This window comes from Ornithorhynchus anatinus, chromosome X3, assembly GCF_004115215.2.
Source record: "Ornithorhynchus anatinus isolate Pmale09 chromosome X3, mOrnAna1.pri.v4, whole genome shotgun sequence".
Taxonomy (NCBI): domain Eukaryota; kingdom Metazoa; phylum Chordata; class Mammalia; order Monotremata; family Ornithorhynchidae; genus Ornithorhynchus; species Ornithorhynchus anatinus.
Genome location: NC_041751.1, coordinates 1,488,018 through 1,730,591, shown reverse-complemented (window position 1 = coordinate 1,730,591; position 242,574 = coordinate 1,488,018). Strand labels below are relative to the sequence as shown.

Sequence of the window (242,574 nt, the reverse complement as noted above, 5' to 3'; positions counted from 1 at the left end):
CTGGGGCAGATCGTGTTTCTCAGAGATCTGTGCCGCTCCCCCCAAGAACCTCCCATCCCACCTGAGGACTTCCTTTTCCCTGCTTCTCCTTGCACACCTAGACAGGGTCACTGTCTTCCTGAAACACTTTCCACAGCTCCAATTCAGCCTGTCCTTCCCTCTCTGTGCCTCCTTAGATTGTGAGGCCCATATAGGGCAGGGACCGTGTCTTTTCTGCTCATATCCTGTCTACCCGAGCACTTAGCACCGTGCTGGACACATAATAGGCACTTAACAAATACCATGATTTTTATTATTCTAGACGAGGGGATTATCTGGTCCAACGGACTAAGGAAGGGGATTTGGACATGCGTGTATGTGTATATGTGTAAGTGTGTGTGTGGTAGGGAGGGGTGGGGTTATTTTTAGCGTTACCGTTACACGTGTTGAGTGCTTTCTTTGTGCGGAGTCCTGTACTAAGTGCTGGAGACAAGTGCGAGGATAAGAATTCAGGCATCCTCCATGGTTCCCACGGGGTCTACAAGAGGACGGGCTGGAACTAGACAAACGAGAAAAGCGACCAGGTGAGGAATGAGGCAGAAACGATACGCCATCGTCAACAACAGCAGCCGCAGCCACAGCGACAAAAACTGCAGCCCAGCCCGGCCGCGAGGAGCCGTCTCCCGACTCCTGACCCCGGGCCCGCAGGATCGGCCTTCCTGGGCCATCTCTGACCGGTCGGTCATCCTCCGTCCACGGGGAAGGGTCCACTGTCGTCCCCGCGGACCCGGGGCCGGCCGCTGCCCAACGAGGAACCGGGCCCTGGAAGCGGAACGATGGGTCACGGGATTGCTTCCCAAATTCTGAGGACCGTGGCCGGTCATCTCCTCTGGAGAGGATGCTGCCTGACCTCCAGCTGTCCAGACCCGGCCCAGCCTCGTCCCCCAGGAAATGGCTCCACGCCCCCGCTCCTTCCTCCTCTTCTCCCCATCCGCAGACTGCAGATTTTCCTGGAAAGCGCCGAACTCTACCCTTGCCGACTCCAGGTCCCGCTCCCTCTGGCTCTGCTTGTATTCACTCCAGTACAGTGCCTGGCATTCGTTCGTTCATTCGGTCGTACTTATCGAGCGCTTACTGTGTGCGGTGCCCTGTACGAGGCACTTGGGAAAATGCAGCATAATAATAAGCAGTGACATTTCCTGCTCTCATCGAGTTTACGGTCTAGACGTGGGGAGATAGACATCAGTACAAATAAATAAAATGAGAGATAAGTATGAAAGGGCTGTGGGACTGGGAAAGGGGGAGAGCAAAGGGAACAAGTCAGGGCGATGCAGAAGCGAGTGGGAGGTGAGGAAAAGTGGGGCTTAGTCTAGGAAGGCCTCTTGGAGGAGATGCGCCTTAATAATGCCTTCATGGAACATAGTGAGCACTTAACAAATACCACAATCATTATTATTATTATCCCCGGCCCTGGTCCAGGTGGGTCTCCGAGAAATGAGACCCTCCTGGGACCACTCATTTCACATGCAGCAGTGAGTTCTTCCCTTGTTGTCCACATGCATCTCTATCTCTGGACACCGGGATTGTGCGGTGATGAGAAAGGTCCAGTTCCTTCCCGGTGCTTAGAACAGTGCTTTGCACATAGTAAGCACTTAACAGATGCCATCATTATTATTATCATTCTGCCAGAACCTCCCTGAGATGCTACGAGACCCCATGCCAACACATGCTGTAGATCAGGGAAGGCTCGGACTCGATCGGAAACCGGGCCCTGACCCCACCGGGAAAACCTCCCGGCCGCTGGAGGCAGAGGGCTGCAGTGTGCAAAACTGTAAGGCTCTTTTTTTCTTCTTTAATGTTTTTTGTTAAACGCTTACTGTGCGCCGAGCACTGTACTGAGCCCCGGGGTAGATAAACTAATCAGGCTGGACAGATTCCCTGTCCCACATGGGGACAGATGAGGTAACTGAGGCACAGAGAAGTGAAGTCACCTGCCTAAGGTCACCCAGAGGCTAAGTGAGAAGCGGCTTGGCCTTGTGGATAGAGCATGGGCCTGGGAGGAAGAAGGACCTGAGTTCTAATCAGCCACTCGCCTGCTGTGTGGCCTTGGGCAAATCACCTCACTTCTCTGGGTCTCAGTTGCCCCATCCGATCCGACTGGCTTATACCCACCCCGGCACTTAGTACAGTGCCTGGCACATAGTGAGCGCTTAACCCGTACCACTGAAGAAAACCACACACACACACACCAAAAGGAGTAGAAGAGAAAAACCGGAGATTAATCTGGTCGTCCCGGCCCGCTGCCTTTGAGCCGCCCTGACCATCCAGCACCAGCAGCCGGGTCTGATCATCCTGAGCGGGCCAGCCCAGCAGCTGCTTCGGAAGACGATTCCCACGTTTCAGAAGAAGCGGCAGCCGTCCCCGCATCACGGACAGACCGTGCTAACCGAGCACGGTGCTGAGCGCCGCCACCGGAAGAACCTTGGGTCTCCTTGTTCCACAGAGCAGAGGAATGTGCTCCGCTCCCTCCTACTGAGCCTGCCGGCGATAATCACGGGATTTTATTTTAATTTGGGGGGGGGGTCAGGGGTTAATCTCCAGCAACCCTAACTTCTGAACGATCGTGTCTTCCCCACCCCCCAACTCCCACTTGCTGAAGGCTCTTTCGCAGCTTCCCCAGAAGAAAGCCGGCTAGGCCCTGCCACGAGAAGACGTGCACCTCTGACGACGGCCTGATCCCTCCACGCAGGGACCCAGGAGGGCGAGGGCGAAACTCAGTGACTTGGTCTACTTCCTCCAGGAAATAATCCCATTCCATCTCTACCTTCTGTCTTCCCTCCCTCCCCACCCAACCCTCAGGGGCTTCTCTCTCTGCCACCAGCAGCAGACCCCCAGCACCCTGGGATCATGGATCTTTTTAAGGAAATGGATGTTTATATTCCCGATTCATTTGAAGATCCTTCCATCCCTATACAGTACATTGAGGGGGGTGAATCAGTAGAGAGAAGTAAAGCGAGAGGTCAGTGTGTCACCTTCTTCCCTTCATTCATCCTCCCTCCCAGCCTCGCAACTCACATGCCTATATCTGTAATTTTCTCATTTAAGTATTTATGCATGAACGTTAATGTCTGTCCTCCCCCTCTAGACCGTGAGCTCATCGTGGGCAGGAAATGTCTCTTTTTTTCCTTGTACTGTACTCTCTAAAGCGCTTAGTACAGTGCCTTGCACACAGTCAGCACTCAATAAATGCGATCGAATGAATGAATGGTGGAATTCTCCTAAATTAAAGTTTAGGAGCACAGCCTAACGGAGAGAACGTGGGTCTGGGAGTCAGAGGACCTGGGTTCTAATCCTGGCTCCAGCACTTGCCTGCCGTGTCACACTGGACAAGTCACTTAACTGCTGTGTGCCTCAGTTTCCCCAACTGTAAACCAGGCTTTCCACGCCTGTCCTCCCTCCCCCTCAGACTGTGAGCCGCATGTGGGACGGGGACCGTGTCCTACCCCGTTACCGTGTGTCTATCCAATGCTCAGCACAGTGCTTGGCGCCTACCTCGATGTCATTATTAGGAATAGACTGTAGGTACATAACGAGAAGAGGTTAGGGGAAGATTTCTTTTTCCCAGAGCCGACTTGTCCAAGGATGTGGACACTTCTCCCTCCCTCTAGGACCCGCAGCTGATTTGGAGCTCGGTTCCCGGGCTCCGCTAGAGGTTCGCGCTGAGCTCGGAGCCGTAGCCCCACTGGGAACGGTGGCATTCCACACAGGGGTACTTGATGCTGGCCGGGTGTCGGAAATCGTGGCTCGCAGGCCAAGGGAGGAAAACTGCCCGTTGGGGCCGAGGGCGTGGGGAGCAACCCCTCCCCTCAAACCTCCCGTCTGTGCCCTGGGCCCGGGCCGAGGGTGGACCGGGGGGTTGCGAGGAGAGGGGATGTCGAAGCGGGTTTCCATCCATCAGGTTGGGGAGAAGGTTAAGGAGGCTAGGGCGGGGTGGATGGGGGTTGACAGGAAAGGCTATAGAAGGAGTCGGATTTCAGAGCTGGAGCTCGGCTGGCAATGACTCACTGGAGTTTGAGAAGCTGCCTTTGTCTCATTTGGGTCCGGACGCACGGCGGCCCGGTCCTGAGCAGCTTCTTCTCTTCTGAAGTGAAGACTCATATCGTCTGGGGGCTCCCCGGCCCCCGGGGTTAGCACAACCTGAAGAAGATGTCCCCCCGGTAAGGCCTCTGGGTGTCCTCCTCCTCCTCCTCCTCCTCTTCATCCCCCTCTCGGTGGCCTCTCAGCCGGAACAGTCGGTCTCACCCCGTTTTCTTTTCCTTTTCCTCCACAAATGTGTTTCAGCCCCAGCTGGCTGTCCCGGACTTCACTCCTCCTGCTCCTCGGTTCCCTGCTGCCCGCCTTCTCCCCCTCCGGGACCTCGGAAGGTAAGAGACGTGTCCCGCCCAAACTTTGCGAACCACGCCAGATGGGGACACCGTTACCTGCTGAGTCTGGCGAGCGTCTTCCCAAGTACGGAGCGGCGATCCCGGCTCGGAACGCCCATGCTGGCGACGCCACCGGCTCCACCTGCACGATCCCCACCGAGCTACGCTCGCCCTGCGTGTCTGAAAGTTGGAGGAGAAGCGGGAGTCCGTGCTTCCAGCCTCCTGGATCTCTCTTCCCAATCCTCATCTGCTTCTCCTCCCCCGTCCCCCTCTCCCAGATTCTCCCCCCACTTCTCCCCCTTTGAACAGTCTCCCGGACCCCCCCCCCCGTCTCACCCACTTATTTATGCTCATTCCATAGGAGGGTTTCTTTTTTCACCTTCTGATTTTACTCGGCGTCAATAGATCTCGTACGTTACCCTTGGGCGTACGTACGGAAGGGTTTATGGATATTTAGGCACGGATGAGGGCGCGTGGGAGCGTATTCATGTACGTGTGCTTTAGGATGTCTCGTAGGTTTGTGAGCGAGCCTGCTTGCGTGCGGACACAGTGATGTGTGTTACGTGAGTGTGCGCGGAAGAGTCTTTTTAAGGTGCGTGGGTGTGCAGATTTAGCCGGTTGGGATGCGTGAGAGGATTGGGTGGGAGAAGGATATCCAGATAGCGCCTATGGGCGCGTGAAGTGGCCACACTGCAGACGGAGTGGGCGGGAGAAAGATTGCGTAGACATGTTGTACGGAGAGGCGGCATGGCCTACTGACTAGAGCGCGGGCCTGGGAATCGGAAGGACCTGGCTTCTAATCCTGGCTCTGCCACTTGTCTGCTGTGTGATCTCGGGCAAGTCATTTCCCTTCTCTGGGCCTCAGATCCCTCATCTGTAAACTGGGGTTTAAGACTGTGAGCCCCGTGTGGGACCGGGACTGTTTCCAATCCGATTAGCTTCTATTGACCCCAGCCCAGTGCCGGTCACGTAGAAAGTGCTTAACAGATACCGCAGTTATTGTCGTTACGGTGAAGCCGAGCCTCCACCGGTGTGATATAGTGTCGCGTAGCTGAGATGCAGTCAAAGCAGCAGAAGACAGGCCAGGCTGGCAGACAACAACGGCCACGGGGTGACTAGAGCCTGGGCTTGCGAGTCAGAGTCATGGGTTCGAATCCCCGCTCTGCCACTTGTCAGCTGTGTGACTGCGGGCAAGTCACTTGACTTCTCTGGGCCTCAGTTGCCTCATCTGTAAAATGGAGATTAAGACCGTGAGCCTCACGTGGGACAAAATGAGCATCTTGAATCTCCCCGGCGCTTAGAACAGTGCTCTGCACATAGTGAGTGCTTAACAAACACCAACATTATTATTACCTTGGGTCAGGGGTTTGGGGAGATGGTGATATAAAGAGGGAGAGATCGAAAACCGTGCTCAGGACAGCAGATCCACAGCCAGGGAGGGGGCGAACATCCCATACACATTGTAGAGGGGCTCGCCGGGAAAGCCTCAGCGTTGTCGGCCGCACAGACACACACACCGAAGGGTCTCTTTGGAACCGGAATCTGTGTGTGGTTTTATGTTTGGATGTGTATACCTATGTGTGGGTGCCTGAAAGAGTGTATCTGTGCACTTATGAGGATGTGGTATGTGATTCAACGCGGGTGCGTCAGCCTGTACGTGTTCCTTTATGAATGAGCGCGGGTGTGCGCCCAAGTCACCGTGCCGGTGTGAGCCTGCGTCTGCGAGTACTCTACGTATCCATTTCTGTGTGTCTGCGGTGGAGGGAGGTGGGTGTCGAGGATCTGTCTCTGGGTTACGGGTGGGCACGGTTGCGTGTGTGTGTTTATGCAGGTGTGTGGTTTATGAGCGTGTGGGCTCGCTTTCAGGCGGATGGGCCGGGCTCAGGGCTGGCTTCAGACCCTTGCTGGCCCCCGGGGTCAGAATGAATCGGCTGACCGCCCCCCCCCCCCCCCCCCCCCCGTCCACCTCGTTAGAGACGCCTCTTGTCGGGAGTCCGTTTCCAGGCCGCGCCCACTCTCTCTTTTGGGCTGGGAGCAGGGCAAGGAGAATGGGTTTCCGCCACCGGGATCGGGGTCAGCGTCCAAGGAGCGACGGATACAGTCCCCCACAGGGCAGGATAGGGTCCCATTTGTCCGTGGAAGCGGCAGCCTGACCCTCCTCTTGTGAAGCAGCGGGGCTCAGCGGAAAGAGCCCGGGCTTGAGAGTCAGAGGTCATGGGTTCGAATCCCGGCTCCGCCACTCGGCAGCTGTGTGACTGCGGGCGAGTCACTTCACTCCTCTGTGCCTCAGTGACCTCATCTGTCAAATGGGGATTAACTGTGAGCCTCACGTGGGACGACCTGATTCCCCTGTATCTCCCCCAGCGCTTAGAACAGTGCTCTGCACATAGTAAGCGCTTAACAGATACCAACATCATTATTATTATTATTGGATAGAGCACGGGCCGGGGAGTCCGAAGGACAGGGGTTCTGATCCCAGCTCCATCTCTAGTCTGCTGTGTGACCTTGGGCAAATCACTTCTCTGGGCCTCGGTGACCTCATTCGTAAAAAAAACGGGGATTGAGTCTGTGAGCCTCACATGGGTCGACGTGATTTCCGTGTATACATCCCAGTGCTTAGTACAGCGTCTGGCACATAGTAAGTGCTGAACAAATATCACAATTATTATTATTGTAGGAGGGCTGGTTCTGGACCCCAAGTTCCAGGGGGTCACTAAGGGCACCACGCTCCAGCTCATTCGTGTCTGGGTTTTCAGAGAGAGAGAGTCTTTCTCAGAGTGGCGGGTCGAGGAGAAGCCTTGCTTTGAGAAGGAGGGATGTTGCTTCTGGATCCTCAAGCACCTCCAGGCTGCTGAACTCTCCTCGCGAGAGGCAGCGTGGCCTAGTGGAAGGGTCCGGGCCTGGGAATCAGAGGGACCTGGGTTCTAATCCCAGCTCCAACTTGCCCGCTGCGTGCCCTTGAGCAAAAACGTCCACTTCTCCATGCCCCAGTTTCTTCATCTATAAAATGGGGATTAAATACCTATTCTCACTCCCACATAGATGGTAAACCCCATGCCAACCTCGCTAAGTTGAATTCATTCATTCAATCATATTTATCGAGTGCTTACTGTGTGCAAAGCACTGTACTAAGTGCTTGGGAGAGTCCAATATGACAATAGACCGACACATTCCCAGTCCACAGTGAGCTAACAGCACTCAAAAAATATGATCGATTGATTGATTTACTGATGGGGGACAGGGACCGTGTCCTTTCTGATTATTTTGTACCTAGCCTAACCCTTAATGCAGTGCTTGGAACATAGTAAGTGCCGAACCGTGCCTTCCAGGGGCTTAGTACATAGTAAGCGCTCAATAAACTCTATTGAATGAATGAAAGCAAACACTGCTCCGAGACACTAATGGAATGCTAAATTGGGGTGCCGATCTCCTCAGGGTGAGAATGCTGGAAGAAATCAAAACCCACAGGAGCTGTCCCTGCCCCAGTCCCTGCCCCCTCAGCCCCAAACTTCCCCTCTTAGGGGAAAACATTTCTTGCGTCAGGGGCCCAGTTAGGTCTTGCCCTTTCCGGGCAGACATCCTTATTTGCAAGGAAGCGTGTCCTTCCTCTTGCCCACGATGTCCCCCCTGCAGGAGACCAGATGCCCCCGGGAGCCTCTCCTTGGATTGGGAAGGAGAAACAGAGCGGCTGGAGGAGGGAGAGAGAAGGGAGGCAGAGACGGCTAGACGCTAGCTGGGAACAGCTGGGATCCGTCCAGCTTTCGATGGAGTGGGCAGGGCCTGTGTCTTTTTATTTTTATATTGTACTCTCCCAAGTGCTTGGTACAGAGAAGCAGCGTGGCTCATTGGAAAGAGCCCGGGCTGGGGAGTCAGAGGTCGTGGGTTCTAATCCCGGTGTCAGCTGTGATTTTGGGCAAGTCACTTCACTACTCTGTGCCTCAGTGACCTCCTCTTTAAAATGGGGATTAAGACTGTGAGCCCCTCGTGGGGCAACCTGATCACCTTGTATCCCCCCAGCGCTTAGAATAGTGTTTTGCACGTAGTAAGCGCTTAACAAACCATTATCATTATTATTATTATTATTACAGCGCTCTGCACACAGTAAGCGCTCAATAAATACGATCGAATGAATGAATGGACGTAGAAAGCACTTAACAAATACCACAGTTATTATTGTTATTGTTAGTACAGTGCCTGGCTCATAGTAAGCATTTAACAAATGCCATAATTATTATTAATTATTATTCGATGCAGCGGTGGCCTGTACCACATCTCCCCCTAGTGGACTGACCTATTTAAGATGCCTCGGTCATTCATTCGATCGTATTTATTGAGCGCTTCCTCTGTGCAGAGCACTGTACTAAGCGCTTGGAAAGTACAATTCGGCAACAGATAGAGACAATCCCTACCCAGGAACGGGCTCGCAGACTCCTTCTGGGCCTAACCCTCTCCCAGGAAGGGGCAGGGGAACTTCTTTTATTGTTGTGTTGAGGGTTTTTGTTAAGCGCTTACTATGTTGGTATTTGTTAAGCGCTTACTACGTGCCGAGCACTGTTCTGAGCGCTGGGGTAGACCCAGGGGAATCAGGTCGTCCCACGTGGGGCTCACAGTCTTCATCCCCATTTTACAGATGAGGTAACAGAGGCCCAGAGAAGTGAAGTGACTCGCCCACAGTCACACAGCTGCCAAGTGGCAGAGCCGGGAGTCGAACCCATGACCTCTCACTCCCAAGCCCGGTGTCTTTCCACTGAGCCACGCCGCTTGGTTTTAGTTTTTAATGTGGTATTTGTTAAGCGCTTATTATGTGTCAACCCCTGTGCTAAACACTGGGGTAGATAAAATTCGACACAGTCCCTGTCCCGCACGGGGCTCCCAGTCTAAGCAGGAGGGAGAACACGAGAACGGAGTCACAGAGTTATATTGTACTCTCCTAAGCGCTTAATACAGTACAGAAGGGTCAATAAATTCAACTGAATCGAATCGAACAGAAAAGTTTAATGACTTATCCACGGTCACACAGAAGCGAGGGATGGAGCCGGGGTTAGAACCCAGGTTCTCTGACTTCCAGGCCCGTGGTCTTTGCTCTAGGCCATGCTGTTTCTCATGCGTCTCGCTGGTAAGATGTTCAAGTGAGACGATGGGCCAGGCTGAGGGATTCTCACGGTGTCTAGGGACACTCTAGATGTCTGCCTTTCTTATTTTTTGGCTTGTACCCTATTTGTTAAGCACCTATTATGTGCCAGGCTCTGTACTAAGCACCGGGATAGATACACGCTAATCAGGTTGGACACAGTCCCTGTCCGTCATGGCTCACAATCTTAATCCTCATTTTACAGGTGAGGAAACCGAGGCCCAGAAGGGTGAAGTGACTTGCCCAAAGTCCCACAGCGGACATGTGGCGGAGCCTGGATTAGAATCCAGGTCTATCTGACCCCCAGACCCCTGATCTAGCCACTAAACCACACTGCTTCTCGGCCAGCTGGCCGAATGTCAGAAAGCGAGGTTGCCAGTGGCGGGTCCAGGTGGCCAAGCCAGAATGGGTGAAGTGACCGTGCCCCATTGGTCATTCCCAGGATTGCCATTGGGACGTGAGATGGAAAGAGACTTTGTATCTTTTAGTTTGGGATTTTGTGGGCTGGACTGAATTCTTCAATACCAGACCAGGAGGGCTAGCTCTACTATAATGCAGTTAATGAGTCCCATGTTCGTTTTGGAAACAAGGAGTAGGGAAATGGTCCTGGGGAGGGTGGATATGTCAGAAAGCAGAACGAATATAAAAGGATGATGATAATAACTGTGGTATTTGTTAAGCGCTTACTACGTGCCAAGAAACGTACTAAGCGTTGGGGTATAGGCGAGATAATCAGGTCCCACGTGGGCCTCGCTTGGGCCTAGGAGAGAGAACAGGTACTGAGTCCCCACTTCGCAGATGAGGGAATGGAGGCACGGAGAAGTGAAGTGACGTTCCCAGGGTCACACACCAGGCAGGTGGAGGAGCCAGGATTAGAAGCTGGGTCCTCTGACTTGCAAGCCCTTCCTGCTTCCCAGGAGCTGGGTAAAACGCAATACTCTATGGCAGACCACTGTTTCCATTTGGAGAAGCGAGTGAGGTGGGTTGTGCGGGGAGAGCAGACCCTCAGTTGCTCCCAAGCTCTGTCTCTACCTCTTTCCTCTCTTCAGCTTGCGTTACCTGCTGTCAGCTTTTCTCAACTTCTCTCTGCCTCCCAATCGGTCAATCAATCAGTGGCATTTATTGAGTCCTTTCCACGTGCAGAGCACTGTACTAAGTGTATTAATAATGCGGGTATTTGTTGAGCGCTTACTATGTGCAGAGCACTGTTCTAAGCGCTGGGGTAGACACAGGGTAAGCAGGTTGTCCCACGTGGGGCTCACAGTCTTCATCCCCATTTTACAGGTGAGGTAACTGAGGCACAGAGAAGTTAAGTGACTCGCCCACAGTCACACAGCCGACAAGTGGCCGAGCTGGGATTCGAACCCATGACCTCTGACTCCAAAGCCCGGGCTCTTTTCACTGAGCCACGCTGCTTCTCTATTGCACAGCTGATAGACTCATTCTCTGCCCACAACGAGCTTACAGTCCAGAGGACTGTAAACTCCCTCCTGCACCCTCAGCCTAGACCCTGACCTTGGAGAATGACACAAGGCTGAGATGTTTTGGGTGACGGAGGAAGGGAGAGGACTGTATGGGCTGTCTCCTGACCACCCCTTCCCCTGGGCAACTTTAGAATTCATTCATTCAATTGTATTTATTGAGCGCTTACTGTGTGCAGAGCACTGTACCGAGCGCTTGGTTGAGTAAAATACTACAATAAACAGATGCATTCCCTGCCCACAATGAGTTTACAGTCTAGACGGGTGGGGGAGACAGACGCTAATAGAAAGCAAGAAATTACAGATAATAATAATAATGTTGGTATTTCTTAAGCGCTTACTATGTGCAGAGCACCGTTCCAAGCGCTGGGGGAGATAGAGGGTAATCGGGCGGTCCCACGTGAGGCTCACAGTTAATCCCCATTTTACAGCTGAGGTAACTGAGGCCCAGAGAAGTGAAGTGACTCGCCCACAGTCACACAGCCGACAAGAGGCAGAGCCGGGAGTCGAACCCATGACCTCCGACGCCCAAGCCCGGGCTCTTTCCACCGAGCCACGCTGCTTCCCACGCACATAGTTCTCTGAGGGTGGGAGGGGGAAGAAAAAGAGAGCAAGTCAGGGCGACGCAGAAGGGAGAGGGAGAAGAGGGAAGGGGGTGCTCAGTCTGGGAAGGCCTCTTGGAGGAGATGGGCCTTTAATAAGGTTATGAAGCTGTTCTTAGGCCCTGCCCTAGCTAACCTAGCCAGGCTGCCTGGAACCCAAGGGCTCCGGCCCAGACTGTGCTTGAGCGTCGCGTTCAAGTTGAGTCTCTCGTCATTAGAGGCTGACCCGGTGGAGAGAAACTTTAGTGACATTTTGGATCCGTTCTGAATTAGAAATCTAACAAGTCTGCATAAAGCTCCCTGTCCTGTTGCCCTGCTCCTTGACCCGAGTAAAATGCAATTATTCAATCTAGGTAGACATCAAGGCAATAAGTTGTAGTGATGCAAATCAAGCACGTAGGCTTGGTCGGCGCAAGCGGAACTCAATTATTGACCTAGGACCCAGAATTAAAGAGTGACTGTAAGCTCCTCCTCTAGAATGTAAACTCCCTTTGGGCAGGGAACACGTCTACCATCTCTGTTGTACTCTCCCAAGCGCTTGGTACGGTGTTCCGCACATGGTAAGCACTCAGTAAGTATCACTGATGGATTGATTTCAATAAAATTAGTAAACCTCTCACCCGCGCCCTGCTTCTGATCCAGAAGGCCCTCCCTCTTCATATCCTACAGGCGATTCCTCTCCCCGACTTCAAGGCCTTATTGAAGGCGCATCTCCTCCAAGAAGCCTTCCCCGACTAAGCCTTCTTTTCCTTTTCTTCCACTCCCTTCTTCATCTCCCTGACTTGCTCCCTTTATTCATTCCCCCGCCGGGCCCCATAACACTTAGGTACACATCCGTAATTTATTTATTTATTTATATTCATGTCTCCTTCTAGACTGAAAGCTCACTGTGGGCAAGGAATGTGTCTGTTACATGGTATATTGTACTTTCCCAGGCACGTACAGAACTCTGCACACAGTAAGCGCTCAATAAATAAGATGGATTGATTGGGTGATAGACGTGCTCCCTCCCTGCGTTCTAAGGGAGAAATGACGAGCACAGACTCAACCCAAAACAAAACATCAGCGTTAAGAGATGGGCACCTTGAGATTTACACCTCCTACTTCACACTCCCTCCATGCCAGGACACGGCAATATGCTCAGGAAATAGCATGAATGTTGGCTCCACAGCTCACTCCTGTGCTGTTCCTGAGCTCCTGTCCAATGCCCGCGACGCCAGTTTTGGATGTTCGGGGCCCGGCGGTGGCTGGCATTTTGAGCCCAGAAAAAATCCAACCGCTCTTTCGCTCCGTCTGCCCGAAATGCCGTCTTAGTCACTATCCCAAAATTCCTTCTCACACATTTTTTCCTTGTGACATAAAACCTAATTTTATTTCGGATTTTACTGTCTAGAAGGGTGGATCCCCTTCCTGCCACTTCTCTCCTGTTCTACCAGGAGTCGGCCTGCCAATCTGAGAAACAGAGTTATTTTTGTGCGTTGGATGTTTCCAGCTATGGGATGAGGAGCTAATGGCTAATGAGGCTTTTCCTCTGTTTCTCTGTTTAGAGCTGCTTTAAAGTGCTCTTCAGAGGGAAAGATCAGAGATCATTCTCAGCGACGGTTATGTCCGGGACGATGAAGCCGTCTCGGCGGATTAATTTGTTTAAATCTTGTATCTCTGTGGAAGTGTCTCTTGAGGCCAGAATTCGACTTAGAAATTTGGGAGAGTTTATGATGGCAACTTCCTGTTTCAGTGGGAGCATCTTCACTTGACCCTGGTTGTGAGCCTTCATGCATTCATCGTATTTATTGAGCGCTCAACGTGTGCAAAGCACTGCACTAAGTGCTTGGCACGGAACCAAGCCTTCAGTGGGGGCTGACTGCCTAGGGTCTTCTTTACTGGGACCTGAGGAAAATCCTGACCAAGTTTATATTTAGGATCATGTACCTTCATTCATTTAATCGTATTTACCGAGCACCTACTGGGTGCAGAGCACTGTGCTAAGTGCTCGGAAGGTCCAATTCAGCAGTAAAGAGAGACGATCCCCGCCCACATCGGGCTTACAGGCCAGGTAAACCTAAAGGGCCTCAAAAAACAGAACTCTGCCGCTGTCCCTGGCCATCTGAGCATTTCATACTCAGATCAAATCTTAGGAAGTTTCTGCCAATAGCTGTATTGTCTGTTAATGGAAGAGTCGTGTGATAGCTGCCTACTGTAAACACCGGCCGCAGAGACAGCTCAGAGAAATAAATATTTGTCCCTTCCCTCATTCACCACAAGCAGAGCGGCCCTGCAAGACCGGGTGGGCAGCTCTCCCACAGAGGGGAATAAAAAAAAAATAAACTGTGGTGTTTGTTAAGCGCTTACTATGTGTCATGCACTATACTAAGTGCTGGGGTGGTTACAAGCAAATCGGGTCCCTGGCCCACGTGGGGCTCACAGTCTCAAACCCTGTTTTACAGATGAGGGAACTGAAGCCCAGAGAAGTGAAGTGACTTTCCTAAGGTCACACAGCAGACAAGTGGCAGAGCCAGTATTAGAACCCGTGACCTTCGGACTCCCGGGCCCGTGCTCTATCCACTATGCCGTGCCGCTTCCACTGTGAAACCCCGTGAGACCTCGGGTCTCCCAGGGATGCTCCTAGTACAGTGCTCAGTTCGGTGCTCTGCACACAGCGAGCGCACAATAAATACAATGGAATGAATGCTCTGAGTTTCCAGGATTCCAATGAGGGGGCTGCACGACCCCAGCATGGTCCTCCGAATCTCCTCTGGTCGCAGCCGGCCACAGAGCGGACCCTCGTGGTGGACGTCCGTGACATCTGTCCCATCTGATCCCCGCTCGTGATCCAGACAAGCATTCGGATCTTGTCAAACTGCTCTTCGGCTAAATTAAACAAGAGGCGGCCCATTTCCAGACAGCATCTCGGGGCCCGGACAGCTGCGCAAGCTGTTACCGTATGGTCTGTCCCGATTTCGTGGCTGTTAGGACGCATTCAGAATTAAGGACAGAGCCCATTTACTATCACACGATTGATTAGACTAATCCGCATAAATAATCGGAGTGTTCGGTTACATCTGTGGAACGGATCTGCTTTTCATGACTGATTACCATTGAACTCTCGCTAGACTTAGGAAACTGTCCCACAGACAATATGCTGTGTGTCTGCGGAACTAATGATACTCTGGATTTATCTAACGCTCGATTATTCTCAAGTGCTTTCCCATTGGTGATCTCATTTTCTCTTCCCAACATCCCTGGGAGATTAGGAGAGGAAGTTTTCGCCTTCATCGCCCAGCTAGGGAAACTGAGGCACGGAGAGGGTAAAACGGGAATACCTTTACTCTAATTCAGAACACTAAACTCACTGCCCATGGAGAGGCATCTGCCAACTCTAGTGCATCGTTTTCTCCCAAGTGCTTATTACGGTGCTCTGCCTCCAGGGGAGTGCTCAATAAGTGCTCATCAATTGATCTAACTTCCTCCCAGATATTAGAAACCGGAGGAAGAATATAGGGGTCTGGACATTAATAGCTAAGCTCACTGACTCAATCGGCGGTATTTACTGAGCGGTCACTCAGTAAATAAATACTGAGCGGAGCACTGTACTAAACGCTTGGGAGAGTACAGTATCCGGCTCTGCAAATGTCAGCTGTGTGACTGTGGGCGAGTCACTTCACTTCTCTGTGCCTCAGTTCCCTCATCTGAAAAACGGGGATTAACTGTGAGCCTCACGTGGGACAACCTGATTACCCTGTATCTACCCCGGCGCTTAGAACAGTGCTCTGCACATAGTAAGCGCTTAACAAATACGAACATTATTACAGTATATCGCTGTCGAACTGAAGGATGAAAGAACCAACCCTCAGAGGAGCAGAATGAATCATTTTTCATGTCCAGTTGCATCTACTCTGTGTCTTTGATGAACTGCTCCCGATCCGGGCTTCTTTGGTGGTAGTCAGTCAATCATATTTATTGAGCGCCTACTGTATGCAGAGCACTGTACTGAGCTCTTGGGAGAGTACAGTGTAACAATAAAGAGACACATCCTCTGCCCTCGTGAGCTTACGGTCCAGGGGCGAAACAGACATTAATATAAAGAAAGAAATTATGGGTATGGATTTAAGAGCTGTGGGATTGTGGGAGGGATGAAGGAAGGATGCGAATCCAAGTGCCAGTGTGACGCAGAAGGGAGTGGGAGAAGAGGAAATGAGGGTCTAGTTGGGGCCAACCTCCTCTTGGAGGAGATCATCTGCCTCCTGGAGGAGGGGAGAAAGCACGTTTTCCTAAGGATGAACAAGAGTGTGCTCCCTGTCCAAGATCAACATTGAGTCTTCAGAAAAAATCCTCAGTGTCCTGGAGTGACCAGCTTATGTCCCGCCCCACACACACTCTGCAAACACTGATTCATTCATTCAGTCGTATTTATTGAGCAGTTACTGTGTGCAAAGCACCGTACTAAGCGCTTGGGAGAGTGCAGTATAACAACAGACCCATTCCTGCCCACAGCAAGCTCACAGTCTAGAGGATTCAGGCCACGACACAGCCGTCCAGCATGGACTGCGGGGCCCACCCTAGCAGGACTTGTCTTCGGATCTGGAGTCACCGTAATCAGCCTTTCCGGCTCCAGGTTCAATCGTTCATTCAATTCATTCATTCAGTCGTACTTATCGAGCACTCACTGTGTGCCCAGCGCTGCACTAAGCGCTTGGGAGTGTACAATGTAGCAATCAACAGACACATTCCCTGCCCACAACGAGCTTACAGTCAGGTCGGGCCTCCTCCGTGAGCCAACTACGGAATATTCCGATTGGCCCAGGCTCTCCCTCTCAACAGCCAAAGGCTCAGAACTGAGTTTCTCTAAGCAGGAAGTCTGGGGAAGACTCAGATCATTCCCACTGGAGAGGAAAAAGTGGTTTGGGAAGGCTCAAATCACTGGCTCCAAGGATGTCATTCATTCATTCATTCATCCCGTCAATCATGTTTATTGAGTGCTCATTTTGTGCAGAGCACTGTACTAAGCACTTGGGAGCGCACAGTGTAGCAATAAACAAACACATTCCCTGCCCACAAAGAGCTTTCGGTCAAGAGACCCAGGTGGAGAGAACTCTAGACTTTCAGCTCATTATGAGCAGGCTAATTCTCTTTTACTGTACCCTCCCAACAACTTAGAACAATGCCCTGCACATAGTAAGTGCTTAATAAATACGACTGATCGATGGACCGATGGACAGAAGAGCTCAGAAAGGGGACTCTTCTTATCGGAGAGCACAGATTCCTTGTAATTGCAGGCTATTTGAAACCGGTGGCGATTTTGTTGGTCTGATTTAAACAGGTTAAATCTAGAAGAACCGTTGGATGACTCCATGGTAGTCCTCAAGGGATACACCCTTTCAAGAGCTTGGCCCTTCCTCCGTTTTCCAGAAGGCTTCGACCGTGATTGCCTCTGCTAAATGCTTCCAGACACGGGGTTTGAAACTCTTCTGGTCCATGACTCACTTGAGTTGATGCCATTTTTCAGATTTCAAATGAATCTCCTTGGATTCAAAGAGACTTTGTTCCTAAAATGGGAAGGAAATTCCATAAAACTTAAAGTAGGCATTCGAAAGTCAAGGATCTGACCCGGTTTCATTACTTTTCTCGGCCCTGCTTTTGTGTTTTTTTCATGGTATTTGTTGAGCGCTTACTGTATGCCAGGCACTTTACTAAGTGCTGGGGTAGATACGAGCTAATCGAGTTGGACACAGTCCATGTCCCTCATGGGACTCACGGTCTTAATCCCCATTTTACAGATGAGGCAGCTGAGGCACAGAGAAGTGAAGTGACTTGCCCGAGGTCACACAGGAGACACGTGGCGGAGCCGGGATTAGAACCTATGACCTTCTGACTTCCGGGCCTATGCTCTATCCACTATGGCAGGCTTGCTTCTCTATCGCACATCGGGATGCTGCTGGAATCGCAACATTTATACATACGAATGAGGGCCTTGGCGACCTTTTCTCATCTCTACCCTCCTCCAGCTGCCCCTGTTGAGCTCCTTCTCTAAGGTCCCCCTTGTTCCAAACAGCAAGGATGTTGGGGTTCTCACGGGCGGTCCAGCGAAGTTCGCCACAGTTGGCGAAGGAAGGATCCCTCTAGAACTCAATTTTTTTTTTGGGGGGGGGGTCACCCTTCTGTGTGCACCCCAGGACCCTCAGTGTAGGAACGCTGCACTTCATGACTCCATAGAATATAGCAAGACTTGGGCAAATGCTGGATTTCGGAGGCGAGTGGGAAAACCCAAAGACCCAAGATCAGCTGGTAAAGTGAATCCCTCCAGGGAGGGTCTCTCGTGAACCTCCACCGCCTGTCCCGCGGGTCTTCCGAGAGGTCTTCCCTGACTAAGCCTTCAACTCTTCTCCTCCCACTCCTTTTGCATCACCCTGATTTGCTCCCTTTCTTCATCCCCCCCCCCTTCCAGCCCCTCAGCACTTTTGTCCGTATCTGCAATTTATTTCTATTAACGTGTCTCCCCATCTAGACTGTCAGCTCACCGTGGGCAGGGAATGTGTCCGTTTATTGTTACATCGTACTCTCCCAAGAGCTCAGTACAGTGCACAATAAAAATGTTTGACGGACTGATTGCCACCAAAGAAGCCCAGAACGGGGGCAGTTCATTAAAGACAGAGGGTAGACGGTATTGGACAAGAAAAATGATTCATTCTGCTCCTCTGAGGGTTGGTTATTTCATCCTTCTGTTCGACAGCAATATAAACAAGCCCCAGAAAACCCTTTGAAAGCTGGTTTCCGTTGAAAGAAGAAAAGGAAGGCACTCAACAGTAGAAGGCTGTCTGCAGCGTCCTGAAACGTGTGCATTTCAGAAATTCCCGTTTGAGGAATTTTGCTCTGGGCTTTAGGGGCTGCCCTTTCCGTCAGAAGTTCTCCGATGAGGGTTAGCTCGTGTAGGAACGCCCCGCCTGACGGTTCTTGGATCCCCAGAGGGGGTTCACGCCGGGACTGAAAGGCAGCCGGGTTCGTGCCCCGGGAGCCAACGCTCGGAACAGACGCCTGCTTCCCCGTGTCTCCGAGGCGGCGGCTTGACGCAGGTCTCGGAACGGTGTTCCTCCTGGAAGCTGTTGTGTCAGTTTGCCCTGCAGCTCACCTGGCAGAGTTCAGAGTGTATCAGGAGGCAGGGAGGCGGGGGAGACCGGGGCCGTCACCTGACGACGGGACTTCTGAGCCCCGGAGCCTCGTGTCTCCACCATCGTCCCGTCCCATCTGTACGGGGGGAAGCTGCTGAGTGTGGACGCGGCCCGTTCCCGGAGGGGCTGAAGTTTATAAGACACGGTATAACTGTTTAGACATCCAGGGCTCGGCTATAAACAATAGCGTTTAGCGAACCGGGTGGATCTCAAGTTTGGATTGGTTCGTGAGAGGTCAGGTTCGTCTCCTGCTCGAGGCCAGGTCGATCTACAGCCTGATGGTGCCAGAGTGTGTGCGTGTGCGTGTGTGTGTAAAATCCAGAGCGGGATTCCAGAATTCCCATCAGCCAGGTGCCCCCCCGGCTTTTTCCAACTCTATCCCATTCCGTGCTCTTCTCTCTCCCAACTCTTTTCCACCGCACGTGACTGGTTCTCACTTCTGAGCCACCACCAGGAATTAGAGAGGTAGCTCGGTCTGGTGGAGGAAAGGGCCGGGGACTGGTCACCAGCGTGAACGTGGTGACGGTAAGCTCCTTGAAGGCAGAAATTATCTATTATTTATATTAATATCAATTATTATTTATAGAGAATGGTGATGTAGAATCGTCAGATTTCTTTCTGAGAATGAGCAGAGACCTCAGTGACTGCAGGAAGCGGCTTGGCCTGGTGGATAGAGGACTGGTCTGGGAGTCAGAAGGATCGGGGTTCTAATCCTGCCTCCACCATCTGTCTGCCGGGTCATTCCATTTCATAGAGAAGCAGCGTGGCTCAGTGGAAAGAGCCCGGGCTTGGGAGTCAGAGGTCATAGGTTCGAATCCCAGCTCTGCCACTTGTGGGCTGTGTGACTGTGGGCAAGTCACTTCACTTCTCCGTGCCTCCGTTCCCTCATCTGTAAAATGGGGATGAAGACTGTGAACCTCACGAGGGACAACCCGATTATCCTGTGTCTACCCCAGCGCTTAGAACGGTGCTCCGCACATAGTAAGCGTTTAACAAATACCACCGTTATTATTATCATTTCTCTGTGCCTCAGTTCCCTCATCTGCACCGCGGCACAGAAAAGTTGAGTGACTTGCCCAAGGTCACAGAATAGAGAAGTGGCAAAGGCAGGATTAGCACCCAGGTCCTCTGACTCCCAGGCCCGTGCTCTTTCCACTAGGTCAGAGTTTCAGAAAGGTCCAGGTCGGTGATCCAGCACAAGCAACCCTGCTTAGGCAATAGGGAAAAACCCTTATAAGCATGAATCCTCCCAGACTGGAGACCTCACAAATCGGGAAAACAATTTAGAGCAGCCCCGTGGCACTAGAGAAAATCCTGGGGATTGGTTGGAGGGAAAGCTGGGGCAAAGGACATCTGAGAACTCCATTTTCCAGGAGACGATCTTCCACTTCTCAGGGTCACCTGGGACTGACCAGTCAATTTAGCTGGGTGGTGGGGCCTTTGAAATCGAAATAGGAAATTTGCTCACTCTCTCTGACGTCTCTCTTCGTGCCTGTTAAATCTCTGTGATGTCAAAGATCGTTCTGGGAGGCGGAAGGACCTGCATAATAATCCCCGCTCTGCCACGTGTCTGGGTGACCTTGGGCAAGTCACTTCACTTCTCTCTGGGCCTCAGTTACCTCATCTATAAAATGGGGATTAGGAGTGTGCGCCCCATGTGGAACAGGGCCCGGGTCCAACCTGCTTAGCTTGTAAATCCCTCGGTGCTCAGTTCAGAGCCTGCACACAGTAAAGCGTTTGACATGCCACAGTTATTGTTATTCTACCGAGGTATATTTAAGTACATACTCTTACAACTTTGGTGTGGGTAGTTAAGGAATTTATTACCCTATTTATTTGGTTAATGAGGTGTACGTCCCCTTGATTCTATTTATCGCGATTAAGTTGTCTTGTTTTTTGTCCGTCTGTCTCCCCCGATTAATAATAATAATAATAATAATAATAATAATGTCGGTATTTAAGCGCTTACTACGTGCCGAGCACTGTTCTAAGCGCAGGGGTAGATATAGGGTCATCAGGTCGTGCCACGTGAGGCTCACAGTTAATCCCCATTTTACAGATGAGGTAACTGAGGCACAGAGAAGTGAAGTGACTCGCCCACAGTCACACAGCTGCCAAGTGGCCGAGCCGGGAGTCGAACCCATGACCTCTGACTCCCAAACCCGGGCTCTTTCCACTGACAGAGAAAGAAAAACAGATAGAGCCAGTCCCTGCCCAACGATGGGCTCACAGTCTAAACGGACCGCAGAGACGGACTGTCTCTGTCTGTTGCCGAACTGTACATTCCAAGCACTCGGTACAATGCTCTGCACATAGTAAGCGCTCAGTAAATACTATTGAATGAATGAACCTGCAGGTCTGGACCTTGGATTCGAGATCTGAGACATCTGAAGAGCTCAGAGCCCAGCGAAGGTCAGCACATGGAGTTGGTTACTCCAGGAAACCGGCCGGGCCAGAAATGCCACAGGCTCTAAAAAGTCTTCAATAAATTTGTGCAGTTGAGTTAATAGGGAGAGAGTTAGGGATGTTGAAAGCTCAAGGGGGAGAGACGATACATCCTCTCTGTATGTATCATTCATTCATTTATTTATTGTCGTATTTATTGAACACCTACTGTGTGCAGAGCACTGTGCTAAGCACTTGGGAGAGGAAGTACAACAATAAACAGACACATTCCCCGCCCACAACTAGCTTAGAGTCTAGAGGGGGGGAGGCGGACATCAATACAGATAAATGAATTACAGATATTCACTCATTCATGCAATCGTATTTATTGAGCGCTTATTGTATGCAGAGCACTGTACTGAGCGCTTGGAAAGTATGCGGCAAGGAAGAAAGACAATCCCTGCCCATAGCGGGCTTACAGTCTGGTGGGGGCAGGGGAAAGAGTCATCAATGCCAATAAATGGAATTATAGATACATACCTATGTTCCTTAAGTGGCGTGATGACGGTAGGAGCGGAGAACAAGGAGCAAGACAGGGTGACGCGGAAGGGAGTGGGAGAAGCGGAAAGGAGGGGCTTAGTCTGGGAAGGCGTCTTGGAGGAGATGAGCCTGGAAAAAGGCTCCGAAGTGCGGGGAGAGTCATAGTCCGTCGGATTGGAGGAGGGGGGCCGATCCAGGCCGGAGGCGGGACACGGGCCTGAAGGCAGCGGCCGGAGGGACCCAGAAAGGCGGCCTGCTGGCCGGACCCCGGAGGATGGAGCCGACACTCTGCCCGCCCCCTTTGGGGGTTCCCCTCCCTCATTTAAGCCCCCAACTTCCCGATTAGGGTGGAGTACCACTTAACCAGGAGTGGCAGAGAACAGAGCCTCCACTGTCAGCGGCCGGGGGTCTCCAAGGCAACCAAGGCTGTACCCGGGCACCAGGGAGGGAGGGGGTCCCCGGCGTGCCATCCGTGGCTGTATTTGGTCAACACGCGGACATCTCTATGGAAAGCCGGCCCAGCCAGCTGTAGGCCCCTAGCCGACCCTGTCCTCTTGTTATTATCAGTCCTCTGGTTTCCGTGGAGACAGCCCGGGAGCCGGGGACCTTACGTCCAAATTACAGGAGGAGCCTCTTAATGCTTGTTAATCCGAACCTTGCCCGGTTCAGGAAATCAAGCGGTCGGGTCTATTGAGCGCTTACTATGTGCAGAGCATCGTGCAGAGCGCTTGGGAGAGCACAGCAGAATCGGCTGACACGTCCCCTGCCCTTAATGAGCTTACGGTCTAGAGGGGGGAGACAGACATTAATAGGAATAAAGTAATTTAGAATATAAGAATAATAATAAATATGGTATTTGTTAAGTGCTCGCTATGTGCCGGGCTCTGTACTAAACGCTAGGGTGGATACAAGCAAATCTGTCCCTGACCCACGTGGGGCCCACAGTCTCAATCCCCGTTTTACAGATGAGGGAACTGAGCCCCAGAGAAGTTCAGTGATTTGCCCCAGGTCACACAGCACCCAAGTGGAGGGGCTGGGATTCGAACCCAGGTCCTTCTGACCCCAAGGCCTGTGCTCTATCCACTAGGCCATACCGCTTCTTCACCGCTTTCCCGGCTCCACCGTCTCTTGCTGAGACTTCCAAGTCAGCGGAGAGTTGGGTTGGGACGGCGCCTCATCGGCACCAGATCCTCACTGAGGTTTCTGGGGAAAGGTTTCTTCCACAGAGAAACAGTGTGGCCTAGTGGGAAGAGCCCCGACCTGAGAGACGGAAGACCTGGGTTCTAATCCCCTCCCCCTGACAGACCTGCCGTGTGACCTTGGGCAAATCACTCAACTTCTCTGAGCCTCAGTTCCCTTATCTGCAAAACGGGGATTCAATACCTTTTTTCTCCTCCTACTTAGTAATAATAATAATAATTGCCTAGGTTAAATGCTTACCGTGTTCCAGGCACTGTATTCAACGCTGGGGTGGAATCAGACAGATAGGGTTGGACACAGTCCCTGTCTCATGTGGTGCTCACGGTTTTCATCCCATTTTACAGATGAGATCACGGAGGCCCAGAGAAGTGAGGTGACTTGCCCCAGGTCGCCCAGCAGACACATGCGGGAGTTGGAATTAGAACCCATGACCTTCTGGCTTCCAGTCCCATGCACTGTCCACTAGGCCGTGCCGCTTCTCTACTTGGACTGTGAACGCCATGTGGGACCTAATTATCTTGTACCTACCCTGTCACTTAGTACAGTGCCCACCACATAATAATAATAATCATAATCATGGTATTTGTTAAGTACATAGTATGTGCGAGGCACTCTTCTAAGCACTGGGGCGGATACAAGCTAATCGAGTCGGACACGGTCCCTGTCCCATGTCGGGCTCTCGGTTTTAATCCCCATTTTACAGAAGAGAAACTGAGGCGTAGAGAGGTGAATAATAATAATAATAATGTCGGTATTTGTTAAGCGCTTACTATGTGCAGAGCACTGTTCTAAGCGCTGGGGTAGACACAGGGTAATCGGGTTGTCCCACGTGAGGCTCACAGTTAACCCCCATTTTACAGATGAGGTAACTGAGGCACAGAGAAGTGAAGTGACTCGCCCACAGTCACCCAGCTGCCAAGTGGCGGAGCCGGGATTCGAACCCATGACCTCTGACTCCCAAGCCCGGGCTCTCTCCACTGAGCCACGCTGCTTCCCAAGGTCACAGGTGGTGCAGCCGGAATTAGAAGCCATGACCTAGTGGCAAGAGCACGGGCCTGGGAGTCAGAGGAGATGGATTCTAATCCCGACTCTGCCACCTGTTTTCTGGGTGACCTTGGGCAAATCGCTTCACTTCTCCTTGCCTCAGCTACCTCTTCTCTAAAAGACCGTCAGCCTCACGTGGGACAACCTGCTTACCTTGTAGCCGCCCCAGCACTTAGGACAGTGTCTGGCGCTCGGTAAGCGCTTAACGAATACCACTAATATGATTATTATGACCTTCCGACTCCCAGGCCTGTGCCCTACCCACTACGCCATGTTGGTTCTGAGGTAAGGGCTTAACTGATGCCCCAGTTATTCCAACGACTCCGTTTCTCCTTCCCTTTCCAGGGCGAGTGTCCCAGGGGCCCATCGACCTCACGCAGCTGATCGGGGTGCCCCTGCCCTCCTCCGTGTCCTTCGTCACCGGCTACGGGGGCTTTCCCGCCTACGGCTTCGGGCCGGGGGCCAGGGTCGGCCGCCCCACCAGGACGTTGATCCCCCAGACGTTCTTCCGAGACTTCGCGGTGGCGGCGACGGTGAAGCCGGACAGCCACCGCGGCGGGGTGCTCTTCGCCATCACGGACGCCTTTCAGAAGGTCATCCACCTGGGCCTGAGGCTGTCTCCTCTGGAGGACGGGGCCCAGAGGATCATCCTGTACTACACCGAGCCCGGCTCGCTCGTCTCCCAGGAGGCCGCCTCCTTCGCGGTCCCCCGGCTGACCCACCGGTGGAACCGGTTCGCCGTGAGCGTCCAGGGGGACGAGGTCGTCCTCTACGTGGCCTGCGAGGAGGCCGACCGGGTCCGGTTTCGGAGGTCCCCGGGGACCTTGCGGTTCGAGTCTGGCTCGGGTATATTTGTGGGCAGCGCAGGAGAGACGGGGCTGGACAGATTCACTGTAAGTAAAATGAGGACAACGATGATAATATTTCTGATATCGGTTGAGCTCTCACTATTCGCCAGGCAGTGTACTAAGCGCTGGGGCACAGACGACAGAATCGGGTTGGACGCAGTCCCCGTCCCACACTGGGCTCCCACTTTTCATCCCCGTTTTACAGATGAAGTAATCGAGGCAGAGAGGAAGTGAAGTGACTTGCCCAGGGTCACCCAGCAGAGAAGTGGCAGAGTCGGCATTAGAACTCAGGACCTTCTGACTCCCAGGCCCGTGCCGAATCCACTAGTCCACGACGAGAAACCTCAGATGTGTCGAGTGCTTTCCTTCCTTCCTTCATTCAATCGTATTTATTGAGTGCTTACTGTGTGCGGAGCATCATGCTAAGTGCTTGGGCGAATAAAATGCAATAATAAACAGACACATTCCCTGCCCCTAGCAAGCTTAGGGTCTAGAGAAGGCTTAGTGGAAAGAGCAGGGGCTTGGGGGTCAGAGGTCGTGGGTTCTAATCCCGGCTCCGCCACTTGTTTGCTCACAAAAAAATAAAAGATACGCCGATGGTGCCTGGCTAACGTCCTGACCTGATCTGTTTTGCTACAGGGTTCAATCCAGCAATTAATGATCAAGCCCGACTCCAAAGGTTTTGAGGACCAGTGTGAAGATGATGATCCATCTGTAAGTATTTCCTGTGTTTCAGCCCTTCAGGCTGTTGCTGAACCAGGAGTTGAGAGTCGGGGTACATGATGAGTTTCATTCAAAGCATCCGGAGAGTTGGAAATGCCTCTCCCCTACTCTGTGGGCACACCGATGTAGGCCTCGTTTAAACATACGCTCTCCGTCTCCCAGCACCTCCTCCCCAGTTCTCCCCCAGATCTACCAGATGTATATATTATTTATTACCCTATTTATTTTGTTAATGAGTTGTATGTACATCCCCTTGATTCTATTTATCGTGATAATGTTGTCTTGTTTTTGTTTCGTTCCGCTTTGCTCTGCCATCTGTCTCCCCTGTTTAGACCGGGAGCCCGTTATTGGGCAGGGATTGTCTCTATCTGTTGCCGAACTGTACATTCCAAGCACTTAGTACAGTGCTCTGCACAGAGTAAGCGCTCAATAAATGCTACGGAATGAATGAATGAACCTTGAACTAAATGGAATTAGAAATGGACCAGTTAGTCTGGGTAGTAGATCTGGTGAGATCAACCCCCGACTCTGATTTTCTTGTGTGCCGAATCTGAGAGGATTTTTTATTTTTTAATGAACGTTAAATCGCGTGTTAGTCACCATGGCTTTTGTGCTTGAAAAAAATCTGATTTATATGGAAAAAAATACCATACGGAGTAGGTGTCTTTAGAAAACTATTCCTCACTAAGAGGAAGACTGTGACTGATGGGATTTCTTTGTCTTGAGTCAGCGGAATGGTTTGCTTTGATTTCACGTAGGCATCCGGAGAAAGCAGCGGTTTTGAAGAACTAGAAGGAATTGCTGAGATACAAGAAGGCACTACATACACTCAATCTCCAGTAAGTGTCTGAAAGATCACTGACCCTTCATTCATTTCACATTTAAGCCCACACTAAGAATTAACTCCCCCATTTACCGTGTTTCTGACACCAGATCAACAAAAATCACGGAACTAAGAGTCAGGCATCAACGATGCAAAAATTTTGAATTCAGTCATTACAAAATCAATCTCTAAAACAAATCCACTGGGGCTAGGATTAGGACAAGTGATTTAGGTGAAGCTTTAGGGGTTAGAGGGAGGTTTAGCCCTAGGGTCAAGGCTGAGGGTAAGGTTATTAATGCATTCAATCAGACTTATTGAGCGCTTACTGTGTGCCAAGCGCTGTACTAAGAGCTTAGCACCGTACTACGCGCTTGCACTGTACTAAGGTTAGGATTAGGGATAGAGTTCATAGCATTAGCACGCTGCTGATAATATTTCAGTCTTAGTTGGCTTTAGAACTTCTTTTGATTCTTCTATTTCATACTTCAGTTGGAGGATCCCTTTTGGATTTTTTCGTCTGTCCTGGACAATTTTAGAAAACGAAAGCAATATTCTATAATTGGGTTCCGGCTAATGTAGTCGGCCAACCTTAAGTATCCACCAGCTGTCTTTGTTAACATTAAAGAAGCTCCTCGAGTACCTCCAGTGGCTGTCCGGAGACCTCTGAATCAAACAGAAACTCTTTAGCATGAACTTTAATAGCACTCATCGAGCTTGCTCCAGTCTACCTCACCTCACTGATCTACTACAGCCCAGCCCACACACTTTACTCTTCTAGTGCCAGCTTACTCACTGTGCCCCGATTATAATAATAGTTATGGCATTTATTAAGTGCTTACTATGTGCCAGGCGCTGTACTAAAAGCTGGGATGGATACAAGCAAATCAGGTTGGAAACAGTCCCTGTCCCACATGGGGCTCAGAGTCTCAATCCCCATTTTACAGATGAGGTCACTGAGGCACAGAGAAGTGAAGCGACTTGTTCAGGGTCACACAGCAGACGAGGGGCATGGGATTAGAACCCACGACCTCATGACTCCCAGGTCCATGCTCTATCCGCTATGCCAGGCTGCTTCTCATATCTCATCCATCTCACCGCCAACCCCTTTCCCATATCCTCCCACTAGCCAGGAACTCCCTCCCCCTCCATGTATTCCAGACCACCACTCTCTCAACCTTCGAAGCATTATTAAGGTCGCATCCCCTCCTGGAAGCCTTCCCCAATTAAGCTCACCTTTCCCCGGCTCCCTTTCCCTCCTGCGTCGTCTCTGCCCTTGGATCTGTGACCTTTGGGCGTTTGATATTCACCTCATCCTCAACTCCACAGCACTTATGTACATTTCTTTAAATCGTATATTATAATTTCTTCCCCCTCTAGACTGTAAACTTGTTGTGATGATGATGATGGTATTTGTTAAGCGCTTACTATGTGCCAAGCACTGTTCTGCAGGGAATGCTTCTGTTAACTCTGTTGTTCTGCATTTTCCCCAGCGCTTGGTACGCTGCATAAAGTAAGGGCTTAAAAAATACCATCCATTGATTGACTGATTGATTAAGCACTCAGATGGACACATCTGAGCTGCAGCATCCTCAGTCCACGTTCACACCGGGGCCTGATAGACAGAGCCCGGGCCTGAGAGTCAGAAGGTCACGGGTTCTAATCCCGGCTCTGCCACTTGTCTGTTGTGTGATCTTGGGCAAGTCTCTTCACTTCTCTGGGCCTCGGTGACCTCATCTGGAAAATGGGGATGAAGACTGTGAAGTCCATTTGGAACAGGGGCTGTGTCCAACCCGATTTGCTTGTATTCCCTCCCAGCACTTAGTACGGTGCCTGGCACATAGTAAAGCTCTTAACGCATACCCTATTGACTCTTTCAATAGGGTCCAAAAGGGCAAGGATTATCATCCCTCCAAAGGACCCCTTTTCTCTTGAAATTGAGAAACCCCCGGCTAGCACTGATATGGCGTTTGCTGCTCTTTGTTTTCAGAAATTAGCCTGAGATTTGAGGAACGGTATTTGACAGGAGATCCTCTGCATCATGGTTTTACGCTCATTCCTGAGAAAACCAAGAATCAAATGATCTCCTTCCCCCATCTACCTCCTTATGTGCTTTCAGTTTTCCCTAAGAGGAGAGCTCTCTTCATGCAGAGACAGTTTAATTTGAGGAAAATTGAAGGCAAAAGAATGTTCTCAAACCAAAAAGCAGAGGTTCCCACAGTAAACTACAACATTAGGCAATGTCTGACCATAAATAATAAACCTCCCAAGGAGGCTTCATCTTTTAGGAACTTACAAGCAAGAGGCACCCACACAATCTGTGTCCAATTTGCACACTCCGGCTTTGTTTGGTTTCTTCTTTTGGGTCAACTCTGAAACAGAGGGCCATCTGTGCATAGACAGAGTGTAACTACAGAGAGTTTCTTTGTAAGAAACAATTAACCCATGTTCTATACTCCAGAAGGTTTTGGAGTCAAACAATCGTCCGCCCAAAGGATTTGTGAATAATTGTTTCCCGCTCACTGCCATGATTTCAGAGATAGATTTTTTTTAGTAAAAGAGACTGAAACTTCATGATTTCAAAATGGCATTAGAGTATTGTCTTTGTTGGATTTCCTAGAAGTCCTGGAGACTTTCGTTGGCTGGAACCACTTTCAAAACTGGGCCCAAAGCGTAAAGTTGCGATGTCGGTGGCTTGGGAAGAGACAGAGAATTTGCTTGAGCGTGGTTTGGGCTTTAATGAACGTGGCGCCAGAGTTACCCCATTTTATTCTTCTTCCACTGAGCCTTTCGCCAAGCGAGGAAGGACCGCCTGATCTCCCTTTGAGACCTAGTCCATCCAGCTGAGAGCATCAAGGTGAAAAGAAAGAGGATGAAGAGACAGAGAAGCTGGAATTAAGGAAAGGAGAGAAAAAGGGAAGGGGTGAGGATAGGAGAAAGGAAGGGAAGGGGTGAGGATAGGAGAAAGGAAGGGAAGGGGAAAGGGAGCTTCACAAATAGCTCAGGATGTGTGATGAGAAACACCATTTTGAAGTGCCGTGGAGTCAGGTCAGTCAAGGGTCAAACTCATCCTTGTCATTTTTTTTTTTTATGGTATTTGCTAAGCACTTACTTTAGGCCCGGCCACTTTCTAAGCACCGGTGTAGATACAAGATGATCCTGTTAGACACATGCGGCTCACAGTCTTAATCCCCGTTTTACAGATGAGGTAACTGAGACATAGAAAAGTGAAGTGACTGGTCCAAGGTCACGCAGCAGACGAGTGGCAGAGGTGGGACTAGAACCCAAGTCCTTCCGAATCCCAGGCCCGTGCTCTATCCACTGGGCCAGGCTGCTTCTCATGAGTGAAGAAAGTTATGGCAGATACCAATGGACCAGTCTTCTGGCTGGTGCCGCACCACGTGGCGATGGGCAGCAGGGACATGTGACCAGTTTGGCGCTTTTCCACACATCCCTTTCAGCCTGTGGGCCATCGTTTTCCAACTCCTCAACTCAGAGAGTGGTATTGTCAGAAGCATGGGCTTCCAAGACTGGATACTAGTTCCCAGTGGCCTTATTCCACTTGAAAGGCTGGTAGCCCAAAACCTGTGGCTACTCCACTGAAATGGATTTACTGGGTCACGCCACCTTACAACCACGTGTGAGTCGAGTTGATGCCTGGATTTTGTCCTAGGAAGTCATCGTGGCCTGGGTCCTTGATATGTTAGCTCTCTGGCTTTTGAGATTATACGAGACTCTGCGTATCTTCAGTTTTAACCTGGGATCTGAGGGAAGAGTCAATCTTGAAGAATTTCCCCTCTAATCCAGTCCCTTTCAACACCCCAAGAGGTCTTTGCCAGTGGAGACATTCACAGGTGCAAACCTATAAGTTTAATTGTCTGTTGTACTTCAGAGAATCCTGGACCCAGACAGGTTTCGTATACCAAAGAACCCTGTGCTCTCCCAAGTTCTTAATACAGTGCTCCGCACACAGTAAGCACTCAATAAATACAGTTCAACTGAATGAACCACCTTTGAGTGTTACCAGATATTTAACTGACAGAAACTTAGGCCAGTGCTGGTTCTCTTGTTCCCAAGCAGCATGCGATGTTAAGAGCAGGTATTAAGTGATGCTCTTGAGGGGGAAATAAACAAGATTTAGTTTGATTGTTAAGGCGTTCCATGAACATTTCTTGTGCGTTATTTAAGTTTCTATGGAACAAAGTTGCTGCGGACCCAATTAGTATTTTGTGGGTCCTTTCCCCCCGATGATGTTTGCTCTCCTTGACTGCCAGAAACTCACTTGGGAATTTTGGTTTTTAGCCTGAAGAAGCCAAAGCTGAGCCAGTGGAAGCTCCACCGACATCCTCACCCCAGCCTGAAGAAGAAGAAGAAGAAGAAGAAGAAACCTCCGGTCACTTCGAAACAGAGAAGACCCCAACAGCTACCCTCAGTCCGGCTGACCTCTCGATGGCGGCCTCCCCCAGTCAGGTGGACACCGTGATGGCTTCCTCCCCCAGCCAGGTGGATGCCACGATCGCTTCCTCCCCAAGTGAGGTGGATGTTTCTACTGCTACCTCCCTCGTTCGGGTGGGCGTCTCTACGGATTCCTCCCTGAGTCCGGTGGACATCTCTACGGCTTTCTCCCCGAGTCAGATGGACATCTCTACAGCTTCCTCCCCCGGGCAGGTGAACGTCTCTACAACTTCCTTCCCCAGTCAGGTGGACGTTGTGACCGCTTCCTCCCCCAGCCAGGTGGACACTGCGATGGCTTCCTCTCCCAGTCAGGTGGATGTCTGGATGGCTTCCTCCCCAAATCGGGTGGACGACTGGACGGTTTCCTCCCCCAGTCAGGTGGACGTCTGGACGACTCCCCGTACTAAAGTCAGTCCAAGCCAGGAGGATCAAGGTAGGCTTCGTTCTGTTTCGATCTATGCTCTGGAACTGGGGGTCTGGTTACGGAGGTGATGGAGATTACCCTGGGCAGCGCTTCATGCAGAAAGGGTGGGACTTTCTAGAACAATTCAAGGCCCAGCAGCCCAGGTTCCACAACAGACCTAGGTCCAGAGAACTGGACAACCCCACGGATAAAAGTAAGCAAAATTCCCAATTTGGTTTTGCGACTGGCCCAGTGGGAGACTTGACAAGCCCAGGGCCAGTTGAGCCAAGTAGCCTTGCCTCACCGCTGCAATGGAGAAGGAGGTAAATTAAGGTGAACCAGCTCCATGGACCATCCAGCCTAGGGTTCGTTCTTTCAATTATATTTATTGAGCAGTTAATGCATGCAGAGCACTGTACTAAGCGCTCTGTGTCCAGTGGACTGGCTCCTGATTGAGTGGGGAGATAGCTGACTGGCTGTCTATCACCTTGTGAGGCCAAAAATGGACTTTTCAAGTGGCCCAAGAAAAGCCCAGGGAAAAGGAAGCCACCAGGGACGATCAGCTAATACAATCACCCCCACACACTGCTTCACAGCCACTCAGGCCTCATGGATTTAACAGAGGGGATACAGAGGAATATTTCAGCCCAAGTGCGTGTGTCTCTGCCTTTTCTCCCCCTCTCTGCCTTTCTCTCTTTCTCTGCTTTCCTCCTCCTCTCTGCCTTTCCCCTCTCTCCTCCAGCAGCACATTCACCTCCTATAACACTTGCTTCCTGTAGGCTCCGGCGATGAAGCTAGCGGAGAACCGGAGAAAGCCGACCACCTGGAAGAGGTCGGGTCTGGAAATGAGACTGTCCTTGAAGCCAGCGGTGACGAGGTCAGTCAGCTGAAAAGGGAGTTTCCCGATCTGAGACTACTCACATTCAGGTGGCCACCACCTTGGTGAAATGCCCCGGGTCCTGATCTCAGTTCGGGAACTGGCCGGACAAGTGGCTGTTTAGCCACTGACCCCACTAAACCCCAGGAGAGCTCTATGGGCCACGGGGCAGAAGGGCAGGACAGAAGAGCAGTGGTGACTATAAGGAAAACCACGCTCTGGTGTTCTACTGTCAGCACTTTTAGAGAAGCAGTGCAGCCTAATGGATAGAGCCTGGGCCTGGGAATAAGAGGACCTGGGTTCTAATCCCAGATCTGCTAAGTGTCTACTGTGTGTCCTTGAGCAAGTCACTTTGCTTCTACGTGCCTCAATTACCTCACATGTAAAGCGAGGATTAATACTGTGAGACCTAGGTGGGACATGTTCTGTGGCCTGCTTGACTTGTATCTACCCCAGCACTTAATGCAGTGCTTGGCACATTGTAAGCGCTTAAAAAATGCTATGAAAAAGAAATACATGGGGTCCCTTAGTTTCCGGCCCTTGTGGCGAGAGAGCAGACAGCCAAAGAAAAGCCCTGGTGGGCTAGAAGAGGTCCAAGTGGTCAGGGAGCCATGGGGAGGAGTTATTATTTTTAAGATGCAACTAAATCTCAGCGTGATTCTTTCTCGGTTCGTTTTCAGAATCAAACAGGTGAGGAGGGAACCTCAGGAGTCCAGGAGCTGCCTACTGCTTCAGGTGATATATTGACTGATATCCCAGATCCACTTGAGCCAACCGGTCCACCTCAAAAAGCTGGTCTGCCGGTAAGTTTGAAGCGAATGGCCCTCCGAAACCCTGAAAGTGGACAGGATGGGGACAGGCTTGGGTGTCCTGAGACCATAACTTCTCAGGAAATATGAGAAGATCGCACACCCTGCCTGGAAATCCAAGTTCTTGACGAACTGGTGGGACCCCAGGCAAGTTTTGCTCATGATGCTTTCCGAAGCCACAAAACCAAGTTCCTGGGATACCACAGCTCCAGCAGGGGCAGGAATGGAAATGGGGAGGGAATAGCGGAGGAAGCTGCTGAATCTAGATCACTGGACATTTGTAGTTATTACTGGTAATAATGATAATTGTGGTATCTGTTGAGTACTAACTATGTGCTAACCACTGTACTGGTCCTGGAGTAATCAGTGTATGCAGATCAGACACGGTCTCTATCCTATATGGAGTTCACAGTATAAGGGGAGTGGAAATGGGTATTTAATCCCTGTTTTACAGATGAGGAAACTGTGTCACAGAGCCATAAAGTGACAAGCCCAAGGTCACACTACAGACCAGTGACCAAATTGAAAGACCAGAGAAGCAGTTCGGCCTAGTGAAAAGAGCACGGGGCTGGGAGACAGAGGACCTGTGTGCTAATCTTGGCTTTGCCACATACCCACTGAGTAACCCTGGGCAAGTCACTTAACTTCTCTCTGACTCTGTTTCCTTATCTATAAAATAAGGATTCCATTCTTATTCTCCCACCTACTTGGGCTAAAAGCCCCATGTGGGACAGGGACTGTGTCAGGTTATCACTTATATACCCCAGCATTTAGTACAGAGCCTGGCATATAGTAAGTGCTTAACAAATATTATTCATTATTATTATTGTTCATTATTAAATGGTGGAGCTGGGATTAAAATCCCAATGTCCCGATTCCCTTACTTCACCGATTCACTCCTGATTCTCTGCTTCTCTTCTATTTCCCCACGAACCCCAGATCAGTCAGTCGTATTTATTGAACACTCACGGTGTGCAGAGCACTGTACTAAATGCTTGGGAGAGAACAATATAGCAATTAACAGACACATTCTCGACCCAAAGTGAGTTTACGAGAGCCTGGTGGGTGGACCCAGAAAAGCCTGGGAAATGGCAGCCAGGCTGGAATTCTCAGTTCCTCCCTTCCCAGGCCCTGGTTCTCCACTGCAGTATCCTCAGCCCCTCTAGCTCCAGTAACAGCGACGCTGCGAGCTGGAGATGGCGTAGGATTGGTGGGATGGTCTGGCCATGAAAGAACTGAGGTGAAAGTTTGAATGCTGTCATCTGATTTCAGGGCGGAAGAGGACTCCCGGGACCGAAGGGCCAGGCCGGCCCTAAAGGAGCAAAGGTACGCACTCCCTCAGGGGGAGGAAGGTGAGGGCTTTGGGTCGGCCCTTTATCCCCAGAGAAGCCATTGAGAGAAGGCTCAACAGGTCAGCAAGAGGAGTAACATAAGACCCTGCTCTGGTGACCAGTGTGCCCTTTGGCGCCAGAGGATAGGCCCCTCGCCCTTCCGTCTCCCTCCCACCCTATGCCACCCTGCCCTTCTCAGGGTGTAGTCCAAATGCTGCCCTTTCTAAACACGGTTGCCTAACTCTGAGTCCTGGTTTTCGTGTACTGTTCAGCAGTGGTGCCTTCCTGCCCCTTGACCCCAGAGGTAAATTGGCAAGAGGAACTCAATGCTGAGCCCCTCGGCAGACTCCCGGGTGCTTAAATTCTCTCCGAAGAGAATTCGGTGTCCATAAGCGTGGAGGGGAGAGGACAGGACTGGGAAATATTGTGGAGAAAAAACTGAATGGGAAAGTAATCGATCAGTGATATTGAGCATTTATTGTGCTCAAAGCACTGTACTAAGTGCCTGGGAGAGTACAGTACAACAGAGTATGAGAGTGTGGATTTGGCAAACTTGTTAGCTTCTGTGACAGGGAGGATGGTGGTGGTGATGACTGTGATGGAAAGGAAGAAGGGAATGGGATTTAAGAGGAGAACATAGGGTTTAAATTTTGGCCTCGATGAGTTTGAGTGTCTTGTGAGATGTTATTTTGGAGAGCTCTCGGACGAAGGGGAAAAGGTGAAACAGTAAAGTAGGGGAGATTTTGGAGTGAAGTCTATAGGTTAGGTTATCTGTTGACAGGTTTAATTCTAGTGCTAGGGTAAATCCAAGTAGTGTAACAATAAGGGTGGCTATTTTAATGAAGGATAGAGGTGATAGCTGAAGCCAGGGAATCATACCCGAACACACATCCAGTTAATCAATCGATGGTATTATCCATCACACAAATCAGCACTGGCCCATCTTCACACCCGGGGCCAGAGACAATCCAGCTAGGGTTATGAAAGTTTGGAAGGAATGCAAGAAATAATTACTGCTCGCAGGAGTTCCACTATTATCCCCCTGTGGAAAAACTCTAAGTTCAGGAGGGGCAGGCAGGGATGGAAGCAGCTTTGGTAATCTCTCCACCCATCTGGTTATCGGCAGATCTGATGAGACCAGCTAATGGTTTCCGGGGCGACATAATTTAACAGGCCCTGCTCTGAGTGACTTGCTTTTCCCTGACTGGCTGTTTCTGGATCGGCGTTTTGCTGCCTTACCTTGATTTGGCTCTCCTGTCAGGTTCCCTCCCTAACCTACCCCCAGCCTCTCTCCACCCCTAGATGAGCCCCCATTAGTGGTTTCAGCTTCCAGGGGAGCTTCCATTTTCCCAGAATAACCCCAACATAATCTTACGTTTGTGGCAGCCCCAAGCAAAGGACCCATCATTGGCAAGAGAGGAAAAGTCTATTTTCTAACGCTGAACAGTTTCCCTTTGGAGACAGAATGGGTGTCTGTTCTCCCTCTGACGTTTACTTTTGCTTTAGGGCGAGGCTGGTGAGGGGCAACCAGGTCTCCCCGGACTTCCAGGTTCCCCAGGGCCAACTGGACCACCCAGACAACCGGTAAGTTTCTTGAGTGCCCCTTGCCCGTCACTCAGGTAATTCTTCTCACTTCAGGGGGAAGCAGTAGAGCATGAAGCGTGGCAGAGAACCCCTAAGGGAGAGAGGAATTATGTATTTGGAGGAGCAACAGCCTTCCCCCCGTGTTCAGAAGACTAGTCCTCACTTTTCTTCCTCCATGCCCATCTGAGGGCCTGAGGATGAAACCGAGGGCCTCACCACTCACTCTGTATGATTCTGTATGCCAGGACCTGAGTTGGTCTGGGGCCTCTCTGGCTCCTCCTTCCCCAGAATCCCACCTTCCAGCCACTTTCCCTACTGCCGCTCTTCCCAGAGTCCCCCCAGAGCTCCTGACGCTTCCCACTAACTTGCCCTTCCTGTCTCGTGGAGCCTCGAAGACTGTTCACTCAGACCAACCTTCAGAGTTGTTGTTTTTCTCAACTCCAGAATAGACTGGGACCCGATGGCTCCGGGTTTGGCTCCGGCTCCGAATCCAACTCCGAGGATCTCGAAGGAAGTGGTGAATTACTTAGAGTAAGTCTGTCTTGTTTGGCACCTTTTAATTCTACTGGAAGCCAACTTAGGATCTGAAAGAGAAGGGGTGTGTAGCTTCTTCAGTACCAATATCCCACTAGATTATAAATTCCCTTTTTAAATTTTTATGGTATTTGTCAAATGCTTACTATGTGCCAGACACTGTACTAAGTGCTGCCTAAGGCAGACAGGGACCTTGTCTGTCGACTCTATTGTATTGTACTCTCTCAAATCTTTCATATAGTGCTCTGCACATAGTAAGTGCTCAATAAATATCATTGAAAAGTTGATTGCTAACAGGATAACATAGATTAAGCTTATGTACTCTGTAATTCTCCGGAGAAGACACTAATGTTCAGAAAAGTCCAGGGAAAACATGGAAGAGGCAGACCAGCAGCTAGAGGGATAGAGACCATGACAACGATAATGGAAGACCCATTAGAAAGGTTGCGGATTGTGACAGAGGACAGGACGCTCTGGAGAAAGTATATCCATGGAGTTGCTATGAATCGGAAACGACTTGATGGCACTCAACAGTAATAATAATAATAATAACTATGTAAGGGTGCTAAGAGCTGGATAATTACACAAAAATCAATTCAATCATAGTCTTAAGATCACGATCTGGATGGCAGCGGTTAGAGACGTAAATCGTGAGAATATAGTTCAGTCCACAGGAAAAGCAGGTTAAAATTCAATGATCAAAAATGTCAAAAACAATACGACAAACTCTCCTTGGTTGCTTCATCACTCTGAGCAAATCATCCATTTGCTTAGTACAGCACTCAATAAATTCCACTGATTCATTGCAGAGCACTATAGTAAGTGCTTGGGAACAGACAACTGAGGTGGAAGACACAGTCTCTGCCCTCAAGAATTTACAGTCTCATGGGAATTGTACAATGTCAGTTGAAGAATTTGAAAAACAGAGCTAGAGAACAGATCTCTCTCCCTATATACCCAGAATGTGCTCTGAAAAAGGGCAGCGTGAAGTGATCACAGATTTATGGAGTCAAAGGTGAGTTAAGCAGTCAGCGTTCTAGGCCGTGAAAAATAGTACAATCAGGAAACTAATTCCAAACTCTAGTTTTACGATGAAGAAACTGGGTTTGCTTTACGTAAATTCAGTTTGTGCTGCTGAAAATGTGTGCACAGAAATGATCCAAACTCTGATGGGCATATCCCAAACTACAACTCTAGACTGTAAGCTCATTATGGGCAGGAAATGTACCTGTTAATTCCACTGAATTGTTCTATCCCAAGCATTTAGTACAGTGCTCCTCACAAAATAAGTACTTAATAAATTCCATTGATTGATTACAGCTCTTTGTTTAAACACTTGACTATAATCTCCTTATGGGCTGGGATCGTTTTCACTAATTCTATTGTATTAGTGCCCTGCACACAGTAAGCAGTCAATGCATACCATTGATTTCTAATAGCATTTCTATATTCCAGGGTCCTCCTGGGCCTCCTGGGCCCCCAGGATTACCTGGTCTTCCTGGAAAACCAGGATCAGAATTATTTATGGGGCCCACGGGCTCACCTGGAGAAGATGGACCATCTGGGGAACCGGGGCCTCAGGTGAGTCTGAATAGCAATCTCACTTCTCTCTTTACTGCTTTTTATCAGGTTTCAATCATCTCTGCTAAGGGGCCTGGAATGGTATGGATAAGCATAGTTTACGGATCACCCCAAATTTCCATTTCAGCACTGTTTATCCTTTCACAAGCGCTGCTACCAAGTAGCCCAATTGATTTGGATTTTCCCACTTCTCCCTTTCTGGGTCACCCCCCTGTGGAAGTACCTCATATCTGGACTCCAGGAGAGAGGAGGAAGGGCAGAAAGGGGGACGGATGATCCATTAAATCAGATTATGATCTGAACATAAGAAAAAGGCTCATAATTTCCAGATTCCTCCCTTGAGTTGGCAGGGCTCATGCCGTTCCTCATGACAACACTACATTCTAGCAAACCTGAACTCCAGAGAACTGCTTGAAACAGGAGATAGGAACCTGGCGGGGACTGGAGAAATGTTACAGACATTCCCACGCAGGAAGGCAGTGTTGAGTTGGGCTGGGCTGGATGGGGATGGGCTGATTTTGGAGCTGTGTTAGACCACGAAGAAGACAGGAATGGCAGAGGCATAAGGAGCATCTGAAGAGGAAGGAGAAAGTCAAAGGGGGCCAGGAGGTCCAAGAGGCAATCAGATGTCAATGAAAACCTTAGAGCCGAAGCCTAAAGATCAGAGCTTGGAGAAGAACCAAGCTGATGGTTCTGTCCCCCTCTTCTCAGCTGTAAAGTGGGAAAGAATTGGTCAGGAAGCAGAGTATTCCTATTCAGAGAGTATAGTATACATAAATTTGGAGGCAACTGGTAAATCAGGAGGGAGAGAAGACAGGGCAGGGAATCTTGAACCAGCATCAGCTTCAACTGACCCGGGAGGGAATCAGCCTGGGAATTTTTGTCTCACAAGCCTGACACTTCTGGAAAGCCTAGAGGCAGGCACAAGCTCATCAGGATTCCTCCTCCAAGAGGAAGGGTAGCCATGATCTCTAGGTGTGAGTGGCAGAGGCAGGAAGCAACCATTTCTGGCCTTGTTAGTCCCACACCAGAGAATATGGATCCTTTGCCAAAGGAAAAAACTGCTGAGACTTCTCCAGAGGAAAAACACAATTTCAAAACAAAGGGTTTAGGTAAGTGGGTCTGGAAAGAGGGGCAGGGGAATGTCTGAAATGGGGGAGGTTCTATGTGTGGGAAGCTGGAATCAGTTCATAGCCCTTCGGCCCACCCTGGTGAGGCACAAGACAAGGTGGGCCGGAAGTCTTTTCTAGATTTTTGTGTGACCAAGTTATTGATGTTTCACAGGGTCCTGAAGGCCATCCTGGACTTAAAGGAGCTGCTGGCCTTCCAGGTTTGAAGGGAGAAAAGGTAAGTTAAAGCTCGAAGAGTCACCCGAGTGACCAAACCCAACTCTGGAAGTAATAGCGGTCATGGCTGTGCTTTACTCCTTGGAGAAACTGAATGAGCCTGACTACCCCTGGAGACAGATTAAAGTTCCCCGAGCCCTGCAGTGGTCTAGAAAAATCTGCAAAATAGACCAGGAATGTGTGGAAATTTAGAGAGTTATAGAATAACAACACCTGAAACCTGCCCCTTTGTCTTTTTCCAGTGCCCTTCCTTACTGCTTATCCCTTTATTTCTTTCCACAGGCCTGTGAGGTAGGAAATAGTATCCTCATTTTTCAGCAATAATGGCAGAGTTGGACAAGAACCCAGGCTCTCCCTAAAAACATGCTCTTCCCAATAGACCACACTGCCTCCAGTTCTGGATGAGAACGTTGAAAAGCTGAAAGCTTCCTAATCATAAATTATGGACCCAAACTGGATTTCAAATTTATGGAAGGCTGATCTGGCAAGGGGGTGGAGTCTTCATTTTTTAAATTACTACCAGAAAAATACACTTCATGAAAAGCATATTTCTCAGAAACAAGTGGGGGAAATTGCCTGGTCTCAGGGAGTCTATTTATCATGGATGGTATGATTTAAAAAACATTTAAATTACAGGTAAGCACATGCACAGCTAGCCCACTACAGCTCACAGAACAAGCCATGCATAACAGGGGCCATCCATCCTTCCAGCGAGATCAATAGAAATCAATCCTGGACTGCTTCAGTATTTTCCTCTGAAACAAGCTATGAATCTTAATTGGAAATATACTAGACTCTAGAATAGAGGTGGGGCTGGACTCTAGAGCCGTGATTCTCGCGAGTGGTCATCTGATTTGGGTGCGCTGCCCACCTCCACATAAGCAGATATTCAAAATAATAAGAGAAGCAGTGTGGCCTAGAGGATAGAACACAGGACTGGGAGACAGAAGGACCTGGGTCCTAATCCGGCTCTTTCACCTGTCTACTGTATGACCTTGGGCAAATCACTTGATTTCTCTGTGCCTCAGTTATCTCATCCGTAAAATGGGGATTAAGATTGTGGGCCCCATGTGGGACTGTGTCCAATGCGATTAGCTTGTATCTACCCCAGCTCTTAGAACAGTCCTTGACCCATAACTGCTTAACAAATACCATCATCGATATTATTATTATTATTATCTGCAGTCAGACAGGTCCCAACACGCCAGTGATCCCAAAGGTAACCGCTAGGTTCTGAATAAATGTGTTTTCCTTTTGAATGATTCTAATGAGTCTCCACTGCTTTTATTTTTCAGGGAGCAGAAGGCCCCCTTGGTCCCACTGGCCCTAAGGTAAAGAGGGTGGGGGTACTATTGGAGTACTTTAATATGCAGTCGGTAATCCTTTATCGCATGGGCTTCGTTCTCAGAGAACCTCGCGTTGAGGCAAAAATCCCAACCTGGCATTCGTGTCACGTACAGGGCTGTGCACATGGGCCCAACCGTTCCACTAGGCCTCGCATTCCATCCCGACAGGTACACGCTGCTAGAAGTACTCTCCCGAGTTCCCAACAGCGCTCTGGCCAAAAATTGCAGTGAAAAGCAAGTTACGGGGCAATTTTCTTTGTGAAGGTGAAATGTGGCCTACAAGAGAACAAAACAAAACAGATGAATATGTTTGGTCAAAATAAAATGATGTAAGGATGGAGGCAGGCTTGGAAAACTTGGAATTTGAATCTAGTTCCCCTTAATGGTCCAGAGCAGGGCTGCAGGAGAGAGACCAGCTCCTCCATGGTTCCCATCCGATTGACAGTTATTCCACTGGTTTCCAATCAGTCACTCGTATTTACTGAGCATTTACTGTGGGTAGAGCGCTGTGCTAAGGGCTTGGGAGAGTACAAAATAGCAGTTTTGGTAGACACATTTGCTGCCCACAACGAGCTTACGGTCTAGAGGGAGAGACAGACATTAATATAAATAAATTTGGATACGGACATTAGTCTTTTGGGGCTGAGAGAGGGGTGAATAAAGGGAGCAAATCAGGGTGACGGAGAAGGGATTGGGAGAAGAGGAAAAGAGGGCTTAGTCAGGGAAGGCCTCTTGGAGGAGAAGTGCCTTCAATAAGGCTTTGAAAGTGGGGAGAGTCATCGTCTGTCGAATATGAAGAGGGAGGACTTGGAAAGGGAGAAGAAATGAAGGGTCCGAAGCCAGAGTGATGCTTGAAAGGGTAGGCCCCCTCCACCCATCACTTCCTTCCCCCCACCACAGGCTTCCAGCTACAGTAAGTGTAGGGCAACCTGAAAGGGGAAACTGTCACCTTCCCTCATTACCACCATCTTCCTCCCCAATCACTCCCATTTGCAATTCCCGTTAGCGTCTGGTCTGTAGAATAAATTTGATTTTTTCATAGCAAATTTCCGTCTTGCAGCCTTTAGGCTAATGATGGGCAGAAGTAATATTGGTTTTCCTCCGTTACCCACTCTGCTTCCCCCACAAGTGTATTCAAATGACTTTAACCAATGATCTCAGAATGAAAATAAAGCAGATTATCAATCAGCTTTTCACACCATGAAGAAACAGCTACAATACATCACTTTAATGAAGACAGGGAATAGTAGTAAGAGCAGGGAGCCATCCTGTAATTCTGTGATTGAAGAAACGCTTTTCCTTTCAGGGAGACCCAGGAAATAGAGGATTACCTGGGCCTCCGGGGAGAGACGGAGAAACGGGCCAGCCTGGGGGACTTGGTCCACCTGGTCCTCCTGGTCCCCCTGGTCCACCTGGCCCTCACTATGGAATGGGGTTTGGATTTGAGGTAAATATATGTGAGTTTTGACTGGATGGTTCCCTTTCGGGGGGGGAAAAAAGTCACCCGAGCTAAGGCAAACAGTCCAGTCAATCATATTTACTGAGGACTTGCATAGTACTGAACACTCGGGGGAGTTGGTGGACATGATAACTGCCCACAAGGAGCTTATAGGCTGGATACTTTATGGTCCATTGATCAAGGCACTCCTCCGCCCTCTGGTCTGTCAGGAGGCTGGAAGGGAGAGAGAGAGTGTGTTTTTGTGTTTGCGTGTGTGTGCCTTCTCAACCTTGAGCAATTAGGGAAGTACTGATTGGGGTGGAGAAGTCCAGCTCCGGAGAAACAGAGGACCGTGGGCAGAAATCTTCCCCCTACCATCTCCAATAGTGGTTTTCACCTCTTTTCTAGGATATGGAAGGCTCAGGAAGCCTGATTTTGTCAAACGAGCCTAGAACCGCAGCTCCTACAGGGTCAAACGTAAGTTGGGATTGGAAATCACGACTGCAAGCACTCAGGGGATCTGAAGCCAATCCATCAGGCAGGCAAGGCCTGGGAATTCATGTAAACCCAGTAAAAGGCTAAATTGCATCTGTCCACAAGCTAAATGTGTTTTCTTACTAATCCTAGTGACCCTTTGGACTTTGTGCTCAGCAAAAAATGGTTATTTTGTTAATATCCTATAAGCCATATAAATCAATCAATGGTATTTATTGAGTGCTTACTGTGTGCAGAGCACTGTACTTAGCACTGGGGAGAGTGCAATAAAGCAGGAGTTGCTAGACACCTTCCAATATATGTACAAACATTTGAATAATTGACAAGTCAAAACTTTTCATTTTAGGGTTTGGTCGGAAGCACCGGACAGCGAGGACCAATCGGAAAAAAGGTAAACTTCCTATAAGTCTGCTTTTGGAAGGTTGGTAGGACCCTGTGGTTTATATTCCTAGGGCCAGCTAGCGTTCATTTTTAATTTAAAGCCTTTTCTGTCACTCTTGGTCCAAACGCACATGCTAAAAATAAGGCTGCAAGGTTAACTCAACTGTAACAGGATGCGTCATCCTGATTTGCTCCCTTTATTCACCCCTTCCTCAGCCCCAGAGCACTCATGTCCGTATCCAAAATTTATTTATAGGTGATTGACAAACATATTGAGCCCAGATTTCCCCCTCTGGCTCCTCCGAAAAGAGTATAGATTATTGGAACCTGCTGCTGATCCCAAATGTTACAATTGTATAGATAACTTGAAATTTCTCCCCTGACAAACCTCAAGAGCGAAATGGACAGTTTGGGGTTTCATCTTTTATTTCATCAGCCCTCCCTTTTGGGGAAGGAAGTGAGGTGGGAGAGCTGAGAGGAGAAACATTTAAACTGTAGCAGCCAGAGGAAAGGTGGAGTGTTGGGGATACAAGACCTCAGCTATTGCCATGACGCACAGTGCTCAGCTCTCGTGGATTGAGTGGATCCGGGTGTGGCCCTGCAGCCCTGTGAGGGTCCCACCCTGGTGATGGAGTCAGGTGGAGCCACCCGTGGCTCTTTAAGTACTGATCATTTGACAGCGGGAATGGGATTCGTCCTGGGCTTGGAACTGATCTCCCTGATGACCCGAACCTCTCTCTGTCTCAGGGTGAAAAGGGCGAAGTCGGGCCATCTGGCGAAGCAGGCCCGAAGGTGAGACGGCGATCGGGGAAGGGTCTGGGAGTGTGACATCAAGGGACCCTTGAGAAGCAGCTTGGCCAAGTGGAAAGAGCACAGGCCTGGAAGTCAGAAGGGTTCTAATCCCACTTGTCTGTTGGGAAAATCACTTTTCGGGGCCTCAGTTCCCTCATCTGAAAAATGGGGATAAAGACTGAGCCCCATGTGGGACAGGGACTGTGTCCAACCTGATCACCTCGTATCTACACCAGGATTTAGAACAGTACCTGACACATAGTAAGCATCAAACGAATACCATTTAAAAAAAAACCAACAAACCCGGCAACTGTTCTGCGGTTAGAGTGGTTGCTCCTTTCCCTGCATCATCACTTCAGTGTTCAGTGCTTAGAACAGTGCTTGGCACAAAGTAAGAGCTTAAATAAATGCCATCATTATTATTATTTACTGGGGCTTGAGTACAGGCAACTGCAGGTCCTGGCATTAGCTCAGTGCTTATTGCTAGTGTTCTGCCTGTCATTGGTCCTGGGGGCCTCTTGCCACAACCGAAGGGGTCCCGGGTGGGAGGGGCAACTCAGTCCTAGCAGCTCGTATAGGCCGAAGGCAAAGGCCACGAGTCCGGTATTGGAAATCGCGGTATCTGCTTTTGTTTCGGCAGGGCGTCAAAGGTCAAAATGGAAAGCCGGGCTTCCCTGCTGTTGCTGGACGTCCGGGACATGTGGTCAGTAATGTGTTCAAAAGTAATTTTTAATTATTTAAGAATTCCCAGTGGACTGAATCGCTGTCACCATCTGGGAGTGCCGGGAAACACAGGGGGACGTGAAAGGAGGGGATGGGGATTGCTGAGGACAAGGAGGAATTTGTGGGCAAGGGCTTAGTACAGTGCTCTGCACACAGTAAGTGCTCGAAAAATGTGATTGACTGACTGACTGATCAGGGTGAGGCTGCGGGAAGAGCCGGAGGCTGCAGGAGCAGGAGGAAACAAAAGTAGAGTTAGGGGCTCCCCCAGATTAGGCTGCAGGCTGGGTCTGGTCAAAGATAATATTGTTGGATTGGTTAAGCGCTTACTATGTGCCGAGCACTGTTCTAAGCGCTGGGGGAGATACAGGGTAATCAGGTTGTCCCACGTGAGGGTCACAGTCTTAATCCCCATTTTACAGATGAGGTAACTGAGGCACAGAGAAGTTAAGTGACGCCCACAGTCACACAGCTGACAAGTGGCAGGGCCGGAATTCGAACCCATGACCTCTGACTCCCAAGCCCAGGCTCTTTCCACTGAGCCACGTGGTCAGTCCTTAAAACAGTACTTGGGGAAACAGAGTGGCCTAGTGGAAAGAGGACAGTATTGGGAGTCAGGAGGCCTGGGTTCTAATCCCAGTGACATCACTGCCTGCTGTTTCATCTTCGGCAAATCACTTAACTTCTCTGTGCCTCAGTTTCCTCACCTGTAAAACGGGGATTAAATGCCTGTTCTCCCTCTCCCTCTTAGACTGGGATTCCTATGTGGGACAGGGACTACTTCTGATTTGATTGTATTGGCTCTATCCTAGCACTTAACTCAGTGCCTGGCACTTAACCAATATCACAATCATTATTATTATTATTTGGACAAGCCTTTCTCACCACTTCTGGGACCAGCTGGTTTCAGTCTGTCAGACTGTCAGTTGTATTTATTGAGTGCTCCTTGTGTGCAGAATACTGTAATAAGCTTTTGGGAGATCATAATAAAATGTGAATCCCATGTGGGACAGGGACTGTATCCAACTTATTACCTTGTATCCACCCCAGTGGCTAGTACAGTGCCTGGCACACAGTAAGCACTTGAGAAGCAGCGTGGCTCAGTGGAAAGAGCCTAGGCTAGGGAGTCAGAAGTCATGGGTTCTAATCCCGGCTCCGCCACTTGTCAGCTGTGTGACTCTGGGCAAGTTACTTAACTTCTCTGTGCCTCAGTTACCTCATCTATAAAATGGGGATTAAGACTGTGAGCCCCACATGGGACAACCTCATTACCTTGTATCCCCCCCAGTGCTTAGAACAGTGTTTGGTACATAGCGCTCAACAAATGCCATCATTATTATTATTATTATTATTATTATTAACAAATACCACAATCATTATTACCATCATTATTGTTAACCATCATCATTATCATTATTAGCTTTAAACGTTTATATATTAAGCACTTGTTTTCCACCTCCTACAGGGTTCCAAGGGAGAAAAGGGGGATCATGGGCTGAAGGTAAGTTCGCAGGAGCCTGGAAATACGGGATCAGTTTCATTCTGGTTCGCTTGGACTCAATCACTTGTTGACTGAATGTCCGCTCTGCTTCCGCCTCCAGGGCGAACCGGGCCTCGACGGAGCCAGCGTGGTGGGACCGCCAGGACCACCTGGGCCTCCAGGAAGAACGGTGGTGGTGTATAGTGTGAGTAACCTGCAGGGCCTGAGCTTTCCTGTCTGGCTTTTTCTTTTTTCAAATAGTATCTGTTAAGCGCTTACTATGTGTCAAACACTGTTCTAAGCGCTGGGGTAGGCACAAGTTAATTAGGTCGGACACAGTCCCCGTTCCACACGGAGTTCACGGTCTAAGTACGAGGAGAACAGGGATTTTAATCCCCATTTTACAGTTAAGGAAACTGAAGCACAGAGAAGTGAAGTGACTTGCCCAAGGTCACCCAGCAATCAACGGGCAGAGTGGGAGTTAGAACCCAGTTCCTCCAACTCCCAGGCCCGTGCTCTTTCCACTAAGCCGTGCTGCTTCTCCAGAAAAGGTTTTATACAGCTGGGAAATTACCCACCCACCTCTATTCTAGCATTTCTTCCTCCTTCGCTCACCCCCCTCCCAGGCACTATTTGAAAAATCTCACCCTACCAACTCCGCCTTGAACTCAGGTCAGCTGTCACCGCTCCGCCACCCGCCTCTCGACCGTAAATTCACTGTGGTTAGGGAATGTATTTGTTTATTGTTGTGTTGTAATCTCCCGAGTGCTTACTACAGTGTTCTGCACACTGTAAGCACTCAAAAGATACGATTGACTGACTCTTTGACCATGGGGTCTTCCAGGGACAGAGATGGGTAGTGACATTAGACTCAGAAGGAGGAGGAAGAAAGCGTTTGGGCCTAGGGGGATGGGTGGGTGGGGAGAGACTGGTTCAGAACTGGCAGAGGATGAGGGACAACAAGGCTGACTCTTGGGAAACAACATGGCTTAGTGGAAGAAGCACAGGCCCGGAAGTCAGAAGGACCTGGGTTCTAATCCCGGCTCTGCCACGTTTCCCTGGGTGACCTCGGGCAAGTCACCACACTTCCCTGGGCCTAGTTACCTCAACCGGAAAATGGGGATTAAAGAGTGTGAGCCCCATGTGGGACAGGGACTGTGTCCAACCCGATTGATTTGTATCTACCTTAGCTCATGGAACAGTGCTTGACACATAGTAAGCGCTTAACAAGCACCGTAATTATGATTATTATTATTTGGCTGGGTAAAGCATTCACCCATAAAAACCATAGATTTGAGACACTGTCCCTCCTCAAGCAGAACCTAAGGATGTTCTGAGACTACCTCATTCAAAATAGTATTTGAGTGTCTACTGGTTCATTCATTCATTCATTCATTCAATAGTATTTATTGAGCGCTTACTATGTGCAGGGCACTGTACTAAGCGCGTGGAATGCACAAATCGGTAACAGCTAGAGACGGTCCCTGCCCTTTGACGGGCTTACAGACTAATCGGGGGAGACGGGACAGACAAGAACAATGGCAATAAATAGAATCGAGGGGAAGAACATCTCATTAAAACAATAGCAAACAAATAGAATCAAGGTGATGTACATCTCATTAACAAAATAAATAGGGTAATGAAAATATATACAGTTGAGAGGATGAGTACAGTGCTGAGTCACTGGGATTTACGTAACCATCAAGAGACACATTCCCTGCCCACAAAGAGCTTACAATGCTCTGCAACCTCATTCACTTATTCAATAGTATTTATTGAGCGCTTACTATGTGCAGAGCACTGTACTAAGCGCTTGGAATGAACAATTCAGCAACAGATAGAGACCATCCCTGCCCATTGATGGGCTTACAGTCTAATCGGGGGAGACAGACAAAAACAATAGCAATAAATAGAATCAAGGGGATGTACATCTCATTAACAAAATAAATAGGGTAATAAAAATATATACAAATAAGCGGGCGAGCACAGTGCTGAGGGGAGGGGAAAGGAGAGGGGGAGGAGCAGAGGGAAAGGGAGGGAAAAGGGGGTTTAGCTGAGGGGAGGTGAAGGGGGGGCAGAGAGGGAGCAGAGGGAAAAGGGGAAGCTCAGTCTGGGAAGGCCTCTTGGAGGAGGTGAGCTCTCAGTAGGAACCTCCTGAGTAGGAACATTAGGTCCAGAAGTAGGTCCAGAGAGTCTGCCCATCAGCCCTCCACCCCTCAAGCTCAGTGGTCCCCAGTAGGCAAGCAACACTGGGAGCACTAGTATCTGAGCAGAAGCAGCGTATCCTAGCGGAAAGCGCACGCGCTTGAGAATCAGAGGACCTGTGTTCTAAGCCCAGCTCCGCTACTCCTCTGTTGTGTGACCTTGCTTAAATGGCTTAACGCCCTATAAAATGGGAGTGTGGGCCCCATGTTGGACAAGGACTGTGTCCAACCTGATTATCTTGGATCTACCCCAGTGCTCAGTGTTGTGCCTGGCACATAGTAAGCCCTTAAAAAGTACCATGTAAGTAAAAAAAAAAGTCCTCGAGGGTGGAACATTCCTTATTGTGAAAGAATACCACTGGATTTGGAGCACAAGAGGAAAACTAGTCAAGGACAAAAGCAAACCAGTCCTAGAGAGGACAGGGTTAAGCCTCTGCAGCTCGGGGCTCTGAAACCAAGTGAATTAAGGGCTCCCGGGAACCCATCCAAACCCCAGATTCGCTAGTAACTCCAACAAACACATCACATTGGTCTGCCTGCCAGGAAGTAAGGCCATCCCAGAATGTAAACCTGTCATCTCCCAACCCACAGGGTCCCGGTGGCCCCTCCAGATACTCGTAGAGGCTTCCCCGTGACTGACCTCTCAAAGTGGACAGTCAGATCCTGGATTTTTAGCTCAACGTCAGCAAGAAGGACCCACTTTTAAAAAGGACCCACTTTTTCTACAGTGGTGTTTTCTGGTTTGGCCTGCAAGAGATTTCTGCACATACCTAGCGTAGAGACAGCTACAGAGATATCGAGAGACAAAGGTAGCTAGAGAATCCGAGACTGCTAGGCAGCCAGAAAGGGCGTATCGGAGATCGAGAAGAAAAACAGAAAATGAGTGAAATTGTGACACGAGCGGGGTAGAGGCAGCGAGATGATATTTAAAAATAATCTGCATGTTCCCTGTTTTGCTGCTACTTTTTAAAAAAAATCCCAGCTCCCATCGCCGCCTCTTGGGAAATATGTCCAATCCACCGAGACATTCCATATTTTGGACATTATTTCAGCACAAATGTACCAAGAGAACAAAAAGACTCAGCAGTATTATTATTTCATCTCATGAAAGAAGCAGGCTAATAAATTGGGGTCTCTGATTGCCCATGTCATGGCCCAGTCAGAAACACTGTGGCCTAGTGGATAGAGCACAGGCCTGGGAGTCAGAAGGACTTGGGTTCTAGTCCCGGCTCCACCACTTTTCTGCTGTGTGACTTCGGGGAAGTCACTTCGCTTCTCCGTGCCTCAGTTACCTCATCTGGAAAATGGGGATTAAGACCGTGAGCTCCATGTGAGACATGGACTGGGTCCAACCTGATGAGCTTGTATCTACCCCAGTGTTTAGAACAGTGCCTGGCACTCTGAAAGTGCTTAACAAATGCCATATGAAATAAATAAATAAATGAAATCCGCAGCCTGACTGGAAGGGAAAAACTTAACTTTTCAGCCCTAACTTGGGCCTAGTAGGTATTGGGAGTGACCACAGGTTCTGGGGAGAACTGAGCCAGAACCTTTAGGCCTGACCTAACGTCTGCCTAATGCTCCGATTGATAGGCTCCACTGAAAGTCCCTCCCTGACGCCCTGAAAGAGCCAGACAACCCCAGGGTTGTCAGTTAAGGTGACTCGAGATCAGTTGGGAGTCTGCTCCAGGCCCCCAAAGCAATGGTACCAAGACTGCACAACCCAAGCCAAGCCAATCCCCGTCTTAAGGTGTGGAATTGGAGCCGACGTACGAAAAGCAAATTGTTCCATTACCAACATCTAGGCAGGAAGATTCTGGGAAATCTGTTCTCATCCTGTGGCCAGAGTCTGGCTGTGGAAAGGCGGAGGTGGGGGGTGCGTGCTCGAGTGCTTTCTGACAACGGTGATGGGTCCGTCAGAGGTCAGAAAGATTTGAGGAGTGAGGAGAACAAGGTGTTTAAAGGGAATAAAGAATAAAATAAACTAAGAGAAACGAGCCAAGTAATAACTAAGAAAGGAATTTACCCGCAATTATGATCTGAATGGGATGAGAGTCCTGTTGGGCTGTAGAAATGAGCTTCCCTGAGGTGGTAATTCCATTGGGTAGGAGAGACATCAGCTCACTCTGTCCGTCTGTATTCCGCCCAGAGATGAACCCAAACTGAAATGCCCTGTTAGAAACCAAACAGAAACAGGAAAACCTAAATGTGTCTGGATTCACAAAGCATTCTTGTCTCTTTAGTCATTTCTCAATGACACCTTTGGCCTGGAAAACATTACTGACCTTCCAGAACTGACTGGGACGCCCGTAAGTATTTGAAGCCGAATCAGATCCAATGGGTATGTGTGCTTGGTGATATATCTTTTAGATGTTCAGGATCTAAATGCATCTAGATATTCAGGAAAAATGTTGGCAGTGGATCCAGGTATTTATTAAACTCGATGACAACTAGGACCTAGCAATTTTGAATGGACAAAGTAGCTATTTCAGCTCCTGTTTAAAATTTCCTTGGAAGCCCAGGTTTCCACAGGCCTGAGCGAATGTTATCCGTTTTAACATTTGGAGTCAGAGCTGGATGGGCCGCCTGAAAGCAGAATCGGATCCAAAGGCATTTATTTGTTCATTTCACAGCTTTTCCTAAGGGCAATATCATCTATGATATTAACACAACGGGGGGGCTGGGATGGGTGCACGTATGCACGTATGGGAAGGGAATCACCGGGCCCAGAGCAGACCTTTGGACAGATGCAGGTTCGATTTGATTCCCCGGGTTGCAGCGGATCGAGGTTGAAGCCTGGCGATTTTTCCATCTACTGCTCTGCCCTGGAGGCCATCGGAGCTCAGGGGCTGCACCTCTGGAAGTTGCTGAACGCTGACCACACCTGGTGGTCCCTAACTCGTTGAGCCCTGGGCAGCTAGTTTAGTAGGCAGTGATTCAAAGGGACTGAAGTGGGCAGATTTTCTCTTTCCAGAGGCTGAGCTGTGTTTCTGTTTGTGTGTTTCAGGGCCCAGAGGGCAGACCCAGTCTGCCAGGATTCCCGGTAAGTGCCTAGAGCCCCAGCCCAGCCGGGCTCTCAGTTTGGAAATGATCCTTCTACCTCACCTCGCTACTCTCCTATTTCAACCCAGCCCGCACTCTTCACTCCTCTACTGCTAACCTTCTCACTGTACCTCCATTTCTATCTCACCATTGACGTCTCACCCACATCCTGCCTCTGGCATGGAAAGCCTTCCCTCCTCATATCTGACACACAATGATTGTCCCCGCCTTCAAAGCCTTATTGAAGGCCTATCTCCTCCAAGAAGCCTTCCCTGACTAAGCCCTCCTTTCCTCTTCTCCCTCTCCCTTCTGCGTTGTCCTGACTTGCTCCCTTTTTTCATCCCCCCCCCCAGCCCCTCAGCACTTTTATACATATCTATAATTTATTTTATTTATATTGTCTGTCTCCCCCCCAGACTGTAAGTGAATTGTGGGCAGGGAATGTGTCTGTTTACTGTTATATTGTCCTCTCCCAAGTGCTTAGTAAAGTGATCTGTAAAGACGTTGACTGACTGACAACAATAATAATAATAATAATGGCATTTGTTAATTCCTTACTATGTTCTAAGCACTGAGGGGGATACAATGTGATGATGATGGCATTTGTTAAGTGCTTACTATGTGCCAAGCACTGTTCTAAGCGCTAGGGGGATATAAGGTATTCTGGTTGTCCCACGTGGGGCTCACAGTCTTAATCCCCATTTTACAGATGAGGTAACTGAGGCACAGAGAAGTTAAGTGACTTTCCCCGGGTCTTGCAGCAGACAAGTGGTGGAGCTGGGATTAGAACCCATGACCTTTGGACTCCCAGGCCTGAGCTCTCTCCACTACCCCATACTTCTTCTCTGCTAAAATCAATGACTAGCTAGGTGTTCTTTTCACTTTGCCATTTTATTTAATCATCAAAATGTACCTAACTAGCAACCTCAAAGAGCCCATTTAGGAGTAGTCAAATAAAACCATTTTAATGAGGTTAAAAATGGAAGCTTCTAGTGCCGCTAAATATAAACGGAATGATTTGCCAAAGGAGGCACTTGGCAGTCATGGTTAATGATGATGATGATGACAATAATATTTGTTATTTGTTAAGCACTTACTACGTGCCAGGCATTGAACTAAGCACTGGGGTGGATACAAGCAACTCAGGTTGGACACAGTCCATGTCCCACATGGGGCTCACAGTCTCAATCCCCATTTAACAGATGAGGTAACTGAGGCACAGAGAAGTAAAGTGACTTGCTCAAGGTCACACAGCCGACAAGTGTCAGAGCAGTGATGGAAATCCAGCTCCTTCTGACTCCCAAGCCAATGCTCTATCCACTAGACCACACTTCTTCTATGTGTGTAAATGTGTATATCTAGACACAACTCTCTATTCTTTGTCCTTTTTGGGGAGTAAGAAGTGAATGTGACTGTGGTTTTTTTTCAATTCTTCCAGGGACCCAAAGGACATAAAGGGGACCCGGGTATGCCTGGGTTCCCTGGACTGAAAGGAGAGCAGGTAAAAAGAAGAGCAGCATAAAGATATGATGGCACTTGGGCATTTCCTGTTTCATGCACTCACCCTTTGACCTTTTCTGGTCTTAATTTTATTCCACGAGGTGGGCTAGTCTCTGTATCCTAGTTCGAAAGCTAAAGAGGAACGAATAAACTAGGAAGCAGAAATCTACTGTCCTGAAGGCTCTTTCAGCACTAATCCTTCGCGACCGGAAGTGAAATTCTCCCGTGTTTGACTTCAATTTAGTCCCTCAACCTCCCCAGCCAACCCTGCTCCCAGGGTCCGGATGGCTGATCCAGTTAATAGTGATAATAATAACAATAATGTGTTTATTATTATCCGTTTGCTGTACTCAGTGCTGGGGTAGATTCAAGATTCATCAAGTCAGACACAGAGCCTGCCCTGCATGTGACACAACCTAAGTGGGAGGGAGAACAGATATTGAATCCCCGCTTTATAAAGAAGGAAACTGAGGTACAGGGGAGTGAAGTGATTTACCCGAGGTCTCACAGCCGGCAAATGACAGAGCCAGAATTAGCACCCAGGTCCTCCGACGCTCTGGTCCATGCTCTTTCACTAAGCTATGCACTCTGCACTTCACTCTTACACTTGAATTGGTACATTTTATTCACCCCATCCTCAGCACTTATGTACATATCCATAATTCATATCTGTCTCCCCCTCTAGACTGTAAGCTTCTTGTGGGCAGGGAACATGTCTACCAACTCTGTTATATTGTACTCTCCCAAGCGTTTAGTATATAGTGCTCTGCCCACAGTAAGTGCTCTTTTTTTTATGAGATTTGTTAAGTATTTACTATGCGTCAGGCACTCGGATAGATACAAGATAATCACGATGGACACAGTCCATGCCCCACACAGGGCTCATAGTCATAATCTCCATTTTACAGATGAGGTAACTGAGGCACAGAGAAGTGAGGTGACTTGCCCAAGATCCCACGACAGGCAAGTTAGAACCCAGGTCCTCTGACTCCCCAGGTCCATGCTCTATCCATTAGGCCATGCTGCTTCTTAATAAATCCTAACGATCGATTGTATTATTGCATGACCCTCCACCTTGGTTCTCTGAAATCCAGGGTGAAAAGGGGGATCCTGGAGCTATCTTAACTGGCGATGTGCCTCTGGAGAGACTCATGGGGAGAAAGGTAAAGTCGCTACAGCTGGATTTGGCCCGGTTTGATAGCTCTACCCAATCCTGGTGGATGAATGCAAGTTCTTCCTTCCTTTTTAGGGTGAGCCGGGCATGCTGGGATCTCCAGGGCCAATGGTAAGAGACCACCTTCAACGCGCTTGTGTATTTTTACGTTAATGAGACGATTGAAATCTAGCTCAACCAGATTTCACCTCCCTGCACTTGAAGCGAGAGTCCTTGAAAACGTAAAGCGAAAGTCTTCGAAAACATCCTACTCTGATCTCGACATTTGCTTTTATTTCATTCAACGGTCATTTACACGCCATCGCTATCTGCTTTAGGTTAGAACCACTAGAGAACTGGGGCTCTGTTAAAAATTGGCTGGGTGCGGTGCCACGGTGAAAGAGGTGTTCAGTCAGTTCTGAGGAAGAGGAGATGCAGGGGAGGAAGAAGACCTCAGGGTGGCTCAGTTGGAGACGGGTCTCTCTCCCCAAACTGGTTCCAGGCGGTCTAGCTGGGGCTTTGGGATGGAGTTTGGATTTGGGCTGGGAATAGCAAGCGTTAACTATTCCCTAATTAACACAAATGCTGAATCCTACAAATTCAGGGAAACCCTTTGTTTCACCATTCGTTAACTTCCCATTTAATGAGATCCTCATTTATCCCACTTGAATTAGATATATTTGCACCTGAAGGAAATCTCAATCCTGGAATACACGCGTTTTGCTATTGACATTTGGAACGCACACTGATCTTGGGAAATAGGCCTTTCCCATAATTTATTCTCCTATGTGGTCTGATGACTACATTCTGGATGTTTATCCCTGGCAGGCCAGGTGGTCTTCAATGCATAAGTATTATTTTTCAGGGTAATGAAGCTAAAAATATCCAGAAATAGAGGTCACTGCAGGGGGAAAGTGTGGGGCAATTTACATGCGGCGTTTGGAAGAGGCTGTGTGTTTGTCATTCTGGGGCAGATGAGCGCTTGCAAGCCCCTTTGCGGACCCTTCTCGACTCCTGTGGGTGGCGGGTGGCCACTGGGTTCCTACTGGCTACAGATAATCTGCCCCCCTCACCCACCTGTCCTTTCAGCACCACTGAGTCCACCACCACGAGCTTTGCCCCAGGGTAGTTGTCTCCGCTTCCCATCCACTCGTTGCACTGTGACAGGTTAGATTATGATGTATCCTACATGTATGGGACATGCCTCTCCTATGAGACAACGGCTTTTTGAACATTTCACCCCAGATTCTGGGCCCTCGGTGCCGTGATCCGTCCACCCTGCCCACCCCTGCCCAGTTTGCCCACCGTTAGGGTCCAGATTGAACAGTTCTTCTCCGATCTCTTTTGTTTCTCGGCTACAGGGACCGAAAGGACCCCCAGGACATAAAGGAGAGTTCGGATTCCCCGGTCGACCCGTAGGTATTGGGTCTCCCAGCCTGAGGGCAGAGGAGAACGCTTTTGGTGTAGTTTGGATTGAAATCAGGTGTGTCCAGACCCTGAAACAACATCTCGATTTCAGGGCCGTCCAGGACTCAATGGACTCAAGGGGTCGAAGGGGGAGCGTGGAGTCTTCCTACCGGTGAGTTCCGTGGCAAGGCTTAGGGAGGGTCTAGAATTCGGGAGCAGCGGGGCTGCTTGAAGAATCAGGAGGCGATGCAGGAAATAGCAGAAGGGAGCAGCTTGCTGTTATTTCTTGGTTCAGACGTCTCAAGTTCATCCGTCAGTCCATCGGTTTGTATTAACTGAGCACCTACCACGTGTTAAAGCACTGTAATGAGTGTCTGGGAGAGTACAACAGAATTAGCAACCCTGTCCTTGAGGAGCCTATAATCCTGGAGATCCCAGGATCTGCTGATGAGGTCTCAGTACCCGAGGTTTTCCCAATTTATGGGGAAAGAGAGTCTGGAGGGGTCAGCCCTGAGGACTAGTGCTGGTGGAAAGGAGAGGACCTCTTTTGCCAAGAAAGCTCTGGCCAAGGAGGACAGAAGCTGGTTTCGAATCCAGAGCCTGCCCCTCATTTGCTGTGTGTCCTTGGCGAAGCCATTTCTCTCTGATCCTTGGTTTCCCAGTCCGGGGGATGGGAAGATTTGAGGTGGAGGAGGGATTGGGAGGAGCTCACTGGATACAGGTGGAGGTGACAGTGGAAAGAGCACGGGCTTGAGAGTCAGAGATCATGGGTTCGAATTCCGGCTCTGCCACTTGTCAGCTGTGGGCAAGTCACTTAACTTCTCTGTACCTCAGTTATCTCATCTGTAAAATGGGGAATAAAACTGTGAGCCCCACCTGGGATAACCTGATCACCCTGTATCTACCCCAGCACTTAGAACAGTGCTCTGCACATAGTAAGCGCTTAACAAATACCATCATTATTATTGTCCATCCTTCAGGGCACAGGTCCCCATTCCCAAGCCCTATCAGACCTTCCGGTGAGTCAGAATATGGGGACCCTCTCAGCACAGGCTCCGGCCCCTTAAGCCCCCTCCTCTCTCCCACTCTGGGGGAGATCAAAAGACCGGAGAGTCCCATAGGGGCTGATGTGCCCTGGAAAGGAAAGATTCATAATCTCGCTCTTTCTTCCTTCCTAGGGTCCCCCTGGCCTACCTGGCCCCCCGGGGCCTCCCGGACCACCCGGGGCTGTGATTAACATCAAAGGGGTAAGTGTGTCTGGAGAAGTATCTCCAGGGTGGGGTGGAGGTGGGGAGCGACTGTCCTACGTTCAAGTTGTACATGGGCCATGGCTTTGCCAGTGTTTACTTAATTAATTTTCCTCCCAATTTCCCACAGACGGTTTTTCCGATTTCTCCCAGACCCCACTGTAAAACGCCAGTAAGTCAGAAAAGCCGTGAGCCACAGGCGGGAGGGCAAGCATGAGCTCAGAAAAAGCATGGCTAATACTTCATTTCCGCTTCCTCTTTCAGCCTAGACTTGCCTAAAAACGCTGTCTCGGGTGTCTCGTGTACCTGTATTATTAGTGCTTTAAATTGCGAGCCGATAACAGACTGTGACATCTTAATGTGAATATGGGCAGGAACAAACAAAAAAAAAACTCTTGGCCAATACATTTTTTTATTAAAATCTTCAAACCCAAAAGGCCACCACTGCCTTTTCTGATTCACCAAACTCCAGTCTCTTTAGAAACACAGAGCACTGAAGGGGGTTTTGGTCCAATGGGATGGAGATACTTTCTTAGCTATTTGCTCTAATGGTTTTGGAGACTGTGTTTTCCCAAGCGACAATGTTCCACCCAGTGAAGATTGGACTCCAAGACCAGCAATTTAGGATTCCAAGCCCACAGCAGGATTTCATATAGCTCTGAAAACTATTTGATCCTGGACAACCCAAGGATCGAGAGACCCACCTTGGCCTAGTGGATAGAGCACAGACCTGGAGGACAGAAGGACCTGGGTTCCAATCCCAACTCTGCCATTTGTGTGCTGTGTGATCTCGGGCAAGTCACTTAACTTCTCTGTGCCTCAGTTACGTCAGGTAACCGAGGTACCTCAGCCCTGTGTCCAACCTGATTAGCTCGTGTCCACCCCAGTGCTTAGTACAGTGCCTGGCACATAGTAAGCGCTTAACAAATACCATTAAAAAACCCCATATCCTCGCTCAAGTTTCGGAAAGGAAAAATCATTTTAAGTAGCGAACCGTACCGACCATTTTCAACTCGTTTAGAAAATGATCAATCTTCATGTTGGTATTACTTCTAATGAATGAACGCCAATAATGTGACATTGCTAATACATTACCCTGTCAGTTATGCGCACAGGCCGCTCCATTTCTCTGCTCATTGCTCTTGTTCCCTTTGTCACATTTTCTTTCTCTCCCTGTGTCTCTGCGTGTGCATCTCTCTCTCACATGTGTGTGCACGCACATATCCACACCCACCCACACCCAAACACACAGACACACACAACTCTTCTCCGAGAAAGTCAAAGGTCTGAGCTTCCCGATCCCATTCTCTGAGCGTCCACATTCCCCACCTGCATCCCATCCCCGCCTTGCCCTTGCCCGGTGTTTTAGCTCTGCCAATGGCTCTGGTCTGCCGACGGCATTGTGGGCTTCTGGGAATCCCATGGGGAAAAGAAACAATCTGTAGGAACCGGCCCGGGGTAGGGCGGGCATGCCTCCGGGACCTGTGCCCTCAACGGCACGAGCCCCCAGGATCGCCAGCCTAGGACCAGCAACTGCAGTCAGTCAGCCGGTCAATCTGCAGTCAATAAATAACTTACTGCACGCAGATCACTGTACTAAGCGCTTGGGAGAATACTATAAAACAATAAACAGACACATTCCCTGCCCACGACAGTCCTGAGGGGCAGCACTGCCCCTCGCCCTAGTTCTAAGCCCGACTCCAAACGGCTGTCGGGATATTGGAGACCCAAGCAACATTCATTCACTCATTCAATAGTATTTACTGAGCGCTTACTATGTGCAGAGCACTGTACTAAGCGCTTGAAAGGTACAAATCGGCGCTTGGAATGTACAAATCGAATGTCAACGTCAACGAATGTCATGAATGTCATGAATACAAATGTCAACAGTGAGCCGAGGGAGGGAGTTATGGAACCCGGTCCGCCTGGCATGGAGGACCTACTGGGGCTGGGCCGGGTCAGGGAGAGGATATTCTGAAAGTATTGTTTTTTTCCGTAGGTCGGCACGCCTCCTCCCAGGCATCAAGAACTATCTCCGTTTCAGGGTACGTTCGCTTCTGCGTATCCTCGGGGACTTATTCAAGGGGCAGACTTGGAAGAAAAGCCACATGGGTTCTGTAGCCACTGAGGGACTCGTTTTGGACCTGGTAAATGAAGCCAGAGGATATTGTGTGGCCTCTATTACCTGAATAGCTTGCTAATAGAGACCCTGCAGTAATGATTCCTGAGTGAGAATCCCAGCCTCCAGCCCTTCTTCACAGCTCATATTGGCCCTATTCCCCAGAACTGAATAACCATTTTAATCCAAATATAAGGCAATTCCCATATCTACCCATATACATCATGTCTCCAGATAAGGCCCATATCCTAGCCTGGGGTCTTAACAAGAACAATTGGGATTTGTGTCTTATCCGGGAGAAGAGAGTGGGTAAGTAGGAGGGAGAAAGGTGAGTGCTTTCATGGGAGTGAGTGTAAAATCAGAAGGTAAAGGGACCCAGGCTAGAGCCTGAAGGGACTCCTGCAGTTAGGGGACGGGAGGCAGAGGAGAAGCCTGGGAGAATGACTGAGAGAGAGAGATTGAGAAAGAGCAAAGAGATAGGAGGAGAACCGAGAATGTCAAGGAAATTAAGCTGAGATAATGTTTCTCTGGAATGGGAGTGGGTCAAAGGTGTCAAAGGCAACCAAGAGTTTGAGGTGGGTGGAGATTAGGACAGAATGGGTGAATCCCCCAAATCCCACTATACCAGGATGAAGGGGAAGAAGTCCCACTGAAGCCTGAAGGTGGAGGTTTAGGCACCCTAAAGGAAATACTACTTTAATCCTCGCAGCATGGGGAATTTACGCCCACAGGAAGTCGTGCAGCTGAAGATACGAGCCAGTTCGGGAGGCGTTTGGACAGACTAATGAAAAAGAGGCCCTGATGGGACACAAGAGGGAGCATTAGAGGGGGTAGAAGAAGAAGAAAAGAGCCCCATCGCTCCCAGTCCAGTCCTCCAGCAGTCAGAGAAACTGGCAGGGTCCTCTGTGCCCTTCACTCTCAGCCTGCTACTAATTCGGGAAGGCAGAAGGCAGAAGGCAGAGTCAGCCTGAGGCATTGGAGGAAAGGCCCTCTTCCCTTGGAGAAGCCTGGAAATGTTGCTGGGGGTGTTTCTGCTCATGGGACAAAGACATGATTTTGTCTTGAAATTGTCTGGGGTGGGTCTTGTTCCTGGGGCCTCTACATTTCCACCCTTGTTCCTCTGCTTCATTCGTTCAATCAGATTTACCGAGTGCTTGCTGTGTGCAAAACACTGTATTAAGCGCTTGGAAGAGTACACCGTAACAATAGACAGACACATTCCCTGCCCACAGTTATTATTATTATTATTTTTTATTAGGGCAAGCTCCCAGTAGCCAGGTGTACCCCTGGAGTAACCCCAACCTAGAAGAAAGAACCCTCAGATTAGATGTCGGACACTCGTTCTGGCTTAAACAGCCCAACTGCAGGGAGGCGATGCTGTGGGGCAAAGAACCACACGGAGACCGAATGTCATTCTGGGAAATGTCTTTGCCGCAGGCGTTAAAGGCGAGAAAGGTGCGTGGGGCCTCCCCGGGGCGGTCGGCCCCAAAGGCGAAAAAGGCGATGAAGGTGTTCGAGGCCCTCCAGGTAAGGCCAGCGTCTCACAGAAACAAAGTCCAGATGAATGTCCAGAGGTGGGTGACTGAACCCCTGGGAAAGAGTGACTGACCGGTTGACCCTCAAGCGTGGATCCTTTGCGTCGACGGGCCCAGGAGGAGATCCGGGAGCCTAAGCCTAGTCAGTCAGACAATCAGGTCAGTCAACTGTATTTATTGAGCGGCTTACTGTGTGAAGAAAGTGTTCTTCTAAGCGCTCGGAAGAGTACGCTATAACAATATAACAGACACATTCCCTGCCCACGATGAGCTAACATTCTAGAGGGGGAGACAGACATTAATTTAAATAAATAAATTACGGATATGTGTATAAATGCTGCGGACCTCGGAGGGGGGAATGAATAAAGGGAGCAAGTCAGGGCGACGCGGAAGGGAGTTGAAGAAAAGGAAAAGAGGCAGGGAAGGCCTCTCGGAGGAGATGTGCTTTCAATAAGGCTTTGAGGCGGGGGAGAAGTGGGAGGACGTTCCAAGCCAGAGGCAAGATATGAGTGAGAGGTCAGCTGTGAGACAGACGAGATCGAGGTACAGTGAGTAGGTTGGCATTAGAGGAGCGGAGTGTGCCGACTGGGTTGTAGCAGGAGATGCGCGATAAGAGGTAGGTCCCCCAAGAATCACCACAGCACTCTTTGGCCTAATTGACGGATGGTGTCTTTGGATTTTGGCACCCCTCATTTCCCTCACCCCCACCCTGGGCCAACCTTGATGTTTCCCGGGGCTCAGGGCAGCCCTCAGCATCTCAGCAGGCTCGTGGGAGGGTGGGTTGAAGCCAACGGAACCCCCCAGGGATCAGCTCTCGGTCACGAGCCTTTGGGCCCGTAGGAAGCCGGCCGAGAAAAGAATACCCTTAGATGCTTTGTCTTCATTAGTCCAAACTGGACTGAAAATATAATAAAGTTGGTATTTGTTAAGCACTTACTATGTGCAGAGCACTGTTCTAAACTCTGGGCTAGATACAGGGTAATCAGGTTGTCCCACGTGAGGCTCACAGTCTTCATCCCCATTTTACAGATGAGGTAACTGAGGTACAGAGAAGTGAAGTGACTTGCCCACAGTCACACAGCTGACGAGCGGCGGAGCCGGGATTAGAACCCATGACCTCTGACTCCCAAGCCTGGGCTGTGGCTCATTTTGCCCCAGAGTTCTAAGTGGGACTACTCAGATGAGGTTTTGGTTGGCTGGTGGCAAAGGAGCAGAGAAATATAAAATAAAAAGGACTCTTGGCCTGAGAAGTTTGAATGTTTTTGAGGGGGGAAAACGTTAGCTGAATTAACTTTATTCCTGCCACCTGCTTCGTGACACATATTTCCTCTCGAGGAAAACGGATGGATTTTTCTCCAACTTCAGACCCACCGAGGGGCTCTGCAAATGGACCTGAAGGAGTCCGTTTATAGGTAGAATGGATGAGAACCCCCTTATGGGCAACAAATCCTCACTTCAAACCTGGTATTGGTTCTTGGGCTGGCTGACCAATGGCAGTCAGTGGCCCCAAGCAATGCGATGGGCACCTAAAAGGAAGATTGAGTTGAACCTTTCAGAAATGGAAATTAGGAGATTTTAATATAACCTTTCTCTCTCAGGCCCTCCCGCTCCATTAACAGAATTGAAACAATTTCTGGACAGACTGAAGGTAACTAATTTTTCTCTCACAATGTCCCCTACCGTGGTTTTCAGGTGACCAAAGATCATTTTGGCAGATTCATTCCATTCCATCTCACTCAGATCTTTCCATGCTGTCTGCTTTAAGGGGGAGAATGGAGACAAGGGGATCAAAGGTGAAAAAGGAGATTCCAATGGTGGATTTTTTATGACTGGACCACCGGGATTACCTGGAAGTCCTGGACAAGAGGTAAGCAATGTCCCAGATTCCAGATACCCCAGTATGGAATGTTCAGACTGTCCCTGGTGCCAAATGGGAAGCTCTGGAGTCTATCCCAGACTTTGGTGAAATAAATCCACAAACCTCACACTTTCTTGGAGAACAAGTCCCAGGCCCCCAGACACATGGGGCTCCTGGAGCAGTTGCTTTCCCCGGGAGAGGAAAACTAAATAGCTGGACTCGGAGATTTCCTTTTGGGATCTCGAGGCCTGGCTTTGGGAGAGGGGTCAACAAAAGTGGCAGAGCAGACCCATATCATTGTGGTTGAGGTGGTGGGAGGGTCCAGTGTAGGAGGTGGGGAGGGAAATTTCCATTCAAAAGCCGTAATTGGGCTCCTTACTTTCTGATTCTTCCCCACGCTCCCCAAGGGAACAGGACACCTAGTCACTAGAGTGGCAGAAGGAAATATCCTGATTTGCGTGGGCGAACTCTGTCCTATAGGAGTCAGAAAACAGATGACGTTTTACAGGAGGGTTGAAAACCGAAGACTCGTGAGAAGGGGACTCCTGATACACTCATCCCCTCATCTGAGAGCAGACTTAGAACTCCACGCCCACAAAAATGCAAGCAATAGGCAATCCTTTCCCCTGGTGTCCCACTGGGATGGAAACTCTTTGAATTCTCTCCTGCTCCTTCCATTTACCTCCTTACAAATGCTTCCTTTCTTTACCTTGATCTCCTTCGTAATTATGGTACTTGTGTTAAGTGTTTACTGTGTGCCAAGCACTGTCCTAAGTGCTGGGTTAGATACAAGATAATCAGGTGGGACACAGCCCCTGTCCCACCTGGGGCTCACACTCCTGATCCCCATTTTACAGCCGAAGTAACTGAGGCCAGAGAAGTTAAGTGCCTTGCCCAAGGTCACACGCAGCAGACGTGTGGCGGAGCCGGGATTAGAACCCAGGTCCTTCCGACTCCCAGGCCCGTGCCCTGTCCACTAAGCCACACTGCTTCTTCCCTTCACTCCTACTGGGCCCCTGGAAATTGAGGGTAGGTGAGGGTGGTACCGCATGCGTTCCCAAATAAGCAAACCAATCACACAGGGTTGATAAAGGAAATAAAACAGAAAGGGTTAAGCTCTCTATGAGGAAGCTTGGGTCCAGCTCTGTTCTCCTGCTCTTGCTCTTTGCTCTGGGTTGTTGACTTTCTAGGCCTCCTGGAACGTGCCTTCACTTAAAGCAGCGAACACTCCCATCAAAATGGACATATTTTTATATTCCTCATGAACATATACTTTAAATGCCTTAAATCGTTCTGATTCATCTTTGGATGACTTCCAACTCTAACTGACCTTCTTAAAGAATCTTGGCCATCCCTTTAATTTCTCCTCCCCCTCTATTGTCATCATTCTTCACGTTTTCCCCCTCAAGGATATGGAATATCTATCCTCGTTCGGATGAGACCCAGTGCCTTTCCTGATCCGAGGAGGGAGTGTCGGAAGATCAGGACCGGGGCCGCGGGTCAGTTCCCGAGTGGGTCACAGTGACGCCTCCTTCCTGGTTGCGAACAGGACACGCCTGTGACACGGACGAGGGGTTGATTTTTATTTTGGATTTTTTTGCTGGCAGGGCCAGAAGGGTGACACGGTTGTGGGGCCCAGAGGTCCCCCAGGTGTGCCAGGGCTACCTGGACCACCTGGATATGGACAGGATGGACCCCCAGGCCCACCGGGACCACCAGGGCCTCCAGGACCTCCAGGACCCCCAGCTATATATGGCTCAGGTGAGAAAGAGGCCTCTCTTTCCAGGCTGTCACTCTTCTAAGCTGACTGGGCCCACCACCGGATTGTCATCCACTGTGAGACAAGGGTGGGTTCTTGCTCCAGTCTCAATTTGTCACCTTTCTGCCCCCAGCAGACTCCACCATACTATCATACAGACTTACACCCTGGTGGGGAATCTCTCTTTCTCCCTTTCTTCCTTTATCCCTTTCTTTCTCTCTATCTTTCTCTCTCCCTCTCTTTGGGTGTGGGTGTGCATATGAGTCTATTTCAAGTAATCACCCTATATCTCTCCCCTCGAATATGCTCTGCAGCCATCGAGGAAGCCACTGCACCCAGGGTGCCTGGAAGAAAGTGATGGGTAGGAGACAGGGAGGCTCTGAAGCAATTCCCCTAGTGGACTGTGCTGACTCCTGTCCCTCCACTGCCTTTTGGAACAGTGTATTAGAATTTGGGGGTGGGTGGGAGCTACTTTGGGACAAGACCAGAAACAAAGGGAGTGACATCCCTCCTGAAGAGGAGAGGGAGCTACAAAAGTAACCTTCCTACTTGGTTTCAGCGGTGGCACTTCCAGGACCCCCCGGCCCTCCGGGCCAGCCGGGACTTCCGGGATCCAGGAACCTGGTGAGTGCAAATGAGGGGTTCGGGGGGTTGGACTATCTTCTGTTGACGGAAAAATACTCAGAGAGAAACTGAGATGCCCACTAGTCCCCTGGGAAATTTCCAAGGGCAAACCTGGATCTCTAGGGCTCCACCTCTAATAATACTATTAATTATAGTATTTGTTAAGAGCTTACTATGTGTCAGGCACCGTACTAAGTGCTGGGGGCGGGGGGTTATAAGCAAATCATGTTGGACACAGTCCCTGTCCTACATCGGGCTCACAGTCTTAATCCCCATTTTACAGATGAGGTCACTAGGGCACAGAGAAGTGAAGTGACTTGCCTAAGGTCACACAGCAGACAAGTGGCAGAGCCAGGATTAGAACCCATGATCTTCTGACTCCCAGGCCCGTGCTCTATCCACTAGGCCATGCTGCTTCATGCTCGTTGTGGGCAGGGAATGTGTCTGTTTATTGCTATATCGTACTCTCCCCAGTGATCAGTACAATGTCCTGCACACGATAAGCGCTCAATAAATATGACTGAGTAAATGAATGAACAGGGCCGGCTAGCTGCAGCAGAGCTCCCTGGGGGTCTGGAGGTTTCTGGGCCGCTGAGATTCTTCAGGCCGAAATTGTCTGCCGTCATCTCCGTGGTGGCTGAGGGAGGTCTGCCCCACCCTGTCATTTGAGGAGACCCTCACCTATTCCCCCGGATGTCTTGCAACTGGGAGGTCCAAACACTCACTCAACACTCAAAAACACGACTATAATAATAATGTTGGTATTTGTTAAGCGCTTACTATGTGCCGAGCACTGTTCTAAGCGCTGGGGTAGACATAGGGGAATCAGGTTGTCCCACGTGGGGCTCACAGTCTTAATCCCCATTTTATAGATGAGGGAACTGAGGCACAGAGAAGTTAAGTGACTCGCCCACAGTCACACAGCCGACAAGGGGCCGAGCTGGGATTCGAACTCATGAGCCCTGACTCCAAAGCCCATGCTCTTTCCACTGAGCCACGCTGCTTCTCTGGAGACTATCCCACCTCCCGGGCGCATCGGCTAACCTTGCTTTGGAGAAGAGCCTGGAGGTGGACAGCCCTTCTCTCGCTGCCCACCCAGCTCTTACTATCAATGGGTCTGGAGGCACTTTGCCTGGACCCAAGAACTAATACAGGAGGCAAATGGCCCTCTTTCGCTCCCCTGGAACCTGGGATCTGACCTCATTGATCCGGGGTCAAGGGTCGTGCTCACCAACCACTAGTTGGGCACTTGTCAGCTGTGTGACTGTGGGCAAGTCACTTAACTGCTCCGTGCCTCAGTGACCTCATCCGTAAAATGGGGATGAAGACTGTGAGCCCCACGTGGGACAATCTGATTCCCTTGTGTCTACCCCAGAGCTTAGAACAGTGCTCTGCACAAAGTAAGCGTTTCACAAATACCAACATTATTATTATTATTATTATTGGGCGTCGGTCAAGGGGCACTGCCTGCCAGGCTCTCCGGCTTGGAGAGAGGGAGCCGGTCGAGGCCGAGAAAGCCAGCTCCAGATATAGAGTCCCTCGGGTGTTCTGGGGAGCTGCCTCAATCCCTTTTGAACTCTCTGATGCTCACTGCTGTGATAGATGGGCGCAACCAAGGTTTCCATGGAAACCCAGCATTTTCCAGCCAGGTGGTGTCCTCTTCCAACCCGGCAGCAAACCACCATATCCCCAGCTTTTCCTTCCTGGGGTTCAGGTCACCTTAGGTCGGGTGGGGGCAGATGGGAACAGAGAGTGTAAGCTCCTTGAGGGTAGGGATCATGTCTACTAACTCTACTCTCCCAAGCACTTAATAATAATAATGATGATGTTATTTGTAAAGCGTTTACTATGTGCCAAACACTGAACTAAACTCTAGAGATACTGTTGCAGTGCTCTGTATACGGCGATCAATTAATTCCATTGATTGATTGATTGGAGGGAAGCAGGAAAAGAGGTTTCCACTTTCTACAAATACCACAAACTTGTGTTGTCAGCTCCACAACCTCCATGGGTCAGGATTCCTCGTTCTCGGTCCAGAATGGCTGACGGCCGCCGTCGCCGTCAGTCGGTCAATCGGTGGTTTTTATCGAGCGCTTACTCCGTTGAGAACATTGTCCTAAGCACTTGGGAGAGTGCGTTAGAGTTAGCAGACACAGTCTCCACCCTCAAGCCGGGGAATCCCGCGGGAGAGATAGACGTTGAAATAGATTACAGAGGTGGAGGGTGACAACCCCGGCTCCACTGTGAGCTAGGCCCGTGTTTTAGGACAATGATCTGAAATCCACTGGTGAATTTTGGGGTCTTTATTGGGTTGTCCCCCAGACCAACCCACAGCCCCGCTCTAGGAGCAGAGCAAGGTACACTTTCCCCATTGTCCCCACCAGAGACTCCGAGTCTGTCCCCACGATTTGGGCCTTCATCTTGCCACCTGAAACTCTAACCTCCATTTCCCCCTCCAACCCTTTCCCCTCACAGGGCTCTGATTCCCCGCTGCTGATTCCCACAGCCGTGCTTCTCTCCCTATGAATTTTCAAGCTTGGCATTTAGAAAGACACCTGGATGAAAGCTATCCGTGCAGTGCCTAGAACTCTTAAAAGGACAGATGCTATAAAAACCTTAGAACCCAGTAGCTAAGGAGATGGACACACCCACGCTTCATTCTTTCAGTCATATTTATTGAGCACTTACTGTGTACAGAGCACTGTACTAAGAGCTTGGGAGAGTACAATGTAACAATAAACAGACACATTCACTGCCTACAAGGAGCTTACAATCTAAAGGGGGAGACACAGAGAGAAAGAGAGGCAGGCAGATTTTCCTGATCCCCATGTATGAGAAACCGAATGTTTTTACGGAAAAACGTGGCGGCCTCTAATTTGCCAACTGTTGTTTACCCTCTGGCAGGTAGCAACATTTAGAAACTTTGAAGGGATGCTGCAGAAGCCATACATGGTGGCAGAAGGCACACTGATCTACCTGAGTGACAGTGCTGATCTGTTTGTCCGAGTCCGAGATGGGTGGAGAAAACTGCAGGTGAAGATTCTGACCTTTTCAAATCTCCTTTTCTCAGAGAACTGGGCCCATAAGCAATCTTCCAAGAGTGTCCCTGCCCAGTTTGGTCGGACCATCTCCCCCCTATGTGTTATCCTACAACTGGAGGGGGACCCGTTTTGGCCTTGGGGAACCGCTCGAAACTTTCTCGGTCTTACCCCGGCCCATCTGTCTGGTTCCCTGGGCAACGGTTTCCCTGACTATAGTCCCGGCCGGCCGGAAAACCAGCCCAAGCAGCCGATGCCCCTCTGCACTGCGATTGTTCTTATTCTCTTCACTGTTTCTGTTTCAGCTGGGAGAATTGATCCCTGCCCCTGAAAACGGCCCTCCGCCCCCTGCCATTGCCAGCAGCGTAAGTGGGGACATTTCGTCGACGGGTTTCTGGGTCTGGGGAGTCGTGAGGGGTCTCGTCATTTGCTTCCTGAGATGGACTTATTCCTGAGGTTTCTGACCTTTGTTCAGGCATAACTGAGTGCTGATCTTTAACCTCTCAAGCACATTCTCTCCCCGCAAGAGGACCTGGTTTTAGTCCCAGCTCCACCACTTGCCTTCTGTGTGACTTTGGAGAAGTCACTTAATTTCCCTGGACCTCTGTTTCCTCATAATATTACAATAATAATAATAATACTAAGAGTAATAGTATTAGTTAAGCACTTATTGTGTGTCCAGCACTCTTCTAAGCTCTGGGGTAGATACAAACTAAGCAGCTTGGACACAGTCCGTGTCCCATATGGGGCTCACGGTCTTATTCCCCATTTTACAGATGAGGTAACTGAGGCACAGAGGAGTTAAGTGACTTGCCCAAGGTCTGACAGCAGATAATCAGCAGAGCCGGGATTAGAGCTCAGGTCCTTCTGACTCCCAGGCTCGGGCTCTATTCACTAGGCCTACTGCTTCATATGTGTAATGGGGATTAAATGCCTATTTTCCCTTTTTTAATGGTATCATTACTTACTTACTTACTTACTATGTCACATACTGTTCTAAGCATCGGGGTAGACACAGGTGAATTAGGTTGGACGCATAGGGCTCAGTCAAAGTTGCATAGGACTCAGTCTAAGTAGGAGAGAAAACGGGAGAACGGAGGCACAGAAAAGTTAAATGACTTGCCCAAGGTCCCACAGCAAGCATTTGGCAGACCCAGGATTAGAACCCAAGTCCTCTAACTCTCATCCCTGTGCCCTTTCCACTAGGCTATGCTGCTTCTCTGTTCTCCTTCAGACTGTGAGTCCTGTGTGAGACAGACTGGGTCTTATTTGATTGTATTGCATCTATCGCAGCATTTACCCATAGCCACTGAATTAACAAATATTATTATTACTATTACTGTTATTTTAAAGGAGTTGCTGAGGGTGCTATACCCAGCATGCATTTAGGAAATCCTGCTGCGGCCTTTGCTAATCAATAATAATTATGGTATTTGCTAAGCACTTATTATGTGCCAAGCACGTTTTTAAGCGCTGGGGTAGATACAAGTTAATCAGGTTGTCCCACCTGGGGCTCTCAGTCTTAATCCCCATTTTACAGATGAGGGAACTGAGGCACAGAGAAGTCAAGTGACTGGCCCACGGGCACAGAGCTGACAAGTGGCGGAGATGGGATTAGAACCCACGACTTCTGAATCCCAAGCCCGGGCTCTCTCCAGTAAGCCCGTAAACCACCGTGCTTCTCTTTGCTAGACATAGTAAGTGGATGACCCAGAAGGGACACCTCCCAGCTCTTGGGAATTCTTCTTCTGCTCTTCTCCCGCTCCTTCCTAAACCTATCCCAAATCCAGCTTCTTGTTGTTCTCCTCTTGGAGCAGCCTCCCTTCCTGCCTCCCTCTGCCCCCGGTCCCATCAGGGCAACCCTGACTTGGGCCATAGGGTGAGCCTCCTTGCTTCAGTCATAGGTTGAGGTTAGTTAGCCCTCTTCGAAGACAGAATGTGTCCGTTTATTGTTATGTTGTGCTCTCCCAAGTGCTCAGTCCAGTGCTTTGCACTCAGTAAGCGCTCAGTAAATACGACCGAATGCACGAATGAGTGAATGGGCAGAGCTAATCCACTTTTCTTCCAGCAAGCGCGTTCCGTGTGAAAGCCGGAAGGGAGTTTTGCAGGGAGCTGGAGCTCAGCTGCCTCGTTTCCCGCATCTATTCGTGCCTCGGATTCACGGTGAGGCTGATCCTGCTCGCTTCAAAAAGGAGGGGGGGGGGGGTGTCCAGTCCTCCCTCCTCCAGCCTGGCAGGCTCTCTGCTCCTGCAGCAGTGGTTTCCCAACTCAGGATGGACGGGACTTGCTCCGGGATCTCATTTGTCTTTGGTTTAATCCACAGCATCTCCTGTCCCCGCTGACTCCTCTTTCCAGTACCTGGGATGAGAAACCTACCGTGAGTGTGGGAGCTGAGGGCGAGGGTGGTCTGAACAGGTCGTGAGTGTTCCCCTCCCTATTCCCTACCCCAGGGCTAATAATAATAGTAATTGTCGTATTTGTTAAGCGCTATGTGCCGGACACTGTAGTAAGCGCCAGAGTGGATAAAGCAAATCGGGTTGGACTCCTATCCTGAGGCCAGATTAAGACACAAAGACACGTCACCCTGGGCAGCCCCAGCTTTAATAATAATAATAATAATAATAACTGTGCCATTTGTTAAGCGCTTACTATGTTCCAGGCACTGTACTAAGCGCTGGAATGGATACAAATAAATCGAGTTGGACCCAGTCCCTGTCCCACCTGGGCCTCACAGTCTTAATCCCCACTTCACATCTGAGGTAGCTGAAGCACACAGAAGTGAAGTGACTTAGCCAAGATCGCACAGCAGACAAGTGGCAGAGCCAGGATTAGAACCCAGGTCCTCCTGAGTACCAGCCCCATGCTGTCATCACTAGGCCAGTTTGTTGGCTAATGGTATTTCTAAGCGCTTACTATGTGCCTGGCACTGTATCAAGTGCTGGGGTAGATACCAGTTAATCGGGCTGGACACAGTCCCTATCCCACATGGGCCTCCCAGTTTTAATCCCCATTCTACAAATAGAGAACTGAGGCCCAGAGAAGTGGAGTGACTTGCTCAGGGTCACACAGCAGAGAAGCAGCGGAGGCAGGATTAGAACCCAGGTCCTTCTGGGTCTCAAGCCCGCGCTCTATCCAGTCAGCAACACTGCAGAATCTGGGTCATCGATGAGGTCGAGGGCTTGCTTGGTTGGACTCTAGACCGTAAGCTCGCTGTGGGCAGGAAATGTGTCTGTTTATTGTTGTACTGTACACTCCCAAGCGCACAGTAAGCGCTCAGTAAATACAATTGACTAACTGACTGACTCCAGGTGAAACAGTAGAGGGACGGTAGAACTCACCTTCCTGGGGAGCTCCAGGGGTCAGCCACCCCTCGCTGGTGATGATGATGATGATGATGGTATTTGTTAAGCGCTTACTATGTGCAAAGCACTGTTCTAAGCGCCGGGGGGATACAAGGTAATCAGGTTGTCCCACGTAGGGCTCACAGTTTTAATCCCCATTTTACAGATGAGGTAACTGAGGCACAGAAAAGTTAAGTGACTTTACCCAAAGTCACACAGCTGACAAGCAGCAGAGCCGGGATTCGATCCCATGACCTCTGACTCCCAAGCCCGGGCTCTTTCCACTGAGCCACGCTGCTTCTCACGCTGGTGCCAGGTCCTCGTTCAAAGACCGAGACCGAAGGTGGACACCCCGTCTGGGGGGAGAGCAAGCAGGTCTGGGCTTCGTTCACGGTTTCCCGATTGATTTTCAGCTTCATCTGGTGGCATTGAACGCGCCGGTTTCGGGGGATGTCCGGGCGGATTTTCAGTGTTTCCAGCAGGCCCGAGCTGCGGGGTTGGTGTCCACCTACCGGGCTTTCTTATCGACTCACCTGCAAGACCTGACCACGGTGGTGAGAAAGGCAGAGAGACACAGCCTGCCCATCGTCAATCTCAAGGTAGGAAGGAGCGTTGAGGGCCGACCGGATTCCTCAAGAATCGGGGCAGGGAAGTCCCATGAATTAGGTTCACATCCCCAGCGGATCCAGGCCCCATTTTGGCCGACAGACAGTTGCTCTCCCTCTCTTCAAAGCCTTATCGAAGGCCCATCTCCTTCAAGAGGTCTTCCCTGACTAAACCCTCCTTTCCTCTTCTCCCGCTCCCTTCCGCGTCCCCCTGACTTGCTCCCTTTATCCATCCCCCGCCTCAGCCCCACATCACTTCTGTACAGATCTGTAATTTATTCATTTATATTAATGTCTATCTCCCCCTTTACTCTGTAAACTCACTGTGGGCAGGGATTGTGTCTGATGTATTGTTGTATCGTACCCTCCCAAGTGCTTAGTACAGTGCTCTCCACACAGTAGTGCTCAAATAAACATGATTGAATGAATGAATGACGGGAAAGTGGTCCTGCCCTGGATGACCCAGGAATGTCCAAAAACTCAATGTGTTTCATGTTTCTGTTGAGAGAAGCCAACACTGAAACCAAGTGTAAATAATAACCCCCACCTTATTCGCTCCTCCTTCGGCCCCACAACACTTATTACATTATTATTTATTAATAATATCACAAACATTACCATTATTTATATTAATGTCTGCCTCCCCCTGTAGACTGCAAGCTCACTGTGGGCAAGGGAGCGTGTCTCTCAACTCTGTTGTTCTCTCCCGAGCGCTTGGTTCGGCCCTCTGCCCGGAGTAAGCGTTGAATAAATATGACTGATTGAAATAAAAACTGATTCTCATTTGCTTCCCCCTAATGCATTTTCATGACAAGAGCATTTTCAGAGCTTGACAGATCTGAGAGAGAATGACATCTTTATATTCCAGCTGCTGATTCCTAAAGTCGGTTTGAAAGAATGACATTTTCTCTCGCTAGGGAGAAGTTCTTTTCAACAACTGGGAGTCCATCTTTTCGGGTAACGGAGGTCAGTTCAACGCCCAGATCCCGATATATTCCTTTGATGGTCGGGACGTCCTGAGAGACCCCTCATGGTAAGCATTCTCTGCTCCCAAGCGGGTCACTTCAGCCTCCGAGATATAACTGGGGTCATAGTGGGATTTAGTGGGAAGGAGTGTGGCCTATTGGAAAAGAGCCAGGACAAGGGGTCAGGAGACCTAGCTTCTAATCCCGGCTCCGTCACTTGCCTGCTGTGGGTAAGCCCCTTCATTTCTCTGGGCCTCAGTTTCCCCACCTGGGGATAAAATACCTGTCCTCCCTACCTCTTAAGCTGGGAATCCCACGCGGGGCAGGGACTGCATCTGGCTGTATCGGATGTACCCCAGCTTTTAGGGCAGAGCTTGGAACATAGTAAGAACTTAACAAACATCACAACTTTTTATTTATTTTTATTGAGCACTGGTGCACTGCCCGGGAATAAGACGTGATTGTGTGAGGAGGTTCGGTCGCCTAGTGGAAAGAGCACAGAGCTGGGTTCTAATCCCTGCTCCGCCACGTGTCTGCGGTGTGACTTTGGGCAAGTCACTTAATTTCTCTGTGGCTCGGTTACCTCATCTGTAAAATGGGGATTAAGTCTAAGCCCCTAGGACAGGGACTGTGTTCAATATCGTCACCTCCTATATACCCCAGCGCTTAATACAGCGCATGGCACATAGAAAGTGCTTAACAAATACCATTTGAAAAGGAAAAGGAGAACCTCATGTAGAGAAGCAGCATGGTGTAGTGGATAGAGCACGGGCCTGGGAGTCAGTAGGTCAAGAGTTCTAATCCCGGCACCGCCAGTTGCCTGCTGTGAGAGCTTGGGCAAGTCACTTCACTTCTCTGGGCCTCAGTTGTCCCATCTGTAAAATGGGAAGTGAGACCGTGAGCCCCACGTGGGACAGGGACTGTGTCCAATCTGATTTGTAATAATAGCAACTGTGGTATTTATTAAGCACCTACTATGTGCCAAGCACTGTACTAAACTCTGGGGTGCATACAAGCAAACCGGGTTAGGACAGTGCCTGGCACAGAGTACACACTTAACAAATGCCACAATCATTATTATTATTATTATTATCAATAAGGAATAACACCATATAATCCTGTCTAGGCCTCAAAAGGTCGCCTGGCACGGCTCCAACACAAACGGCATCCGACTCGTGGACAGCTACTGCGGAGCCTGGAGGACGTCGGACAGCGCGGTGACTGGCCAAGCCTCTCCGCTGAGCACGGGAAAAATTCTGGACCAACAAGCCTACAGCTGCTTGAGCAAACTGATCGTGCTGTGTATCGAAAACAGCTTCATGACCGACATGAGAAAATGACAACCGCCTCCCGCCCACGGGACAGTGACAGTTTTAATTTCCGACAAAGTTGACACTGATATTTTATTGTAGTGGTGTAAATATTCGACCTGTATTTTTGTCCATTGCACACTTATAACTAAAATAACCAAAGAAAACGTACCTCAATACACTCAGAGCTGAAATCGTCGAATTATTTGGAGAGAAGACGAAAGTCTGATTCCTCCTCTGGTGCTAGAATGTGCGGGAGTTCCTTCAGCACTGTTCAGTGGAAATAACCATCGGTGACTCATGGGTTTCCTGACAGACTAAGTGCAGACATTAGAACTGTATTCATCCTCCCCTGTCCTCAAGGAAGTCATTTTCTTGTTGTGACTGTCACTGTTGAGTGTAAGACGTTCATCATGTTTTCTTCAAAATAGATTTAGAAAATGTCTCCCACTCTCTAAGTGAAATGTAAATCATCTTCTCTGTCCCTGATACGCATCTATCACTTATAATTGCTATTGTTCGCCTCCAGAGAAAAGGCTGTTCAAACCAACTCATTAGTATTCTCATGACACGCTTGAATGTGTCTCCAACAGTACTACCAGATTGCCATAATATTGTAGCGGGCTCGTCTGGATTTTTATACACTCGGTGTTTAGTTTGACATATGCTTCTACGCTCTCCTCTAACCGCCACGCTGGAAAAGTTGAGATTCCACAGGATTGTGAACTAGACACTAGACTGTAAATTCAGTAATTACTTCTTCCGCAGGTTAGGACTCCTAAATGCCAACTCATCGGTTTATGATATCATGGATAGTTAAACTGAGGTGAAAACGTCCACGCCAATGACTCTACTTATAAAAGTTTTGATATTATGCGAGTTGTGGAATTTCCTTTTTTTTTTCCGTCTGAATGAGGGGGAAAGTAGCTTCCCAACTGACCCTGGACAAGCGACAGAGGGTAGTGGGGGGTCTTGCTTCACCTTCACCTCCACCCTGAGGGCAGGTACCCTTTCTGCCCTGACTACCTTAGGCCTCCACCACCGGATCGCCCAAGGGGCTTGGCAGACGGAGCAACGGTCATCCCGGCCAAACTTTCAGACTGACCTAACCCTCGGGGGCCTGACAGGAGGGCCCGGCTTGGCCCTGGAGAAGCAGCAAGATTCTCCCCGGGCTCCACATCCCACCTCCCAGGCTCAGGAGGTTAGGGAGAGGGGATGGATTTCCCCCAAGAATCACCTCAGCTTTCTCTTCCCATTATCCTCCTGGCTCACCTACATCCACTTTTCCCTGCTCTCCCCACAAACTTTCTTCCAGGCCCCCTTTCCCCTTTTTTTCCCGGGTTTTCTTGGGCACCAGAGGCCTGGAGGTAGGTCTTTTATCTACCCACCCCGTTCTGGGACTCTGGGATCCTAAGAGGTTTACGAAGAAGGCCAGCCGCAAGCCTGGATTTAGGAAAGGGGTAAGCCCAGGGAGTTCTGCTGGCTGTCAGCCAGTCCGGAACCGACCACTTCGGGAAGATGGAATTTCCAAGCTACAGTCAAGCTGAGACATTTCCTCCCTTTGACTTGGCCACTTCTGAACCTCCCTCAGCCCCGGACGTCGGCAGCACAGGAGTCCCAGCTCCTTCCAGTACTCCATAAGTGGAGGCAGGAAAATGGAAAAACCCTCGAGGGGCCGTGAAAAACGTCTTGCAGGCCTTTCTCACGAGAGCCGCGGAAATGGCCGCCGAGGACCGACTGGGTCGCGGATATCCTGGGCCTGGTCGGTTCAGAGTGGGGAGGCAGTGCAGAGCTCAGGGCTTCCGGTCACCCCCGCGAGGCCTGCGTCCCCACCCCCATCCCAGGTTGGGCGAGGGAGGCGGAAGCCGGAATGCAAGACCGAGGCCCGTGAGAGACGAGTCCCGCCTGCGAGGAGGACTCCGCCTCTCCCTTCGGCCAGTGGACCACCCACGGGGGCGAGCATTCAATTCAGAAAGTTCTGGAACCCAGGACCAAATTAATGGCAATACGATGGAGCCCAGTGGGCAGGTGCTCGAAGGTACTGACGTGATCTGGGTCCGCCCCACCTCTCTTCTCCCTGGTGACAAGCTGAGGCTGTGTGACTAACTGGCCCGGAGCCACACTTGGACCCGAGTCAGAGAGGGGACTGGAGACGGGGCAGAAACAAAGGAATTTCCCCAGACCCCTCTCTCTCAGCCGTGACAGACCCCTCCAGCCCGTCCCAGCCCCTCCCAGTACTGGCCCGGCCTGACCTAGCCTCCAGGCCAGCAAGCTGGGGAGTTTTGGGTGAACCTGAAGCCATCCCTCCACTTCCCTCCCCTCCAGAACTAGGTTGGAGAAGCCAGAGGGGCTGGAGGAGGAAGGGATTGGTGAGAAGGGGACCCTCTTCTTCATTCCCGATAGCTAGACCTAAACATGGAACAGCAAAGCTGGTGGTCTTTTCAAAATGGATCAAAGCTCGAGAAAAGGGACGACTTGGAGTCCCTTTGGAGCTACGGCCTACCCTGAGGGAGTCGGAAAGTCAGTCACTCAGGCAACTGTATTTCTTGAACACATACTGTGTGCAGAGCACTATACTAAGCGATTGGAAGAGTACTGTGCAACAGTAAACAGACACATTCCCTGCTCAGAATCACCTTGCAGTCCAGAGGGGGAGACTGGCATCAGTACAAATAAACAAATTGCAGGAATGTACAGAGTGTGAGCGAGAGAGGATGTGGGCAGGTGAGGGTCCGGGACCGGTGGGTGTTTGTGGCTTCGTGCTCCTGTGACTTAGTTTTCTTGTGGACCCCGGGGTAAATCCGTCTCAGAATGGAAAACTTAGATTTCGGATTCAAGTCCCTGGTGGTCCAGTGCCTGGTCCCCGCAGTAGCAGCACTGCCCTCCAAATGATGAAGCCACAACAATCTCTTAAAGATGCTCTCTTTTCCCCCGCAAGCTGCCACTATCCACTAGAAGCTCCTTGTGGGCAGGGAATGTGTCTGTTTACTGTTACATCATACTCTCCCAAGCGCTTAGTACACAGTAAGTGCTCAATAAATTCCACTGACTGACTGACCGACTAGATTTCCACCTCCCATTTTAGTGCTTTTCCCATACCTTCCTAAGCAAGGACGTGGATCTGTCCCTTACTACTCTGTAACAAACTATTCAATCAATTCTAAGCAATAAATAAGCCTAAATACTTTGCTTTTTAATGACAAATGTTTTCACCGTCCCGGCAGTCTCACTCTAATATGTTACAGAGAATCTTATATAGAAGGTAAGAGGTTGAAGCTCCTTCGGTTTCAAAGCTCTGCCCCAGAATATCATGTTTCAGGTGTTAAAACCCTTTCCCAAACAAAACAGAAGGGAAGAGGTGATTCCCTCACCCTTGCCGTTTTCGAGGGCTTTAAAACCCACTCTTGGATATTTGCACCTCAATCAATACGTCCTACTGCGTGATCACTCATTCAGCAGCTAAACTGCAACGATGGCGAACGTCCAGAAAGCAGCGGGTGCCTCACATTAATCTAGAAAACCGAGAATGAAAATATAGCTGAATTCATTACATTCCTTCGGAGACCACATCCGATAACTCCCGAAATGTAAGCCGCTTGGAGGTTTAAAGCCTTATCTGCGTTTTATTGGCGAGCTTCCCGATTTTGCCAGTGGTTTTCCCCTTCCAACCTTCATGCCTTCCTCATTTCTTAGGGAGGGGGAAGGCAGAGGAGAGGAATGTTAGTTGCTGGGCTTGATTCCCGCTTTTGTTTCTCCCACATTGTTACAATTCAGGAAGTAACATCTTTGTTACAAAAGTCTCTACAAGTGCATCCGATCAGCACCAACTCTTTATATGCTGGGTTACACATTTTCCTCCTCTAACTCATCTCAGTTTCTCCTCTCCATTCAGAAGGGAATGACTTCCTCCTCACCATTCTCTCACCTTACACGTAAGGCTCAAGACGGTAAGCTCATTAGAGAATGGGTCTGTTAAAGCGTTTTACTGTACTCTCCCAAGCACTTAGTACAGTGCTCTGCCCATGGTAAATGCTCAAAAAAAAGGATTTACTGACTGGCTTCACTCATCCCCACAGGCTCATACTTGTCTACCTTTTCCTTCCTTCTCTAACGCAGCTGCAATCCCACAGGACTTCAGTCTAACCAGTGGCCATTGTTTACACAAGCATGTATGAGAAGCAGCAGGGCGTCCTGGAGGTAGCAAGGTCCTGGGCGTCAGAAGGTCATGGGTTCTAATCCCAGTTCCCCCAGTCATCTGCTGTGTGATCTTGAGCAAGTCTCTTCACTTCTCTGGGCCTCACTCAGTTCCCCCGAATCTGTAAAATGGTGATTAAGACTGTGAGCCCCATGTGGAACAGGCACTGCCCAACTCGATTTGCTTGGATCCACCCCGGCGCTTGGAACATAGCCTGGTACATAGTAAGAATTGAACAAGTACCAAAATTATTATTATTAGAAGCAAAGTCCAAGAGCAGGCCCTCCTTCCATCGGACCAACGCTCCACCCAACCCAGCAATTGAACTCCGACGACAGTAGCGGCTACATAAAGGAGCCACGGGGGCGTTCGGTCTCACGATTTGGGATTAATTTTGGGATTTTGATGATTTGGGATTCCAATTAACATGCCTAAATTTTCCCTTCTAATTTTTTAATGGTATTTTAATAATTATATTAATGATAGTAATAATTGTGGTTTTTGTTAAGCACTTACTACGTGCCAGGAACTGAACTATGTGCTGGGGTAATTACAAGGTAATGGGGTGGGTCACAGTCCCTGTAATAATAACAGTAATACTAATAACGGTATCTGTTACAAGCAAATCGGGTTGGACACAGTCACTGTCTCACATGGGGCTCACAGGCTCAATCCCCATTTTACAGATGAGATAACTGAGGCCCAGAGAAGTGAAGAGACTTGTCCAAGGTCACGCCTCATTTGGATGTTTCTCTATCTCCGCCCGCCCCCCCCCCCCATTTTTTGGTTCCTTTTTTGGTAATCTCTTCACTGTTATTGAATAATAATAATAATAACTGTGGCATTTGTTAAGTGCTATGCACCAGGCATTTTACAAAACTCTGAGGGAAGTGCAAGATAATCAAGTTGGATACAGTCCCTGTCCCACTTAGGGCTCCTGGTCTAAGGGGGAGCGAGAACAGGTCATGAATCTCCATGTTTCAAACGAAAAAACTGAGCAGTTAAGTGACTTGCTCAAGTTCATCCAGCAGGAAATTGGCAGAGTTGGGATTAGAACCCAGGTCATCTGATTCCCAACCCCGGACTCTATCTGTATCCATGGAGAATTCCCGGCCCATTCCTTTTTCTCACACCATTTATGAGGATGCTAAACAGAACTGGCCCAGCATTCATCCAGGGGGTTTCCCACTATTTATGCTTCTCCATCACGAGAAGGGGGCATTTATAACTACGCACTCTCTTCTCTCTTTTACCCTTAATTTAGCATGCCTGAAGGCAGATATGATCAGGGTATACAAAATCGTGATGTCCTGCAGGGGTACACGAGTTGCCGATGAGAGGCACCCGTGATCCTCTACCTCCTCTAGATTATAAACTCATTATCGAAGGGGAACGTGCCCGCCGATTCTGCTGTATTATACTCCCCAAGCGCTTAGTACAGTTCTCTGCACATGGTAAGCGCTCAAAAAATACCATTCTTTGATTCAAGCCCTTCTGACAGCCCTGCCCCCACATTCTTTCAACATCACTTGGGCAACGCCTCTCCCCCTTTCCTGGCATAGATGCAATAATAATTATCATTAATAATAATATTAATTGGGGTATTTGTTAAACGCTTACTATGAGCTGGGCGTTGTGCTAAGCGCCTGGGTGGATACAAGCAAATCGGGCTGGTCACAGTCCCTGTCCCACACGGGGCTCGCAGTTTCAATCCTCAATTTATAGATGTGGTAACTGAGGCCCAGAGAAGTGAAGTGACTTGCCCAAGGCCACACAGCAGACAAGTAGGAGAGCCGGGATTAGAACCCATGACCGGAGATATCCACACCCACACTGGAGGAGTCGCAACCGGGATTCAGGTCCAAAATATTTTTTTAGGGAATCTCCCGTGGCTTCAAGGCCGAGGAGTAGGGGTCGTTTTCCCCACCCTGCATCATTTCTTAATGGGTTTTCATTCTGGAAGCTAAGAGTAGGAGGTTGTTGTCCAAAATAGTCCTGAAAAGATAGAAAATCAGACAAGAGGGAGAGAAGTGGGGTTTCATGGTACTTTCCAGGTTTTTCGATTTGTCTTCAAACTATTTTCCTTTATACGTTCACTCTACTTTCTTTCAACCCCAGAAGCCTCCCTAAGCCCTTCTTTGATATGGGGCATTAGACTGTAAGCTTATTTACTATTACTACTCGTAGGAGGAGCAGCAGCAGCCGTAACTGACTCCCAAGCCCCGAAGAGCCCGATCTTAGGAGTCTGAGGTCACGGGTTCGAATTCCGCCTCTGCCCCTTGTGAGCTCGGTGACTGTGGGCAAGTCACTTCACTTCTCTGTGCCTCAGTTCCCTCATCTGTAAAATGGGGATTAAGACTGTGAGCCTCACGTGGCACAGCCTGATGACCCTGGATCTACCTCAGCGCTTAGAACAGTGACAAGGGGCGGGGGCTGGATTAGAACCCACGACCTCTGCCTCCCACTGAGCCTTGCTGGGCCCACTTAGGTGCTCCTAGTTCTTGGGCAGGGATGGTCTCTATCTGTTGCGGAATTGTATATTCATTCATTCATTCAATAGTATTTATTGAGCGCTTACTATGTGCACAGCACTGTACTAAGCGCTTGGAATGGACAAATCGGCAACAGATAGAGACAGTCCCTGCCCTTTGAAGGGCTTACAGTCGAATCGGGGGAGACAGGCAGACAAGAACAATGGCAATAAATATCCCAGGTGCTCAGTACAGTGTCCTGCACATAGTAAGTACTCAATAAATGAACTCCTAGAGTCAATGCTGTTGGAGCAGACACTGGCTTGCCAAGATGGGCTGGGCCCGGGGCCAAGGAGTCGGGATTTGAGCCCATGACCTTCTGACTCCCAAGTTGTTCAACACCACGCTGCCCCCCCGAGCGCTTAGCACAGTGCTCGGCGCCCAGGAGGAGCTCAAGCGTGGCTCAGTGGAAAGAGCCCGGGCTGGGGAGTCAGAGATCATGGGTTCGAATACCGGATCTGCCCCTTGTCAGCTGGGGGACTGTGGGCCAGTCACTTCTCTGGGCCTCAGTTCCCTCATCTGTCAAATGGGGATGAAGCCTGGGAGCCTCACGGGGGACAACTGATGACCCTGGATCCCCCCCAGTGCTTAGAACAGTGCTCTGCACATAGTAATTGCTTAACAGTGGAAAGAGCACAGGCTGGGGAGTCAGAGGTCACGGGTTCGAATCCCAGCTCTGCCCCTTGTCAGCTGGGTGACTGTGGACCAGTCCCTTCTCTGGGCCTCAGCTCCCTCATCTGTCAAATGGGGATGAAGCCTGGGAGTCTCACGGGGGACCACCTGATGACCCTGGATCTCCCCCAGCGCTTAGAACAGTGCTCTGCACACAGTCAGCGCTTAACAAATCCCAGCATGATTAATGGCTCAGTGGAAAGAGCCCAGGCTGGGGAGTCCGAGGTCATGGGTTCGAATCCCAGCTCTGCCCCTTGTCAGCTGGGTGACCGTGGGCCAGTCCCTTCTCTGGGCCTCAGTTTCCTCATCTGTCAAATGGGGATGAAGCCTGGGAGCCTCACGTGGGACAACCTGATGACCCTGGATCCCCCCTCCAGCGCTTAGAACAGTGTTCTGCACATAGTAATTGCTTAACAGTGGGAAGAGCCCGGGCTGAGGAGTCCAAGGTCACGGGTTTGAATTCCAACTCTGCCCCTTGTCAGCTGGGTGACTGTGGGCCAGTCCCTTCTCTGGGCCTCAGTTCCCTATCTGTCAAATGGGGATGAAGCCTGGGAGCCTCACGGGAGACCACCTGATGACCCTGGATCTCCCCCAGCGCTTAGAACAGTGCTCTGCACATAGTAATTGCTTAACAGTGGAAAGAGCATGGGCTTGGGAGTCCGAGGTCATGGGTTCGAATTCCAACTCTGCCCCTTGTCAGCTGGGTGACTGTGGGCCAGTCCCTTCTCGGGGCCTCAGTTCCCTCATCTGTCAAATGGGGATGAAGCCTGGGAGCCTCACAGGACACCACCTGATGACCCTGGATCTCCCCCAGCGCTTAGAACAGAGCTCTGCACATAGTCAGCGCTGAACAAATCCCAACACGATGATTAAACAGGACCGAGGGAAGGTCCTGTTCCCCCCATCTCCCTCTGCTCCTCCCGCTCTCCCTTCCCATCCCCTCAGCACTGTACTCGTCTGCTCGACTGTATATATTTTCATCACCCTATTTATTTTGTTAATGAAATGGACATCGCCTCGATTCTATTTAGTTGCCATTGTTTTGACGAGCTGTTCTTCCCCTCGACTCTTATTTATTGCCATCGTTCTTGTCTGCCTGTCTCCCCCGATTAGACCGTAAGCCCGTCAAACGGCAGGGACTGTCTCTATCTATAAAGAAATACTATCGAATGAATATCTGTTGCCGACTTGTTCATTCCAAGCGCTTAGTCCAGCGCTCTGCACCTAGTAAGCGCTCAATAGATACGATTTTAAGGCCGTCGATTAGACTGTAAGCCCGTCGAAGGGCAGGGACTGTCTCTATCTGTGGCCGACTTGTTCATTCCAAGCGCTTAGTCCAGTGCTCTGCACCTTGGCTCAGTGGAAAGAGCCCGGGCTTTGGAGTCAGAGGTCATGAGTTCAAATTCCGGCTCTGCCACTTGCCAGCTGTGTGACTGTGGGCGAGTCGCTTCACTTCTCTGGGCCTCCGTGACCTCATCTGTAAAATGGGGATGAAGTCTGTGAGCCCCACGTGGGACAACCTGATTCCCCTGTGTCTACCCCAGCGCTTAGAACAGTGCTCTGCACATAGTAAGCGCTTAACAAATACCATCATTAGAGAAGCCGCGTGGCTCAGTGGAAAGAGCCTGGGCTTTGGAGTCAGAGGTCATGAGTTCGAATCCCAGCTCTGCCACTTGCCAGCTGGGTGACTGTGGGCAAGTCACTTCACTGGGCCTCGGTGACCTCATCTGGAAAATGGGGATGAAGACTGTGAGCCCCACGTGGGACATCCTGATTCCCCTGGGTCTACTCCAGCGCTTAGAACGGTGCTCTGCACCTAGTAAGCGCTTAACAAATACCATCATTATTAGTAAGCGCTCAATAAATACTCTTGAATGAATGAATGAATGAATGAATGAGGCCAAGCTCTGCGGGGGGGGGGGAGGCCCTCCCCCCCCTCCTCCTCGGCGCCCCTCCCTCCCCGGGCGCGCGCGCCCTCTTCCCCCCGCCTCGCGCCCTCCTCCCCCCCCGCCACCCCCTCGCGCCCTCTGATTGGCCGCGGCCCGCGCTCGCGCCGCCCCCCCCTCCCCTCCCCGGGTTGCCGGCGCGCGCCGGCGCGCGGGGCGGGGCTTCCGACCAATGGCAGCGCGGCGCCCGGCCCGGCTCGACCAATGGGGTGGCGTCTCGGGCCGCCCTACAAAGGGAGCCGGGCGAGGCGGCGGCGGCGGTGTTGTCTCGCGCGCGGGGGCTCCCAGTGGGGGGCGGGGAGGAGGAGGACGGGGGGGGGGGGGGCGGCGGCGGAAGGACCGGCCCGAACCGGCCCGAACCGGACCGGACCGGCCATGGCGCCGGCGGCCCGTCCTGCCTACCGGATGTGCCTCCTCATGGCGGCCTTGGCGGCGGGGGCGGAGGGTGAGTGAGGGAGGGGGCGGCCGAGGGGAAGAGGAAAGGGGGCGCCTCCGGCCTTTCTCCAACATGGCGCCGCTTTGGCCAAGCCCGGGCCCGGGACACCCGTTGCCCACCCGCGTCCCGGTCGCCCTCGTTATCCGCCGCCCTTCCTGTGCTAAGCGCTCGGGCAGGCATAACGATGGGGTGGGTTAAGCGCTTGCTGTGAGCCGAGCCCTGTGCCAAGCGCTGGGGATACGAGGTCATCAGGGTGGCCCGCTTGGGGCTTCGGGTCATAATTAGGGTGTTTGTGAAGCGCTTACTAGGTGTCAAGCACTGTTCTCAGCGCTGGGACGGGTAAGAGGTCATCAGGTTGTCCCACTTGGGGCTTCGGGTCATAATAGTCGTATTTGTTAAACGCTTACTAGGTGTCAGGCACTGTTCTAAGCGCTGGGACGGATAAGAGGTCATCAGGTTGGCCCTCGTGGGGCTTCGGGTCATAATTAGGGTGTTTATTAAGCGCTTACTATGACTCAAGCACTGTTCTAAGCGCTGGGACGGGTAAGAGGTCATCAGGTTGTCCCACTTGGGGCTTCGGGTCATAATAGTCACCTTTGTTAAGCGCTTACTATGTGCCTGGCACTGTTCTAAGCGCTGGGGGAGATACAAGCCGATCAGGTTGTCCCACTTGGGGCTTCGGGTCATAATAGTGGTATTTGTTAAGTACTTACTATGTTCTAAGCGCTGAGGATACGAGGTCATCAGGTTGGCCCTCGTGGGGCTTCAGGTCGTAATTATGGTGTTTGTTAAACGCTTACTAGGTGTCAAGCACTGTTCTAAGCGCTGGGACGGATAAGAGGTCATCAGGTTGGCCCTCGTGGGGCTTCAGGTCGTAATTATGGTGTTTGTTAAACGCTTACTAGGTGTCAAGCACTGTTCTAATCGCTGGGACGGATACGAGGTCATCAGGTTGTCCCACTTGGGGCTTCGGGTCATAATAGTCGTATTTGTTAAGCACTTACTATGTGCCTGGCACTGTGCTAAGCGCTGGGACAGATAAGAGGTCATCAGGTTATCCCACTTGGGGCTTCGGGTCATAATAGTCACCTTTGTTAAGCGCTTACTATGTGCCTGGCACTGTTCTAAGCGCTGGGGCGGATACGAGGTCATCAGGTTGTCCCACTTGGGGCTTCGGGTCATAATAGTGGTATTTGTTAAGCGCTTACTATGTGCCTGGCACTGTTCTAAGCGCTGGGGCGGATACGAGGTCATCAGGTTGTCATTCCTCATGGGGCTTCGGGTCACAACAATAGCATTTGTTAAGCGCTTACTATGTCAAGCATTGTCCCACTTGGGGCTTCGGGTCATAATAGTGGTATTTGTTAAGCGCTTACTATGTGCCTGGCACTGTTCTAAGCGCTAGGACAGATACGAGGTCATCAGGTTGTCATTCCTCATGGGGCTTCGGGTCACAACAATAGCATTTGTTAAGCGCTTACTATGTCAAGCATTGTCCCACTTGGGGCTTCGGGTCATAATAGTGGTATTTGTTAAGCGCTTACTATGTGCCTGGCACTGTTCTAAGCGCTAGGACAGATACGAGGTCATCAGGTTGTCATTCCTCATGGGGCTTCGGGTCACAACAATAGCATTTGTTAAGCGCTTACTATGTCAAGCACTGTTCTAAGCGCCGGGGTGGATACGAGGTCTTTAGGTTGTCCCACGTGGGGCCCTTTGGACAATAATAATAATAATGGCATTTGTTAAGCCCTTACTTTGAGCTGAGCACTGTTCTAAGCGCTGGAATGGATACGAGGTCATCAGGTTGTCCCACCTGGGGCTTCGGGTAATAACAGTGGTATTTATTAAGCACTTACTAAGGGTTGAGCACTGTTCTGAGCGCTGGGGTAGATACAAGGTGATCAGGTAGTCGTCCCTCGTGGGGCTTCGTGTAATCATAATGAGGGTATTTGTTAGGCGCTTACTAGGGACCGAGCACTGTTCTAAGCGATGGGGTGGATACGAGGTGATCAGGTTGTCCCACTTGGGGCTTCAGATAATAATAATAATGGTATTTGTTAAGCATTTACTATGGGCCAAGCACCCTTCTAAACGCTGGGCTAGATACAAGGTTATCAGGTTGTCCCACTTGGAGCTCAGCAGTCTTCATCCCCATTTTACAGATGAGGTCACTGAGGCCCAGAGAAGTGAAGTGACTGGCCCAAAGTCACAGAGCTGACAGGTGGCAGAGCGGGGATTAGAACCCACGACCTCTGGCTCCCAAGCCCGGGCTCTTTCCACTGATGATAATGTTGGTATTCGTTAAGCGCTTACTATGTGCCGAGCACTGTTCTAAGCGCTGGGGGAGACATAGGGGAATCAGGTTGTCCCGCGTGGGGCTCACAGTCTTCCTCCCCATTTTCCAGATGAGGGAACTGAGGCACAGAGAAGTGAAGTGACTCGCCCACAGTCACCCAGCCGACAAGTGGCGGAGCTGGGATTCGAACTGATGAGCCCTGACTCCAAAGCCCGGGCTCTTTCCACCGAGCCACGCTGCTTCTCAGTCCCCTTTGCCGGTGAGGGACCCGAGGCCCGGGGAATAAGAAGAAGGATGGTATTTGTTAAGCACTTACTCTCTGCCAAGCACTGGGGTAGATACAAGGTAGGTGGTCCCACGTGGGGCTCCCAGGCTTCATCCCCATTTTACCGGTGAGGGAACTGAGGCCTGGAGAAGTGAAGTGACTGGCCCAGGGTGGTGGAGGAGCCAGGATTAGAACCCAGGTCCTCCGGCTCCCAGGCCCGGGCTGTGTCCGCCCCCCCCCCCCCCCCCCAGCATCACGCCCTCCTCACCCGGTGACCGGGGGTGAGGGACACCTGGGTTCTCCGGGGGCCACGGGTTTGGCAGCAGCGTGGACACATGCATCCAGGGTCCCGAAGGGGTTAATTAATTCATTGATGATCGTATTTGTTGAGCCAATAATGTTGTAAATACCAACATTATTATTAAGCGCTTACTAGGTGCAAAGCACTGTACCGAGCACGGGAGTGGATGCAAGCAAATCGGCTTGGACACAGTCCCTGTCCCACGTGGGGCGCACGGTCTCAATCCCCATTTTTCAGATGAGGTCACTGAGGCCCAGGGAAGGGAAGTGACTTGCCAGCAGACAAGTGGCAGAGGCAGGATTAGAACCCGTGGCCTTCTGACTCCCAGGCCGGTGCCCTCCAGTACGCCGTGCTGCATGCGTCCGGTGGGAAAAGAGCGGGCGAGTTTCTCAGAGAAGCAGCGTGGCTCAGGGGAACGAGCCCAGGCTTGGGAGTCAGAGGTCATGGGTTCGAATCCCGGCTCGGCCACTTGTCAGCTGGGTGACTGTGAGCGAGTCACTTAAGCTCTCTGTGCCTCAGTTACCTCATCTGCAAAATAGGGATGCAGATGAGCCTCACGTAGGACAACCTGATGACCCTGTATCTGCCCCAGCGCTTAGAACGGTGCTCTGCATATAGTAAGCTCTTAACAAATACCAACATTATTATTATTATTATTGTCCCCGGGCAACAGGCCAGAGAGCCCCCCGAATCAGGGGTCCGACCCAGGGGATTTGGGGGTCAGATCCGGGCTGCTTGGACGGACCCAAGTGTCCGGTGCTCGGGACCCCGGGTCGGCCCCTTTCTTGGCCCTCTTGAGAGAGGAAATGGGCACGAACTGGGATTTTCGAAAATAGTCCATAAAAAAAAAAAAAGCAAACCACGATTTTGCAAAGCACGGTAACCGGGTGGGCATTTTGAAAATCAGAATATTTCTAGTGCTGACGCTGGGGGCCTTAAATCCCGTAAAACAATCCTCCAGGTCCGGAATTGGCTACTCTGGTGAATGACGGCCCTAAGGCGGTGATGAGTGGCCAACTTTTCTGTCACCTCTTTCAGGAATGATTAGCTTGATTTCTGTTTGCCCCCGATTTGTCCGGTTGGCGTAGCGTGGCTGATAACAGCCGTTCTCAACTCTGTCCCGTGTCCTCTGCCTCCAAGGGGGTCGTTGGAGGGAGTTGGAGAGAGGAAAAGTGGGGTGTAGGGTCCTCGTGTAAAGTGTCCCGTAGTACTCGAATGGATCTTAAAACTCTAATTATGCTGCCTAAAGTATTTAGGAAATTGCATCTTGCCCCACTTGTGGATTAGCTCCAAAGCTATATGGCCTTGTGGAAAGAGCACGGGCCCGGGAATCAGAGGACCTGAGTTCTAATCCCGGATCTGCCGCTTGCCTGCGGCGTGATCTTGGGCAACTCACTTAACTTCTCTTTTCTTCGGTTTCATCATCTGTGAAATGGGGATGCAGGACCTAGTCTCCCTCCTACTTAGACTGTGAGCCCCATTTGGGGCAGGGACCGTGTCCAATCTGCAGATACTGTATTTATCCCAGTGCTTAGTACAATACACGTAATAAATGCTTAACAAATGCCACAGTTATTAGATAATGGGTGTTAATCAATCCGTGGTATTTAGTGAGCCCTTAGGGTGTGCAGAGCACCATACGAAACAATACAGAAGAGTTGGCAGAAACCGTTTCCGCTCACGTGGCTCAGTGGAAAGAGCCCGGGCTTGGGAGTCAGAGATCGTGGGTTCGAATCCCGGATCTGCCACTTGGCAGCTGTGTGACTGTGGGCAAGTCACTTCTCTGTGCCTCAGTGACCTCATCTGTAAAATGGGGATGAAGACTGTGAGTCTCACGTGGGACAACCTGACTACCCTGTACACCCCAGCGCTTAGAACAGTGCTCTGTACATAGTAAGCGATTAACAAATACCAACATTATTATAAGGACCTTACGTCTAGAGAGGGAGACAGATATTAAAATAAATTTCCAATTTAGGGGATTTTGCTCCCATCTCCCTCAACTTCCACCCCCATCCTCAGATCGGTAGCCTGCCGCAGTGGAATCTGTAGTTAGATATCATCTCCAACAAGATAAAACATTAAATTAAACTAAACCCTGAATGCCCAGGTTGTGGAAATAGAGAAAAATCCACCAATCTCTTCAGCAGTCTGTCCAACCTAAAATTTGCATAGGGATCATTCCGAAAACTAAACCCTCAGGTATATTGGAGCACTTTCGCTATTCTAAACCTATCAACAACGGGCTGGCTCTACTCTTGCCGTACTAGAGTTGTTTTTTGTATGAGAAGACGCCGTCACTGACGGTGACGTTCGGCTGAAAAGGCCGAAACGGGACCACCCCCGGTTCCGAACCCCGTTGCGTGCAGAGAGAAAGGCCATCGCCCCGGTGTGTCGTCGTGTTTGACGTTGGCAGCTCCCGGTGCGGTTTTCTCATTTGCCTCTTCGGTTGTCTTTCCTTACGAAGCCGTTGCTTGAAGAAAGCCACCCCCTTATGCCCGGTCCCGGTCCGCCGTACCGGTGCATCCTCAGCCCACTGATTCGCAGTTTTCCCTCCGAGCCTCCGTTTTACCGTGTCCAAAGAGACGGTTTCCACGGCCCTCGCTGCCGTCGGTTTCCCAGTTTCAGTTCTCCGGCCAGCGGAAGGGGATTTTTGATGTCCAAACGCTTAAAGGAAAAGAGGATGACGGTTTTCAAGAAACCCTGCCTGCAGTTGAGATGAACCCCAAGCAAGTAGTTGGGGGAATTCCGATCAGCCACATAGGATGGTGGATCCTAGTGCGAAAGCTCTCACATTGAATCAGTCTGTGGTGTTTATCGGGCGCCTACTATGTGCGGAGCACTGTACTGAGCGCTTGAGAGAGTCTGTCGATTGTATTTATTGAGTGCTTACTGGCAGTCAGTCGTATAATAATAATAACGTTGGTATTTGTTAAGCGCTTACTGTGTGCAGAGCACCGTGCTAAGCGCTGGGGTAGATACAGGGTCATCAGGTTGTCCCACGTGAGGCTCACAGTCTTCATCCCCATTTTACAGACGAGGGAACTGAGGTCCAGAGAAGTGACTTGGCCACAGTCACCCAGCTGACGAGTGGCGGAGCCGGGATTCAAACCCATGACTTCTGACTCCCAAACCCGGGCTCTTTCCACTGAGCCACGCTGTATGTACTGAGCGCTTTCTGTGTGCAGAGTACTGGTACTTCAATACTTGGAAGAGAACAAAATCACAATAGACACATTCCGTGCCCCCAGTGAGTTTACGGTCTAGAAGGGGCGTCTAGAGAGTAAAATCCAACAGAGGTGCTTAGAACCGCCCCCCGGCCGTCTCCTACCGCTACTTCAAAATAGGTGGGAAACTCTGGGGTCGTCCCCCGAGCCTTTGAGGGGTTTCCTGGGGCTCTCCGAGCCAGAAGGATTCCCCGTTTAGGGCCAGGACTCCCCGTGGCCCACTCTCCGCGGTCCATTCCTTCCTCCTCCGTCCGCGCCGCGCCCCGGGTCCTCGAGGCGGGCCCGAGCTTGGCACGGCCCTAGCAGCCGTGCCCAGGTAGTCCCCGAAGGCTTCCCGCCGTCCACCCGGGCCTCGCTCGGCTTAGTCAGCTTCCTGTGTGGTGCAATCTGTCGTCTGAGGGATGAAGACCGCACACAACTGCGCGTCGACGGGCACGCCCCGGGCTCAGCGTCTGCCCCCGTGTCGTTCCCCGGCGGCCGGCGACGCGGTCGCCGCCACTAGAGCTCGATGCTTGGGGGCAAAGTCTCAGAGCCTCTGAGGAGTGTCCGGGTGGTCCCTGGCTGCGGCCTCGGCTGAGTCTTGATAAGGAGCCCCGGGGAAGACCGGGAAATGGACTTGAGACACCGAAAGTCTCCTGGCTGTTCCCCCCGGGAGACTCGGTAATGCGCGAGGGGGAGAAGCGAAAGGGCGGCACCATCCCGGGCTCACCCCAAGTCTGGGGTGGACAAGGGGATCCCTCTTGGTCCCTGGGCTGGGCCCGGGCCACGTCCTGCCCCCCTGAAAGAGCAGCATTCAGGAGAGAGGGCCGGCTTCCCCCCCACACCCATCTCCTCGGGGGACCCTTTATAGTCACTTGGATCAGAAGCGATTCCCACGTGCATTTCGAACCCGCCGCCCTCCTGCTCTGTCATCCCGGCTCTGCCACTTGTCAGCTGTGTGACTGTGGGCAAGTCACTTCACTTCTCTGGGCTTCAGTTCCCTCATCTGTAAAACGGGGATGATGACTGTGAGCGTCACGTGGGGCAACCTGATGACCCTGTATCTGCCCCAGTGCTTAGAACAGTGCTCTGCACATAGTAAGCGCTTAAATACCAACATTGTTATTGTTGTTATCACTGGTGGTCAAGATGAGAGGTCTCTGTTGGTGCTGGGTGAACCCCTGCCTGTCGAATAAGTTCTCAGTTCGACCTGTCAGTCGGTCATACTAATTAAGCGCGTACTCTGTGCAGAGCACTCTACTAAATGCTTAGGAGAGTACAATATAACACTGTGACAGACACATTCTCTGGCCACACTGAGCTTACGGTCTAAAGGACTGCCAGAACGGTGTCTTTTAGTTTCAGATGGAGGAAATTTCTTTTGACACTGGGAGCCTGTTGGGAATACAGCACGGTGCACGGACAGAACAGTCATTAGTATTTGAGTGTTTATTAATAATAATAATAATAATAATGTTCGTATTTGTTAATCGCTTATTATGTGCAGAGCCCTGTTCTAAGCGCTGGGGGAGATCCCGGGTAATCAGGTTGTCCCACGTGAGGCTCACAGTTAATCCCCATTTTACAGATGAGGTCACTGAGGCCCAGAGAAGTGAAGTGACTCGCCCACAGTCACCCAGCTGACAAGTGGCAGAGCCGGGATTCGAACTCATGACCTCCGACTCCCAAGCCCGGGCTCTTTCCACTGAGCCACGCTGCTTATTGGGTACAGAGTGTTTTTCAGGAGTTTAGAGGGATACAGTAGAACTCAAAGACACAGCCCCCGACCTCCAAGTGCATTCAGTTCTTATTGGAGGCAAAGCTAAGTCTCATACGTACGGGAGGTAAAATGAGAAGGGGCAAAGATACAGATGACAAAAACAAAAGCAGACAATTAACCGAACAGATACACAGATATTCCTGCCAGATGGCCGAGTTTTAGAGCATGCCGTGGGTAGAATGTGATAGAATAGAGAACCATACGTAGAGTAACATGACTGAAAATGGTTTTAACATGCTGCAGCCAGCTGTCACAGGAATACCTTCTAAAGCCTGTTTCAAGCAAATCGGCAGGATCTCCGGCCAATGCTGTTGTCAGTCGTCCGTCAGCATTGAGACGGGAACCAGTAGCAACTAGTTAAAATTGAACATTTTATTGGAAACTGACGTTTAAGTAGTTGTAAGTTGGTTCCTTGTGAAGTGCTAGTGACTTACCAATAACATTCAGACAGGTCAAACTGCCGGAGACAAGTTTCAGAAGATGTGTTAGACTTCCACCGCCTCTTGAATTTCACTCGTGACGGAAGCGGGGTGCTATTTCAGTTGTCTTGGAACTCTCTTGCCCCAAATCCCTTATTTACCACCGGAGTGATGATTAAGACGACGTGATTGTATTTTTTTTAATAGGAAGATTTTTAAGAATGCAGCAAACAAGTAGTAAAAGGAATGTGTTTACAAGTGAGGGGAGAGGATGGGAAATAGGATGTAATGACAAGGAAGGGGGGAATGGGCTAGGGAATACTTCCTGGAGGTGATTTTTGAGGCAAGAGCTGAGAAGCAATGTGGTCTAGTGAATAGAGCACAAGCCTAGAAGGCAGAAAGACCTGGATTCTTATCCCAGATGCGTTGCTTATCTGCCGTGTGTCCTTGCGCAAGTGACTTAGCTTCTCCTGGCCTCGGTTATCTCATCTGTAAAATGGGGGTTAAGAACGTGAGTTGTATGTGGGGACAGGGACTGCATCCAACCTGATCAGCTCTACCCTAGCACTTAGTACAGTGTTTGGCACACAGCACTTAACAAATACCTCTGTGTGTGTGTGTGTGTGTGTGTGTGTATATACACAACTATAGTAGGGAGAGGCATGGTCTGTTAGATTTGAAGGGAGAGGTGGTTCTAAGCAGGGGTGTTCTCTGGACAGGCTGGAGAATAAAGGGCAAAGTGTGATAATGATGGTGTTATTTGTTGATTGCTTTTTATGCGCCAAGCAGGTAGATACAAGATATGGAGGTTGGCCACAGCCCCTGCCCCACATGGGGTTCATAGGAGGGTATGGAATTCCCATTTTACAGACGAGGTGACTGAGACACAGAAGTTGTAATTTGCCCAAGGAACCCAGGTCCTCTGACTCCCAGGCCCGGGTCCTTTCCACTAGGCCGTGCTGTTTCTCGGATTCTGGGGCTCAGACACAGCGGTATCCAGTCGGTTGTATTTAGAGAGCGCTTACTGTGTGCAGAGCGCTGTCCTGAGCGCTTGGGAGAATACAGTACAGCAAGAGACAGACACATTCCCCACCGAGCCTGCTGCAGCCTCCCTCACGCCATGCCTCTGGGGGCTTGGTTGGGCCCTGGTGGATCAATCAGTCAATCAGTGGTATTTCTCGAGTGCTTACTAAGTGCAGAGGGTCATTCCAAACATTTGGGAGAGTACAACAGAAGAGAATCAGCAGACACGTTCCCTGCCCGTGGCGTGCTTGCAATTTAGAGGGGGAGCATCTAGCATCTAAATTCCAGTTGCGACAGGCACGATGACCTGGAGTAGAAAGAATGGCAGATGCCAAAAATTACGAAACCACGGCAGAAGCCATGGTTTCGAGTTTCTTTTCTCCTTTTCCCTTAAGATTCTCTGGCAGAATTTCTGAGGAGCCCCAAAAGACCACCTAAAAGAGACAGCGAAACGGACAAGATAGTCCCAGACTGATTGTCCAGTGTAACTGTAGGTGTTAACGGCTTTTGAAACAGGAGCAGTAATGAAATCGAAGAGGGGGTTGGGGAGAAGGGTAGTCTTAAGACCTGCTGAGGTCACTTAACTTCCCTGCCTGGTGCAGACTTCAGACATTGGCTACCATGGGGGAGAGGAAGTGCACAAAATAGAGAAGTTCTTCAGTGTGCCAAAGCGATTCTCACTGGTTTAAAAAATGAAAAAATGGGGGATTTGTCTTCTATTTGTCCCTTTATGAATGTATCAGAAAAGTAAGGGGTTGTCATTCTATAGAAAATTAGGTTTCAGAAGCAAGAAAGGAAGTTAGCAAATTCGGCCCTAAGCCATGCAACTCTGATGTGGTCTGCAGATTGTCTGGGTGGAAGTCCCAGATATTTTTTCACGTCCCCCAGTCTGTGCTGTGAGTGGAGCTGCACCCTCAGTCAGTCAATCCTTGGCATTTAGTGAGCGCTGACGGTGTGCAGAGCACTATACTGAGCACTTCGGGGAGTACAGTATAGCAGATTCATTGGGCATGTTCCCTGTCCACAAAGAGCTCAAGTCTAGAGGGGGGGGACTCATTTGGAAGGCTTTTTGGCCCGTTGGCAAACTAAAACTACTTCTGTAATCTTCATGCCTTTCTGCAATACAGTCGGGCAGTTCTTTCAAACCAAGCATTTTTTAATATGACATTTTAAAAGACGTAGATCCAGGTGTCTTTTTTTTTTTCAACTAAGCAAAATACATTTTTGTCTTTTTAATTTTTGAAAATAGGAAAAAAATTCAGACTCACCTGTCCCAAAGGAAGTCAAAGTAAGAAAAATGTACAAGGTCTATTTTGTTTCATCTCTGTGAGATCGGTTGGTTTGAGGGCTAAGGCTGTTAACCATACCCACTCACATTTTCTTTCACTGTCTTCCGGTGTCCGTTTTGGAAGAATTCATAACCACAAGTAGCATTTATCCAAATCCTATGGGGTTCCTTGGAAATATTCCCTTGTGACTTAAGCGTCAGAGACGGTGAAACAGAGCACTCTGGAACATTTTCAAGCTACTTTGAAAAGCAGCCTCCTCCAGGGTTGTGCTCTCATTTTCCTTTTCTCCCATTGCCCCCCTGTTTCTTCTCTGACTCTTCTCCTCCCTCCTTTTCCCGTATCCTCTCTTTCTCCTTTCTGTTCTCCATCCCACTTAAGGTGATCTGAACTCTAATCACCTTTAACTCTCACCGCCAAGTCAGGAGCGGTAGCAATCGTAATCATGGTGTTTATTGAGTGCGGTGTGGGAGTTGGAGTTGGAGTGGGAGTCCTAGATGGCTCACATCAGTCTTGGAGATGATTTTTTTTTTTACTGTGGTTTGGATTGTTTTGCTCTTGACCCCCGGGGACTTAGAGAACCACCCTCAGCACATGGTGAGAGTAAGCAAAAGCCCTCAGCCTTGTTTTCTGTTTGCTTGTTGGTTTTTTTATGGTATTTCCTAAGCGCTTACTGTGTACCAGGTGCTGTATTAAATGCTAAGGTAGGGACCAGATAATCAGGTTGGACACAGCCCAGGGGGCTCACAGCTTTAATCCCCATTTTACAAATGGGATACCTGAGGCCCAGAAAACTTCAGTGACTTGCCTAAAGTCACTCAGGAGACGAGCCTCAGAGCCGGGATTAGAACTCAGGTCCTCTGACTCCCAGGCCCGTGCCCTTTCCACTAGGCAGCACCGCTTCTCATGCCGGTTCCTTGGTTCCTGGGCGTTCGCCGTCCCCAGATGAACTAGGCTTGGATCCTACTGTAGAATCTGAAATGCGGTTAGTGTTGGGAAATAGAGCAGAAAAGAAGTCATCCCCATGAACTGCGTGTATTGTGAAATAAGCTCAGAGCGTTGGCAAGTTACTCTCCTCGGCCACATAAACTCTGATTCCCAGGATCTAGACCGGCCGACGATACGGGCGGGTCGGTGAGGACCGCCATCCCCCAGCTGCCTTTTAATTGATCGTCATACGGCCTCGCCGCCGTCGGCTGCCATCCCATCCATTTCACTCTCCCCGCCAACCTCAGAGAGAAACAGACAGACGGGGGCTCGGAGCTGCAAAGAGGAAGCAGAAAGTGGTTACAGTGAAGGCACTTGGCCAAGATGACACAAGCATGGGATAGTAATCAATCGATCACTGGTATTTTTTGAGTGCTTACTGTGTGGAGAACGCTGTACTGAGCGGTTGGGAGAGTGCAGTGGAACAGAACTGGTAGACGTGTTCCCTGTCCACGAGGAGCTAACAGTCTAGAGGGGGAGACTGAGGGAGGGGTGAAGAAAGAGTGAGTAAATCCAAGGGCAAGGGAAATGCAGAAGGGATCGGAAAAAGAAAATGGGGGCTTAGGGAAGTGTGCGGGCTGGGTCGAGTTGGAAATCAGGGAGGTAAGGTAGGAGGGGGTGAGGCGATCGGATGTTTTAAAAGTCAACGGTAAGGAGTTTCTGTTTGATGCGGAGGTGGGTAGACAACCTCTGGAGGTTCCTAAGGAGTGGGGAAACACGGGCTGAACGTTCTAGTAGAAAAATGATCCGGGCAACAGGGAATGTGTCTGTTGTACTCTCCCAGTGCTTAATACAGTGCTTTGCAGAAACAATAAGTGCTCAATAGATACGATTGACTGAAATGGAGAGAGAAAGGAGGCTGATACAGTAATCAAGGTAGGATAGGTGCTTAGGATAGGTTAGAAGCAGTGTGGCGTGATGGACCTGAGTTCTAATCCCAGTTCCACCACTTGTCTGTTGTATGACCTTGGGCAAGTCACTTCATTTCTCTCAGCCTCAGTTCCCTCATCTGTAAAGTGGAGATTAAGACTGGGTGGCCCATGTGGGACGTGGACTGGGTCCAACCTATTTATCCCAGCGCTTAGAACAGTTCCTGGCCCATAGTAAGCGCTTAACAACTATCACTTTTAAAAAGAGTGCTCGGATTAACGAGGTAGCAGTTTGGATGGAGCGGAAAGGGCGGATTTTAGCCATGTTGTGAAGGTTGAACCGACAGCATTTGGTGACAGATTGAATACGTGGGCTGAATGATAATGGGAGAGATGAGTCGAGAGCAACGCCGAGGTTACAGGCTTGTGAGACGGGGAGGATGGCTGTGCTGTCCACAGTGATGGGAAAGTCAGATGGAGGGCAGAGTTTTGGTGGGAATATGAAGAGTCCTCTAGACCGTAAGCTCACTGTGGGCACATACTATCTCTGCCAATTCTGTTGTACTCTCCCAAGCACTTAGTACAATGCTCTGCACACAGTAAGTGCTCGATAAATATAATTGATTAATTCTATTTTGCACATTAGTTTGAGCTGTCAGTGGGACATCCTGTCCTGAAGGCGGGAGGAAATATGAGACTGAAGAGAGGGAGGGAGATCAGGGCTGGAGAGGTAGATTTGGGAATCATCTGCATAGAGATGGTAGTTGAAGCCGTGGGAGCAAATGAGTTTTCCATGGGAATGGATGGAGATGGAGAATCGAAGGGGACCCAGAAATGGGCCTTGAGGGACTCCCACAGTTAGGGGATGGGAGGCAGTGGAGGAGCCTGCGAAAGAGACTGAGAATGAGCGGCCAGAGAGGTAGGAAGAGAAGCAGAAGAGGACAGGGTCGGCGAGGCCAAAGTTGGATAAGGTTTCCAGGAGAAGAGAGTGATTGACAGTGTGGAAGGAAGCTGAGGGGTCCAAGAGGATTAGGATGGATTAGAGGCCGTTGGATTTGGCCAGAAGGAGATCATCGATGACCTAGGGGAGGGCAGTTTCAGTGGAGTGAAGAAGGAGGCGGAAGCCAGAGTGGGGCATGGAGAGAAGTGAAGGTAGCAGGTAGAGGCAACTTGCTCAAGGAGTTCGGAGAGGAATGTTAGGAGGGGGAGATGGTAAGGAATTTAATGATTGAATAATTAATCTCCATTTTAAGAGTTTATACAGGTTATTTTGCAAACTGTATTTACATGTCTCCCTGACACTTCTAACACTCCTTCCACAGTACAATTGGAAAACTCTGTTATACAAAACCCATCCAATTAAATAGACGGTTTAAGCAGTATTATTATGGATCAAAATATATTCCAGCAGGGAAACGTAGTCAGTTTCTGACTTGCCAAACCCCGTCTCAGAAAGAATTGCTTCGAAAACCAAGTCAACATGAAAACTGTTGATCTTTTCTTAAATTCATCTCATATATCTCAGGAGATTTTTAGACAGTCTATAGCCATACCTCACCAATCTCCAAGTATCTCTTACCTTTCCCACTTACAGGGTAGGAGATACTGCTGCTTCACGTCAGATTTCCAATGAACGATAAAACACATTTTCACCAGTCGTTTGCCACAGCTCAAACTGAAAGGGACTCTTGTGAATTCTGGCGTCGACAAAACCTCACCCAGATGATCACGCAGCTTCTAATGAAGGGCATAAAAGTCCGTATTCTAATCTGGTTTGAATTTACTGAGATAATTTGCCGCCCCCAGCTCCTCCTCCTCCCCGTTCCCTACACTCAGTGGGATTGAGGCATCACAAGACCAGAGAAGTAAAGTTATTTTCTTTGCTCAAAACTTATTTCTAACGTCACTTTTTTTTTTTGTTCCTCACAGCATTACAGTGTTTCTGCCACCTCTGTACAAAAGACAACTTTACGTGTGTAACAGATGGACTCTGCTTCGCCTCAATAACCGAGACGACAGATAAAGTGATTCACAATAGCATGTGCATCGCAGAAAAGGATCTGATTCCCCGAGACAGGCCATTTGTGTGCGCACTCTCTGCCAAGGATGGCATAGTGACCAAACCGTATTGCTGTGACAGAGATCACTGCAATAAGATAGAGCTGCCCACCACAGGTATGTTGTGTGAGTATTATCCGCGATGGAGCAGAGCTTCCTTCTTGGCAGAGTGTGTGTCCGTTCTCATTGTTCATTTTAACTTAATTTTGCCTGTTAGGGGATCCAGTCGGTCAGTCTTATCTACTGAGTAGAGCACTGTATTAAGTGCTTGAGAGAGGACAATATAACAGATATATTCCCTCCCCGCAACAAGCTGAAGTTTACAGTCAGAATTCCTGGCCGGAGCCCTCTGTTGAATGTGTGAAACAGTGCGGCCGCAGACGAGCCCAGATGCTCAGCGGTGAGCACCTTTTCTACATTGAACAGAATTTTGCTCCATCCCCACCCTGTCGCTTTTCCTCTTCAGGCCCTCCTCGCGAGAAGCCGTCTCCGAACCTAGGTCCGGTGGAGTTGGCCGCTGTCATCGCTGGACCCGTCTGCTTCGTCTGCATTTCCCTCATGCTGATCTTGTACATCTGTCACAATCGTCCCACCATTCACATCCGGGTTCCCAACGAAGAAGACCCCTCCTTAGATCGCCCTTTTATCTCCGAGGGCACTACGTTAAAAGACTTAATTTACGACATGACAACATCGGGATCGGGGTCAGGTAATGCCGTTTTCTTTCATCGTCGGCGCGTCGGCTGCCGTTTTCAAGTCAACTTAATCAAGGCAGATATCTCGCAGCCCTTTATAAATAGATCGACTCCAGTGCTCGGTGTCATGTTTGATACCGTGTTCCTGTGTCTAAACGGCGTCTGGCTCAGATTTGATGTGATACATAGATCAAATGGGTGTTAGTCATTTCCTATACCCAAATGGAAATCGGATCTACTTGTGATTTTTTTTTTTATTCAGCTCCTTGGTTTCCTTTTTTTTAAAAAAAAAAAAAACTTAGACGAAGCTAGCATTTGTCTATCTTGTTGGCTTCGATAGAGGCAGACATAGCGGTTGCCAGAATCACCCCAGGAGGTCTGTGGAATAGCGTGGGTTGTTTCCTGACTGAACCGAAGAGGACTAGGCAGTCTGTATTTCCACCGGGGCACGTGGCGTGGACGCTGTTGAAAGGTTAAGGAAAAGCGGATGGGAGAGACTAGCCCCTGTGCCGCTCCCCCAAATCATCCACACCGTCTTGACCGGCTTGGTGGTTAACGGTTTCTGACCTTTCTTTTACAGTCAGAATGAGCTGTGTGTGTGTGTGTGACTCCCGATGACACCACTCTGGGTCTCCGCTGTGTGATCCCCTGGGCAGTTTCAGTTTATTTCTGCACTTAACCATACTATACCTTTTTTTTTATGGTATATAAGTGCTTACTATGGGCCAGACATTGTACTAAGTGCTGGGGTTGGTACAAGCTAATCTGGTTGGACCCAGTCCATGTCCCATGGGGGGCTCCCACTGTTAATCCTCATTTTGCAGATGAGGGAACTGAGGCATGGAAAAGTGAAGTGAGTCACACTGCAGATAAGGGGTAGAGAAGCAGTGTGGCTCAGTGGAAAGAGCACGGGCTTTGGAGCCAGAGGTCATGGGTTTGAATCCCGGCTCGGCCGCTTGTCAGCTGTGTGACTGTGGGCAAGTCACTTCACTTCTCGGTGCCTCAGTTACCTCATCTGTAAAACGGGGATGAAGACTGTGAGCCCCACGTGGGACAACCTGATTCCCCTGGGTCTACCCCAGCGCTTAGAACGGTGCTCGGCACATAGTAAGCGCTTAACAAATACCAACATTATTATTATTATTATAGAACAGGAATTAGAACCAGGTCCTTCTGACTCCAGGGCCCGGGCTCTGTCCACTTGGCCAGGTTGCTTCTCATACTTGAGTAGTCAGAATGAGCAGCAGCATGGTCTAGTGGGTAGAACGTGGGCTTGGGAGTCAGAAGGACTTGGGTTCAAATCCTGGCTCCACCACTTGTCTGCTGTGTGACTTTGGGCAAGCCATTTAACTACTTTGTGCCTCAACAACCTTATCTTTAAAGTGGGTTTTAAGACTGTGAAACTCATGTGGAACAAGGGATTATGTCCAGCTTTCATTCGTTCGGTCGTATTGAGCGCCGACGCTGTGCAGACCACTGTACTGAGCGCTTGGGAGAGTACACTATAACAATATACAGGCACATTCCCTGCCCACATTGAGCTCGTAGTCTAGAGAGCTGAGGGTACAGTCTAGATACCTGAGTATCCTGTATCTACCCCAGCGCTTAGTACGGTGTTTGGCACATAGTAAGCGCCTAACAAATACCGTTTTTTTAAAAAAGAGATCCGTTAGGGCTTGCGCGGGACTTATCGCAGAGTCACTCTAGTCTCGCTGTGCCTGGGCAGGAGAGATGACAGGAAGGGGAGAAGCCGCAGGTGATCTCCAGCTAAAGACCTAACCCCACTCCTGTGAATTTGGCCTGTGGGAAAGAGCCGGGGCCTGGGAGTCCAAGAACCCGGGGTTCTACTCCTGCCTCCGCCACTTGTCTGCTGTGTAACCTTGGGGAAGTCACTTAACTTCTCTGTGCCTCAGTTACCTCATCCGTAAAACGGAGATGAAGACCGGGAGCCGTATGTGTAACGGGGACTGTGTCCAACTAGATTTTCCTGTATCTACCTCGGCACGTGGCGCTTAACGTATACCATTCAAAACAAAACAAAAAAACAGAGGAAAAAGAATCTGAAATAGAAAATGGGGAAATGAAAAGTTTTCTCTACTCCATGTAAAAAAATCTGAATTTTTTTATTGTCTCAACAGAAAGTCAAACAGTGTCGGTATAGAGCATCTACTGGGTGTAGAGCATTTTGCTAGACATGGGGACTATTATTATTGTTTGTATTATTGTTAAGGGCTTAGTGTTGTTATTACGGCATTTATGAATCACTATTTGTGGAGCACTGCCCTAAGTGCTTCAAAAGAAGTAGAGGACGTGGGCGGTGCCTTCCTCGAGCAGTTTACAGTCAAATCAAATCTTTGCTACAGTTGGGATTGGGCCTGAAATGAAGGGGTTTAAAACTGAAGCCTCTTACTCTGCCAGTCGTCCTCCCATATCCATTTTCCGCAGGAAAGACATTAGTAGCCCAAGCTCTTTTCAGATGACGGTCGGGGAAGGCGCGGTGTGTCGCTGCTTGGCCCTTAGCGTTTGCCTGCTGAAGTCAGGGAGGGTCTGAGTGGGTTATGGCAGCAGTAATACATCACCAGGTGTGAAGTAAACCTCAACAGTGCAGACAGAGTCTCACGAGGTCAATTTGAAACCCTTCACACCCCATCAGTGGAATTTTATGATTGCAATATTTATTGACAGCCCATCGCCCCATGTATTGTAAGTCAGCTTTTGTCAGTACTCAGCATCAACAGGGTGTGAGTATGGCGAGGGGTTTATCTTTTTTTATTTTTTAATGGCATCTATTAAGCGGCTGCTCCGGGCCAGGCGCTGTACTAAGCGCTGAGGTACTTTCAGCTTAATTAGGTTGAACACAATCCCTGTCCCACCTAGGGCTCGCAGTCTTAATTCCCATTTTGTAGATGAGGCAACTAAAGCACAGAGAAGTGAAGTGACTTACCCAAGTGGCAGAGCCGGGATTAGAACCCAGGTCCTGACTCCCCGCCCCGGGCTCTTTCCCAGCCCGTGCCGCTTCTCAGTCACTTCCGATTTGTCCTCCCGGAATGCAGTTGGCTGCAGAGTTATCCTTCCCGTCCGCTTCAGTTGACGTGTGAGGATGGCCGTCTGCCCTAGAAGAGTGGATAAAGGGTTTCTGAGACCCTGTGGTCTCCCCTGCCTGCCCCAACCCTCCCCGCCCCAAATCCAAAGGTCACGGGGCAGCCTGGCTTCCTGGGAGATGCAAAGTGGCAATAGAGGCCGTTTGGATCCGAGCCCCCGCCTAATATCTCTAAAGTTTGGGGCAGCGTTTTGGGCATGTTGATCATTTATTGTAAAATCTATCGACTGATTGATCGGATAAAGTTTGGGATGGTATTCTTGGCCTGTTGATCATCCTTTTAGAAGAGGCCACTGCAGGGGAGGCCTCAAAGGGATTCAGTTCTTATTTCTTAATTTACAGCGCTGGGCTTTTTAACGGCCCTCCGAGCGTGATTAAGATTACCTCTTTTTTCAGTTCACCTTTTCATTCATTCATTCAATAGTATTGAGCGCTTACTATGTGCAGAGCACTGTACTAAGCGCTTGGAATGGACAGTTCAGCAGCAGATAGAGACAATCCCTGCCCAGTGACGGGCTCACAGTCTGAACGGGGGAGATGGACAGCCAAACAAAAACAAGACAACATCATCGAGATAATAGAATCAAGGGGATGTACACCTCATTAACAAAAATAAATAGGGTAATAAATAATATATACAAATGAGCACAGTGAGGGGAGAGGAGAGGAACAGAGGGAAAGGGGGGCTCAGTCTGGGAAGGCCTCTTGGAGGAGGTGCGCTGTCGGTAGGACAGGCTCTGGTTTTCTGTGTTTCGAGCATTCCAGAGTGCTCCACTTTTGAAAATACTATTTTAGGGCAGAGGGCCTTTTTAAACGGAAGAGTTCAGTTTTATATTTTTGTGAAAGCCTCAAACCTTGACCCATTCCTAAAGTAAGAGAGGTGATCTTAGCCCTTAAAACACCCATCAGCCACGCGTTGTCCTGTGCGTTTCTGGGGTCTCGTCTCTCAGAGGATTCATGAAGTCATGGGGTTTTTTTGTGTTTCCGTCCAACCTTGGCCAGATTGCAAAAGAGTTCATTTATGTAACTGGGCGATCCTGGTTCCTCTTAGGTTTACCCTTACTTGTTCAAAGGACAATTGCAAGGACTATCGTGTTGCAAGAAAGTATAGGGAAAGGTCGTTTTGGAGAAGTCTGGCGAGGAAAATGGCGAGGAGAAGAAGTTGCTGTGAAAATATTTTCCTCGAGAGAAGAACGGTCCTGGTTCCGTGAGGCAGAGATTTATCAGACGGTGATGTTACGTCATGAAAACATTCTGGGATTCATCGCAGCTGACAATAAAGGTTGGTGAACTTAACATTTCTGCATCCTTGCAGAAGTCAAGGCACGTGGGTGCTTAAACATTTTCCAGGGCGGCTTCCTTCTACTGATGGCAGCCTATAGTTAGGGCCCTAGGAATTCAGGCTATCATGAAGTTTGAAGGTGGCTGGCATTGCATCCCCGTCCTTGAAATCAAGCCCCAAATCTCAGTTCTTAAAGGATTTCTGAAAACATCAGCTGAAACAATCTCACATTACCAGTTCCTACTATTCTAAGTGAAGGATTGGAGAAATATATGGGACTGAAGTGTCCTTTATATTTTGTTGTATAAATTTAGGGAGACTCTCCAAAAGAACCCCTAACACCTCTCTTTCTTTTCTTTTTTTTTTTTTATGGTATTTAAGTGTGTACTATGTGTCAGACCCTGTTCTAAGCGCTGGGGTAGGCACAAGTTAATTAGGTTGGACAGAGTCTCTGTCCCGCGTATGGTTCGTAGAGTAAGTAGGAGGGAGAACAGGTATTTAATCCCCATGTTACAGTAGAAGAAACAGAAACTCAAAGAAGTGACTTGCCCGAGGTCACACAGCAAGATGTTGACAGAGCCAGGATTAGAACCCAGGTCCTCCAATTCCCAGGCCCGGGCTCTTTCCCCTAAGCCACGCTGCTCTGAAAACAATTTTTCCTTGGCTACCATCAATAAGGTCCCATAGGTCTGCAGTATTAGATGAGTTGAGGGAACTCACGATGGAGATGGAAAAATCTGAGTCTAATAATGTGCATCTAATGTCCGCAGTAACTTCTTGGAAATATCTTGTGGTACTTTGTTCAATCTGGGTCTCTGACGGATGCCCCGTTGGTCAGAGGGCCTTCCCTGTCTCATTCCTGGTGGCATCTGCTGGGGAGTGGGGACGAGGGAGAGAAGCGGTATGTCCCTGTGGCTTTATGTGGATCGTTTCTAAATTTAGTGTTAATTATCAGGGATTTTCCCTGGGGAGAAATAGGCCCTGTGTAGAAAATCCCCAGAACTTGAATTTAGACGTAGGAAACCAAACAAACAGAATCATCACAGGAAACTTGAGTCATAGATGTTTTTCCCCTCCCTGAGTTTGCTGCTCCCTGGGCCAACTGAGTAGTGATTCTGCTCCTACCACCTGGGTCTCTCCTCATTCCAGTTGGCTGCTAAATCCTGGAGGCTTGGGGAAAGCACTAGCTATCTCCCGGCCCCACCCTCTATTCCCAACTCCTACTTCAGCCAAAACCCCGGGTCCTCTCCTCTCCCCAAACTTAGCCATTCACAATTCACCGACTAGCCTCCCCACCGCTAAATTAGTCAGTCGCGAAAAACACGGAGGTGGGCTTGGAGCCAGAGGTGAGGGTGGGTGAACGGCAAATTCTCTTTGAAAGCTAGGTTAGTTTACTTGTTTTAAATATCTAGGCAAAAATCAATCAGTGGTTGAGCCCTTACTATGCGCTGAGCACTGTACTGAGCGTTTGGGAGAGTACAGTGTAACAGAGTTGGTGGAGACATTCCCTGCCCATAATGAGCTCACAGTGTAGGCGGGGGAAAGAGGAAGACAGTCCAGGATATGTTGAAAGTTAAGGTTCCTTCAAGTAGTCGAGCAAATGTAAACGGTTCTAGGAAAGTACTGGGGTTTGTTTTTTTCCAAAGAAGGGTGTGTTCATTAGATATTTATTGAGCGTTTACTTTGTGCATAGCACTGTATAAGGGCTAAGGAGAGTACAGTGTAACAATAAACAGACTCATTCCCTGTCCACAACGAGATCTTTTCAAATGTTGGCATTGATATTTGGAATAACGTGGTATTTGGAATGCTGCGTTACTGCAAATGGGACTTGTTCCTACCGTATTTATAAAGTTTCAGGGTTGCATGGCCAGTAAATAGTGGGGCTAGAAATTTTCAGACATGAGCCACTCCCCTCATCAGAGGGGCCTGAGCACATCCTCAAGGAGACATATATCCAGAGGCCTTTCCTCACCATTCATTGTCATTTATTCAGCGCTTACTGTGGGCAGAGCACTGCATTAAGCACTTGGGAGAGTACAATACAACAATAAACAGACACATTCCCTGCCCACAGGACCCTTCTGGAGGAGCCATCTTTAGGGCCTGCTTCTCATCCTGTTTCCTGTAGAAAAGGTGCAATCTAAATGAAGAGAAAATTCAGCTCGCTGTCTGGTAGCGTGTGTTCCCAGTCTCAGGATTGACAGCTCCTTTGTCAGCCTCCACGACAGCAAAACCGACACTGAAAATGTTATGTAAATCCATTGGCAGAGACTACAATATTCCTTTTTTTTTTCCCCCACTTGCAGACAATGGTACGTGGACTCAGCTCTGGTTGGTGTCAGATTATCATGAACATGGATCCCTTTTTGATTATTTAAACAGATATACCGTCACTGTGGAAGGAATGATCAAGTTAGCTCTGTCCACCGCCAGTGGACTGGCACATCTTCACATGGAGATTGTCGGTACCCAAGGTAAAAAACTTAAATCATCCAAATAGAGAGAGAGAGAGAAAGTAAAGCGTTATTGTCAGGAAATTGAAAATACCTGTTCTTCACCCAGGTAAAATGCTGTACTTTCTATCCTCCTCCCTCGTTGCCCCTTTTTCCTTTCTTCCACAAGTCCATGGACCCCGAGTCCTATCGGACCATGTGCTGTCAGCCGAGTCCCAAGCAAGAGAAGGAATCGACAGAAACTGGAGTAATTGGCCTATGCCAGGCTCTCATCTTGCCCCCATGTCCGCGCCTGCCCCCTTCCCAGCCCCCCGAGTCCGGCCTTCTTGATCGAGGACAAGCGTGAGCTTTGTTGTATCAGGTCAATGGGCCGGAACCTGAAGCGTTTAGTGGTATGATGGTTCCGCTCTCCCCTTTTCACAACGGATGTGTTTTCCCTGATTTTGCCTTTCCAAGAGCTCACTGCCCCAGGGACAGGAGCAGCGCGAGTTGAGATTCTTCCTCCAAGGGGCCTGAGTTGGGAGGGAGAAGGGTAGGTTTGGGACTTGGATGTATGTAGAAGAACTTAGCGTGGGGAAGCTTTCTTTTCAATTCTCTTCAACTTTTGGTTTTTCAGGGAAGCCAGCTATTGCCCATAGAGATTTGAAATCCAAAAACATCTTAGTCAAAAAGAATGGGACGTGCTGCATTGCCGACTTGGGATTGGCAGTAAGACACGATTCAGCCACAGATACAATCGATATTGCCCCGAACCACCGAGTGGGAACTAAAAGGTAAAACGGAGTAGGCAGCGCTGGTCCCCGCTTTATCATCGCCTGTACTCCTGTCTTTCTCCTCCCTTTACCTCTCCTTGTGTGAGTACCTGGTTTGGGGCCATCCTGCCCCTTGAGTAGCCATTTGCATTTTCCACGGTGACCCCCAGCCAAAGGATCTCATTAACCTTCTCATTGGGCCTCCATCTCGGCTATCTGGCCACCGACGTTTCGCCCGCATCCCGCCTCGGGCCTGGATCGCCCTCCCTCACGTACGACAGGCGATTACTTTCCCTCCCTTCAAAGCCTTATGGAAGGCACATCTCTTCTAAGAGGCCTTCCTGGACTAAGCCCCACTTTTCCTCTCATTCCCTTCTGCGGACTTTCTCCCTTTCCTCTCCCCCTCCTCCCCAGCCTCACAGCACTAATGTCCTTATCTGTAATTTATTTATATTAATGTATGTCTTCCCCTATAGACTTTAAGCTTGTTGTCGGCAGGGATTGTCTGTTACATCGTTGTAGTCTCCCAAACGCTTAGTACTACTGCTCGGCACACAGCGCTCAGTAAATACAACTGACGGACCGAATCCATCTTCCTACCCACAGGGCAAACTCGAAATGGATCTCCCCTCGCCAAGCTCTGCATTTTATTTTTATTATTCTTGCCAGCATTTAGCCGAGTAAGAACGTGAAGGTCATAGAAGTAGAGGAGCGGGAGGGAGGGAGAGTAGATTGGGAAGATGAGGGAACCCGCAACAGAGCCTGGAGGGACAGCCTCAGTCAGGGAGTGGGAGGCTCAGAGAAAGAGGTCATTTTTCGAAAACATTGCTCTGCACCCATCCCTGCCCTCCCCACAAACTTCCAGTGGTTGCCCGTTCGTCTCTGCATCAGGCTGAAACTCCATCAGCTCCCTCTGTTCTCCCTCCCTCCTATTTATGCATTCTCTTCTCCCATCACACCTCAAGGCTTCGCTCCCAAGTTAACGTTTTCATTGCCAAGTCTCCTTTCTTCCACCACCGATCTCCTTAGACATCCAAAGGACCAGAGCACTCTGCATCTTCATGGCCCTTCTGAACCTACATTTCTTTTTAATGCTCAAGATGCTGCTGCTGCATCCTCATCCTACCGTCCTCATCAAGTCCCAGAAATACCTTGATAGACCCTCGGACCAGAATCCGTGGTCGCTGGGGCCGCGGGGCGAGTCAGAGATGGAGCGGGGAGCATCGGGGGTGTCCCTAACGGTGAAGGAGGGTGTCCAGCTGGGCAACCAGCTCCCGGTTCATCCAAGTGTCCCCGGGCCCCTGACAGAGGCAGAATTACTCTGTCGGTAGCATCCGTTGCACGCCTTTTATTGCCAACTACTGTATTTAGAATACGGTAGAAATAGAAACGGAGATAGAACCGAGAAGCAGCGTGGACTCGTGGAAGAAGCACGGGCCCAGAAGTCGGAGCACCTGGGTTCTCATCCCGGCTCTGCCGACTGTTTACTTTTTGACCTGGGGCAAGTCACGTCACTTCTGTGCCTCAGTTTCCTCAACTGTGAAATGGGGGTTCAGGATATGTGAGCCCCAAGCAGGACAGGGGCTGTTGTCTGATCTGATTAACTTGTATTTACCACAGCGCTTAGAACAGTCCTTGATACATAGTAGACGCTTGACAGACCTTTTTTTTTTTAAAAAAAAAAAAAGCCATTCCTGCTTTATCTGTCATCTCAGCTTCTCTCCCCCCAGCTGCCACTTCAGCATTTCCACTCCATATATTTTCTTTAATATTATCAATAGCACTCATTAACATATCTTAACTAACCCATTACTTAAGCACTAATCACTGTATATCCCCCTTATCCTTTTTCCTCCTTTCTGTAATTTTTATGTCTCTCTCCCCCCTGCTAGCTAAGCTTCTCAACGGCAAGGATCAAATCTACTGATTTTACTATACTCTCCCCAACTGTTTATTACAGTGCTGTGCACACAGTAGAAGCTCAGTAGACCCTCCTGTTTTTAGCCTAGCCAGTTTCCTTGGATAAGATTGTGTGTGCCTCTCACCTTTGCATTTAAGAAGTCTGTCTTTATTTGTTTTTAATTTATCACCCTCAGTCTTCAAAAGTACTCCCTCAGCCTGGTGGTGTGGGCAGTTAGCAATTCTGTGTTTGGTTCATGCACAGCTTTCGTGAGTTTGAAGATTTCAGTCGTGCCACTTTTCAGCCTTGGACTCTTTCTGACTGGCGACTCCCTAATCTTTTCCGTCTGACCTTAAGCGGACATTGCCTCACCCCTCTGATTCTTTCAGTGCCTCCTTTCTGTAGTTTTTTTAGCTCCGTGTCCTTCCTAAGAAGCAGGAAACAAAAACTGCACATGGCATTTTAGCTGCCGCCAGAGAACTCAATAGAGTGTCAAATTCACGATTGCGGTTTTGTTTTTTAGGGCTCTGTCCGGTGGTGTCGAGCATTTTTGGCTACAGCTGCACACCGGACTGATATTTGAGCAGACATTTGGCAGTAACTCCTAGACCCCTTTCTACCGATTTTTTTTGTTTGTTTTCTTTTTTTTTTTCCCCTTCTAAAAATCAGATTCCTTTTTCAGCCAGTGTTGATTAGAACTGTTAACTATCCAGGAGTTCTCAGTCAGTCAGTCAGTGGTATATTTTGAACGCTTACTGTGTGCAGAGCACTGTGCAGAGCTTGGGAGAGTACTATACAACAATAAACACATTCCCTGTCCACAGCAAGCTTACCAATGCTACTGGGATTCATCAGCTGTTTACTCGGGAGAAAGACAGTTCCCAACAATTTTTAACATGGTGGGATTTCCTGAAATAACAGTGCTTTGTTTTATTAAATAGGTACATGGCCCCTGAAGTTCTAGATGATTCCATAAATATGAAACACTTTGAATCATTCAAACGAGCTGACATCTATGCAATGGGATTAGTGTTCTGGGAAATAGCTCGGCGATGTTCAATTGGTGGTAAATTCCTTTTTTTTTTTTTTTTTTAACCTAACTAAATGTAACCTGTATCTCAAAATGAGACCGTTAAGGAACTGCTTGTGCTTTTTGTAGCTTAAATTGTACAATTTATTTTTCATGCCTAACAAGTTACTCAATGCTACTTAGGATGTAAGATTTAAAAAAAAAATTGTCTAAATCTATGCTGGGCCATAGGTCCTTATGGCACTCGCTTCCAAGGTGAACCAATGTAGAGGAACATTAAGGGGAGGAGAAGAAAAAAACAAAATGCATGAAACAATCTTCCCTAGACCCCTTCCTTGCCCCATCCCACCTCCTTGGGATTTCTCCCTTTGTGGGGGAACAGACTCTCTATGCAGCCCATTCCTGGAATTTCGATCCCACTCCCCTAAATTGGTGCCCGCCAAGAGATAGACTGACACTTTTGCTCCCTCCCGCCTCGAGCAGTGTGTTCCTTTGGGGACTCACTCTTGGGATAAATCCCTCCCTTGGGACCATCTCTTTAAGAACACCATGCTCTGACTGGACCCAGCCATCATCTACCTAGACCCCTGACCGCAGGGTCCCCTCGTTCTGGGACCCGGCCTGATTCTCGTAAGGTCCTGAGAGCCAGTCGGACATCCCGCTCTTAGGGTCCCAGACCGAGGCCAGGAAGTTCAGGAAAGCCTCTTGACCCATTGACTGCTCTCTCCTTTGGTATTAATCGTGCGGTCGCTAAATAGTAGTCGGGCCAGGACTGAATTTTGGTCCTCCCCCGGGACTTCCTCCTCCTCTGAGTTGGTGAGTCGGTCGATTTGAGCCAAAGGTTAACGGTTGTGCTTGTTTTCAAACAATTCAGGAATCCATGAAGACTACCAGTTGCCTTACTATGACCTGGTACCTTCGGATCCCTCCGTTGAAGAGATGCGGAAGATCGTTTGTGAACAGAAGCTTCGGCCCAATATCCCCAACCGGTGGCAGAGCGGGGAAGTGAGTATGTGGGGACGAACGCGCCGTTGTTCCTCGGAAAAAAGGGGTTAAATATCTGTTCCCCCCACCCCTTAGACTGAGTTCTGCACGGGTCAGGGGCTGGGTCTCATCCGATTGCATCGTATCTCCTCCAGCACTTAGTCCGATACTTGGCACCCAGTAAGCCCCTGAGAAATGCAGTGCCTCCAGAGCTTATTACAGTGCCTGGCGCATAGTACCTACTTAATAAATACCATTAACAAGAAATAGCAATAGCACCGGCCTGGGAGTCAAGGTCATGGGTTCTGATCCCGCCTCTGCCACTCGACTGCTGTCTGACCTTGGACGAGTCACTTCACTTCTCTGGGCCTCAATTATGTCATCTTTAAAATGGGGATCCCTAAAGTCTCTAAAGTGAACCCCACCACGTAGAACATTGCCTTGTGTCCACCTGAGCTCTTAATACAGTGCCTGACACATAGTAAGTGCTTAACAAATGCCACAATTATAACCTAGCACTTAGTACAGTGCCTGGCACATAATAAGCGCTTAACAAATACCAGAGTTAATATTAGTAGTAGTATTACTATTACTGCCGGCCATTTTGTGTGTTTAGTAAGTGTAGATAGAGGCAGCACCTCTTTATCGAAGCCAGGAGTCTTTGCCCTCGTTCCCACCGAACAGCGTGGCCTATTGGGTAGAACACAGGCCTGGGAGTCAGAAGGACCTGGGTTCTAACGTTGACTCGGCCGTCTGTTTGCTGTGTGACCTCGGGCAAGTCACTTCACTTCTTTGGACCTCAGTTTCCTCGCCTGTAAAATGGGAATTAAGACTGTGAGGCCCATGTGGGACATGGGCTGTGTCCCACCTGATTATCTCCCTTGTATCTCCCCCAGCACTTAGTACAGTGCCTGGCACATAGTAAGCACTTAACAAATACCATTATTATTATCCTCAAGTTTCAAGGTTAGTTTTCCTCCAGGACCCCTAAGCAGGTTAGACGGGCTCCCAGCCTGGGAGAGTCCCAGGAGCGACTGTGGGGCTAGTGGGGTATTCTCCATCCTTGGCCTCCTGGAGGACCAGGGGGTGAGCGCCTCTAACCTGGCATGGCCGAGGAAGAAGCGCATCCCGTCAGCAGCCTGGAGGTATTGCTCTTCAGATTAGAGCCCGGTGGAAGGAAACGGAGATAATCAGCACCTGGTTAGAAAGGGGAGAGTTTTAATAGATGGCTGGGCTCCCAAGGGATTATGACCCTGGGGCAGTTGTGAGGTTTTGAAGAACACATAAGATGGTTGGGAGCAGGCGATCATTAAGCTTGACCGGAAATACAGAAGTGCAGAAGGGTATAGTCCTCTGGTTCTTTCTGTGATGCCTGGAGAGAACCTGCCACAAAAAGTCCGCGAGGATCAAGAGAGGATTTGTATAAAGTGCTCTGGAAGAAAGGTGCTGTGTGAGCTCACGGTGGGCTGGGAATGCCACTGTGGAGTGTCGTACTTTCCCAGGTGCTCAGTACAGGGCTCTGCACCCAGTAAGCGCTTGATAAATCCATTCATTCATTCATTCAATAGTATTTATTGTGCAGAGCACTATACTAAGCGCTTGGAATGAACAAGTCGGCAACAGATAGAGACAGTCCCTGCCGTTCGACGGGCTTACGGTCTAATCGGGGGAGACGGACAGACAAGAACAATTTCAACGGTCGTCGGCCTTACCCCTTCGGGCTCAGTCCGCCGTATCAGGGGGCAGAGTCACTAACTCGGTTGTCCTTCTCCCCTCTCGTTTCTAGGCCTTGCGCGTGATGGCCAAAATTATGCGGGAGTGTTGGTACGCCAATGGAGCCGCGAGGCTCACGGCTTTGCGCATCAAGAAGACTCTGTCACAGCTCAGCCAGCAGGAGGGCATAAAAATGTAAATCCTCGGATTCCAGCCGGCGAACGTTTTACAGCTCCAGAGCGGTCCCGGGCTCTTTTCTCGGAAGGCTCGGTGGCACCACCGCACCGAGGGAAGAGAAAGCTACAGCCAGCTTTCGAAACTTCAAAAGAACGCCCACTTGCCAACCCCGGGATTTCTGCGGGCGCAGCCGACGGCTGGGTGGGTCCTCTCCGTGCACTATGGACACCTCTTTCCCAGGACAATTTACAGAACGGTGTAGACTCTAGCTTTATTTTTATTAACATGAGACTTGTTTTTAAAATGTTTATTGCTGGTCTTAACTTTAGTTAATGGCTGAAAATCCGAAGATCCTTTTTTCAAGATAGTCTAGCGGGTTCACTAAATTATACAGTGCATTACTGTTGGTTTTTTCGAGACGCGACTTCCTCTCGGTCAGTACATTCTGAGTGTTCCGATTCAGAGTTTGAATGTGCCGCAGGAGAGACCTTTCCGGATCTTACCCCATCTTGAAAACTCTTATCTCGAGTCGAAACGTCGACCTCATGCGGTAGTGAGAACGTAATTTATGCAATTATATTTTGGATACTGTTATTGTTCCTCCATTTATTTGATACATGACATGCCTTCGAAAGAATTACTACACCAGTAAGTGCCACTCTGTGTCTTTCTAATGCAAATTAGTGTATAAAAAGCTCGTCGTTTCAACTTGATAGTAGTCGAATTCAAAGGTCCTCTTAGTTAAAAGAAGGAATTTGCACCTTTTTTATTTTTGGCCTTCTCAGAATTCCTTTCAGACCACTGTGGAAACTAAGTAGCGTATCCATTCAGTTCGTGTTACGGTCACGTGATGACGATAAGTACGTTGCACGATTGAGTTTTAATCATGATTTCTAGTAAGAATTATATTTTATGAAGCGCGCTCTTTAAATGCTCAGAGTAAGTTGTTAACGTCAAGGTAGTAGTCGGAAATGTAAGTTCTAGGGAGCCTGATTCTTCTGGGGCCTCAGGTCAACCCCCGGTAGCAGGCCAGCCCTCGTTATGGCCTGAAAAGAGTTAAGGCTTCTCCTAAAGTGCCACCTTCAGATCGGGAATCCCTGACAGCCTGGGAAGAATCAGACTCTCCCGGGAGAACTACTGGCTGGAAGCACCAATTTTTATTTTATTTTTTGTCGGGGAGGAGGGGACGGAGAAGCGCGTATTTTGCTCTCTTTTCCTCTGAGCAAAGAACAGTGTTACTTGGTGGGGAGGTGGGCGGGCGGGGGTGCGTGGAGCATGAACTAAGTGGAAGTGAGTGTCACGCTCCTTGGGGTAAGAACGAGGCAAGGAGTCGGGGTGCGAGTCGTTTGTGTACCTAGAACCCAGGCGTCGGAGTTCCCGGGCCGCCCCCCGTTACCGAGGAACGTCGAGTGGCCGAACGGCGGCTCTCTGCCCGCCAGAAAGCTGCCGGCCGGGTCCGGCCCCGGCCCTGCGCGGCTGGTAGGTGGTGGGTCCATCTGTCTAAGGAATGAGCTGAAGCGGTTCCCGACACGTGCCCTGGTGGCAGGAAGGGACACCCGCCGGCCGACCAGGCGGGTTATCCCCCCGCTGCCTCTGACGCACCCTGGAAGGGCAGTGGAGCGACGATGGTGTGGCGGTTGCCCCGGGACCCGAGGAAAGGGTAGCCGTTAAGGCCACCCTCCCTTCAGAGAGGACGTTAGCCCGTTGCCCCGGAGTGGGATTTTACAAAACTCGGTTCCTCATCCGGAGCAGAAACACCACCAGTCCCGAGGAAGGCGTCGAGTCACTCCTGGGCTTGGCCGTGGGCGGACGCTCCAAAGCCAAACTGGGGACACAGAGGCAGGGATCGTCTTGTACTCTCCCAAGCGCTCAGCACAGCGCCCTGCACGGTGAACGCCCGATAAATACTATTAATTGATGGGCGGAATGGGGCTTAGGGATGTTCCGCAAGCAGAAGCTTTCTGCGCTTTATTTCTAATGCTGGAGATTCTTTCAGGGCTGTGGGAGTTTTCTTTTTCTTTCTTTTTTTTTTTTTTTTTTTACAACTTTCAGAGTCATTTTTATCACTGTGACCTTGTTCTCACCAACAAAAATGCCTCTTCCAGCGACTTTGAAGTTAGGGTTGCTATCGAGGCGGGGGGAATGAACCCACGTAAAAATAAACCTTGCAACATTGGGCTGGGGAGGGGAGAGATAGGAGACGGATAGGTGAGCGGTAGACCTGCTGACCGTCGCCCGAGTTGCTCACAGAACAGCCTGAATTAGTGCTTCGGGAATTTTGCAAACCCCAAGGCTGATGTTCAGTCACGTTTGCTCTCGAACCAAAGTGATATTGGAGCAAAGTGTGACATCCCATAGAGCATTTTCAGTTCAGCTGCAGAAGCTGAGCATGGGGAGGCAAAGGGATTCGAAACCAGCAGGCTCCAGGCCTTCCCTCCAGCCTGGCCCTAACTCGAGGTGGTTTTTTGTTTTCTCTTTCTCATCGCAGTTCCCGGGATCTCATCTCTCCTGTGACTGAGACCGCGATTCATTGCCTTAGCTGTTAACCGTGGCCTGTTTAGTCGTCGTTTCTCTCTGTTACTGCGTCAGAGATTTGGATGTTTTTGGTTTTTTTAATGTGAGATTTAGAACCTCACCAGATCCGCTTTAGGGTATCCTGGGGGGACCGGGGCATTCTGACCCTCGAATCCTTGTCGATCATTTGAAGGATGTGCTGAAGTTTCTATTCTGACCCCCCATGGCGTGATTCTGGGGATTTTATGGGACGTGTGCACATGCGCGAGATTCTGCGCCTTCAGCAGATGGCATGTTTCTCTCTGGAAGCTTGATTTCAGCTCAGACTGTTCGTGTCCAGGCAGATCTCAATCCATTTGAGAAATCGCAGTTCGGACCAGTAAGCCTCTCGTTCGGTTCTTATTTGGGCCGACGCGTAGACCGGAGCTCTTGTCGGGGGCCCGTGTGTGGTTTATTGAGCCGAAGATGAGCGAGTGTGAGATGTTGACAGTAACTGTAGGTGGGCCCAGCCGGCCCCGGGGGAAGTGACTTGGATCCGTTCGGTTGGGCATTCGGACCTGCCCCGTGGAAGCGTCCAACTTGAGCGGGTCAACTCGTACCTCGAGAGCTTCGCCCCTGGGCGTACTAAAATGGCTGCGGAAGGTCTCAGGCCGCCTTGCGCACCGGCCTCCATCTTAAATATGCCCACTGGGTCGCCCTGGCAGGGTAACCCAGATCCGGTCTCCGCGGGCTCTAGTCCCCACGAGGTCTGGAGAGGCCGGACGTCCCGTGGCCGCGACTGGGGTGGGGGAAGGTCATTCGGTGGACGCTGCAGCCCCCTAAGCTCAGACGGCACAGCAACGGTTGCATTTCCGTTGCGTTTCCTGCAACGGGCTCCGGTTGAATTCGCCGGCGGTGGCTGCGGCACGGTGAGGAGGCAGAGGCCTGAGGTGCCCCGCCGCCGCCCTCACCCCAGTTGGAGGAGTTCCCCGTCCGCCTTGGCCCTCCCCACTGCCCATTGCAAGAACTGAAAATGGAAGGGGGTGGCCGGGGGCTCGGTGCTCTTTCGATTCCAGTTCGGCTGAGAGGCAAAATCATTATCCTGCCCAGTTGGGAGAGAGAGGCGTGAGGGCTGGTTCGGGGTTGAAAACCAACAGTACTGCCCTGGTACGCCAAGCTTCGCCGGGATCTTGGAGATGGCTGGGCAGGCGGCCTCCTGCCCCGGATAGAACCACCTCCCCGCTGCGAGAAGAAAATCCCCTTCTTCATCTCGGCCGGGACTGGCCGCCTCGGGGTTGGCTCTGAGGGTGCAGAAAAGCTAGCGCGTCGATGATCGTCAATCTTTAATAAGATCTGTAAATCAAGTGCCATGACAGATTGTTTTTTTAACTATTCCCTTTCTTTCAATGTGCCATTGAACCGACTCCGAGGGTGTCTGGAATAACTCCGTACGGAAAAGAAAAAGCTTCAGTTTGTCTATTGCTTTAAACTTAAATTACCTCTCAAACGACCAAGGTACATTTACCTCATCGTGTACATAATGTTTGATATCTGTCAGAGTATTCTCCAGGTTTGCGGTTGTGTTTCTATCCCAAATGGACATTACATCGCTAAATTTACAACTTCAATGGTACTGTCTGTTTCTATCGTGCCCAGATATGACACTGTCTATACTTTCTATTTTCTGTATTTTATTGTATTTTTGCAAGTCGTTTGCTGCTTTGTCAGTGTAGCGTTTGCCCTTCCAGAGTCAATTTTACAGTTTTGAGTGATACATTTGAGAAGCCTGTACAGATGAGTTTTTTCTTTTATATAAAATCCTTAGAGAACTGTGCATTTCCCCATGAGTTTCTGAAAATGATGTACTATTGTATTTTGTAGAACATACACTACAATGGAGTGTAAATAGAAAGTAGAAGAGTGATGCTTACGTTAAGTGCTAACACTACAGTAGAAGGGTTAAAGCAATGCAATAAATTTACTTTTTTTCAAAAGTATCATCAGCACTACTTTTTTAAGGTGTTCCTTGGGTCCGTAGGGCGTCAGGAGGGGCTGCTCGAATGGGGAGTCGTCAGTGGGTCTGGGAAGCGTGTGCGAGCACAACCGCAAGCACGCGGTAGGCGACAGAGTCGGTGTATCGAGGCTTACGTTTCCGTCACTGTACCGAACAGTTAGCCGCGGGCTAAGGTGGCCGACGGAAGGCCTCGGCCCGGTCAGGGACTGCCTCTCGGTGGAGGCATCTCCTTAGCGGGGTTTTGAAGGAGGGGGGCGAGGTTTCGGCGGACCGGAGGCGTCCCACGGGGCTTCCCCGTCCGGCGACTGAGCTGAAAACGGGGCGCTGTCGCCCAAGCAGCGGGTCGGAGCCGACGTTTTGAGACCCGGGGCGACGGAGAGACAGAACAGAGGCCCGCTGGGGAGACGGCGACAGCGGACGGGCCGGCCAGAGGGGCTGCCCTCTTCGAGACCGAGCAGCCGCAGGCGGCGAGGCCCCGGACTGCGGGCGGCCCACCACGGGCTTCACACATCCCGCGGTCCCTCCGCTAGCCGGAGACCGGGAAGACGACAGACAAGGGCAGGAAACCTTCAGACAGCTGCTCCGTGGCGAGCCGACGTGGGGAACCATAAAAGGGAGGACAGAAGAAACTCACCCGAGGCAAAGTGAAGGAAACGACGGTTCCCCTGACACCATCTTGTCTACTGAAGCGCTCTCCTCTTCCCCACTGGGAGCGGAGAAGCAGGTCCGTGTGGCAGAGAAGCGGCTCCGTGTGGAAGGCCTCCCATTCGGATGAAAAATAGGTTAATGCTGTTTGTTTTGCCGGTAACCTAGGTAAGGGGAAGCAGTGTGGTCTAGTGGAAAGAGCAAGGGCTTGGGAGTCGGAGGACCTGGGTTCTAATCCCAGCTGTGCTCCTTGTCTGCTGTGTGACCTAGGCCAACTCACTTAATCTTCTCTGTGCCTCAGTTACCTCATCTGTAAAATGGGGATTAAGACCGACCCCCAAGTGAGACAGGGACTGTGTCTAACCCGATTATCTTGTACCTCTCCCCGGCGCTCAGTACAGTGCCTGGCACATAGGAAGTGCTTAACAAATACCTTTTTTAAATTCACATCCCTAATTTATTTATATTAACGTCTGCCTCCCCTTCTAGACTATAAGCTCATTGTGGACAGGAAGCGTGTTACTAACTCTGTTATTTTGTATGCTCCCAAGCACCGGGTATAGGGCTCCGCACCCAGTAAGCGTTCAGTAAATACAATCGATTGATTTCCGGCTTCCGGGTCCTCCCAGGAACCAAGTCGGTGAAGACAGGGAGTGCTGGTGGCAGGGTGACCTGGGCAGTTTGCGCTGGCTGGAACTCCGTCCAGGTGAGATAGCGGCGAGCGAGGTGGTGTGAGTATCCTCTCTTATTCCTTCCCTGCCCCTCCAGGGGGGTTCTGCCTGGGGGAATAATAATAATGTTGGTATTTAAGCGCTTACTATGTGCCGAGCACCGCGGTGGGGGCCGGGAATGAAACCACCCAGCCTCTCCCCACTGTCCTGCTCTCGGCAGGTCCTGCCCCGCGAGGGGCTGCCGGCAGATTCCTGAGGGGATCGTGCATTCACTCAATCGTATCGACCGAGTGCTTACTGTGTGCAGAGCATCGTACTAAGCACTTGGGAGAGGATACTGTAACAATAAACACATCCCCTGCAAACAGCGAGCCTGTGAGCCAGAGGGGCAGACGGACATGAATAGAAATAGATGACAGATATAGACATAAGTGACGTGGGACCGGGAGGGCGGATGAATCAAGGGAGCGAGTCGAGGTGACGCGGAAGGGAGAGGGAGAAGAGGAAAGGTGGGCGCAGTCAGGGAAGGCCTCTTGGAGGAGATGGGCCTTCAGTAAGGTTTGGAAGGCGGGGAGGGTCTTTGTCGGATTTGTCGGACGTGGGCAAGGGGTCCGCGGCGAGATAGACGAGATGGAGGTACAGTGAGAAGGTTGGCATTAGAAGAGCAAAGTGTGCAGGCTGGATTGTAGTAGGAGAGTAGCAAGGTGAAGGTTAAAATCTAGGGCAAAGCTCTATAAAAACTGGGGGCAAGAATCACATCTACCATAGTAAGCGCTGGATAAATAAAATTGATGACCGACTGATCTATCAACTCTGTTTTACCCCACCGCGTGCTCAGTACAGTATAGACTGTCAGCTCGTTGTGGGTAGGGAATGTGTCTGTCGTTCTCTTGCCCTCTCCCAAGCTCTTAGTACGGTGCTCTGCACACAATAAGTGCTCAGTAAGTACGACTGACCGACTGCAGTGCTCTTCTGCGCACAATAAATGCTCAAAAAATAACATTGATGATTGATTAAAAATAGTGGAAAATGTCACCTTTGGACATTAACAACCATTGCAAAGAGGCTGCTGCCAGGAAGAGGAGAGTCGTCAGATGATGTGCCAAAATTACTTTTCTTTTTTTAGGTGTCTCTCGAGCCTTTCGACACTAACTCAACAGATGCGGGGAACGAAATGAAATCTGCAAGCCGGTAAACAGTGAGAGGCTCGGGCATAAATATTTTGACTGTTCTTTTTCTCAGCTAATCTGGTCGATATTGAATTTTTCCTAACAAATGAAAATACTTATTGTGCCGTTTACCGACAACTCCTCAGACCACATGGGATTATCCTGTCTTCCCCAGTGTCTAGCGCAGCCCTGGGTACATAGTAAGCACTTAAGAAATACTGTAAAAAAAAGCATGGCATTGACAAACTGTGCCTCAGTAATCTGTCTCCTCCTCCTGCTTGTGGGTATATCAGACATCCAGGTCAAATTTTGCTTTGCCAAACAAAAGGAAACATCCTGCCTGTTCCATGACCGTTTTCCTAACGGCATTTTTCGTTGCATTCAAATTGATTCCGTTTTCCGACTCTGTGATGTGCAGCCTTTCCGTTATTTATGCATTTTACAGTATAGGCTATAATGTACAATATGTATCAGTGTTTATCACGATCTTTAATGTCTACAAGAAGTTCTGTATTGGAGAGTACACAGTTTGAAATGGAAATCAGCCTAAAATAATAAAACAAAAAGCAGAGTTGTGGAAACAAAGACAACTCCCAGAAAACAGAAGATGGTTCTCGTTTGTTTTCCGAAGTGCTTATAATAAGGATGGTGGTGATTATTATTACAATGTCTGTCTTCCCCAAACCACGCCGCCTTCTGATCCTGTTTTCCCAGTTCCAGAGCAGCTTGTCCTGAAGCCTCTTCTGAGCAGAAAGGGTTTCCTGGTGTTTCGGAAGCACGGTCTGACCCTTGCGGCCATCATCCCTCCTTGTAATAATCATAACGATAATTACGGTACTTGTTAAATGCTTACTATGTGCCAGATTCTGTTCTAAACACTGGGTAACTTGAAGTTAATCAGGTGGGGCACAGTCCCTGTCCCCCGTGGGGCTCCCATTCTAAATCTTCATTTTACAGGGGAGGCAACTGAGGCCCAGAGAAGTTAAGTGACGTGCCCGAGATCACACAGCAGACACGTGGCAGAGCGGGGATTAGAACCCAGATCCTTCTGACTCCCAGGCCCGGGCTCTAACCACGAAACCACGCTGCTGCTCCAGGCAAAGCTCCAGGTATGGCCACGTAGGCTAGGCCTTCTAGGCTGTAAGCTCGTTGTGGACCCGGAATGTATCTTCCAACTCTGTTATACTGTGATATTTTACTCTTCTGAGTGCTAAGTACAGTGCTCTGCACATAGTAAATGCTCAATAAATACTCACTGATGGACTGACTGATTGATAGGCTATATTGAGCAGGACTCCACCTGTCCCCCAGCCTGCTTCGGTACCTTCAACTCTCTTGTCTAACCCCACCTTCCGGAGGTACTTACTAATTCTGGGGGGGGTTTGGTGGTGTGGGGATAGGGGGTGGTTGTTAATTTCTGCAGGGATGCCATCAGGAATTTGCCATTTTTCATGGATTCAGCTGAGGGAATTGGCTCTTCCAGAGTTGGCGCTTCTGCTAGGTGGAGACAACAGGGCCAGTTTTCTAAATTTTCAAAGGCCTCCTCCTCTGCTCTCTTCCTTCCTCCTCTGTGGTGGAAAGATTGTTAAGAAGACCACTGGCTTCTCACCCGCTGAGTAAGATTCCCTCCCTCTGGATGTAAAATGAGACAATTTTACATCTGGCGCTTAGTACGGTGTCTGGCATGGTAAGCTCTTAACGAATGCCATAATTCTTATCTAAATCTTCACAGAGCCATAGCGTTTACCAATTGCTTACCAGTTGTTTGTGCTGTATAAGGCAGAAGGGGTTGTTTCTGGAAAGCTTTTTAAGAACGAACGTTGCCTTTAAAGCGATGCAGATATGAGGAAAGTAGCAAAACCTTCTAGTAAATTCGAACTGGTCATTTGGCGGGGGGCATATAGCTAGAGCTGGCTTTAAAAAGCTGCGTTTCCAGGCTGTCGTCCTTCGGACATTCAAAACCCAGATCCTCCAGTATTAATATTGCTTCCTCCAGAGATGCGGGACGCTGTTTGGTGTAGGGGCACACTTGGCGGGGCGAATCGACCTTTGAATTTCCTCTGATTCCTCTAATTCTAATGGATGGAGAATAAACGGAATACTTCTCACGAAGGATTTAGCGAAGCGAGTTTGCTGCCAGCCTCGGGAGAACCTGATTTCAAATACATCTGCACAGCCTGCCCATTAGCAGAATATTCTGAGCAACTGCTGTGTGCAGAGCACTGGACTTGGTAGCGTAGAATTAATAGACATGATCCCTGCCCTCAAGGAGCTCACAGCCGAGGGGACAAACTAAAATAAATTACGGGTAGGAGGAAATGAGAGAGCATGAAGATATGTACATGAGGGCTATGGGAACTACCAGTATTTAAATGCTTAGCAGGTGTAAATTCGATCGTATTTATTGAGCTCTTACCGTGTGCAGAGCACTGTGTAAATGTGCCCCTGAGGGGATTCGGGGGCCACGTAAGGTGGGGAGAGTAGAAATGAATCAGGGAAGAGCTCCTGGAGGAGATGTGACTTAGAAGCGTTGCGAAGCCGGGACGAGCGGGATACGAAAGGGCAGCGGGAAGGGATTGAGCAAGAGGTCAGTGGCGGGAGTGATGAGAATGAGGCACAGAGGAGTGAAGAGTGGGGAGCTGGAGAGTCATGGGAGAAAAAAGTGGATCATTAGAGGCGAGAGAGGCGATCGCTCTAAAATCAATTTTTTGCCTGGAGTTTTTGCTTGATTGGATAAAGAATGGGGAACCATCGGAGGATTTGGGCGCATGGGACGACTTGACCCAGGATTGTTCCATGCCTGGTGAAATGAATCTCTTGCCTTTGCCCTTGGTTCCAGAGGACTCCGTCAGTTCTCCAAACAGATCCACGTAGCGGGAAGGCAGCAAGCGAAAAGGTAAGCCTTTTTCACTCTTATATTTGTGCTTTTTTCTTTGACTTCCAGGACCCCGCACCCTCTTGACCCAGGGAAAGGGGAGCTCTTGGAGGAAATGTGATCCCCCCATATCCCCCTCCAGGTTAACATACAAAAGAGTTAGCTTTAGTAGGGACTCCTGCACTAAAGGGCTCCTACACTACTAATGGAAAAATAACTCCAACACACAACCCGTCCTCGGCTTTTTCTTTTCAGTGGCGTCTGTTAAGCGCTTAGTAAGTGTCAAGCACTGTTCCAAGCGCCGGGGTAGATACGAATTAATCAGGTCGGACACAGCGTCTCACACAGGTGCTCACGGGCTAAGTTGGAGGGAGAACAGATATCGAATCCGCATTTTACATTAGAGTGAACTGAGGCACAGAGAAGTTCAGTGACACACAACAGGTGGAGTGGGGACTAGAACTCAGGTCTTCTGACTCCCAAGCCCGTGCTCTTTCCACTAGGCCGTGCTGCTTCCTTGCACTCAAGATTCCACAAATCTGTGGACATTTCTTCCCTCCTTTCCATTGTGCTCTCCCAGGAGCTTAGTACAGTGCTCTTGCACAAGTGCTCGATAAGTACCATTAATTGATTGGACACCTAAGAAAATAGAAATAATTTTTATTAAAATAAAGTTTTCCATACATTGCATTCAAGACTTTTTTTTGTACAGAAGAGCAGTTGCTACAATCACGCTGCCATCTCCACATTGAAGTGCCTACTTTCAAAAATCAAGCATTTTGGCAAAAAATCGTATCCCCTCTATACTTCAAAAGTCGGCTCTGATAATACTGAAACAGAATACTTCATGTAGTCTAAGTTCAGGTGCATAAATACAAATAGTATTAAATTATAGGAAACATTATAGCTTAAAAGCTATAGAAAAGCTTAACGCATACTTTAAACTCATTAAAGTGTAAATTCATTAGGCAGCATGCAGATAGAATACATAGAATGACATTTATAAATAGAGACTGAAATTCTTTATCATTTTGCATACAACGTGGAAACTGGACGGAAACATCCTCTTTGCACCGTTTGTAACAGATGCCTCTCCGGGAAAGTCCAGGCTTGATTAACCACATGATTGTCACTTCATAAACATGGCTCTCTTCGTCATAAAATAGAGGGAGCGGGTATTATTTACACGAAAGAGTGATTACTTCAGTTTTTGGCCATCCTTTAACTAGCAGCAATTCATCGTCAGACAGACTCTTTTTAAGAACCGTAGTTGACCGTTCCGCCCGGGGGAAGAAACGCTCGGCCAACCCCGGGCCCTTTGCATAGTGGTCCAGGCGCGCGTCCTGTTCGTGGCTGACCCCTCCTGCCCCTCCAGGGACGCGGGGCAGGAAGAAGGAGGGGGGGGACCCAGAACGCTCACGTTGCCTCGCGGCGACGGGAGGGGACGAACCGTCTCCGAACTCTTCGGGGGGGGGGAGGAAACGCTTAAAGCTGGGAATCGGACACTGCTCCCAACTCGAAGGAATACTGTGTGGCGGGGGGCCGAGGTGCCGAGTGCTTGGATTTGGTGGCGGTGAGGGAGGGGGAGAGGCGGGGGTCCCCGGGGGGCTAGGGGCGGAGGAAGAGCAGGGCCAGGGGCAGGGCGAGGCCGTGGCGGGCTCCCGGGCCGGACGAGGGCAGGCTCTTGGAGACCTGCACCTGCGAGATGGTAAGGGCCGACAGCGGGACGTGGGAGGCCAGCGTGGGGCTGTCCGAGTTGATCAGCGATTCGATCTTTTCGGCTTCTTTGTTACAGGCCTCGATCTGGAGGGGGGGAAGAGAGATGACAGCCGTGGTCTCGAAGCGCTTACTGGGGGCCGAGCACCGTTCTAAGCGCTGGAGCCGATTCCCCGTGGGGCTCGCGGGCTAGGCAGGAGCATCCCCATTTTATCGATTGAGGTGAGTGGGGCACGGAGAAGTGAAGTGACTTGGCTAAGGCCTCACAGAACCCAGGTCTTCTGATTCCCAGGCCCAGGCTCTTTCCCCTAGGCCACGCTGATTCTCAAGAAAACCAGTGATCTCACAACACGGTAACTCACGTGTTTGTTTTTTTTCCCATGGTATTTGTCAAGCACTTACAATGTGCCAGGCACTGTGGTAAGCTATGGGGTAGATAGTATAATAATAATAATAATGGTATTTGATAAGCACCTAGTGTGTATTGGGCACCGTTCTAAGCATTGGACAGATGCAGGCTAATCAGGTTTGACACAGTCCTCGTCCCGCAGGCGGCTCACGGTCTTAATCCCCACTTTCCAGATGAGGGAACTGAGGCCCAGAGAAGTGAAGTGACTTGCCCAGGGTCACCCAGCAGACAAGGGGCGGAACCGGGATTAGAACCTAGGTCCTTCCGACTTCCAGGCCCGGGCTAGGCCACGCCGCTTCACTCCTTCAGGCCGACGGCCCGCGCTGGCCTCGGACGGCCGATCGCGTCTCTAATAACCGGGCTCTCTCAACTGGGTACCCCCTCTAGACCGTAAGCTCGTTGTGGGCAGGGGATGTCTGTGAGATTGTTCTACTCTCCTCTCCCAAGCGCTTAGTACGGTGCCCCGCGCACAGTGAGCACTCGACAGACACTGAGCTCACGGGCCGGGAACGCCCGGGTCCTCGCTATGGGTCCCACCACGTGTGACGGCCCCAGCCGCTCCTTCAAATTGCCGCCCCCCTCGAGAAGGACCCCCACCCAAACGGGGGGCGAGCTGAGAACCGGGCACAGACCCCGCCCCTGCCCTCCGACCCACCTGCAGCGCCTTCGGGGAGAGGTCCACGGGGATGACGAGGACCACGATCTCCGACTCGATGCTCAGGTACCCGAACACGTCACACTGAGGCACGGAGATGTGCAGGCGGACCTTCTGAAGGATCTCCAGCACGGTGATGGGTTTCTTGTTGGTTACCTGGGAAGAGGGGACAGGGTGGTTGGGCGAGATTAAGACGTGTTTCTCTCTCCCCGCCCCGGCGCTGGGGGTTTGCGGGCCTTTCCGGCTCCTGGCTGAGTCCGTTTTTAGCAAGCCGGGACTCCGTCGTGTCGTCTGTGCCGCCGTCGGTGTGGCTGGAGACATCGATGATCCGAGCCTCTAAGACCACAGGAATGGTCCGCCGGACAACTGACTTGGGGTGGGGGGGTCAGTCGAGGAGCCAAAATGGTCCCCATGACTGGTGGGTGAAAAATAGAAGAAGGCAGATGCCGGTTTGATCTGGGAATTCCTTCTCTCATTCTCCAAGAAGGATTGAAGCCTGGCACTCAGCTGTTCGGAAGGACTGGAGGCAGGAAAATCAGGAAACGGTCATAGAGGAAGCCTCAATTCACCAGAGTGGTGCATTTTGGGATGCAGAAACTCTTCTAGACTGAAAGCTAGTACGTGTTACCGACCCTATTATTAAGTACATTGTTTTGCACACAGTAAGGGTTCCAACACTGTTCATAGATTTTTATTTTTTTTTTGTCCCGGGCTTGGAGGCATGGTTTGGCGGTTCTCATAGATGCTTCACAGAGGAAGGTATTAAACCTCCCCTATTGCCACCTGTACCCTCGCAGCTTCAACGGCAGAGTCGGGAAACCCGTCGACGGAGCCGTGACGGGGCCCCGGCCCTGGGCTGAGGTAAGGCTGCTCTCCCCAGCATCCCTCCCTGAATGAACGCCGAGATCCACAGGGGCCGACAGGTGGGGAAGGAGCGGAGCCCTCCTCTGGTCTCTCTGCCTGGATTCGCCCCTCGGCACTTATATATCGATCTATAAATTATGTAATGGGAGACCTGGGTGGCTCAGAGAATGGCCGGAGCAACCCGGGATTTCTCCCGGCTTCTTCTGCCATCGTCCTTGGTGGACCACTATCGAAGAATGCGAAACGGCCTTCGGCGAAATTCCCTGGGTATCTCGGGGCGCCCTCGGGGGCGGGTCCAACAAGTAGCTACCCTGGTTTTTCCTGGGATGCTGAGGGATTTGTGTCTCTTCTGCGGCAGGGGTAGCCCCAAGCCCCAGCTCTGCCTGATGGACATTTTGGAAGTAGTTCATACAATCCGTTTATGCTCATATCTGTCTCCCTCTCCGGACTGTAAGTTCTCTGTGGACAAGGCACGTGTCTGCCAGCTCTACTGTTATGTACTCTCCCAAGCATTTAGTACAGTCCTCTGCACACAGTAAATGCTCGATAAATACCATTGATGATGATCTGGCTCCTAGATAGCAGCCAGCGAAGCACCTGCACCGACTACTTTTGTTACTTTCGGCCCCCCGACTCCAATTCTGTCCGGGGCCGACTGAATCTTCTGCTCCCACCCATGACGCCCACCACCTCAGCTTGTGGGGCTGAAGGGAAAAGCAAATTCTGTCACCTTGATCCATCCCCAATTCCCCAGAACCAAACCTCAATGATAAAAATAGCAGATTTCTAAAATTCCACAAAAGAAATCTTTTCTGAAATTTCCAGGGAGTGAAGGGTGGTGGTTTTTTTATAGCTTTGTGTGTGTGTGGTTGTTGTTGTTTTTTTTTTTTTTTACCTTGGCAATGGTGTCCAGCTTTTCTCTGTCAAATAACACTCTTAGCATCCCTGCACATAGCGGGCAGCAAGCACCTACCGGAAGAAGACGAGAACATCAGAAAGAGAAGCGGTGGCGTTCACTGGATAGACCCCGGGCCTGGGAGTCAGAAGGACCTGCGTTCTATTCCCAGCTTCCCCACTTGCCTGCTCTGTGACCTTGGGCAAGTCAGTTCTCTGTGCCTCAGTTCCCTCATCTGTAAAATGGGGATTAAGACCGTGAGTCCCATGAGAGACGTGAACTGTATCCATCCTGATTAATAATAATAATAATGTTGGTATTTGTTAAGCGCTTACTATGTGCCGAGCACTGTTCTAAGTGCTGGGGTAGACACAAGGGAATCAGGTTGTCCCACGTGGGGCTCACAGTCTTAATCCCCATTTTACAGATGAGGGAACTGAGGCACCGAGAAGTTAAGTGACTTGCCCAAAGTCACACAGCTGACAAGTGGCCGAGCTGGGATTCGAACCCATGACCTCTGACTCCAAAGCCCGTGCTCTTTCCACTGATTAGCTTTTGTCTACCCCATCACTCTACTACAGTGCCTGCAACATAGTAAGCGCTTAATAAATACCGTAAAAAGAAAAGCCAGCCACCCTTCGGTGAGCACTGGTGTTTGTGAGGATGACTACTTTTCTCAGGTAGCCTCTTTAACCTTGCCAATCAGCCATATCACTCACCCAATCGATGCTATGTAATAATTGCGTTATTTACGCACTCACGTGCAGAGCACTCTACTAAGCACTTGGAGAGTTCAAAAGTGGTGGTGGTCACATTCCCGGCCCACCGGGAGTTTTTCAAGTCTAGAGGGGGAAACTGGACATTTACATTAAAGTCAATTATGGATATGTACACAAGCGCTATGGGGCCTACGGTGAGGTGAATATCAAGTGCCATTTGAGTTCAGCATACGAGTTTGATCACCTAGTTTATTTTGGTTTTGGAGAGATGATTAGCTCTCCTGTCAGCTTTTTTCCAAAAAAAGCTCAATCAAGGTGCATTTTTCTACAACTAAATATCTTTTTTTGGGGGGCCCTCCCTTCCCAGCTCAAAAGTTCCACTTGGTTCACTCGGGCGTATTTACGGAGCGCTTACTCTGTGCAGAGCACTATACTAAGCGCTTGGGTATTTGATCAAGTTGCGGTCACTGTAGTAGACCGGGCCTCACCCACGTGGTGATTCCTGCACCGGGCACTATCCACTACTCCAAATTAAATCCAGTCCATGATATTTCCCTTGGGTTTTAGGACTCATTCCCCCCAAAACAACCAGTTTAGCTTATCTGAAAATCTTTGCTTTCATTCTGCCAGCTCACCCGTAGGGACGGGTAATTGACGTCTCCCCCGATTAGCAGATCTGTTTTAGAGCGTTTCGAATGGTCTTTATTCCCTACTCACCTCGCTCACCCCGACGAGGCTGACTGGAGGATGGCTAAGGAGGGTATTATTTCAGCAGTGCCCCAACCGAAACACTGTGCTCAGTCCAGGGGTAGGTTACGGTTCATAAATACATTCTTACTACCTTATATTTGTACCGTTATATAGGCTTGGCCTCGACGTATTACTCTGTGATTTCCAGCAAACACGGTTATGCCCGCGCGCACCTCGTGGGCAGGGATTGGGTCTATCAATCCTATTGTATTTTACTTTCCCAAGGGCTCAGTACAATGCTGTGCCCACAGTAAGCGCCCAATACATCCTACTGCTTGACTTATAACATCCACCCTCGCCTCCTTGACAGCCACAGTTCCATTTCCTGCCTTCGGTAGGACAGCGATTCAACACAGGAAAGATGGACCTTGTCAACCCTCTCTGCCGATGAGGTAGGTAACCCTTTCATTCCCTGCTCTCCAGCCGCTCTCTCCCCCACCCACACACCCCTCTTTGGATTTCACCTAAAAGTGCTCCCCTGCTTACTGGATCCTTTATGCTCTCCCCCAAATTCATTCATATTCTCCTGCTCCTCCTCCTCTCCTCCCCTTTTTCTCCCTTCCTCCTCTCCTCCCCTTTTTCTCGCTCCCTCCTTTCTTCTCCTTCTCCCCTTTTTCCTCGCTTCCTCCTCTCCTCCCCTTTTTCTCGCTTCCTCCCCTCCTCTTTTTCTCGCTTCCTCCCCTCCCCTTTCTCCCTCCCCTTCCTCCCTCCCCTTCCTCCTCTCCTCGCCCCTTTTTCTCACTCCCTCCTCTCCTATCCTTCTCCCCTTTTCTCGCTCCCTCTTCCTCTCGTCTCTATTTTATCACTCCCTCCTTTTCTCCCCTTTTTCTCGATTCCTCCTCTCCTCTCCTTCTCCCCTTTTTCTAGTCCTGTCCTCTCCTTTTCTCCTTTTTCTCATTCCCTCCTCATCTCTCCTCTACATTTTCTCCCTCCCTCTTCTCCCCCCACTTTTCTCGCTTCCTCCTCTCCTCTGCTTCTCTCCTTTTTCTCGCTTCCTCCTCTCCTCTCCTCTCCTTTTTCTTGCTTCTCTCCTCTCCTTCTCCTTTTCTCGCTTCCTCCTCCCCTTCTCCCATTTTTCTCACTCCCGCCTCTCCTTTCCTTTTCCCCTTTTTCCTCTCCTCACCTTCTCCCATTATTCTTGCTTCCTCCTCTCCTCTGCTTTTCTCCCTTTTCTCGCTTCTTCCTCTCCTTCTCCCCTTTTTCTTGCTTCCTCCTCTCCTCTCCTTCTCCCCTTTTTCTCGCTCCCTCCTCTCCTTCTCCCCTTTTCCTCGCTTCTCTCCTCTCCTTCTCCCCTTTTTCCTCGCTTCTCTCCTCTCCTTCTCCCCTTTTCCTCGCTTCTCTCCTCTCCTTCTCCCCTTTCTCTTGCTTCCTCCTCTCCTCCCCTTTTCCTCGCTTCTCTCCTCTCCTTCTCCCCTTTTCCTCGCTTCTCTCCTCTCCTTCTCCCCTTTTTCCTCGCTTCTCTCCTCTCCTTCTCCCCTTTTCCTCGCTTCTCTCCTCTCCTTCTCCCCTTTTCCTCGCTTCTCTCCCCTCCTTCTCCCCTTTTCCTCGCTTCTCTCCCCTCCTTCTCCCCTTTTCCTCGCTTCTCTCCCCTCCTTCTCCCCTTTTCCTCGCTTCTCTCCCCTCCTTCTCCCCTTTTCCTCGCTTCTCTCCTCTCCTTCTCCCCTTTCTCTTGCTTCCTCCTCTCCTCCCCATTTCCTCGCTTCTCTCCTCTCCTTCTCCCCTTTTTCTCGCTTCTTCCTTTCCTCTCCTTCTCACTTCCTCTTCTCCTTTTTCCCCTTTTTCCTCTCCTCTCCTCTCCTTTTTCCCCTTTTCCTCCTCTCCTTCTCCCCTTTTTCTCGCTTCTCTCTTCTCCCCTTTTTCTCCCTTCTTCCTCTCTTCTCCCCCTTTTCTTGCTTCCTCCTCTTTTTTCCCCTTTTCCTCACTCCCTCATCTCCTTTTCTTCTCCCCTTTTTCTCACTCCCTCCTCTCCTGTCCTTCTCCCCTTTTTCCTCTCCTCTCCTTTTTCTTGCTTCTCTCCTTTCCTTCTCCCCTTTTTCTTGCTCCCTCCTCTCCTTCTCCCATTATTCTCGCTTCCTCCTCTCCTGTCCTTCTCCCATTCTTCTCGCTTCTCTCCTCTCCTCCCCTTTCTCTTGCTTCCTCCTCTCCTCCTCCCCTTTTTCTTGCTTCTCTCCTCTCCTCCCCTTTTTCTCTCTTCCTCCTCTCCTCTCCTTTCCTTGTCCCCTTTTTCCTCTCCTCTCCTCCCATTATTCTCGCTTCCTCCTCTCCTCCTTTTTCTTGCTTCTCTCTTCTCCCCTTTTTCTTGTTCCCTCCTCTCCTCTTCCCCTTTTTCTCACTCCCTCCTCTCCTTTCCTTCTCCCCTTCTTCCTCTCCTCCCCTTTTTCTTGCTTCCTCCTCTCCTGTCCTTCTCCCGTGCTTCTCTCCTCTCCTCCCCTTTCTCTTGCTTCCTCCTCTCCTCCTCCCCTTTTTCTTGCTTCTCTCCCCTCCTTCTCTCCTCTCCTCCCCTTTTTCTCGCTTCTTCCTTTCCTCTCTTTCTTCTCACTTCCTCTTCTTTTTCTCTCTTCCTCCTCTCCTCCTTTTTCTTGCTTCCTCCTCTTCTCTCCTTTTCCCCTTTTCCCTCTCCTTCTCCCCTTTTTCTCGCTCTCTCCTCTCCTATCCTTTCTCGCTTCCTCTTCTCCTCTCGCCGTTTTCTCATTCCCTCCTTTTCTCCCCTTGCTCTCCTCTCACCTCTTTCTCCAGACAGATTTCTTGAACCATTTTGGGCATAGGTCCAAAGACTCCCCAGACTAGCACTTTTTACCCACTGGAATCCCTCTCTTTACCCCTCTTCCCTGCTCTGACCCACTCCCCCCTCCCCACAGCCCCACGAGCCCCCGCGGGAAGGTAGCTCCCTACCTGGGGCGACGACCGGCTTGCATCCCGGGGCGGAGAGCGGGGGGCACCTGACGGCCGCGCACTCGGGGAAGGCGCTGGGGTCAGAGAGAACGCCCACCGCCTGGCACGGCCCGGGGTAGTCGACCGCCACCCGCTCGGAGTAGGCCGCGCAGACGCTGCTGTACGTCTCGCCGTTGTGCCCGCAGACTGGCTCCACTGCTTTGCAGAAGGGCTGAAAGAAAAACCACTTCTGGTTGGTGTTGGAAGGGCTCTGACTAGAAAAGCAGCATGGCCTAGTAGAGAGAGCGGAGGCCTGGGATTCAGAGAAGGACCTGGGTTCCAATCCCGGCTCCGCCGCTTGCCTCCTGCGTGGCCTTGGGCCCTCGCTTTACTTCTCTGGGCCTCAGTTACCTCATGTTTAAATCGGCATTAGGAACGTGAGGCGGGGATTGTGTCCAACCTGATTAGTATGCACCTACCCCAGCACGTAGTAACTGGTAGTTAAATACCCTTAAAAAAGAAAAGCAGAGTCAGAGATGAGGGCAGAGGCTTCCCCATAATCCCAGGACCAGGCTTGGAGAGGCAGAGGAAATGGATTTGTCTTTTTGCTCTAACTCCAAGAAGGCGGGGGACTAGGGGACCAGGATTCAGGCAAATGCTGCCTACAATTACCCCATCCTCGACCCACCCTGGCCCTCTGTCCTTTGGGGTGGAACATGGCGGGCGACTATTGCCCCTGCCAAACTGAGCTCTAGGAGTTGGCATCACTGCCGGCTGCCCTTCGCCAGCCTCTGTTATGACTTTGGCTCTGTCTAAGCCTTTGCTCACTTAATCTCCCCTCCCCTGCACGCAGCACTCCCAGCGACTCTCTAACAGGGCACGAAGTGGCCAGTACCTGGCAAGGGCCTCTGTAGGACAGGTTTTTCCCTCTCTGGTACAGGGTGCACAGGTTGTTGTGCTCCACGTTGTCCGTGTCGCAGACGGGATCCCGGGTCTGGTCGCAGCTCAGCTGTCTCGGCACACATTCGTACTGGCTGCATCCAAACTTTTCAAACGTCGTCAGGCAGACCTGGGGCTTGGGGATACACCTGCAGAAGACACAAGAGGCACTCGGCATCCTAAGAAAGACCAGGGCAGCTTCCTCCCGGACCACCCCCGAGATACCCGGGGAATTTCCCCCAGTGCCACGGTGTGCTCTTTGACAGTGCTCATCGCAGAATGAGCAGGGGGAAATCGCCAGATCCTCCAGCCGTTCTCTACGGCTCTCAGACAGACCGATTTACTTTTAATACAGAGGGAGAGAAAAAGGGGAACACGGGTAGGTTCGATCCCACTGCTCGGGGCGTCTCTACCCCTGCAAGGTTTCCAAGATATCCTGGGATTGGATGGTGCCAGGTTTAGTCCCGGCCCACACCGAGCGCTTCACAGATAACATCGTTATCATCAACCGAGAGGCCTTTCACCGTCACACTCATCTCCTCAGCAGCTCCGTCCAAGAGCCCGCACCCTCCCACCTCTCATCCTACACTGCATTTGAGAAGATGTCTGTACCACAACAGTGTTCAAAGAGCAACATTTTCCCCAGTGGAGTTTTAGAACAGCAGCCTTTGCCCACCCCGCCCACAGGCTCGGATGGGGACCTCCCGCCCCCGAGACGGCGGCGGCCTCAGCCGCAGGAGCCGCGGTCGATCCTGTTTACCGAATGCTGTCTGTGTGCAGTGTACTAAGTACTCGGGAGAGGACAACATAACAGTGAACAGACACATCCCCCGTCCACAACGAGCTCACGGTCCAAGGGGGAGGCAGGCGTTAATAAAAATAAATGACAGTTATGGACGTAAGTCCTGGGGGGGCTAAGGGAGCAGGATGAGCTTCCCCAAGAAGGGAAAAAAGATGAACCAGGGGCTGATAGGACATAGGGCAGTGGTGGGGACGAGGGGAGATGTTTTAAGGAGTTGTGGGGGAGGAGGGGTGGGAGGCTTTCGCCTCGCTCCTGTGCCAAGTGTACTTGGGGCAAAAGTCAGAGTGGCCCTTGGGTGGCCCATCCCCTCACCCCCAACAGAGGGAAACTGTGGGGAGAAATGTGTTATATCGTACTCTCCCAAACGCTTAGTACGGTGCTCCGCATACGGTAAGCGCTCGGTAAATACGACTGACCGACCGACCGCTCCGGGGAGAGAGGAACACAGGAGACCACGTGGCTGGCGACCTGATCGTTTCTCATCAGAGTCAGTGCCGAGGAGCGGCCCGGCCTAGTCGCTGGGGCACGGGCGTGGGAGTCTGAAGGACCGTCCCTGCTGTGTGGCCTTGGGCAAGTCACAACTTCTCTGCGCCTCAGTGACCTCACCTGTAAAATGGGGGTTACGACGGACTGTGTCCAACCCGATTACCTCGTATCTTCCCCGGAGCTCAGAACACCACCTGGCCTATACGAAGCGTTTAACAGATACCGTAAAAACCCCCCACTAAACCTGACACGAAGATCCGGAGGCTGGCGGGAGCACTTACCTCTGAGCCTTCTGACAGGGATTAGGGGTGCAGGGATCCTTCGAGACGCACGATCCAAACTCAAACTGGTGGTCCTGGAGACCGACGCAGCGGGCGACGCAGGCGCTGGGGTACGTGCGGCCGTTCTGGCCACACACGGGGACAAACTGGTCCGCGCAGTTGCAGGGCAGACCTGCCGGCGGGAACGCACGGGTTGGAGCCCTTCGCCCCAGGCCCGACACGCGGAGGATCGGAGGCTAAGTAACAAAATGGATGACGGACCGACCCCCGTTTCTGGATCTGTCGGGTTACCGTCTAGAAGCTGGAGCAAGGGATGAGTCGCCACGGTTTTGGAGCGCCGCTCTTTTCAAATCTGGGTTTCTGGAAAATGGGGCCTATGTGGGACAGGGACTGTGCCCAACCTGATCAGCTGTATCTATCCCAGCGCTCAGTACAGTGCCTGGCATATCGTAAAGTGCTTAACAAGTACCATTTTTAAAAAAAAAAGCCCCTGGTCTCTGGCTGAGAACCAAGGCATCTTTATCTCTGCAAGTGGCTGTGCTTATCGGTGAGATTCAGCGAAGGAGGGGGCATTTAGGCAGCGAAGCGGAGGCTGACGCAGTACCCGGAATCCGCCCCTCGCAAGGACAGAGCGGCAGACAGCTAATTCGCCAGGGATGCCCCATCCCTGAAATCGGGAGGAGGATACGGGCAAAATCACCGCCCCAGAATTCCTCCTTTTTTAAGGTTTCTCTCCGAGGTCGGCGGTGCGGATGAACATCGACCGCTCCTGCGAATTCCCACTTGGAATTTCCAGATTCTATTTCGTGAAATATTCTAAGTAGCGGGAGTCCGTGAGCTAAGCGAGCTGTTCTATTACGCGTGTTTAAAAAAAAAAAACAAAACCGGCCCCGGCCTGCGTGAGACTCGGGCTGCTGTGAGCCGGTCGGGGGCGGCTGGGCCGGAGGGAAGGAAGGGCCGGGGTCCGGGAATCCCCGGGGGTCACCTGTGAAAGTGCGGCGGTCGTCCTCGGAGCTGTGTTCGTTCAGGCACAGGCGGGAGGAACACAGTAAGTTGCCCGCGAAGCAAGAGCAGACGTTGCAGTCTATCTTGAAAGAGGATCCGTGACCTGAGGGGTAGAAGAAAGGAGATGTGGCCCCATCTAGTGGAAAGAGCATGACCCTAGAGAGGCGGAGGACTTGGGTTCCAATCCCATGAGTTCGAATCCCGGCTCTGCCACTTGTCAGCTGTGTGACTGTGGGCAAGTCACTTCACTTCTCTGTGCCTCAGTGACCTCATCTGTCAAATGGGGATTAACTGTGAGCCTCACGTGGGACAACCTGATTCCCCTCTATCTCCCCCAGCGCTTAGAACGGTGCTCTGCACATAGTAAGCGCTTAACAAATACCAACATTATTATTATTATTATTATCCCGCTTCTGCCCCTCGCCGGCTAGAGAAGCAGCGCGGCTCAGTGGAAAGAGCCCGGGCTTGGGAGTCAGAGGTCATGGGTTCGAATCCCGGCTCCGCCGCTTGTCGGCTGTGTGACTGTGGGCAAGTCACTTCACTTCTCTGGGCCTCAGTGACCTCATCTGGCAAATGGGGTCTGGCAAATGGGGATGAAGTCTGTGAGCCTCACGTGGGACAACCTGATGACCCTGTATCTCCCCCAGCGCTTAGAACAGTGCTCTGCACATAGTAAGCGCTTAACAAATACCAACATTATTATTATCATTAGGTGATCGTGGACATGTCATTTCACTTCTCCGGGCCTCAGTTTTCTCCTCTGTGAAACGGGGATTCAATACCTGCTCTCCCTCCTCCTTACAGTGTATTAAGGATGAACATACGTGTCTACGTTGTTCACTCCCAGATAACTGATTAGACTGTAAGCCCGTGATTAGACTGTGAGCCTGTCAGTGGGCAGGGACTGTCTCTATCTGTTGCCGAATTGTACATTCCAAGCGCTTAGTACAGTGCTCTGCACAGAGTAAGCGCTCAAGAAATACTATTGAACGAATGAATGAATGAATTGCCAGAGGTCAGGCCCGGCCTAGGAGTCGGGAGATTTCCTGGGATGCTCTTTTTTGCTACATCAAACTGCCTCTTGGCAAATGGGGTCTTTCACCATCACGCAGAATAACCGTTCCAAAACGAAGAGCACGGAACAGGATACTCACTTTTCCGTTTTCCTCCAACTATACATGACTTCTGTAGGTCGACACAGTGCATTTCCAAACAGTTCTCTAAGAGTCCGCTCGATCCGCACGTACATATTTTATAGCAGCCAACATCTCCTGCAGACGACGGGACCTGAATCAGGGTGCCCTGGCGGACAATGAAGTCAGAAGCTTCTCCCAGCTTGCAGCCTAGGCAGAGAAAATCGGATTTAGTGCAATGGAAATTTGGCAGAATTTAGCGTTTTAGAAGGCAACCGGAGAAGCAGCATCGCCCAGTGCACAGACCACAGGTCTGGGAGTCAGAGGATCTGGGTTCTAATCCCAGTTCTGCCGCTTGTCTGCTGTGTGACCTGGGGAAAGTCACTTCACTTCCCTCCTCTGTAAAATGGGGATTAAGAATGTGAGCCTACGTGGGACAGGGACTGTGTCCAATCTGATTAGCTTGGATCTACCCCAGCGCTTAGTACAGTGCCTGGCACGTAGTAAGTGCTTAACAAAAACCATCAACGCCCCCCTGCCCCAAAACTCACAGAAGTCCTATCATGAGCATGATGGCCTTTATTAAGCACTTACGATGTCCCAAGCATTGCGCTAAGTGCTGGGGCACGGATGGTGAACCCTATGTGGAACAAGAACAAAAAGGGAAAACGGGCACGTTATCCACCTTTTACCGACGAGGAAAGTGAGGCACACGTTGAACCTCCACCCTCACAGGGGCCGTACGGAGACACGACGGCATTGGGATTCAGAACGATTCTGACCTTGGGACAGATCCCACTTGGTTAGTGCCATCTGGGAAATAAACTTGCTCATGCTTCCCTTTTTCCTATTAAAACAACAAAGTCTTAAAGAATCGAATGCAGATGCAGCTTCCAAATTGTACCGCTCCCCGCGACTCATTCTCGGACTGAAAACGGGTCTTCCCTCGGGGGGACGTAGGCCCCGTTAAGGCCGGCGCTTCCCCGACGGATTCCCAAATCAACCCTGAAGTGCAGGGAGCAGCCCGCTCCGGGGTGCCGCATCCACCTTACACGGCGAGGAGACTCTACCGAGTCCCCCACGAGGTTCTTGGATTTCAGAGCAGCTCCGACAGTTAGCCACGACTTCCCTCTGACGTGATCCCCGGCGAGGCGTTCCGGGTTTGCTGGGGCAGGTGGGGCTCAAAACGGTGACCCGGACTTCCGAGAAAGAGGGAGGCCGAACCGAAACACATCCGCACTCACCCTGCACGCAGAAATAGGGAAGGCAGAGTTCTCCGGGCTGGCACCCCTTCCTGTTGACCTCGCACAGCTGGTTAGCGGAACACGGGTTTGGGTTACACGGGTGTGTGACGTCCTCTACGACGCTCCCCAAGGAACTGGGCCCTGGACGGTCAATTGCGGGTCAGTTAACGAGGCTCAGAAAAGTGACCGAACCCCGAATCCCCTACGGACCTGGGCTGGGACCCAATAACCAAATCTTGTGCTAATTCAGGTCCCAAATGCTTAAACACCGGCCAGGCTCCACGCGGGTCTAAACTTCTCGCCTCTTTCAAGCTCCCTCCAGACCGTCAGCTCGTTGTGGGCAGGAAATGTGTCCGTTTATTGTTATACTGTACTCTCCCGAGCGCTTAGTGCAGGGCTCTGCACACAGTAAACACTCAATAAATACGATTGAATTGAATGAACAAACAAATGAATTCCAGCCCCACCCGCCTTTCACTAACTCTACCGCCCACAGAACTGCCCAAGAGCTCAGCATGTGAGATGCCAGTTTGATCCTTTTAAATCTTTTTTCTGGGTTCATTCCAGCAAATATGATCAATCAGATTGAGGTTTAGAAAGCTGGCCCCCGCCTTTGGACCCAAATAATACGGCCTGTTTCTTAGAAATTCACCTTTCGTGTTCATTTTACTTTGGAATAGACTTCAAAACTTCACGACTTCAATTTGTGCTCTTAGTTGAGCTGAACATTACTCAACTGAGATTACAGCATTCATTCAGTCAACCATATTTATTGGGCATTTATTGTGTGCAGAGCGCTTACGACACATTCACAGGCATTTCTACAAGACGCAGACAAGAAGCATATATGCAGGCTGTGCCGTGACCTCTCTAAAGTCTCTCCTCGCAGAAGAAGAAATGAAAACAGACGCCCATAATCTGAACTCGGGATCGGGGTGCGAGGGGTGGGGGGGAGACAGGCACTGGGACAGGAGATACGGGGGGAAACTAGGAAAGGCAGATAGAGAATGGGAGGATGAGTTGGGAAAGAGATGGGAGAGGGGAGTGTGAAGAGGGAAGAGTGAAGGAGGATAGGGTTGCAGAGGGCCTGGGAAGAGGAAGAAAAGTAGAAAATAGAGAATAGGCAGAGTGGATAAAGCCCTGGCCTGGTAGACACAAGGACCTGGGTTCTAACCCCCACTCTGCCACTTCTCTGCCGTGTGACCTTGGGTTAGTCACTTTGCTTCTCTTTACCTCGGTTCCCTCATCTGCAAAATGGGGATTAAGACCCTGAGCCCCACGTGGGACCCGGACCGACGTGCCCAACCTGAGTAGCTTGTATTTATTCGTTCATTCAATAGTATTTATTGAGCGCTTACTATGTGCAGAGCACTATACTAAGCGCTTGGAATGGACAATTCGGCAACAGATAGGGACAATCCCTGCCCATTGACGGGCTCACGGTCTAGTCGGGGGAGACGGACGGACAAAAACAAGACGACTTAAAAGCAATAAATAGAATCAAGGGGATGGACGCCTCATCAGCAAAATAAATAGGGTAATAAAAATATATACAAATGAGCACAGTGCTGGGGCGGGGTGGAAAGAGAGGGGCCCAGAGCTGAGTACAGTGCTTGGCACATAGTAAGTGCTTAACAAATACCACATTAAGGAGTGAGGGAGGAAGAGGAGGGGAAAAAGGAGGGGGGTAGCACACCTCCCACTTTCAGGCACTTCCCCCCATCCCCACCACTCTACTATACTGTCAGTTTGCTGTGGGCAGGGAACGGGTCTGTATATCCTTGCGTCGTACTCTCCCAAACACTTAGTACAGTGTTGTGCACACAGTAAGTGCTCAAGAAATACGACTGACTGACTAAGTTTTCTCTGGGGAGGGGTCCCGGCTAAGACCCCTCCCCACACCCTGTCTCTGGGGCCACGAAGCAGCCCCAAGTTCCCGCGCCAGCTGTGAACCGGCTTCCAGGGAGCGTCCCAGCTCCAGCTCCGCCTTCAAAAAACAACAATGCGTTTCCGTCTGGGTCGAGCCCTCTTCCCACCAACATCTGGATCCAAGTGTGGCTAGGAAACGTGCTAGCAGTGCCCCGCTGGATCCCCGCTCACTGTCCCGGCCTCTCAAGTGCTCACGCCAGACACCCGCGTGGCAAGCCAAAGAAGGATAATGAAGTCATTTCGCGGAAGTCACCGCGAGACGGCCCCGGATCCAACAACCCAAGCCGGACGGGCGAGAACGTCCTCAGCCCGTGGCTCTTCGGAAAATGACTCGGTCCAAACGAGGGCCTATTTATTTCAGAGGGAAACGGCAGGAATCGGGAGCCGGCGTTCCATAATCCTCCCAAGTAATGGGGACCGTTACTTACTCAGATACGTGTCCAGAGGAATGCAGTTCTCCAAGTCATCGGCAGGAGACAAGAGTTCACAGATGCTTTCAGCCGTATGGTCTTCTGGAAATTTATTTTGGTCTCCGCATTTCTTGAGAATTTCCACACAATCTGATCTTGAGAAGGCAAAGGATGGCGAACAGCTTATTGGGATCGGCCGCTTGAGACGAGAACAACAAATCCCAGCTGACGGGATGGGAGGGAGTTTTCCACTTGTTTTTTTTTTATCGCCCCCCCCCCCCCCCAACTCGGTCCCTCCTGAAATGTCAGAGGGGGATGAGGAGGGAGACTTATTAATAGTAATAATATTATGGTACTTGTTAAGCACTTACTTTGTACCAAGCACCGTTCTAAGCACCGGGGTAGATACAAGTTAATCGGGTTGGACGCAGTCCCTGTCCCAGATAGGGATCACGCTTTAATCCCCATTTTACAGATGAGGTAACTGGGGCCCAGAGAAGTGAAGTGACCTGCCCAAGGTCACACAGCTGACACGTGGCAGAGCCGGGATTAGAACCTAGGTCTTTCTGACTCCCAGGCTCGTGCTCTATTCCCTAGGACCCACTGCTTGGGGTCCGACCACTAGAAAACATAAGCCAGAAATCACCCAGCAGCAGTGGGTCTCCAGGAGCAGATGTGGGTAGTGAAGGGAATTTTGCGGAAATGCCGAAATGGGTCAGGAAAGTAGTATTTTGGGAAGGGCTCATTAGCTCAGCCACAATATCCTATACTGTGCTTGCCCAATGCTGGGCCTTCTTCAAAAATGAACCGGAGATCAACCCTACCGTCGGAACCGAACGAAGCCGACCTACACTGTTTTTGTTGCCAACGGGGTCACGGCTCGCTTGTGGGCTTTCTTCCCTCTAAACGAGAGAGTGGAGGGAGCGGATGCGGAAGCACCCGAATGCCCCAGGGCCCAAGCTAAGCCAACCGAGTAGAGAAGCAGGGTGGCTCAGTGGAAAGAACACGGACTTGGGAGTCAGAGGTCATGGGTTCGAATCCCGGCTCTGCCCCTTGTCAGCTGTGTGACTGTGGGCAAGTCACTTCACTTCTCTGTGTCTCAGTGACCTCATCTGTAAAAGGGGGATGAAGACTGTGAGCCTCACGTGGGACAACCTGATTACCCTGTATCTACCCCAGCGCTTAGAACAGTGCTCTGCACATAGGGAGCGCTTAAACACCAACATTAAGTAGCGTGGTCCAGCACAGACCTGGGAGTCAGAAGGACCTGGGTTCTAATCCTGCTCTGCCACTTGTCTGATGACTCGGACAAGTCATTTCACTGCTCTATGCCTCAGTTGCCTCCATCTGTACAATGAGGATTAAGACTATGAGCCCCATGTGGGACAGGGACTGTGTCCAACCTGATTAGCTAATTAGTTTGCATCTACCCCAGCGCTTAGTACAGTGCGTGGCACACAGCAGACGCTTAACAAATGCCACTGGAAAAAAAAATAGAGTGAGCCTGCTCCACACTGGAAGCAAAAATTCCGACATAAAGTGAGCCAGAGCTGTTGGGGCAGGGAACCAGAAAGATCGACCCATTTACCCAGGGCAGTCCTAATTATTGGACACCGATATATTTGTCTAAAATTCCCTAGGAGAGCCTACAACACTCCAACATCAAACCAGCTCAGCAGAGTGGGACTCAGTCCGCTCAATTATACGCCCCCTGACCCAGGAACCTCTGGATGATAAACTTGCGGGAAAGGGACGTGCCTGCCAACTCTTTTGTATCGTACTCGCCCGAGCGCTTAGTCAGTGCTCTTCACAGAAGAGTGCTCACTAAATCCCACTGATGACGATGATTACCTACACTTACTTCAGAGTCACTGTGACTAAGATACTCACTTGCAGATGATACTCCCTCTTGATTTACTCTGACACGGCTTGATCTGCAACGAGCACGCGATGGCCTTCCACATTTCTGGTTGGCATTTTTTAATATCGAGGACAGGTATGTTGATAAACGGCATCTTAATGCTTCCTTTCTCCCAGAGCTTCATGTCGTTCATGGCTCCCTGGTCCGACTGAGCATTGCAGCTCCGGAAGAGCTCTGTGGGCCTGAAGGGGAAAGTGTCAGGAGTCAGGAAATATTACATATTGGGAATCAAAAACTATTTCTGTAGAATAGTGACAATAACAGAGAACTCACATGGTCAGAAAGAAATTTTAGCTGGTTTGATTCCCACTATCACCAAACAGCCCCAAAGCCAAGGCATAATCTTAAAATTCAGGGTTTAAAATGCAAGTTTCACTGGACCTTTTTATTGTAGCATTCAGTGATCTACTCTCATCATTGCCCCAGAAGCACCAGTGTGGTCCAGTGGATAAATGGTTTTATCGCTTACTAAGTGCCATGCACTGTTCTAAGGGCTGGGGCAGATACCTGTCATTCAAGTTGGACACAGTCCCAGTCCCACGGGGGGCTCACATTCTAAGTAGGAAGGAGTAGGACTTAATCTCCATTTTACAGATGAGGGAACTGAGGCACAGAGACCTTAAGTGACTTGTCCAAGGTCAAAGAGCAGGCACATGGCAGAGCCAGAATTAGAACGCAGGTCCTCTAACTCCCAGACCCTTGCACTTCTCTAAAGCACGGGCCTGGGAGTCAGAGGACCTGGGTTCTACTTCCAGTCCTGCCTATTGCTTGCTGTGAGACTTTGGGCATGCCACAACCTCTCCGTGCCTCAGTTTCCTCAGCAGTAAAATGGGGATTCAATCCTCCTCCAAATTAGACCTTGAGCACCATGTGGGGCAGGGAATGTGTCCAAACTGAGAAACCTGCATCTACCCCGGTCTTAGAACAGTTCTCAAAACACAGTAAGCGCTTAACAAGTACCATTTAAACAACAAAATAAGGCTTGGGGGACAAATGGGGATCACGGCTTCAGTCACACTGGGAATCTTTAGTTTTCTTAATGGTTCGATGGTGGACTCCACTCTCTCTCCACTTGCTAAACAATTCTACAGCTTCGCCTTGCCCTCTTCACCCACTTTTCACTCTGAAGGTACAGAAATTTTGGAAAAAATGTGGAGGTCAGCACAGGATCTCGAGGTGCAATGCGATGGAAGCCGTGGAGTGAAAGTGATAACTTGAAATGGCTCCCACAATCCCCATATCAACTCAAAACAACCCACCGGTGGAGACAGCCCAAATGCTAAGTGTGGTTGTCCAAAATCATGGCTGTTAAACCGGGTTTATTAAAGGAAACCTTTGCTAGACTGTAAGCTTGTTGTGGGCAAGGAACATGTCTGCCAACTTAGTACAGTGCTCTGCACACAGTAAGCGCTTAATAAATATCATCGATTGACCGATCGTTTGGTTTAAAGCTCAACACAATAACCATAGGGATCATAATACGATGCGGAGAAGAGAGAGTGCTCGAAGTGATTTTCACTCGTGTAATTTGCAAAGCACGCCGGCAAAATAAAAATCTGCTCAGGAGTGACTTGCACTCCCTACAGTTGGGGCAAGTCTAAGTAGGCCTGGTTGAGCTTTTCATACTCCCAAGTGTGGAACTAGATAGAGGATTACAAAAAAGCAACAGCCTTTTAAAAACATAAGCCACACCCCCAAATTTGGTAAATTACACCGATTATCACAGCCAACCGTCCATTTCTGGATCTAGCCATACCCCCAAAGCCTCCAAGATACAAGTTTGAGATATTGGAACACAATGAAATCGGTATCTCCAGCACAGAATGGGCTTTTCCATAACTGCCAGCTTGAACTGTGGGGCTAAAATGGAAATCTTTGAAAAACAGATTTGGGGAATGAGGAGTCAATCCGATTAAGATTTAGTTTTTTAAACTGTGAAAAATACTAACTATGCCAAATACAAAAAAATGAATTGGCAACAAAGTGCTATTTTTCCATCAAAGACTAAGAATGGATTTGTGGAACACACAATGCTTCTCTCCTACCTGTTGTTAAAATTAGTGCAGAAAGTAAGATTTCTACAGCCCAACTGGCAAGGTTCTCGAACATCTGCTAAACAGGTCAGCATGGAAACTTCCACTTGATTGTATTCACAAAAGCGATCAAATTCTTGCCAGCTCTGTGTGTTGCCCCAACTTGTGCTATAAAGTTTAGTGCACAATTCCCTGTAACACAAACACAGAGATACACATATTTGGACAATTAGAAATAGTACTTAGGAATAATAATAATAACTGTGGCATTTGTTAAGCACTTACTACGTACCAGGCACCGTTCTAAGCACTGGGGTAGATATAAACTAGTCGGGTTGGACACATTCCCTGTCCTACAGAGGGTGCACAATCTTAATCCCCATTTCACAGAAGAACTGACCAGTCAAGTTAAATATGAAGGCCCACGAACGTAGGTTACGTAAATCCAATTAATAAAAACCTAGCTTACCTGAAACCAAAAAGAAGATTTCTTATGTAACAAAATATACAGATGAGGAAAAACAAAGCCTATGTAATAAAGAATTATAGCCCAGGCATCCTGAATTTAAGGCCTGATCTCTAAATGTGAATATTATCTCATGGAACAAATAGCACGATCCCAAGACAGCCATCAAAACCTGATGCTCCAGAAAGGAAAATTCAGTTCACCTAAATCACACTGAAACTTCTAAATTGGTTGAAGTGTTAAGTCTTGATGGAGCCTCTGATATTTGCTGAAAGGGTTTGGTTTCCCTGAATTATTCAAAATTCTAAAGTTAGGTGACAGTGACGTGAGTGGCTGCAAGAGAATTGGAAGAGGGCCCTGTCTGATCATTTCCCAACATGACCGGAGTTCATCGGAGTTTGTAGTATGTTAAGTCTCGTGCAGCCAACTGTATATAGATGGACTGAAAGATGAAACGGGGAAACAAGAAGCCGATGTCAGAACCGGATTCTAATCCTCTGGGAACTTTTCCAATTCAGTAGGCTAAGAACATCAGAGAAAATTCTTCAATCGGCCATTCAGGTACTCCTATTCATTAATTCTGGAGCTCTAGAAATTAGCAAAAAACTATGAAGACTGCCAAGACTATATATGATCCTGCAACAAGCAGATCTTATATTAACTCATAGATCTCCCCCTCTACACTGTAAGCTCATTGTAAGCAGGGAACATGTCCACTAACTCTATTATATTGTACTCTCCCAAGTATGCAAGTCCAGTGCTCTGCACACAGTAAGTTCTCAATAAATACAATTGATTGATTGATCTCCATCAATAGCCCAGAAATACGGGTATATAAGTTGGCACTCGAGGAGCGAAATGAGCGTGCTGGGTTGTAGGAAGTCAGCGGGTTAAGATAGGAGGTGATTGAGTGTTTTAAAGGCAATGATAAGGAGTTACTGTTCGATACAGAGATGGATGGGTTCTTGAGAAGCGGGGAAACATGGACTGAACTTTTTTTTTTTAGACAGATGATCTGGGCAACAGAGTGAAGTATGGATTGGAGAGGGAAGAGATGAGCAAGGAGGCTAATGCAGTAGTCAAGATGGGAGAGGATAAGAGGAAGAATAGTAAGATAGGGTACATCTGAAAGCCCTTTCTATAGAATTTCCCATTTCCTCCACACAACTAATTGGCCAAGACAACAGACTCCAAGATGTGGCCAACACTCATTTTCAGCAATTTTAACTAGCCGGATGGTCCTGACATAGAATTTAGAAATACCCGGAATTGTTCACCCTGCCCCTGGAGAGAGCACTGCAGAGGAATTCTATGTCAGTTGGGATCTAAAAGGAGGAGATAACTTAGTCTGATCCTTAGTCTAATTGTTCGCCCTGCCACGGCAGAGAAATTGCATGTCAGCTGGGATCTAAAAGGAGGGGATAACAGTCTCATCCTCGTGTCCAGACACCTTCTAAAATGTAAATCCAATACTGTGATAAATCTGTCAGCAACATTCTTTACGACGTGATTGTTTAATGAGGGAAGAGTCACCATAGCCACAACTGGTTGAAGCCAAATTGAAGGCTCCTTTCACCGAATCATTGGCCAGCTTCTGTCCGGGCTGGCTCAACAGCCTGAGAGTTCAGCTTGCAGGCCAAAACCATCAATACCCCTACAAGCCAGAGGAAGGGACAGGATAATAACGGCGGGATTTTTTAAAGAGCTTACCAGGCACCAAGGTACTAAGCTTCCGAGTAGACACACAGGGCTACCAGTCTACTGTTGGGGAGGAAAGGGAATGGGGGAGAAGGCAATCAGTGAGCCTCTAAACAAAAGATAAAAATGACATTATCTTAAGAGCAGAGAGAAGTTTAACCTAAATACCAGAGATTCTTATTCAATATTAAATTAGAGTAGTAAACAACTTGCTTAACAAAAACTACTCGTTGGTAACCCGATATAAAAGCCATTAGTCAATACGGTTAGAAAATGAAAGGGATATTGTTAACTCGGGGACTAGGTTCTCAAATGGAATTCAACAGTTTCCTCACATTGGGTCAAGAGTTCAGTCATGAAAAACACATATGTTCTGGGTTATCAGGAAAAACATTTCTCTGAGCCAAAAGACCTAAGATCATTCGGTCCTGATTCATTAGCGGGATTTTCCTCTCAATCCGGCCTAAGTAAAGAATCTTTCCTTGGCGTCCTCATTAAGGTGGCTTTCAACCTGATTTTCATTTAATTGCATTGAAAACACTGCAGTGGCAGTTCTACATTTCACATCCTTTAGAAGTGTAAAGTGCTCAATGGAGAAGGCGTCCGTCCTGAATGTTCCATTGAGTCAAAAGTGCGAGCTGAGCCAATTTCCTCCAGTCAAATGGGGGCTCCCAGCCACATTCCCCAAAGCGCTGAAGGCTACTGAGCTCCAAAGGGAGAGCAATGATCCTATATCTGAGCATGGAGGGAAGCCTAGGTCATTCCCTCCAAAGGGAGAGCAATGATCCTATATTTGAGCACGGAGGGAAGCCTAGGTCATTCCAACTGGCCCGGAGAGCATCTTCAATTTCCTCCAAAATGTATAATCCACAGGGATCACCTCAAATCATCCACCTCAGATACACAGCCATGGGGAAACGGGCTTCCTCTGGACTTCCAAAAACAGGGCCTGGGACCACTCAACCCTCCCCCGCTCCTCTGGAAGCCCAATTTCCCTCCCTCGACTGATCAAAGCCTGGGCACTGAACTCTCCAACTGCGCTCCAATATTCCTGCTTTCCCCCTCAAGCTAAAAACAAAAACATCAAGTTCTCCATCCTCCATATCAGTCCTTCAACGGTATTCATTGAGCTCTCACTGTGTGTACGGCACTGTGCTAAACATCAGGGAGAGTACAATAGGGTAAGTAGGTACAATCCCCGCCCTCAAAGAGTTTACAATCCAGCAAGGGATTTAGATGACGGCCAGGAGGCTTTCGTAGCTTCCCGAAAGCTCTCGCCTGGGAACAAAGAAACTTCTGAAAGGGGACGTACAAAGACAAAAATATTCAAAGCCTCAAAAACATTTTTTTGTACTTTATTGGTAGAGTTTGGACTTTCTAAATCTCGGTTTTCACATTTTTTCCAACCCACACGTTCCAAAATCCACCTTCGACAATTCTGTGCGCCACAGTTGGAAACCGCAAAACTACGGCCATTATAGAAGAGACTGCAAGTGATTAGCCACCCAGACCTTGTTCCGTGACGCTCTGTTGTCTAAAAGACAATAGTAAGAACACTTAACCCTCAGGAATTCACAAAGTGGGTTGACTGGGCAGGACCCAGAGTGCCTCCCACTGTAGGACCCTTAGAGTCAGGAGGACCTGGGTTCTGATTCCGGCTCTGAGACGTTTCTGCTGGGTGACCTTGGCGAGTCACTTAACTTCTCTGGGCCTCAGTTCCCTCATGTGTCAAATGAGGATTAAGAGTGTGAGCCCCATGTGGGACAGGGACTGTGCCCAACCTGATTAACTTGTATCTACCCCAGCACACAGAACACAGAGTAAGTGCTTAACAAGTACCACAATAATGATAATAATAATAATTATTATTATTATTAGATCTACAAATACCCTTCTCTGACAAAGTCTCGGGTTTTGATCTTCAGGGCAGAATACAGGATAAAACTATACTTTGCCTCTTGCTGCTTTGTACACAGGAAAACTTAAATATAAAGAGTTGCATCCAAACCCCACCTCCCTCACCCAGCCGCCGCAGCCTCTGCTGGCGCAGAGTACTCTAATCCCGGCTCTGCCACTCGTCTGCTGCATGACCTTGGGCAAGACACTTCACTTCTCTGGCCCTCAGTTTCTTCATCTGTAAAACGGGGATTAAGACTGTGAGCCCTATGTAGGACATGGACTGTATCCAACCTATCTTGTATCTCAACGTTTAGTACAATGCCTAGCACAGAGTAAGCTCTCAAATACCACAAGTATTATTATTATTATTAGACTGAGAGCCCATTGTTGGAAAGGGATTGTCTCTGCTCGTTGCTGAATTGTACTATCCAAGCGCTTAGTACAGTGCTCGGCAAACAGTAAGCGCTAACACGATTGTACGAATATACGTGACAGACCACCACTCCCCCAAACTTAAAAGCCTTAATAAAATCACGCCTCCTCCAAAAGGCCTTCCCTGATTAAGCCCTCTTTTCCTCCACTTCCTCTCCCTCCTGCGTCGCCTATGCACTTGGATCTTTACCCTTTATTCACCCAGCTCAGCCCCACAGCCCTTCCGGACACATCCATAATTTATACACTTTAGGGTCCGTCTCTCCCTCTAGACCGCGAGCTCGTTGTGGACAGGGAACTCGCCTACCAACTCTATCGTACTGTTCTCCACGGTGCTCGACAGTATCGATCGATGGATTGCCACAGCTACGCCCCCTGACCCCGGAGGAGGGTCCAAAAACGTGCCGCCCCGGCGACACTCCCAATCTCCCTCAGGCAGTTAACCCACACTGCTATAACCCAGTACAAGCTCAGTACAGCGTCGTAAGCGCTCAATAAATACGACGGAATGAGACACGAATGAATGGACAGAAGGAGATCCCTGACTGGTTTATTTTGTGTTTCACTGCCTCGGTAAGGGGAAGAAGACACCTACCTACACGTGGATGTGTTTGCTTTAGAACAACAGTGCAACTTGGCGCCATCCAGGCCTGTGGAGGGAGGGGGGTGCACCGTGACGCCCGGGTGGACAGATCTGGAACTCTCGAGGAAGCACTGCCACAGCGGGTCCTGAGGCAGGGGCATCGTCTTGCAGCCCTCGATGAGGCCGTCGACGATTTCGAGCTCGGTCTTCATCGACATCAAAATTCTTTTGCAAGCGTTCTGGCAAGCGAAGTCCTCGGCTCTGTCACAGCAGTACAGGCCTACGTTTTCAAAAGCACAGAACCAGCTGCCTCAACGGAAAGCCGGCGGACCACAGCGCTCCCTCTTACCTTCTCGCTGTTCCACGATCTCTTCTATCTGGCCGCCGACCTCTGGCCCATATCCCGCCTCTGGCCAGGAATGCCCTCCCTCCTCATATCAAGACAGACAGCTGCTCTCCCCCACTTCAAAATTTTACTAAAGCTACATCTCCCCCAAGAGACCTTCGCCGACTGAGCCCTCCTTCCCTCCTCTCCCACTCCCTTCTGCGTCACCCTGCCTTGCTCCCTTTCTTCATCCCCCCGCCTCCCCTTGCAGATGCACAGTGCTTATGCTGCCATTTATTTATATCTATTAATGTCTGTCTCCCCTTCTGGACTGTAAACTCGTGTCCATTTATTGTTACATTGTATTCTCCCAAGCAATCGGTACAGTGCCCTGCCCGAGAAGCATCGTGGCTCAGTGGAAAGAGCCCGGGCTTGGGAGTCGGAGGTCATGGGTTCTAATCCCGGCTCCGCCACCTGTCAGCTGTGTGACTTTGGGCAAGTCACTTCACTTCTCGGTGCCTCAGTTACCCTCATCTGTAAAATGGGGATTAAGACTGTGAGCCTCACGTGGGACAACCTGATTACCCTGTATCTACCCCAGCGCTTAGAAGAGTGCTCGGCACATAGCACTTAACAAATACCAACATTATTATCATTATTACTACAATAAGTGCTCAGTAAATACCACAGACTGCTTGATTTGAAGCCTGACAGAATAATATTGCTCAAGTGGTCCAAATGCTAACACGCTTCAGTAATAATTCATTCATTCATTCAATAGTATTTTTGAGCACTTACTATTTGCAGAGCACTGTACTAAGCGCTTGGAATATACAATTCGGCCACAGATAGAGACAATCCCTCTCCATTGATGGGCTTACAGTCTAGTCGGGGGAGACGGACAGACAATAGCAACAAATAGAATCGAGGGGATGTACACCTCATTAACAAAATAAATAGGGTAATAAAGATAATAATATAATAATAATTGGGGCATTTGTTAAGTGCTTATTTTGTGCCAGGTGCTGTACTAAGCACTAGGACAGATACAATTGGTTGGACACAGTCTCTACGAAGTGAAGTGACATACCCAAGGTTACACAGCAGGTACGTGGAGGAGCCAGAATTAGAACCCAGGTCCTTCTGACTCCCAGGTCCGCGCTCTATCCGCTATTCATTTGACAGTAATTATTAAGTACCTGCTGTGTGCAAAACACTGTACAAGCATCGAAGTAAAAGACACATTTATCTCTGATAGTTACACCAAATTCTGAAGTCAGACAGAGCACTTTCCTCTTACTTACTATCTGATGGGTTCCTCATCGGGTAGGACTGGGTGTAGTTATGCACGCAGTGTATTAATTGAGGGCTAATGGATGCGCAATAATTTTCAACTGCTTTGATCTGGGATGGGCCGGGAGACGAGTCGGTTCGGAAAATCGCCTGGCAGTATTCCCGGCAGTTGGTGTGACGACCGGCATAACTGCAACAGACCGAGCCCACTGGGGGGGAAAAAAGGAATTAAAATGGAGTTAAACGCCCGTCAGTCCGAAACTGATAACGACCCTCCAGTCCAGTGAACTTCAGAGACCAAGCAAGCCGGGCTCTGACGGTAGAAATAGGGTGACATTCCCCAGTATGGAACTGAACCACATCATGAATGAGTGTGCCTCAGTTTCTACATCTAAAAAAAGACATAATTGTATTACATACTTAAGCTGTCCCTGGGCAGGGAACGTGTCTGCTAATTCTGTTGTATTTTACTCTCCCATGCATTTAGTACAGTGCTCTGCACACAGTAAGCGCTCAATAAATACCATTGTTGATTGTTGTTGAGTACCCAACAACACCCAGTTGATTCTTCATCCCCAGCAGATACTGGAGCAAGCATTCCTACTTTCCCCACTTTCTCAATCGGGGGATCTTCTTTAGATAATAAATGAAGACCCTTTGAAATGATGGAAAAAAAAATCAAATAAAATGTCACTCGCTGCCCTTACTGTCATGACCAGATAACTCCATGTTAGGTTGGGTGGAAAATCTTAGGAAAGCTCAAAACCTTGCCGATTCTTAATGACTGCTGTTTCACGGGATAGTCAAGAAAAGGAAAATAAGGAGGAAAAAAAACACACATAATACTAACACTAAGAGGATTCGGTCTTTTGGGGTTTTTTAAATCGTATTTGTTAAGTTGTAACTATGCATCAAACACTTCTAAGCGCTGGGGTAAATACATGTTAAAATACAGGGTATGGTATCCCTATAGTCCTAGTGAGTCTCATGTTCTATACATAGATCAATGAATTATGTACATATCTGTAATTTATTTATTTATATTAATGGCTGTCTCCCACTCTAGACTGTAAGCTCTTTGGGGGAAGGGATTGTGTCTTGTTGACTGTTATACTGTACTCTCCCAAGTGCTTAGTACAGTGCTCTGCAGACAGTAACTGCTCAATAAACATGATCTAATGAACGAATGAATTACTCCCATGCTGATTCGTGTCACAGTCTCTACCGATCCCTTCTCCCTTTTACCCACCCACTCTCCTCTCACCACCCTCAGCAAGTCATGGGCACTTAATTCCCACCTATTCAGTCAACTTGGAAAGTGGGCCTCTGTGCCTGGCTCTATGGATGGGTGAGGGGTTGTCTCAGGGGTCCTGCGTGTTCTGATTCCATGGATTGCCTGGGTGACCTTAAGGTCATTTCCACCTGACCAGATGCCTTCCCTCAGACAGCTATATTTGGGAGTTGAGGGGCAGAGAGAAAGGCAATATTTATTTTACTTTTTTTTTTTTTTTGCTTCAGCATCAAAATTCCTGACCTCTGTTCCCTCTTCGTCTCCTCCACCTCTCCGTCCTTCCCCTGCCAACCCCGGAACACAAAACTGATTAATGGCCTCCCCCAGGCAGTGAAGCTACCAAGGAAACGTGGCTTTCTCCAGTCATAATGCCAGTTCTCACCATGCTCCCTCATTAGCTAGAAATCCCAAACTGTTGAGATACAACAGGGCCCATATAAATCTTGGGGCACATTCATATAAATGGTGAGGATTCCAAATTTATTTTGATGATCCGTTCCCAACTCAAATCAAATAGAGCCCTGACAAACGCTTTCTTCTGAAGTGTTCCTTTCAGCCGTTTTTTGCTTTTGCACTTTTGAATTAACAATAACGTACTTACTTTCATTTCTGTTGATGCAACTGAAAAGAGCATTCTGTGAACAGAAATAAACATCCAATAATTAATTTAGAAATAGAAGAGAATTTCTCAAGTAAATGTCACAGTTTTTCAGATCAACATCATGAGTCCATCCTTAATGTGAAAACCAAGAATAACATCCAAAAAAAAAAAAAAAAAACCACAAATTTCCCCTAACTCTCCAAAGTCACAACATTGAAAGCTGATCTGAAAGAGGCAGTAGAAATGCAGCTATTTCAAGGGAATCACAGTCTAGTCTCCCAATTGAGTTTGCGTGATTGAACTTGATAAATGCCGCTGCTGGAGATTGCTAAAGAGGATAATCAAGCCCAAGGATATCTGCGGAAATTTACAGACGTTCAGCGTACAGTCTATAACTGGGCAGAGAGAAAAAGAGCCTCAAAGAAGGGAGAAGACCCAGGATTTCTAGAATACATCTTTCTGATCAGTATGTTCTCGAGAAAGACTTGTTCAATGACACAGGTCGACCCCTCACGCTAGATATTTCCCTGGGTGCCGTTAGGGTTACGTTCTTCCCCATCGAGCGGATAGTCGCTTCCAGTTATTTCTTGCAGAATCACTGGAGATGAGTCAGACAGCAGGAGCAGGTTTTTAATTGCGAAGAATAAACTAAAACAGCAGGAAGGCAGTTATTATTGGGCCCAGATTTCTGGAAAACGTTATTTGACTATCACAGAACGATTTCATGATAGGTTGGGGCTTGGAAACAATAGCAACCAAAAGGAAGGCGGAGAGACTGAATGCTATTAAAGAATCCATCAAAATGTCACAAATTTAAACAAAATGGCACCTTCAATGGTATCCCCACAGTTCAGGTGTATTGAAACATCACAAGTTATGCTCTTAGACATACCTCTGAGAGGTCTCTTACAGCATTTTAGAACCTTTACTAATTTTCAGAATAATGCTCATCGCACTATTTGCCCGGCTCGCAAATTAATTTGGTCTGTTGTCTCGGAGCTCCGTTGTGTGAGAAAAGTTTTTAAAACTTAAAGAACAGCAGAATTAGGCTCCGGGGACTATTCGCTGAAGGTAATTTCAAGCTAATGAGCAAAGTTTGTGATCTCTGACTATGCTTTAATTACAGAGAAGTCATGAAAGACATTAGAAGAAGGCGTCTACACTGCAGATGGCTCCCAAATCTATCTCCTCCAGTTCCAACCGGCCTCTCGGCTGTCTTACGATCTTGATTTTCCTCCTGCCTCCGCAATATGTCCACATCGCTGATCTGCCTGCACGTTAAACTCCAGACGGTAAAAAGTGAATTCCTCATTATGCTGGTGCCTTGTCAGGGTCTCGTCAGGTCTAAGTAGCCCCCAGAACCCTTGGGAAGACCTGGGTTCCCGGTGAGGGTGACTCTGAGCAGACAACCTGTCACCAGCTTGAAATCCCACTGCGATCGGAATAAGATTTTCGATTACCGCTTCAGGGTGGAATATCATCTGGAAGCAAAACTGGTAACCCGAGGCACAATCAATTAATCAGTGGTATTTACTGAGAGCTTACTATGAGCGGAGCACTGTACTAAGTTCTCGAGAGCCTACAATACAAGAGAATTAGCAGACACGTTCCCCGCAAAGAAAATAGAGCTTTTTTACATGGTTGGAGATGTGGAAATTATCTAGCGGTGGGGGGACTGTGAAATCCAGCAACGCAATTACACCAGGATCTTGATTACAAGGAATCTAGAAGGTCAGAGTCCTTGCTACACAAACAGCACACCGGCTCAGTTTCAGATGGCTTTTTGGCACAATCGATCGTATTTAGTCGGTCAGTCAATCACATTTATTGAGCGCTTACTGTATGCAGAGCAATGTACTAAGCACTTGAGAGAGTACAATATAACAGACACATTTATTGAGCGCTTACTATGTGCAGAGCACTGTACTATACCCTTGGGAGAGTACAATACAACGGAATTGGCAGCCGCGTTCCCCACCCACAACGTGCTTACGGTCTAGAGGCACCAATAAGGAGTATTCCATCCAACCTGAAAGAATTCAGCAGCGCAATCCTACCTCAGACTTGAACTACCAGTCGACCGCAACGAACAGGAAGATCCCCAAGGCTCCCTAAAGCTCCTTTCGCCAGTACTGCAGGACCTGGTTGGTTTCGCTCTTTTTGGAGCTCATCAGCTGCAGGTAACGGCAGGACACTACGCCCGATCTGATTTTCCCTTGGCCCTCGGTCCACCTCCGCGTTTAACCTTACCTCTCTACGGAGCCCATATCCTCTTACGGAAACGCCCGGTATTCCCTTACGGGCACGACAGTGTGAGCCCCACGTGGGACGGGGTCTGTGTCCGACCTGATTGTTCGGACCGTACCTATCCCAGCGCTTAGAACGGTGCCTGGCACATAGTAAGCGCTTAACAAGTACCATAATTATTATTACTGTGTTTCCACCTACCTTGCTGAAAGAAAGTGAGGTACGGGACTGACGAGAGCTGGAAGAAGGAACGAAGGGAGAGAAGAAGAAATTGCAGGATGGACTATTAGAGCAGAGCAACATCATCCTCATCACCTCTAACCTCTGGGGGTCGAGGACAATCAGACTGCTCCACTAGTTGGGGGGTGTTAAAACGAAGAATGAGGTATCGCACTACCCCCGAAGGGCTTAGAGTTCAATGAGAGCGATGGGACGAGCATAAATACAGAGTAGAGTGATTTATCGGATAGTTAATCTGGGAAGCGTTATTGCAGGAAGGGAGATTGGGGTAGTGTTTTGAAGGCGGGAATGACGACGATTCATCGAGCACCGTTGTAAGCGCTGGAGTCGATACAAGTTACTGAGGTCCATGTCCCACAAGGGGCTCATAGCCTTAATTCCCATTTTACAAAATGAGGGAACTGAGGCACAGAGAAGTGAAGTGACTTGTCCAAGGTCACACGTCCAATCCTATTTATTGTATTGTACATACTAGGTGTGCAATAGAAAAATGAACAGATTCCCTGCCCACGACGAGCTTACAGTCTAGAGGAGGAGCTTACACGCCGCTTCTCACTACTGTCATTACCATTCGTTACTCTCTTCCAGTTTCCCTGGCTCTCAGCCTTTGGCCCAGGTCACCCTTTCACCTCCACAGCTAATCTGTGGCTAAATCCAGTCATTTCTTTCTCCATACTTTCTCTCAGTTCCACCCCCTCCTCACGGTCCTGGCCTGGAACCTCTCCTTCCTGGTCTCCCCGCCAGCCCCAAACCACGCTGTCTTTACGAGGCAGTTTGGAGACTGCTATTCACGTCACTCTCCTCTGAAGCTCCCTCTTCCTTCACCAACCATGATAACTCTACAACCTGAAGCTTTGAGGTTCTTGTCCAACTGGGCCTTTCCCTGGATCTACCCCTTTCACCATTCCATATCATTTCCATATGGCCTAGTGGACAGAGCATTGGCCTGGGAGCCAGAAGGACCTGGATTCTAATCCCGGCTCTGCCCCGTGTCTGCTGCGTGGCCTTGGTCAAGTCACTCGGTTTCTCTGTGCCTCAGTCCCCTCATCTATAAAATGGAGATTAAGAGTGTGAATCCCATGTGGGACAGGGACTGGGTCCAACCTGAGTGACTTGCATCAACCCCAGAGGTACAAGCATATAGTAAGCGCTTAACAAGTACCATACTTTTTTTAAAAAAAATTTTTCTAGTGGAGAACTTGGGTGGGGAAGAGAATTTGGATGGCAACGTAGAAGTTCAACTGAAGGCATGCTTAGGTGCAAGTGTTAGCCAACCATCCACCTAGAGATACCCCCACAGGCAGCTAGGAATAGGGGACCGGAGAGGTGGGAGAGTAGTTAGGGTAGATGTAGATTTGGGAGTCAACCAGAGTAATGCGAGTGCATGAATGCCCTGGGTACAAGCGCAGAGAGTTCAGCACTGAGCCTCTGAGGCTGAGGGAAAAGGAAGAGCTGATCAAGAAGGTGAAGATGACACAAGGACCACCAGGAAAGTGAAAGCGTGAAAAGAACCAAAGGGGACATGAAACAGATGAGAAAAATCATCACTTATATTTGGGGAAAACACAGAGCTATGATACTCTGCAATGAGCTTAACAGCTTGAGACTTTGCAAGCCCCAGTCAAAATAATTCCTTCTGAACCTGATGGAATTCTGAACCTGAGGGGGAAAAAAGGGGAGATCATGAACGAATGAAAACAGTTACTCTAGTGGCTTGCAAATAAAGGATGCTCGAAAGCCTAGAGAAATAACATGGCTTCGTGGATAGAGCGCAGGTCTAGGAGTCAGAGGGACCTGGGTCTAACCCCAGCTCTGCCACTTGTCTGCTGAGAGACCTCAGGCAAGTCACTTTACTTCTCTGAGCCTCAGTTACCTCATCTGTAAAATGGGGATTAAGACCGGGAGCCCCATATAGGACAGGGACTGTGTCCAACCTGACAACTTTGTATCAACCCCCGCGCTTAGTACAGTGCCTGGTACATAGTAAGTGCTTCACAAATACCATAAAAGAAACAACAACAAAAAAGTCACTTAACTTCATCTGTAAAATGGGGATCAAGAGTGTGAACCCTATGTGGGACGGGGACTGTGTCCAACCTGATTAGCCTGTATTTACCCCAGTGCTTAGAAGAGTGCCGGGCAGATAGCGCTTAGCAAATACCATTAAAAAAAGCCACTCTACTTCCATTTTGAAAGAGACCTTTAACCGTATCAAATTCAACCTCTGTCCTCCATCTTGTATAACTCAAACTTCACAATTAACCTCCTATCACAATCCCTGGGCCACCTCTGGGCGAGCCATTGTCTCTCAGTGGTCCCAAAGGTGAGTCGGGCCTGAAAACTGTAAGATCCCATGCCTGGGCATCTCATGGCTGAGGCCTGACACCAACACCCCAGCGCTAGCGCCCACACGCCCAAAATACCACCTGAAACGGTCCCGGCTTTTCCAGCTGGAGGCAACATTAAAATGATGGATTCTGCAAGGGCCCTCCACAGTCAACATATTCCCCCAAAATCCCATCCTTGCTCTCAATGCACCTGAAAATACAGTTACTACACTCCTCCTGAAATTTAAGGCTAGGCTTGGGCTTAGGCTTGGGAGAAGCTTGGGCAGCAGCTCCACTTTTTACTTCGAGTCCTCGGCATCTAAATTGAAGCAGGGAGAACTGAAGAGAAACTGGTCGGCATTCGCAGCCAGGGCTTTCGCCTTCCCAAGTTTGGAGTGTCCAATATCCCCTCTAGACTGTAAGCTCGTTGTGGGCAGGGGGACTGTGTCTGTTGTATTCTTATGCCGCACTCTCCTATGTGCTCAGTACAGTGCTCTGCACACCGTGAGTGCTCAATAAATATGACTGAATGACTATGATGCTCACTTTTAGAAATATGAAGCCTGCTGACAAAAGAGTGGACTGATGTTAGCTCGCTGTGGGCAGGGAATCTGTTTATTGTTATACTGCACTCTTACAAGTGCTTAGTTCAGTGCTTTGCACACGGTAAGCACTTAATACGATTGAATGAACGACTCTGCAAAGTCCTATGACATTACTAGAGTGCTCAACCCTACAGTCATATCAAGGCTCTGAACAAGTTCAGAGAAGCTTTTACCTTAAAGCTGCAAAACTAAATATTATAATAAAGGAACGGTGTAAGCCCAGAACCATTTTTTTTTTAAGGAACGGTCTTAAAATTAATTCCTCTTCCTACAGGACAACAGAGATTGAAACTAGATTTAATCTGCATCCCAGTGGGATTCTAGCTTGGCCCAAGCTTACTGAGTTTCACTGGGGGCCACGGCTCTGTTACGATGTCATCGTGAAGTGTAATATATTTTTGTGTTGGCCTCGATACTAGTTGTCTGTAATTGATCCTCTGCCCACAAGTGCATGGGTCATGTATTGCACAATAAGCCTGGAAGGTAAAAACATTATTCATACAATCAAGGAGTCAGATGGATTAACCCATGATAAGGATCTGATTTCCACTCCCATTTCCCATACTGATTAGACACTTGACACTTCACGCTTCTGGGGCTGCTTCAATTGCCTGTATACTCTCTACTAGAGAAACCTCCAGGGGCCATTAGAAAATTCAACCCTTTATGTTGAAGGGGGAAAGTTTCATGCACAAGATATCTTTGCCACATTACACATATTTCATTAAATCACTCTGCATCGACGGTCAACACTTCATCCACAGTAGACCGGATCAGGGCGGAATAAGAAATAAAATCCAGAGACTTAAGCCCTTTAATTTAGCTAAGAGCTTCAATCTCCTCCGCTACCAAACTTCCAGATAGAACTAACAGGTGAATAACCTCCAGCCCCTTCTCTTGCCTATTTCCTGAGCAAAGTGCTCACTCGTAGCGGCAACGCCAAAGCAGGCGGCAGAAGGAGAAAACGCACAGGGCCACACACCGAATCCGCTGAAGACCTGGAAGTTGATTAAACGCCCTTCACATGATTTGACTTCTGTGCAAAATGTCGAGTATTTCTCACAACGTAATTAAAGTCCACATGCCTCAGCGAGATGCATTTAAAAATCACAGTCTAAAATGAACGAAAGCACTATATTACTATAGAAAATATTCCATATTAGGGGCGGGGGGCGGTCAACAACTCCTGATCGCTCACAGAAGTCTGAGCCACCGGGCCACTTAACCTCTAGCACGGGTGCCAGGGTTGGCAGCTTCTCCTGTCATGCCAAGGCTCTGTACGATTGCAACTCTGTTTCCAGGCCCCTGCTACACACTGGGAAGTTCTTCCTTTCACGGGTCTGTCCACAGCTTGGCTCAGGGAGCAGGGCCAGGAGGACAAAAGACTCAGTGGGCCTGGCGACAACAGATAACCTCCGGAATCGACCATTTTGGGAGGAACGGCCTCTCGGTAGGAGGGCAGCCCCCACAGCCCAGCGGAGACCGCACGGCTAAGATGGAGGTTCTAATTTATTATTTACTAAACTTCCTTGATTTCCTCCATTGATTACTTTGACTTTGGCATTAGGACTTTGGAGTAACCAGCAGAAGCGGCAAAAATCACTCTTCTCAACCCCACAGTCTTTTAAGTTGAGCTTCTGGCCTTTCTCGATACAGATTTCCAACAAGAGCTAAGAGCTTCTGAGCAGGATTGAAAAAAATCCCAAATTTTGTCTTCCAAAGCTGACAGCTCTTTGAGGCCGGCCTGCCACCCAGAAAAAATCCTATATTGCAGCCTGCTCTTTGCCCCCACGGGCACAAAACAGGTGGCCCCTCGAGTTTTCTACAGTCCCCAGTACAGTGAGATTAGGCAATAGAGTCTCAAAATGCACAGCATAATTTAGAAGGTGAAACTTTAATCTAAAGACTTCTAGAAAACGATTTTCTAGGACCAGAGGAAAAGAGAGGGAAACAACCAGGCAGAGCAAGCTACTCTCAGAAGTTCTAGCAGAGATAGGTTTTAGTGGCTCTTACCTTTGCCTTTCCCGTGCTCCATCAACACATACGGGCAGACTTCCTAGAGCAAGGCAGAAATGCAGAAAAAGAGAAGGAAACATACGAAAAGAGGAAAAGTTACAGAAGACAGACAGTATAATACATAATGTGGCAGAGAAGATGGGATTATTAAAATAAGCCACTTTAAAAGAAACTGAATTGCAGTCATTTCCAAGGTAAAGAATATAGGAAATAGAAAAGAATCTTATTTTATTCTAAGCACGCTCAATAAAGAGAATAGAAGACAGATGTAGTTAATTTGAAAAACACTTTCTGGAGACTAGGGCAAAGACTTTTTTTTTTAACTGGCCAAATGTTCGAATGGATGGGAAATGAACATTATTTGGCAGTTAAGTGTGTATATCTTTTCATGGGAATGCTGGCCAGGAGAAACATTAGCCTTTCTGATTTTAAAGAGAAAAATCTGGGCTCTATTTTGGAGGTAGACGGAAAAAAGAGAAAAGTCCAAACTTGATCACCTTTTCTTTACTTGAGAGGGAATACTGATTTTTAAAAGAGGTCTCCTAATGTTCATGTCCCAGAAAGGAAGTTGAGAAAGCACACTTCTCCATGTGTCTTTGATTTTGGTCTCAGGAACAGTATCAACCCCAAAGTCCTGATATTAGTATTTAAAAATTGAATTTTTTCAACTAAAAATGTCCAACTTCCATATATCACTTACAATAACCTCTTTCTTTTAGACATTTAGAATAGATAGCTTTCCATATCTTTGTAAAATACTTACTTTTAACAGGAATCAGAGTGTGACGCCTGTAGGGCTAATTTATCACCTAAGTGAAACATTTTATGTGAACTGAAAAATGGTAAACATGCAACAATTTCTAAGAGGCGAAAGGCTGTGCATTATCTCTATAGGGAACAACACATCGAGGAACCCCAAAATTATAATTAGTCTCTTACAAAACTAAAATTCATACAGAATTTGAATGCACAAAGTTTCTATGTCGTTTAAGTTAAAATGCATACCTCATATTCTTTTCTGCAAACTTTTGAAATGTCATTCTTCGAAGATGCCTGAAAAAACCAAGTTTGTTTATGAATGTGTTGCACAAATTAATTGACTTGTCAGAGAATACTGCATTTAAATAATGACTGTACCACAATTAGCCAATTTTCTTTAAAACAACCTACTTAACCCCTTAGCTTCCACAAGGGAAAAATTTTTACTAAAAGAATTCAAAGATACCATGAAAACACTAAGGATACACTCCATATGGTCTTCCATCAAACCATTCGATTACGCACAAAAGTGGGATGATTGCTGCATGATCTGGAAATTAGAAGTGGGGTGAAAGGTGGCAAATATCTGATATTTCCCTTTGCCGATTCAAACCTACTTTCCTAAATGCCTTCAGGACTCAAGCAGGCCTTAACTCTCGTCAATGACGATGGAAAGAATTTCATAGACAAGCGAAAAAGAAAGACACCTTGCATCTCTCTCAAATCACTTATTTCAATCCGCTACTGAACTCTCAAGTGAATTTCTCATCTCTCCACAGTAGACTCTAAATTCAGTGGACTTTAGAATGGTTTAGAAATGGTTGCCATTTCCCCTGATAAAGTAGAGGTTGATTTGATACCGCAGCCCCAAGCCAGCACATCTGCTCTCTTCCCACCGTAGACGATATCAGCACGGGGCCGGGAGGAATCCCGGAGGGGAGTTATGAAGCCACCAAGAGAGAGGGCAGCTAGAATGGAAGTTACCTCACCACCCCTACCCAAGCCAACTCTTGGCAGCATCCAGCTGGGCGATACCTCCCGGAAACTTCCCTCTCCCTATTCCACCGGCCACAGCTTCCCTCCTTCGCCACCAATCCCGCTTGCTCCGGTCTTGCCCATCGCTCCAGGAATCGTGTTCTACGGGTGTGCGTGTATTTTGTGTGCCTCTCCTGTCTTGCCGATTAGATTATTAGCTCCTCAGGGACAGGGACGGGTCATATTCACAGCTCTTCAGAAGGCCTCTGGAGCACTCGATGAATTCTTTTATCCGCTTGAGTGCTCAAAGGAATTGAAGATGCCACCTGCCCGCTTCTGTTCTGCTCGGCCCCAGTTCATTCCTGCCACGGCACTTAATTCCAGGGACTTACAGGGGCCACGGTGTTGGAACGGAATAAGGCATCCTGCGGGAAAGGCCAGGGAAGGGAGAATAAATGGGTTCATCGGCAATCCCATACACTTCTGGAAAAGGGTCCTTCCTTTGGGGGGCAGAATCAGGATTTTCTTTACAGCTGGCATTTCTCAGGAGCCCCTTTATAGGAACTCTCTACAAGAGGCCATGCTGCCGTTTCCCACTGCCAGGGCAAAATAGAACATTGAGGCGTTCCCAAAGAACGGGCCAAAGGTTCTTGATGCTTAACGGGGGATCCCTCGGGGGAGAAACAATATCAAGATTGAACAGGTAGCCAGGGTAAGGCAACAACTGAATTGGACTCATCCCCAAATTTTCTCCAATCACACGTTAATTCAGAAAGGAGTTATAAAACGCACCTGTTTGCACGCCTGACGACATTCCAACACAATAGCCAGTTCGCAACAACCTAAGCCAACCCAGCCATCGGATTTCCTCAGTACACCTTGAAAACAAAGTCCAGCATTAATCAAACAAAGGTACTTACTGAGCGCATGCTCCGTGCAGAGTGCTTTACTATGCATTTAGGAGAGAATGTCTACAATGGAGTTGTAGACACGATCCCTGCCCGTGAGGAGCCGACAGTCTAGAGGGAATGAACCGTGCTCCCGGGACAAGGTCTTTTCTCCCACAAAATGCACTCGGAGCCAATCAATACTAATTCCCCGCCAAAGTGGACTTCAGCCAATGCCAGTAGCTGGTAGATGAAACCTGGCCTTGAATCTGCCCGTCTTGCAAGCCTCAGCTAGGGCCTTTCCACACCCAGTGTCTGGGAAGTGTACCGCTCCCAACTGCGGGACGATTGGTTTTGCCTGGATTTTGAGTCAAACGGCTAGGGCTGTCATTAGATGGGGTTTGTGGATTTGTTGCTTTAAACCACTGGGTAATAACCAAGGGGATAAGGTAAACTGGCAAAGAGCAAACCTCAAACCCCCAAATAGAAACTGTTAGGTTTTAAATGCTGAAGGCCTTTCTGGGTGAACTGAGGGGAGGGACTCCAAGGGAAACCTTGGGGAGTGAGGGTAGACTCGTGCCTAAACAGCGTGATTCTAGTGGATAGAACACAGGCCCGGGAATCAGAAGGACTTGGGTTCTAATCCTGAATCCGCCACTTGCCTGCCAGTCACTTCAATTCTCTGGGCCTCAGTTACTTCTTCTGTAAAATGGGTATTAAAACTACGAGCCCCACGTGGGACAGGGACTGAGTCCAAACTCACTTGCTTGTAATAATAATGATAATGATGGCAAGCAGTGTTCTAAGCGCTGGGGTAGATACAAGGTCATCAGGTTGTCCCTCGTGGGGCTCACATCCTTCATCCCCATTTACAGATGAGGTAATCGAGGCACAGAGAAGTGAAGTGGCTTGCCCAAGGTTACACAGCAGACAGGTGGCAGAGCCGGGATTAGAACCCACTTCCTCTGGCTCCCAAGCCCGGGCTCTTTCCACTAAGCCACTCTGCTTCTCTATCCACCCCAGTGATTAGTACAGTGCCTGGCATATAGTAAGCACTTAACAAATACCACAATTACTATTAGTGTTATTATCATACCTAGCTCTAACCACTGCTTTCCAAATTCTTACTGTTTTAACTGCACAACACTGACAACTATTTTTTTAATGGCATTTGTTAAACACTTACTATGTGTCGAACGTAGTTCTAAGCACTGGCGTACACACAAGATAATCAGGCTGGGCACAGTGCCTGTCCCACTTGAGCTTCACAGTCTAAGTAGGAGTGAATAGGATTTAATCCCCATTTTACGGACGAGGAAACTGAGGCGCTGAGAAGTGAAGTGAATTGTCCCAGGCCCCACAGCAGGCAAGTGGCAGAGCCAGGATTAAAACCCAGGTCCTTCTGACTCCTAGTGCTCTTTCCACTAGGCCATCCTGCTCCTCAGCATAAAGTCATTAAGGGCAAAAACTAGTGACCTTGGGCAAGTCACTTCACTTCTCTGTGCCTGTTACCACATCTGTAAAATGTGGGTTAACACTGTGAGCCTCACGTGGGACAACCTGATTACCTCGTACTTACCCCAGCGCTTAGAACAGTGCTTGGCACACAGTAAGTGCTTAACAAATACCATCATTATTATTATTATTATTATTAACTACATCCACTACATTTCTTCCTTTACAAACCCCTCCCTCCCCTTGTGCTTTTACACTCAAAGAGCAGCCAAGAACTAACGACTGGGGATGGTTCTTCATTCGTTCAATTATATTTTTTGAATGCTTGCTGTGCGCAAAGCACTGCGCTAAATGCTTGGGAGAGGACAACACAACAATAAACAGACGCACTGGGGCAAAACACTAACACTGTTTACCTGGCAAAGAAGAGTTCATGCAACTCCAGACTTCAACCTAAAAATGTAATTGTAAAAAGATTTAGTGCAGATTAATGAACAACACTTTAAACTCTCTTGGGCAATATACCAATGAGAGGCATACCACCGAATTATAAGGAACGAGAAACTGGTTCCGGTCAGTTTCTCAGCAAATAGAGTAGAGAAAAACACACGCTCACCTATGCATCATAAAAGCAGAGAAATGGAAAATACCTCAGGGTTCTTCGGTAAGCGGCTTAATCCTTCTGGCAGGACAAGAGCATTCCCAACCCTAACTATTTTTAAAATGCCCCAATTCTGCCTAAAAAGACGGAGCCCTAAAATTCCAAGATGATCACTGTTCTGAAACGTCACCGTGAACAGGTCTCCTCATTCCTCCAAAATCTCAATGCCTACCAATTCCTCTCTCTATCAAGCAGAAACACACAACCCCACAGCACTTATGTCCATAGCTGTCATTTATTTATTTATATTCATGTCTGTCTCCTCTAGACTGTAAGCTCATTATGGGCAGGGAACGTGCCTCTTCTATTGTACTCTCCCAAGCACTTAGTACAGTGCTCTGCACACGGTAAGCTATCAATAAATACGACTACTTACCCTCCTTCTCACTTGACCTCAGCTCTCGCTCTTTGTTGTTCTCCAAATAAGAGATGCCCTCTGCCCTCTTCTCATCTTTCCCTCCCCTCTAGAATTTCCTCTTCCTTCATATCATTCAATGGCATTTACTGAGCACTGACTTTGTGCAGAGCACTGTACTAAGCACTTGGGAAAGTACAGAGCTGATAGACTCGTTCCCTGCATACAACGAGCTTACAGTCTAGAGGTTCGTGAAGATATAAGCGATCATATCCAAAAAACCACTCTTCTCCCCTTCTTCAAATCCCTTCTGAAATCACCTCCTCTAGGAGACCCCCGGTAAATTTCTAATCTCCCCCGCTTAATTTCTAATCTCCCCCGCTTTTATGGATGACAGCACAGGACACTGAACAACTGCTCTACGGTAAGCTACGTGGAATTGAGTAAGCATGGGAACGATGAACGGGAGAACTGTTTTAAATACTTCTGTGGGTTGAAAAGGGCAAATAATGTTTGAAAGTGCAACGGAAGATATGTCAAATAGTTGGGTATTCAAACTAGAGCAGCACCTAATGTGATTATTTTCCGCAGTAAAATCATACAACCTGGGACATTCCTAGTAATTTTCCATTAACTTCGATAACTAACATATATTTGCTTATAATTAAATTATATATCATATATGATATAATGTGTGTATAAATACATATACATTTCTATTTATAAATTCCTTCTCATTCGCTTTGGCTAAATGACTACTTACATAACTAGGTTTAAAAAAACATTAGACCCACCATTGATTCTGGACAGTATTCGGGTGCACGTTGCAGGAGATGTTTTAGACGGGATTCACTTTTTGAGGACAAAATCTAATACGGGAAAAAATAAAACACAGAATACAGTAGAATACCCTAAGAGAGCAATCTTTGCTCTTCCATTCCCCCACCTGCACTGCTATCCCCTCTTCCCTCAAACCAAATCCCTTCCCTCTTCTAGATACCTACCTCCTTTTTCAAGAATCCTGTCCAAACTAATCCCAGCTGAACTAGTTACTGACTCACTCCATTAGTTTACCTTGGAAGATTGTGGGGATCTTTCTATATGCCAATCATTCGTGGTTTATAGATATGGATCAGGGTGTCTGCATTCGCTCTCCTTTCCCACGGGGCTTAGAAGCAACCCTAGTATTGGGCCTATATTGGGTTCTTCCTTTGAAAGTCCCAGGGGGTCGAAGCTAGCCATTTGGGTACTCAGTATAGTGTGCGGATTGAGCAACTGGCAGAATGAGAAAGGCAGTTCACACGAGTCCCTGGATTGTTACTTGGTAGTTTCCAGTTTACTCTTGAGCTGACTGGATTTCTGCCAGCTCCTCCGTTAGTGTTTTTTTTCCTTACATCAGGTGTCCTAGGGTCAGAAATGGTGGAAGAGGTTAAAACACTGTGGCAGAAGTCAGAAAGGAAGTCTAGGCACGGACATGGTCATCCAGTCGACATCTACTCCGTCCTCTCCAAATGCCCACGAAACAAAATGGTGGAAACAAGGGGTCCACCCCTCCTGAACCACCGGCCCCATCCAAATGGTCACCATGTTTTCAAAGAAACTGTCAAGAATTCTAGACTGTAAGCTCCCTGTGGGCAGGGAATGTCTCTGTTTATTGTTATATTGTACTCTCCCAAGTGCTTAGTAATAATAATTATGGTATTTCTTATGCCTTTACTATAGGCCAGACACTGTAAAATAAACTATGGTATTTGTTAAGCGCTTACTATGTGCAAAGCACTGTTCTAAGCGCTGGGGGATACAAGGTGATCAGGTTGTCCCACGTGGGGCTCACAGTTTTAATCCCCATTTGACAGAGGAGGGAACTGAGGCACAGAGAAGTTAAGTGACTTGCCCAAGGTCACGCAGCTGACTAGCGGCGGAGCCGGGATTAGAACCCGTGACCTCTGACTCCCAAGACCGCGCTCTTTCCACTGAGCCATGCTGCTTAAGCACTGGGTGGATACTAGCAAATCGGGTAGGACACAGTCCCTGGTCCCACTTGGTGCTCACGGTCTCAATCCCCATTTTACAGATGAGGTAACTGAGGCCTAGAAAAATAAAGTGACGTGCCCAAGGTCACAAAGCAGACAAGTGGCGGAGCTCAGCAAAGTGCTTTGCACACAGTAAGTGCTCAATAAATATGACTGAATTGACTTGAACTGGGGGTGAAAATGAAATTTTTCTTATAAAAAAAGGGAACCTGACAGCAGTGAGCAAAGGGAGTTTGAGATTCCCAGAGCTCCAGAAACCCTCCAGTATTTAGAAAAACCCTCAAAGAATTAGCAAATGGAATTTTAGTACCTTTCAAATTCAACGTGTGCCCTTAATCCAGGCCAGGAATGCATTTCATTTCATTCAACTGAGTCTGGGTGCTGAAGGAAATACGCAACCGCTCTCTCACCCTGGCAACTCAAAATAGGTCCCGAGTCACAGAGCGACTGCTTGGCCAAACGGGAGTTGGCTGGGGAGTCCCGACCAACAAGAAAACATGGGACGCGGTTAAGCGGGGGCAGTGGCTGCTTTAAAAAACTACCTTCAAGAAAGAAAAGGCCAAAACAAGGGACACAGCCGGCCCCAAATGGCAGATAAATCCAGCCCTGTCGGTTATCGGCAACACGGTCAAAGGGTTTAGGAGCCGAGGGACTTTAAAGTCTGAAATCCCTTTCCTGAGACTAAGGCACTCCTGGCAGGAGAAGACAAGGGAACTCTGATCGTGCCCTTCTCAAAGAAGAGGGGTTCCAGGAGACTCGGGGCCAGAAAAGCAGTGTGGCCAGATGGCTACAGCAAGGGCCCGGAAGTCAGGAGGACCTGGATTCTAATCCTGGCTCCTCCACGTGTCCACTGTGTGATCCTGGGCAAGTCTCTTCACTTCTCTGTGCCTCAGTTACCTCTTCTACAAACCGGGGATTAAGTCCCTGACCGTACCGGACAGGGACTGAGTCCCACCGGATTAAGTTGTATCTACCCCAGCGCTCAGAACAGTGCCCGGTATGCAGTAAGCGCGCTTAACAAATACCATTTTTAGAAAAAACTTTCCCCCGCACTTGCCCCTAGTAGACGTCACACCGTTCCCGGCTATTTCCACCCAGGGCATCGCTGCCCCACGGTGACCCTCTGGCAGTGGGATCTCTCGCCACGCCGCCCGACTGTGTGGAGCTCATGAGAGTGGCCCTCTCGGCGCTGGAGCCGGGCAGCTGGGCGCTGGTCTCCGTCTCAGGGGCAAAAGCAGGGAAGGAAATAATAATAATAATAATAATGTTGGTATTTGTTAAGCGCTTACTATGTGCAGAGCACTGTTCTAAGCGCTGGGGTCGATACAGGGGAATGAGGTGGCCCCACGTGAGGCTCACAGTCTTCATCCCCATTTTACAGATGAGGGAACTGAGGCACGGAGAAGTGAAGTGACCTGCCCACAGTCACACAGCTGACAAGGGGCGGCCGGGGGTCTGCTTCAGGGGCCCTGGGTCTCAGCTGCCCAAAACGCGTGATACAGGTTCCGGCGGGGATGGAAAAAGAGGGAGAGGGGCCCAGCCTTCGAGAGAGAGGCCTCAAGGACGGGACTGCTCTCATCCCTGCACTTCCTACCGTAAATCATAGTCTCAGAATGCTCAACGTTCACGGTGTCTCCGGGGACGGGGCTTTGAAAAGCGACGGGGAGGATTAGCGGCCTTTCTCTGGAAAGGCCCCTTTGGTGGGAGGCTCCACCGCGCCTACAGAAGGGCCAGAAATCAATGTCTGAAGAGCGGGAATGACTCCAGGGACCGGCTGGGAGGAGGAGGAAGGAGGCTTCTGGAAGGTCAGAGGGGGAACTTAGAGAACATTCAGCTCCTAATTTCAAAGAAACGGAGGGAAAAGGTTACCACTGCTTGCCCCTGTTGTCAGGGACCGTGAAGGCATTTGGGGGAGTAGACGGGGAACTAACTAGAAACAGAATCGTTTGACTGATGTAGCTTTTCTTTTCATTCCAAACTGTTTCCTCTAGGCTTCCGGGGCAGGCTTCTAGAGAAGCAAAGTGGCCTAGTGGACAGAGTACGGGCCTGGGTTCTAATCCCACCTCTGCCACTTGTCCGCTGGGTGACCCTGGGCAAGTCACTTTGCTCCTCTGTGCCTCAGTTACCTCATCTACAAAATGGGGACTAAGACTGTGAGCCCCATGTGGGACAGAGAGACTTGTGTCCATCCCGATTTGCTTCTATCTACCCCAGCGCTTAGTATAGTGCCTGGCACATAGAAAGTGCAAAATTATTATAATTATTTATCATTATCCTACTAAGCATCTTTTCTGGACGAGGAAGAAACTAAGTCTGTATAGACGGCAAAAGGAGCAGTCTGTTTTCCCACTCGAAAACAGAAACCCGCCCTGCTAGCCGCAGGAACCTGCTAGAACAGCCACCAGATGCGGCAATCGGGTCAAATCCCTGGCCCGGTTTTAAAGAAACTTACCTGTTCACAAACATCGTGACACATTAAGTTGTCTTTGGCTTGGTAACAACACGACGCACCTAAAAGGGGAAAAAAGTGGAACGGTCAATTCAAGTACCCGTAAGTGATTAATAATAACGTTGGTATTTGTTAAGCGCTCACTATGTGCAGAGCACTGTTCTAAGCGCTGGGGGAGATACAGGGTCATCAGCTTGTCCCACGTGAGGCTCACAGTCTTAATCCCCATTTTACAGATGAGGTCACTGAGGCCCAGAGAAGTGAAGTGACTTGCCCACGGTCACACAACTGACAAGTGGCAGAGCCGGGATTCGAACCCATGATCTCTGACTCCCAAGCCCGGGCTCTTTCCACTGAGCCACGCTGATTAGCTTAGTCTAGGTGATTAAATCTAAACCGGCAGGTCAAACATCTATTCGCTCCCCAGAACACGCAGACACGCTGATTTAGAGACTCGCCCAGGTACTCTACTGAGCCCCCCGAACCCACCTGTACCTCAGAGGAAGTCTTCTTACATGACTACCCCACAGCTGCAAGGTTGGGCAAGGTGAGCTGAGGGTACCGATGGTCTCTGTGGCAAGGTGGCACCCAAGTACGCATTATCCATCGATCGATCATATTTATTCATTCATTCAATAGGATTTATTGAGCGCTTACTATGTGCAGAGCACTCTACTAAGCGCTTGGAATGGACAAATCGGTAACAGACAGAGACAGTCCCTGCCCTTCGACGGGTTTACAGTCTAATCGGGGGAGACAGACAAGAACAATAGCAATAAATAGATAGCAATAAATAGAATCAAGAGCAATAAATAGAATCAAGAATAGAATCGATTTACTGAGCGCTTACTGTGTGCAGAACACACAGGAGAAGCAGCGTGGCCCAGCGGCTAGGGCACAGGCCCGGGAGTCAGAAGGACTTGGGTTCCGGTCCCGGCTCCGCCCCTTGCCTGCTCTGTGACCTTGGGCAAGTCGCTTCTCTTTTCTGTGTCTCAGTGATCTCGTCTGTAAAATGGGGATTAACACTGTGAGCCCCAAGTGGGACAGGGACTGTGTCCAACCTGATTCGTTTATATCGACCCCAGCGCTTAGTACAGTGCCTGGCCCGAATTTAGTGCTTAACAAACACCACGATTATTGTTAAAAAAGGAAACGGAGGCCGCTTTCCCCTGCTTATTTCTCAAGCTCTGTATTATTATTATTAATTATTAGAGTGCCAAGCACTTCTAAGCTCTGGGGTAGACACAAGGAAATCAGGTGGGACACAATCCCTGACCCACATGGGGCTCACGCTCCTAATCCCCATTTTATAGACGAGGTAACGGAGGCCCAGAGAAATTAAGTGACTTGCCCAAGGTCACACAGCAGACATGTGGCAGAGCCGGGATTAGAATCCACGTCCTTCTGACTCCCAGGCCCCAGCTCTAGCCACTAAGCCACTGTTTCTCTACTGTGAAAACCAAATGCAATTCTAGCAATGACTCTTCTCCAACCGGTGCTTTGAGCCATAGAGTGGGGAAAGCAGCATGGCCTGGTGGAAAGAGCATGGGCCTGGGAGTCAGAGGACTTGGGTTCTAATGTTGCCGAACTGTACTTTCCAAGCGCTTAGTATAGCACTCTACACACAGTGAGCGCTCAATAAATTGGAGCTCAATAAATTTGAGCTCAATATTGCTCAACAATACGGAGCGCTCGTATTGTTTTTACGAGATGTTCTTCCCCTCGACTCTATTTATTGCCATCGTTCTCGTCCGTCCGTCTCCCCCGATTAGACCGTAAGCCCGTCAAACGGCAGGGACCGTCTCTATCTGTTGCCGACTTGTTTATTCCAAGCGCTTAGTGCAGTGCTCTGCACATAGTAAGCGCTCAATAAATACTATTGAATGAATGAATGAATAAATACGACTGAATGAGCGAATCCCAGCTCCACCGTGTATATCCTACGTTAAACTGCTTAACTAGACTGTGAGCCCCACGTGGGATAGGGACTGTGTCCAACTTAATTAACTTGTACCTTCCCCAGAGGTTAAAATGTGCTTGATACATAGAAGCGCTTAAAACCAAATAAAAAAGAAAAAAGAAGAGAATCGCACCCGGAACTACTTTTGCTACAGAAATTCTAGAGATGCTTCCCTTCAATCAACAGGAGAACCTATAGGGCAGGGGAAGGGCAGAGTCCTAGGAAGGTCCACAAATGATCAATCCAGGGGATTGATTGAGGGTTTCCTGTGGGCAGAGCACTTTTCTAAGTGCTCGGCAGAGTTCAGTGGACTGTGAAATCAAAGCGGCAGAATGGCAGAGTGCCCAGTTCTGGATGCCACGCTTCCATGTCACAGGCTCACGTGGATGACGGAGAAGGTACCCACAGCCCCGGGGCGATAAAAGTGAGTGGCTATTCCCGGGGCACTCTTGCAAGCTGACACCGGAGAGCTCTAGTCTTTGGTTGGGAAGATCTCCGGTTGGGAAGAACCGCTGAGGCACGAGAAAATGTGCCGAACCCGAAGAGCCTCACGGACCCGCTCCATCTCTTTTCTGGGAAGGAGCATTTAGTGGCTTCCACAGACGATCTCGGGGTTTGGCTAGACTAGATGTTCAACCTAGCAAAAATCAAAAGCCCACAGATGTAGTTCGATTTAGAAATCAGATGAGGCGAAAAATATCCCTTTGTGGTACGTGGGATTCCTTGCGGAGGGGTTATTTTTGGACAGTGCTTGTGGGCAGGAATGAGAAATGTTTCAGGGTGACTCCGGCTGGCAGCTGCCCGTTCCGCAAGGAGCTCGCCTGCCTCCTGCAACTGGCAGGCAAGACATGGCTCCTTTCCCTTGTCCGGCTTTTCGCTGTCAGTCAATTATATTTACTGAGCACTGTGTGCAAAGCACTGGGCTTGGGAGAGTACAATATAACAACGAAAGGACACCTTCCCTGCCCACGATGAACTTACAGTCTAGGGGGGAGGCGGGCATTAATATAAATAAATTCCAGACGTGTACGTAAGTGCTGTGGGGCTGGGAGGAGGGGAAGGGAGCGAGTCAGGGCGACGCAGAAGGCAGTGGGAGAAGAGGAAAGGGGAGCTTAGCCTGGGAAGGCCTCTTGGAGGAGGTGGGCCTTTGATTAAGCTTTGAATGGTGAGGAGAGTAAGTGTCTGTTGGATATGAGGAGGGAAGGCGTTCCAGACCAGAGGCAGGACGTGGGCGAGAGGTCGGCGGGGAGATGGACGAGATGGAGGTAGGGTGAGAAGGTTGGTGTCAGAGGAGCGAAGCGTGCGGGCCGGAGTGTAGTAGGAGAGTAGCGAGGTGAGATAAGAGGGAGCGAGGGGATCGACTGCTTTGAAGAATGCTAGTTGAGGGCAGTACCACTTTTCTCTCTTCTACTAGGGCCAGCATCTTCACTTCCCAGTCACACTGGGTGCACCGCACTGACCTGAACACTGATTTTTTTTTTGCAAAAGAGAAGGGTCCGTACTCCAGGGAGTCCTGAGGAAAGACTACGCAACGCCCAAGGCTAATCAGCTGTTCAGTGTTTTCTGGTGGATGAAAGTCACTCACTGACAGGTAAGAGGCGGACGAAATGACCGGACCACGGTGCGCTGTTTTACCTCAAAACCACGCGGCTGGAAGCCATGATGGCAGCCTACAGACCTACAACGTATGCCGGCATTTTGTGGCCAAATATCTCGATTTGACTGCCAGGCTAATTAAGCAAAAATAAAGAAATGTAAAACTTGAAATACCATCCCTTTGGCTGTAGAAAGCGCACACAAATGAAACAAACGTCTCAACTGCAAAAATGCCGTTTTCAAAAAGACCGCTCACTGACCATTAAAGAACTTTCTCCTCTTAAAAAAATACTGCTGACCGATGCAGTCATCAGCTGATGCCCAGCCCGGCAGCTGCTGACCCCTTGGAGATTGGTTGGGTGAGAATAATAATAACTGTGGTATTTGTTAAGTGCTTACTACCTGCCAGGCACTGTATTAAACGCTGGGGTGGATCCAAGCAAACCAGGTTGGACACAGTCCCCGTCCCACGTGGGGCTCACGGTCTCAATCCCCATTTTACAGATGAGGGAACTGAGGCCCAGAGAAGTGAAGTGAAGGTCACACAACAAATGAAGCGGGGTGGTCTAGTGGATAGAGCAGGGGCCCGGGAGGCAGGACTGGGGTTCGAATCCCCGTACCGCCCCTTGTCTGCTGTGCGTAAGTAACCTCGGGCAAAGTCTCTTAACCTCTCTGTGCCTCAGTTCCCTCATCTGTAAAATGGTGATTGAGACTGTGAGCCACATGTGGGACAGGGACTGTGTCCAACCCGGCCATCTTGTATCTACCCCAGCGTTTAGTACGGTGCACGGCACCGAGCAGCTGCTTGAGAAGCCACAGCTGCCCGAGAAGCAGCGTGGCTTAGTGGAAAGAGCCCGAGCTTGGGAGTCCGAGGTCGTGGGTTCTAATCCCGGCTCTGCCACTTCTCAGCTGTGTGACCTCGGGCAGGTCACTTAATTTCTCTGTGCCTCAGTGACCTCATCTGTCAAATGGGGATGAAGACTGTAAGCCCCAGCTGGGACAACTTGATGACCTTGTATCTCCCCCAGTGTGTTAGAATAGTGCTTTGCACATAGTAAGCGCTTAAATACCAACATTATCATTATGACTATGATCAAGTGGAGGAGCCGGGATTAGAACCCACAACTTTCTGACTCCCAGGCCGATGGTCCATCCGCTACGCCAGGCGGCTCGTGACCCCATTGGGATCGACTCCTGCCCAGACGCCGCCGGGACCCAGACTTGGCAGCCGTAATAATAACAATAACGTTGATATTTGTTAATCGCTTACTATGTGCAGACCACTGTTCTAAGCGCTGGGGTGGATACAGGGTAATCGGGTCGTCCCACGTGAGGCTCACAGTCTTCATCCCCATTTTACAGGTGAGGTAACTGAGGCCCAGAGAAGTGAAGTGACTCGCCCACAGTCACACAGCTGACGAGTGGCAGAGCCGGGATTCGAACCCGTGAACTCCGACTCCCAAACCCGGGCTCTTTCCACTGAGCCAAGCTGCTGCCGTGGGAAGGAGGGAGCGGGAGGAGAGAAGCTGAGTGCATATTAAATGTCCTCCTTTGTTCTGGCCTTAAGCAGAAGGCATTTAAAGGATGTTTACCTTTCCCAGAGAGTCAGTGGCTCCCACCTGGAGCTCGGCCGGCAGGCTCCTGGGCCACCGGCAGGCCTCGCCGCGAAGAGAATTGAAAAGAATTAAAGATTCGGTGGGCTTAACCGCAAATTTCTCCAGTCTGGCCACGCCTGGACCCGCGTTAAGTCAGGTTGGGCCCTGAAATTCGACCCCAACACGGCTCGGAGACCCGGGAGATGTGTCTTTCTTTCCCGGCGGGGCCTCCTCCCTTCTCTGAGGCAGATGTGGGCTGTAATGAAATAATAGTAGGGGGTCCCGGCGGCTGGCCCGGCTTGGACTCTGCAGCCTCCAGCCACATGTGTACAGAGGGTAGGAGGAACGTGCGGGGCCAAGGGCCCAGGAATCGGGAGGCACGCGGACCGCGGTCACACGGAAAAGCCTGCTCGGGGCTTCCTCCGGTTCCCTGTCAATCAACCAGTGGCATTCACCGAGCGCCTGCTACGCGCAGAGCCCTGTACTGAGCGCCGCGCCATCGCCAACTCCCACCCGCTCCCCCAATCCGCTGAAAAGACTGCCTTGCCGGGGCCTGAATTGAAGCAGATTTCCCTTCCGCAGAAATGCGGGGCAGCCTAAGCTCACCGCGGGCAGGGAATGTGCCTTTTTTATTGTTATTCTCTCCCGAGCGTTCGGCACAGTGCTCTCCACACCGTTAAGAGCTCAAAAAATAAGACTAATTTGATGTTAGGAAATAGCTCCTAATAGTCATTCATTCATTCAACAGTATTTATTGAGTGCTTACTATGTGCAGAGCACTGTACTAAGCACTTGGAATAATACACTAATGCCCCAACATAAAATGTCATACATTACTTATTCAATCGTATTTCTTGAGCGCTGACTGGGTGCAAAGCCCCGTACCAACTGCTTAGCACTTACGGGGCGACAATTCGATTCTGAGCCGGCAAATACAATCTGCCTTCAAAAATTGCAATCTTTTTGTTTCCTACGTAGAGAGCCAGTCTGAACAAATTCAACCTCACAATCGCTGGAAAGAAACTTTTAGAAACTTTTTGCCCGTTAGTGAATGTCACCCTGGTGTTTTAGTCGGCGGGTCCGGTTTCTGAGACGGTGAGTCGCTTTTTGGGCAGTCGATCGGATCAGCGTGGTTATTTTAGTTCGTTTTCTCCGAATCTGTCGTTCACCTGAAGTACCGCGACAGAAATAGCAGTAATAATACATGAAGCCATTTGGATTTCTCCAGCACCTTCCTTCCAAACGGCTACAATCTCACGGGACTGCGTTGATCGTTCCAAAGGCAAAGGTGGAGATCATTTTTTCTCTGCACCGCCATTTCGAGAAAAGGGAATCTTTTCCCAATTCTCCCCCGGGATACAATACGGTCTGACCAGTGGAGAACGGCAATGAAACGTCTTCCGTTTGTTCTCCTCTCTTAATATCTTTGGCCGGGCCAAGGTCAAAGCTTTGATCTTAAAAAGAAAGCCGGAGTTTAGCCTTATACAAAGGGGAGTCGGCCGGACTGGCTTCCCATTGCTTTCCCCTCAAATTTGCAGGAATGCCAAAGGTCCGACTCCCTCCCGGTTTCCAGTGGGAATCAGGAGAGTCCCGGAGGGAAAATCTAAAACCAACCAGTACCAGACGAGCCTCTGAGTAAATACCACATCTCGTTTACTGTTCACCCCCCCAGTCGGCGAGTTCCTTTGGTTAAAATGTGTTTCTTATTACTCCCTGCTGGCCGGGATTTTTCCGCCCCCCCCCCCTTTTCTTTTCCCATTTCTTCAGGTTGAAACCCGCTGCCCTGACTTTCAAGCTCTCCAAGTAATAATAATAATAATAATGTTGGAATTTGTTAAGCGCCTACTATGTGCAGAGCACTGTTTTAAGCGCTATTGCCTTTTATTTATTCATTTATTTATTTATTGCCATTGTTCTTATCTGTCTCCCCCGATTAGACTGTGCTCCCGTCAAAGGGCAGGGACTGTCTCTATCTAATGTTGGTATTTGTTAAGCGCTTACTATGTGCACAGCACTGTTCTAAGCGCTGGGGTAGACACGGTCATCAGGTTGTCCCACGTGGGGCTCACAGTCTTCATCCCCATTTTACAGATGAGGGAACTGAGGCCCAGAGAAGTGAAGTGACTTGCCCACAGTCACACGGCCGACAAGTGGCAGAGCTGGGATTCGAACTCATGAGCCCTGACTCCAAAGCCCATGCTCTTTCCACTGAGCCACGCTGCTATCTGTTACCCATCTGTCCATTCCAAGCGCTTAGTACAGTGCTCTGCACATTGTAAGCGCTCAATAAATACTATTGAATGAATGAATGAAGCGCTGGGGTAATCAGAGTAATCAGGTTGTCCCACGTGAGGCTCACAGTCTTCACCCCCATTTTCCAGATGAGGTCACTGAGGCCCAGAGAAGTGAAGTGACTTGCCCACAGTCACCCAGCTGATCCGGAATTCGAACCCCTGACCTCTGACTCCCAAGCCCGGGCTCTTTCCACTGAGCCACGCCGCTTCTCTACAGGATCTGCACCAGGGCTGGGGTCCGATACGGGAGAGGGAAAAGAGGCCTGTACACTCAATTATGGGCAGGGAACTCGTCTGCAAATTATCTTCTATCGTACTCTCCCAAGCGCTTAGCACGGTGCCCCGCACATAGTAAGCGCTCAGTGAAAATCATTGATTGATTGCGGGCAAAGGGATAAGGGAAATGGGAAAGGGAAAGGGAAGGAGAGGGAAGGGAAGATGTCTCTGGCTCAGTGGGAGGGAAGGGGATCTGACTGGCAAGGAGATTGTTGAGGGTCATCACTTAATAAGAACCATAAATAATAATACTAATAATGGCATTTGTTCATTCATTCAATCGTATTTATTGAGCGCTTACTCTGTGCAGAGCACCGTACTAAGCGCTTGGATCGGGCAATTCGGCAACAGATAGAGACAATCCCTGCCCAACCACTGGCTCGCAGTCTACAAGCGCTTAGTACAGCGCTCTGCACAGAGTAAGCGCTCAATAAATACGATTGAATGAATAAGCGGGGGAGACGGACAACAGAACGAAACAGAACAAGTTAAGCGCTTACTACGTGCAAGGCACCGTACTAAGCGCTGGGGTCGATACAAGCAAATCAGGGTGGACACAGTCCCTGTCCCACGTGGGGCTCACAGCCTCCACCCCCATTTTACAGATGAGGTCACTGAGGGACAGGGAAGTGAAGTGACCTGCCCAAAGTCACCCAGCGGATAAGGGGTGGAGCCGGGATTAGAACCCATGACCTTCCGACGCCCAGGCTCGGGCTCTATCCATTACGCCGTGCTGCTTCTCTAGTACGTGGGCTCTAAGCAGCGTGGCTTAGTGGAAAGAGCCCGGGCTTGGGAGTCAGAGGTCATGGATTCGAGTCCCTGACTCTGCCCCTTGTCAGCTGTGTGACTGTGGGCAAGTCACTTCACTTCTCTGTGCCTCAGTTACCTCATCTGTAATACGGGGATCACGAGCGTAAGCCCCACGTGGGACAACGCGATGATCTTGTATCTCCTCCGGCGCTTAGAACAGTGCTGGGCACAGAGTAAGTGCTTAATACCAACATTATTATTATTATCATTATTATTAATCGCAGCTCTGCCACTTGTCTGCTGTTTGACCTTGGGCAAGCCGCTTCACTTCTCTGGGCCTCAGTTCCCTTATCTGCAAAACGAGGGTTGAGACGGTGAGGCCCAGGTGGGACAGGGACGGTGCCCAACCCGATTGGCTTGGATCCACCCCAGCGCTTAGTCCAGTGCCCGGCACATAGGAAGCGCTTAAACACCATCATTATAATCGTTATTATTGTCATTCTCTGGGCCTCAGTTGCCTCATCTGCAAGATGAGGACTGAGACTCTGAGCCCCAGGTGGGACAGGGGCCGCGGCCAACCCGACCGCTTTATATCCACCCTAGCGTTTAGTACGGTGCCCGGCACATGGTAAGCGCTTAAACACATCGTTATAATCATTATTATTGTCATTCTCTGGGCCTCAGTTCCCTCATCTGTAAAATGAGGGTTGAGACTGTGAGCCCCAGGTGGGACAGGGACTGTGCTCACCCTGATCAGCTTGGATCCACCCCCGCGCTTAGTCCAGTGCCTGGCACATAGTAAACGCTTAACAAACACCACCTTTACTATCATTAATATTATTCTCCGGGCCTCAGTTCCCTCATCTGCAAAACGGGGGTGCGACGGTGAGCCGCCGGTGGGACAGGGGACTGTGTCCAACCCCACTGGCAGCCCAGCGCTTAGTCCAGTGCTTGGCACGTAGTAAGCGCTTAACACCATCATTATAATCATTATTACTGTCATTCTCCGGGCCTCAGTTCCCTCATCTGCAAAACGGGGGTGAAGACTCTGAGCCCCACAATGGGACTGGGGACTGTGTCCAACCCCAACTCAGTTGGAGGCAGCCCATCATTCTAATTATGATAAACACCATCATTATAATCATTTATTATTATAAACCCCATCATTATAATCACGATTGCTGTCCTTCTCTGGGCCTCAGTTCCCTCATCTGCAAAACGAGGGTTGCCCCTGTGAGCCCCACGTTGGACACGGACTGCGTCCAACCCCATTAGCTTGTCTCCATCCCAGCGCTTATCCCAGTGCTTGGCACATAGTAAGCGCTTAACCCCATCATTATAATCATGATTATTGTCCTTCTCTGGGCCTCAGTTCCCTCATCTGCAAAAACGAGGGTTGCCCCTGTGAGCCCCACGTTGCACAGGGCCTGCGTCCAACCCCATTAGCTTGGCTCCACCCCAACGCTTAGTCCAGTGCTTGGCACATAGTAGGCGCTTAACCCCATCATTATAATTATTATTATTATTGTCCTTCTCTGGGCCTCAGTTCCCTCATCTGCAAAAACGAGGGTTGCCCCTGTGAGCCCCACGTTGCACAGGGCCTGCGTCCAACCCCATTAGCTTGGCTCCACCCCAACGCTTAGTCCAGTGCTTGGCACATGGTAAGCGCTTAACCCCATCATTATAATTATTATTATTATTGTCCTTCTCTGGGCCTCAGTGCCCTCATCTGCAAAACGATTAGCCTGGCTCCACCCCGGCGCCTATCCCAGTGCTCGGCCCATCCTCAGCGCTTCCCAAACGCCATCACGATGATTCTTCTTCTCTGGGCCTCAGTTCCCTCACCTGCGAAACGGGGACTGCGACCGCCCCAGGGGTCGGGTGCAACCCCATTAGCTTGCCTCCTCCCCGCAGCGCTCGGAACAGTGCTCTGCACATGGCTGTGCTGCTTCGCTGGGCCTCAGGTCCCCTCCTCTGCAAAACGAGGGTGGAGACCGTGAGGCCCAACGCTTAGTGCAGTGTGCGGGCCGGGGGAGGAGGCCCGCCCCGCGCCATGTTGGAGCCCGCCCGCTCGGCACTACTCACCCGCCGCCAACGCCGACAGCGCCGACAACGCCGCCAACGGCAGGAGGACGCCGCCCGACGGCCCCCGACGCCGGGCGGACGCCGGCTCCATGCTCCGGAACGCTCCCCGGCGGTTCCCAACGGTCGCGGACGGTCCCGAACGGTCGCGGACGGTCCCGAACGGCGAACCGAGCGCCGCTCCGACCCTGGGCCGCCGCCGCCGCCGCCGCCGCCGCCGCCGCCGCTTCTCATTGGCTCTGGGGCTGAGGCCACGCCCCCCGCCCTCCACGCGCCGGCGCGGGACACGCCCCCCAACGGTCGAGGCCCCGCCCCCTTTGCGCACGTGACCCTCCGCCCCCGGGTCGGCCCCGCCCCTTTGCGCCCGTGACCCCGCCCCCTACCCGATCGGGCCCCGCCTCTTTGCGCACGAGACCCCGCCCCCTGCTCGTCCGGGCCCCGCCTCCTTTGCACACGTGACTCCACCCCCTGGTCGTACGGCCCCGCCCCCCGATCGGGTCCCGCCCCCTTGCGCACGAGACCCCGCCCCCTGCTCGTCCGGGCCCCGCCCCCTTTGCACACGAGACCCCGCCTCCTGCTCGTCCGGCCCCGCCTCCTTTGCACACGGGACCCCGCCCCCTGCTCGTCCGGGCCCCGCCTCCTTTGCACACGTGACCCGCCCCCTGCTCGTAGGCCACGCCCCCCGATCGGGCCCCGCCCCCTTGAGCACGAGACCCCGTCCCCTGCTCGTCCGGGCCCCGCCTCCTTGGCACACGTGACTCCGCCCCCTGCTCGTCCGGGCCCCGCCTCCTTGGCACACGTGACTCCGCCCCCTGCTCGTCCGGGCCCCGCCTCCTTGGCACACGTGACCCCACCCCCGGTCGTGCGCCCCCGCCCCCCTGATCGGGCCCCGCCCCCTTGCGCACGAGACCCCGCCCCCTGCTCGTCCGGGCCCCGCCTCCTTGGCACACGGGACCCCCACCCCCTGGTCGTGCGGCCCCGCCCCCCGATCGGGCCCCGCCCCCTTGCGCACGAGACCCCGCCCCCTGCTCGTCCGGCCCCGCCTCCTTTGCACACGGGACCCCGCCCCCTGCTCGTCCGGGCCCCGCCTCCTTTGCACACGTGACCCCACCCCCGGTCGTGCGCCCCCGCCCCCCGATCGGGCCCCGCCCCCTTGCGCACGAGACCCCGCCCCCTGCTCGTCCGGCCCCGCCTCCTTTGCACACGGGACCCCGCCCCCTGCTCGTCCGGGCCCCGCCTCCTTTGCACACGTGACCCCACCCCCTGTCGTGCGCCCCCGCCCCCCGATCGGGCCCCGCCCCCTTGCGCACGAGACCCCGCCCCCTGCTCGTTCGGGCCCCGCCCCCTTTGCACACGAGACCCCGCCCCCTTGATCGTACGGCCCCGCCCCCGATCGGGCCCCGCCCTCTTGAGCACGAGACCCCGCCCCCTGCTCGTCCGGGCCCCGCCTCCTTTGCACACGTGACCCCCACCCCCTGGCCCTCCGGGCCCCGCCCCTTTGCACACGTGACCCGCCCCCTGCTCGTCCGGGCCCCGCCCCTTTGCACGTGACCCCGCCCCCACCGTCCGGCCCCGCCCCCGATCCTCCGGACCCCGCCCCCTCTGCACACGCGACCCCCCGCCCCCGGCCGTCCGGGCCCCGCCCCTGTGCACACGTGACCCCGCCCCCTGGATCTACATCCATAAAACAATAATAATAATAATAATAATAATTTCGGTATTTGTTAAGCGCTTACTATGTGCCAAGCACTGTTCTAAACACTCGGTAGATACCAGGTAAAGAAGTTGTCCCACATGGGCCTCACAGTCTTCACCCCCATTTTCCAGATGGGGCAACTGAGGCGCAGAGAAGTGAAGGGATTGGCCCAAAGTCACACACAGCTAATGAGTGGCGGAGCCAGGATTAGAACCCATGACCTCTGACTCCCCAGCCCACACTCTTGCCACTGAGCCACCCTGCTTCTCTATGATATAGTAGGTGCTTTAAAAGTGTCGTTATCATTATTATCCTCCGGTTAGACTGTGAGTCCATCGCTGGGCAGGGATGGTCTCTATCTGTTGCCCAATTGCACATTCCAAGCGTTTAGTACAGTGCTCTGCACATAGTAAGCGCTCAATAAATACTTTTGAATGAATTATTCATTCACCGCATGTACGGTGACACAGAATCATCCCCAGAAGCCCAAAGAGGAGGCCACTCCAGCGGAGAAGCAGCGTGGCTCAGTGAAAAGAGCCCGGGCTTGGGAGTCAGAGGTCATGGGTTCGAATCCCGGCTCTCTCACTTGTCAGCTGTGTGACTGTGGGCAAGTCACTTCACTTCTCTGGGCCTCAGTTACCTCATCTGTCAAATGGGGAATCGATTGTGAGCCTCACGTGGGACGACCTGATTCCCCTGTATCTCCCCCAGCGCTTAGAATAGCATTTTGCACATAGTAAGCGCTTAACAAATACCAACATCATTATTATTATCGATATCGGTGATCGGGAACAAGCCACGGGAGAGGACAGTGGGAGGAGGGGGTTGGAGGAATTCCTGGGAAAAGGACGAGGAGACGGAGAAAGGAAATGAAAGATGGGCAGAAACTGAGGGGAGAGAAACCCGTGACTTTCAGAGACCTTGTCACTTCTGGGCCCGTGTGTTATGAAAGAAATAATAGCCGAGTTATAAAACAAAAATTAGCCTTATATTCTCTTTACAGTAATGAAAGCCTGCCGTGCTATTGTAATTTAGACTTTATAGTCGCATTACAAAGTAGGAATTACTTAACATCGTCGGGAGCCATTATCCTGAAACAGACACGGTCGTTGAATAAACAACCTCATTCCCCTCGGTTTGAAGTAGGGTCGGGAGGCCTGGTTTGAATTCTGATGCCTTTCATTTTTAAACCAAAACAACGTGGATTTTTCCCACTAGCTTTAGACCGCTCTTGGAAATCGGACCCCCGAGGCCCCCGGGGAGCAGTCCGGGCAGCCTCGAGCAGGAGACTCTGTGAGCCGGCGAAGGGCGGAGCGGGGCAAACCCTTTTCCAGACGGGATCCGGGAATCATTCAGACATCACGGCGGTCAAGGCCCAGGGCGGCCGTGGCGACCGCGGGGGTCCCGAGGACCGCCGGGAATCCCATGCCCAGGATTCGTCGTCCCTTTGGAGACGGAGCGGGAGATTTTCCCCAAGGGGTTGGCTTCCTCGAAGCTCTTCCTCGGGCCTTGCCAGAGCCTGGGCTCCAGATCTGGACTTGAACCTGGACCGGGGCTTGTTTCTTCCTTCCCGTGGCTGAGGAGGCCGACGGACTCCTCCGCGAGGGAGTTGGCCGAGCGTTTCAGAGACCGGTTTCTCTTGTAGCGGCCTGGTGGTTCTTTCAATCTGTTTCTCTGTTCCTGAATTGCGGCGGCATTCGCGACACGTGCAAGTGTTTTCCGCCGACTTTTAAGCTCGGATCCCGTCTCTTCGACGTTCCGGGGAATTGATTTTCTGCCGCGGCATTTCGGCACCATTCTGGAATAAGGGAAAGGGAGACGGACGTTCCTGCGGCAGGAAGAACGCGGGACCCGGGAATCGGGGGGCCCGAGTTCTAGTCCCGGCTCTGCCACCCACCTGCGGTGTGACCTTAGGCAAGTCACTTAACCTCTCTGTGTCTCGGTTTCCTCGCCTGCCTAAAAGGGATTAAACATCCATTCCCCCTCCCTTTCGGGCTGGTTATCTGATTAGCTGGTATCTACACCAGCGCTTGGCCCCTAGGAAGCATTTAGTAAATATCCTGATTACTTAAAACAGTGCTTGGCCCACGGTGAGCGCTCAATAAATACGACTGAACGAATGGAGGATGGCGGACGGAAACAACCAGAAGAGGGAAGAAAAAGTTTTTTCCAGTTCAACTGTCAGAAAGACAGTTCTGCTTTGCTTCTCTGTGTTTACACTGGGAAATATGAAATCGATCTGTGTGGGAGCCGCGAGCGTCGGGCCAAAATGTGAACTGCCGGTCTTCTGGAGATCGGCTTGTTTCTACAACGATAGAGAGGGCCAGATTTCTAGGATTCGTTTCTTTATCGACGACCACGCGGTGTGGTGAGGGTGGTTTCCGGAACTTAATTAAAGAACTCTTTAAGGCTTCGGGGAATTTTCTGGAAGGTTCTTGGTGTCGTCCACTGGTAGGTGAGCTCGATTCTCCCTCCAAGGAGAGAAGGCCACAGGAAGCGGCGTGACCTAGAGGAAAGAGCATGGGCCTGAGAGTCAGAGGACCTGGGTTCTCATCCCCGCTCTGCCACGTGGCCTTGGGCAAGCCGCTTCACTTCTCTGTGCCTCAGTTTCCTCAACTATAAAATGGGGATTGAATTCCTGTGCTCCCTCCTACCGTGAGCCCCACGCAGGTGAGAGGCTGTGTCCACTTCAATTAACCTGTACCTACCCCGACGCTTAGAATGGTGTTTGACAAAGAGCAAGCTCTTAAATAGCATAAAAAAAAGCCAGGGTCTGCCAGTTTGCGACGCCCTGAGACCGCCCTCCCTGGACATATGGGAAGAGCAACCATTCCAAGCTTGGGCCTTGGGAAGAGGGCATCCACTCCTCTTCCGTCTTGCAGTTTGCAGCATTTTTGGGGGGTGGGGCCCAGGCCCCTCTCTAGGAAAGGCTCTGGGACATACCCATTGGGTTCCAAAAAAATGGATTCCTCGGGGTCGTGGGAACGGTTGTCATCCTTGCTTGGGGTTAGAGGGAAATGGCCCTCATGGCTAGGCCTAGACCTTCTAACATCAAAATTCTTCCCTCTACTATCCCACGACCGACCTCTCACCCATTAATCTCCTCAATCCCTTTCGAGGCTTCTAACAGCATAACTCTTCCCTCTTCAACACTCCCTTTGAAAATCCAGGATGGACCTCTGGTCCCTGGAATGTCTCCAAGCCTTTCTTAAATCTATCGATATTATCTGCTTCCGTGACTTTCAGTGATCATAAATCCCATAAGCTTACCTCTACCCTCCAAGCATACAATTTTTTTTTTCTCTTTTGGTTTGTATAGAACCTATGACTTTCAGGTTTCGGTAGGTGCCCCCTCAATCCTGACGTTGTAGCAGGACCCTGTCCTCACCCTTCATCACTTCGTAAACACTAATCCCGTCCTGTCTCCGGCTTCATCTCTCCAGCGAGAAAAATTCAAAATTCAAATTCAGAATTCAAATACAGAGTTGGTAGACTGTAACCCCATCTTCCCTCTTAGACTTTGTATTATTATTTAAAAATCTGGCCTGATTTCCACTTGGCTTCCCCATTTGTCCTTCGGATCTCTGTAGCACTCTAGGGTTAACCAACTTGCCAATTCATTACTTTTCCCGTTCTCTCCTTGCACTGGAAGAGTCTGTCCTTGAGCCGGCAGAACTGTCTCTTCTTGAGGAACATCCAGCTTTCTTGGATTCCTCTGCCTCGCAAGCTTTTCTTCAACCAACTCCATCCTATTTGCCTGCTGCCTTCTTCCCCGACCTCAACTCCCTTCCCTGACCCTAAACCCTCTCCCTCCTCCTCCTCCTCGAGATGTCAGGGGGGATGAGGGCAAGAGAGACGGAAGAGATAAGAGGAGAGCTGGGGTGGGACTGAGGGCCTTCAGAGAGTTGGGAAAGGGGGTCGATTTCAATGGAAGGAGCGGACAGGCTTGTTCTTCTCAAATCCCACGCCGGTATTGATGTTAGAAGGTACGTTCTAAGCAAACAGAAGGAAACATGCCTTCACACGCTGGCTGGGAAGCATATGGAATTCCTTCCGACAGGAAGTTAGGCGGCTGAAAACACCAGTGTGTTCAAAAGGGGTTGGATATTTATGGGTGGGTGAGGAGAGGGAGAGCTAGGGATGGCAGAGGGAGAAGTGGGAGACGTTAGATGACTGGAAAGCGCGCTGACCAGGGGGTCCCGACTTGGGCGGGATGGTCCGGAAACTTCGGGAGGGAGGAGGGAGAAAGGGGCAGAGCTGTGAGAGAAGAGGTTCGGGTGGCACCTCGAGCTCCAGGCCTGGCATCGGAGATGTCGGGGGGACCCCCGACTCCCCGGTCAAGCAATGGGGTTCTCCTGCCATAGATTGGGAGTAGGAGGAAGCTCTGTGCCCTGCCAACAGCCCAGGTGGGTTTCAGCTACCCGGTCGGACGGGCGGGTGGGTGTTCTGCTTTGGCACTGGGACTGTGCCCCCTAAAACCCAAGGGCAGAGCCTCCACCACCTAGATCATGGCAGCAGTACCATTCGAGCAGGAGGGGCAGGGCCCCCCAGCCCCTTTAATTCTTCCCCCTCAAAAACATTCTCCGCTTCCCCTTCTCTCCCTTTCCACCCCCGGCCTTTTCCATTCCCCATTCTTTTCTTGTTCTCTCTTTTCCCGTTGCCCTAATTTTTAAAAATTAGCCAAGAGCAAGTACTATGATCACTATTAATAAATAGGGTGATGATAGTAACTGTGGTGTTTGTTAAGGCCTTTCTAGGTGCCAGACACTGTACTGAGCACTGTCTGTCCGTCTCCCCCGATTAGACCGGAAGCCCGTCAAAGGGCAGGGATGGTCTCTACCTGTTACCAATTTGTACATTCCAAGTGCTTAGTACAGTGCTCTGCACATAGGAAGCGCTCAATAAATACTATTAAATGGATGAATGAATGAATGCAAGAAAATCAGGTTGGACACAGTCCCTATCTCACATGGGGCTCTCAGTCTAGTAATAATAATAATAATAACTGTGGTATTTGTTAAGCCCTTACTTAACAAATACCACAATTTCTTACCGCAATTGTACCACAAATACCCTAGTCCCTGTCCCACATGGGGCTCGCAGTCTTTATCCCCATTTGACAGATGAATAGATGAGGGCGCAGGGAAGTCAAGTGACTTACCCAAGGTCACACGGCAGACCAGTGGCAGAGCCAGGTCCGTGCTCTATCCACTAGGCCACGCTGCTCGTTCAGCACTTGCTACTTGTCAAGCAGCTCACTGAGCACCGGGGTAGGTATCATGCAATCAGATCGGACACAGTCCCTATCCCACAGGGGGTAAGTTTTAGTCTTTAAAGTGGGAGTGGCCGCTTTAAATGTCTGCTGGGCAGATGAGAGCTTCTGCAATTCGCGCATTAGAATTGCAATTGAACCCCCTCTCCCCCTCCCTCCAGGGCTTGGATTTAACTGGGTTCCTTCTTGCCCCGGCCCTTCGGGCTGAGCCAACTTGGGATCTGACCTCTGTGCCGTGACCCCCATCCAAGCCTAAGCACCTCTCCCACACAGGCCTGTGGACTGGAGGTGAAACGAGTGACGGATAAAGCCATTTAGAGTCTTACATCCAAGATGCCGCTAAGATAAGGCCGGTCCCCAGAAAGGAAATTAAGATCACGGCCCAGATGGGCAGAGTTCCTGAAAGATAAAACCATTAGAGATGCAGGAGTGAAAACCCAGGTCTCGGAGCCGGCCCACACCTCCAGGAATGAAAGCCCCCCTGGACCCCGATGAGCACAAGCCCACTTCCCCTCACGTCCCGCTCCTCAGGGCCCTGGATTCTGGCTCTGGGCTCCTGGCGGGAGAAGCAAAGCCCTCCCCTTTCCCAAACCCCTTGGACCGGAGTCCCTCCCTCTCTCGATCCTGTTGCCCCGCTCAGGGCCGAAAAGTTCATTATTACTTTTATCGGTTTTTCTGCCCAACTTTCCGGCATTTATACCGGCTTCCCTAGGAGCCATAACTTGCAAGGCCAACACACTAAACTCACGGGTCTTACGCGGGGGAGAGGAGGGCGGCTTCTCCTCCCTTTCCTTTGTCCGTCTCCATCATTCATTCAATCGTATTTATTGAGCGCTCACTGTGTGCAGAGCACTGTTCTAAGCGCTTGGAAAGTACAATTTGGCAACAGATGGAGACGATCCCTACCCAACAACAGGCTCACAGTCTAGAAGGGGGAGACAGACAACAAAATAAAACGAGTAGACAGGCATCACTACCATCAAAATAGATAAATAGCATCATAGATAAATGCGCATCCTCCCGGACCCCACGAAGCCAGGCGTGGGTCCCCGTGCCCCAGCTTGGCAGCCGGTCTGCCGTCTCTTAGCGCTTAGTACAGTGCTCTGCATATAGTCAGTGCTCAATAAAAACCATAGATGAATTGATTGATCCTACTTCACTGCGGGCATCTAAATTCTTTTGAGCCCCACCCCAGGGGAAGGTACCCTGGGGAAAGAGGACAGGGTGGCTTGTGGCACGTCCGGCCCTGGACTCTGTGAGTCTCTTTTGTTTGTTTGCTATTTGTTAAACGCTTGCCATGCGCCAGGTACTGTACTAAGCTCTGGAGTAGACAGAAGTTAATCGGGTTGGACGCGGTCCATGTCCCACATGGGGCTCACACTCTTAATCCCCAGTTTAAAGACGAGGTAACGGAGGCACAGAGACGTTAAATGACTTGCTCCGGGTCGCACAGCAGATTGGTGCCGGAGTCGGGATTAGAACCCAGGTCCTTCTGACTCCCGGGCCCATGTTCTACCCATTGGGCCACGCTGCCTCCTGCCTTGACGTAAGGCAGGTCAGTGACAGCCTGGACCAGATTCACTCCAGGAGTGGATATTTCAGCTCCCAGAGGGATGCTCTTCAGAGTTTCCCAGCCAGGAAATTTAGCCCCATTGCCTTGCTCTTCCTGCTCTGCGCAGTGAGCCAACCTAAGATCCCTTCAAGCAACGCCACCCTCAAGGGGCCAATAAATGCCCCTGTGGGACTCTCCCCAGCGCTTAGTACACAGCGCTCAATCAATACGACTGAATGAATGAGTGAGTTTGCAGACTAGTCCTCTGGCAGACTGGCAGAAGGTAACTTCTGAACTTACTGTGGCATTCCTTTTCCGCCTGGGATCCTCTTCGGTCACTAGACTGCTCACCCGGGCAGGGCTTACATGAAGTCTGCCCGTAGTTCTTATTGTAAGATCCAGCAGCACACAGAGTACAGGTGGTTTCAAGCCTGGCACTGTAGCTACCAGGTGGACAGGCCACTGTTCGAAAATAGGAAGACGAGGAGAAAATGAGGTTTCCGTAAGAACGTGGCTCTAACCCCCCAGGTTAATCCACCTCCTCTAGACTGAAAACTCGTTGTGGGCAGGGAACACGTCTACCAGATAGAACACGGGCTTGGGAGTCAGAAGGACCTTCACTTCTCCGGGTCTCAGTTCCCTCTTCTGTAAAATGAGGATTAAGACTGTGAGCCCTGTGTGGGATGGGGACCGTGTCCGACTGCATTACCTTGTACCTATCCCAGCGCTTAGAACAGGGCCTGGCACACAGTAAGGGCTTCCCCAGTACCACACGTCTCAGACACAGACGCCCAAGAAAACCTACCAAAACGAGACTAGGAAGGAAAGACGAGCCGTGCCCGGTTTCCGTTATTTGGTTCATCCTAACTTGGTTTTGGCGGCCCGTCGAGGCGGCCGGGAACCCCAGAAGAGCGGGCCGACTGGGGGCTGACTCACATGGTTGGAAAACCCAGCCGACGCGTTGTGGACAGTCGGAAGAGTGCAGACAAGGAAGATGGGGGCGGGCGTCGTTTTACATCTTTCCTAGGAAATACGGCAGTTGCCAAAATGTCGTTTCCGAACCCACCTCTGACAGTCGGTCGACCACATTAAAAAGAACGGCTCTTCACACAGCCGGGAGAGACAGGTGGCAACGACGCGTTACACGTGTAAATCGCTGCCGTTTTCATAAACATTCTTGTTATTCAAAAAGCCCCTCAGGCATCAACACTTGAACTCCATGGGCGTTTCACTGAGGAGAGACCGGGAAGGCCCCAGCGTGTGGGATTTCTGCTCCTCCCAGGTATCGTCGTTAAAGTCAGAATTAACGGCACTTTGCTTCACAAGCTGGAGTGAGCAGAGCTGGCTCCCCGGCATCATCGGCATCATCACCATCATAATATGTGTTAAGTTATTACTATGTGCCAAGCGCTATAGAAAGCACCAGGGCAATCCAAATGGATCAGACGGAAACTGTGTGGGATTCCCAGCCTAAAGGGGAGGGAGAACAGGTAGCCAATACCCATTTTATAGATGAGGAACTGAGGCACAGAGAAGTGACTTGCCCAAGGTCACACAACGGGCAAATGACTCCCAATCCCGTGGTCTTTCATTCATTCATTCATTCAATAGTATTTATTGAGTGCTTACTATGCGCAGAGCACTGTACTAAGCGCTTGGAATGGACAGTTCGGCGACAGATAGAGTCAATCCCTGCCCAATGATGGGCTTACAGCCTGATCGGGGGAGACAGAGGGACAAAAACAAGACCACATAATCATAATAAATAGAATCAAGGGGATGGACACCTCATTAACAAAATAAATAGGGTAATAAAAATATATATAAATGAGCAAATGAGCACAGTGCTTTCCCTTCTCCCTCTCCCTTCTGCATCGCCCTCGCACCTGGATTTGCTCCCTTTATTCACCCCTCCCTCGGCCCCTCAGCGCCTATGTCCACCTCCGCAATCTCTTTATTTATATTAATGTCAACCTCCCCCTCTAGACTTTAAGCTCATTGTGGGCAGGGGACATATCTAACAACACTGTTAGATTGCGATATCGTATTCTCCCAAGTGCTCAGTACAGCGCTCAGGGCACAGCGAGCGCTCGATAAATACGACTTAGCGATCGCGGTGCGCCAGCCCCAAAATACCCCACCCTCCCTCATTCATTCATTCAATCAATCGTTTTATTGAGCGCTGACTGTGTGCACAGCACTGTACTAAGCGCTTGGAATGGACAATTTGGCACCAGATAGAGACCGTCCCTGCCCAACGATGGGCTCACGGTCTAAAAGGGGGAGAGAGACGGACAGCAGAACGAAACAAGTAGTCAGGCATCGATACCATCAAAATAGAGCCATAGGGTCATAGCGAGGGACACATCGTTAATCGAATAAATAGATGGTCAAGTCGGGGGTCTGGAACTGGACTGGGGCAGGCCGGGGAGGAAAGGCAGGGGAAGAAGAGTGAGGTGGAGGAGCAGGAAGTGGAAAGAAGGAGGAGGAGGAGGGATGTAGAGTTCCACTGAAGGGTTTTGTGGCTTTTCTCAGCGGAGAGTTATTTGGTGGAAGAAGCAGAAGAGGGAGCCAAATGACAAGAAAAGAAATATCTCCCGGGCCTCGGGGCCACCTGTGCCCAAGGGCACCAATTTTGAGACCCAAGGTGGGAGGCGGTGCCGCTTCAGGGCCGCGCGGAGCCAGCGCTGCTACCCGGCCAGACGGGGACGGCGCCTGATCTGATAGCTTCTATCAGTACTTGGTACATTCTTGGCTCATAGTAAGCCCTTCTAGATCAGAGTTATTATTATTATCATTACCCTATTAATAATAATAGTAATAAAGCCCCCATGCTGGGGGCTTCGTCCTCGAAACCGTAAGCTCGCTGCCCGCTGACTCTGTTACACTGTGCTCTCCCGAGAGCTTCCTGAGAAGCGGCGGAGCTCAGTGGAAAGAGCCCGGGCTTGGGAGTCAGAGGTCGTGGGTTCTAATCTTGGCCCCGCCGCTCGTCTGCTGGGTGACCTGGGGCGAGTCACTTCACTTCTCTGAGCCTCAGTCACCTCATCTGGAAAGTGGGGATTAAGACCGTGAACTTAACCTGATTAGCTTGTATCGACCCCGGCGCTTAGAACTGGTGCTTGGCACAAAGTAGGCGCTTGACAAATCATCATTATTTTTATACAGTGCACTTCACAGAGTAAGCGCTCAATAAATACCAGTTAGTGGCTGAGGAGGGGGAGGAGGGGAGAAGGAGGAGGGAGAGAAAGAGGGAAAGGAGGAAGGGAAGGAGGAGGGCAGAAGAGGGAAAGGAGGAGGGGGAGAAGGAGGGTAGAAGAGGGGGAGGGGGAAAAGATGAGTACCTCTCTTTGTCCCCCACTGCTCTGCGTATTTCCAGACCCGCTCTGAGAAGTCCCATTCTGCCCCCGAAACCGCAGCCAGCCCAGGCAGGCTAGAGACGTGAAAAAAAATGCTGCCAACTCACCACAGCATCCTGGACACACTCTGCTGACGTTTGCCTGGGTATTTTTTCCAAATCCCGGTTTGCAGTGATCCACTTTGGTGCCAGTTAGAGATCCGAGAACATAACTTATCTTGGGACCACCAACCGAGTCCAAAGCCCGGTCCTCGAGGGACTTTTCGATCGTCGCGTAGGCCTAGAAAGCAAAATCACCCAAGAGGACAAATCCATGCGATGGAGTCAGGAAGCGGCCCGGTGGCCCCGGGCGGGCCGGCGGCCCGGTGTTATTATGGTGGCGGCCAGGGAGGTCCACGCCGGGAGCCACGTGCGTCCGCGGGCCGCCGCAGGCCTCCCGCTCCCCCTCCATAGCCCGGGCCCGGCCCGGCGCCCCAAGCTTCATTCATTCATTCAATAGTATTTATGGAGCGCTTACTATGTGCAGAGCACTGTACTAAGCGCTTGGAATGGACAAGTCGGCAACAGATAGAGACAGTCCCTGCCCATTGACGGGCTCACAGTCTACGGGAAGCTTACGGCGTCACGGGAAGGTGAGGCTGGTCCTTCCCATCCAGCTGCCCCTTGGCCTCAGCACATGCGGCGGAAAGCCCCCATCATTCATTCATTCAGCAGTATTTATTGGGCGCTTCCTATGTGCAGAGCACTGTACTAAGCGCTTGGAAGGGACAATTCGGCAACCAAATAGCCTTCCTGGGTTCCGCTGGTCTGGGGAGATGCCCCTTAGGCGATCAGGGTGATGCCAACCGCAGGGCTCTACTGGGACGCGCCATCATAGTCCTGGGCCTCTCTCCTGCGACAAATTGAGCCAGATTCCATTTTCCTTCGCTCCAGTCAATTCTGCTCCCAAGGAGCCCCAAGGCCAGAGGACCTTCAGGAAGGTAAAGTTGTCTCTAGATTGTAAGCGCGCTATAGCCAGGGACTGTGTCCGTTACATTGAAGCAGCGTGGCTTAGCGGAAAGAGCCCGGGCTTGGGAGTCGGAGGTCATGGGTTCCAATCCCGGCTCCGCCACCTGTCAGCTCTGTGACTTCGGGCAAATCACTTCACTTCTCTATGCCTCAGTTACTTCGTCCATAAAATGGGGATTAAGACTGTAAGCCCCACATGGGACAACCTGATTACTTTGTATCCACCCCAGCGCTTAGCACATAGTAGGCACTTAAATACCATCATTATTATTGTAATCGCCACGGCGTTTAGTAAAGTGTTCTGCACCAGTAAGCGCTCAATAAATACGGTTAACTGATTCTAGACTGTAAGCTCATTATGGGCAGGGAAGATGTCTACTGATTCTGTTGTACTGTACTTAGCACAGTGCACTGCGTATAATAAGTGTTCAATAAATTTGATTGTTTGATTGATTGATTGATTGATTGATTGATTGAATGGAGCCAATCCAAAAGCTCAGGTCCGCTTTGGGGCAGGGGAGGAGGCAGTTTCAAACAAAGGTCCTGAGATCCCCTTAAACCCACCTTCCAGAAGATCCAGACCATCTGCCTCCCTGGAATCTAATCATAATAACTGGGGTATTTGTTAAGCGCTCACTATGTGCCAGGCACCGTACTAAGCGCCGGGGTAGATACAAGATAATCGGGACAGACACAGTCCCTGTCCCGCCTCCCGGTTTTAATCCCCATTTTACAGACGAGGGAACTGTGGTCCAGAAAAATGAAGTGATTTGACCAAGATCACACAGCAGACAGATGGCAGAGTCGGGATTAGAACCCAGGTCCTCTGTCTCCCAGGATCGTGCTCTTTCTACTATCCATTCATTCAATCGTATTTATTGAGCGCTTAGCAGTGCGGCTCAGTGGAAAGAGCCCGGGTTTGGGCGTCAGAGGTCACGGGTTCTAATCCCGACTCCGCCACTTGTCGGCTCTGTGACTTCGGGCAAATCCCTTAACTTCTCTGCGCCTCAGTTCCCTCATCTGGAAAATGGGGATTGAGACTGTGAGCCCCACGTGGGACAGGGACTGTGTCCAACCCGATCTGCTTGTATCCACCCCAGCGCTTAGTACAGTGCCCGGCACATAATTGAGCGCTTAACAGGTGCCGTAATAAATCAATAAATAAATATTATGTGCGGAGCACTGGACTGGGCGCTTAGAATGGACAACCGGGCAACAGATAGAGACCATCCCCGCCCAACGACGGGGTGGCGGGCTACTAGGCCTCGCTGCTTCAAAGGGCAGGGACTGTCTCTGTCTGTTGCCGACTTGTTCATTCCAAGCGCTTAGTACAATGCTCTGCACATAGTAAGCGCTCAATAAATACTATTGAATGAATGAATGAATGAATGCTTCATCAGAGATGGCCTGAGGCATTACTAGACGCCTCTGTGGTCAGTCCCACCTCGGGGACCCCTGCACCCCAAACCAGGCCCACCCTGGAGTCAGTGGGAGGGAGACGACTGGACCCCAGGAAAGTGATCCAAGGGGGACGGTAGGTGGCACTGCAGGTAAGCTGAAGAGACTTGGGGGGGGGGGAATCTATCTGGAGATAATAATATTATTAATAATAATAATAATAATAAATAATATTGGTTAAGCGCTTACTATGTACATAGCACACTCCCAAGCACTTAGTACAGTGCTCTACACACAGTCAGTACCGCTTCTCTGCAAATTGCTTCTCACTCAGCTTGGCTCAGTGGAAAGAGCACGGGCCTGGGAGTCCGAGGACAGGGGTTCGAATCCCCGCTCCTCCCCTCGTCTGCTCTGTGACCTCGGGCGAGCCACTTAACTGCTCTGTGCCTCAGGTAGCTCGTCTGTAAAATGGGGATCGGGACTGCGAGCCCCAGGTGTGGAAAGAGCCCGGGCTTGGGAGTCAGAGGTCATGGTTCGAATCCCGGCTCTGCCACTTGTCAGCTGTGTGACTGTGGGCGAGTCACTTCATTTCTCTGTGCCTCAGTGACCTCATCTGTACAATGGGGATGAAGACTGTGAGCCTCACGTGGGACAACCTGATGACCCTGAATCTCCCCCAGCGCTTAGAACAGTGCTCTGCACATAGTAAGCGCTTAACAAATACCAACATTATTATAGCCTGATTACCTTGTATCTACCCCAGCACTTAGAACAGTGCTTGACACGTAGTAAGGGCTTAACAAACACCATCATTATTATTAATAAATCCCAAGCACTAGGATTACCCTGTATCTACTACCCCAGCGCTTAGAACAGTGCTCTGCACATAGTAAGCGCTTAACAAATACCAACATTATTATTATTATGAGCTAGTGAGGAGTTACTGTTCCTCCCCAAGGCCCCCTAACCCTGACCAAGACTAATTAATTCAATAGTATTTATTGAGTGCTTACTAGAAGCAGGAGCGACCCCCACAGTCCCCCACTCCACCCTATTTAATTCCTTCTCTGTTCTTAGTAGTCCCAGGGGCCACAGAAATATCAATCAATCAATCGATCGATGGTATTTATTGAGAGCTTACTATGTGCAGAGCACATAGAATATTAAGCGCTGGAGAGAGTACAATACACCAAAATTAGAAGAAGCACGGCCTAGGGGATAGAGCATGGGCCTGGGAGCCAGGAGGACATGGGTTCTAATCCCAACTCCCCCACTGGTAAATCACTTAACTTCTCTGTGCCTCAGTTACCTCATCTGTAAAAAAAAAAAGAGATTAGGTCTGTGAGCCCCAGATGGGACATGGACTGTGTCCAACCTGATTAGCCTGTATCTACCCCATTGCTTAGTACAATGCTTGGCACATAGTCAGCGCTTAACACGTACAATAATGATAATATAATCATTATTATTATTTTTACAGTGCCTGGCACATAGTAAGAGCTTAGCAAATACCGTAAAAAACGAACAAAAAAACATGTTTCCTGCCCATAACGAGCTTACAGCCTAGAGGGGGGAGACAGACATTAACGTGAATAAGTAATGTATAGTATATAATTTATAGATGTGTACATAAGTGGTGTGGAGTTGGGGTGGGGCGAATATCAAACGTCCAAAGGTCACCGATCGAAGTGCATTGACGCCGCCCAAGGGAGAGTGAGCCAAGGGAAAGAGGAAGGCTACAGAACTCAAGGTAAGATTCCAACCAATTCTTCATGTCTGGCTTTGTTCCTGGACTTCTCCCCGCTCTTCTTGAAGGGGACGCCTAATCTACGGAGACTCCTCTGGCACTTGACCAGGACACTGAGGCTCGGGAATGACTGGAATGGGCAGAGTTCAGGCCCGGGTGACCAACAGGCCAGAGTTCTGAGGCGAGGTCCCCAAATACTCTTGCCAGAGGGTGCTGGGGACTGAATTATCTAAGATTTCACCACTACTGTTAGGGTTTTGCACCTTATTCTGCAGGACGACGGCAGGAGGAGAAGGCTTCTCGTTCCTTGGGAACATAAAAATCACTCTACCTTTTTGATGTAGTTGGTAGAATTGGAACAGTCAGAGTTCTCACAGAAATCTTCGTAGGCCAGTGCGAAAGGAAAAACTACAAAGTAAGAGAGAATTCCATGGAGCTGAATGCTTTCTGACTAATAATAATAATAATAAGGATGGTATTTGTTAAGCGCTCATTACATGCCAAGCACTGTACTGAGCTCTGGGGTGGATACAAGCAAATCGAGTTGGACTCCGTCCCTGTCCCACGCGGGGCTCACGTTCTCAATCCCCGTTTTATAGATGAGGTAACTGAGGCACAGAGAAGGGAAGTGACTTGCCCAAAGTCACACAGCAGACAAATGGCAGAGCCGGAATTAGAACCCGAGACCTTCAGAATCCCAGGCTAGTGCTCTGTCCTCTATGCCATGCTGCTTATTCGCCAGACGGCAAAAGGCAGCGGCTTCAATCCTTCATCTGAACTTTGGTATCATTTAACATGAGATGGGGCAGTCACCACCTGATCGTACTACAAAATGCAAATATCTTGGGCTAATGATTTTGACTAATGATTTTGATGAAAACCTCACTGTACTGAGCCACTTGGAATTAAACCAATCAGGCAGGAAAGCCTCCAAATCTGACGATACACCTTGCCATGCACGTGAGAGGCAGCATGGCCTAATGGATAGAGCACAGGTCTGGGAGTCAGAGTACATGGGTTCTAATCTTGGCTCTGCCAGCCATTTAACTTCTCTGTGCCTCAGTTACCTCATCTGTAAAAAGGGCATTAAGACTGTGAGCCCCTGGTGGGACAATCTGATTACCTTGTATCTCCCCAGTGCTTAGAACAGTACTTGGCAAATAGTAACAAATGCCACAATTATTTTTTATTATTATTGGTCCCTTCTTCAGTTTGCTCCTCTCCTTCCCTCACAGCCTCTCTCCCATTTCCATTTTTTTCCTCCTTCTTCTGACTTCAGAAGAAGCTCTGGAAATGAGAGTGCACCCTAGGACAGCTGGAGCTCTTGAAGTGCATCTTTTAAATAACAACAATAGACATTTCCAAGATTGAAAGTGAACATTTCTTTAAAATTGCATTTTGCTTAATTGAATGTGTTCTCACTCATTCAATTGACATTTCAATATTTACCTTCCCTACGAACCAACATTTCACCCCTCTAGGAGGCCTGTTAATCTTTTTCAGAACAAACAGAGACCATTAGGGATCTCTTCTATCACTTCTATCGAATCTCAACAAGCTTAAAAAGAAATCACTATCTTTACCAGAAATTTTTTTTTTAAATGAAGCAGATCAAATGACCCAGATTTCATTCAGTGAAATGGCTTTTAAAATATAATACTGGGTATGTTAGACTTCTTTAGAGACGTATACCTAAGTACCTTTATTCTAAGGCCCTCTAAAACCTTTTTCAGTATGATTCATTAGTATCTAGCAGTCCAAGATCCATAATGGGATTTACAGTTTAAAAAGATCATTTGTCCAGGTTAGCAGACTCGAGTCACTTTCCAAGACACCGAACAAATCACTGTTGTCAGCATGAAAGGGGGTTATCAGAATTATCCTTAAAGAACTGGGATTTTTTTTAAAAAAAAAAAACCTTCTTCTATCGCCCCAACCTTCATTGGCTAAGCAAATGGAATTATGTGGTAATGGATGGAATTTATTATTCCAGGTTGAAACATCAGTAGATTCAAGAAGGGCTAGGAGAAAAAAAAGGATGAGGGGTTCACCACATTATTAATAATAATAATGATGATGAAGCCACAAGGCTTCTCAATATTGCCCCAATTTGCCCCCAATCTCAAGGACCAGGGCTACCTAAGGGGGATGCAAGCTTACACCTTCCTTACTCATTCAATCGTATTTATTGAGCGCTTACTGTGTGCAGAGCACTGTACTAAGCAGGTTGCATATATATTCCCCTTGCCAATCCACTAGCACTAAGAGAGTGATCACAGTGCTCTTCGCTAAGTGGGGGCTGGTATTTGTGAGTGATCTGGGGAATCAGAATCAGCCTTCCCACATTGGCCCTCCATGACCGTGTACAAACGTCCCATTCTGCTGCACTTAAAAATACCAAAATATCCATCTGAGACTCACCTACAAACATAAATGTCAGCCTGTGGGTTAACAGAGACATCGCGTCTGAAGCAGAATGGCATTGGGAATTCCACTCTCTTATCTCACAGTGCAAGTCGTGGACCAGGGCCTCTAAGTTTTTCAACAGGCGTTTTTCAAATGATGCAATGACGTTGTTTTCACATGTGTCCGTTTCAAATTCAGTTGAGAGATTTATGCTCTTCCCTGGGGTATGATACACTTCCACCAAAGCAAAGAAAAGATCGCTTCATTTATTTATGGTAGAGACTTCCTCGGGACTTTTTTTTTTTCCCCATAAACACAATGTAAAGAGTGAATACAATATTGAGAAAATGTTTTCATTTGCTCAAAAAAATGTACCTTTATTCCACATCTCTCCCTGGGGAAGTAATTCTGCAAACTACACCTATTATAGTGGGTTGATATTTTCATGTAGATTATGATGGCACAAAATCATTATGGCGATTCAACAGTAAACAAACACTTGGAAAAAGAATTAGCTGGAAATTAGCTTTACTGTAGACCTGTTTTTGTCATAAACACTGTTTGATCACAGTGTTTTAAATTGCCCTGTTCCACTCCGAATAGGCATCTCAGACCATGTCTCTAGACTGTAACCTTGTTATGGGCTGGGGATGTGCCTGCTAAATCCCTTGTTTTGTACCCTCCCAAGTGCTTAGTACAGTGCTTTGCACATAATAAGCGTTCAACAAATACCACTGATTGATGGATTGATGTCTCCTTCAGGTGAGAGATGCTTTGCTTTCAACTCCAAAATAAAGGATTTTCATCTGAGGCACTGCACTGTTTGACCAACTAAAAATAACCAGCGTGGCTCAGTGGAAGAGCGCGGGCTTTGGAGTCAGAGGTCATGGGTTCGAAGCCCCGCCCTGCCACCTGTCAGCTGTGTGACTGTGGGCGAGTCACTTCACTTCTCTGTGCCTCAGTTACCTCATCTGTAAAATGGGGATGAAGACTGTGAGCCCCACGTGGGACAACCTGATTCCCCTGTGTCTACCCCAGCGCTTAGAACAGTGCTCTGCACATAGTAAGTGCTTAACAAATACCAACATTATTAATCAGGTTGAAGTCCACGCCCACGATTTTCAGGGAATTTTTTGTTTGTTTTTCTGTGAGACTGTGGCCTTGGATGGGTCAGGGAGATTTGATTGGGGCTACTTCTTATCTGCTCTTTATTTGCTAAGGATTATAACTGCTTGAAATTTAGATTAAGCCTCTGGTTTCCAAGTTTATCTGGGAATGGTGTAATCTGGGAGAGCAGAGAATTGTTATCACCAATCACACATCAGCAGGAAAAGGAGACACCCAGCGAAGGCACCCACTGAAGTTTGAAAGGGGTAGTCCAAACACATAAAAAGAAACATTTCTTCAACCCGCAGATGGCATTCAAAACCACAGGAAGTGTCTCAGGCAGAAAACTATCAAGAAAGTAAAGGAAGCTTTAGTGACTCAAGCAGAAAATATCAGGAAAGTCAAAGAAGGTTGGGCTAAAGCCATGGATGAGAGCTCCGAACGGCGTTCCCGGGAGGAAAAGTTAGGAATGTAGAGGGATAAGCTGGGGTGTTGGATTGTCAATCCATCATAATTACTGAGCACTTATTTGTCTGCAGAGCACTGTATTCAGCATTGGGGAGAGTGCACTATAACAGAGCTGGTAGACACGTTCCCGGCCCACAACGAACTTCCAGTCTAGAGGGGGAAACTGACATTAATATAAAGAAGTAAATTATAGATACGGGCATAAGTGCTTTGAGGCCGAGGGAGGGTTGAATAAAGGATGCGAATCTATATGGAAAGGTGGCACAAAGGGAGTGGGAAAAGAGGAAATGAGGGCTTAGGTGGGGAAACAATCATTCATTCATTCCCTATTCATACTATTGCATTCATTCTTATTGAGTGCCTACTGAGTACAATCCATCAATAGTATTTATTGAGCACTTACTATGTGCAGTGCACTGTAGTAAGCGATTGGGAGAGTACAATACAAGAGAATTAGCAGACACGTTCCCTGTCAATTCTATTAGACTGTAAGCTTGTTGTGGGCAGAGAATGTGTCTATTTTATATTGTCCTCTCCCAAACGCTTAGTACAGTGCTCGGCACACAGAATGCACTCAATAAATGGGATTGAATAAATAGGAGGGGCTTTTACAGAGCATTACAATAGGCGCTTGGAAGGGTTTGATAAAATAAAGACCCAATCCCCGTCCTCAGGAAGTTTGTTGCCAAACTGTCTGTTCCAAGCGCTTAGTACAGTGCTCTGCACATAGTAAGTGCTCAATAAATACTATTGAATGAATAGAAGCAGCGTAAATTAGCGGAAGGAGCACGGGCTTGGGAGTCAAATGCTGGCTCCGCCACTTGTCTGCTGTATGACCCTGGGGAAGTCACTTCACTTCTTTGTGCCTCAGTTCCCTCACCTGTAAAATGGGGATTAAGACTGCGAGCCTCACGGGTAACAACCTGATTAACTTGTATCTACCTCAGTGCTTAGAACAGTGCTTGGCACATAGTAAGCGCATAGTACCACCATCATCATCATGTAAAGTCCCCCAAAATGTCCCGTTATTCAGGCCGGGAACAGGACCCTGGGCTAGATGGATCAGACTCATCCCGAGACTGCTTTATTCTTTTGATTAGGAGGGCAATTTTTCCGACCTCGCCATCGACCTCAGCGCTTAGAACAGTTCTCTGCACATAGTAAGCGCTTAACAAATACCAGCATTATTATCGACGGCTGTCAGACATTTGATATCCCTCCCGAGGCGGGGAATGTGTTTATGGTTCTCTTGTCCTCTCTCGAGCACTTAGTTCAGTGCTCTGCACCCAGTAAGCGCTCAATAAATGCGATCAAATGAATGAAGGAAAGTTACTCAAGCCTGGTATTTATGCCTCAGCCTGTATGAAGAACAGAAAAATGAAGCGGACGTTTGTAAGGGTCAAATTTTCACTTCGGACGTAGGGAGGCAACCGAGGCAGTTGGTGAGGTGTTGGGGGGGGGGGTCCCCGTCGCCATCAGCACTCCCCCAACCCGGCTAAACCCAACAGGGCCAAGGGATCCCGCCTCTGCCACTTGTCAGCTGTGTGACTGTGGGCAAGTCACTTCACTTCTCTGTACCTCAGTTACCTCCTCTGTAAAATGGGGATTAAGACTGTGAGCCTCCTGTGGGACGACCTGATGACCCTGTATCTCCCCCAGCGCTTAGAACAGTGCTCTGCACATAGTAAGCGCTTAACAAATACCAACATTATTATTTTTATTATTATTATAAGGGGCCAGGGAAGAAAGCATGTGGAAATAGGGACAGCGTCTTTAGGATAGAGAGGAGGGTAGGAGACATTGTTGATTTAGCAGGAGGGAAGGGTAAATCATACACTCTGCACCACAGCTTGTGTGCCCTGGTGGCTACTGCCCGATGAGGTTGGTGCCCACAGCGGCTTTATTGGTAAGCGGGCAAGTAGAGCTTGTAGCTCTGATTTTTTTGAGCTCGTTACGGGCAGGGAACGTGCCCGCTAACTCCGTTACGTCGGACTCTCCCAGGTGCTCTGCACGTAGTAAGCGCTCAGTAAATACCATCGATCGATTGAGCAAATATTTTCCCTCTAACCACCCCGGCGAGACAGCAGGAAAATGGAAACTCTTTAAAGCCGCAGCCAAGTGAAAGCATCCCTTACCATAGACAAGGAAATGAATCTCTGTGGTTATATGCCTATCTCCACGGGCATAGGCGATAGTGCAAATATAATTCCCAGAGTCACTTCCATGAATGTTAAAAAACTCCAGATTTCCTTCATCAGTTAAAATAAATCTTTGTGATTCTGGAAAGACATATAAAAGACCGCAATGATGCTACTACTTTTAAAACTTTAAAGTCAACCCTCATTCAAAAAGGACCCAAAACTTTCACGGACCCTCGGGAATTGCTTAAAAGTAAAGCCTCGTCTAAATTTGCTTCTTTGCCACGGAAGGACGGGTTCTGCTCAGACCAGGAATGGTTTCGGAAGAGAATTTCCTGTTTATCCTGAAGGTGCAGGGGGCAAAGCCATCATTTTCCAGCTGCAGCCTGAAAACCTCCAAAGGGTTTCAGAGTTTGCCCTGGGAATTCGGTTGGCAACCTGCCTGCACGTCTGACAGGAGGAGCTGATTGAGAGGACTGATGTCAACATCCTAGAAAAGCAGCTCGGCCTAGTGGCAAGAGGCCAGGCTTGGGAGTCAGAGGACCTGGGTTCTAATCTCGGCTCTGCCAAATGCTTGCTGCCTGACCTTCTCTGGGCCTCAGCTTCCCCAACTGTAAAATGGGGATTCCACGTCTGTCCCCCCTCCTTCTTAGACTGTGAACTCCACGTGGGATAGGAACTGTGTCCATTCTGATTAACTCGTACCTATCGCAATGCTTAGTACAGCGCCTGGTATATAATAAGCGCTTAACAAATACCATGATAATAATCCTAGGATGGGTACCAATGCCCAGCTGGTTCGTGTGACTCCAGGCAACACTTTGGGGATTGACCGTTCATTCATTCATTCACATGTATTTATTGAGCGCTTACTATGTGCGGAGCACTGTACTAATCGTTTGGAAAGCACAATTCAGCAATAAAGAGAGACAATCCCTGTCCACACCGGGCTCACAGTCTAGAATGATCACACCCCATTCACTGGTAGGCAGCGAGAATGACGTCTCACAGGAAAAGAAACACCGAAAATGTTACTTTTCGGCCCGTTCGTGCCGACTTGCAACAAAAAGCAGTAAAATCAACCGCCCCTCTAAGGTTAGCTGGCTTTCGAATCGCATGTTGCTCGTGCCATGAATCTGTAGACAGAATTCCAGGAATTTTTACAACCAGCAGTTAGAGTCCCAAGCCAAGGATGATTTCAAACGATATGCACGTGTCCAAGGGGACATTCTCTCAATTCCATTCTTTGAGACTTTCACGGCGCGGAAGACTGGATAGTCAAGTCGAGAAGCAGCGTGGTCTAGTGGATAGAGCACGGTCCTGGGAGTTAGAAGGACCTGGGTTCTAATTCCGTCTCTGCCACTTTTCTGCTGTGTGACCTTGGGCAAGTCACTTCATTTCTCTGTGCCTCAGTTCCTCTCTCTGAAAATGGGGATTAAGATTGTGAGCCTCACGTGGGACACAGACTGTGTCCTACCTGATGAGCTTGTCCTACCCCAGTGCTTGGGACAGTGCCTGGCACATGGTAAGTCCTTAACATATACCTTAAAAAAGTTTGAATCTGAAGACAAACTCATTTTAATATTCCACTGACTCTTCAGTCTTGCAGAGTTGTTTCAAAACAACCAAAGAATGATGCCAACAAAGAAAAGAGCCTTGAGCACATTTCCCAAATGGTGACACCACTTTATAAACACCATCTCAGAGAAAGACCCAAGCTTTATTCAGGTGGGAGAAGTAAAGAGGGGCACGTTGGAGGGGCAGCGAAATAATAATAATAATTGCGGTATTTGTTAAGCCCTTACTATGGACCAGGCACTGTTCAAAGCGCTGAGCTAGATAGAAGATAATTGGGTTGGACGTAGCCCCTGACCCACGAAGGTGTCACAGTCTCAATCCCCATTTTACAGATGAGGGAACTGAGGCTCAGAGAAGTGAAATGCCTTGCCCAAGGTCACCTGCAGACGAGTGGTGGAGCCAGGATTAGAACCCAGGTCCTTCTGACTCCCAGGCTGTGCTCTATCCATTAGACCATGCACGGAGGTAGAACGGGATAAGAATACATTCCTATCCCTTACTCAGAGACCCACCCACAACAACACACACACACACGCACAAATTTATATTTAGAATATATATTTTATTTAGAAGCAGCTTGGCTTAATGGAAAGAGCACAGGCTTGGGAGTCAGAGGTCATGGATTCTAATTCCAGCTCTGCCCCTTGTCTGCTGGGTGACCTTGGGCAAGCCACTTAACTGCTCTGCGCCTCCGCGACCTCAGCTGTAAAATGGGGATGAAGAGTGTGAGCCCCATGTGGGACAACCTGATTACCGTTTATCTACCCCAGCGCTTAGAACAGCGCTTGGCACATAGTAAGCGCTTAACACATACCCTCGTCATCGTTATTACCAGATACTTTCGGACAGTCATCCTCGGTGTAGAGCAGAGTGATCGATGTGGTAGAGTGGTAGGGAAAGGTGAATAACACAATATCTGGGAATGGCCACCCTAGATACCTAAACTTTCACCACAGGTAGGGGCAGAGCGTGGAATTTGTAGGAATCAGTGAGGCTGGGAGCCCCACTGCCAGATGAATAATAATTTTCATAATTTTGGTATTTGTTAAGCGCTTACTATGTGCCAAGCACTGTCCTAAGCGCCGAGTGGATACAAGTTAATTAAGTTGTCCCACGTGGGGCTCACAGTCTTCATCCCCATTTTCCAGATGAGGGAACTGAGGCCCAGAGAAGTTAAGTGGCTTGCCCAGAGTCACACAGCTGATAAGTGGCAGACGCGAGATTGGAACCCACGACTTCTGACTCCCAAGCCCAGGCTCTTACCACTGAGCCACGTTGCTTCTCATGAAGTGAAGTGACTAAGATAGAAAAAGAATACTGAAACCACAGCTGAGATGGACTTCTGCTTGCGCTGCTGTTGCTTCTCCAAGAGGCCGTTGGATTTCCGAATTTCTGTGACCAAAATATTCAATTCGATCGTATTTACTGAGCGCTTACTGTGTACAGAGCACTGTACTAAGCGCTTGGGAAAGTACGATACAGGAACAAAGAGATATGATCCCTGCCCTCAGAAAGCTCACAGCCAGTGCTATGTACTCAGCTGACCCGGTAACGTTTGGTCATTTACTGCTTTGATTTGATTTCTGAAATGTGTTAAGCGCTTACTTTGTCCAGAACACTGTGCTCAGTGCTGGAGAAGGATATAAGAACTCGGGATCAAACACCCTCTGATCCACATTAGACTCTCAACCTAAAAGCAGCATGGCCTAGTGGATAGAGCTCAGGACTGGGAGTCAGAAGGACCTGGGTTTTAATCCCAGCTCTGCCACTTGTCTGCTGTGTGACCTTGGGCAAGTCACTTCAGAGAAGCAGCGTGGCTCAGTGGAAAGAGCATGGGCTTTGGAGTCAGAGGTCATGGGTTCAAATCCCGGCTCGGCCGTTTGTCAGCTGTGTGACTTTGGGCAAGTCACTTAACTTCTCGGTGCCTCAGTTTCCTCATCTGTAAAATGGGGATTAAGACCGTGAGCCCCACGTGGGACAACCTGATTCCCTTGTGTCTACCCCAGCGCTTAGAACAGTGCTCGGTACATAGTAAGCGCTTAACAAATACCAACATTATTACCAACATTATTACTTCACTTCTCTGGACCTCAGTTCCCTCATCTGGAAAACGGGGATTAAGACGGTGAGCTCCACGTGGGACAGAGACTGTGTCCGACCGGATTACCCTGTATCCACCCCAGCGCTAAGAACAGTGCCTGGCACATAGTAAGCACTTAAAGAATACCACAGTTATTATTATTAGTAGTAGTAGCAATAATAATAATAATAATAAAAAGGTCTGCAAGGAGGATAGACATCCTGGGAGAGAAATATCCAGGCAAATTCAGTCAAAATCAACTATTTCAACTAGGACAAAAAGCGGTTGTTCTTCTCACCATTTCAGGCAAGGCCATCTTGGAGAGAAACAAGAAAACTTTAATACTGGCACAAGTCTTCTGCCCAGTAATGTCGGGGGGTGTCCAGAGGAAGGGAGGGGCTCCACCACATGAACCCCAGAATCCTAAAGGCAGGGAGCTTCAGTCGCTTGACGGCAGTCAACTTCCCTCGAGTCTGTGTTTCAGTACCTACGTGAACTTCGTAACGTTTCAAGTTAACAGACGTTAAAAATGCATTTTCTGGTGGGGCGGTATTTTAGTAGGCTTTTAAATATTCATTTTGGGTTCTTCCTCTTCATCGCTTCTATTTTACGCTTGATCTAGTGTGGGCATTTGAATCCTGGGTGCGCTTTCTAACTTCGTCAGAAGTACATGAAGTAAGTGAACCGTAAATCACCTAGCCTAATTGGCCTGTCTCTCCCGGGTCCATGAGGGGGTTCCCAGGGACAGGACTGGCAAGATAAACGCCCTCTCAAAGGCAGAACGGCTTGGTTTTCGCTCCCCTGCTCCCCACTCCATTTCCCTCTTTCTCCTCCTAACCCCTGGCCTGCCCACCCTTCCCACCCCAATGCAGACACCCCCATTTTGCTCGGGAGAAGAGCCAGGGCCAAGGGCCGGTGCTGTGTCGGGAACTGTTTCATGAGAGGCAGCATAATAATAATAATGATGTTGGTACTTGTTAAGCGCTTACTATGTGCAGAGCGCTGTTCTAAGCGCTGGGGTAGATACAGGGTCATCAGGTTGTCCCACATGAGGCTCACAATCTTAATCCCCATTTGACAGATGAGGTCACTGAGGCCCAGAGAAGTGAAGTGACTCGCCCGCAGTCACACAGCTGACAAGTGGCAGATCCGGGATTCGAACCCATGACCTCCGACTCCCTAGCCCATGCTCTTCCCACTGCTTCTCTTAAGTAAGGCCAAGTGGGTAGAGACAGGGCCTGGGAGTCAGAAGGACCTCAGTTCTAATCCCGGCTCCACCACGTCCGCTGGGCAAGTCACTTCCCTTCTCCGGTTACCTCATCTGGAAAATGGGGGATTAAGATGCTGAGCTCCATGTGGGACATGGAGTGTGTCCAACCTGATCAGTTTGGATCTATCCCAGGGTTTAGTGCGGTTCCTCGTAGATAGTAAGCGCTTTACGATTACCACCCCCCAAAAAAGCTAAGCTGGTTGTGCCCTCACCTGCAGGCTCAGCAGTGTCCCAACCCCAGTCCCATAAAGGAAATTTCTGTGACAAACTCGGTGCGGACATACCTTGGGTTATCAAGCCTATGGGACCAGTCCATCGGTATTTTGGATCCACCATTCTCTGCCCCATCAGCTTTTCGGTCAAACATTTAAGAATGAGCTCTTTGGAATGAATTAGGACCAGGACTGAAACAAAAATGGAAAGCGAAACGTTACAAGATTTCAAGGCTGGATCCATGGGCTCTGCTCACGTGGGCAGATCGTTTCAAAATGAAACCTTAGATTTCACACGGGACATTTTATCTGGGGCTGGACCTCCTAGACTGAGTATATATATTTTTTCAATGGACTAATTCTTGTAACTGTCACTTCTTTTTGGGGTTGATGTGGACTTTTTTTTCTCCTCCCTGAGGGTGAAAATGTCCTCTCTGGGAGCCCTGGGCCTGTGTGGCAGGGAGGCCTGGAAGCCTCAGTCTCCCAACTTCCAAGAAGCAGTGTGGCCTAATAATGTTGGTATTTGTTAAGCACTTACTATGTGCAGAGCACTGTTCTAAGCGCTGGGGTACAGGCCTCCCAGCACAGGTCTGGGAGTCAGAAGCACCGGGGTTCTAATCCCGGCTCTGCCACTTGTCTGCTGCGTGAACTTGGGCAAGTCACTTCACTTCTAGAGTTTAGAACAGTGCTTGGCACCTAGTGAGCACTTAACAAATACCATCATTATTATTCTCTGTGCCTCAGTTCTCTCATCCGCGAAAAGGGGTTTCAATACCTATTCTCCCTCCTACTTAGACTGTGAGCCCCATGGGGGCCCGATGATCTTGAGTCTACCTCAGCGTTTAATGTGGTGCTTGATACAGAGCAAGTGCTTAACAAATACCACAATTATTTTTATTATTATTATCATTTTTACCTCATTCTATCTCGCCACTGACCCTTTCGGCCACGTCCTGTCTCTGGCCTGGAACGCCCTCCCTCTCTGTATCTGACAGACGATCGTTCTCCCCACCTTCAAAGCCTTATTAAAAACATATCTCCAAGAGCCATTTTCCCTACTAAGCCCTCGATTTCTCTTCTCCCACTCCACTCTTTATTCACCCCTCCCTCGACTCCACAGCACTTTCTATATATCTGTAATTTATTTATCACTATTAATGTCTGTCTCCCCGCTACACTGTAAGCCCTTTGAGCTCTCCCAAGCACTTCGTACAGTGCTTTGCACCCAGTAAGTGCTCAATAAATATGACTGACTGATTGATCGAATAAATGCCATGGATTGATTGACATTCAGCCTACTCCTGAGGGCTGGGGTACACAGAGGCTCTCAGGCTGACTTGTCAGCTGTGTGACTTTGGGCAAGTCACTTCACTTCTCTGGGCCTCAGTTACCTCATCCGTAAAATGGGGATTAAGACTGTGAGCCCCACGTGGGACAACCCGATTACCTTGTATCTGCCCCAGCGTTTAGAACGGTGCTTGGCACATAGTAAGCGCTTAACAAATACCATCATTATTACTATTGCTATGCCCAAATTCCCCCACAGGAGCAGAGGACAAGTGGACTGGGCTTTCAGTTTAAAATGTTGGGATAATCTAGTATTACTATTATTACTATTACTAATAACAGTAGTATTTGTTAAGCACTTACTGTGTGCCAAGCACTCTACTAAGCACTGGGGAATATACGAGGTAATCAGAGCCCATGTGGAACTCACAGTCTAAGTAGGAGAGAGAACTGGTATTGAATCCCCGTTTTACAGTTGAGGGAAATGAGACTCAGAGAAGTGAAGTAACTTGCCCAAGGTCACACAGCAGACAAGTAGCAGAGCCGGGTTTAGAACCCAGATCCTCTGATTCCCCGGCCCAAGCTCTTTCCGATAGGCCATGCTGCCTATGGGCCGTTGGGGTGTCGTTCACTTGCCAGGCAGCCCAGGTCTAATCGTTGGAAAGGGACTCCATAATGTTCAACAGTTAATTGGTCCTAAATTTGTCTTCCTCCCTCATTCGAGGGCTCCTTAAACACAAGGCTCATCGAAAATTATTTTCTTCTCTGAACATCCCCTAACGTTTTGGCACTGTGTAATGGAAACGGAAGCTCTCAGGAAATAATTTCGATGCTACTGAACAGTGTTGCCTTATTTTTCTTTTCCGCTGCAGGGTCAGAAGTCAACTCACACGGCTGCTTTTCTGGCTTTTCACTCCCGACGGGGCACAGTGGGTTTGGGGGAAGGCCTGTGGGTGAACACTTCTGTCATTTGAGGACTGAGCGTTTTCATACTATGGCAGCGTCAGGAGGTAGAGTTTGCCAACTCTGCGTATTATACGCTCCCAAGCATTTGGTATACTGTGCTCTAAACATAGTAAGCGCTCAGTAAATACCACTGATGGATTGATTGTTAGCTGCTACAGAACACAGTTCTGGAAACCCAGGCCTGGCCCAGGAGGGTTAACGTGTCCGTTGTATTGTTAAAGTCTACTCTCCCAAGAGCTCAGTACAGTGCTCTGCACACGGTAAGCGCTCAATAAATACAAATCGCTGACTAAGGTGACCACAGCAAGACGATGTCCCCGAGAAGCTGAACTTCTGGGGCCTGCCAGGCACTTTCATTCATTCAGTCGTATTTATTGAGCACTTCCTTATGCAGGGCATTGTACTACGCTCTTCGGAGAATACGATATCACAATAAATGGAGCTCACAGTCTCAAGGGACACCTGCACCCTCCCAGGTTCAAAGTATTATTAAGGTCACATCTCCTCCAAGAGGCCTTCCCCGATTAAGCCCTCTTTTCCCCGGCTCCCTCTCCCTTCCGTGGCCTCCATTCACTTGGATCTGTGACCTTTGGACATTTGGTGTCCGCTCCCACGTTCGGCCTCTCAGCATTTTTGTACCTGTCTTTAAATTCGATACTATAAGTCATTTCTTCATATCAATGTCTGTCTCTCCCTCTCGACGATAAATTCATTCATTCAATCGGGTTTACTGAGCGCTTACTGTGTGCAGAGCTGTGTTCTAAGAGCTTGGGAGGGTACAGTAAAACAATAAACACATACTTTCCCTGCCCATAATGAGTTTACAGTCTGGAGGGGAAGAGACAGGCATTAATATGAATAACTAAATTACAGAGATGGGCCTAAGTGCTGTGGGGCTGGGTCGGGGGGAAGTCAGGCGACAGAGAAAGGAATCGGAGAAGAGGAAAAGAGCATGTGAGCTAATTCTGTTGGATTGTACTCTCCCAAGGGTTTAGGGCGGTGGCCTGCACATCGTGAGCACTCAATAAATACCACTGATGATTACATTATTTGCTGCATTTGCATTTTCTGCCAAAACTTTGTGTAGAAACAGCACCACTAATGTAACCCAGCACTTCGTTGAAGGGCAAATGTTGCTTTTCTAAGAGAAGCAGCGTGGCTGAGTGGAAAAAGCCCGGGTTTGGGAGTCAGAGGTCATGGTTTCTAATCCCGGTTCCGCTACTTGTCAGCTGTGTGATTTTGGACACTTCACTTCTCTGGGCCTCAGTTACCTTGTCTGTAAAATGGAGATTAAGACCATGAGCCCTACGTGGGACAACCCGATTACCTTGTATCTACCCCAGCGCTTAGAACGGTGCTTGGCACATAGTAAGCACTTAACGAATGCCATCATCATCAAATCCGACCCCCAATTCCCACGTTCACAGGGGCGGACTGCTTCGAGGCTGGTTTGGACCTCCCCTTTGGGAACGGCCATTATAATGCCAGGGAAGAGAGATAGGGATCTTTGAGGTGTCAAGATTAAAGAGAAATCAGGGTCTATTCATTTATTCTTTCATTCATTTATTCCATCGTATTTATTGAGCTCTCACTGCGTGTGAAGCACTAAGGGTTCTTCAGCCTAAACTAGTAATCGATGTAGACATTTTCAATTCTAATCCTCAAGATATTTGTTGGCTTACCTGTTGATCCTTCTATTCCTAATATTTGTTGAGGGGCTGGTGTGGAATCTGGAATAGGTGTGACCATCACAACCTCCTCTGCCTCTGAAGATGCTTCCATCTTGTTTGTACTTTCCCGCTTTGCGAGTGCCACTCTGCTTTCTACACAGTGAGATGGATTCATAAAACAGAGGCTTCCATCTAGACAGATATGAAAAAAAAAAAGAAGCAATGAAACACACATACGCCCCTGGAATAACAGACTCGTTTACTTACAAACTTCAGTTCTGCATGGAAACACCTGCTGGTCTGGAAAATGAAATGTTCTGTCACGTGTCACGCTGGCGAGTTGCACCTTCAACTGCTGTTGATAATGGAACCTGCCAGATTAAATTACCTTTTGTGAATCCTATAAAGTTTTAAATCTGAAAAATAGTGGGGGAGGTTTTGGGGAGGTGGGATAGCCTGTTCACAAGACAGTTGGGGAAGAGTGATTTCTGACCAATCTCCTAAAATTTCCAATTTTAGGGAACAGTCACTTTCAACACACTACCACAGACCAGTTCTAAAATGTACTTCAGGCAAAAATCTTATCCATTTTTTTCAACATAGTAGCATTACAAATTACATAAAACAGTCTATATAGATAATTCATTCATTCAATCGTATTTATTGAGCGCTTACTGTGTGCAAAGCACTGTACTGAGCGCTTAGGAGAGTACAATATAACAATCAACGGACACATTCCCTGCCCACAGTGAGAGGAGAAATTAAAGAAGCCTAAATAATTTTTGCCACACTTCCTTGTCTCGGCAGTCTGCACATAAAAGGTGCTCCTTAAATAATATTGATTGATTGAAGTTTCACTTGATTAGTCTTTAGATCTGATTATTTCTCTCCAAAGCCTAAATAACCCCATTCCTCTCCCAAATCTTGCCCGGTGTCTGAGCTTGATCAAGTCTGGCTGAGTTCTGGAACTCCTCCCTAAGAAAAAATTCTGAGATCTTTGTGCTAATAGTAAAGTCAGGTGATTCTTCCTCTGCCTAACTCTCCATAACCAGGTCTGGGGTCATGATCGAAAGCTGCTGCTGCAAAAAAGGAAAGGCTAGATATGAACCCTGTTATCTTTATGAACAGTCTGTCTTTGGTAAATAAGCAACCCCAAGCCCTGGAGATTTTTTTTTTTCACTTCAGGGGTAATGAAGATCTGCTGATTAAGAGTAGTCTTAATTGCTGGAGCCTGTAGCAGAAGGAGGCCGGAGATAAACACAGCAAGGCACCTAAACGAACCTATATAATGAAAACTTCAGCCCATCCCTAGAGAAAGGAGAGGAAGATCGAGAGATGAGGCGGTGGAAAGAAGGTAGGAGATGACTGGAAAATGATGATGGAGACAGGGAAAAGATGCTGGGAATAGGAGGAAGGGACTCAAGGAATGGGATGGGATGGATACCCAACAAAGATCTGCCTGGCTTTTAACCTATTGGATATTTTAATATGGCACGATTATAGAGTAACGGGGGGTCTGGGGAAAAGATTGGGAACTCATTTAACTCTCCTTTCAGCCCGTGGCTTCTCACCAATACCTGGTCTGCCAGTCTCAAGTCCTGGCAGGGAACTAATAATGTTCTAAATGAAGAGACGCCTTAAAAAATGTCAGGACTGGCATGCCCACAATTTACCTGTCCTGTGGGTCCCCGAGGCCAAGTGGCTACCTTGAGGATTTGCCGTTTCTATGTTCGTATGGGTCCTGTCTGGTTTAAAGGCGGGCAGCAAATTAAATCGCAGCCAAGAACAAACCCAGTCCGCTTCAAATGAACAAAATCTGTATGTACTGTCTTCAAATATACCAGCACTTCCTAATTGTCTACACGTTTTTGAAAAGACGGGATTGAAAAGAAAATATGAGTAAAATCTTTTGAGGAAAATCTGTTTCCAAGAAGTGCTATCTTGGGGAAAAAAATAATCGTAGCAGATTAAAATTCAGATTTTTCACAACTCTTTGACGTACAGCCACTTGCTTTTCTCCCCTCTCTTGGCAATACTGAAATCTCTCCTTTGGTGCCAGTAAATTAAAGACAAGAGTTTAGTGATTCAAGTTTAAATTAGGATTTCCTATCAACGATGCTGATGCCAGGCTCCCTTGGTACCCAGATTACTCCCGGGAAGTAAATGAGCTACTTCTGCTGGCACCCCAGTTTTCAATCTAGAGTGTGGATTCCCTATAAAAGCTAGTTTTAAAAAACTAGCTAGTTTTTAGAAAGCTTGTGGTGCATCCCAAGGATTTTTGTGAACATGCACCTTTGATTTTACCCTGAATCTGCTCCTTTACTCGGGGACTGCACCCATGCGTATGGGAAACCAAAGAAGCTGGCACCTCAAACTGAGGGCCACGCCTCTGCACAGCTTGTTATGGGCAGGGAATGTGTCTGTTATCACCATTATTATCATCAATATGGCAATAATAATAATCACGGTATCGGTCAAGCACTTACTCTGCTTAACCTTTCTGAGCACTGGGGTAGATACAAGTTAATCAGGTTGGACACAGTCCCTGTCCCACATGGGGCTCACACTCTTAATTCCCATTTAACAGATGAGGTAACTGAGGCCCAGTGACTTGCCCCAGGTCACACAACAGAGCCCCAGGTCACACAACAGAGATGGGATTAGAACTCAGGGCCTTCTGACTCCCAAGTACGAGCCCTATCCGCTAAACCATGCTGTTTCTCTGTTATATTGTACTCTCCCAAGTGCTTAGTACTGTGCTGTGCACACAGTAAGCGCTCAGTAAATACGATTGACTGACAAAGGACCACCTTTTTCTCCCTCGGTTTTCCAGAGGGGCAGGGAAGAGGGTGAGAGGAGTGATGTAGAGCACCCCCCGCAATCCCTCTTCCCCACCCTGAGATCACTTATCCTGGGCGGTGTGTGCCCTTGCCCAAAAGGTTGGAAAGCAATTACACGGGTGCCATTTTGATGCTTTTCTTTCCTCTCTCCTCTGCTACACTGATTTTTGGGGACTTCAATAACCACCTGCTTCCTCTGCCGTGCAGACCTCCTGCTCCAGCCCACCTCAGGCCCCGCAGCAACTTGGATGAGCACACTTGATCTGGTCACAGCGTGGCTCAGTGGAAAGAGCCTGGGCTTTGGAGTCAGAGGTCATGAGTTCGAATCCCAGCTCTGCCACTTGTCAGCTGTGTGACTGTGGGCAAGTCACTTCACTTCTCTGGGCCTCAGTTACCTCATCTGTAAAATGGGGATGAAGACTGTGAGCCCCACCTGGGACAACCTGATTCCCCTGTGTCTACCCCAGCGCTTAGAACAGTGCTCTGCACATAGTAAGCGCTTAACAAATACCAACATTATTATTATTACCCCTGGATCATTTCTAAACTCACCAACTCTGAAACCCCCTTCTCCGATGACAGCCTCCTGGCCTCCCATCTCACCCACATCCCTTTCTCTCCGCACAAAACTGATCTCTCCCCAGATGCCAACGGCCTCCTCCCCGGTTCTAATGCCCACAGTCTTGGCATTATCTTTGATTCCTGGCTCTCAGCTCACAATCGGTCTGTTGCTGAACCTTGTCGGTTTCCCCTCCACAACATTTCCCAGCCAGGCAGTCAGTCAACTGTATTCACTGAGCGTTGTGTGCAGAGAGCGCTTACTGCGGGCAGACCGCTGTACTAAGCACTTGGGAGAGTACAATATAACAGGCACATTCCCTGCCCACAGTGCCTAGAGGGGGGAGACAGGTATTAAATGTAAATACATAAAATTACAGATGAGTACATAAGCGCTGTGGGGATGAGAGGGGGGATGAAGAAAGGGAGTGAGTCGAGGCGATGCAGAAGGGAGTGGGAGAAGAGGAAAGGAGGGCTTAGTCAGGGAAGGCCTCTCGGAGGAGATGGGCTTTCAGTAAGGCTTTGGGGTGCCAGGGGAGTCACTGTCTGTAGGATAGGAGGAGGGAGGGTGTTCCAGGCCAGAGGCAGGATGCGGGTGAGATCTGCCCTTTCCTTACCCTCCTAACTGCCCCCACCTCAGGGTCCAGGTGCTTATGATATCCAGGGTTGACTTCTGTTGCTTCCCTAACCTGCAATTTAGTCCAGTCTCTCCCTGTTTGACTGGAAGTTCTTTGAGACCAGGGATTGTACCTAGCACCTGTATTGTACTCTCCCAAGCACTCAGCACAGCGTTTGGCCGTCCCTCCATTCAATCAATCGATGGATTTATTGAGCACTTACTGTGTGCAGAGCACTGTAGTAATCGCTTGGGAGAGTACAACAGTATGGTGCTCGGTACACAGTAAGCGCTCAATAAATACGATTGAAGGAAGGAAGGAATAAACAGGGTTGGTAGACGCGTTTCCCGTCTTCCAGCCTAAATATCTATTCGCGGTTTATGGAGACCTATCCAAGAGCTGGTGGTTTCTGGGGCATTCGACGTACAGTCAAATTGAGCCAGTCTGAAAGGGCCTCGTGAAGTAAGCCCTTTACTATCAATCAGTCAATCGTATTTATTACGGAGTGAACGCTCTACTATTTCTCCCACCTCTAATCTATTTTAACATCAGTCTCCCCCTTTAGACTGTAATCCCCTTGTGTGCGGGGGGAACCCATCAACCAACTCTGTTGTCCCCAAGCGCTTAGTACAGTGCTCTGCCCCCAGTCAGAGCTCAATAAATACCACCGATGGACATTTCTAGTGCCAGCTGGGCCACCTGCGGCAGCTACCGTACTCTCACGCCAACTGATGATGGCGATCCTCCGTAGGCACAAAAGAGGATAATTTGATCCCGTTCGCCTTGCATCCTCCTGGAGACGTTAAAGCCGCCAGAGCCGAGGGCAGCGGTGGACGAGCGTATTTAGGTGTGGCACGAGGCCATCGTCAGATAATGGTAAACCACAAGTCATAAGCTAAGGAAAAGGGGGGGTGGAGGGCGGGGCGGGGGGGGGTGTTCCATTTCTTCAGTGGCAAGAATGAGGAAGGACGGAGCCTGGGCTAATTTTAGCTGGTGGGGTTTTGCAAAGAGTTTTCAAAATAATTCAGCCCATCCAAATTCTAGCTCTGCCTCCGCTGTCCCCCTCCCTCCTCCTCCTCCAGCGGCCCCCTCGGGCCCCTTACTGAAGCTCGCCGGCTGGTGGTAGGTTGATGCCCGCTTGCTGATGATGCCCGCCTGCAGCAAGGCCTGGGTGTGGGCTCCACTGACTTTGTGCCAGCCTGAGGCCGGTGGAGGGGGGAGGCTGGTGGTTGGATGGAGGCCGGAGGGGGTGAGGGAGGAGGCCAGGAGGCCAATTGGGGGGGGGGGAGTGACCAGGAGGGGAGAGGGAGGCTGGCATGGTGGGGGGGCAGGAAGAGGGGGAGGGAGGGGGCAGAATGAAGGAAAGGGGGGAGGCCGGCAGTGGGGATGGAGGGAGGGAAGGCCAGGAAGATGGGGAGGGAGGCTAGTGGAGGGGAGGGGAGGGAGAACTAAGGGGGAGAGGGGGACAGGAAGAGGAGGAGGCAGGCAATTGGGGGGGGGAGAAGCAAGGAGGGGAGAGGCCAGGAATGGGGGGAGGCAGTGGAGGGAGAAGCAGGAAGCCCCCCCGGCCGGGGGTGGGCCCAGGGCCATCCGAGGAAGGGGAGGGGGAGGAAGAGGAGCAGGAAAAGAGAGAGCGGAAGAGGAGAAGAGAAGAAGAGGAGGAGAAGGAGAAAAGGAGGAGGAAGAGGAGGAGGAGGAAGAGCAGAAGGAGAAAAGGAGGAGACAGAGGAAGAAGAGGAGGAGGAAGAGAAGGAGGAGGTAGGAGAGGAGGAGGGAAAGGAGGAGGAGAAGAGGAGGAGGAGGAGAAGAGGAGGAGGGAAAGGGGGAGGAGGAGGGGAAGGAGGAGGATGAGGAGGGGAAGGAGGAGGAGAAGTGGAGGAGGAGGAGAAGGAGGAGGAGGAGGGAAAGGAGGAGAAGAGGATGGAAAGGAGGAGGAGGAGGGAGAGGAAGAGGAGGGGGAGGAAGAGGAGGAGAAGAGGAGAAGGAAAGGAGGAGGAGGAGAAGAGGAGAAGTGGAGGAGGAGGAGACAGAGGAGGAGGGAAAGAAGGAGGAGGAGGGGAAGGGAGGAGGGGAATGGAGGAGGAGAAGAGGAGGAGGGACAGGAGGAGGAGGAGACAGAGGAGGAGGGAAAGGAGGAGGAGGAGGAAGGCATCCCTCGCCCCTCCCCCAGGCCCGGACACTCACCCGCCGCCGCCGCCGCCGCCGCCACCAACACCGCCAGGAGGAAAATCATCCGGGCCCCGGACAGGGGAGCCAGGAAGCCTCGGCCGGCCACTACAGTCCCGTCCCGTCCCGTCCCGTCCCGTCCCGTCCCGGCCGGGCCCGAGCGGCCTGCTCCCCGCCGACCTCTGACCCCGGGCCTCGCACCTCGGCCCCCCCTCCCAAACCGTTAGGACCCCGCCCCGCCTCCCGCTCACTACGTGCCCACCACTGTTCTAGACGCCGCCGTCGCCAACCATCCGCTCGGCACTCCGGCCATCGACCCCACTCATTTATACCGATTATTTATTCTTCCACGATCACTGTGATCATTTATGACATCGTATTTATCCCGAAGCCTCGTGGCGCAGTGGCCGGAGCCCGGGCTTGGGAGTCGCAGGTCCTGGGTTCCGATCCCGCCCCCGCCCCTTGGATCTATAATTCTATTTATTTATATTGATACCTCTTTACTTAGAGTGGAAAGAGCCCGGGCTTGGGAGACAGAGGTCAGGGGTTCGAATCCCGGCTCCGCCCCTTGTCAGCTGGGTGACCGTGGGCCAGTCACTTCACTTCTCTGGGCCTCAGTGACCTCATCTGTCAAATGGGGATGAAGACTGGGAGCCTCACGTGGGACAACCTGATGACCCCAGCGCTTAGAACAGTGCCGTGCACATAGTAAGCGCTTAACAAATACCGACGTTATGACTATTATTTACTTGTTTGGATGTCTGTCTCCCCATCTCTGGACTGTCGGCCCGTTGTGGGCGGGGATTGTCCCTCTTTATTGCTCTATTGTATTTTGTGAAATGGGGATTAACTGTGAGCCTCACGTGGGACAACCTGATTACCTTCTATCTCCCCCAGCGCTTAGAACAGTGCTCGGCACATAGTAAGCGCTTAACAAATACCAACATTATTATTATTATCATTTTCCGAGCGCTTACTACAGTGCTCTGCGCACAGTAAGTGTTCAATAAATACGATTGATTGAATGAATAATAATAAAAATAATGATAGCTTTTGTGAAGCGCTTAGTATGTGCGAAGCACTGTTCAAAGCGCTGGGAGGGGGACTCAGTTACCTCATCTGTAAAATGGGGATTAAAGCTGGGAGCCCCACATGGGACAACCTGATAACCTTGTATTCCCCTCCCCGGCGCTTAGAACAGTGCTTTGCACATAGTAAGCGCTTAACAAATACCACCATTATTATACAAGGTCATCAGGTTGTCCCATGGGGAGCTCACAGTCTCGATCCCCATTTTACAGATGGGGTAACTGAAGGAAAGAGAATAATAATAATAATGTTGGTATATGTTAAGCGCTTACTATGTGCAGAGCACTATTCTAAGCGCTGGGGGAGATACAGGGTCATCAGGTTGTCCCTCGTGAGGCTCACAGTTAATCCCCATTTTCCAGATGAGGTCACTGAGGCACGGAGAAGTGAAGTGAGTTGCCCACAGTCACACAGCTGACGAGTGGCAGAGCAGGAATTCGAACCCATGACCTCTGACTTCCAAGCCCAGGCTCTTTCCACTGAGCCATGCTGCTTCTCTGATTGTAATTTAATAATAATAATAATGTGGGTATTTGTTAAGCGCTTACTATGTGCCAAGCACTGTTCTAAGCACTGGGGTAGACACAGGGGAATCAGGTTGTCCCACGTGGGGCTCCCAGTCTTCATCCCCATTTTACAGATGAGGGAACTGAGGCACCGAGAAGTTAAGTGACTCGCCCAAAGTCACACAGCTGACAAGGGGCCGAGCCGGGATTCGAACCCGTGACCTCTGACCCCAAAGCCCGTGCTCTTTCCACTGAGCCACGCTGCTTCTCTCAATTTGGCCTGATGAGACAGCAAGGGGGTTCTAGGGCCTGTTCATTCACTCAGTCGTATTTCTTGAGCGCTTACTGTGTGCAGAGCACTGTACTAAGCGCTTGGAAAGTACAATTGGGCAACAGCTGGAGACAATCCCCACCCAACGAAGGGTCCGTTATTCCGACAAGAGCGCGGCACACTGGTGGACATGAGAGATTTGGGTTGACCAGCGTTCACTGAGCACACACCCGTGTTTCCGCGAAATAATAATAATAATAATAATGTTGGTATTTGTTAAGCGCTTACTATGTGCCGAGCACTGTTCTAAGCGCTCAAAAGCAACCTCACCCTCAGCAATTGCACCTGTCGGAATAATGTTGGTATTTGTTAAGCACTTACTATGTGCCGAGCGCTGTTCTAAGCGCTGGGGTAGACACAGGGTCATCAGGTTGTCCCACGTGAGGCTCACAGTTAATCCCCATTTTACAGATGAGGTAACTGAGGCACAGAGAAGTTAAGTGACTTGCCCACGGTCACACAGCTGACGAGTGGCAGAGCCTGGATTCGAACCCATGATCTCTGACTCCCAAGCCCGGGCTCTTTCCACTGAGCCAAGCTGTTATAAATCCGACCACATCTTTGACCCTATAATCATAATCATAATAATGGCATTTGTTAAACGCTTACTATTTACCAAGCGCTGTTCTAAGCGTTGGAGTAGATACACGGTAATCAGGTTGTCCCCCGTGGGGCTCACGGTCTTCAACCCCATTTTGCAGATGAGGTCACTGAGGCCCAGAGAAGTGAAGTGACTTGCCCGAAGTCACACAGCTCATAAGTGGCGGAGGCGGGATTAGAACTCGTGACCTCTGACTCTCAAGTCCGCCACGCTGCTTCTCTATTTCCTGCTCAGCTTCAACAGACTGGATGGGGGCTATTGGGATTTTTAGTCCGGTTCTCAGTCAGACGTCTTATTTGGGGCTTTAGCCAATCCAGATCAATCATCTCCTTCTTGCTTTCTCTTGTTTGTGCCTCCTGGCATCCAACTCTGTTGTACTCAACTCTCCCAACACTTACCACAGTGCTCTGCACACAGTAAGCGCTTAATAAATGTATTTAAATGAATGAATGAGTAAATGAGATGTTCTTCCCCTCGACTCTATTTATTGCCATCGTTCTCGTCCTCCCATCTCCCCCGATCAGACCGTAAGCCCCGTCAAACGGCAGGGACCGTCTCTATCTGTTGCCGACTTGTTCATTCCAAGCGCTTAGTACAGTGCTCTGCACATAGTAAGCGCTCAATAAATACTATTGAATATCAAGGATTTTTTTAATGGCATTTGTTAAGTGCTCATTATGTTCCAGGCACTGTTCTAAGCACTCAATAAACATCAGTGATTTTTTTAATGGCATCTGTTAAGCGCTTATTACGTTTCAGGCACTGTTCTAAGCGCTCAGTAAACAGCAATGATTTTTGTAATGGCATTTGTTAAGCAAGCGCTCATTATGTTGTCAGCTGCGTGACTGTGGACAAGTCACTTCACTTCTCTGTGCCTCAGTTCCCTCATCTGTAAAATGGGGATGAAAACTGTGAGCCTCACGTGGGACAACCTCATTCCCCTGTATCTACCCCAGCACTTAGAACAGTGCTCTGCACGTAGTAAGAGCTTAACAAATACCAATATTATTATTATTATTATGTGCCAGGCACTGTTCTAAGTGCTCAATAGATACCAATTTTTTAATGGCATTTGTTAAGTGCTCATTATGTGCCAGCCACTGTTCTAAGCACTCAATAAATAGTGAATTTTTAAATGGCATTTAAGCACTCATTATGTGCCAGGCACTGTTCTAAGCACTCAGTAAATATCAATGATTTTTTATGGCATTTGTTATGCGCTTATTATGTGCCAGGCACTGTTCTAAGCGCTCAATAAATATCAATGATTTTTTTATGGCATTTGTTAAGCGCTTATTAGGTGTCAGGCATTGTTCTAAGCCCTGGGGTGTATGCAAGCTAAACAGGTTCGACAAGATCCCTTGTTCCACATCGGGCTCACAGTTTTAATTCCCATTTACAGATGAGGTCACTGAGGTACAGAGAAGTGAAGTGACTTGCTCAAGGTCACACAGCAGACAAGTGGCAGAGCTGGGATTAGAACCCAGGTCCTCTGCCTCCCAGGCCTGTGCTCTACCCATTTGGTCACGCTGCTCCTTTGTTGGTTGATTACATTTTCCTGCCCACAAGGAGCTCATGGCCCATTTAGCTTCCCATGTGTCCCTTTTTTTAAAAAAAAAATGGCATTTGTTAAGCGCTTACTATATGCCAAGCACTGGTCTAAGCGCTAAGCCAACAGTGTCCACTTCAGATTGGCCCAGGCAGAAGTTTCAGCGCTTGGGGAAACCTTGGCGAGCTTGTGGTATTTTGCCTGAAGTTGGATGCCAGGATAATCATCGTTCAAGTCATTAACCTGAAAACACCCTTGAACTGCTTATCTTGTAGCTTGTATCTTGGTGCCTGCTTGGTGCCGTAAGTGCTTGATAGTAACCTTAATTTTAGCAAAGAAAAGTGCATGGCTTTTTTAGGATCTGGTATCACGGGAGGGAATTCCGCAGAAGAGAAAGTAAAATCAGTCCTCTTGGGACTTAGAATTCACAGTTCAAAGGACCTTTTCTGGAATTTCACCGAGTGCCCGCGATTCTATCATCCTGACTTCTGAGCATCCTGAAATAAGCTTTATCGAAATTGCGGTGCATGAAAAACGAGAACAAAACTTTAACGGTAAAGGAAAAACCAAAGATTTTCCAAATGTTAGTGCCCACCTCTAGCGCCAGTAATTGAAAACAAAACCAACCGGAAAGCCCCTAGCGATCCAAGCCCAGCCCGGCCGAGACCAAGTTAGCCCCGTCACAGCTGCAAGGCGAGCTCTGAATTTCCTAACTCCCCTACCCCATTTTTCCTCTTTTGTCAGCTCACGTACTGTGGTCGAGGCTGTTTTCTCCATACATCTGGCCCCGACGTCGCTATATTAGTAACGTAAGTTGGAATGTGAGCCCATATGGAGTTTCCTCATCCGCTCGCTTTCTCTAGAGGATAAATAACCCTTGGTCCGAAACAGGCCTCTTGTTAAAAAAAAAAGTTTCTTTATTCCTTATAAGGCATAAGCCAGTTGGAGTAGTCAGAACGGGCGGTTACAGTTTCATTGTGCGTGAGCTCCGGCTAACTGCGGACGGTCTCTTCTCCACACAGGCAGCTTTCAAAGCCTTCAGTTCACTGAGCTAGAGGAAGAACTTGAAGGTAGCGACAGAGAGACCATGGGAAAATCAGGTGAGTGATTATATTTGCACGAGGCATATTTTTCGGGTCGCCGCCACTGATTTCTTTGAAGGGAGCTCGGGGGGGGGCTGGGATTCTTGCAACTCCCAGGCCGGACGGAGCTGGGATGCTTCAGATTCGAATCTCAGCTCGAGGGTGGAGCGGGAGGCGAGACCGTAGCATCGGATCTTGTCGGGGAGACGATGGGGATAGCTTCCTCCGGCAGAACCGTTAGGAGAGTCGTTTCGGACCAACCGACGGTACTTCGGAGACAGTTTTACGCCAACGGAGGACATTCGGATGCTTGTGAGAAAGGAACGTGTGAAAATTGCATGGCAGCTGCACGCTGGGTCCTGGGGTGACGTTGGACATCGCAGCGTGAGCACTTTTCGGAAATGGTTCGCGTCTTGGGAGGTTGAAGGGTTGCCAGGCCGGGCAGGGGGCCGTTAATATTTCCCCGGGGGCCTTCCTCAGCTCGCGGGGGGGACGGACAGAAGGACCCCAACGTCGCTGCCGGGGTGGGTGTGGCAGCTTTGGATGGAAGAATGGCCTTTCTCTGGGCCAGAGATGGTGTCATCCGAGAGAGGTCTCCGGGGTGGGTGGGGGTGGGGGGGAGATTCTGCACCGAACCACTACATCGCCGCTGTGGACATGAGGTCACATTTCATCAGGAGCCCCGCAGCGCTTTCAGCCAAAGGCAGGGCCCTTCCCAGCTGTTGTTTAAGGGCTTTTTGCAGGCGCTGAGGAAAAGCCAGATGCAGCTGGCCTCCCTGTTGCTGACCCTCCTCCCCCCCACTCCTGAGCTGTAGGAAGAGGGAGGGAAACCCTTACCAAACCCAAAGGAGCCTGCTGAGCTTCGGGGGAGGAGGGGTGCATTCCTTCCTTCATTCGTTCACATTTATTGAGCCCTCACTCTCCGCAGAGCACTGTACTAAGGGCTTGGGAGAGTACAGACTCTGATACCTAGGCATCTCCCCACGGGATGGAACGGCTCCCCTCACGGGGTCCCCCAAAGTTTGACTGCTGGATCCCCCTCTCAATCAGTCGATCGACCCATTCAGCGCTTACTCTGTGCTCTGCACTCTGCCCTGGACTGAGCGCTCGAGAAAGTACAACAGAGGCGATAGACGTGATCCCCGTGGGAGCTTACACTCTCCCCGCTTCAGTTTGGAACTACATGCGGCTACCTGGGCAGGGAACACATCTACCAACTCTGTTGTACTGTGGCCACCCAAGCGTTTAGTACAGTGCTCTGCTCAATAAGTAGGACCTTCCCGAAATGTTGCTTGGAACACAGTCCTGCACTCCTCAAAAGCCTCTAAGAGCTTCCCGCTTTTCCCCTCGTCAAGCCAAAACCCCTTACCAGTTGGGTTCAGGATTCTCCGACGGTTCTCCCTAATTTACACATCAGAATTCTTCACCCTCAATTCCCTAGCTCCCCCTCCAGACTCTAAGCTCCTCGGGGGCAGGGAACGTATCGACCGACTCTATTGTACTGTGCTCTCCCAAGCGCTTAGTACAGTGCTCTGCACGTAGTAGGCCCTCGGTAAATACCATCTCTCTCGAGTCTCCCACCTCTGACCCTCTGTTCATGCGGTTCCCCTGGCCTAGAAATCCTCTCTCCCTAACGCCACCCCGCCCCATCATTCATACCAGGGCTCTCCCCATCTTCAAAGTCCTCCTGAAGAGTCCACCACCTCCAGGATGTCTTCAGCAAAATTAATTCACATCATCCCAAGGCGTGCTGACTCAACCGTCACCCTTCGCCCTTCAGTATTTTATGCCCACGCTTCAGCACTTAGGTATATATGTGTATTTATTGAGAATTTGCATAGTTCCACTATTTGTATATAATCTCGGTCTGAGTGTCTCCCCTATTAAATTGTAAACTCCAGGCGCCTCTTTTCATAATAATAATAATAAGGATGGTATTTGTTAAGCACTTACTGTGTGCCAAGCACTCTTCTAAGCGCTGGGGGGAGATACAAGGCTATCAGGTTGCCCCGGGTGGGACTCGCAGTCTTGATCCCCATTTTACAGATGAGGTCACTGAGGCACAGAGAAGTTAGTGATTTGCCCAAAGTCACACAGCTGACAAGTGCCAGAGCCGGGATTAGAACCCACGACCTCTGACTTGCAAACCCGAGCTCTTTCCATTAAGCCACGCTGCTGTTGTACACGCCCGAGTGTGCTTTCCACTCAGTAGGAGCTCAGGAAATACCACTGATTAAAAAAAAACAAAACCCTTATTTATCTGTACTGGTTTGAATACAATGTTATATAGACGAAAAGAGTTTCTTTTGGAGCCCAACTCTATAATAGTCATATGGCTGAATCCTTAGTTGAGATTCGCTTTGTTTCCATTTCTCCTCCAAAGAATCAGAATGCAGGGTCTTTCCTGATGTGGGTTGTTTTAAAGGTATTTTACAGGCATATTTGCATCTCTCTCTTTAATATATATCTAGCTGCACTTTTTGTTTGAAGATGAAGCTTCCGTTGGTGAGATTGCATCAGTGTGGCTGATAAAACCCAAGTGGGACTGCCACTCTCTCACCTTATGTGCCTGGTATCAATCAATCAATTGTTTTTTTTGAGTACTTAATGTGCGCAGCGTACTGTACTAAGCACTTGGGAGAGTTTAGTAAACACAGCTGGTAGACATGTCCTGCCCTCAAGGAGTTTACAGCCTAGATGGGGAAGCAGACGTTAATATAAATAAATCAATTACGGAATTGTGCTTACGTGCACAAATTTCTGCCCTGGACTAAATGCCGGGGGTGGGAGGGTGGTGGCGTTGAGGGAGGAAATGCAACGCAGAAGGGAGTGAGAGAAGAGGAAATGAGGGCTTAGTCAGGGAAGGCCTCTTGGAGGAGATATGCTTTTAGTAAGATTTTTGAAGGTGGAGAGAGTGATTATCTGCCAGGCAGGAAGAGGGAGGACGTTCCAGGTCAGAGGAAGGACAGAGGCGAGAGGTCAGCAGCGAGATAGCCGAGATCAAGGTGTAGTGAGTAGGTTGGCATTAGAGGAGTGAAATGTGCAGGCTGGGTTATGGTAGGAAACCAGGGAGGTGAGGTAGGAGCGGGCAAGGCGAATGAGTGCATTTGAAATCACCGGGAAAAGTGCCACACGACTGAACTAGAGCTACGGATAGAAATAACTGCCCCTCAAGCCTGTGCCTCTTGAACAACTCTCAGGGTACACGGGGCCTCCGGGGCAAGATTTCTCTTCTAGTTTTCCCCAGGAAATATGGTAAATCACTTCCTTGCTGGATGGGCCCCAATTCCTTATCCCAAACTATATTGTGGTTGCTTTGTTATTGCTTAAAAAAAAACCCATTTTCTTTGTAGGAACTAGAAACTAAATGTAGCTAATTTGGCTAACAACATTTCCTTTCTAAATACCCTACTCTTCCCCTGCCCCAGCAGTGGGGCATCAGCCAGCAAGCTGGCCCCTGGTCTAGGTAAGAATTGTGTTGTCATCGCCGTTGCCCTCCTCCTCGTCTTCCTTGCCCTCCTCATTTTCGTCCTCCTCTTCCTCTTCCGCTTCTCTCGCTCCCACCCCAGATGTGGACCCGGAGGGGAAGTCTGGACCCGATCCAACCCCCATCTGGGCTCAATCTCTATCTGGGATTTAGGATTCCAACAGGAACCGGAGATTTCCGGGTAAGGTCAGTCCTACATTCAGGGATGGCGGTCCAAGCCTCGGTGCCCCTCGGGGGCCACGGCCCCCTCTGATCCAGAAAGACCGTGGCCTAGTGGATAGAGCTTGGGCCTGGGAGTCCAGAGGACCTGGGTTCTAATCTCAGCCCGGCCACTCGTCTGCTGTGTGAACTTGGGCAAATGACTTAACTTCTCTTTGCCTCAGTTACCTCACCGTTAAATGCGGACCCAGATTGTGACGATATGGCCTGGGACCAACTTCGTGTCTACCCCAGAGCTCAGGACAGTGTCTGGAATATAGTAAGTGCTTAAACAAATACCATTTTTTAAAAAAATCAGAAAATGAGATAGTGTAAAGAGGGCGTCCTTTTTCGTTACGGTATTCATTTAAGCACTTACTATGTGCCAGTCACTGTTCTAAGTGCTGGGGTAGATCCAAAGAAATCAGGTTGGACACAGTCCAGAACCCACACGGGGCTCACAGTCGCAACGCCCATTTTACAGATGAGGGAACTGAGGCCCCCAGAAGCTAAGTGACTTGCCTAAGGTCACACCCAGCAGGCAGGTGGCGGAGGTGGAATTAGAACCCAGGTCCTTCTGACTCCCAGGCCCGTGCTCTATCCACTAGGCCACGCTGCCTCTCCAGCCCTGTCCTGTCCTAAGCCAATCTTTCCAGGTCAGAGCCAGCTTCCTTGTGGGGGGGAGGAGAGAGGGTCTGTGTCTGTCAGTCAATCAGTCGTATTTATTGAGCGCTTACTGTGTGCAGAGCACCGTATCAAGCACTTGAGAGCAGCGTGGCTCAGTGGAAAGAGCCCGGGCTTGGGAGTCAAAGGTCATGAGTTCGAATCCCGGCTCTGCCACTTGGCAGCTGTGTGACTGTGGGCAAGTCACTTCGCTTCTCTGGGCCTCAGTGACCTCATCTGTAAAATGGGGATTAACTGTGAGCCTCACGTGGGACAACCTGATTACCCTGTGTCTACTCCAGCGCTTAGAACGGTGCTCTGCACATAGTAAGCGCTTAACAGATACCAACATTATTATTAAAATACGACAATATAACAGACCCGTTCCCTGCCCTCCACGAGCTTACAGTCCAGAGGGGGAGACGGACATTGATATTAATAAATTCCGGATATGAACAAGAGTACAGTCTAGAGGGGTCCTCATCAGCCCAGGGGTGGGGAGGTGGGGTGCTTCTGCCCCTAGCCCTATCCCTCTGGGGTCTCTGAGTTTATGAAAGAGGAAGGTTTTTGCCGTGGAAAAACCAGAGGCTTGGGCTGAAGGCATTGTCTTCTGATTTCCAGAGGCCCTCTAACACTTCTCGCTTTTCAAGCAGACCCAGTGTCACAGCCCTGGATTCGACCCCGGCTGGTTGCCACGGAAACAATCATGCCTCACCAAAACAGAGTTAGGGTCCCCGGAGGCAAAGGGAAGGAGGGGCTTCCTGTGAGTCACAAAACCCTAGAGACCGGAGATTGGGTGAGAAATGATGAAATATGAAGTTGAGTGGAAAGTGTAGCCGGACTTAGTATCTCCTTTTATTCTCTGCTCCCGCTGATGCTCCGTTCGGGGCAGCGGATGAGTTAGGGAGGACAGGACTTTTCCGTAATCCGCCCCAGGATTGCAGGAGAGATTGAGCCTCCGGAAAACTTTTCCAAAAGGACCTTGTTCCCGGCTCAGAAATCTTAGGCCTGTGATAGACTGGATTGAAGGAAAACACGGAGCAACGTCTGTCCTCTCTTTCCTCCTTCCCTGCTTCTCCCCCGCTTCCTCTCTCTCTCCCAATGAGGAAAGTTTTGGCATAGTGAAAGGAAGAGGATCTTTGTAATTTGTGCTAGATGTATTTGTAAAGCGCTTACTATGTGCCAGTGACTGTAGGTTGGACACCCTCCCTGCCCACAGAGGGCTCACAGTCTAAATCAGAAGGAGGTGGATTTAATTCCCATTTTTCAGGTGGGGTAACTGAGGCACAGAGAATTTTTTCAGAAACAATGAGCAAACTTACATCAGCACTAACATCCGGGAGCGTCCGGCTGTTTCTTCTAATTCCCCAGATAGTCATTATAAAGAGCCTGGGCTTGGGAGTCAGAAGGACCCGGGTTCTAATCCCGCCTCCCCCACTGGTCTGCTGTGTGACCTTGGGCAAGTCGCTTCACTTCTCGGGGCCTCAGTTCCTTCATCAATAAAACGGGGATTAAGACTGCGAAACCCATGTGGGACAGGGACTGGGCCCAACCCGATTTGCTTGTCCCTCCCAGGGCTCAGTACAGTGCCTGGCGCATAGTAAGCGCTTAATAAATACCACAGTCATTATTAATAACGTCCCGACGAGGAGTGCTCTCCGGTGTTTCTATTTTTCCTGCAGGATTGGTTGAGGTGCCCCCTGTGCCCAGGGAAACGAGCCCAGTGTCAGTCAGTCAGTCAGTCATATTTATTGAGCGCTTACTGTGTGCAGGGCACAGAGAAGCAACATGGCTCAATGGAAAAGAGCCCGGGCTTGGGAGTCAGAGGTCATGGGTTCGAATCCTGGCTCTGCCACGTCAGCTGTGTGACTGTGAACAAGTCACTTCACTTCTCTGGGCCTCAGTGACCTCATCTGTAAAATGGGGATGAAGACTGGGAGCCTCACGTGGGACAACCTGATGACCCTGTATCTCCCCCAGCGCCTAGAACGGTGCTCGGCACATAGTAAGCGCTTAACAAATACCAAATACCACTGTACTAAGCGCTTGGGAGGGTACAACGTAACAATACAACAGACACGTTCCCTGCCCACAGTGATCTTAGAGTCTAATACAGAGGCAGATGCTAATAGAAACTACAGATATGAGCATAGGTGCTGTGAGGATGGTAAGGAGGATGAGTAAAGAGAGCAGATGAGGGCGTCGCAGAAGGGAGTGGGAGGAGAGGAGAGAAGGGGAGGAGAGGAGAGAAGGGCTTAGTCTTTCCTGGATTCCCAGGCCTGATGGACCCCGGTGTCCTGGCGCATCACTCAGCCCCGGGAGCTGACCTGCAAAAGAAGGCAGACTCCAATCTGTGCTGGCCTCCTGTGATCTGGCTGAGGTGGAGGATGTGGTTAGGGTGGAGGAGGCAGCTGAAGGTGGTGAGAGAAGATGAATCCGAGCCATCCCAACGTAAACTCTGAACCCCACAGGAAACGGTCCATCTGACGGGCACTGCGGGTCTGTGGTTGGCGACGCCCGCCCGTGGCGGGGCTGATTCAAGGGAGGCCCCGCAGCCCCCCTAGAATCTGGCAGGAGTCGTCCCTAGGAAGCATTCATTCACTTAATCCTATTTATTGAGACCTGACGGTGTACAGAGCACCGCACTAAGCACTCGGGAGAGTACAGTCTAGCAATAAAAAGACACATTCGCCGCCCACGACGAGCTCACGGTCTAGAGGAGCAAAGGGGCCTAGTGGAAAGAGTCCGGGCCTCGGACTCAGAGGATGTGGGTTCTAGTCCCGCGTCTTCTACTTGCCTGCTGTGTGGCCTTAGGCAACTCCCTTCACTTCTCTGTGCCTCAGTTTCCTCATCTGTAAAATGGAGATTAAATCTTCTCTTCTATTTAGAAAGTGAGCCCCATCTGGGACAGGAGGCTCACCCGATTATCTTGTCCAGTGCACGGCACGCAGTGAGCGTTTAACAAGACTCGGGATTATTGTAAGTGAACGTTAGAGGTGTGGTCAGTCCCCCAGCCAGGAGAGGGAGGGGGACCGTTTGACCAGATGCCTTTCTTGAGATGGGTCCAGATTCGAGTCTGCTGTTGTGTTTGGGCAAAAGCGTTCAAAAGGGAAGCTGAGAAGCAGTGGGGCCTGGTGGTTAGAGCACAGGCCCGGGAGTCAGGAGGTCATGGGTTCTCATCCTGCCCTGCCACATCTGCTGTGTGACCTTGGGCAAGTCACTTCACTTCTCTGGACCTCAGTGACCTTGTCCGTAAAATGGGGATTGAGACTGAGCCCCAAATGGGACAGGGACTGTGTCTAACCTGATTTGCTTGTATCTACTCCAGGGCTTAGTACAGTGCCTGGCACAGAGTAAGCGCTTAACCGTAATTATCATCATCATTCCCCTCACCGGTTATCTGCCCGGCTGTGGCTATCTATTATAAATTACTTATATTAATGTCTGCCTCCCCCTCTAGACTGTAAGCTCTTTGTGAGCAAGGGAATGTGTCTGTTAACTCTGTTATTCTGTACTCTCCCAAGTGCTTATTACAGTGTTCTGGATATAGTAAGTGCTCAATAATTGCCACTGATTGATTTACTGGTTGCTCGATAGAATCTTCAAGTTCAGGAAAGGTCTTGGAGGCCATAAAAGGAGGAGGAGGAGGAAGCAGAGTCCTATCTAGGTTGGAGAATTATTATATTAATAATTGTGGTGTTTAAGCACTATGTTCTAGGCACGTACTAAACGCTGGGGTAGATATAAAACAATCAGGATGAAGGTGGTCCGGGGGCCCAGCGGGGTAAGCCTTGTCAAGGATTTTAGGGTAGGGGTCACCGAAGGTTCGGGATGCAATTGGGAGAAGCAGCATGGCCTAGTGGAAAGAGCCCAGGCCTGGGGGTCAGAGGACCTGGGTCCTAATCCCAGCTCTGTCACTTCCCTGCTGTGTGACCTTGGGCAAGTCACTTAACTTCTCTGGGCTTCAGTTTCCTCAACTGTAAAATGGAAATTCAATACGTACCTGCTCTTCCTCCTTCTTAGACTCTATGTCCCTTGAGGGACGGACGGTACTGTCCGACCTGCTTGATTTGTACCTACCCCAGCACTCAGTACAGTGTTTGACACACAGTAAGAACTTAGTAAGTATAAAAAAAAAAAATTGGATGGGGTCAGGCCTGCCAAGAGCCCTGGGTAGATGTAGCTGAAGAGCCTGTTGATATTTTCTTTTTGAGTCAGAATACCAGGAGCGGTCACTGGCTTCTGCCCTTTGTTCTCCCCCTTGCCCAGAGGGGCTGCAAGTGAAGCCAAATGCCCTTTAGTCCACCCTACAAGCACGAAATTTCGGTCAAGGGGCAGAGCACTCTGGGAGGTGGGAATGAAAAAGAGGAAACCTTGCCTTGACACCAGTCCAGCTCAGAAATCTGTTTGAGACGGTGGGGGGAAATGAGGGCGTTAAGGACCGCCTGAAACCTATTGGTCCTTGGCACCACTTCACATCAAGCATCTGTGTCTCCGTTGGGCATCTGAGGTTCAGGCATCCGTCCGCTCTGAACTGTGCACGGTTGGTAGTGATGCCCGTTGCTGCAAAGCCTCCTTGCTCCTTCTGCGTTGCTCCGACCTCCGAGAGGAAAGAGTGGGATTTGGGCTGCCAGGAGTCCTGGAGGCCACTGGCCCCTAAGTGGATTGGAGAAGGGAGGGAGAGTATCCCATGCTCCCATTGGTCGGATGGCCTTAAGGAATTTGGGTGTATTTCCTGATTTATTTGTCTTTCCAACTAACGCTCCAATATTTTAAACGGTTTTAGCTTCCAAGCAATTTGCTGACGAGGTGTTGCGCGCTCACAACGACTACAGACAGAAACACGGCGTCCCTTCCTTAAAGCTCTGCAAGAAACTCAACCGGGAAGCTCAACAGTGAGTCAGTCTCGTCTCGGGCTGTGCTGCGGCCTCTATTCTGCAGATGCTGGACTTCCTAGCCAATCCTAGGGTGAATACGTTTGAGGATCTGTCCCGTTCCGGCGGCAGTGGTTCCCGTTGAGGAAGCTTTGCTCAGAGAGGCTTTTTTGAGTTGCTAATCCCTCCCGGGGTCCCCGGCTGTCCACCACACGAGCCTTTTGAGTGATTTTTCTTTCCTCGCCTGACTCTCCCTGGGTGTCGGGGATGATGGTCGGGCTCGTCGAAGACAAAAGTTGGAAAAGAAAAGCCATCTGCCCGGGACCGGGGAGACAGTGGGGAGGGGGTGGGTTTGGCGAGTTTAGGGATGGGACGTGTGCAGCAGAGCCGTGGACATAGAGATTTAAGAGGAGTGGGGAGAGAACAGGAAACAAATTTAAGGCTCGTGGGTTGGAATGTCAAAAATGGCCAGCAGGTAGAACGTGGACCTGTTGAGGAAAGTTTCAGAATGGGGCAGATCAGAATCAGAATTGATTTTTAAAACCAACCCTGGGGCGGTGCTCATTTCAGAGACGTTTATGGCTGTTGTGCTGTTTCCAGTGGGAGCCTGCAAACCTAACATAGTTTCTGTTCTCTCTGCGAGCAGTTTTGGTAAATGCTGTGGGTTTCTTGGCTAGGTATGCGGAAGCCTTGGCTAGCACAAAAGTCCTCAAACACAGCCCCGAATCCAGCCGGGGACAGTACGGCGAAAACCTAGCATGGGCTTCTTATGACCAACCAGGTGAGTGGGACTCGCTCTCTACCTCCATTTCTCCCTCTCTCTCTCTTTAACTGCGGTGTTTTTCAAGTGCTTGCTATGTGCCAAACACTGTTCTGAGCACTGGGGTAGACCAGAGTCCTTGTCCCATACAGAACAGGTATTTAATTCCCAATCTACAGATAAGGAAAGCTGAGGTACAATGAGGTTGCCTTGCCCAAGTTTACACAGCAGGCAAGTGGCCAGTCTAAGTTATTCTAAGCTCCTGGAGGCCACGGATCATGTCTACTACTGATCCACGCAATAGTATTTATTGAGCGCTTACTATGTGCAGAGCACTGTACTGATTCTATTGTATTCTCCCAAGTGCTTGGTACTGTGCTCCTCACAAAGTACTCCATAAATACCGCTGATTGATCGATTGTAAAGACGGCAGGTGGTGTGAGCCTGTTTCTTTATGAGCATCTCTCTGGGAGAGACGTGGGGCAGAGGTCTCTGTGGGGGAGGAGTCTCAGTGACCTCCTCCCTCCACCCCATCTCTGGCCTGACCTTGGAAAGCTGCAACGACTGCAAGGACTCAATGCCACCCCAGCTCACGGCGGCTTCCCAAGGACCCGTCGGCGAGGTCGCTGGGCGACGGCCCTCCCGGGACTCAGTGGCAGAGAGGCCCTGCTTGAAGGGATTCCCTGGGGGCCCGGGGAAGGCAGAAGTGGACAAGGGGACGTTTCCTCAGGTTGCCCAGCTGAGTAGGCGGCAGCATGTGGTTTGACCTTGAATCGGGAAGTCCTGCCCGATTGAGACAGAGTGTGGCGGGGTATTTCTTAAGCGGCACACCCACCCCTTCTTTCCCGATGCCGTCTTTCTTTCCTTTCCATTTCCTTCCACTAAAATGGGCCCCGGTTTGACACAAACACTTCTTGGAAGCACGGGAGAATCCCATCTGAGACTGCGAACTGCTCATCTAGACACCAGGGCAAGCGGGGAAATGGCCGGTTGTCTCCCAGCTTCCGTTAGGGTCCCTGCTCTGGCCCTCGGTCTGCTGTTTGGTACCGAAGCCTCGTTTCTTTCCAGAGAAACGAGGAAGATCAATTGGCCACCGCCGGTTCGAGGTGAATGAAGTTATAATAATAACCGCGGTGTTCGTTAAGCGCTTACTGCGTGCCGGGCGCTGGGGTGGATATCAGCAAATTGGGTTGGACACAGTCCCTGGCCCACGTGGGGCTCACAGTCTCACTCCCCATTTTACAGATGAGGGAACTGAGGCAAAGAGAAGTGGAGAGACTTGCCCACGGTCACACAGCAGACAAGTGGCAGAGCCAGAATTATTAATAATAATAATAATAATAATAATGTTGGTATTTGTTAAGCGCTTACTATGTGCAGAGCACTGTTCTAAGCGCTGGGGGAGATACAGGGTCATCAGGTCGACCCACGGGAGGCTCACAGTTAATCCCCATTTTACAGATGAGGTCACTGAGGCACGGAGAAGTTAAGTGACTCGCCCACAGTCGCACAGCTGACAGTGGCAGAGCCGGGATTCGAACTCATGACCTCTGACTCCCAAGCCCAGGCTCTTTCCACTAAGCCACACTGCTTCTCACAACGTCTGACACCCAGGCCTGAAGTGCAGGGAAGGAAGCGTGAAACCCCCGAGGCAAAGGTGGAGAGATTGACTTCCAGCTTTTGCTATCCTGTTTCCTGAGTCTCACCCAAGGGCGCTCTGCACAGTCCCACAATTACGGCCCCGAGGTCTGCCTCCCCCAAGACACAGGGGTATGAAACAGACCCCAGAGGGAGACGACGCCTAGGACATCAAAGGGCCAGCACTGAAGATCTGTTTAGGGAAATAGCTGAGTTAGTTAAGGCATTTATTAAGCACTTTCTATGTCCTGAGCACCAGGGAAGATACAAGATTAGGTCAGACACAGTCTCTGACCTCGTGGGGCTCACAGTCCTTAGGGTAAGGGAACGTTAACAAGGCTCTTCTCCCCACTTTAAAGATGAGAAAACAGAGGTCCAGAGAAAGTGAAGTGACTGCTCAAAGTCACCCAGCAGGCCAGTGGCAGAGCAGGGAAAAGAACACAGGGAATGGACCGGGAACGTATCTGTTATACTGTCGTGTTGTATTATCCCAAGCGCTCAGTCCAGCGCTCTGCACACATTAAGCGCTCAATAAATACCATTTATCGACGGACAGGAAGGATGTTATGATTGTGCGTCGGTCCCCCTGAGCAGAATTCTAAAGTTGGCTGCTTCCCCTCAGCCAGACCATAGGCCTGCTTCTACTCATTTATAATAATGATGATATTTGTTAAGCACTTACTTTGTGTCGAGCAGTGTTCTAAGCGCTGGGGTAGATACAAGGTAATCAAGTTGGACACAATCCGTGTCCCACATGGGGCTCACGGTCTTCACCCCCATTTTACAGATGACCCTGCCACCTGGTGTGACTGAGGCATCTTCTCAAGGACGGTGGCCTCCTGGGAAGAGCGCTGACCTGCGAGCCGTAGGACCTGGGTTCTAATCCTAGCTCCACTATTTGCCTCCAAGTAGTGCTCAATAAATACCGTCAGTTTGGAAACGTCACTTCACTTCTCTGGGCCTCGGTGACCTCACCTGCAAGATGGGGATGAAGACTGTGAGCCCCGTGTGGGACAGGGACTGTGTCTAACCTGATGATCTCATATCTACCCCGATAGTAAGCGCATAAGAAATATCACAATTACTAGTCTCTCTTTGAGTAGGTTACCGTGTGTGCTCGCGTGCACAAGTGTGGAGGGGTGGGAGCGGTTGTTCAAACACTTAGGAAAACACGTTAACATTTCACCAAGAACATCTATTAATAGATATATTGGTATCTGTTAAGCGCTTACTATGTGCAGAGCACTGTTCTAAGCGCTGGGGTAGACCCTGTATCTGTAACAAATACCAACATTATTATTACAGGATCATCAGGTTGTCTCCCGTGAGGCTCACAGTCTTAATCCCCATTTTACAGATGAGGTCACTGAGGCACAGAGAAGTGAAGCGACTCGCCCACAGTCACAGCTGACAAGTGGAGGAGCCGAGATTCAAACCCATGACCTCCGACTCCCAAGCCCGGGCTCTTTCCACTGAGCCACGCCGCTTCTCTTCACTCACAACACTGGATCATTTCTCTGCCTCCCAGTGCCTGTTTCCTACTGGGAAGGAAAATTGCAGAGAAATACACCTCGAGAACAGGACGTTGGGTAACCCTGGTAATCGTCCGCTTAAGGCAGAGTGATCTAAACCTATTACTCAATCCTTGTTTGAATGACTAAAGACGGGCTCCGTGTGGAAAGCAGTGTGACCTAGTGAAAAAAATACAGGCCTGAGGGTCAGAGGACCTGGGTTCTAATCCACCTCCTCCACTTGTCTGCTGCGAGACGTTGGGCAAATCATTTAACGTCTCTGCGCCTCACTTCCCTCATCTGTAAAACGGGGACTCAAAACCCATCCTCCCATCCTACTTAGAATGTGAGCCCCGTGTCGGACCTGATTATCCTCTATCTAACCCAGAGGTTAGTACGGTTCTCGGCACATAGTAAACGCTTAACAAATAACAGCTGGTAATCATTATTTTTAACTCTGAGACTTAAAAGGGGATTGTCAAGAATACATTATGTTGACTTCCCTCATAGGGTTTAAACATGATTTGGTTCATTTTTTTTTTTTCTAGGAAAGGAAGTAGCTGACAGGTGGTACAATGAAATAAAAGATTACAACTTTCAACACCCAGGATTTACCTCCGGAACGGGTGAGTACCTTGTCAGGGCTTTCTCAAAGGGACTGGAGAGGGAATATTTTCTTGTCACGGGGCCAAAGGCAAAACCCTCGTACAATTTCAGGAGCATCTCAACCTTCCGGGGTCCCTGGATTTTACTTTGCCAATTGAGAAAGGCAGGCGCGACAGCATTTTTTGCAGAGGTCCTTTGAGGAAGCTATGTTCTTGTTCTTTTCCAATCTAATGGTATTTATTGAGCACTTACCGTGAGCAGAGCACTGTAGTAATGGCCAAGAAATACTGAATCTGTGTCCACTGCCCCATCCCATTCCCCCGGTCGAGAAAGAAGACCTGCCTAGGTTCAAGTGTGGTCACGCCTTGCGGAGATGCTGACGGTCCCGGGGCAGGGTTGGTTAGCGGAACGGAGACGACCTCTGTATTCCGTCTTCTCTCTCGTGCAAGCGGGAGTTTCTCTCCAGCGACGATGGCCGGGGTGTGCGCTGCTCTTGGGCCAAGCCCGACTGGCCTCGGGATCAGTTTCCACCCGAACCTAGAGCGTTTCTCCCGGTGAGCCTGCGGAGAGGCTCGGTCTACACCCCTCAACGGGTCTACACGGAATTGCAGAGGGTTTGCCACCGATTTAGTTCCGTGGAGACAAACCGTACGGCTCCTTATGATCCCTGTGGGGTCAGCACGACTGGGATTGGCTGGCCACGCCGGTCTTGTTTATGAGACCGTGCCTCAGTTTCCCCGGCCCAGTATTTCTTCCCAGATGGGGTGTCGGGCTGGGAGAAGCGTAGGATGGCTCGGGGCCTGGCGGTCCCATCTTCCCAGACACCCCCATCAATCACCAGATCCTGCAGAGCTTCCCAAGGCAGTGACCCTCAGAAAGACGGAGAGAAAGAGCGCGGCTTAGCAGGTAGAGCACGGAAGGTCATGGGTTCTAATGCCGACTCCGCCACTTGTCTGCTGTGTGACTTCACTTCTCTGTGCCTCATTTACCTCATCTGTAAAATGGGGATCTCCCTCCCTCTGCTCTACCCCCCTCCCCGCCCCACAGCACTTGCGTATATATGTACATATTTATTATTCTACTTATTTTATTAATGATATGTACATTTCTCTAAATCTATTGATTTACATCGATGCTATCGGTACCTGTCTACTTGTTTTGTTGTCTGTCTCCCCCCTTCTAGACTATGATCCCGTTGCTGGGTAGGGATTGTCTCTATTTGTTGCCGAATTGTACTTTCGAAGCACTTAGTACAGTGCTCTGAACACAGTAGATGCTCAATAAATATGAATGAATGAATGAATTAAAACTGTGAGCCCCATGTGGGACACGGACGGTGTCCAACCTGATTAAATTGTATCTACACCAGCGCTGAGTACAGTGCCTGGCACATAGTAAGTGCTTAACAAATACCATAAAAAAAGGCTCACGTTTGTTGCGGGAGCCCCCTCCTTCTGGGCCCTGCCCCCTCCCAACTCATTCATTCATTCAACCGTATTTTTTGAGCGCTTACTGTGTGCAGAGCATTGCACTAAGCGCTTGGAAAGTACAATTCAGCAACAGATAGAGACGATCGCTACCCGACAACGGGCTCACATTCTAGAAGGGGGGAGACGGACAACCAAACAAAACAAGTAGACAGACGTCAACAGCATCAAAATAAATAGAATTATAGATATATACACATAATTAATAAGATAGAATAATAAATATGTACATATAGAATGATAAATCTGTACATCTGACCCGGAGTTGAAAAGAGAAAGAACCGGAGTGAGTTGAGGCCGTGTGGTGTGGGGATGGGTCGAGGAGGCTGCGACGACCACTTCGCTGCAACTTGGGAAGCAGTGTGGCTTAATGGAGAGAGCACGGGCCTGAGAGTCGGAAGGACCCGGGTTCTAATCCCGCCCCACCACACAGCTGCTGAGTGACCTCGGGCAAGTCACTTAACTTCTCTGTGCCTCAGGTACCTCATCTATAAAATGGAGATAAGAGGATGAGTCCCATGAAGGACGGGGCCTGTATCCAACCTGATTAACTCGTATCTACCCCAGAGCTCAGAACACAGTAAGCGGTTAACAAGTACCATGATTATTATTGATATCCGTACGATTACCTCCCCGCAGGACACTTCACGGCCATGGTGTGGAAGAGCACGACGAAGATGGGCGTCGGGAAGGCCTCCACCTCGGACGGCTCGTCGTTCGTCGTGGCCCGGTATCTGCCCGCCGGAAATGTCGTCAACCAGGGCTTCTTCGAAGACAACGTTCTGCCGCCGAAGAAGTAATTTCCCAAACCCGAGGGAGTGTGTTGGACTGGAGAGATTAAGAAGTAAAATGCATACAAAATCGAATGCTTGGTGCTACTGATTACCTGTCACTTCAAAGACAGCAGCCTTTCTCTGCGTTCGTGTGTGCGTCTGTGTCTGTGCGTGTGCGTGAGAGGGAGAGAGACACAAGTTTAGACCTATTTCATCTCAGAATTAGGAAACATCTTGATCTGGGACAAGCGCCATTGTTAATTCTGTGAAGTCTGTAAAGGATGTTGGATTCTTAGAGCCTTTTTTCTGACAGACAGACTTTCTTCACTAACAAAAGCAATCACGGGTGCCTTGGGTCATTCAGGTTTTCAATCCCTAGCGTGCGGGATCTTTGAGAGACCGGGGCACGCGGTACCTTCCTGGGGAATAAAAGTGACCCGCCCTAACTGGAGAGCAGGTCAACACGACATACAGTCTGACTGGAAGGATAGCCCATTTCCGTGGTCACCGTAGCACATTACAGCCACCTCAGACCACCCCTTTCCTCGGTACACATGAAATCGCGGTGGAGCTCAACCCTCCTCACTCCACGATCAGTGACCGTCCAACAGGTGCCTCCTGCCTCTCCCCCAGTCCCGGGGAGAGACCCCAGTCCAGCCGCTTGTCGGCTTGGTGTGCATCCAGACCGGAAATCGGTCACTGCCCCCCCAAAAGCCGGGCAGGGCCGAAGCCCCAGGACCTCACGTTCCACACTGAGGATTTTTCCGACACGTTCCCCCGGCCAGGCGGAGGGGGGAGGGGCTGCTGGCTGCGAGGCTCGACCCCGACCCTTGGAACCTGAAAAATGGGCCTTCCCAGCGGCGAGAAGATCGCCGTCCCTTTTCCCCCCCGACCCGCAGCTCCAGAACGACCTCTGGAAGCAGGACGGGGGCAGGGTGGCGTTTTGGGGTCAAGGGTTGAGGTGCCTCCAGAGTAGCACGGCAGGTCCGGCCGTCAGCTCTTCCGAAGGCCAGGGGTGAGGCCGGAAGAAGCCAAGGCAGATGCTTGGCAAGGAAGGGCCAGACATGGCTGGGCTGGGGCCAACATTTATCTCCAGTTCAGAGAGGGCTGATGCTGGGCACCTCCACGTTTCCCCTGCTCTGAATCAGACATAAGAACTCGGGGGGTGGGGCGAGGTGGGGAGTTCACTCCCCCTAAATTAGCCTGGAGTTCCAGCGGGGAGGGTTGTCGAACCCGCTTTTCTGATGGCATTGTTCAAGTCGGTGTTTCCGCAGTGTTTCGGGCGTTCTTAATGTAATTCAGGGATTGAACACCTCGAAGAGAGTTTTGTGAAATAAAACCTATTTTCGTACGACTGGCTTCTTCTTCAAGGAGTCCCCGTCGTTCCGCAGGTGGGCACGCCCTCAAACTTCCCCCGGGGCTCTCTCTCCTCACCCAAATCCTCATGGTGGCTGGCTCAGTCTAGACCAGGTGGGTGCTCCGATCCGTGGCGGGCAGATACCTTCGGTGGTCACAGACTGGTCACTTCTGGGTTCTAATCCCGGCTCCGCCACTTGTCCGCCGGGGGACCGTGGGCAGGTCTCTTCACTTCTCTGTGCCTCAGTTACCTCATCTGTACAGTGGGGTTTGAGCCTATGAGCCCCATTTGTCTGTATCCACCCCAGGGCTTAGTACAGTGCCTGGCACGTAGTAAGCGCTTAAATACCATTGTTATTATAATTATTATCGCTTCCTAGGGTTGCCCTCGGGCTGCTCTGACATACTTCCCTGGGCCTCACTTTCCCCATCTGTAAAATGGGATTAAGACCATAAGCCCCATGTGGGACAGGAACCATGTCAACGTGGCTCAGTGGAAAGAGCCTGGGCTTCGGAGTCAGAGGTCATGGGTTCGACTCCCGGCTCTGCCACTTAGCTGTGTACCTGTGGGCAAGTCACTTCACTTCTCTGTGCCTCAGTTACCTCATCTGTAAAATGGGGATTAACTGTGAACCCCACTTGGGACAACCTGATTACCCTGTATCTACCCCAGTGCTTAGAACAGTGCTCTGCACATAGTAAGCGCTTAACAAATACCAACATTATTATTATTATTATTATTATCTAGTGCAGCATTCAGTATAGTGCCTGGCACATAGCGAGCGCTTAACAAATACCATAAAATAAACACAAACCTGTCAATTCCTCTCTCAAGGGGCCCAGAGTATTCATTCAATAGTATTTATTGAGTGCTTACTATGCGCAGAGCACTGTACTAAGCACTTGGAATGAGCACCGATCATCCATCTATCTATCCATCCATCCATCTCCCCATGCCTGCCCCCTTTCCCCTGTTCTCCCATTGGTCTTTTTTTATTAACTTCTCCAACGAGGAAGGGGCAGGCGACCGTTTCCAAACTGAATCCTTCTGTGAAACCTGGAAGTTCAGGTCTTTGTTCACCCCTTCCCTTGAACCTTCAGGTTCCCATTCAGGTAGCCCAATAAATAACTCAGCCACGTGCATCCAGGACATTGCAGAGCGTTGAAAGTGCCATCTGTTTCAGAGTCGCAGCCGTGCCGAACAGACTCCGGTGAGGGATTGATTTTTTTCAGATGTGACATAGCTAGTGGATTTTCCAGAGGGTGGACTACCGCCATTGATCTGCACTATGTTTTCCGGATTGATTATCTGAGCAGTAGCAGTTGAATCTATGCGTGGGGTTTATTAAAATGAAGAAGTCCAAGGTGTCTTTCTCAGGAAAAGACCCCCAAGGGATGCAAGTCACCTCTGTCGTTTCATGAAACTTGAGACCGAGTTAACTAAAACTGACCTCTCCCTTGCTACGATCTTTACCAACGCAACCTAGGGGCGGTGCCTGAATCTTCCCGGGAAAACGACTGGAATAATTGAGCCCCGAAGATGACCTCAGCTAACCAGGTACCGCAGGCAAGAAAAATCAACGTGGTTAACTGAAGCCAAAGTACGTCTTGGACCGGATCGTCCCGATTATTTGAAGGAGGCGAGCACGTCCCGTCTTGAACGCGGAGGCACGGACCACGGGGAGGGGGCCGGCAGGAGGCTCATGGAAGTCTGAGGGGATCCCTCCTCCCCCCCCAGCCGAAGCCCACCCTCCCGTCGCCCAGGAGCGTGTCCGTCTCCGAGTCGGTCCACACCCCGGCACGGCCGGGTGGTGCGTTATCCTGTCGGACTCGGCTGAGCTCTGCACCCACTCTGGGCAGTGCACGGTACCGGGTCCTCGGCAAGCGCAAGGCGAAGAAGTTGACACGGCCCCTGCCATCAAGGAGCTCACGCTCTAATGAGGGGAGAGAGACCTAAAAATAGTCGTAAAGGAGCAGTCGTAATCGACCGCTAAATGTACAGTTAAATAGACGTGAAATAATCGTGGTAGTTAAGCGCTTACTGTGTATTAAGCATCGGGGTAGATGCAAGGTAATCGGGTCGGACCCAGTCCCCGTCCCACATGGGGCTCACAGTCTTGTTCCCCCTTTTCCAGAGGAGGTCACTGAGGCACAGGGAAGTTAAGTGACTTTCCCAAGGTCGCACAGCAGACGCGTGGCAGAGCCAGGATTAGAATCCACGACCTCCGTCGCCCAGGCCCCTGCTCTTTCCACTAGGCCACGCCGCTTCTCTACCGAAGTGCTGAGAATGGGGATAACTAAGTGAGGCATCAAGGGCTAGCAGCGTGGGCCTGGGGGTCAGAGGGACCGGGTTCTAATCCCCGCTCTATTTGTCTGCTGCGTGACCTTGGGCAAGTCATTTCACTTCCTCTGTGTCTCAGTTACCACATCAGGAAAATGGGGCTTGACTGTGAGCCCCATCTGGGACACGGATCGGGTCCAGCCCGATTACCCTGTATCTACCCCTGTAGAGAAGCAGCGTGGCTCAGTGGAAAGAGCACGGGCTCTGGAGTCAGAGGTCACGGGTTCGCATCCCGGCTCGGCCACCTGTCAGCTGTGTGACTTTGGGCGAGTCACTTCACTTCTCGGTGCCTCAGTTACCTCATCTGTAAAATGGGGGTTGAGACTGTGAGCCCCGCGTGGGACAACCCGATTCCCCTGCGTCTACCCCAGCGCTCAGAACGGTGCTCGGCACACAGTAAGCGCTTAACGAATACCAACGCTATTATTACCCCAGCGCTCGACAGGGCCTGGCACCTAGCAACAACTCTCCTAAAAAATAATTGAGGAAACCAAGTTCGAAAGTGCTAGAGAATGGACGGGTTTGATGGGAGGGGATCCTGGGGTGCCAACTGTCCTCTTTCGCTGCCCAGTGAACCCGTCCGTCTGACCTTTCGGAGCTGGGGTTGAGAAGAAGGCATGTTTGAGGAGTGGAAGCTTCTCTGCTTCCAGCCTACCGTGACTCCCTGCCAGCCGCTTCCTGCAGGTCCTCCCCACCCCGGCCTACTACCTGCATGGGCAGTTGTGGGATTTCCCTCGCCCTTCGCCACCACCCTTTTGACCCCCGGTCTCCGGGGCTCGGCCATGTAGTAGCCACCCCCGCCATTTCACCGCTTCCCATTAGCAACACCGTTGCCTTCTGCCTACGGGGAGCGGTGGCGAAACTCGGGAAAACCCATCTGTTCATTTTCTCTCCCAGGCGCCTGGGCCAGCTTCTCCCAGAGCCTCATCCCAGGCCATCCACACACACGATTTCCACTTAATCCAGTGAAAAGTGCGGTGCCCGGCAGCGTGGCTTAGTGGAAAGAACCCGGCTTGGGAGTCAGAGGTCATGGGTTCGACTCCCGGCTCTGCCACTTGTCGGCTGTGTGACTGTGGGCAAGTCACTTCACTTCTCTGGGCCTCAGTCACCTCATCTGTAAAAGGGGATTAACTGTGAGCCTCACGTGGGACGACCTGATTACCCTGTATCTACTTTACTTCTCGGCGTCTCAGTGACCTCATCTGTAAAATGGGGATGAAGACTGTGAGCCTCACGTGGGACAACCTGATTAGCCTGTATCTCCCAGCTCC

The 242,574-nt window shown here is 49.7% G+C and overlaps 5 protein-coding genes across 9 annotated transcripts; 3 read left to right on the top strand and 2 right to left on the bottom strand.

Annotated features, from left to right (window-relative positions):
* Positions 1 to 4,034: 4,034 nt before the first annotated feature.
* COL15A1 (collagen type XV alpha 1 chain) lies at positions 4,035 to 74,493 on the top strand. 2 transcript variants are annotated; one of them, XM_029053938.2, is made up of 42 exons: positions 4,037 to 4,196; positions 4,321 to 4,403; positions 24,295 to 24,842; positions 25,437 to 25,511; positions 26,279 to 26,359; positions 30,643 to 31,228; positions 31,978 to 32,075; positions 32,756 to 32,878; positions 34,157 to 34,210; positions 35,722 to 35,799; positions 36,244 to 36,330; positions 37,789 to 37,914; positions 39,199 to 39,261; positions 40,556 to 40,591; positions 41,913 to 42,053; positions 42,453 to 42,521; positions 42,886 to 42,930; positions 43,668 to 43,712; positions 44,353 to 44,415; positions 45,898 to 45,933; positions 46,034 to 46,117; positions 50,360 to 50,425; positions 51,124 to 51,159; positions 52,597 to 52,659; positions 53,753 to 53,821; positions 53,908 to 53,943; positions 55,173 to 55,226; positions 55,331 to 55,390; positions 56,397 to 56,465; positions 56,596 to 56,637; positions 58,465 to 58,510; positions 60,022 to 60,111; positions 61,718 to 61,767; positions 61,885 to 61,986; positions 63,585 to 63,738; positions 64,296 to 64,360; positions 67,265 to 67,393; positions 67,704 to 67,763; positions 69,722 to 69,775; positions 71,153 to 71,338; positions 72,262 to 72,377; positions 73,436 to 74,493. In XM_029053938.2, exons 1-42 carry the CDS (start codon positions 4,186 to 4,188, stop codon positions 73,647 to 73,649), a joined length of 4,293 nt encoding a protein of 1,430 aa, XP_028909771.1. In that variant the 5' UTR covers positions 4,037 to 4,185; the 3' UTR covers positions 73,650 to 74,493. The 2 variants fall into 2 exon arrangements, with proteins under 2 accessions (XP_028909772.1, XP_028909771.1); XM_029053939.2 differs by lacking the exon at positions 56,596 to 56,637 and having other exon boundaries at positions 4,035 to 4,196.
* An 8,810-nt stretch (positions 74,494 to 83,303) lies between these two features.
* TGFBR1 (transforming growth factor beta receptor 1) lies at positions 83,304 to 116,471 on the top strand. 2 transcript variants are annotated; one of them, XR_003755661.2, is made up of 10 exons: positions 83,304 to 83,408; positions 97,764 to 98,009; positions 98,359 to 98,601; positions 102,739 to 102,969; positions 105,279 to 105,446; positions 106,042 to 106,198; positions 109,019 to 109,143; positions 109,982 to 110,112; positions 111,878 to 112,629; positions 114,470 to 116,471. XR_003755661.2 is itself a non-coding variant. In XM_029053835.2 (9 exons), the coding sequence occupies exons 1-9, from the start codon at positions 83,339 to 83,341 to the stop codon at positions 112,001 to 112,003; spliced, it is 1,497 nt and encodes a 498-aa protein (XP_028909668.1). In that variant the 5' UTR covers positions 83,304 to 83,338; the 3' UTR covers positions 112,004 to 116,471. The 2 variants fall into 2 exon arrangements, 1 of the variants encoding a protein (XP_028909668.1); XM_029053835.2 differs by having other exon boundaries at positions 111,878 to 116,471.
* A 6,020-nt stretch (positions 116,472 to 122,491) lies between these two features.
* On the bottom strand, positions 122,492 to 179,255 carry RECK (reversion inducing cysteine rich protein with kazal motifs). The gene is made up of 21 exons (XM_029053941.2): positions 179,064 to 179,255; positions 168,511 to 168,569; positions 164,820 to 164,894; positions 163,426 to 163,462; positions 161,460 to 161,545; positions 159,939 to 159,986; positions 151,499 to 151,532; positions 149,618 to 149,815; positions 148,001 to 148,268; positions 142,923 to 143,102; positions 140,847 to 141,059; positions 138,975 to 139,111; positions 136,618 to 136,758; positions 135,395 to 135,583; positions 134,221 to 134,343; positions 133,236 to 133,407; positions 131,623 to 131,815; positions 130,749 to 130,959; positions 126,388 to 126,461; positions 124,629 to 124,784; positions 122,492 to 123,651 (listed from the first exon to the last, which is right to left on the bottom strand). Exons 1-21 carry the CDS (start codon positions 179,152 to 179,154, stop codon positions 123,457 to 123,459), a joined length of 2,880 nt encoding a protein of 959 aa, XP_028909774.1. The 5' UTR covers positions 179,155 to 179,255; the 3' UTR covers positions 122,492 to 123,456.
* Positions 179,256 to 181,722: 2,467 nt separating this feature from the next.
* On the bottom strand, positions 181,723 to 215,529 carry LOC103168609 (zona pellucida-binding protein 2-like). The gene is made up of 10 exons (XM_039910663.1): positions 215,389 to 215,529; positions 210,283 to 210,462; positions 206,420 to 206,539; positions 201,205 to 201,348; positions 197,510 to 197,728; positions 195,420 to 195,496; positions 191,044 to 191,215; positions 187,881 to 188,042; positions 186,355 to 186,427; positions 181,723 to 182,554 (listed from the first exon to the last, which is right to left on the bottom strand). The coding sequence occupies exons 2-10, from the start codon at positions 210,443 to 210,445 to the stop codon at positions 182,125 to 182,127; spliced, it is 1,560 nt and encodes a 519-aa protein (XP_039766597.1). The 5' UTR covers positions 210,446 to 210,462; positions 215,389 to 215,529; the 3' UTR covers positions 181,723 to 182,124.
* Positions 215,530 to 216,764: 1,235 nt separating this feature from the next.
* Positions 216,765 to 237,699, top strand: GLIPR2 (GLI pathogenesis related 2). 3 transcript variants are annotated; one of them, XM_029053901.2, is made up of 8 exons: positions 216,765 to 216,884; positions 220,950 to 221,081; positions 221,272 to 221,336; positions 221,550 to 221,627; positions 230,744 to 230,852; positions 231,509 to 231,612; positions 235,289 to 235,366; positions 237,473 to 237,699. In XM_029053901.2, exons 4-8 carry the CDS (start codon positions 221,615 to 221,617, stop codon positions 237,631 to 237,633), a joined length of 465 nt encoding a protein of 154 aa, XP_028909734.1. In that variant the 5' UTR covers positions 216,765 to 216,884; positions 220,950 to 221,081; positions 221,272 to 221,336; positions 221,550 to 221,614; the 3' UTR covers positions 237,634 to 237,699. The 3 variants fall into 3 exon arrangements, with proteins under 3 accessions (XP_028909734.1, XP_001511959.1, XP_028909733.1); XM_001511909.6 differs by lacking the exon at positions 221,272 to 221,336 and having other exon boundaries at positions 216,766 to 216,884; XM_029053900.2 differs by lacking the exons at positions 216,765 to 216,884; positions 220,950 to 221,081; positions 221,272 to 221,336; positions 221,550 to 221,627 and adding an exon at positions 223,269 to 223,417.
* Positions 237,700 to 242,574: the final 4,875 nt, after the last annotated feature.

Bases quoted from the DNA above. Each gene is read 5' to 3' on its own strand.
- COL15A1 (XM_029053938.2), top strand. The intron at 25,512-26,278 runs GTAAGTATTTCC...GATTTCACGTAG, and splicing joins GTGAAGATGATGATCCATCT to GCATCCGGAGAAAGCAGCGG. The intron at 43,713-44,352 runs GTGAGACGGCGA...TTGTTTCGGCAG, and splicing joins CTGGCGAAGCAGGCCCGAAG to GGCGTCAAAGGTCAAAATGG.
- TGFBR1 (XM_029053835.2), top strand. From the start codon at position 83,339: ATGGCGCCGGCGGCCCGTCCTGCCTACCGGATGTGCCTCCTCATGGCG. The intron at 83,409-97,763 runs GTGAGTGAGGGA...TGTTCCTCACAG, and splicing joins CTTGGCGGCGGGGGCGGAGG to CATTACAGTGTTTCTGCCAC. The intron at 98,010-98,358 runs GTATGTTGTGTG...TTTCCTCTTCAG, and splicing joins GATAGAGCTGCCCACCACAG to GCCCTCCTCGCGAGAAGCCG.
- RECK (XM_029053941.2), bottom strand. From the start codon at position 179,154: ATGGAGCCGGCGTCCGCCCGGCGTCGGGGGCCGTCGGGCGGCGTCCTC. The intron at 161,546-163,425 runs GTAAACAGTGTT...TTTGTTTTCAAG, and splicing joins CATGAACTCTTCTTTGCCAG to GTGTACTGAGGAAATCCGAT. The intron at 141,060-142,922 runs GTAGGAGAGAAG...TTTCCCCTTCAG, and splicing joins TGCACTAATTTTAACAACAG to GCCCACAGAGCTCTTCCGGA.
- LOC103168609 (XM_039910663.1), bottom strand. From the start codon at position 210,445: ATGAATCCATCTCACTGTGTAGAAAGCAGAGTGGCACTCGCAAAGCGG. The intron at 191,216-195,419 runs GTAGAGTGATTT...TTTGCTTTCTAG, and splicing joins CTACCAACTACATCAAAAAG to GCCTACGCGACGATCGAAAA. The intron at 186,428-187,880 runs GTAAGTTCAGAA...TTTATCTTTCAG, and splicing joins GGCGGAAAAGGAATGCCACA to GAACTCTGCCCATCTGGGCC.
- GLIPR2 (XM_029053900.2), top strand. From the start codon at position 223,396: ATGCCCACGCTTCAGCACTTAG. The intron at 230,853-231,508 runs GTGAGTCAGTCT...TTTCTTGGCTAG, and splicing joins CTCAACCGGGAAGCTCAACA to GTATGCGGAAGCCTTGGCTA. The intron at 235,367-237,472 runs GTGAGTACCTTG...ACCTCCCCGCAG, and splicing joins AGGATTTACCTCCGGAACGG to GACACTTCACGGCCATGGTG.